At 55.4% G+C, this 244,617-nt stretch overlaps 7 protein-coding genes and 1 long non-coding RNA gene across 18 annotated transcripts in view; 6 read left to right on the forward strand and 2 right to left on the reverse strand.

Annotated features, from left to right (window-relative positions):
* The window catches only part of TNPO3 (transportin 3), a 25,279-nt gene extending 13,349 nt beyond the window's left edge, over positions 1–11,930 (reverse strand). Inside the window, exons 1-6 of the mRNA XM_035571248.2 lie at positions 11,713–11,930; positions 6,452–6,652; positions 5,324–5,397; positions 4,733–4,889; positions 2,242–2,385; positions 219–394 (exon numbers count right to left, since the gene is read on the reverse strand). Coding sequence (XP_035427141.1) covers positions 219–394; positions 2,242–2,385; positions 4,733–4,889; positions 5,324–5,397; positions 6,452–6,652; positions 11,713–11,838 — 878 coding nt within the window. The 5' untranslated portion in view covers positions 11,839–11,930. The remainder of the gene's footprint in view (positions 1–218; positions 395–2,241; positions 2,386–4,732; positions 4,890–5,323; positions 5,398–6,451; positions 6,653–11,712) is intronic.
* An 11,366-nt stretch (positions 11,931–23,296) lies between these two features.
* TSPAN33 (tetraspanin 33) lies at positions 23,297–27,216 on the forward strand. Its single transcript, XM_035571266.2, has 7 exons — positions 23,297–23,380; positions 24,054–24,239; positions 25,629–25,703; positions 25,799–25,894; positions 26,342–26,470; positions 26,733–26,894; positions 27,130–27,216. The coding sequence occupies exons 1-7, from the start codon at positions 23,297–23,299 to the stop codon at positions 27,214–27,216; spliced, it is 819 nt and encodes a 272-aa protein (XP_035427159.2).
* Positions 27,217–30,785: 3,569 nt separating this feature from the next.
* Positions 30,786–37,602, forward strand: SMO (smoothened, frizzled class receptor). The gene is made up of 12 exons (XM_035571262.2): positions 30,786–31,143; positions 33,196–33,401; positions 33,531–33,740; positions 33,838–34,010; positions 34,098–34,317; positions 34,406–34,529; positions 34,605–34,697; positions 34,916–35,024; positions 35,131–35,316; positions 35,605–35,753; positions 35,851–35,985; positions 36,100–37,602. Exons 1-12 carry the CDS (start codon positions 30,786–30,788, stop codon positions 36,666–36,668), a joined length of 2,532 nt encoding a protein of 843 aa, XP_035427155.1. The 3' UTR covers positions 36,669–37,602.
* A 5,905-nt stretch (positions 37,603–43,507) lies between these two features.
* On the forward strand, positions 43,508–121,782 carry AHCYL2 (adenosylhomocysteinase like 2). The gene is made up of 17 exons (XM_035571265.1): positions 43,508–43,700; positions 93,624–93,732; positions 100,410–100,553; positions 101,230–101,330; positions 102,130–102,232; positions 103,182–103,276; positions 106,993–107,099; positions 108,507–108,623; positions 111,688–111,751; positions 112,860–112,948; positions 114,328–114,398; positions 114,969–115,063; positions 115,707–115,805; positions 116,218–116,286; positions 116,360–116,438; positions 117,681–117,801; positions 119,272–121,782. The coding sequence occupies exons 1-17, from the start codon at positions 43,554–43,556 to the stop codon at positions 119,276–119,278; spliced, it is 1,617 nt and encodes a 538-aa protein (XP_035427158.1). The 5' UTR covers positions 43,508–43,553; the 3' UTR covers positions 119,279–121,782.
* A 1,281-nt stretch (positions 121,783–123,063) lies between these two features.
* Positions 123,064–143,322, forward strand: STRIP2 (striatin interacting protein 2). The gene is made up of 21 exons (XM_035571247.2): positions 123,064–123,190; positions 124,423–124,492; positions 125,364–125,438; positions 125,530–125,664; positions 125,850–125,970; positions 126,322–126,390; positions 126,484–126,590; positions 126,702–126,829; positions 127,110–127,295; positions 127,876–128,099; positions 129,384–129,449; positions 130,111–130,174; positions 130,762–130,833; positions 131,066–131,140; positions 131,810–131,907; positions 132,513–132,639; positions 134,021–134,121; positions 135,660–135,726; positions 139,076–139,180; positions 139,386–139,590; positions 141,349–143,322. Exons 1-21 carry the CDS (start codon positions 123,065–123,067, stop codon positions 141,597–141,599), a joined length of 2,472 nt encoding a protein of 823 aa, XP_035427140.2. The 5' UTR covers position 123,064; the 3' UTR covers positions 141,600–143,322.
* Positions 143,323–149,480: 6,158 nt separating this feature from the next.
* SMKR1 (small lysine rich protein 1) lies at positions 149,481–153,193 on the forward strand. Of its 3 annotated transcripts, none has more exons than XM_050710716.1 (3): positions 149,481–149,496; positions 150,246–150,312; positions 152,725–153,193. In XM_050710716.1, exons 2-3 carry the CDS (start codon positions 150,301–150,303, stop codon positions 152,926–152,928), a joined length of 216 nt encoding a protein of 71 aa, XP_050566673.1. In that variant the 5' UTR covers positions 149,481–149,496; positions 150,246–150,300; the 3' UTR covers positions 152,929–153,193. The 3 variants fall into 3 exon arrangements, with proteins under 3 accessions (XP_050566673.1, XP_035427137.1, XP_035427139.1); XM_035571244.2 differs by lacking the exon at positions 149,481–149,496 and adding an exon at positions 149,620–149,699; XM_035571246.2 differs by lacking the exon at positions 149,481–149,496 and adding an exon at positions 150,096–150,114.
* A 1,635-nt stretch (positions 153,194–154,828) lies between these two features.
* NRF1 (nuclear respiratory factor 1) lies at positions 154,829–228,689 on the forward strand. 9 transcript variants are annotated; one of them, XM_050710696.1, is made up of 14 exons: positions 168,508–169,004; positions 179,908–180,109; positions 180,430–180,661; positions 183,958–184,072; positions 186,026–186,152; positions 186,740–186,880; positions 193,519–193,677; positions 194,655–194,852; positions 196,273–196,374; positions 198,876–199,033; positions 202,722–202,846; positions 216,777–216,833; positions 218,299–218,361; positions 227,007–227,354. In XM_050710696.1, exons 3-14 carry the CDS (start codon positions 180,439–180,441, stop codon positions 227,168–227,170), a joined length of 1,632 nt encoding a protein of 543 aa, XP_050566653.1. In that variant the 5' UTR covers positions 168,508–169,004; positions 179,908–180,109; positions 180,430–180,438; the 3' UTR covers positions 227,171–227,354. The 9 variants fall into 9 exon arrangements, with proteins under 9 accessions (XP_050566664.1, XP_035427136.1, XP_035427131.1 ...); XM_035571239.2 differs by having other exon boundaries at positions 180,068–180,109; XM_050710699.1 differs by lacking the exon at positions 168,508–169,004 and adding an exon at positions 175,924–179,835 and having other exon boundaries at positions 179,941–180,109; positions 227,007–228,689.
* Positions 162,652–166,782, reverse strand: LOC118260783 (uncharacterized). The gene is made up of 2 exons (XR_007708271.1): positions 166,750–166,782; positions 162,652–165,970 (listed from the first exon to the last, which is right to left on the reverse strand). It is a non-coding gene; the product is annotated as an uncharacterized LOC118260783 (long non-coding RNA).
* Positions 228,690–244,617: the final 15,928 nt, after the last annotated feature.

The raw sequence follows: 244,617 nt of genomic DNA on the forward strand, positions 1-244,617 counted from the left end.
TGAAAGGCCAGCAGAGCGCCACCCTGGGGCACGCAGCGCTGCACCGGGGCGGGGAATCCACCAGCTCGCTTTGCTTGCAGCCACTGGTTTGCATGAGAGGCTTCGGAGCGCCGCAGCGAACAGCACGGGCTCCAAAAATAGCCGGGGACAGGCACGGGCAGTTAATTACCGTCGCTCTCCTTCCCTCTGGGCGCAGCCCGGGCTGCCAGTTCACTTACTTGTCCAAGTCCTCCCGCGCCACGGCCATGTGGTAGGCACTCTCCAGGGTGAGGACGCCCTGGAAAAGCTGCAGGGCCAGGGGCAGGTTGGTCTCCACGTTCTCGATGGCGTAGAGGGCCGAGCACACGCAGTCCGAAGCAGCTTCGTGGAGGTTTGACGAGGTTTTGTCCTGTTGCTGCAAGAAAGAAGAAGCAGAAGTGAGCCCGGGCGGCGCTGGAAAGACCTTTTGCCGTCACCGCGGCTCCTGGAGGGTTTCCTCCAGCCCCTGCACAGCCCTCGCTGCCCTGCCCGCAGACACCCGAGGCCAAAATCGACCCCTCCACAACCAGACCACGCACGGTGCGAGCGGGAGGAAGACCAAGAGGAACCTGCGGGGTGCAGAGGGAAGCAAAACGCCGCGGGCGCGCGACCCGGCGCGGGGCCGACGGGGACAGGGTTTCTCACAAGCACGCGTGGAATATCGACCGCTGTGGTGGGCTGGGGGGAACATTTCAGGTCCCACCCGGCAGGAAATCGTGCGAGGCTGATCGAGCAGGCGCCCCGAGCAGTTGAGGAGGGAGACGAGGGCGGCATACTAAGGAGGAGCGCGCGCGGCGCGGCGGGGAGGGCAGACAAAGGAGCGGCAGCTCCGCGGGCGCCTCTCGCGCGGGGTCTCAAAAGCATCTGGACGGCAGCCCGCGAAGCCTCACGGCCCCTCGGGACAAACGCCGGGCTTAAAAGCGACGCCAGCAGGAGGGGAAGGTCCCGCAGGGCGCGGGTTTCTGCCCCAATATTGCCTGCCCTTTCTCCCGCTGACCGGGGGCCCTCGTTTGCATTTGCCGTTGGTTTCATCGGCACCGCGGCACGGATGCAAATGAAGGTTCCCTCCAGATGCAAATGAAGGTTCCCTCATTTGCAGCCCTCGTTTGCAGCGGGAGCTTCCTCCCTCCTGCGGGAATTCCTGCTCCTCGCTTGCTCCTTCGCCGCCCCGCCGGGCTCTCCAAACCCCGCTGGTCCACGGGGTCCGGGGGCTCTCCCACGTGCCCACAAAAACCCCTTTGCTGGTTGCTGTTCTAAGACAAAATGCCAGAAAGGGAATTAAGGGTTTTGGTGAAAATCCAGAGAAAAAAGCAGCGGTGATTTTAGTGCTGAGCAGATGAAAGCAACACCTGGCGCGTTCTCCAAGCAGAGAGCTTCTGAATCCAGAGGCACCCCCCTTAAACCCCCTTAAATCTCCTGCAGCCACCGCAGGAAACTGGAACCTGGCTCCTGCTTCAGCCAGACAAGGTCTCCGCCTAGTACAGGTTCCAGAATTGATGATCGGCAGGGCAGGAGTAGGGAGAAGGGATATAAATAGAAAATTAAACCATCTCGGAGCGTTCTGCCGGCTGCCAGCGGGTGCGGGAAGGGGGCTGCAGAGGTGGAAGCGCTGCCCGTGGCGTTTCTGCCCGCTCCCGAAAGCTCTGCCAACACCGCACCTCCTCCGCCCACCCCGGGTGATGGGCTCCGGTAGAGCTGTGCCTTTCCCGGAACATTTCACCCCAGATTAGAGAAGCTTTTCTGCCTTTTGTCGACCTCTGCTGCTCAGTTCTGTGCTGCTACGGAGGAGCCCCACGAGGTTTTAGAGATCCAGGCCCCCTCCCGGCCCGCGATGGAGGCACCTCGGGTCCCTCTGGTCCCAGAGCTGGTGCCAGGACCTGATCCAGGTCCGGGTTTGCTCCGGAAAAACAAATCGAGGACTAAGAAACTCGCAGCAACAGCCAAAACGGGGCTCCTGCTGGGCGCTGCTGCTCTCCCACCGCCCTGCGAGGCGGGCGAGTGGGACAGAGGGCAAAACATCACACAAATCCACCAGCAAAGGCAGGGAGCATCGCTAGGATGTGGGTGCTGCTCGAGGTGAAGCCTCGAGGGTTCCCACTCGGGGCAGGGGGGACAAAACTCACCTCGCACACCCGCAGGAGGAGAAGCGGCGCCGCTCGGATTTAAGAGCGCCACTGTCCCAGTACACAAGGCCCCCGCTCCCAGCGCGCAAGAAATACTCACCAGCACCTCGAAGAGGAGCGACAGCAACTTGCTGTTGGCCATGAAGGTGCTGTCCAGGACGCCCAGGTTGAACCAGCTCCCCAGGCACCGGAAGATTTTGATGAGCATCTTCTCGTCGTTGCCCGCCTTCTCCACGCACGTCATCTGCGGCGGGACAAGGAAGAACTGCTCAGGACCCCAGCCCCGACGCGTAATTTCACACACAAAATGACTTTGGGAAAGCCACCCTGGAGCTTCTACACCAAGAAACACCCCTGGCACTCATCAGGGTACAGGGGCCTGGGGTGGGTAGCAGCATGGGCTGTGCTCACCCTCCGAGGGTGGCAGAACCGTCAGCGGTGCTGGACCCACGTGGAGGCACGCAGATCCTGAAGATGGGTGTCGTATGTCATCCTAGTCTCCACAAACTTTTTTAAAAGCCCATTTTCCAACTCAAAAAAGTGATTTTAGCACCCGAATCCTACGTGGGAAACTGAGTTTTGCTCCTCAGGCAGCTGGTTACAGTGCCTGGGCGGGGGGTTTCCGAGAAAGCTGCAGGGGAATCCCGGAATAGAAGTGTTTGGGTCGGCAGGGACCTCAGAGATGATCGAGCTGGTTCCACCCCCTGCCATGGGCACGACCCCTGCCCCCAGCCCAGGCTGCCCCCAGCCCCATCCAGCCCGGCCTTGGGCACCCCCAGGGATGGGGCACCCCCGGCTCCTCAGGGCAGCCTGGGCCAGGGCCTCACCGCCCCCGTAATAAAGAATTTCTTCTTATATCTAATCCAAACCTCCCCTGTTAATTCGAAGCCACCTCCTGCCCCATCAGGAGCCGAACAGAACCTCCTACAGATGCCGGGACGGAGAAGCACAGGGCAAAGGGGCTTCTGAGCCGAGCTGCGGGGACAACAAAGTGACGGAAGGGATGGAAGCGAGCTGCCCGAATGGTTGGGGTGGTAACGGCACGGAGCAGGTCCCACCGGGGAGGGAAGGGGGGCTCAGAGGGGTGTCAGTGACATCTGAGGGGCACGAGGGGACGAAAGAAGGGGCAGGACACCCTGCCTGCTCCTGTGCTGGGGCTGGGAGCGACACGGAGAGATCTCACACGTGAAACCAACGCCCAGAAGTTTTGCTCTTTGGTGAGAAGGAACCCAAAGTGCAGCCAGCAAGGGGCACACACGTACCAAAGGCATGTGGCAGCTCCTGCAATTGCCATTTGGTGAAACGGCACCAGCAAGCCTGGCCGAGTGCAGGCTGTGCTTGTCGTGGGGGGAGAGGGCTCGGGATCCTACAAACTGAGGTTCCTCCTACCTTTCAGAGCGAGGATTCGGCTGACGAGGGGAAACGACCGCTCCTCTCCCCAGAAAGGAGAGGGTGAGAGGGGGCACGTTACCTTTCCCTCTTTAAATACGCACCGTGAAATGGTGAAAACTAACGGGAAGCTCAAGAAGTTAGGGCACGGGCTTCATTTGAGCCAGGGGATCAGGCTGGCTGCTCGTCTACGGGACTCAAATAACGCCAAAGGGCACGAGAAGTCTCTCAGGAAAGGAGGGAGCCAGCACGGAGCAGGCAGGATTCACCCTCTGCTCCCCCGACTCGCCCCGTTTTGAGGCTCCCAGCACCTGGATCCCAGGGAGTGCGAAAGGGGAAGCCCCTGGGGACAAACCAGGAGGTTTGCCCGGCCTTGCCACGGGGACGGTTTGAACACGGTCACAGCAAAGCCACGCAGGCAGTACCAAACACGCCGTGGAGCTAAATACGTAGCCTCAGCTGGTCGCACGAGGGTGAGAATCAGGAGCGTACCGTGCTGGAAGGGGCATGAGAAGAGAAAGCAGAGCCCCTAAGGACCTGAACGCCCTTCTAACAGGTCGGTGACGATACATGTGTGTGCACACCCGCCCCGAAACGGGCTGGGGTACTCCCGTTTGGCCGTGCAGTAACCCCAAACTACCGCAGCCTGCGCAGGAGCCGGGTCCCAGCCACCCGCAGGACCCCAGTTGTGAGATTGAAGACATTTTCCTGAACATACTCAGTGCCAGACGAATCCCGGAGCGGTTTGGGTTGGCAGGGACCTTGAAGATGATCTAACTCCAATCCCTGCTGTAGGAATGATCCCTCCCACCAGCCCTGGCTGCCCCCAGCCCCGTCCAGCCTGGCCTCGGGCACCTCCAGGAGCCTCCACGCTGCGCCACCAGATAGTGGAGTGGAGAGAGGGCAGTGGGGAGCCCAACGGAGAGGACAAAAGCACCGTAACTCCCTCAATTCTCAGCCCAGCACTGACAGGAACCTGACTGTGTCTGATTAGGACTTCCATCTGCTCGGCACCGGCCCTATAAAAGAAGTTTTGATCCTTTTTTTTTTTTTTTTTTTTTTTTTCCCTCCAGCTTTGATCACGTCCAGCCTGGAGCAACCTGACTTGGTGACGTGGAGAGGGAGAAGCGGCTGCGCCAGCCCCCTGAGCAGCCGGCCACCGCTCGGCCGCCGCGTGTGCCACCGCGTGCCACCGCTCTTACCAGCAGCGAGACGACCGTGCTGGAGTAGTAAGCCAAGTCCTCTATGATCTCGGTGCGGCGGTTGGCCCCGATGCGCAAGGACCGGCTGTGGACCTCCTCCGGCAGCACCGTGAGGATCTCCAGCAGGAAGGGCAGCGACGTGACGTCGTTGCTGTACCTGGGAGGAGAAAACGGACAAGGGCTGAAGGCGGGCGGCAGCCGGAATTGGTGGAATTGGTGAAATCAGCCATCGTGAGCAAAATCGGGCGGGTAAAGGGAATGCCTCTGGACACGAACAGCGAGCCCAGGGCGCTGCACAGCAGTGGCAAACAACCCGACCTTGCTGTTCGGTCCTGCACAGCGGGATAACGCTGCGAGGGGTTGGAAAGTAACGAAGCCAGGGATGAGAAAAGCCCCTGAGGCTCAGGGAGCCGCGTCTTCCATCACACAGGGCCGTGAGCAGCCTCTCCTCCGGCCACCCGAGGCACTTTGCATTATTGATCGGGAAACAAAAACTCCCCTGTTGTCGGACCACGTGGACCGACGCGGGTCCTCCCACTGCTGCTTAACTCCACGAATAATTTGGAGTTTAACGCCGTAAACATTACTTACTTTTCAACCAGTGTCTGCACGCAGCCTTTCCAAGAAGCCATCTGCAGGGCAAGGTCTGCTATCGCTAACGCAAGCTGGAAGGGGAGAGAGAACACGGCTCAGAGCGGCGACCGCCAAAACCCACCCAGGCGTGCCGGAGACCCACCGCATGTGCATGGCAGGGCCCCACACCACGCACAGTCCCTTTGGAAAGGGGCTACCCGAGTGGTATCGGCACCTTACGCTTTGCTGCTGCCGAATTTAGCCACAGGGAGTCCCAAAATTTCCAAACCTCTACTCATCGGGTGTTCCTGGCACAGCCGTGCCGGCCCCTTGGCTCCTCCGGAGGTGCCGCACGCGGTTGTGCCGAGCAGGGAACAAAGCCCGACCCTCCCGTGCCGTCGGACACCTCTGTCCCCATCCTTCCCAGCTAGAGAAAATTATTTCAGGCTTTTGAAGGCAGGAGGTGTGCTGCCAGCTCCCTTCATTTAGAGTTCTGCCAATGCCACCAGCTTAACCAAGGTCTTGGGTATTGGAAAAAAGGTAAATTAAAAATTATCGTCCCCATCATCCTGCACACAGACTGCGGAGCAGCACTGCACAACGGGAGCGTGTGACCCTCTCCGCTGCGTTATTTAAAGATTTAAAGCCTTGCCCCAGGCCGCGCAGGGCTGTGTGGATGAGACAACAACGGGCAGGAAGGGATTTCCCAGAGGGAAGAACCCCGTCCATGCGGGGCAGCTCGACACCGCGTCCCCACGCTGAGCACAGGAAGACGCCCCGGGAACGGCTCTCCCTGCTCCCTCCGTCTCCCAGCAGGGACATAAAGTGGGTGGCAAATAAAGGAATCAGGAACGCGCAAGGGCAGAGGATCCTGCGCTGGGAGAGGCGGCCGGCTGCCTGCAGCGACCGGCTTCCTGGCTCTGAGCTGGAGGGAAAGCGGCCGGGGGACACCCGAGGGTTTTGGCTCGGGGAAGAATCAGCGGTGGCAAAGGCGGAGGTGGCCACGAGCAGCACGACCCGTGGTATCGGGTGCTCCTGCGCCGAGAAAGGACGGAGCCTGGCCACCAGCTGCCCCCGACCGGGACGGAGCCGGCCGTGGTTAGCCCCCAGGGTGGCCCCAGGCTGGCCGCGGAGCGCAGCGCCTACCTGGGTGACGATGACCGGCGAGAGGTCTTTCAAGTTCTGGATGTGGGAGAGCAAGGAGTCCCGTAAGGAGGCGTGCGAGTCGGTGGGGAGCTCGTAGAAGGACGTCTGGATCTTCATCTTCATGGTCTGCGCCGCGAAGTAGCACGACTCCACATCCTGCCGGATCTGCAGCAGCTGGTCCGAGATCTCCCAGGCGTGCACCTGCGGCGAGCCGCGGCGTCAGGGGGCTCCCCGCGCGGAGACGGAGCCGGCCCGGACCCCTGCAGACACCTCCCCTCCCACAACTTCCACCCTAAACGCCCACGCCGAGCTCGCTGCCCCTAAATCTCAAGCCGTGGTGACAACGGTGCCGGGCTGGGGACGGCCACACGACGCCTGCAGCGGGCAGACCGGTGTCCGGCACCCTTCACACAATTCCCCCGGGGAGAGCAGAGCGCAGGGCGCACCCAGCAGGGAGCAACCCGAGAGGTGGAAGTCCCTGGAAGTCCCTGGAAGTCGCCGTCTGGGCGAGGACAGCACAATTAGCGCTGCTTTTGGGATCGCTCAGCACCGGCAGCGCTCAGCGAAGCTGCCCCCGTGCCCAGATTTCCCGCAGCTCCTTCAGAAACGACACAAACCCCTCGAGGGCTGAAGTAAGTCGGGCGGTGGGCTCTCCAAGCGGACTCCCAGTATGGTAGAGGAGAAATCCTACTCTGGAAAACAGTGGGATTTGGTAGAGGAATTGGAAACTGCAGTTCCTGTAGCACTGGTCCAGGGCCCTGACGGTGCGGGAGCACGGTGCCACCGGGCGCAAACTGCCGGAGGAGGAGGACGAAGCTCACCACGAGGGGGTGAGACCGCTCAGAGCGCGGCTGAATTTAGGAGATTCGGGGACGTTTTGGGGGGCGCGGGACCCCCGAGTATTCCCGGGGTGTTAGAGGAGGGGTCAGCCCCGCTTTCCAGCCCGGCACCACAACCACAAAGCGCCCGGGTCCGCGGCCCTGCTTGTGAATTCAGGTCCCCCTGTCCCCGAGGCCCTGCTTTTGCACCTCAGGCTTTCTTCTGCCGCCCAGCCTCACGGCGGAGCTTCCAAAAAATATTTTGGGGGGGCGAGAATTAAGCCGGGGGAGAAGGAGCACGAGCCCCCACGCCCGCTCCAGCCCTGTCCCTCCGAAGGGACAAACGCGGGCAAGTCCCCGGGGCGAAGGCGGCCGCGCAACGCCTGGGGCTGGCATTCAGCGCGGCTCTGAAACGCGAGCCGGGCGTTTACAGGGCTGCAGCAGGAGGAGACGCGGGCGTACGGGGCCCGGGGAAGAAAAGCCACAAAAAGAGAGAAATCCCTGCCCACAGAAAGCGGCGTTTCCGCCCGTTCTGCCTACGGGTGCGGGAGAAGGCGTTGGTTTGGGGACGGCTGGCGTTGGGAGCCCCCGGGAGGTTCGAAGCGGGAACATCCACAACGTTTTTAGGGGGTTTCTCCTCGTTTTGCCCCAACGCTCTTCCCGCGAGGGCCGACCGAGGTGCAGCGAGTCCCAGCGGCGGCGCAGAGCGCGGCCGTCAGCACCACGACGGCATGCGGCGTCTGTCCCGCAGGCACCGAGGTGCAGGAGAGGCGTCGGAGCAGCGGGTTTAAAAAATAATCATCGGGCAAATTTTCTTCCAAGGGAAGAGAGAGGTGGCGGGTGATGCCCCGGATGTTTTCAGCACACGGAGGGCTCGTGACGGTGTCGTCCAAGCCCTCAGAGGTGGCCTGAGAGCGGTGGAAGGAGGACGCGCCCTGCCTGGAGGCCAGGAGGACCAGGACCCGGACGGGAGGGCTGGAAACCCCACCGGCAGCTCCCGAAGCCGGGCTGCGGCGCGTCCTCCGCTCACGGGATGCGGCGCCTGAAGGCAGAGACGAGGAAATCACCAAAATCAGGCAGAGGCGGCAATTTGGAGAGCTGCAATTTGGCTCCGGAGGGCCGCGGGACGCTCGCCGTCCCTTCGAGGGGGAACCTGAGGCACCGGGAGACTCGAGACGCGAAACTGAGGGCAAACTCGCGGAGTTTGGCTACGCGCGCCTCGCCGAAGAGCCCGCGGAGGGATTTTTAGGAGTCCGGGCACGGAGCAGGGAAGGCCCCGAGGGGCCGCCCGTGCCCACTCCTCGCTCACAGAACCTCCGTGGTGCCGCCGGAGCCCAAAGAGAGCGGGGTGTGGATCCTGCTGGGATCCTGCCCCAGGAGCCGCCGCTGCCCCGAAGCTCCCAGCGCCGCGTTCAGCCGCCGGGGCAGGGCTGGAACCGGGGGGGCTCTGAGGTCCCTCCCGACCCAAAGCCCTCAAGATTTGGTTCGAGGACCCCGCGGGCACAATCCTGGGGTGGCCCCGAGCCCGCTTCCCCGTCCTGCTCCGTGTCTCCGCCACGGAAACGCCGCGGGGCCGAGGAACGGGGCAGCCGCATCTCTCCCCATCGGCGCACCGCAGGAGGCCCCCGGCACGTCCCAAACGGCACCGCAGGACCCGAGGTGCCTTCAGCCGTGCCGAAAGGGGCCTCCACGTGTCCTGGTGGGCACGGACCGCTGGAGCGAGCCACGTCCTCGCAGCAGGGCACGAGGGATGGACGAGAACCCGCGGGTTTCACACGTCCGGCGCTCCGCTGGTGGCCTGAGTCAGGGATTTGGGGTCAGGGCAGGACCCAGCTGAGCGGGACAAAAGCTTGAGGTGAGCGCAGCTCAGAGCGTCGAGGCACGCCAAAGGCTCCTCTCCCCGTGGTGCTGGAGTTATTTCAGGTGGGGGAGGCCAAAAACCTCGGGGACAGATCCAGGGAAGCCTCAGGGACAGATCCGGGGAAGCCTCGGGGACAGATCCGGGGAAGCCTCGGGGACAGATCCGGGGAAGCCTCGGGGACAGATCCGGGGAAGCCTCGGGGACAGATCCGGGGAAGCCTCGGGGACAGATCCGGGGAAGCCTCGGGGACAGATCCAGGGAAGCCTCGGGGACAGATCCGGGGAAGCCTCGGGGACAGATCCGGGGAAGCCTCGGGGACAGATCCAAGGAAGCCTCGGGGACAGATCCAGGGAAGCCTCGGGGACAGATCCAGGGAAGCCTCGGGGACAGATCCAGGGAAGCCTCGGGGACAGATCCAAGGAAGCCTCGGGGACAGATCCGGGGACAACCGCCCCAGAATTAACTCCTTTACGCGAGCCCCGCCCGGCCACGAGCCCCGTGCAGCTCCAGCTCTCCGAAATCTCCGCAAGCGCACCTCAAATCCTCACAGACCAGCACCAAACCGCGCCCCGGGCCGCGGCAACCCCTCGCCAAAGACACCGGGCGCCAGCTCCCCGCAGCTCGTCTGCTGCACGCTCAGGGCATCGGGCTCGGGGGACCGAGAGCATCCGGAACGAGTTCAATCCCGGCGTTCCGGGCTGACTTCTCGGCTTGAACAAACCCCAGATTCCCCTACGATTTGCCTCATTACGGCGGGGCTCACTCCGTGAATAACGAGCGGCCACGAAACGGGGCCGGAGACCGAGGCCGGGCACCGCCAGCCTCCGGAGCGCCGCGACGAGTAACGAAAGCCATCGGGACACCTGGGGGGGGCGTTACGGTGGCCGTAAGGAAATAATCGAAGCGGTTTGTGGCTAAAAAACCAGACACGGTTATTTCTGCTTCCGAGGCGCCCAGAGAGGTCGGGCACCGAAACGAGCCCCGCTCGGCGCTTCGCCGGACCCAAAATAACCGCTCGGAGCGCGCCGCCGAAGCCCCCCGGGACGCCTCTGGAACCGAGGGGCGAAGGAATTGGGGGTTTCCTCCTGCCCCGAAAGCCCCGGCCGCTCCCCGAGACCCCGCTGGGGCTGGGACGGGGGGGTCGGGGGGGGTTTAGGGAGAGGTTCTGGGCGCTGGGATGGGCCCCGAGCTGCCGGAGCACCGCTCTCAGACGCCGGGGTTGGTTTTTGGGGTGCTCAGCTCGGGGTGCTGTGCCGTGCCCCCAGCGGCGCTGCCACGCGGCTCCCCTCCAGGAAGGAAAAAGGGGGATTAATATGGGATGGCTGGAACGGGGCTCGGGGAGCTCCCCAGCCGGCCCCGTGGGGCTGCGGGGGGGTGGGGGGGGGGGCACTGGGGGCAACGGGGAAAGGCTCGGGGTGGTGCTGGGGGTGCAGGATGGGTGCGGGAGGAGCAGGGTGGGGAACCGGGGGGATCGGCGGAGCCCGACCCGAGCGAACCCAAAGCAGGCGGCGGTGCTGGAGCCCCCCCCCCCAAGGACAATCCCGGGACCCCCCCCCCCCAAAGCCAACGTCATGGGGGCTCCCTCCCAACCCAAAAAAAACAGCCCCCCCCCCCCCCCCCAGCCCAATCCTGCCCTGTTCCTGGAGCCCCCCCAAACCCCATATCCTGGACACCCCCCGGCTCAACCCAGGGTCCCCCCAAAACCCCATATCCTGGACATCCCCCCCAGCACAACCCCAAACCCCATATCGTGTCCCCTCCAAACCTGATCCTGCCCCCCCCCCCCACGCCCAATATCATGGAGCCCCCCAAACTCCATATCTCAGAGCCGCTCCCCCAGAAACCCCATACCTCAGGGCCCCCCCAAACCCCTTATCTTAGAGCCTTCCCCCTAAACCTGGTCCTGGGACCCCCCCAGACACCACACCCCAGAACTCCCCCCCCCCCCCCCCCCAGGCCTGTTCCTGGAACCTCCCCCAGGCCCCATATCCCAGAGCCCCCCCCCCACAAACCCCATAACCGGGACACCCCCCCCCCAGCCCCGAACCGGCCCCCCCCCCCAGGCCCCTTCCCGAGCCCCCCCAACCCCATACCCGGTACCCACCCCCCTGGGCCCGTTCCTGACCCCCCCCCCAACCCCATATCCGGGATCTCCCGACCCGACCGGACCCAAGGACCCCCCGGCCCTGTTCCTGACCCCCCAGACCCCACATCCCAGAGCCCCCCTCCCCAAACCCCATACCCGGTACCCCCCCCCCAGACCCTAACCGGGCCCCCCCCAGTCCCCTTCCCGAGCCCCCCCCCAACCCCATACCCGGTACCCACCCCCCCCGGCCCGTTCCTGACCCCCCCCCAGACCCCACATCCCAGAGCCCCCCCCCAAAAACCCCATACCCGGTACCCCCCCCCAGGCCCTAACCGAGGCCCCCCCAGGCCCCTTCCCGAGCCCCCCCCCAACCCCATACCCGGTACCCACCCCCCCAGGCCCGCTCCCTCCCCCTCCACAAACCCCATTATCCCCTCCCCCCCCCCCGTTCCCGGTGCCCCCCCGGAGCCCCCCCCCCCCCCCGGCCGCCGCTGACCGATCGCTGCAGCTCTCCCAGCCAGCAGCTCGCCCGCTCCTTGCCGCTGGGGTCGGGGTCGTGGTAGAGGGCCTGCACGGCCTGGTAGACCAGCTGCAGGCTGGGCTTGGCCCCGCCGCCCTCCATGGCGCCTCCTCGGCCGCCCTCAGCGCCGCCCGCCGCCGCCCGCCGCCATCTCCTGGCCCCGCGCCGGTACCGGGACGCGGCGGTGCACCCCGCAAAACGGCCCCCCCCCCCGGAAACCTCGCCCCGCACCGCCGCCCTCCCCGTTGCTTCCCGGCCTCGAAGCCGCTTTGCTCCTGCCCCGAGGTTTTCCCCGTTTCTCGCGGTTCCCTCCCCCGCCGCCGCCGCCGCCCGCGCGGTTCCCGGTAGGGCCCGAAAGCGGAGGCCGGAACGTTCGGGGCCGGAACGGTGGCGCTGCGGCGCCGGGGGTGCGGCGGGCAAAGGGGGCCGGGTGCGCCGCGGCCCCACGCGGAAGGGAGGCGGCGGGAAGCGGGGGGGCGGGGCCGGGGGGGGGCCGTGAGGGGCGGCCGCTGGGGGGCGGCCCAGTTCGCCCAGTTCGCCCAGTATGAGCAGTTAGCGGTCAGCCCAGTTAGCTGGTTGTCCGGTTAGCTGGTTGTCCGGCTGTCCCAGTTAGCCCAGTTAATAGCCATCCCAGCTACCCAGTTAGCCCAGCTATCCCAGCTACCCAGCTGTCCCAGTTATCTGGTTATCCCAGTTATCTCAGTTCCCAGTTATCCCAGTTATCTGGTAGTCCAGTTGTCCCAGTTATCCCAGTTGTCCCAGTTATCCCAGTTATCCCAATTATCCCAGTTATCCAGTTGTCCCAGTTATCCCAGTTCCTGGCTATCCCAGTTACCTGGTCATCTCAGTTATCCCAGTTACCTGGTTGTCCAGTTGTCCCAGTTATCCCAATTATCCCAGTTATCCAGTTACCCGGTTACTCAGTTGTCCCAATTATCCCAGTTATCCAGTTATCCAGTTATCCCAGTTATCCCAGTTGTCCCAGTTATCCCAGTTATCCCAATTATCCCAGTTATCCAGTTGTCCCAGTTATCCCAGTTCCTGGCTATCCCAGTTACCTGGTCATCTCAGTTATCCCAGTTACCTGGTTGTCCAGTTGTCCCAGTTATCCCAATTATCCCAGTTATCCAGTTACCCGGTTACTCAGTTGTCCCAATTATCCCAGTTATCCCAATTATCCCAGTTACTCAGTTGTCCCAATTATCCCAGTTATCCAGTTATCCCAGTTATCCCAATTTTCCCAGTTATCCTGGTTATCCCAGTTGTCCCAGTTATCCCAGTTCCTGGCTATCCCAGTTATCTGGTTATCCCAGTTACCTGGTTGTCCAGTTGTCACAGTTATCCCAATTATCACAGTTATCCCAATTATTCCAGTTATCCAGTTATCCCAATTACCCAGTTATTCAGTTGTCCCAGTTATGCTAGTTATCCCAGTTATCCGTATGTCCAGTTGTCCGAGTAACCCCAATTATCCCAGTTGTCCAGTTGTCCCAGTTACTCAATTGTCCCAGTTTTCCTGGTTATCCAGTTGTCCCAGTTAACCCAGTTCCCAGCTGTCCCAGATATCTGGTTATCCCAGTTATCCCAGTTATCTGATTGTCCAGTTGTCCCAGTTACCCAGCTGTCCCAGTTATCCCAGTTGTCCCAGTTATTCCAGTTACCCAGCTGTCCCAGTTATCCCAATTATCCCAGTTGTCCAGTCGTCCCGGTTGTCCCACTCATCCCAGTTGCCCCTGTGGTGCGAGGCCCGGTGGCCGCAGCCCCATTAGCCTGGCCCAGTGGGATCCCATTAAATCCAGTGGGATCCCATCAAACCCAGTGGGATCCCATTGTCCCAAATGGTGCTCCATTGTTCTCAGTGGATCCCGTTATCCACAGGAGGTTCCCGCATTCCCAGTGGGCTCCCATTACTCCCAGTGGATCTCATTATCCTTGGTGAGAGCCCATTATCCCCAGCGGGATCCCATTTTACCCGGTGGAATCCCATTAACCCCAGTGGGTTCCCTCATTCCCAATGGGATCCCATTAACCCTAGGGGGATCCCATCACCCCAGGAGGATCCCATTAACCCCAGTGGATCCCATTAACCCCAGGAGGACCCCATCACCCCAGGAGGATCCCATTAACCCTACGGGACCCCATTACCCCAGGGGATCCCATTAACCCCAGGGGTTAATTGCCAAAAGTGAGGAAAACCCACACTAATCACCCCAAAATGACCCAGGGGAGTGGGTCCTCCCGGTCCTGGGGGCCACGAGGAGGATTTCTGGGGCACAGCCAGCACGGGGACCACCTCCGGCACGTTTTGGGGCTGCTGCAGACAAAGAAGCTGAAACACTCAAATTTCTTTCCCAGTTTTAGGTTTTGTCCATCCAAAGGAGCCCAATGTCTGGGTTGAGGTTGTCGGTGTTTGGGGTCGGAAAGGTGACACAGAGGGACCCCAGGGACTCCCAGCAGGACCCCAAAGCTTGTGGGGGGACCCGAAGACCCTCCGAGATATGCCAAGGCTCCAAGGAGGCCCTGGAGTCCCACAAGGACACCTCTGAACCCTGCAGGGAGAACCCAAAGCCCTACAGAGAGACCCCTAAACCCCACAGAGATGTGCCAATGCCCCATAGAAGGCCCCAAAGCCCCGTAGAAGGCCCCCCAAAAAACACAGAAGGCCCCAAAAACCCCATAGAAGGCCCCAATGCCCCATTGAAGGCCCCAACATCCCACAGAAGGCCCCAACGCCCCATAGAAGGCCCCAATGCCCCATAGAAAGCCCCAAAGCTCCATAGAAGGCCCCTAAATCCTCCAGAGATCCCACAGGGAGATGCCAAAACCCCATGGGAGACCACAGAACCCCGTATGGACACCCCCAAACCCCACAGAGAGACCCCAGAGCCACAGAGGCATACCAGAGCCCCAGGAAAACCTCAGAGCCCCCCCCAGAAGACCCCAAATCCTCACAGGAGACTGAAGAGTCCACAGGAACACCCCAGGCCCCACACAGAGACCTCAAAGCTTCACTGGAGGCCCCCTAAAGCCCACAGGGGCCCCAAAGCCCTGCAGGAAGATGCCAAAGCCCCCCAGGAGACCCCAAAGCCCCCCCAGGAGTCCCCCAAGCCCCCCAGGGACCCCATCTTCCTTGTCCTCCTCCTGCTCCTAATCTCCACTACCACCACCGCCTTCCTCCTCCCCTTTTTCTTCCTCCTCATTGCCACCACCATCATCATCATCACCATCCTCCTCCTCCTCTTACTCTTCCTCCTCATTACCACCACCACCATCACCATCCTCCTCCTCCTCAGCAGCAGCCTCTTCCTTCTGCTCCTCCTCCTCTTCCTCCTCCTCCCCTACATCATTACCATCATCACCATCTTCCTCCTCCTCCTCCTCTTCCTCCTCCTCCTCCTCCTGTCCCCATCCCTGAGCGTCACTGGGGCCCCACGCTTGTGCTAAAGAACTCAGAGGACTGTGGGGGTATTTTATTTTATTATTTTATTTTATTTTATTCCATTCCATTCCATTCCAATTTTATTTTCATCCTTTCCTTTCCTTTCCTTATTTTTTTCCATTTTCTGTTTTCCTTTTTCCTTTTCTCTCTCCTTTTTTTCTGGATTTTTTTTCTTTTCTAGGCCCACATTGTTGGGCCTCTCGGGGTCTGTCTGCTCCCCCCGCTGTGGCTGCCCCAAGCCAGAAGAAAACAAATACCCGTATCCGTGTGTGTGATATATTCAGTATATTCACAATTTCCAGCCGACAGCCCCGTGGCAGCGAGCAGCAGCGCCCACCACCACCACCACCAGCCTGTCTGAGCCAGTACCGGGGGCTGCCGTGAATTTAATGCCAAAAAGCAGCAAAACACAGCAAAAAGCGGCCGGCCGGTTGCTTCCGCGCGCGTGTACGAACACACATGTGTGCACACAAAACATCACCGCATGCCCGTGGTAAATCGGGAGGGAATCCCAGAGGGAATCCCGGAGGGAATCCCAGATGGAAAAGGAAATCCATGAGCGAGAAGCTCCATTTTGGGCAGAAAAAAGTCATTTTTCCCTCGTGGCGACATCAGAGGGCGCAGGTCGGCGGCTGCTGCTTGCTGCTCTCCCCAACCCTCAGCCAAAAGTTGGCTTTTCCTGGATGATTTCCCCAATTTCCCCGTTCTTCCAGCTCTCCTGGACCCCGTGCTGGAGGCCGTGGGCCCCGTGTCCGGGACGAGCTGCTCCGGGGACGGGGTGAGGCTGACCCCAGGCCCTCCTCGCCCTTCATGAAGACAGGAGGGACGTTGGCCTTCCTCCCACCTGTGAGCACTTCTCCCTCTTGCCATGATCAAGGATTATCGAGGGCGGCCTCGCACCCACCTCAGCCAGCCCCCTGCGTCCTCCCAGGCCACCCGTCTTCACCTCCACCCCTTGTAGGCCTCCATTTTCTGCTTGGGTTTGGCCAGGAGCTCCTTGTCCATCCATGCAGGCGTTTCTGCCCGACTTCCTCATCATTGGGACGAGCTCCTGAGCTCGGAGGTGAGCCTTGAAGCCTTGAGCCTTCAATATCTCCCAGCTCCCCTGGGCCTCTTTTCCTCCAGGGCCTCATCCCACGGGACTCTCCAAGGAAGAACCTCGAGGAGGCCGAAGTCTCCCCGAAGCCCAGGGCTGCAAGCTCGCCGTGCGCCCTCCTCACTGCTCCATCCTGAGCTCCACCATGCCAAGGCTGCCCTGGAGCTTCCCGTTCCCCTCCTTGAAGGTGTAAATGAGGTCTGGGAGAGCTCCTCGCTGCCTCCTCCATCCCTTGGAGAGGGAAGCCATCACTGATGATGGAACCTCCCGGGTTGCTGCTTGTGCCCTGCTGTGGATGGGGCACATCTGTATGGGGCTGAGCCATCTGGATGGGGGCACATATGTATGGGGACACATCTGGATGGGCAGAAGCACATCTGGATGGGGCACATCTGGAAGAGTGGGGGCACATCTGCATGGGATGGATGCACATCTGGATGGGGCACATCTGCATGGGACAGGTGCACATCTGGGTGGGGTGGGGGCACATCTGGACGGGGCACATCTGGGTGGGGTGGTGGCACGTCTGGATGGGCCACAGCTGGATGGGCCTGGGTTTTATCTTGGGGGGGGGGGGGAGGGGGCAGCATCTCACCCGGGCGAGGTCGTGGGCGCGGTCCCCCCTCTTATCCTCCCCCCCCTCCCCCCCCACCCCGGTGCACCAGCAGCACCACCACCACCACCAGCACCAGCACCAGCACCAGCAGCAGCACCACCACCAGCAGCACCAGCAGCAGCAGCACCACCACCACCACCAGCAGCAGCAGCAGCAGCGCCGCGGGGCCGGGGCCGGGGCCAGGAGCGGGGCCGGGGCCAAGCGGGCGGGGCCGGGGCCGGGGCGGGTCCCGCTGCCTCCGAGCGGCGCCGGGCGGGCGGCAGCCGGGACGCCGCGGTGAGGGGCGCGGGGCTCGGCCCCCCGCTGCCCGGGGAAGGGGGGACGGGGGGAAAGAGGGTGGGGAAGGGGAAAAGGGGGATAAAAGGGAAAAAGGGGAAAAAAAGGGAAAAAAGGGGGAAAAAAGGGGGGGGGCGGGGATCCCCGTGCTTCCCGGGGAGCGGGGAGGGGCTGAGGGGGGGCTGCATCTGTAGGGCCTGCCCTAGAGCTGCCCCACAGCCTGCCCCATAATCACCCCATTCTATACCTGCCCTATAGCATGCCCTATAGATGCCCTGGACTCCTGTCCTATTATTGCCCCACACCCAGCCCTATAGCTGCCCTGGACCCCTGCCCTATAGCTGCCCCACACCTGGCCCTATAGCTGCCCTGGACCCCTGCCCTATAGCTGCCCCACACCCGGCCCTGCCCCATAACCACCTTGGAGCCCTGCCCAATAGCTGCCTCACACCCTGTCCTAGAGCTGCCCCGGTCCCCTGTCCCATAGCTGCCCCACAGCCTGCCCCATAACCACCCAGCCCCCTGCCCTGCCCAGCTCCCCCATCCTGCCCCACTGCCGCTCCCAGTCCCACCCAGCCCCTCCCTGCCCACACCCAGGAGCCCACCCGGGGACACCGATGGGGTGGCCGCCCCCACGTCACCCCCCTTGCTGCGATGCCGGAGGCTGGTTTTGGGGGCTCGGGGACAGGGTGGGGGATGAGGACGTCACCGTCTCCTCCTGGCTCCGGCCAGGCAGGGGAGCAGGATGGCGCTGGTCCCTGGCACTGTGCTCTGGGCGCTGGCCCCACTCCTGGCCCTGGCTGGCACTGACCCCGACCGGGGCTGGGACACCCGTGGGGCCCCCACTGGCTCTGCGGTGACAGTGGCCACGGCTTCAGCCACACCACGTGAGTGTCCCCCAAAACGATGCCCCCAACACCCCTTAATTATCCCTTGGGGGTCTAACGGGGTTCCCTCCTGCCTGCTGCCACCCGCCCTGTCCCCATCCCCAAACCAAGCCCTGGGGACGTCCTCAGGGGGTCCCCCTCACCCTAAAGTCCATTGTCACCGCGGTGCCTTGCAGAGGTCCCCAAAAATGTGGCGCCGGACACGATGGTGCTGGTCTGCGTCCTCACCGCCGCCTTCGTGGCCGTGGCCATCATGGTCGTGTTCTGCTTCCACTGCGGGAGGCGCTGTTGGGGGCGAGCAGGTGGGGACGGGGGGACCCCGTGGGGATGGGGCCTGGGGATGGGATGGGGTGGGGTGGGGGTGGAGTGGGGATGGGCATGGGATTGGGGATGGGGTGGGGATGGGATTGGGGTGGGATGGGGATGGGGAGAGGGAGGGAATGGGATTGGGATGGGATGTGGATGGTATGGGAGTGGGATGGGGATGGGGTTGGGGATGGGGTTGGAGAGAGGAAGGGGATGGGATAGGGACAGGGTTGGGATGGGGTGGGATGGGATTGGGGCTGGGATGGATATGGGTAGGGGATTGGGATGGGGGTGGGATTGGGGAGAGGGGTGGGATTGGGGAGAGGGGTGGGATTGGGGATGGGATGGGGACAGCAGTAGGATTGTGCATGGGGATGGGGACAGGGACAGCCATGGGTGTGACAAAGGGAAGAAGCCAGGGACGAGCACAAGAACAGGGCCAGGAATTAGACCAGGATCAGCTCCATGCAGGGACTCCGTGCCCCGCTCCCTGCCCTGCGTGGTGCAGCCGAGCCGAGGGGGGAGGTCGGGGGTCGCAGGGGGGGGGTCTCAGAGCCCCTGCTGACCGCGGGGCCCAGCCCGGGCAGCCGGGGCTGCAGACGAAGGAGCAGCAGAAGCAGCAGGAGCAGCAGCAGCAGCAGCGCTGCCTCCGGGGGACCCGAAGACCCCCAGCGCCTGAGGACGCCCCGAGCCTCCCCGCGTGTGTCCGGGGCCGTGCGGGAATAAAGCGCCCGCCCGCGCCTGCCCGCGCCTGTCTGCGCCCGCCCGGCCCCGCCCCCCAAAAGCCCCGCCCACGGACACGCCCCCGCCCCGCCCATGGGTCACGTGTGGCGCGCCAGCCTTGCTGTTTGGCCACGCCCCTCAATCGCTCAGCCACGCCCCCTGGGCTCAGGCCCCGCCCCTGGGGGATTTGAGGCACGTGGACCCCCGGGTGGTGGGAATGGGGGGAGGGGAACCTGTCCCCACCCCATCCCATCCCCATCCCATCTCCATCCCATCCCATCCCCATCCCCATCCCCATCCCCATCCCATCCCATCCCCATCCCATCCCATCCCATCCCCATCCCATCCCATCCCATCCCATCCCATCCCCATCCCATCCCATCCCCATCCCATCCCATCCCCATCCCCATCCCCATCCCCATCCCATCCCATCCCCATCCCATCCCATCCCATCCCCATCCCATCCCATCTCCATCCCATCCCATCCCCATCCCCATCCCCATCCCCATCCCATCCCATCCCCATCCCCATCCCATCCCATCCCCATCCCCATCCCCATCCCCATCCCCATCCCATCCCCATCCCATCCCATCCCCACCCCCATCCCATCCCATCCCCATCCCCATCCCCATCCCCATCCCCATCCCATCCCCATCCCATCCCATCCCATCCCATCCCCATCCCATCCCCATCCCATCCCCATCCCATCCCATCCCCATCCCATCCCATCCCATCCCATCCCCATCCCATCCCCATCCCCATCCCCATCCCCACCCCCATCCCATCCCATCCCATCCCCATCCCCATCCCCATCCCCACCCCCATCCCATCCCCATCCCCATCCCATCCCATCCCATCCCCATCCCCATCCCCATCCCCATCCCCATCCCCATCCCCATCCCATCCCATCCCCATCCCCATCCCCATCCCATCCCATCCCCATCCCATCCCCATCCCCGTTCCCGTCCCCATCCCATCCCATCCCCATCCCCATCCCCATCCCATCCCCATCCCCATTCCCGTCCCCATCCCATCCCATCCCCATCCCCATCCCCATCCCCATCCCCATCCCATCCCATCCCCATCCCCATCCCCGTTCCCGTCCCCATCCCATCCCATCCCCATCCCCATCCCCATCCCCATCCCCATTCCCGTCCCCATCCCATCCCATCCCATCCCATCCCCATCCCCATCCCCATTCCCGTCCCCATCCCATCCCATCCCATCCCCATTCCCGTCCCCATCCCATCCCATCCCCATCCCCATCCCCATCCCCATCCCCATCCCATCCCATCCCCATCCCCATCCCATCCCCATCCCATCCCCATCCCATCCCCATCCCCATCCCCATCCCATCCCATCCCCATCCCCATCCCCATCCCCATCCCCATCCCATCCCATCCCCATCCCATCCCATCCCCATCCCATCCCCATCCCCATCCCATCCCCATCCCCATCCCATCCCCATCCCCATCCCATCCCATCCCATCCCCATCCCCATCCCATCCCCATCCCCATCCCATCCCCATCCCCATCCCCATCCCATCCCATCCCCATCCCATCCCCATCCCCATCCCCATCCCATCCCCATCCCATCCCCATCCCCATCCCATCCCCATCCCCTCCCCATCCCCATCCCCATCCCCATCCCATCCCATCCCATCCCCATCCCCATCCCCATCCCCATCCCCATCCCCATCCCCATCCCCATCCCATCCCATGCCATCCCATCCCCGCTGCTGGCTGACGCCCCCCATCCATGCCCCCACCCCAGAGCCCCCAGCTGCCATCCTGGTGAGGAGGAGGATGTGGGATGAAGGAGGTGTCCTGGCTGTCACCAGGGGACGGGGGCATCCCCTTAGGGGCCACATGGGGCCGTTTGTTGGGGTGGGTGGTGAGGCAAGGGGGAAATGGAGGGAGGTGGCCCCAGCAGGTTCCTGGGGGGTGCTGGGCTGGGGGGAGCGGCTGGAGGCAGCCTGTGGTGGTCTTGGTGTGGAGGGGTGGGCAACCTGCCCAGGGGGATGGGCCACCAGCCTGGAGAGACTGGCCGCCAGGTTGGAGAGGTGGGCCACCAGCCTGGAGGGGTGGGCCACCAGCTTGGAGAGATGGATCATCACCCTGGAGATGTGGGCCACCAGCCCATAGGGATGGGCTGCCTGCCTAGAGACGTGGGCCACCAGCCCGGAGATGTGGGCCATCAGCCTGGAGGGGTGGGCCACCAGCTTGGAGAGAAGGGGCCACCAGATTGGAGAGATGGATCACCAGCCTGGAAGGATGGACCGCCAGCCTGGAGATGTGGTCACCAGCCTGTAGGGATGGACCACCAGCTTGGAGAGACGGGCCACCAGACTGCAGATGTGGGCCACCAGCCCATTGAGATGGGCCCCCAGCCTCGTGGCCTTCAGTTCCGTGCCCGCTGGGGACGGGACAGGGTCAGTGATGGGTGGGGGGAGAGGCAGGAGCTGGGGGGGGTCGCGTGGTCTGCTGGGGGGGCATGGAGTGGGTGGGCGCTGTACGGGTGTTGGGGGGGAACACGGCAGGTGGGTGCCCTACGGGTGTGACAGGGACACCAGGACACCAGGCGGGTGGGCGCTGTACGGGTGCGCGGGGGGCATGGAGCCACGGGCAGGGGCATAGCTCTGTGGGTGGGCGCAGCTCCCACGTGGGGATGGATCAGGCCGGTGGGGGGCTGCGGGGGGCTGAGGGGCAGGCGTAAATCTGGTGGGTGCAGGCATCGACCTGGTGGGTGCACGCGTTGGTCTATGGGTGCACATGTTGACCCAGCGGGTGCACACCTTGACCCGATGGGTGCACGTGTTGACCTGACGGGTGCACGTGTTGGTCTATGGGTGCACGCGTAGGTCTATGGGTGCATCCATTGACGCAATGGGTGGGTGTGTTGGTCCATGGGTGCACCCGTTGACCTGATGGGTGCGCGCATTGACCCAATCGGTGCATGTGTTGACCTGATGGGTGCACACGTTGGTCTCTGGGTGCACACATTGACCCGATGGGTGCACACGTTGGTCTATGGGTGCACACGTAGATCTATGGGTGCATGCGTTGACCCAGTGGGTGGGTGTGTTGGTTATGGGTGCACTCATTGACCCGATGGGTGCACATGTAGACCTTATGGGTGCACAAGTAGATCTGGTGGGTGCATGCGTTGACCTGATGGGTGCATGCATTGGTCTATGCGTGCACATGTAGGCCTATGGGTACACACCTTGACCCGATGGGTGCAGGTGTTGGTCTATGAGTCCATGTGTAGACCTTATGTGTAGATCTGATGGGTGCACGCATTGACCTGATGGGTGCACACATTGGTCTGTGGGTGCACACGCAGGTCTATGGGTGCATGCATTGACCCAATGGGTAGGTGCATTGGTCTATGGGTGCACACGTTGACAAGATGGGTGCACATGTAGACCTTATGGATGCACAAGTAGATCTGATGAGTGCACGAGTTGACCTGATGGGTGCGCGCGTTGGTCTGTGGGTGCACACGTAGATCTACGGGTGCACGTGCTGACCCTATGGGTGCACACATTGACCTGATGGGTGCGGGTGTTTGTCTATGGGTGTATGTGTAGACCTTATGTGTAGATCTGATGGGTGGGCGCCGAGGGGTGGAGGCATGGACCTGATGGGTGGGCGCAGGTCCATGTGCAGACGCGTCGGGGTGCTGGGTGGGCGCAGAGGGTCCCCCACAGGGGTGTGTAAGTGGTGGGTGCCGGCACGGCCCTGGTGGGTGCGTGGAGCTGGCGGGTGGGTGTCAGATCTGATGGGTGGGCACACGGTGAGCGGTGGGCGGGCACATCTGGGGGGTGGACACACAGACGTGGTGGTGGACGGACACACGGCCTGGGGGACGGACACACGGACGTGGTGGTTGGGTGCACGGCTGATGGGCGGGCAGGGATCTGGCCACGGACCTGATGTTGGCCACGGAGACCTGGTGGAGGGTCCCCAGCCAACGGGAGGGCGGGGAGGGGCCGTTGGGTGGGACGGGCACGGGGTGGGGCTCCCGGGCGCGGGGCTCCGGCACCGGCACCGACACCGACACCGGGAGCGGCGGCGGGACCCGCACCCGGACCCGACCCGGACCGGACCGGACCCGTTCAGCCCGGCTCAGCCCAGCTCGGCCCGGCCGTGCCCGGTGCCCCCCGGTGCCCCCCGGTGCCCCCCGGTGCCCCCCGGTGCCCCGGAGCCCATCCATGGCCGCCCGAGCCCCCGCCGCCGCCCCCGCCGTGAGCCCTGCGCTGCGCTCCGCGCTCTTCGTGCTCAACCTCCTCGGCTGGGTGAGCGCCGATCCGAACCCCCCCCCCCCTTTATCTCTCCCCCTCGCCCCTTTTTGGGGTCCCCGCGGCTCTTTTGGTGTCGTCCCCCCCGCCCCGTATCGGGCACCGGGACCGAAGGGGTCGCGGCCATGTCCCCAGGCGGTGCCGCCTGCTTGTCCCGAGGGGTCTGGGGGGGGGTTGGGAGGGGTTGGAGAGTTGGGGATTTTTTTTTCAACGGGGATTTCAGGGGGGATTTTGGGCTGAGGGCTTGAAACTGTGTTTTGGGGAAGTTTTTGTGCAAGCGGGCATCCCCGCGGTGTCCCATGGGTGACATCCCTGCAGCGTCCCATGGGTGGCATCTCCGTGGTGTCCCACGGGTGTCACCCCCCCCTCGTGGGATCCCACAGGTGACATCCCCACAGTGTCCCACGTGTGTCACCCCTGTGGCGTCCCATGGGTAACACCCCCACAATGTCCCATGGGTGACATCCCTGCAGTGTCCCACAGGTGGCACCCCACGACACCCCACGGGTGACATCCCCGCAGCATCCCATGGGTGTCACCCCATGGGTGACATCCCCACAGTGTCCCACGGGTGTCATCCCCCAGGACCCCATGGGTGTCATCCCTGTGGCACCCCACGGGTGTTACCCCATGGGACCCCATGGGTCACGTCCCCACGGTGCCACCGCAGGTGGTCTCGCTGGGGCTGGTGGCCGTGGGGCTCTACGCGCGGCTGCTGAAGCAGGCGGAGGCGGCGGTGGCGTGCCTGGCCCTCGACCCCGCGCTGCTGCTGCTGCTGCTCGGCGTCCTCGTCTTCCTCGTCACCTTCTGCGGCTGCGTCGGCGCCCTGCGGGAGAACATCTGCCTGCTGCAGGCGGTGCGTGGTGTCGCGGGGCCGGGGCGCGTCCCTGGGGTGTCCCCAGCCTGGTGTCCCCAGCCCGGGTGTCCCTGGGGTGGGAGGACACTTAGGGGTGCACCCGGTCCCCATGGGGAAGACGCTGTCCCCATGGGGAGGATAATGTCCTTGTGGGGAAGAGGCTATCACCATGGGGAGGACAATGTCCCCATGGGGAAGAGGCCGTCCCTGTGAAGAGGACACTGTCCCCGTGTGGAGGATGCTGTCCCCATGGGGAAGGTGCTGTCCCTATGGGGAAGAGGCCATCCCCATGTGGAGGACGCTGTCCCCATAGGGAAGATGCCATCCCTATGAGGAGGACACTGTCCCCATGTGGAGGACACTGTCCCCGTGGGGAAGTGACTGTCCCCATGGGGAAGAGGCTGTCCCCATGTGGAGGACACTGTCCTATGGAAGAGGCCATCCCCGTGAGGGGGACACCATCCCCACGTGGAGGACACTGCATCCATGGGGAGGACGCTGCCACCTTGTGGAGGTGGCCGTCCCCATGGGGAAGAGGCTGTCCCCATCCGGAGGATGCTGTCCCCGTGGGGAAGTTGCTGTCCCTATGGGGAAGAGGCCGTCCCCATGTGGAGGTCGGTGTCCCAATGGGGAGGACACGGTCCCCACGTGGAGGATGACGTCCCCATGGGGAAGTTGCTGTCCTCTTTGGGTTCTTCCCATGGGGAAGTGGCTGTTGCCATGTGGAGGACAATGTCCCTGTAAGGAAGAGGCCATCCCCATGAGGGGGACTCTGTCCCCATGGGGAGGATGCTGTCCCCACGGGGAAGAGGCTGTCCCCATGGGGAGGACACTTTTCCTATGTGGAGGATGCTGTCCCTGTGGGGAAGTGGTTGTCACCATGTGGAGGGCAATGTCCCTGTAAGGAAGAGACCATCCCCACGAGGAGGACACCATCCCCATGTGGAGGACACTGTCCCCATGGGGAAGAGGCTCTCCCCAGGTGGAGGACACTGTCCCTGCATGGAAGAGGCCATCCCTATGAGGGGGACGCTACCCCCATGTGGAGGATGCTGTCCTCATGGGGAAGAGGCCATCCCCATGCGGAGGTTGGTGTCCCAATGAGAAGGACACTGTCCCCACGTGGAGGTGGCCATCCCCGTGGGCAAGAGGCTGTCCCCATCTGGAGGATGCTGTCTCTGTGGGGGGAGGTCGCTGTCCCCATGGGGAAGAATGCTGTCCCCATGGAGGGAAGTGCCTGATCCCATGTGGAAGTCACTGTCCCCACGTGGAGGTGGGGAGGTGGCCATCCCATGGGAGGACACCATCCCAGGAGGACTCGTCACCTCCCAGCCACCCCTGGCCGTGGCCGTCCCCGCGGTGCCACCCTCACCCTCCTCTCGCCCGCAGTTCTCCGTCTGCCTGACTGTCATCTTCCTCCTGCAGCTGGCAGCCGGCGCGCTGGGCTTCGTCTTCTCTGACGGGGTACGGCCGGGGGGGGGGGGGGCACGGACAGGAGGACACGGACCCCCACTGCGTTGTCCCCTCGGGTGGCAGCCTCGTGACGTGTCCCCTCGCAGGCGCGCGGGAGGGTGAGCGAGGTGATCAACGCAGCCATCGTGCACTACCGGGACGACCCCGACCTGCAGAACCTCATCGACTTCGGGCAGAAGGAGGTGCGGGGGGACACCGGGGGGACGCCACCCGCCCCCAAGGGGGCTCGGCTGCCACCCGAAATCCACGGGGATCCCCCCCCGGGGCTTTCCCAAGAGGGTCTGGTGGTGGTGGCGAAGCCCAGCCTGGAGCAGGGAGAGGTTTTGGGGGGCTGGTGTGGGAGTAGCCCACCTGGCCACCATTTCATGCAGCCCGTGTTTATGTAGGACCTACTGAAACTGCGGGAGAAGGGTTGGGAGGGGATCACCACCAGTCCATAGGGACAACAGTGACGGGGTGAGCAGGACGTGGCTGGGCTCGGGGCTGCCCGCGCTCCGTCCCGGAGCAGCCACACCAGGGGACGGGGCCGTGGTGGCAGCGACGTCCCCGTGATGTCCCCGCGATGTCCCCGCGATGTCCCTGTGATGTCCCCATGATGTCCCCACGATGTCCCCGCGATGTCCCCGCAGTTCCGCTGCTGCGGCGGCGTCTCCTACAGGGACTGGTCCCGGAACGTCTACTTCAACTGCTCCGCCGCCAACCCCAGCCGCGAGCGCTGCTCCGTGCCCTTCTCCTGCTGCCTGCACGACCCCGGCAAGGTGAGAGCGTCCCCAGTGGGGTGAGGACGTCCCCAAGGGGGTGAGGACGTCCCCAGGGGGGTGAGGACATCCCCAGCGGGGTCCCCCACCATCCCCGGGGACCCCCATGGGGCTGTTCATAGGACTGAACCCACCCGGGGCGTGGGGGCATCGCTCAAGTCCCGGCGCCGACGCAACCCACGGGGTCCCTTCGTGCTGGGGACGCCGTGCCCCCCTGCGTGCCCCAATGTCCCTACCCCTCCCCGTGTCCCCCCCCCCCTAGGGCGTCATCAACACCATGTGCGGGCAGGGCGCGCAGGCCAGGAGCTACGCGGAGGCCAGCGCCTCCATCCACCCGTCGGGCTGCATCGCCGAGCTGGCCGGCTGGCTGCACCGCAACCTGGTGCTGCTGGGGGGCATCGCCCTGGCGCTGGCCCTCCCCCAGGTGGGGACACTTTTTTTTTTTTTTTTGGGGGTGGGGGGGGGTGGGGAGGGGGGGGGGGTGTCACCTCGGCAAGCAGCCCCGAGGAGCTGGTGGTGGGATGGGGGCCACCTGGATGGCCCCGGGGGCCAGCCCCCCAGGAGATGGGGTGGGTTTTCGGGGGGCAGTGGGACGTGGCGGTGGCGCGGCGGTGACACGGTGACGTGGCGGTGACGCCGGTGGCCCTCTCGCCCCGCAGCTGGTGGGCATCGTGCTGGCCCGGGTGCTCCTCAGGCAGGTGAAGGACCAGGTCCAGCGGCACCACCGCGCCGAGCCCTGGCGCTGAGCCGCCGCGAGGCCACCGCTGCCACCGGTGTGTCCCCTGGGGATGGGGATGGGGACGGGGACGGTGGCGGCGGTGACGTTTGGTGGCTCCTCGGTCACCTGCGGGAAGAGCCAGTGGTGCTTGGAGAGAGGACGGAGCCACGTGGGGGGGGAGGCTCGGGGATACTGGGAGACATCTGGGGACATCGGGGGACAATTGGGGACACCGGGGAACACCTGGGGACATCAGAGACATTTGGGGACACCGGGGGATGCTTGGGGACATCAGGGGACACCTGGGGAACACTTGGGGATGCCTGAGGACATTGGGAGACACTGGGGGACATCGGGGGGCGCCTGGGGACACCGGGGGATGCCTGGGGACACTGGGGGACACTTGAGGACATCGGGGATGTTTGGGGACACCAGGGGATGCTTGGGGACATCAGGGGACACCTGGGAAAGCCTGGGAACACTGGGGGACACTTGGGGACACCAGGGGACACTTGGGGACACCTGGGGTCACCCGGGGACATCGGGGATGTTTAGGGACACCTGGGGACATTGGGGGACGCTTGGAGACATCAGGGACACCTGGGACGTTTGGGGACACCGGGGGACACCTGGGGAAATTGGGGGACACCTGGGGACATCGGGGGACCCCTGGGGACATTGGGGGACGCTTGGGGACGCTGGGGACACCTGGGACATCTGGGGACACCAAGGGATGCTTGGGGACATCGGGGGACGCTTGGGGGCACTTGGGGACACCTGGGGACATCGGGGAATGCCTGGGGACATTGGGGGACATTTGGGGACACTTGGGGACTTGGTGCCACCGGCAGCAGCGGTCCCGCCGTGGTGCCACATGCCGTTTTGGGGCCGGACCCCTCCCCTGCTGTCCGTCCGTCCGTCTGTCCGGGGGGGGGGTGCCCCCGCGTCCGTCCGTCCATCCGTCCGTGACGTCTCCGTCGCTTCCGTGCGGAACCAGGAGCGCCGGGGGGGCTTCGCGTCCCTCCCCCGACCCCCAAAATGTGATTTTTCTCCCCCGCCCCCAATGTAACTCCTCACCCAGAAGAGGAATTTCTCCCCCAAAAAGCGATCTCATCCCCCAAAAGTGATGCCCCCCCCCCCCAAGTGACTTCTCCCCACCCCAAAACCTGACTTTTCTCCCAAATACTTCCCCAAAAGCAGGTTTTCTCCCCCCCAAGTGGCTTCTCTCCAAAAGTGACTCCCCCCCCCCAAAAAAAGTGGCTTATTTTCCCTAAACCTCACTTATTTTGCACCAAGTGGCTTTTGTCCAAAACGTGACTCGTCTTCCCCCAAAATAACTTCCCCTCCCCCCAGCAACTTTTTCTCCCAAAAGATCCTCCTCTAAGACGTGACTTCCCCCCCCCAAAAAAGGGACTTTCATCCCCCAGAAGTGTGGCTTTTCCCCCCAAAAAAGCAACTTTTCTCCCAAAAGATGACTTTTTTTCCTCCAAAAAGCAGTTCTCCCCCCCCCATAACACCCCCATAAAGCAACCTTTTTCTCCCCTTTTTCCTCCCCAAAATGACTTTTGTTCCCCCCAAACCACCCCCCCACATAACTCTTTGCCCATAACCACCACTTCTCACCCCAAAAATGCTGCTCCCCCCTAGTGCCCCCCCAAAACTCTTCTCCCCCACACAGCAACTTCCTGCCCCAAAAGGAATCTTTTTTGTCCCAAAGCAGACCCCTTGGGGCCGCTGCTGGGCCCAGTGCCCCCCCCCAAAAAAACTCTTAGCCCCCAAAGTAACCTTTCCCCCCCAAAAAAAAACCCCAAAGAACAACTTTTTCTCCCAAAATAACTTTAATAACTTTTGCCCCCCCAATTTGTCCTCCCCACAAAAAACAACTTCCGCCCCCCCCAAGCAGCTTTTCTCCCCCCAAAAACCAGCTTTTTTCTCCAAAGAAGTAACTTCCCCCCCCGCAAACAACTTTTCTTCCCCAAAAAAACTTTTCTCCTCAAAAAAGCAACTTCCCCCCTAAGAAACAACTTTTCTCCTCAATAAAGTAACTTTACCCCCCCAAAAACAACTTTTCTCTTCAAAAAAGTAACTTCACCCCCCCAAATAACTTTTCTCTCAAGAAAAAATTTTTTTCCTCAAAAAAGCAACTTCCTCCCCCAAAAGCAATTTCCCCCCCAAAAAACAACTTTTCTCCTCAAAAAAGTAGCTTCAGCCCCCCAAAAACAACTTTTCTCCCAGAAAAATAACTTTTCTCCTCAAAAAAAGCAACTCCCCTCCCAAAAGCAACTTCCCCCCCAAAAAACTTTTCGTCTCAAAAAAGTAACTTCAACCCCCCCAACCAACTTTAACCCCTGAAAAAAACTTTTCCCCTCAAAAAAGTAACTTCACTCCCCCCAAAAGCAACTTTTCCCCCCTAAATCTTTTCTCCTCAAAAAAGCAACTTCCCCCCCAAAAAGCTACTTCCGCCCCCAAAACCCAGCTTTTCTCCTCAAAATAAAGTAACTTCACCCCCCTCAAAACCAACTTTTCTCTCAAAAAAACAACTTTTCTCCTCAAAAAAGCAACTTCCCCCCCCAAAAAACAACTTTTCTCCTCAAAAAAGTAATTTCACCCCCCTAAACCAACCTTTCTCCCCCAAAAAACAACTTTTCTCCTCAGAAAAGTAACTTAGCGCCCCGAAAACCAACTTTTCTCCTCAAAAAAGTTCCTTCACCCCCCAAACCCCCCTTTTCTCTCCCCAGAACCCCCATTTCTTCCCCAAAAAGTACCCTCGCCCCTCCCCAACCCCCCGCTCCCTCCAAAACAACTTTTCACTCCAAAATAAGCGACTTCCCGTCTCAAAAGAAAACTTTTCTTCCCGAAAACAACTTTCCAAACTTTTCTTCCTGAAAACAAACTTTCCACACCAAACTTTTCTCTGAAAAAAAAAACCACAGCTTTTCCTTCCACACCAACTCCCCTCCCCAAAGCAGTGACTTCACCCCAAACCCCCTTTTTTCCCCCAAACCCCCTTTCCTCCCCAAACCCTCCGTCCTCTCCCGAACCCAACTTTTCCCCCCAAACCGAACATTTCCTCCCCAATCCCAACTTTCCTCCCCAAAACCCAACTTTTTCCCCCAAACCCCCTTTCCTCCCCCACCCCCCCATCCTCCTCCAAACCCAACTTTTCTTCCCAAACCCAACTTCCCCCTCAAACCCAACTTTCACCCCCAAACCCAACTTTTTCCCCAAAACCCCTTTCCTCCCCCAAATCCCCCGTCCTCCTCCGAACCCAACTTTCCCCCGAAACCCAACTTTCCCCCCCAAACCCAACTTTTCCCCTCAAACCCAGCTCTTTCCCGAAAAAACCCCTTTCCCCCCCCAAACCCAACTTTCCTCCCCAAACCCAACTTCTCTCCCCAACCCCACCTTCCCCAAATCCCAACTTTCCTCCCCAAATCCCCACCTCCGTCCCTCCCCTTCCCCCCCCCCTTTCCCCTCCCCCTTTCCCGCCCCCACCCCCGGCCCCCTTTACCCCCCCCACCCCCCCCCGCCCCTCCCCTCGCTCCGCGCTCTCGGGCGGGCGCCGCACGGGGCCGGGCCGGGCCGGGCCGGGCCGGGATGGCGGCGGCGGGGCCCGGGAGGCCCGGGAGGGGCGGCAGGGCCGTGGCCGGGCCCGGGCCGTGTCGGCGGGGCGGCGGGGGCGGCGGGGGGGGCTGGCTGTGGGCGCTGGCGCTGGGCTTAGCGCTGGGGGCCCCCCCCCGCCGCCCCCCTCCCTCCGCCGCCGCCGCCGCCGCCCCCCCCGCCCCGGTGAACGCCTCGGGCCCCCCCGAGCGGTGCCGGCGCCCCGCGGCCTGCGAGCGGCTCCGGTTCGGAGCGTGCCTGGGCTCGGCGCTGCCCTACGCCGCCACCTCCACGCTGCTGGCCGCCGACTCCGCCTCGCAGGAGGAGGCTCACGGCAAGCTGCTGCTGTGGTCCGGTACGGGGCGGGGGGGGCAAAAAAACGGGGGGGCAGCTCTTGGGGGGGGATAGCTCTTGGGGGGGGTAACTTTTGGGGGGGGGTAGCTCTTGGGGGGGGGTAGCTCTTGGGGGGGGTAGCTCTTGGGGGGGGGGTAGCTCTTGGGGGGGGGTAGCTCTTGGGGGGGGTAACTTTTGGGGGGGTAGCTCTTGGGGGGGGTAACTTTGGGGGGGGTAACTTTTGGGGGGGTAGCTCTTGGGGGGGGGTAACTCTTGGGGGGGGTAACTCTTGGGGGGGGTAACTCTTGGGGGGGGTAGCTCTTGGGGGGGGTAGCTCTTGGGGGGGGTAGCTCTTGGGGGGGGTAACTCTTGGGGGGGGTAACTCTTGGGGGGGGTAACTCTTGGGGGGGTAACTCTTGGGGGGGTAACTCTTGGGGGGGTAACTTTTGGGGGGGTAGCTCTTGGGGGGGGTAACTCTTGGGGGGGGGGGTAGCTCTTGGGGGGGGGGTAGCTCTTGGGGGGGGTAACTTTTGGGGGGGTAACTTTTGGGGGGGTAGCTCTTGGGGGGGGTAGCTCTTGGGGGGGGTAGCTCTTGGGGGGGGTAGCTCTTGGGGGGGGTAGCTCTTGGGGGGGGTAACTCTTGGGGGGGGTAACTCTTGGGGGGGGTAACTTTTGGGGGGGTAGCTCTTGGGGGGGTAGCTCTTGGGGGGGGTAGCTCTTGGGGGGGGTAGCTCTTGGGGGGGGTAACTCTTGGGGGGGGTAACTCTTGGGGGGGGGTAACTCTTGGGGGGGGGTAACTCTTGGGAGGGGTAACTCTTGGGGGGGGGTAGCTCTTGGGAGGGGTAGCTCTTGGGGGGGGGGCTAGCTCTTGGGGGGGGGGCTAACTCTTGGGGGGGGGCTAACTCTTGGGGGGGGGGCTAACTCTTGGGGGGGGGCTAACTCTTGGGGGGGGGCTAACTCTTGGGGGGCGTAACTCTTGGGGGCAGTAATTCTTGGGGGGTAGCTCTTGGGGGGGGGCTAGCTCTTGGGGGGGGCTGCTATGGGGTGGGTAGCTATGGGGGGGTAACTAACTCCTGGGGGGGGTAACTCTTGGGGGGGGGGATAACTATGCGGAGGGGGCGCCATGGAAGTTATGGGGGGAGTACTATAGGGAGGGGGGTGTTATGGGGGGCACTATAGAGAGGAGTATTATGGGGGGGCTCTGTAGGGAGGGGGGCATTATGGCAGGGCTCTCTAGGGAGGAGTATTATGGGGGGGGGGTCTCTATACTTATGGGGGGGCACCATGGAGGGGAGCTCTATAGAGAGGAGTGTTATGGAGGGCGCTATGGAGCGGGGAGCGCTATGGGGGGGGCACCGTGGAGGGGAACGCATTATGGGGGAGCGCTATAGAGGGGGGGCTCTGTGTGGGGGCACTGTAGGCAGGGGCACTGTGGGTGTAGGTTATTGAAGGGGGTGGTGCGCAGGGGAACGGGATACTGGGGACGCGTGCGGTATGGGGAGGAGGAGCGGTGCGGGGGGAACGGTATGGATGCGGTGCGGGGGGAGCAGGATGCGCACGGTATGGGGTAGCAGAACGGAGGTGGGTGGTGTGGGGGGGTGCAGTATGGGGAGAGCAGTGTCGCGGGGCTGGGATGGGCGCAGTGTAGGGAGAGCTGGAGGGAGTGGAGCGGGTGCGATATAGAGGGGAGCAGGGTGGGTGCAGTATGGGGGGAGCGGCGTAGCGGGGCAGCGGGATGGGTGCGGTACGGAGGGGAGCGGGATGGGCGCAGTATAGCAGGGCACTGGGATGGGTGTGAGTAGAGGGGAGCTGTATAGCGGGGAGCAGGATGGGCACAGCATAGGGGTGAACAGTATGGCTGGGCACAGCATGAAGGGGAGCAGCGTGGGGGCGGTATAAGAGGGGGCAACATGAAGGGGATCAATATCGGCAGGGTCCTGGAAGGGGCATGGCGCCCACGGGCGCTACAGGGGGGGGGTGCCGAGCAGCCGGGGGCTCAGCACCGCCGGCGTCCCCATCCTGTCCCATCCCACCCAGCGTCCCCGCACCGGGGGTGACGGCGCTGTCCCCGCAGGCCTGCGCAACGCGCCGCGCTGCTGGGATGTCATCCAGCCCCTGCTGTGCGCCGTCTACATGCCCAAGTGCGAGGACGGGCAGGTGGAGCTGCCCAGCCAGACCCTCTGCCAGGCCACCCGCGCGCCCTGCACCATCGTGGAGCGCGAGCGCGGTTGGCCTGACTTCCTCAAGTGCACGCCCGACCGCTTCCCCGAGGGCTGCCCGGTACGGTGGGGGTGCGGGGGGCACTGCCGTGATGCCTCTGGGTCCCCCGGGACCTGGAATGGGGGATGATGCGGGGTGGCCGTGCCCCCCGCTCCTCCTCTTCCTCATGGTGCCCACCGCCTCTGGCAGAACGAGGTGCAGAACATCAAGTTCAACAACTCGGGGCAGTGCGAGGCGCCGCTGGTGCGGACGGACAACCCCAAGAGCTGGTACGAGGACGTGGAGGGCTGCGGGATCCAGTGCCAGAACCCGCTCTTCACTGAGAAGGAGCACCGCGAGATGCACGTCTACATCGCCGCCTTCAGCTCCGTCACCATCTTCTGCACCTTCTTCACCCTGGTGAGCCGCGCCGCCGCTGCAGGGCTGTGGGGGTACGCGTAGAGGTGTCCCCAAAAAGGGGGCCGGCCACCCAGGTGTCCCTTTTTCCCCCGTCCAGGCCACGTTCGTCGCCGACTGGAGGAACTCCAACCGCTACCCCGCCGTCATCCTCTTCTACGTCAACGCCTGCTTCTTCGTGGGCAGCATCGGCTGGCTGGCGCAGTTCATGGACGGCGCCCGCGACGAGATCGTGTGCCGCGCCGACGGCACCATGCGCCTGGGGGAGCCCACGTAGGTGTCGCCTGCGTCCCTGTCCCACTGCGTGTTCCTGCCCCGCGTCCCCTCCCGGCTGACGTCCCTGCCTCGCCTCCCCCGTAGCTCCAACGAGACGCTGTCCTGCGTCATCATCTTCGTCATCGTCTACTACTCGCTGATGTCGGGCGTCATCTGGTTCGTCATGCTGACCTACGCCTGGCACACCTCCTTCAAGGCGCTGGGCACCACCTACCAGCCGCTGCTGGGCAAGACCTCCTACTTCCACCTCATCACCTGGTCCATCCCTTTCGTCCTCACCGTGGCCATCCTGGCCGTGGCGCAGGTAACGGGGCCGCCAGCCCGTGGACCGGCTCGAGGGGGTGGTGGTGGCTGCATCCTGCTGACCCCCTCCCGGTTCCCGTCTCTACCAGGTGGACGGCGACTCCGTCAGCGGCATCTGCTTTGTGGGGTACAAGAACTACCGGTACCGCGCCGGCTTCGTCCTGGCGCCCATCGGGCTCGTCCTCATCGTGGGGGGCTATTTCCTCATCCGGGGTAGGTGCGGGACGGGGCTGGGGGTACCATGAGTGTGTCCCCCCCCAGCCTCACCGCCGCGTCCCTCTGCCGCAGGGGTCATGACGCTCTTCTCCATCAAGAGCAACCACCCCGGGCTGCTGAGCGAGAAGGCGGCCAGCAAGATCAACGAGACCATGCTGCGGCTGGGTAAGGGCGGCACCATTTCTGGGGGAAATTCACGTGGGAATGGGGACGTTTGGTTCCCTGAACCCAGACGGACCTGTCCTTCCTGCCTGCCCAGAGGTGGTTGTATCTCAGCACCAAGGGACAAAGCTGCGTTGGTGGTGGCACGGTCCCGGCGCGGAATCTTTGTCCCAGGACTGTTGGGGTCCGGCTCAGCCGGGGGCATCCCGCTTCTCTTCCAGGCATCTTCGGCTTCTTGGCCTTCGGCTTCGTCTTCATCACGTTCGGCTGCCACTTCTACGACTTCTTCAACCAGGCCGAGTGGGAGCGCAGCTTTCGGGAATACGTCCTGTGCGTGGGATGGGGGCGGGGTGCTCGTGGTGCTCTTTAGCTCCTTTTGGGGTGCTGAGCGTCGTTGTTGGTCCCCATCCTCACGGTCCCACGTCTGCCCGTGCAGGTGCGAGGCCAACGTGACCATCGCCACGCAGACCAACAAGCCCATCCCGGAGTGCGAGATCAAGAACCGGCCGAGCCTGCTGGTGGAGAAGATCAACCTCTTCGCCATGTTCGGCACCGGCGTCTCCATGAGCACCTGGGTCTGGACCAAGGCCACCCTGCTCATCTGGAAGCGCACCTGGTGCAGGTGGGACCCCGGGGATGTCACCCCGCGCCCCATCCGGCGTCCCGAGGTGTCAGAGGTTGTCCCCAGGCTTTTGTCCACCGGGTCAATGAGTTGTGGGTAGTGGGAGGGGAGAGGGGGGTGTAGGGCACGTCCATCCCGCGCTGTCCCCAGCCCTTGGTGCGCCCCATCCAGATGGGGAGGGTCCCTGAGCGCACAGGTGCCATGCCTGGGGTTGTGCGTGCCCTGTTCCACGTGGCCGTGCCCAGACGGGGCCACCCCACGTCCCTGCTGTGACCGCCGTGTCCCCAGGCTGACGGGGCAGAGCGATGACCAGCCCAAGAGGATCAAGAAGAGCAAGATGATCGCCAAAGCCTTCTCCAAGCGCAAGGAGCTGCTGCGGGACCCGGGCCAGGAGCTGTCCTTCAGCATGCACACCGTCTCGCACGACGGCCCCGTGGGTACGTGCGGTGGCGGGGCGGGATGGGGCCACCTCCGCGGGGGTCCCTGTTGTCCCCCCCCCCTTGATGTGGCTCCCCCCTCTCCTCGTCCCCGCAGCCGGTTTAGCGTTTGACATCAACGAGCCTTCGGCCGACGTGTCCTCGGCGTGGGCCCAGCACGTCACCAAGATGGTGGCCAGGAGAGGGGCCATCCTGCCCCAGGACGTCTCCGTGACACCCGTGGCGACGCCTGGCAAGTCCTTGGGGGCATCGTTTGGGGGATGAGAGGGGCGGCGGGGCTGGCGAGGGGCTGGGGGGCGCGGGGCAGGATGCGGCCGCTCTCAGCGGCCCCGTGTCCGTCCCACAGTGCCGCCGGAGGAGAGGGCCAACCTCTGGGTGGTGGAGGCCGACGTCTCCCCGGAGCTGCAGAAGCGCAGCCGCAAGAAGAAGCGGAGGAAGAAGAAGAAGGACGAGGTGTGCCCGGGCCCCGAGCGTTGCGCTGGGGGCTCCGCGGACCCCCCGGCCTCCAGCAGCGCCGTGCCTCGCCTGCCCCGGCTGCCCCTCCAGCCCTGCCTGGTGGCCGTGCCCCGCCGCTGTGGGGGGGACGCCTTCGTCCCCGCTGTCCTCCCGGGGCTCGCAGGCGGCCGGCCCGAAGGCAGCGTCGTCGGGGGGCCGTGGGACGGGCGCAGCCGCAGAGCCATCGTCCCCCACCTCATCAGCAACCCCTTCTGCCCCGAGAGCGCGTCCCCAGAGGACGAGAGCCCCGGCCCCAGCGGCGGGGGCTGGCAGCACAACGGGGGTCCCTGTTGGCCCCCCGAGGCCATGCCCAACGGCGTGGGGACGAGGACTTGGGGCCGACGCGCCGGCTTGGCCCCTATCCACTCTCGGACCAACCTGGTGGACGCGGAGCTGCTGGACGCCGACTCGGACTTCTGAGCCCGGCAGGACGCTGCGAGGGGCTCGTGGGGACGATGGTGTCCACATCAGGACAGCCTCGAGGGGACAGCGGGGCCGGTCCCGAGCGTGGCCACGGGTGGCTTTTCCTCGGGGACGGTGGTGTCTGTCCCCGTGTCACCCGGATGAACTCGATGCACGTCCCAGCCCAACGGGACGCTGCCAGAAAGGCGTTCGGCATCGCTGGGAGAAGAGAAACGGGGTGCTGCTGGTGGAGCAACGCCCCCCTCCCCCCGCAGGTCCTGCGGGGATTTGGGGACGCTGCCTGCGCACCCGCTGGGGGCAGGAGCGGGCGGCCCCCCGGGACAGCGGTCCTAGGTAGGTTAGGGTAGATTTTGGGGAGCTTCCTCCTGCGTCCCGGGGTGCCGGGACCCCGCTGACGCCCCCCGCTCGCCCTCTGCCCCCACCGCCCCACGGCTAGATGGTACGTAGAGCTTATACACGCTCGTGTATAATTGGGTGCCAATAGGGATTTTTTTTTTTTACTACGACTATTTTTTTTTTACTCTGTATAACACACCGGGACGTGGCGGCTGCTCGGGCGCTGCGGCCGCGTCCCCGCGGTGCTCACGTTTTTTCGGGGTATGCCCGTGGTTCTGCAGGGGTCCCAAAGTGCCTTCCAGCTCCCGGGGTCGCCTCTCTCTGGGTGCAGCAACCCCCGAGCCAAGCTTTTTTTTTTTTTTTTTTACTATTTTTTTTAAAGAAAAGAACAAGACCTGATTACAGCGATCCCGATGTAGGAGGATGCCCCGTCCTCGCTGGTGCTTTGTATCCGCCCGTTAGCCCTGTAAATGTCTTGAGTGTTTATTAAATCCTGGTAGGCTCCTGGCTTTCTCGCTATCCTGGTGACCTCCACGGGTTAATTTTTGCTGTGTAAAGCAAAACCCTCCTGTATCAGTATTAAATTTGCCAAGTTTCCATTGCCAGCGCCTGCCCTGGGCTTTTTTTTGGGGGGGTATCGAGTGTGGGGAAGCGCTGTGGGGTTTTTCCTTTCTCCTAAAGGGCTCCAGGATGGTGCCAGCTGCGCCGTGAAGCTTCCACGGGGATTGCCCCTGTGTTGATGGGGTGAAAATGGTAGAAATGGGGAAGGCTGTGAAACTATCTGGGTTCTGTGGGTGCTCTTTAGCCACAAGGGGAACTGCTCTGAAGCCCCCCCCATCCCGGCCCTTTCGTCCCCTTCGGCTGTGAACGGGCACGGGTGCTCCAGGGGCTGTTTTGGGGATGCTGAGCAGGTCCCCCAGCAGCAAAGTGGGGGGTTTGGGGGGCCCCTTGCCAGCAGATGGCACTATGGGCTTAAATATCCCCAAACCCAGGGGTTGGGTGGTCCCTTTAGGGTGCTGCTTGGGTGCTCCGACCGGAGCGGGGTCCCGCAGCGACAGGAGGGGACAGTTCTGTGTTTGGGGACAGACGCTGCTTTTGGGAAGTGTCCTTTTTTATCTGGCCCAGGAGGAAGCTCGCGCACTGTCGTGTTCAGGGTTATGGGGGGTTACCCTGACCCCTGGTCCTGTCTTAAATTTGGGTGGAATTGCATTTTCCTGATGGTTTTGGTGAGTGGGATGGGCCGAGCTCTCTCCGCAGCCGTTGTGGGGCTGGGGTGTGCAAAGCAGCCAGGGTAGGGCTGGTTTGTCTGGGGCTAAAGAAAACGTTCATTTTGAGGGATTTCTTTCTGTGGGCTTCTTTTTTAAAAGAAAATAGCATTGAATGAAAAGTTCCTACGTGAGATGTCAAGCTAACCAAAAGCTAAACGTGTTGGGCCTGACCCCAACACATCCCCCATGCAGCAGACCAAACCCCCCCGTTTGGCACGCAGGCAGAAAGACTCGTTTCTGTAGTGAAGGGAAAACATTTATCCTGGGACGCGCTGCATCATCCTCATGCGGGGCTCGAGACAGCCCCAAACCGGGGGGATTTGCACCGATTTCCTCCCCTCTCCTGGGCTTCCTGCGGGGATCTCCATCGCTGACCCGTTCCGGCAGGAGCAGCGTCCACGTGCCCAAAGCGTCCCTCGCATCGGGGCTGGGCCAGGGGTGCTGCAAGGGGGGAGGCACAGGTTGGAAAGGCTGGGAGGACAAATCCCCCTTCGGTGACATCCTCAGAGGGGCAGGGAAGAGCTCGAGTGACCGCATTTCTTTGTGATCCTTTCCCCTTCAGTGCAGGGAAATGGCTCAGGCTCTGCTTTACCTTACGCAGGAGCAAAGAGCCCTTCCTCCCGCCTGCCCTCCCGTTGTGACAAAGCTTTCATATCTTCCAGTTCTTGTTATTTCAAGCCGTTTCCTGTCCGTGTGTCTGTCGGGCGTCCTCCTGGTTGAGGCTGTGGAGACTTTGCGAGGCCGGGCACGGGGAGAGCCACGACTTGCACGTGTCCCCTGGAGACAGCATCACCCGCGTGGCATCGGGGCTGCGGCCACATTTGGAAGAAGAGACGGGGATGGAGCCCCCCAAAAACGTCTGCGTTGCGTTCACGTGGGTTTGGGAGGCACCGGAGGTAAACCTGAGGTTAAAGTGCTCGGGCAAGGCAGGGCGGTTTCAAGGAGCCTGGATAATATTTGCCCCGAACGCACGCGGCCGCCCGCCCCCGGGGACAAGTGTCGGCGCTCTCTGGCTGCCTTTGCCTTAATTAAATGAACGAAAGCTGCGATAGTGCAGGCCGGTCCCGGGGACATTGCCAGAACAAATCAATAGCCGCGGTACAATCGGATTGCTCGTATCGAATGTCCGCATGCCATTAGGCAGGAGTAGGCTGAATCATCTTAAATCTGTAGAGCAGGAGCTGTAATTAGAAGAGCTAACGAACGCTGCGGGCTCCTATTGACGTCTGCTATGAAATACATCCCGGCAAGACGACCGCTGTCTGTCGGCTTACAGTGGGAAGTCCCAGGGAGTTGAAAAGCTTCCACGTAAATGGAATTTTTTCCCCTTTTCCTCCTGTGTGAGGGATCAGCCTTCGCAGTGGCATGGGGCGATGCTCGCGGCGTTGCGGTCGTGGAGGAGCCTTTGCCCTCCCGGTTAACAGTGGCCGGCATCGGCTCTGTGCCAAGCAGCCCTGCTGCCGTGCTCTGTCTCAAAGGCCAGCACCCACGTGGCCGCTGCTTTTAGGACCAAATGTCACGGGGATGGGCAAATCCAGCCCGTGGGGTGGTCAGCAGGGGCTCTGCCCAGTACCCAGCTCTGCCTCCTGTGCAGGCACCAGCAGTTTGGCACGGGGATGGAGGACCACGGGTGGTGGGGCAATTCCTGAGCCGAAGGGCTTGGCCACGTTTAATTTTGCAGCCAAGGTAGTGGAGGAGAAACCCCCAGGTTTTGTTCGTTTGTGCAGGATCAAAGCTTGGCGTCTGCCTGGGCTTTTCCTCTGCCCTTCCCTCTCTTACCGTGCGCTGGGGATGTGCTGTGCGAGGGAGCAGGATGAAACGACCGTGCTATTTCATCTAATGTTGTTTGTGGTCATCGCTTGTAAGAGAAGCAGTTCCCGAGCCTGGCTGTCAGCCGTGCAGACCTACACGTGGCTGCAGGCCGGGGAAATCCTCGCCTTTTGGGGGCCGCGTTCCCCGGCATGGGGCCCAGCACTGGTGCCTGTCCCGTGTCCCCGTACCCGGCACAGCTCGTACGCAGCACCGCTCTGCCCCGTGCTCACAGAGCCCCGATTGTTTGAGCGGCAGAACCCTCCCTACCCGCCGGCCTCTCCCTTCCTCCCCGATATCCGCTGTTTTCCCAGATAAATCCTCCAGCACGGCCTGGTGCCATGCGGCCGGAGCGCTGGCAAACCGGGGTATAACCCGCTCCCTCCGCGGGCATCCCCAGTGCACGCCCCGGTGTGATGAAGTGCCCAATTAGTGGCTACTAATTAGCGCTGGGGCGCTCGGCCGCGCTGAGATTACTCTGTGACTTTGCCAGCAACCTGGCACCCCCAGGATGAGGCCGCGCTCCAAAAGGCAAGCGGGGCAAGCGATGCGCGGCTGGGTGCTGGTGGTGCCGAGCTCCGTGCCTGGTGCCCCCGCATCGGGCGTTCTCTCACCGGCGGAGCCATCGGCAGCACCGGGGGGATTTTGGCCCCCAGGCTGGCATGAGCCCCCCTCCCGTGCTGCTCGGGGCCGGGATGCTGCCGGATCCAGGGCTTCGCATGGAGCCGGCTGGCGGCTGCGCGGAACAGGCAGCGCCGGGGAGGGATTTCCATCTGCTGCCACCCCAAATCCCTCCCCCAGCAGTTTGCAAAGAGTTTTGTTTTCAAAGGCCCCTTCTGAGACTGAAAGCTGCCCGAGACTGAGCTTTCTGTTCCGACAGAGGGGCAGGAACGTGCTGTGAGACAGATCCTGATTTCACTTTAGCAGGAAAATGGTTTTTTTTTCAGTGAAGATGGGACTTTTCTGGGCGCTTTCCACGCACAAAGCCGTGTGTTTCTTTAACTTCGCCCCCCTCACGCTCCTCCCGTCGTCCTCTCCGCATTGCTTCCCGAGCCCATTAAATGCCTTACAGCCCTCGCCTCTCCCCTGAGCGTTTTCCAGTCCAGCTGCCACCCGGGCACATAATGAAACCGTTTTTCCTCCCGTCCCCGGTGACTTTTTACCAACGCAGCGTGTCGTGCTCGTGCTTCATCGGCTGCTGACTGGGTTCTTCCCCTCAAAGCGCGAAATTCTTCTTTTGGCTTCGTCGAAATCCTGCAGGTTGCTTTCCCTGCGCCGGCCTAACCTTGGCATTTCTGTTCTGGTGGGTCCTGAAACTCCACACAAGCTTGCGGGACTTGGTGGCTTTTTTCCAGCCTGCTCCGCACCTCTCCTGGCTGATCACAGCCCAAGAACCACGGGGTCCTTTCACCTCCAGCCAACGCAGCTCCTGCTTCTCCACCGGGAAGGCAACGTTGGGCTTTGCCCGGTGCTTGCACAGCCCCAGAAATCCTTGGCTAGAGGCTGAGCCTTGAATAAGTTGACATTGACGAGTACAGAATGGAAATCATATGGACTTTAGGGAAAGGAAATAGCTTAAAAACAAAACCGTCGTGCTGCCAGGCTGTACCAGAAGAGGCACAGCTCCCCCAGCCACCCCCACCACGCAGCAAAGGGGATGGCAGTGCCTAAACCTCTAAATTTGTGCCAGGGCAGTGCATGCTGCTGGAGCCCCCCGCTCCCCTGTGCCTGCTGCTGCGTCGGTCCTCGTGTGCACGTGGACAAAAGCAATGGCAGAACAGTATAAAATAGGAGGGGAAGAGGAAAAAAAATCAAAAAGCAGAGTTTGAATGCACGAGCAAGTTGGGGGGGTTGAAGAATGGCAAAAACGAGAAACCTCGTAGAAGGAGCTAATTAAAGGAAATTTATCCATCAGTAGATGGGCTGCACCTCTGACTTCTGTGCCTCCGGAGCATGCGGCGTGTAAGGATGAGGTTGTATGGCTAGGGCTTTTAAATACCCAGTGATGCAGTCACCTGCAACATCAACAATATCAGCAGTCCTGTGCCCAGAGATATCCTGCATTAATCCCAATAACGATAGCAATAAAAAAGCCAAGGACGAGCTCGAGTTTCACTTCCCTATGAGGAGCTTTCCCGAAGAACTGGATGTAGAAAGCTGCAGATTGTTACCAGGCTTTTGTTTGCTGGTTTGCACAGATGCTCCCCCACGAAGGGGGGGGATCTGTGGGCTCGGGGAACCTGGCAGAACAGCAAGTTTCCTGGCTCTCGGGTGCTGCTCTGCCAGCGCGTCTCAGCTCCTGCTCCTCGGGGCTTTGCCAGTGGTGGAGCCGCAGGCCCGGGAGAGAGGCTTGGAACTGGTGCTGGGGAGGGTTGGTGCCTTGAGGTGGCCCAGGAGGTGAAGATGATGGTTCGAAGAAGACACAGAAGGCTCGTGGTGCTGCTGGAAGGATCCGCAGCGCTCCGGGGAAGGTTACGAGAGCCACAGTGGTGCTGGGGGCAGCAGGATGGATGCGGGGGAGCCCCCAAGAGCCGCCCCCTCCCCAGGCCAAGCAGCCCCAGCTCCCGCAGCCTCTCCTCGCTCCGGGCCCTGCAGCTCCTCCTGGGCTCCCCCCAGTTTGCCCAGGCCGTGTCCCAGTATGGACTGGGACGCACTGGGGCCAGCCCAGGGCAGGCCAAAGCTTGGAGACATGGCCTCGCGGGAGCATGGACGGCCCGTGGGGAGCCTCCCCGTGGTGAGGGGGGGCCACGGAGCGGGAGGCAGGGCAGCAGTGCGGGAAATTTTTCAAAATTCTTCGAAACCACTAAAAATAACCAGGCAGAAATTGAATTCTTCAAAACCACGAAATAAAATGGAATTTTGGTGCAGTGCAAGAGGCCTAGAACGGCTCGGGGTGCCCGGCCTCGTCCCCCCAGCGCCGCCATTCCGCGCCTCAGCCCTGTGAGGCGCACAACCCCCGCCTTCCTCCCCCCTTCCTCATCCTCACCCTCCTCAGGACTACATCTCCCATAACCCCCCGCGCGGCCCCCGCCGAGGCGCGGCGCGCTGCCCGCCGGGACTCGTAGTCCCCGCGCGGCCGCGGGCGGGGCATGGCAACGGCAGGCGGGACTACAACTCCCAGCGTGCCCCGCGGGCGGCGGCGGCGGCGGGGGCGGACCGGGGCGGGCCGGGCGGTCCCTGAGGGAACCGGAGGAGGCGGCGGCGGCGGCGGCGGCAGCGATGTCGGTGCAGGTGGCAGCCCCCGCCGTGGAGCTGAAGGAGCTGGGCGGCCCCATGGACAAGGCAGCGGGGCCGTCGTGCCCCGCCGCGGCCCCCCCGTCGTGCCCGGTGCCCGTTACCGAGCGTGAGGCGGTCCCGGCGGCCGAGCGGCCCCCCCCCCGGCGCCGGCGGCGGCGGCGGCTGCCCCCCCCCTCCGCCGACGCCCCCGGTCGCCGCCGCCGCCGCCGCCAGGGTGCCTCAGGCCTCGGCCATGAAGCGCAGCGACCCGCTGCTGCCCCAGCACCGGCACCACCACGGCGCCGGCGGCGGCGGCGGCGACAACAACGGCGGCGGCGCGGCCGAGGCGCTCGTCAGCCCCGACGGCACCGTCACCGAGGCGCCGCGCACCGTTAAGAAGGTACCGGGGGGGGGGGGGGAGGGGGCTGTTCCTGTGTGGGGTGGGGTGTGGGGGCTCGGGGTGACCCCCCCCCCCCCCCCCCCCTCCGGTCGCCCCCTAAACGGGGACACCGTCAAGGTCCCCCTCCCCGTCCCTAAACGGGGACACCGGCATGGTGTGGGGACACGGGGTGTCCCCCCCCCCGGACCCTAAATGGGGACCCTGTCAGTGTGTGGGGACACGGCGCGACCCCCCCCGGTTCCCCCCTAAATGAGGGTGCTGTCAGTGTCCCCCCCCCGTCCCTAAATGAGGGCACCGACACGGTGTGGGGGACATGGGTGACGCCCCCCAAATGGGAACTGTGGTGGTGTGTGGGGACATGGGGTGTGTCCCCCTGCCCCCCCCCCCCCCCCCCCAAAACGGGGACCCTGTCGTGGTGTGTGGGGACAGCCCCAAAATGGGACCCGTCACGGTGTGTGGGGACTCAGGGTGCCCCCCTCCAAGTGGGGACGCTGTCACTGCGTGGGGACATGGGGTGACCCCCCCCATCCCCCCTAAATGGGGACCCTGTCACGGGGTGTGGGGACATGGGGTGACCCCCCCCCCCTGTCGCCGCTAAATGGGGGCACCAACACAGTGTGGGCACATGGGTGACACCCCCCCAGATGGGACCCGTCACGGTGTGCGGGGACTCAGGTGCCCCCACCCCCACCAAGTGGGGACCCTGTCACAGTGTGCGGGGACTCAGGTGACACCCCCCTCCCCCAAAAAAACAGGGCCACCACCACGTTGTGTGGGGACACCCGGCCCCCCCCCCCCCCCCCCCCCCCCATGATCCAGCCTGGGCGTGGGGCTGCCCCTATCCCACCTACGTACGGTGCAGGTGCACCCACGGGTGCCCCTGTGTGGGTCCTGTGCCCCCCCCCCCCGTGCACGCCCCGTGCCGTGCGGCCCCTGTGTTGCACGCTCACACCCACCACAGAGCGTGCGTGTGCACGGGGAGGGGGGGGGGAGCTGTGCACGCCCACCTGCGGGGGCGTCCGCCGGAGACGCCGGTGCCCGGGCACCGGGCCACGGCATCGTGTCGGCTTCGTGGCCCCGGTGTTATCTCCGAGATACGGCTGTGAGCCGGATAGCAGCACGCTGAACGACCCGCCCCACGTGGGAGGGGTGCCGCGGTGGCCCTCCTGGGCACGCGTGCGTGTGGCTGTGTCGCTGCACGCTCACCCACGCCCCGGGGTGCTGGGGCACGGCCCCGGACTTGGCCCTTGCCCGCGTGGATCGCGTACCCTACAGGTCGTGCGTGGGTACGTACCCTGTAGATCTGCACGTCGCCTCGTGGGTGTGCCCCCGGCGCGTGGGGGTGTGCACGTGCTTGTGTTTGGTTTGCTCACGCAGTGTGAGGGCACCCAGGCATGGCCGTATCCACGGGTATCCACCCGCTTGTGCACGCGGGAGTGAGCCGGGTGCGTGGAGGTGAGCACACGAGCGTGGAGGTGAGCACACGAGCGTGGAGGTGAGCGTGCACGCCTACGTGGTGCACGCTGGCAGGCGAACCAGCGCGCACGTGTATCGGTGTGTGTGCGTGCAGGTGTCGGTGCGTGCGTGTCTTGCGCGTGCAAGGAAGCATTTGTGCGGGTTCACGCTTACGTAGGCATGCGGCTGGGTGCACACGCGTACACCGAGGAGCACACGCGCGTGCGTACAGGTGTGCCACGCGTGGCTGTGGCGGTACAGGCGCTGACGGGAGGTGTTTGTGCACCCCCACGGGCACCCACGCCCGTGTGCACACGAGCACCCCGTGCGTGTAGGCACGCGTGCGCCGCGCGCCCCTGTCCCTTTGCACGTCTGTCCCTACCCGGGTGCAGGCACGGGCGTCCTTGCGGGTGCAAACACGCTCAGGCGCAGGGACGGCCCCGCGTGTGTCCCCGCCGCGGGCACACGGAGGAATCGTGTTTTCCGCAGAGGTCCCGAGTGGGAAATCTCTGGGGAGCCGAGTTTTTGGGAGCCTGGCGGCCTTCGCTGCAGGATCCTCAGGAGGGGGAGTTCTCCCCAGGGGGGCGCGATCGGGGAAGGCAGGGAGGAGAGGCGCACGCCGCTGAAGGCAGACCTTCCTCCCAGGGGACAGCCTCCTCATCCTCACCCTCTCCCCGCTCCGTTTGCTCTCTCCTCCATCGGGTTCCCCTGGGTTATCCCTGGTGCACGGGGGCCCTGTTTCTCTGCCGACCCCCACGTGCAAGCCGCCGAACCACAGCTCCCTCTCTCGCCATCCCAAGCCAGGTTCACCTGCCGGCGGGCACCACAGCTTCATCCCGAGCTGCCCGCGCGCGCTCCGAGTGCCTGGAGCCCTCTCTGCTGCCTCCCCCCGTCCCACCTCTCGGCTTCCAGAGACCCCCCCCCAGCGTACCCATATTTTCTTCTCAAGTCCTCTCGATGCTCCCTGCCCACCCCGTACCCCCCTCCTTTCTTTTCTGGCTCCTTTACGAGCGCTCCCCCTCCTCCGGCAGCGAGCAGCGCGGCGTTCAGTAACGCCTCACCACCTGCGAGGGCAGGCTGCGGCTGATGGGCTCGTTTTGGGGCCGCGGTTCCCGAAGGGATCCCCTCTCCGGACTCTCTCCTTCCACGCCGTCGCCTTCCAGCGACTTCAGCGCGCGCCTTGCGGCGCTGCGAGAGCTTCTCGGGCGCTCCGTTTTCGGTGTACAAACCCGGGGTCCTCCCCTCGGCTGCCGGGGAAGCGCTGGCACCCGAATAAATTCCCCGCACTGGGTACCCAGAAAATCGCTCGCGGCCCCGCGACTGCTGGGAGGTTTAAAACAGAAACAAGCGTGAAACAAGCGGATGAAAATTGTAGTCAAATCCAGTAGAACTTTGCGTTAGTACCCGTGGTAAGGGTCTGTGTGAAAATACATCGGCAAGGTCGTACCAAAATCCTGGAGATGTGAAGTCAGCTGTAGTTCTTGGAGTTAGTCGGGCCGAAAAAATGTGTTTTTTTTTTTTTTTTGACTGGTTTACGTGTTGAAAGCGTTGTGCTTTCTGTTTTTACTGGGATTTGAACGCGTGCTCTTAATGTCTGAGCAAACATTCGCTCACGCAGCTCCGACCCAGGCGCAGAGGTCCCGGTACGCAGCCGCGGCAGCTCTTTCCTGTGACCCCGCTCTCGTTTTAAAACCCGTTTCTGTGCCGGCTTGGACTCAGCCGGGTCATCCGGCTGGCTTTGTGTCCCTGCCGAGGCGTTTGGACGGGTGGAGGTTTCAAGCCTCCTGGCTGGACTTGAGCACGGTGGCGGCAGCTCGCGGGCTCGTGTTTGAGCTCGTAAGGGCGTCCGGCTGCTTGCCACGGTCGCTCCTGCTCCGTGAGATTTCTCAGCCCGTCCCCACATCAAAGCCCAGGAGGAACGGCCCAACTCGTGGGCACGGTGGTGCTGGTGTGCGTGGCACGGGGGCCGCAACGAGGACACGTTGGCTCCTGACCCGCCGTAGGGCTCGGTGGGTGCGCGTAACCCCGGCTGGGGAGCTCCGATGGCCGTGGTTGTGTGGCCCCGAAGTTTTACGGTGAGCGTTTGCCGCTTGGCAAAGCAAGAGGTTACCCCTGAAGCCCCCGAAGCCGGAGCTTCGGGCCGTGCTTTCTGCGCGGCCGCGTTACCTGGAGGGTTTGGGGTCGGGGCGGTTCGCTGATGCGCAGAGCAGGGCGGCGCTGCCGGAGGGAAACCTCCCAAAACCTCCCCGCCGCACGATTCTTGCGATTTCCCCCAAGTGAACGCCTCCTGCTCGGGAGGTTTTGTTCTGCGGAGACTCCAAACGCCCCTCCCGCGGCTCGTGCGGGCGATGGCTCTGACCTCGGCTCTAGGATTCCCAGCTGTGCGTCCCTCTTGTGTTCTCCCATCCCGCTCTAATCCGCGGTGCTCACTTCGGCGAGGTAATGAACGCTTCCCCCGGGGCCGAGCTCCCAAGCGCCGCTCCTAATGAGCGCGGTCTGAGCGCCGCTTAATGAAATCTTGTGGTTGGAGGCCGTGCTCTTCCATTGCGTGTGATGCTCCGGGGTCTGTCGCCCTGTGAACGTGCGGCGTCTGATTTTTGGGAGGCGCTTTGGGTGCCGCTGCTTGGAAGGGTCGATGGCTCGGCCTTCGGCGTGGAGGCAGCGCAACAGGAAGGAAGGGATGGAAGAGAACGGCGGTGGACGCGAGCGGGTGGCCAAGTGTGGAAAGGAGGAGCCCAGCGCTCGGGATGGAACAGCAAACCCTCATTTTATGGGGGTGCTGAGGGTGCTGGGCCCCCCTCGGGAATAAAATCACCTAACGATCCTCGCGTCTGCGCCTTTCCCGGAGGGACAGCAGCCTGGTGCTTGAATTCGCAAGCAATTAAAAGCTCAGCCTTAGCTTTGGCCCTGGCTTGACACTTGAAGGACGAGCCAGGTAAAGCAATTACGGCTTTCGGGGCCGTGTTTGACCTTTTAGGTTTTCTTTTTAACTCGGTCTGGTGCGTTGTAAAACAGTGTAACGGTTTAGCTCAGACAAGGCGATGCAGATGAAGCCGAGAATAAAGCAGCGAGCTGGGTAGCTCAGGCAGCAGGCAGGCTCTCCATACAAACGAGCAGCCTGCAGCGTTGGGTACGCTGAAGAACAGCGAGGCTGAAGGAACAGAATTGCTCCAAATTGCTCCAAACCGCGGCAGCAGGGTGCAGAAAGCATCCGCCTCGCTCTCTTCTTTGTTATTTTTTTTCCTCTTCGGTTTTGCAGGTTCGAGCCAGGGGTCCAAGGGTAGAACCTCGGTCGCATGCTGACGTCCCGCTAAGCCCCTGGTAGGGGGAAGAGCTGCAGGCAAGTGGCAGGACCTGCGTGGTGGATGGAGGGGGCAGCCTGAGAAACGAGCTCCAGCCCCTGAAAGACGCCGGGCGCCGCTTGCTCTCGGTCCCAGCGGGACTGGTGGGTTCCAGGGCTGACTGGGAGGAAAAGGCTGCGCGGAGGATAAAATAAACCTTAAGCCTTGCACCGACCCGGCTCCACGCAGGTCATGCTGTGCATTTGTAGCCCCTCCAAAAAAAAGGCCTGAAGGGGGAGAAGTCAGCACGTGAGAAAGCACGCCTGAGGAACGTGAAATAGCGGCTCTTTGGGGAGCCTTGAGGATTCGAGGTCAAGGATTTTTATTTATTTTTTAATATTAATTTTAGGGAATGCTTCTCAACTGACTGCTTCTTAGCTTCAGGCCTAGAGCTCACCTGCTGCCACGCTCCTGCTGGCTGTGCGCTGAGCACCTCCTGTTCCTTGTGGTATTTTGGGAGGCCAGCGGTACCTAAACGTGCTGGCCTGGCCTTCCTCGCATCAAAAACTGCGTCCCTTCCTGGAGCGCAGCAGAAACTGTGCCTGGAGACAGGGCTGCCGAGGAACTGCTGGCTTCCCAGCCAAACTTTCAAACTTCCTACTTATTGCAGGTGCAGCTCGTTTAATTTGTGCTCTCTCCGAAGTACGGTGCGCAGAATGAAGAATGCTCAGGTTGCCAGAAGTTGTTCCTTGCTTTGCAAAAACATACGTGAAGCTGGCCACACCGATGGTCTGATTTGCGGTGCTTTTCCTGCAGCGTAAGCTTTCCTACGGTTTGTGCTATGGGGAGAGAACCTTTGACTGTTTTTAACTTATTATAGTGTTGTTATTGGGAAAAAGTGCACGTATAACTATATAAATATGGACTGAAGCACTTCTTTTAGCAGAAACGTGCTCAAATATCTCAAGTGGAGTAGTTACTAAAGAGATCGGAGCCTTCTGAGTGAGCTTCCAGAAGACGACCAGCAGAAGCGGGTGACATTTGCAGGGACTTCAGAGAATCAAATGGCACGGTCGTGCCCGCCTCCTTTTTATGTCTGGGATGGAAGGCGTTTTGCTAACGTGGCGTTGGAATGCTGTGGGATGCGCACGGAGAGGTGAGAGCCTGGGAGTTACGCCCCTGGAAAGCTCACCCTCGCGTCGGAAGGCTCTGTGATTTCCTGGTTTTGGAAGATAAAACTGCTCCGTCTCGGGTTTGGAGCTGGGTTATGGCTGCACCGACATCAGGATCACCTACCAGTATGTTTGGGGTTCCCGCCATGAAATGGGGAAGATCCAGCCTTTTTCCCCGGTGCCTTGCTGCTGCCGAGCAGAGCTGTTACAGCGGCACGGTTCCCCCCAGCATCAACTGGAGCAGCGAGCGCAGCGCTGCTGTCAGCCCGGATCCCAAGCCACAAGAAGATAACCAACACTTCTCCCGTTCATAGCCAGGTGTGCAAAGCTTACGGAGGTCGTGTTGCCAGAGCACGGCTCGCGCCGGTCTCCTCGTGCTCTTCGAGGCACGCAGCTCCTGCACCGGAGCTGGCGGGTGTCCGCCTGGCTCGAGCTCTGCTCTGCCCGCACCCGCCTGCGTGGACTTGCCCGTAGGAGCCTCATCGCAGAAAAACGGTGTAATTACAGCGTTTAGCAGCCGAGCCCAACCCCTGCTCCTGCAGGCTCTGGCCGCCTGCTCCATGTGCTTTGTGGCTGCCCGGGGGCGAAGCCGGGTGGCAGCGAGTCCAGCCCCAAAGCCACATCCCGTCCGCTGCCCGAGGCGGCTCCCCGGGAAGCAGCACCAGGCCTCGGCTCTGCGATTCGGCTCTCCAGCCTCGGTGGTCTCCTAAAAGCACTTTTAGCCTTTTGCTAGGCGAAATGTTCAAGTTTTGCTGCTTGCTTGACCTTGCTTTAAATCGCAGGCGGAGCAGCGGTGGATCCCCGGGTGTTTTTCCTCCTGACGGAGCCTGAGATAGGCAGCCCGCTGCATTTTTCATGAGTGTCAGAAGAGAGGAAAGTCAGTCGAAAAACGAGCTGGCTGTCCAGAACTGCTGAACCACTCTATTTCAAATTTTCTTCCAAAGGCAAGCATTTAAAAAATTGGAGGAGTACGAACATGCCTTCACCCGACAGTTAGGAGGCTGTGCTTGGTATTTACTTAACGGGGCACGAGGTGATCGGCGTTTAATCCCGAAGTTATGTGAGAAAATCCCGGGAATGGCCCGTTCCCATCAAAATGACTCAGGGACCAATTTAGCAGAGGGCTTGCCGCGGTTCGGGCTGCTGTCTGTTCCCAGCTCGCCTTCCAGTTACCCCAGCGCTCGCTGACTCACATTTGGTGTTCTCTCCGTGACTTTGGGGCTTACGGAGGCGGGGAAATCTGCTCGGGTCAGCTTTGGTATTGGCCGAGATAGTTCCTATTGTTCGCAGAGCGCACGGAGTGGCTTGATGTGGGTTTAAAAAAAAAAAAAAAAAGAAGAAAAGGGAAAACCACCAAAAACCTGCTACATTGTGGGATGGGGAGGTTACTACCACAACTCCAGCGTTTCACACAGACCAGTTAGGCATTGATTGAAGTGGCTTTTTGTCGTACTGAGCTGCTACAATTTCTCTGCTCTTGCACCAAATCCCGCTCCAGTTTTGCTATGTGCCTTTAGTGTGCGCGTTCAGGAGTCAGGAAGCGAATCCCTTTTGTTTCGAAGTAACTGTAGCTGATTCTCTCAAAGATATTTGGCTGCATAAGGGGTTAGCACTTCAGTGTGCTTCCAGCAGCCGGTATTTTGGGTTCCAGTGCAGAAAACCGCGGTGTGAACGAGTGCGCTCCTGCTCCCTCCGCTTGCTTGGCTTCCCCTCGGCCTCTCCTGAGGCAGCAGCAGGTCGGGGAGGTGGGGATCAGGGGAAAGGCCAGGAGGCGAGGGGTAATGTTTCAGAGATACGGCGTGTACATTTATTTCTGTGTAAGTATGTTTCTGGGCTGCCATAAGCCGCGTGGCGAGTTGGGGCAAACAGCCTGGGGAGCCGCGAGCGGAGAGCCGCGGCTGCGTGTCCCGCGGGTGGCTGCCTGCCTGGGCCGCGTGCTGGGAAGGTGAGAAGTTCACCGGGCTCGGTGACATTTGCCGTCACCCCTCGGAGAATTTGAGGTCTGCGAGGCTGCTTTTTAAAGCCGCACGGCGGTGATACGTCCTGCGGCGGCGTGCGGACTGAGCCGGGGCGCGAGCTCCGCTGCGGCGGGGCCCGTCCTCCGGCCCCCAGACCTGCTGGGAACGGGGCCTTTGGGATCACAGTGACCCGGAAGTAAATTAAATCTCGGGACGTTGTAGTAGTTGGCATCAAAAAGTGGTTTTTGTTATTTCTGCACGCATTAATGGGTGTTTTATCCTTCAAAGCTGAAAGGGAGCGAAGGTGTCGAGAGGCAAGCACTCACTGTGGGTTTGTCCTTTTTTTTCTACATGTGACACTATACGTATGTGTAATCTTAAGATCTTATTTCTGTAGGAAAAAGCAAGGACTGATTCTCAGAGCCTTAGCGTGAACCTAGCGAGCTCTTCAGCACTGTGAAAAGAGGTAGGAGGGGAAGGAAGATCTGTCTTCAAGAACAGAGCCGGTGCCTTTCCTCGGCCCTGGAGGCTGACTGCAGACGGGGGCCTTATGGCTCCGTTAAGTGCTGCCAGGGGAAATTACCCCCTCGGTGGATGGAGGTGTCACCCGAGTGTACCCTGCCTTGTCCTTCCATGCTGTGGCCAGGTTCTGTGCGCTGTCCCGAAGGGAATTGCCCAAGGGCACCCGGTTGGCAGAAACCAGTCTTGCAGAACTTGTACGTGCTGTGCTCGTACCTGATTTTGGACAAATACCCTCTTATCTTGCTCCATTGCTGTCCCCCCAGCATGCTGCCCAGCACGTGGTGCTCCTGGTGGCTCGGTGACCAGCTCAAGCCCCCTGGCCTCCCCTCTGTCACCTCCCTTATCCGCAGGCCCTTTCAGTCTCCTGCTCTCCCCTTTGGAAGTCAGTGCCCCCAAACCATCCTCGATGCCAACAGACATTTGGGCTTCTTCCATGCTGCCCTTCTGCCTTGAAGGAGGTTGGTGCCATCGCCCCACGAGCTGCCCTTTATCCCTCCTAAGGCTGTCTGGGTGGTGATGCCCTGGGCAGGCTGACCATGGCGGGGTGTTGGCATGCCGAAACCCTCTCCCTGGGTGAGCTTGGAGCTGTGCTAGCACGCAGCCTGCTGCCCTTGGTGCTGGCGAGCCCGTGCCGAGGCACCGCTCCTGAGGATTGGGGTTATCAGTCATGGGCCTTCCTCCGTCAGCTTTTAGCCAGCAATTTTCCCTTCTTCTAGAACATACCGACTCCTGTAAAGGCCAAACAGCACGAAATGCTTTATTATTATGGGTGGTAACTTACCCAGTGCCCTACACCTTGCAGCCTTCCAAACAGTTTCCTTTTTCCATGTCTGGACCAAACAACCCCAAGTCCTAACACCTTACCTGTCCGAGCTGCCCCTGAGCTTTTTGTAGGGGCCAGAAATGTGAGATTCCTCGCTATCAGGAACAAAGCACTGATACCGTGCCGGAGCTCTGCCAGAACACCAACTATCTCCTCTGTTCCTGCTTCGTGTGAACGGCTGCGATCTATTTCTCCTGCGCTGATGGATGTTGTGATCTAGCCTGCTGCCGCGAGGACGGGTGATGGAGGACTGCAGCGTAGCACGGAGGTATTTCAGACTGCAGCTTTTTAACGCTGCTGTTATGTCTTGCTGAAATACCTGCAGCCTTTCTGGGAAAATCTCATTTCAGGCTTAAATGGAGGAGTGGGGGGGGGGGTGGTTTCGTTACCACCTCGGCTCTCCTGCAATTATCGTTATTTCCTACCAGAAGCGTGGATTTTAGCTGGTGGGAAAAACCCCGGAGAGGAGAATAACCAAGCAACAAAATAAACGGGGGGAGAAGTGCTGAATACCAGCCTACCCCTGATTTTTGTTGCCTGACTTTGTAACGCATTTAAATAATGCGCAGATGAGCACGATACAAGCAGAACAAATTAGGCTTCAGCACAAGAATCGTGGGAGGGGAAGGCTATTACACTGCTCTTGTGCCTCCTTGCCCGAGCGGCGCCCTGCCGCGCTGCCTTCCCACCCCGTGCTGCTGGGGTGCGCGGCCCCAGCCCGGCCGGGGCTGCCTGCACGTCCTACAGATGCCGCTTAGTTTCTCTTTGGGGTTTGCTCACGGGAGGCGTCGCGTTGCAGGTGGCAGACGTTGCCAGCTCTTACGGTTCTCACTTCTTCTGTTTACCCAGCAACAGATAAGGTCTTTTGCTTGGATTTTGGTCCGTGTGGCTCATCCGAAGTTTGTGGGCATCGTAGAAAACGGGATTTTGTGGGACACCCGAGTACCTAACCTTTTTCAAAGCCTCTGTTTTTTGCTCCTGGGGGGCTGAGGTCTGTGTGCGAGGGGCTGCGTCCGTTCTGGCCCTGGTGGGATGTCACAGCCGCGGAAAAACTTCTCTTTCTGCCTTTAAGTTAACACAGGATCATACTCAGCTGTACGGAAAGCAGTCTGCAGGGCAGGTCACCAAAGCCGGTCCCGTTAAAGGTCAGATTTTGCTGCTCCTTGCTTTGCCTTTGGGGAGAATGCTGGGGTTTGGACAGTGAAGGGGGTTAAGAGAAATGTGACCTTCTCCTGCACTCCCCAGGGTGAGAAGCAGAGCTTCGTGCTGCTGTACCCAGGAAGGTGGCCACGGGTCCTGCAGGTCCAGGAGGAACTTCTGACAGCAAAGTTTGAGGGTGGAAAAAATGGAGTGAAGAAGAAACTCATTTGTGTTTTAATAGGGGAAAAAACATATTTGGCTTTGCTCTCGTGAGACTTGACGACTAGATGGGGGCCTTGTCTCGAGCCCTCCTGTCTCTGAGCTCCTGCAGAGGGGCCCTGGGCTCTGTTGGCTGCAGACTTCTGCCCCGATGCCCTGACACGTCGGGTTGCAGCCCGTCGTGTGTCCAGGTGCTCATGTCTGAGCTGCTGAAGTGCTGCAGGTGGTGCAGCGCCCGTCTCCTCCTCTGAACTCGCAGGGTTCATGCTCCTCGCCTAACTTTAAGGACCCGAAACCCAAAAGGCAAACTGGAATAGATCTGGGAGAGTTTCTGTCTCGACTAGGGTCAGCTGAGCTTATTACGGCTCTGTTTAAATTACAGGAATATTTTCCACACAACTCTGCCAGCCCCGCCGTGGGCAGCGGTCAAAGGAGGAACTTGGAAGCTGCAGTTGGAGACCTCTTCCTGCAGCTGATGTGCTCTTACGCCGCACTTCCCATGTTTCCTATTCCAGGATTGTCATGTCATGTTGTTTTATTCTCCCAGTAATAGCCAGGAGTCCTTCTTTCAGCCCCTTTGACTTGATGCCATGTCACCGTACTTCCTTTACTTTTCCTCCGTAAGCAAACCGAGCAGTCTACACTTGACTAAACAAACAAAAAGTTTTGGTTCTGCTCTGGCTTTGGCTTACCCCCAGCTTCCGTACAGACGAGAGCAGCGGAGCGCTTGCTGGGGACAGATGCAGAAGCAGCAGTTCCCAGAACAAAACAGGTTTGTGTTTTTCCCTTTCTTTTTTTTTCCTCCTTTTTGCGTCAACAACCTCTGCAACAATCCAGGCTTTTAAGTTGGTTTAAATTGGGTTATTCAGTGCTAATGTTATGCAAGACTCCTGATTAGCGGTGTGGAGTCTGAGTTGCAAGACTGCTTGGAGCTGTGATGGAATTAAGGTAACCATGGCAACTATTATCATTAAAATCGGCTTCCTCAGGCAGCGGCCCTTGGCTGCAGCCCGGGCTGGTGCTGGAGCCCTCGGCCAGGCCGCTGCGTGCGGGGCTGCGAGGCCTTTCCCTATGAAGCTGCCGGCTTCCTCGTGTGCTTCCCCAGCCTTTCTTCCCCTAAAAGTCCAGTTTTTGAGCACGGAGCTGCCAAGGCACAGAGCACTCCTTGCCCGAGTCATCCTGCACCCTGTGGGTCCGGGTGAACACGGCCTGCTCGTCCTTAGTGGCTCCTCCAGGTCGTGCGCAGTCACATCCCCTAATTTGGGTTAATTATGCCAGCTGCTGGCTCTGGGAAAAACATTCTCAAATTATTTTTTACCTGTTTATGTGAACGTTGTCTTACTTTTGAGTGAGGATTCACCCACAGATGTCTCTGGATGCGTTTAGCAGAGCTCGTTCGGCCTCCCGACCTTCCTTTGCGTGGTCAGTGCTCCTTGCTGGTGAGTCCTCACTGAATTTTGAGACGTTTTTCTGTTTGTGGACCAGCCGCTTTGCTGCACTGCCTCAAGCAGCTGCCTTTCAAACGGGTCCTTCATCCTGGCAGAGGATAGAGGGGGACAAGAGCATTTCTCCTGGGCTGCCGTCCTTCACCATCTGTGTCTTGGGATCATCATCTCGCGTGTCTCTGACCTAGCCATCAAGTAGGATGAGGATGTTTGAGGTCTCTGCTGGTCTTCTGCCCCTTATTAACCGGGGAGCTGGCACAGGCCATGGCTAAAAGGATGCTGCTGGCTCCATCCTGGTGGAGAACGTGAGGAGATGGGATGCTGCCACCTGTGGCTCTTCCTGGTGGGCACAAGGGTATGGTGAGGACGCGGTAACGGAGCCTCTATCACCGGGAAATGCTCTGCAAAGCTTTTGTTTTGTAAATAGCTTTTGTGCAGGTGGTAGCCCGTAAGGTTTAACTGGATATGGTCCAAATTGGTGCAGCAGTAGGAGTAAAAAGAAAAGGACAAAAAAATATGTAAATTGAACTCGTTTCAAGTTTCACTGCAAATTCCTGTCTTAAATCTCCGTCACTCGAGAGGCAGAGGAGAAGTCCAGAAGCCCATCCGGGTAGCAAAGACAGTTCTAGCAGTCGTTGCTGGGCTGCGCGAAGGAGTAAGGCAATTGCCTTGGCGGGGAAGAGGAGGAAGGCAGGAATGGGTCTCTGGGGAGCCCTCAGCAACAAGAATGATTTTGAGCCGAGAATAGTAAGGAAGGAGTGATGTTCTGCGGATGGACGTGTTTGTGAGGTTGCAGCCTGCCTCGCTGCCGTCCGAAGGAGCGGCGTCGGGCACGTCGCGGGCGCCTGAAGAGCAGGGCTGCGTGGCTCAAGCAGAGCAGCCTTTGTTACTGACGGCACTGCTTGCGTGCCCCGCTGCGGTCTTTGTGCTCCAGCTCTGGTTTTCTGACACCTGAATGGCCCCCGGTAAACAAACTCTGCTGTGAAATAGCACGAGGCTGTGTCTGAAGTGGTGGTGTCTGGGCAAACGGCAGCGGAGATCCGCGGCAGTGCAGGGAGCCTCCAGAAGGGCAGCTGGGCTGCTGCCACACAGGAGACAAGAAGCGTTTTCCTTGGAGCAGATCCCCATGGGACGCGTACGTGAGAGGCATCCCGAGAGGTAAGGGTGCTTCGTCGGGCAGAGCTAGCGGAGGAGCAGGTGAGCGGGTGCTGAACGGGCCTGTCCAGGTGGAAACCGAGCCCCGAGCCTTGCTCCCTGAAGGCTGCGTGTCTGCTCATCCAGCTTTAAAACCGTTTCTGTGGTTACCGAGCGAGCAGGATCAGGCAGAGGCAGCGCACGCAGGGCTGCCCAGGAGGCTCACTGGTGGCTGGGCTGCCTGCGCGGGCTGCGAGAGGTGCGTGGAGCACATCGGGACTTGCTCGAGTGCACGGCTTCAGAGACCTCGGCACGACCTCAGACGGTCCAAACAGGAGTGCTGGGAAGCAGAAGTCGCTTTCAGGTCCCGGGAGAGGCAAAAAAGAGAAGCAAAGCGAAAATACTCCATCGCATGTGGCTTGTGAAAGGAACTGCTTCACGGGAGCTGATCCGGATGGTTTGTTCCCATCAGCAGCAGGCACAGAAGGGCTGAAGTGTCGGCTCCTAATGGAAAGAGGCCGTCACAAAAACGTTTCCTTCCTGTTTTCTTGGCTTGCTCCTCAGCCTCGAGTGTGGCCCTGAAAGCCTTTTGTTACTGCGTAGTTCAGCTGACTCTGAAACTCAGCGCAAGGGAAATTCACTATGGTTTAAGACTAGATATCCAAGGACGTGTTCTCACCCACGTGGCAGAGGAAAATAAACTCTCCTTGTGCAGGATGCAACCTCCCCCCAGTCTGTGGGTAGGAGGAGACTTTCAGAAGCAAGGACGAGAGAAAGAGAATCTCCACGTGATTCTCCAACTGAGCTATCTTGTGGTATTAAAATGACCTTGGGCCAATTGCTCCAGCTACCTGTACCTTCCTCTGATAAACTGGGCAGTATCGGTTGTCTCCCCAGCAGATCTGAGCGTGGATGACTGCTTTATCGAGTGCTCCGTGCTGTATTTGTACAGCGCTGTTCGAAGACCCTTTGCAACTACAAGACGGATGAAAGGATAATTTCCTGATGCTTCTGGAGTGCTTTTCACCCAGCTCTGGCTCCTGCAGCGCTTCCGTGTCCTGTGGCCGCATCGCTCCACGCTCCCGGTTCCTCCCTGCCTGCTGACCCACCGCTTCTCCCACCCGTTCTCCTCCTCCTGCATAAACCCTGCTCCATCGTGGTCTTCAGGACTCATTTTTGGACATCCACGGAGATCCAGGAGAGGGTGAATGCACCCTGAGAGGGCAGGAAGGAGCGTGTGGGCGTGCAGAGGGCTCGCCGAAAGAGTGGCCGTGCTCCTGGCTGCCTGATGCTTGTGCTCTTCCAGGAGGCTTCGCGCCCCACGGGATATCTCCTGAGCCTCTAAAAAGAGAGAGAAAAAGATCCTTCCCTCTAAAAAGAGGGAAACGGTTTGGTTGGTGCTAACCCAGCTGGTGGTTTGAAATCGCTGCAGCACTGCGTGTCGGGGAGGCAAAGCCAGCAAACGTCCTCAAAAAGCACCGAGCGTCCGCCTGCAGCCCCGGCGTTCTGAGGCTGGTGCTGAGAAACGCAGTTCTCGCGGGTCTCGGCGTGGAATCGGTGCCTCAGAGGCAGCGTGGAGCACCTGAATCGTGCTGGCGTTGGGCTGCTTCGCTGAGCTGGTGGAGGAATTGCTGTGGGCTTCGTGTTCTGCGGCGATGGCAGCAAGGTGGTGCCCGCGGGAGGCGTTTGGGCTAGGGGGCGAGTTGTCTGGCGACCGCAGCGAGTGCGCCGCTGGGTGGCTCGCCATGCCAAGAACTTGCTGTGCTTGGCTTTTCGTTTTGCCTTGACTTTTTTATTTTTAATGTAAGCAAGCTGAAACGTTTTCTGCGTTCTCTGCAGCAGATGCAGCAAAATGACCGCAAGTGAGTCATCGGGCCGCCTGAGCACGTAAAGTGTTCTCAGTCGACGTCCGTCGCCATACGGCTTGCACGAGACCTTTTCTCCTGCCTCATCTTTCTTTAGAGGGACGTTAGCTGCTGGCACAGCAATTAGAAAATGCCAGAACAGCCGCTTTTCCAGCGTGGAAGGTCTGACAAAGCTGGGTTTTTGGAAGTCGTGTGAGGCAGGACTGGAGTTGTGACAGCAGCACGGGCTGATTCATCGAGCACGTGTGATTTCTGGAGGCTCTTCCTTCAGTAACCCAGTGGCAAAACCAAGTAGGTGCACGCAGACCCGCTGAGCTTCCCGGACAGAGCCAGACAAGGCTCTATTCATACCGTAGGGACTCTGAGCTGCTCTTTCTCCTGTTCGTTCGTTTGTTCTTTGTTTCCTGTGCTTTGTCCTTAGTTTAAAGGAACAGCAGCTTACTGACGGTGGCACTGATAAAAGGGTGTTGAGAAGGGTGTTACGGAAGGGTAAGGGGCAGCCTTGCTCTACATTTGTGCGTAACCACAGACCAGCGTTGAGCAGAATTTAGATTCCCCTTCCCCAGTTAAAAAGTAACCAAGCGTCTTTGAGAAACTTGTCCTCCGACTTCATCCAGGAGATGAAAGGTGCCACGGGCTCTGCCAAACGGCCCCGTCTTCGAGCTCAGAGGAATTCTGCTCCTTCGCTGGTTTCTCCCCTTGACAGGGCAGGGGGAGAAGTTTGGGTTTTGTTCTTGCAGGTGTGGGGGGAGAGAGAGGAGCAGCCGTGCGTGGCAGGTAAGGCTGGCGAGCGCCGTGAGGCACGTGGCAGCCCTTCGCTGTCCGTCCCTCCCCACTGCTGGAGGCGTCGCAGAGGTGGACGTCTCTTAAAAATGTAAAAGCTGCTGCTTTTAGAAGTGGCCGTCGCCTGTGTCTCAGTTAGCTTAGCGTGCTGCTTTCTGCTGAGCCTGCTGTGGGAAGGGTGACCCCGGGCGGAAAGGCGAGGCAGAAATCTGCGCGCAACGGCCGCGTCCTGCGCCAGCGAGCCCCGACGAGTTCAGTTCGCCCTTCCCACTTCACCCTTCCCCTTCTGCCCGGAGGTTGGGCAAGGCTGCTGAATCACTTCGACCGCTGCCCCGAGGGATGCCGCTCGTGCTCCTGTGGTTCCACCTTCCAGCACCTCGCTGCTCCTCGTCCCTTTTGTCTGGTCTTGCAAAACACGCTGGGGGTGGCGGGGTTGGGAGCGGTGTGCGGGCCAGCAGGGAGGAGGAGGAGGAAGGGCGAGCGGAGGAAGAGCAGAGCAGCCTTTCCCTTCCAGCCCAGCTCAAGCAGGTCTTCATCCACAGCACCGATTAACGGCATCCCTGCAGTCGTTTGGTACCTCTCTCTGCAGCTTCCCTGCTGACGAGTCGGTGGCTGACAGGGAATTAAAAACGTTCCCTTCAACGAGGATGACTGCATCGGGTGTAGGCAAATTCGTTTTCAAATTGTCAGAAAGAACCAGAAGAATACTCTAGGTGAATGTCAGCTTTGAAATGCTAGGTGTTCCTTCTCACGCGGCGTTCGTTGCTCTCTTCTTGCCTTAGCGGCTCAGCCTTGACTCATTCCTGAGTGTTTTTTCGTACACGCAGAGTTCCCGAGCCGTCAAGCTTCCTCGTTGTTAGTTAGTTTCTGAGAAATCTGGAACAGAGGAAAAGAAATGTCATAGAACAGATTTCAGAAACAAATAGAAGGGAGAGAATAAGCAGAAAACCAGTTGAAGGGCGCGTTTCCAGCACGTTATAATACATCAGGTAGAAATCAAATTAGTCACCGTAAAGATTTTGACCCCCTGTTTGTCTTGAGGCTCTCACCGACCCTATTCCTTTCGTTTTCCTCCAAATAAAACGCGTTTAGGTTGGCAAACACCTACGTGTGCAGAGGAGTACCATGCTGTAAAAGCTTTCTTCGTGCCGCTGAGGTTTGCATCGTTTTTCCCCAGGAGGAGGGACGGCGCTTGCAGTAAGCAGTTGCATTGTGTGCGGGTTTGGGTACGCAGGTAGCTGCCTGAATATAGACTCAGTGCGTCTAATATTCGGGTCTTAAAATAACCGAGAGCTGACGGAAGGCGGAGTAGGTGACCTGGATTTCCCGGGGGCTTTGCCGGGGATGCTGCAGGTGAGGAGGCAGAGCCTTGCGCCCTCCTGGGACCTGAGTGGTGCGGGGAAGAAGGTGGCAGAGAGATCAGCCTGGTTCCCCCAGCAGGTTGGGGTGGCCTTGGTGAGCCTAAATGTGCTCACCGTGGGTGGTGAGGGTTGTGGGGGGCTGGCTGTGTTTAGATCCATGTGTTGGGGCCTGGGTTTTGTGCGAACACGGAGCAGGGAATGGGAGCGTGGCATAACAGAGGCCTTGGAAAGCAGGCTGGCACACCATGGCTGTTACTGCTGCGGCAGGACAAAAAGCAGGGCGCTACCCCAATATCATGCTTTTCTGTTCGCAGCCGATGAAGGAGGTGCTTCCCAAGAAGCTGCTGCTCCTGGGGCGATCCGTCCTGATAGCAGAAAGCGGAGCTGAGGCCACCTCTCAGAGGCGTCCTCCAGCGCCTGCATCTCCTCTGCCTGCCCTGTGCTTGAGGCCAAGCAGCACGGGCCCTGTAGGAAAAGGAGCAAAGCAAATAAAAAAAAATTAAATAGAAACCATGCAACCATACCTTTTAAACAGAAACCGTGCAGTTTGCTTTTAGCTGTCTTTAAAATGATGGGGTGTCGTTCTGCACAAAGCGCAGGTGACGGGCAGTTTTCTGAACAAACTGCTTTGGTTTCGCTCTCTTGATGCCCTCTTAGACCATTTTGCTCTGCTTTAATTTCGCCTTAATTCAGAAACCCGCCTGGCTTCTGAGCGCACACGCTTTTGTTTCAGTTGGCAGAGACGCAGCAGCTCTTACATGTGTGGGGCTGGGGCGTGAAGTGTGTGGATGGCCCCATAACCACCTGGCTCTTGTTGCTTCCCTTTTGTCCCCGCTCCTTCACGCGGCGCTTTCCTGTCTGCGCAGCTTTCAGGGCAGTAGGATGGGAGTGCAGCATGATGAGGATGTCGCCCGTGTATCCTGGGCTCTGGAGGCTGCCTCCTGATTCCCTTTCTCAATCTTTCCTGGAGCGGGACGCTGGGCAGAGCCGGGGCAGGATGGCTGCCTGCGCTCCCTCCCCACAGTAAGTGCGTGCACCGCGCCGAGCCGCCGGTCTGCACCTTGGTGCGCCGTCAGCCTTCTCCTTCGCCCTGCTCTGGGTAGCCTGCGTTTCTCCTCTTTGGGTCAGGCCTGCTCATCCCTTAGCATCATCTCCTCGTCTATTTTCTACTGCTGTCTGACTCTCATATATATATATATCTATGTTTTTTCCCTTAGTGGATAAAAGCATCAGTTGTTAGCTGTCAAAAGACAAATTCTGCTCCCAGTGACCTGGGCTTTGCCACGTGTGGCTTTGAGGCTTTCCAGATCTCAGTGCCAAATTGCTTATGCTATTTTTATGTTGATTGCAAATGTCTCTGTTTTATTAAGGTTTTGGCAACAGCTAACCTGAAGAAGTTGTCAGAAGCCACTTTATCCCGGTAGCTCCCTCAGCACTTGCTGCTTTGGTTTATTTATTACCTGCCCACGTCCAGGCTTTCAAACAAAAGCTCGCTCCTCGGTGAGTGGTTTTTACTTTGTATGTGGTTGGGTTTTGACTTCGCCTCTTGATTTCTGTCCACTTCATAACCAATGTTAAATAAATCCTTAGGAAGCAAATTAAACATCCTTGTGAACTGCATTCGTGTTCTCACCTGGCGAACACGAGGGAAGAGAAGAGTTTGTTTGCTCTTTCCTGCCCTGGCCAGCTCTCAGCCAAGATGGACAACTAGAGCTCCCCGAGTGCAGAGCAGTTTAAAGGTGCTTCACGCTGGAAATGGCCCGTGGAACCACTTCTCCATCACTCCCCCAGTAGTTCTCCCTAAATTTTATTCCCCTCTAATCACCCACAGGTTTCTGAAGCTCCTCCTTGGATTCGTTTGCAAATAGTGGTTATCCTGCGGGGCTCTCCGAGGTGTGGGTGAGCTACAGGAGGAGCTGCAGGGAGCAGCGATCCCAGCCTGTGGTGCCTTCGCCCTTCTGAGGAGGATTTCAGCTGTAAGGACTTTCTGATTACAAGAAGAATCTGCCCACGTGTCACAGGGGGTTTCATGGGGCGAGAATTTCTTGACGCTTGCAGCAGTTAAAGGAAATAAAGCACAAAAATGTGGCTGCCAAAGTACTTTGCCCAATAGAAATCTTCTCAGGTTTGCAGAGCGTGGCTAGACAATAATCCTGGTGTTTTGTTACATTAATTATGAGGCATCTGCCTTCGTATGCAGCCCTAACTGCCTTCGGGGTAATTAAAATTTTATTAAAGAAATGAGGAGGAGTAAAGGGAATATTTTATTTGGAGCTGGGGCAGCATTGAGTCTTCAGGGTGCCACTGAAAACATGAAGCTGGTTGGCTCGGTGCAATATCACAGCCTGTACGTCCTGCTTTGGTTTTTTATTTATTTTAATTTAGGGTGTCAAAAGCCTCGGAATGCAGTTACAGCGCAAAGCAGAGGTGTCTGGAGAGAGCCATGTTATGGTATCCTTTAAAAAAACACACCATGTATATCTCCATCGCTGATCTGGCAGGATTACGGTCCTCAGGGAAGGCAAATTGTTTTTCCCGAGCTAACAAGAGTGAAGTTGTTGAGGCGTGGAGTCGTGATGTTGCTCAGGATGCGCGCAGTACCAACAGGCAGGCACAGCATTTTCTAGGCCTTTGGGAAGTTTTTATTAGCCAACAGGAAAGTGCTCAATTCCCTTCTAGTAGAGATGTTTCAGGAAGAACCTGGTAGTGGAAAGGAGACCTGCAGATTTTGGGAGGCTTCATCCCCAAAGTGGCTGTTAATAAAACCCGCCAAAGAAGTGCGTGTCTGGTGTTTTGGGAGATGATGAAGTCTGTGAGCTATCTTCCAGCAGAGGACATGACTTATGAAAGAATTCACCTCTAAATTCTCTGAACTTCTGAACTTCACGCTTCAGAGATCTCATCTGAAAACACAACATCACTTTAGCACTATCAAGTCCCGGTAGCACAAAGCTGTGTCCTATATTTCAGTCCCCATGAGCCTGGAGATTTCCTTTCGTGTTTCACTGTCCCAGCTGATGACTTGGCAAAGCGCTGCCCTTTGCCTTCCTCAAATATTGGTCTGACAAACGTGAAGAGAAAATGGAGGAGAAAACCTCCGGCTCTCATTTTAGCAGATTTTTGTGCTTGTAGAAATGTATAGAGAAAGAAAACATGTCTTCCCTGTAGGTACGTCAGCTTGGACTATGGCTTTTTCTTGGCAGATAATGACTGCAGAAAACTATTTTTCTGAGGCTTGTAGCCTGTGTTACAGCAGTGTCTGCTGCTTTGGTCTCGACTCTGGTGGCATCAACGTTTCCAGTGTAAACTCCAGCTTCAGGAGTGGGCAAGTGTGCCATCAGCGTTCCCTCTGCACCAAGGGAATCCTTTGTAGAAGAAAGGATTAAGCTTCTCTTCTTGTAAAAGGCTTCTGGTAGATATGTGGTTGCTATTTTACACGCTCATGCCTTAAAGATGCCGCTATGAGAGCCCGTAGCTGGAGCTTTCATTAAAATGAGCTTTGCAAGAACTGTTGTGTGAGTGGGTGGCTGTATCCTAGGGGAAAACCCCAAACTGCCTTCAAAGTGCATCTGTATGGAGCACGTGGTACTTGCACGCTTAAACAATAACAAGCCTAAAAAACATGAAGCCCTTTGACCAAATTCCTCCTTCAAATGTCCCTACAAGCGCTTTCACAGACTTCACTGAAAAGCTGAGTCAGAAATGGAAGATTTGGCCCCAAACCATGGCTCGTTGTTGCCAGTTCTGGACCAACGCAAGTGGAGTCAACCATTTACAACGGCGACAGGTCATCGTATTCTTTGCCATAAAGAACAGAGCACAACATCTCGTTGGTTGGCTTTCCATCCCGACAAACCAACCTCTATTTATGTCTGTTTTTATGCTCTTTTGCCAGTTTTTCTCTATTAGAAATATGCTAAAAGCATAAGGCCGTAACCCAACACTTCCTTCAGCCACGCACAATACAGCAAGAAGTCAGTGTGGAGAGAGGACGTGAACGAAGGCAGGGAGGCCAGCAGGGGCTTTGGGTTTCATTTTGGTGTGTTTCTGCTTGTCCTTGAAGCCTGCCCAGCTACATGTTCTGTCCCACAAGCATTCATTTCTCTTCCCTCTCCCAGAACCTCTTTGCTTTAGCGTAAGGTCCGCGTGCTGGAGCGGAGGGAACATGGAGGTGGGCAGAAACTTGCTGGTCTTTAACTGCAGTTACTCAACTACAGAATTACTCAACTACAGAATTATTCTTCATAGGAACTGCTTTAGGAGGTTTAGCTATACAATTTCAGTGATTGTATTGTGAGCCTTGAAAGGATGTTGCTGGGAGGCTTCAAGCTTTGCATTTTTCTAAGAAGTGTCAGAAAATTGCTGAAAAGCCCAGGGACTCAGAGTATGTTCAGCTGCGCCTCTACTTAGGTCTGAGAAGTAAGTGAAAGAAGGGCTTAAGCTCTTCCTTTGTGTTCCAAGAAAAGCAGAGGGTCTGAGAAACCTTTATTTAAGGATCCCTTAGTTTAATTACACTCGCACAGTTGATGGAGTTCAGAACCAGAATACATTCCTTTTTGAGATGGGCCCTCTTGCTTCTTCAGGCACTCCAGACCTTCGTTGTGTCAGCGGCTCAACTCTCCCGTTACTGAGAAGCAATTTTGAAGTTTCTCTTCAAAGAGATGGTTCTCTTCCCATTCGTAATGCGCTCTGCTGTGCGAGCTGAGCGTCCTGCCTCCTGTTCTCCTGCTGTACGTGTAATGGCAGAGGAAGTTTAGGTTTCTGGGAGATGGTGGTGGGCGGCTACCACTAGAAATGCCTCAAAAAGAGCTTTATTCTTCATGGGTGAGGACGGTTTGATGAGATGCGTTGCCTTTTAATGGTCAAACCTCACCTTTTGTCATCTTTGCCTGCAAAGGCAACCTGCGGGAGGCAGCGGCCGCAGCAGTAGGAAGGAGAGGAGATGAGGAGATATTTCCTGCCGAGAGCAGCAGTGCGATGCCAGGGCTGAGCACCGGGCGCGATCCGAGGACCGGGTGCCGCTGTGCTCGCCCTCGGAGGGGCAGCAGACGAGGAGGAGCGAGGCGAGGGGCGCAGAAACTCAGAGACATTCGCACGCTGACAGCGCAGTGATCTTGGTTGGGTCTTCTCCAGCACCCCACTGTTACCTTGCCGGGGGAGGTTTGCCTTTCCGTGCTGCTCTCCGCGTGGCGTTGGAAGGGACTGCCAGGAGAAGCAATTCTTCCGTGTTGTCCAACATACATCCAAAGCGTCTCGGTGGTGGCTGAAGGAGCTGCTACGTTAGAGGGTTTTCTCCGTCAGCAGGCACATTTCTATGAATCTCAGCCTTTGAAAATTACATTTTGCAGAGAGTGTCGGAAGATATAGCCGTGAGAACATAACGAACCTTATTTTTGTCTGCATTTATAACCGATGCGTGTAGCAGGAAGCCGAAATCATAATTTTATCTTTCCCCGTTGCCCACTGAAGCTGTCAAACTCCACTCGCTAAAAGCATCCGTGCTTCTGGGGTAACTGCTGCAAGGGCTGGTTCCAGCCCTGCTGCCAGGAGGCCTTTTGCTGCCTCCCACCGGGAGAAAATCCACGTCCACGCCACGCGCCGATGCCCACGGCCTGCTGGAGTGCTCGGCACCTCCTGCTGATGGCCACCAGCAGCCTCACCCCGGCCACCACCTCTGGGTGCCTCTGCTGGGTGCTTGCCACGTGCTAAGGGGCAGAAAGCCGTGCAGGCAAGGAGGGAGTGCTCGAGGCAGGAAAAAACAGATGGAGGCTGGAGGCTGTGCTCGTCTGCATCCGCTCTCCGGAGCAGAAGGCATTGTTTATCGCTGGAAGCACGATGACTTTGTGGTTCTTTGTAACGGGACGCGTTCGCTGGGGGCTGTTCTGCAAATATTCCCCATCGGTGTGATAGATAGAAGGCTGACAACCGCGGCTTAGCACTGCTGACGCTGGTGTTTCAGCTGGTGCTGCTAAAACCCCGCTCCCGTGCCTCTGAGGGCAGAACCCCTCTGTGCAGCGCCCGTGGTGCCAAAGGCAAGGTGCATTCCCTCGGGGAGAGGATGAAAATGAACCTGGCAGAGGTGTAAGGGAACCTAACCAGGGTTACTTGGCAGGCACGCCGCTGCAGCGACAAACGTGCTGTGGGTTGCTGCGCGTGGGGTGTTAATTACTTGTTTTAAGCTCGTTGCTTTGCAGACCTTTGCTGCTCGGGGCCCATGCTGGATGGTGTTGGCAGGTTTCTGAGGATGCGAGGCGTGTGTTTGCTGCAGCACATCGCGACAGCCGGCCTGCGGGAGAGCCTCGGGGCTCTCCTCTCACTGCAGACCGCCAGAGAGACTTCTAACGCTCGTCCCCTTGAGCAATAGAGCAAAAATCTGAAGCTGTGTCTGGTGAGCTTGAGGGATTTGGTCTTTGTGGGGCTATTGATCCTTCTTCCTGCAATTTGCATTGCTTGTGGTGGTGTAGGGCAGTTCGTCCGTCCTTGTGGTTGCACGGGACCTTCCAGCACAGTTGTCCTCTACTTCTGCTTCAGTGGAAGTTGTGGGATCTATTGGTTTCCTCCAATACCGGCCTCTCGTGCCTGGCAGCTGAGGGAGAGCTTCCAGGGTGCTTTCCCTGGTGCACCTCCCCGTTCTTGTTGCATTGGGAAGAATAACGATAAATTCACAGTCTGTGCCGCCCACGTTTCCTCAGCGTAGCCAGGAACCAGCCGCTAATAACTTGCAGTAGCGCATATAAATCACTTTTGCGGTCACTGAAACGGATCGAGGGTAATAATCAGAAGCATGCGCCCAGGTGAGGACGGCCTGAAAGCCCCGTGGTGACATGGGCTGTGAGCAAAAATGGCGATGCCACAGCGGTGAATTCCAGGCATGGTGCAGACCCCTCAGCGTGAGACCAACCGAGCACAGGACACGCTCTTCCCTGGACCCCTTGGACACTGGAGCTAACCCCCGGACACCCCGAGTGCTTTCCTCTCTGGTTCGTGTTTGGTATCGGAGGTACTGGCAAGGTGATTAAAAGCGAGCGGGGCAGCGCAGTGTAACGAGCCGGGGCTGATCCCCTTGCATCAGCTGAAGTGCTGTCAGTCCTACCGATGGCTGGCAGGCTGCAGGGGAAAGGAAAAGCAAATAACTTGATGGCTGTGTTTTTCATACCCAGGAGTGAAAAAACTGCCCTTATTTTAATTTCCTCCCCCCAGTTAATTGGGAGGCTGAACGCAAAGCTGGTGCTGCCAGCCCTCAGAAACAGGCTTCAGCCTTCCTCTTGGAGGAGGCTGAGGAACCACGGTTTGCTTTGGCTCCCCTTTCTATATCCAAAGATTGTTTTAGTTGTTTAAATGAGCTGTTTAAAATGCAATTGGTGATTTTGCATTTCACAGGGATCGCTTGAAGCAGGTGCCTCTGGGGGCAATGGGTCCCTTAGTGTTGTTCAGCTCCCTGTGTGGGTTTCTTAGCAGCTTTGGGCTCCCCATCTGGATTTCTTAACAGCTTTGACACTTGGACTGGCGTGTGGATGGATCCTCATGCGAACCACCACGGCTGAGGCTTGCTTTGCAGCTGCTGCATGAAGGCAGAAGACTTCACCTCCCCTCCGTCGTGGTGTGGATTCAGCGCAGACCCTCCTGCCCCAGGCCATGCAGCACCAGGAAGCCACGGCCTGGTGTGAGCAGTGCCTTGTGGATTCCCATGCTTTGACCATGAAACTTGCCCTTTGCTATGAAGGAGTTTAATATTTTTTTAAAGCATTTGTCTTTTTTTTATGTGGCATCGGAGTCTTCAAACGGATAATTGAGCTGAAACCAGCGCAGTGAGATCGTTATCTGCAAACATCCATGAATGGCTTTTGGAAGTATTTGCTTATCCATTAACTTCAAATCTGCTTGTGATACTTAGCAGCTTTCCTTGGCGTGCCTGACAAAAGCATAGTTTGGAGGCTTAGCCCACAGTGGACTTGCTCTTCTATGCCTCGCAACGTGCCCCCAATTCAGTTAAAGTTAACAAAAGGAAAAAACAAAACAGGCCTGGTGTAAAATGGAATACATTTTGTCTGTCTGGTGTGGCAAACATCTGACGTTGCTCGAAATTCAAAATGCGAAGCGTCACTGAAGACATTTCACAAAGCTTTGTAGTGTTTCTTTCTTATCTGAAGACCCAGCCAAAGTATAAAAGCAGAGCGTGAAAGCAAGGTTCTTCACGAGCGCTGCGCTGAATTGCTCAGTTTTGGTAAGCCGGCACATCGCTTAAACGCAGCGCTTTGGCCAGGAAACCAGCCCGAAAGCTGCGGCAGAGCTTTTCTGCGGCCACCAGTTGGGTACTGTCATCTCTGCAGTGCTGAGGTGGTGGTGCAAGGACTTCTCTTTCCTCGCTTCTCTTTCCTTGCCTTCGCTGAAGGTACGATTTGGGATGCGTGCGACGTCTGGCGGCTGGTGGACAGGAGCGCTTCTCCCCGCGCCGTCCTGCTGGAGCCTCCCCGTCCTCCTTGCCAGACTCGTCACGTTCTCTCTTGGGTTCACTCTTCAGCTCCAGCTGTGCCTCTGGTAGGACTGCAGGACCCACAGAAACCCCCCCTCTCCATTTAGTGCCCTCCAGGTGTGGGCCACATCCAATTAGACTGGCTGCCACGAAGCCTCAGAGTAAGATTTCTCTGATCTTGGTCCTTGTTGGGTTTTGCACAGGGAAAGCCCCATTGCCTATAGTAGGTTTCAGAGTCTGCTGGCTTGGGATTTCTCATACTGGAGAAGAAAAAAAAAAACACATTTTAGTGTTTGGACCGTTGGAAGTCAGGGCGAGTGTACTGTGCTCCTTGTTGTTAGCCTATTTCAAGCAAAATCTGGATTTGAGTCCTCTAAATTGGGAGTGGCGATGTAAGTTTCTGCAATGCATCCTAGCATTTAACATTCTTGTTGCAAAAAGTGCATAATTACGGGCAACGCTGCGCCCATCAGCTTTGGTAACTTTTGTCTCAAAGGCAGCGCTTCCAGACTTCTCATTGTTCCTTTTAATATTTTTGTGGCCAAACTGCTCCAGTTGTGATCCCGGGTAGCGATCCTTTCTCTGCTGAGAGCTTTGAGAAAACGCTGATGAGCAGAAAAGGACTCTTAACGGTGCGGTTGATAGCCACTGAAATATGGTGGGGATTTCCTTTTCATCCCGTGTCTTGTGATAAACTGTCTTCAGTTGTTGTGGAGTGTTTGAAAACTGGCGGAGAAGGGGAGGAGACTGCTTTTGGCATTTCTGTTAATTTTCATTTTCGTGAAATCCTTCAAGAAGAGACAACAGTGCTCATATGAAGATGGGACTTGGGAGACCGGGAAGGAGCATTCGGGTTAAGGAGTAATTTTGTCTGAGCAGTCTAACAAAGAGCTGCTTTATTTCCTGGAGACGCCTCTTGTAGCAGGTTGGGTTTGAATGACGCACATACAAGTTCCGTACCAAAAAATGACATTTGTGTCTGTTCATGTTGTAACGAGCGGTGTTGTCTGGCTGCCTCTTGGATCATGCATCAGAGTAACGCCTGAGAACAAGGTCTACCAAAAATGCTAGGTTTTAATGCACTGGGAAGGTGCTGGAGATCAGTATCCGACCAACATGCATAGCAAAGTTGGGCTTTTCTTGGCTTTTCTTCCAGCGCCTAATCATTAAAGGATGTTGCAGGACACGTCCAAAGCCTGGTCTCGCTCTGGGGCCGATGACAGCCACGTGGAGCCTATACGACGAGCCTGACACGTGGCTGGGCGAGTGAAACCTAAAGTCTTGCTGCGGCCCCAGTCGTGTAAGTAATTGCTCAGGGGTGGAGTATAATTACGAGCTGCCCTCCCGAGATGTAATTAGGAAGGCACACGGGGCTACCACCTGAACAGCCTCCGTCCTGGCTGCCCTGCCAGCCGGGCGATGGGGTGGGTGCAGCGCTTTGAGCTTTCTCGGGCAGCTCTCGAGGCCCGCCGGTGAGGTATTTCTACACAAAAGCCACCGCAGTACTTCTGCATTTCTGAGAAGTTAGACAAAATCTGGAAATGCCCTTTGTGGCTTGCCTTCGCTCACATCTCTCCGGTAATAAATCAGTGCTGCTGTGGTCGAGCAGCTGGTCGGTGCCGTTCCTTTTATCTGAATTTAAGGGCACTGCCTCCTGTCCCGGGGCTGTTTCTGACCCCGTACAAAGCCAGAAGAGGGGATTCTGCACCCCGCAAGGCAGCCCCACGCCATCCTGTCCTCCAGGCAGCCTGGCTGCAGTGCTGACGGCTCTTCCCAAAGCATGAGCTGGGGTTTCTGTGGTTTAGCTGCCCTCGCCAGTGCTTCGGGGTCTTAGTGTGTCCCTAAAATGAGTCGGGGGCAATGTCTCCCTCCCCTCCCGGCCCCTGCAGCTCTGCCTCTGCACAGTGCTTGCACGGTGTGTACCCTTCATGTGGTTCTTGCTGCTCTGAGGGAAATGTTAGCCTTTTTTCCTCTTTTTTCCTGTTGGCTTCAGCTTCTGGGAGGCTTTAATCTAAAGGCCTTCTGATTTATCTGCCTTGTTGTTGGCCTTGGCATCGCCAGCTGCCTTGTTCCTGTAAACAATACATTATTGTTTGTTAACGTATGTATAACCTCTAAAAGAATGAGTGTGAACGCGAGCTTGACCCTGAAAAGCAGCTCAGATCGGTGTTTTGGGGACAAACCCCAACCTTGATCAGCGAGCAGTGCTTACGAAAGGACGTATCCCTCTGCAAGCAGCAGCGCTGCGACGTGCCGCTGGCTCCGCGCTGCACACTTGGTCTTGTTCCGTGCTGTTGGTGCGCAGCGCTGTTGGACAGGTTCTTCTCCTTGTCTTTACTTGGTTCGAGCTCTCTGACATCCCTCGACATCCAGAAAGCTCCTTCACTTGGTGCAGGAGGATAGAGAGCTTCACCTGAGCAGGAGTTCAGAAATCCCAGCAGATTTTGCCCCAACTCTACCCCGCAGAGCATCGTGCGGCACCGACACCACGCGCGCGCTTCCCGTTCTCGGCACTGAGCCCTGCCCGGGCTCAGCCCCTGGCTCTGGGGCACCAGTCTGCGTGTCCAGAGGGAGCCACATCCGCGTTGCTGTTTGCAGATCACCTTCCTTTAGGAGAATTTTTGGAGGAAATTCTTCACTCCGAGGGTGGTGAGGCCCTGGCACAGGCTGCCCGGAGGAACTGTGGGTGCCCCATCCCTGGAGGTGTTCAAGGCCAGGCTTGGACGAGGCGCCGGGCACCCTGATCTAGTGGGTGGCATCTGTGTCCATGGCAGGGGGTTTGGAACTGAGATCCCATCCGGCCCAAGCCGTTCTATGCTTCTATGATTCCTGAATCTGGCTGCACGGGGATCCATGCGCGTCTCTCGCGAGGTCTCCCTTCACTGCGAACTGCCTGGAAGCTTCTCATGTCTCGTGATCCCAGACTTGCAGGTACGGCGAGCCACTTCCCAGGTGATCCCAACCGACGGAGGCACGGCCACTTCTCAGAGCTGGGCTCCATTCCTGAGGTCTGCGAGATCCGTAAGAGGCGCCACGCTCCAATACGTCGTTGTGCCATTGCCGGCACCGATCCTGCAGAGGCTGGAGCAGGTCGCGGTGCGCTCCGATGGGCCAGGGATGCTGCTGGACGCTCCTGCCCCTCCGTGCTGGAGGTGGAAGGAGGCTTTGAGCATCGTGAGCTACGGTTAAGTCAGATTTCACCTGCTATTGGCAGTATTTGCGTAGTGCAGTTGCCTTGCGTGCGTTGCGAGTAGTTTAGAAGCCTTTTTTCAGCTTGTTTAAAAAAACCTCGAATCAAGCTGCAAGCCATTTTATCGAGAAAATATGTGAACATTAGGAGAGCTAATGAATGTCAGATACTTTCTCTCCTGTCATGAAAATTACAGACAGAAACTTGCTGATGTTCCAAGTGGCTCCGCTATTAACCTTTTTGTGCAGAAGGAGCTGAAGGCAGTCTTGATTGCTTCTCTTCCCACGTTCCCCATTAGCCTTGGACTTTTAACTAGGCTTTGCTTTTTGAGGAGCCCACCCACATTCGATTCTTCACACTTTTTTCCTCCATTATCCCAGTGGGTTACACTTAAATGCGTGGACATTCTTTGTCAGAACCGGCGTTACTTAGGATTTTTGGTCCTTTAAATTGCTCCTTTCCATTTACCTTCTGCCGTCCCCGTTAACTGCCAGTTCCAAACGAGCTCTTGCGGGCACTGCTGAGCGCCGTGACCGCTCCGCGTGAGCAGCAGGGAGGTCGTGGCACCTCCTGTAAGGGGCTGGGGAGCTCCGGGGCCACCTCCAGCTCCCGAAGGCTTCGGCTTTCCCCTCCGCTGGAGTTTGCTGTTCCCACTGCCCTGCCGGGGGAATGGGAATGCGGCGAGCTGAGCGCCTCGGCCGGCGTCCCATCGAGTGAGGGGCACGGCCCTGAAACGGATTTGCTCCTGGTGTGCCGTGAAGCCATCTCTCGTGGAACTTAAATAGATTTATTTATTTATTTCCCCTAAGGAATATGAACAGCGTGCCAGGCTGTATGAAGGAAAAGGAGCCAGAACCCCGGCTGATGGTAAAACCCATTGCGGTTATAAAACAGAAGCGATAGAATAAAGGCATAACATCTATCCCCTACAAAAAGCAAGGGGAAGAAAGGAAATAAATTTATTTTAAGAACACGATCTTTTAAACCTTAAGCAAGAAAAAGAAAAGGAGAGGTTATTCTAGAAGGAATTGACTTTGATCCCAGCTCTGGGAGAGAGAAGTCCCCAGGGGAGCACTCAGCTGCCTCCGCACCGGGAGAGGGAGGCGCGTGCGGTACCGGCGGAGGTCCAAGGGGCGACTTCAGCACCGGCCAGGGTTGGATTCATGCTGGAGGGAGCTCGGAGTCCAGCAGCAGCCTCCTAAAACCAGCTCGTGCAAAGGAACGGATGGTAAAGGTAGCACGCCCTCCTAGCAGGCTCGTATTCAGCATTCAGTGACCGAGAAGGATACAAAGGGTGCGCTGAGTGTTTTCTTATCACTTCGCAGCAGTACCAAAGTGTTCTGGCACCGCCAGTTATGAATGCAAGCAGCGTAACCCAGAGATGCTCCTGACCGACGAGGGCACGAGAAGACATCGTGGTGTGTGCACAGCAGGCGCCTTCTGGGGCTCACCGTGCCCAGGATGGGGAAAGGCGCCCCAGCCTCCTCCACTGGAAGGGTTTGCTGGTGAAGGTGCGGATGGATCACTTGCTGGAGCCTCTGCCGTGCTGAAATGCCAGAACACACGTTCTCTACAGCCTTCCCTTTGCTCCCTGGTCTGCATTTGAGACCTGAGGCCCCGAGGGAGCTCTGCTTGTGCAAGCTGAGGTGCCATGCGGGTGCGTCCTCCTTGTCCTCCCTCCCTCCTGACGCCTGGAGTTTGGCCGAGTGGAGCCTCTACGTTGATCCTTCCCATCCCGTGGCACTGCTGTCTCACAGCAGTAACGTGGTGCACGTTTCAGAGTGGTGCACTTATATAAAATACCCACTCTTTAAAAAAACGCACCAAGAATCCAGGCAGTTTTAGCCGGGTAAAGTAGCAGCTGTGTGCGGATTTTTCCAAGATAGAGATTCTCGTTAATAGCCCCGTCTCAAGCAGCGTATGAGTAATGCTGCAATTCCTGCCATGCATGTTAATGTGCTGCGCTCGCCTGTGCCGTTCCCCTTCCACTGCTCCTCGTGAAGCCTGCAAACGTCGTCCGTGCCTCGAGCGACCTCCCCAACGCCTTCAGGTCCGGGGACGGGGACGTGGACGTTTGCTTTGGAGCCTACAGGCGTGTCCGAGCAAGCTCCTTCAGCACTAACCCGCTGCGTAAATCACTTTGGCTCATTTTGATCAAATCGCAGCGGGAGCACTCAAATATATTTCGCCGGTAGCGCGGAGCAGCTGCCAGCTTTTGGGTACCAGCAAGCGGGGGTGGTACCGGCTGTGGTCAGCAGGGTGCAGAGGTGCAGAGGAGGGTGCAGGCCCTGTTCTGCAGCACAAAGTTCCTGATCTGCCAAAAACTGTGTGTTTTGACATCTTTTCAATAAAAAACGAGGTGATGATGCATAAATTAAGCACGCGTGGCAACGAAAGCCCTGTAAAGGAAGGGTGCGTTTGGCTCTTATCGGTAGTTTTTTGTGTGAGAGCTGATGAGTGTGGCATCTGCTTGGTTCCTGCAGCGACTTTTTTCATAATTACAAATGTGTTGGTACATAAGGGGAACAACTTCCCAGAGGAAAGCAGACAGAAGGATGCCGGTTTTGAGGGAACCGACGGATCGGGGGAAGCTCTGGAAGAGGACACAAAGTACTTCTGGAAAGCACTCAGACCCAGTGAAGCTTTGGTTGTTATTTATCGCTTAAATTACTATGTGCTTTTAATTCTAGGCAGGCAGGAAAGCTGGAAGCAGTTTTGGTCCCTGCAATCCCAGCTCGTCGCCGCTGCCCGTGCCACGTCCGAGCCGCGAGCCCTCGTGCAAGGCACCGCGATGAGGAGCACATTGAGAAAGAGCTTGAGCTGTCGTGAGGAAGCGACACTTGGAAATGGAAGGTGGCTGTAAGAGGTCGTCTGCAACCTGGAGCCGGTGCGGCCGGTGCCTCCAGATGGAGGCTTGGCTCTGCGTGTGTGTGCCAGCCCAAAAACTGGGTGGGTTGATGGTGCATCCATCCCGCGGGACTGGGAGGGCCTCACATGCAGCCCTGCACAGTGAAGGACCATGTTTTTCTGGTGGTTAAGCTGCTGATGTGGCGTGTCCAGGAAAATGTTTTTGAGTCATCGCTTTGTGCAAAACTAACGCTCGGTACCTGCCTTTTTCAGCAGCAGCCACCGATACCGAGCAGCGATTCTGCTGCGCTGAGCAGCCGTGGGAGCCTGCCTGGGAAAACAGGCACAGGGGAGAAGAAAGCGAGGAAATCCATCGTGGGCTTGGTAGGAAGACGTGCACCAGGGGACACACGACTGGGCCCTGCTTTGCCCAGCACACTCGAGGGCTGCAGCCCGGTGCCCACCAGGACCCCAACCCTTTAACGTTGTCTCCCACCCGCCAGCCTCATCCCGAGCAGGTTGGAGTTTTTCCTGATCTCCTCCTGCTGAATCCCGCTGTCCAGGGGTGTGACTGCCAGAGTTTATTTTAAAAAATAATTGCTATCTTCAAACCAAACTGCGAGGGAGCCTGTAACTCCTTTGTAGAAGGGCTGGCTGCCTTTCCGTGTTAAAACAAGCTTTCCTCTGGGCATCCCAGCCAGGAGTATTGCCTCGTGCCCTCCCACCGTTACGGGCCGTAATTTCCACTGCGGACTCAAAACCTTCTGTTCTTGTGGTATAATTGTAAACTTTCTCTTTAGTTTTCAGTTTGATTTGGTGAGGAAGAAGTTACAAGGCGCTCTTGGGAAGTGATGCTGCTTCCATTTTTAGTTAAGGGGTGTTGTTTTTTTCCGTGAAATGTGAAGCAATGGACAAATTACTTAATTTTTTCCACTTAAAGCATGTGCAAGCCCACGCGTGGGGCGGTGTGGTGCTGGCTTACCCCGTGCTCAGTGCCTCTGCGCTGCCTGGGCTGGGAGCCTTTGTGTCATGGATGTTGGCTAATCCACGCCTGGGCACACCTCAGGACCGCGCTTACTGCTCGCTGCGGATTTTATCGAGTGGTTTCGGGTCCCTGGCACCCCCTGCCAGCCTTGTCCCCACGTTACTCAGTTCCAGTTTGTTGTGTTAAGATGAGTTTTAAGAGTGTAAGCCTTTCTTACTGCGTTAAGGCAAGGAGAAAGTGTTTGTAAGTTGTGAGAAGCATGTCACGGGCTCTTTCCTCCTTTCCTGGGATGTGCTCTGATTGCTCCTCCTAACGAAGAGTAGAACAGTCCAGCTGGAAGGGACCGGCAAAGACCGAGCCCAGCTGCCCAGGAGGCACAAAGCACGACGAGCCAGCCCGGGTCTCCACGGGGAAACGTCGGCGTGCGCCCACGTTGATTGAAGCTGCAGGTGAAGCAAAGATGAAGGACGGATCAAGCGCTTGCAGCGTGCGATGTGGTGTCTCGGAGGATGTTTCTGGTGCCCAGCAGAGCGAGGAACTGCTGCGCTCACTGTTGTATGTGTGCGAGCAAGCGCTGCAGGATCGGTTTTGTGCTGGCTGTTACTGCACAGTAAATTTGTCCGCGTTTTAGGATGGAAGCCCAGCACCGTCGATGAAGGCTGCTGGAACACCAGAGCTAACTGCTGTGGATTGATGGAGGGACAGCTCTGCGCAGGTTAGCTATGGGGCAGCGCTCATCTACAGGCTCAGCTGCTGTCATAAGCCAAGGCAGTAAAGGTTGAGGGAGCTGTAGTGGCACTTTTAAGCCCGTTACACCAATTACTGCCTCTGTCTTACTCAGCATGGTGCTAGCATTTGTGCGGTGCGGGACAGCCCGTGTGGTGTTTGAGCACTGAGCATCCTGGGGTCATTCGGGACCTCTCACAGCCTGCCCAGCCGAGCCCTTCGACTGCACCATGGTTTACTTCTGCATTAGGGCAGCAGGGACGAGAGCTGCCCCGTGGCTGCTGCAGTGCCACCCTGCCGTGAGTGTGCGCCGAGCTCCCAGGTCAGACACAGCCGAGGCCATGCGTGTGCTCTCGTGACCTCACACCACTGCGGGTGTTTCCTAAACTGCTCGTGAAGTGCCTCTGGGACCCAAAGCACGTTTCAAAAAAATAATACAGAGTCGGGGAGGTGATTAACTTTGGCAGAGTGGCTCAGGTTTTTTTAAAGCAGAGAGCCAACCCTTTCCGATTCTGACATCTGAGCTTTTAGCTGATTGCCTGGAGCTCCCAGGGGGAATCCTGCTCCTGCCGCAGCGGTGATGGCTCCCCTTCTGCCCCAGTGACGCTGGTGCCTTGGAGAGTTTTGTCCGTGGGGCATTCTGCCTGCAGACAGCAAGGCCAGCCAGAGGCAAGAAACCACACGTCGGGACAACACGTGCCGGTGCGATGTGCTGGCTGCTCCGCCGGTGGGGCGCCAATTAGAGGCGTGCTGTAATGACAGCAATTAGGTAGGTGTGTGTGGGGAAGGGGTGAGTCACAGAACCACGGAGTGATTTGGGTCGGAACGGTAATCAAAACCCATCTGGTTCCAACCCCTGCCAATGGGCAGGGACACCTCCCACCAGCCCCGGCTGCCCCCAGCCCCATCCAGCCTGGCCTTGGGCACTGCCAGGGATGGGGCAGCCCCAGCTCCTCTGGGCAGCCTGGGCCAGGGCCTCTCCACCTTCATAATAAAGAATTTCTTCTTATATCCAATCTAAATCTCCCCTCTTTTAGTTTAAAGTCATTACCCCCTGTCCTATCACTGCATGCCCTTGTAAAAAGTCCCTCCCCAGGTTTCCTATAGCCCCTGTGTCGGGGGTGTAGGGACCCAACCCAAACAATTCCGTGGGATTTTCCTATGGAAGGGTGAAAACACTAAAGTAAACACAGAAGGCTCTTCATCCGTCCTGAAATCCCGGTGAAGGAGGGCTTCTTGTTGGTTTCGGTGCTTCCTTCATCCCTCACAGCTCGGTGTCTGCCCGCAGCGAGTCGCAGGCGCAGCGAGCGGCTGCCACCTCCCGCTGTCCCGTTCCCAGGCGTGGGAGCGCACGCGCAGCCCACATACGCGGTAACAAAGCATTCGCCTTTTAATCTGTCAGAGCGTTCTGCTCTGAGAGAAACTGTTAGTAATCCCTCGTCAGTCTAATTTTAAGTATCTCACATCGATTTAAGTGTTGTCGATCTTTGCACACACATGAAGAATGCCTAACGGATTCACCTGCGCTCCCCGTTCCCTGTGCCCTGATGAGGCTGGATGCGTTGGGCGCATGTAGGCTCGCTCCGGCTGCCGTCCGAGGGCTCGTGGCTGCAGTTCCCTAACAATTCAGAGTCTAAAGACCACCTTCAATTTGGCACAGGTCAGGTTTTGGTTCATCGGGTGTGGGTTTCCCCCAGCCCCGTGGCAGGAGATTGCAGGGGTTGAATCACTGCCGTGCCGGTGCTGCCGCCTGCGAGCACCGCGTTCGGGTGCACTGAGAGAGGGAGCTGGAGGGGGCAGAGATCACTGCTAATGCAATGGAAACGTGCCACTCCGTGCTTGCTTTCCGCAGCAACGCAGCTGATTTAAACAGAGGAGAGCAAAGCTGTTTACCACCATCCTTCGCTCGCGGGCAGTCCTGTGCCATATGGTCAGTGAAACCGTGTTTTGGGCAGGTTCTCCTGATGCTGTCACACCGTGGCTGATACGGCTGGGACAAAGCGTATTAGACCTTGTCTGTATTATTTGACCTTGATCAGCATGGTGGTCCAGGGTGAGCCCTGGAAAATAAACACAGAGCACCAGGCTGGGAGCTGGCCGGGGCTCTCCGTGCACGGAAGCACCGAGGCGCGTTTAACGAACGCGTTGGCTCGCAGCTATTGTTCCTCTGGGAGCGATCGCAGCCAACGCACGTCGCTCTCGTTGCGCTGGATGCTAAATGATTAAAATGCGTAAATTAGCGGATGTTAATAGCTCTGTCAAACTTGATTTCACTTAGGCCTGGTTAACCTGGAGACGCTGCCGAGAAGCGAGCTGGGCTGTCTCTTTCACAGCAACTGCCTCCCTCCCTCTCTGGACACGTTTATTCGGTCCCACGTGGGGGTTTTTTGATTTTTTTTTTCCGATAAATCAGTGTTAATAAAGCAAGGTTGTGCTTCACACCCATATTCTGCTTTTTTCTTTCCAGCCCCCCCATGGGTGACCTCAGGCTGGCAGCCTGGTGACAAGATGGAGGTAGCACAACGAGGTTGGGCTGCGGCAGGTAAAGGACACGTTGCAGCAGCTCCTGCCACAGAGCACTTTGTCCTAACTGCCAAAAAGATGCTCCTGGTGCAAAACACAGCGACCTCGGTCTGTCTGTGATGTCCCCATGTGGGCCTGGACTCACGGATGTGCTGCTGAGGATGGATCCAAAGCTAAGTGGGTGCTGCTCAGTGAGTTGGTGCGCGCCGTGAGCTGCCGCGGCTCTCTGTGTGCATGGGGAGCTTGGGTCCCGGAGCTGTGCCGCAGCTCCTGTGAGATAAGGATGCGGGTGGACGGCTGATAGCCAGAAGTTTCTGTGAGCTGCGGGTATAGCAGGGTGACAACTCCAATCCATACTTTAGTGTTTCACTCTTTGGAAGACAAAAACAAGCATAAAGTGGCTTAAAAATTGTGGGTAGCTTGCACAGGGCTCCTGTCGTCACGCTGTTCTCATTCTGCACGCCCAGAGCTGCGGGGTGAGCCAGGTCTCTCCAAGTTTTTGTTCTGTACAGCACTCACAGGCCATGGCCATAGATAGGGAGGGAGGGAAGTGAATTTTGTTAATCAGGGGCTCTAACGAGGGGCACGGTGGGCCGGAAAGGGGGTGAGTGCTGCGACGGGAGGTTCACGGTAAGTCCTTGAGGAAAGGATGCAAAGGAGGAGGGAATGGAGAGTGACTTGTCTTGGCCGACGGTGCTGGTGGCGGCTTCTGCTCATCTTCATGGCAAAACTTAACCCATGGGCATGCAGAGAGCTGTGGCGTGGGCGTGACACAAGTCGGGGCTGGGTGGCAGACGTTGGCAAGCGTCCCCTCAATCCGTGAGTCCAAGTGGGGTCCTTGCCAGGCCCAGACCTGATATTGGGATAAATGTCTTCACCGTGAGCGTGGTCAGACACGCACAGGCTTCCTGGAGAGGCATTTGGTGCCCTGTGGCTGTTGGTGTTGGAGAGGCGTTTGGTTTAATAATCCTTGTTAATGTGATTTAACTTTTGTTTTGCCCTGAAGTGGTCGGGCAGTTGGACTCGATGATCTTTGTAGGTCCCTTCCAACTGAATTAAACTATTCTGAGATCCTCCAAGGCTGGTGCACGCGCTTGGACCCTGGCACCCAGCCGTTGTGTCTGGGCAGAGCAGGGCCCTTCGTTGGGAGAGCTGGGTGCTTTCAGCCTGCGTCTCTGCCACCACATACCCGCTCGTTTGCCACACAAGTGCGTCTAGTACCGAAACAGCAGTATTTTTTTTTTCCATTTGAGGAGCTGTAACTTTATTCCCATGGGAAAATGGAGAGCCGGGGGGAGGTGGCCTGTCACGACCCCTCGAAGCGGCTCCGCTCCCGATTACACCAAGGTCCGTTGATTAAATCTGTGCTCATTAACTTCATTTTTCCCCGCCCCGCTGACATCCAAGCGGCGCACGTGGTGCAGCGAGCGTCATTTCCAGCACTGGTCTGGGGTGTTCATGGCCCTCCTGAGGCCACTGTGGGTCTCAGGGGAGGTGGGATCACTGTGGGACCTTGCCCTCATCTCACCGCCACCGGGAATGCTTCTGTATGCATTACCCACGTGCTGCTGAGATGGGCTTCGGTGTCGAGCCACCAGAGCCGCACAGAGGCAGGAATAAACAGTGCTTGTGAACCCGAGAGCTGGAAGCACGCGACCAGGGGAGCTTCCATATCTCCAGTGCCCAAGTTCTGGGTCCTGTGTTGGATCATGTTTTCTTATTGGGTTGGGGTCTTTCCGTAGGAGGACAGCAGAGGTTCAGATTTTGCAATGCTCTACCCGAGCTTGTTATCTGTGCTCTTTTTTCCCCCCCCAGATGTAGAGCTCACATTTCTGAATGTAATCACTGGTTCACACTCTTCTTGTTAGCGATGGGGCAGCCGGGTAAGGCAGCGATTTGGTTAGAGGGCCCCGGAGTCCTTTTGTATTTATTTTCTATTTCACCCTTCCCTTCCCCGCCACATCCTGCAGCCTGAAGAAAGTCTCTGTCTCTCTCCCAAGTTCTCATCTCTGATTCTTGTCCAAGTGACACAACGCCGTGGCTCTGCCGGACTGAAACGCAGACTGCAGAGAGGTGAAAAAGCGGGAGCAGTGAGGAGATGCGGCGAGGAGACGTGGGCGAGCTGCAATCTGCTCATCCCCAGTTCCAATCACCTGGCAGACGGACCTCTGTGACACCAGCTCTCAAACTCTCCTGCTGGAGGACGTGTTAACAAGCCCTACGTAGCAAGAGGATCCTGTGCGTTGTCCCCGCACCTCTTTCCACGAGGCATTTCTGAGCACATCTGGCCCTCGCCGTGCCCCCAGGGGTGCTGTCGGTTCTTGGCTTCCTGTTCCTATTGACCGCTCGCACCGGGTCGCGTTGGCTTGGGCGTCCCACAAGGAAGGACTTCAGGTGAACCTCCAGAAATGCACGGCTCGTTGCAAAGGATGGATCAGTCGGCCGTGCCATGGCTCCACCAAGCCTTTGTTTGGCTTTAAAAAACCCTCTTTTGGCAGGTTTTTGTGGCAGGTTGGCAATCTAGCAAGCTCCAATTAGACAGGAGGCCATCAGACTCTGAAAGCTGAGAGGTGGAGAAGGAAAGGAGATGGGCACTGAGCTACTGAATGAGAGCAGAGTTTTTGGCATGATCTCGAAGAACTGGTCACTCTGCCTGGGGTGGTGCGCGCAGAACGCTGGTTTAGACTTGCAAGTGAGTGGATTTAGTAGGATTATTACTTTATTTTCCACCTGGCAATTCTCTTTTGTCTGATCACGCGTTGGCTGTGACCTGCTCTGGCACCAAATGGCGGCGAGGCCGTGGGGAGGTGGCGCTGCCTTTCGTGCCCTCCTCTCGCCTCTTCCCCAAATGTGCTTCGAACAAAAATGTGTCTTTCTGAGCCTTTTGGCCAGCGTTGATGTGGAATCTGCAGTCTGGATGTCAGAACACCCGACCAGATATTCTGGGGCTCCAAGTGGCCCCAGCCACTCTCTCTTGGGCAGCCCCACGGCAAAGGCAGGCTCTGCGTTTTTAGGATTTTTTCTGCAGACACATCTCTCTCCAGAGCTGTGAATTTTGCTTCCATCGAGCTTCTGCAGCTTCTTGCTCCCTGGTATCTTCCATGCTAACAACGTCATCTTAACTTCTCCTTTAGCAACTTCCAGATTTTTTGCAGTACCGGGCGGTCCCCACGTCTCATGCCTGCTGACAATCCTCCGAACACGTCTGTTCCTCTTTGGAGGAAAAATAAATGGAATAAATGGAATAAAAGTTAATCTTTTCCGGGAGCCAGAGCTCTGCTCGGCTTTTCAGCCTTTCTCACCTGGGAAATGTCACATTTTGGTCCTTCTTGTACGGACAGAGCCGGCTGGGAGCAGTGCCATGGCTGGAAGCTGAAGGCAAGCAAGGAGCCTCGTGTGGAGCCACCGGCTGCAGGAGGCTCAGCGGCAGCTAGCCCTAGAATTGCTGCCAGCTCGGGAACACGGTAATGGTTTTGTCTTCTCTCAAGACCGCTGCTCTCCTGGGAGTCTCCCATCATGGTTTTGTGCTGTAAGCAACACCAGGAGTCCTCTGGTAGAACTATGACTCATAATGTTCAGCCATTGCCTCGGCTGTTGCGCACTCAAAGCCGAGCATCGCTCTTTCCTTCTCTCATCCGCGGGCTGCACCTGGCCCAGCTCGGTTCATCTTGTCCAGATGGGAGACGTGGCCAAAAAACGGGACCCGAAAGCACAGGACAGCTTCTGCACCTGCACACATTGGATCTCAGAAGCTTTCTTGGACCTTTGCTTCGATTTTAAAGAAATTTAAAGTTCAGAAGCTGGCGCTCCATCGCGGAACCCATGGAAGAGCCGCGCTCCCCAGGTTCAGCCCTTCCTAATTCAAATTCCAGTGGACTCCTTCCTTGTAATTCCTGGGGGCAGGATCCATCCCACGTTCACACAGCCTTCTCCCTCTCTTTTTGTTCAGCCGAGAAGCCTCCGCATGATGCACTGGGAGCAGGGCACGGCTCGCTGCGTGTACCAGATCGCCTTCTCTCCTCAGACGTGTGGTTTTGCGTGGCGATGGGTGATGGCCGCTCTCTGATGCTCAGAGTGCCGAGATTGTGTTAAATGCCGAGAAGTTTGAAATCCGTGAGAGCTTCAAGATGCGGAGAAAACACAAGGCCAGTGCAGGCAAGGGTGTTAAGAGGACGCCTCTTCCTGCTGGAGGATCCTACTGGTTTGCCCAACGCCGGTATTTCACTGTTCAGGGAGTGCTTAGAAGACGTTTCAGTTCCGCCAGCTCCTCTGCTACTCGCAGTGCCCGAGAGGTGATCTTTGGGAGCTATTTCTATCAGGGGTGATCCTGTAAGTCAAGAATGGCAGGAATTCCTGTGGCTGCCTCCTGCTGCACCCGCAGCCTGCTGGAACCAGGTCGGGGCTTCCAGCAGAAGCCTTCGTGTCCCGGGGTGCTTGAAGCCTCGTGGGAAAACTGATTTTTATAAGAGATTTCCTCTGAGGATAAAATCCAGCAGCAGGATCTTGTAAGCAGCCTGATTGTATCAGGTCTGTATTCAAAGCATTACTGGCCGTGCTTTGTGGGAAGGGAGCGACGTGAACAGGTTTAACAACAAACTTTTGGGCTGTTAAATAGTGTCGCTTGAACCCCTCGTGCAAGCTAACAGCTTTTTTAGATAGAAACGTGATACCTAAGCTGTTATGTTTAAGTTTATACAGTTATCTGCACTGTTATAACGATAGCATTCATATGGTAAATTAGGAAAATGTCTTTACCGTGAGGATGGTCAGGGACTGGCACAGGCTTCCTAGCGAGGTGATTGATGCCCCATGGCTGGCAGTGTTGGAGAGGATTTGGGTAATTCCCTCATTAATATGATTTACCTTTTGGTTAGCCCCAAAGTGGTCGGGCTGTTGGACTTGATGATCTTTTGGGTCCCTTCCAACTCAACCATTCCATTCCCACCATGACACCAGGAGCTGCACGTGTCTTCGAAGGTTATTCTTGCTGTAAAACCCCAGCCTTTAGTTTCCGCAAACGCTTTAACCAAGTGAAGTTGATGGTTCAGGTAGTCAACAGGCTTACAAGTACTCAAGAACTGGGCTGTCTGGAAGGCAAGGGGTGAAACACCACCAAAGGTGGAAGAAATGAGAAATGAACTGGGGCCTGGCCTCCCAGTAGGTAGCTGTAGCAGCTGGGCAGGACGGGGAGCAAACACGAGCAATGGCATGAGCAGACGTAGGGTGGAAGGACAACGGGGCCAGGCTCTGTGCGGCGCTGCCCAGGGCAGGAGCAGAGGCCCCAGGCACAGCCTGGAGCCAGGAGGCTCCCCCTGGCCCCCAGCTGCACTTTTGGGTGGGGTGGGGGCCGGAGCCCTTGCACCAGGACCAGAGGCTGGGGGGTCTCCTCCTGAGGGGTCCCCAAACCCACCTGGGTGTGGGGCTGAGCACCAGCCTCAGCCAGGCGGTTCTGCAAGTCCAGGTACAGGTGTCACAGAAGAGCCTAAAGGAAACAGCCCCCCAAATCCAGGTTTTCTCACTTTTCCCCCTGTTTTCCATATCCCATCTCTCTGGGACTCTTTCTGCTTCCGTCAGTGACCTGCCTGCGGTCACCAAGCTGGGTGTCTTCATCTTCTGTCGTGGGGACAGGACAAGAGGCAATGGCCACAAAATGGAGCCCAGGAAGTTCCGCACCAACACGCGAAAGAACTTCCCGGTGAGGGTGACGGAGCACTGGGACAGGCTGCCCAAGGAGGTTGTGGGGTCTCCTTCTCTGGAGATATTCGAGGCCCGTCTGGACGCCTACCTGGGCAACCTGCTCTAGGGAACCTGCTTTGGCAGGGGGGTTGGACCCGATGATCTCTGGAGGTCCCTTCCAACCCCTACAATTCTGTGATTCTTCCTGCCTGTCATGGTTTTGGGCTGGGAGCGCCCCTGGCTCGCTGCAAGGACGACTGGAGAGCAGTGAAGGGGTGGCTGTGCTAGGCCCGGTGCCTCCCCGTGGTGACGGTCACGGTAAAATGAGAGTGGGGAGAACTGAAAAGTTCTGCAGAAGATGATGGAGCTCCCATGAAGACCACGTGTTTGTGCTGACGTTGACTTGTTGATGTTGAAGTGGGAGGATTTGCTGTTTCCTTGCCTCTTGGGAAGACGTCTCCTGGTCACCAGGAGTGAAGAACACCAAATGTTTGCTCAGCGCGAACATTTTATCGTAAAATTCATCACTTTATTCAGCGGTGAAGACCCAAATGTTGTCTTTTTTCCGCAGGCTCTTGCTCCCCCTCGTGTCTGCGTGGGGTTTGTGCAGCCCGTGGGCTGGCGTTAAGCTCTCGGGGGCTTGGTGAAGGCTGCCCCAAGGAGCTGGGGGGGCCCCATCCCTGGGGGCCCGAGGCCGGGCTGGATGGGGCTGGGGACAGCCGGGGCTGGGGCAGAGGTCTTCAAAAATTCCTTTACCAACTGCATTCTTCTGATTTTGTCAAAAGGGACAGCCAAGTGTTGGTGTGCCTTATTTAAAGTGTTTTGAAGGCTGAAAGATGCTCCTGAGAAACAACCCGGCACGTCACCATGCTTTGCAGGATCGGTCCCATGCCTATGCCGACGGTGTCGCAGACTAAGACTTGGCTGCTGCAGAGTTGTCTGCCTGGGATTTTGGGAAATCATGGCTCAGGAGTGCTCAGCTTCAGCTCCCGTGGGTCTGCAGCAGCCAGGCCGTGTATATTTTTGCAGCCTGCTTTGCAGGTGGAGTATTTTTTGGCAAGCTTTTGTGCCGTTTGTCCTTTCTGAGCCAAACTCTGTGCGCAGAGAACGAGCTCTGCCTTTCAAATGACGACCGGCGCATCTGGTGCGCGGCTCTGCTGGGACCCTCTGAGACATCCACCTGGCGTGGGACGGCTGGATGTCCGTCTGTCCTGCTGCAGGAGGGGGGTGACCCAGCCTGGCTGCGTTACTGCTCGTGGGCATGCCTGGATAAAGAGCTTTTTTCTGGCTAAAGTTAATCTTAGTGTTGCTTGGAGGGGAGAATTGAGTGGCCCGAGGCTTGGAGGCAGCGCTGAACAGAAGCTTCATTCAGTCGGAAAGGGTGAGCTTGCCAGCAGCGTGCAAATATTGCCAAAAACTAACAAACTTTACCCAGTTTCTGTTAACGGAGGTGATTCAGACAAAGCACATCCACCCGGCTTGGGCTGCGCGCGGCCGTGCGGGTGTTGGCTCTCCTCTTACTTGGTGCTGGTGTTGCACCCCTCCTTCCCTCCCGGACCCCTCTGCGACCCTTCCTCAGCCAGAAGCAGCAAACTCCAAACTTCCCAGCACTTGGAGGTGTTCCCGATTCTGCTCGAGGGGTGACCCCAGGGGCTGCTCTGCCCAACCAGGTTTGCCAGCAGCCCGGTGGGACGCACGGACCCGTGGAGAGGCTGCCAGCGACCAAATTCCTTGCAGAAGGAAGGGGTCGGTGAAGGGAGGTTTCTGCAAAAAGCTGCCCCAAATAACGAGCTTTGCATGGAAAGTGGAGTTTATAAAGCATGTTTGCACTGGATTTCGGTAAAACAGGAGGTGCTGGTGTGGTTGGATGAGCTGCCAGACCTTCCAGGCGGGGAAGGGGGCTTTCCACCAGGGTCCCGGCCATCTCCAGCCAGCCCCAGCTTCACTTCGCCCTGGTTGCTCTGTTGGTGGAAACGTGCTGGTAGCATCCCGAAACAAGCTCAGGAAACGGGTCGGAAAGGCTTCCTTCATTCCCAGCTGTTGAACCCTTACTTGCATGAAGCAGAGGGCTTCCAGCTCCTTGAAGCGGGAGCTTGAGCTCTGCGCCTTCTGCCGAGCAAGGGCCGAGGCGCTCAGCAGAGGGAGCTGCAGCCGAGCCAGAGGCTCCGTCCCTGCTTTTCCTGGGACTGGGCTGAACGCGAGTCGCTCAGAAATATTTATCTGACTGCGTGCAGCCGGGGGATCGCACGGCCCGTTTGTGACCGTATATATGTTTGATGCCGGGAGCCACCCGGTGTTAGAGGTGTCAGCAGGGTGTTCTGCTGGCAGCCGTGCCGTGGTGCATCCCTCCTGCTCGTCCCAGACCTGTAGCCTGAACAGAGCTGTGCCTCCCCGGCATGGATTGATTTTCTATCGATCCCAGTATCTGGTGTTGTGGGGCCAGGGCCGCAGGCAGGCTCTGAGCTCGAACTCATCGCGGGATCGCGGCTGCAGAAATGAGCTGGGTCTGGGCAATCTTGGAGCAGAAATGAGGCCCCGAGTGAGCTTCAGGCTTGCTGGCGGGGCTGGGCGGAAGGGAAGGGCTCTGCTGGGAGAAGGTTCGGCTGCCAAAGCCCCCGCGAGCGGCTGGGAGAACTCAAGCTGATGGAGAAGAAGTGGGACGGCAGCACCCACGCCTCTGCTTTCCAGGTGCCAGCATGGATGGTGAGTTAAGGAGCTCCTTATCTTCATCGCTGAGCTCCAGGATGGAGTGTGCCTTTCCCGGGAGGAGCTGGGTGCTGCTTGGACAGCTCTGGTGGTGTGCAGCCAGCAGGAGAATCGTTAAAGCTGGGGATTATTGGGGTGTCTGAGACACCCTCCCCTGCTGGCTCGGGGCCGTTCTCCGCCGTGAGCTGCCTAATTGGAGCAGCCAAGGGACAGGGGACAGTCCCCATGCACCACCCCGTCCCCTGGGTGTGTTATATTGAGAGATAATTATTAGAGCAGTTTGGGGCCAGCGGGCAGGAGGAGTGGGAGAAGCTTTGCAGCATGTTCCTGGGGACACCGGATTTCATCGGGCGCAAGACCAGCATGGCTACTAGCATCTTTTGGGCTACTTAGCTTTTTTTTTTTTTTACCTGATTTGGTAAAGATTGGTGAGCCTGATTTGGTTCTGCTGCTGATGGAGCTCCTCCGATACCTTGGGGCCGTGCGTGCTGCTCAGCTTCACCTTGGTGGCTAAGGGGGGTGGAACAGATGCTAGCAAATGCAGAAACAGGCTTTTTTTTTTTTCCTCTTTCTGATGGAAAGAATTCCCAAAGCTGCTAGACGTGTAGTGGCATCGCTCCAAAAAGCAGGCAGTGCTAGGGAGGCAAAGGCTGCGGGTCTGCAGCCTCGAGTGTCCCCCGAGGGTCTGCGCGGGGTGTTTTGGGCCGTGGTGCTCCAGAAGCGTGGCATTCGGTCTCAGTGTTTGTTGTAGTGCCCGGGGTTTCTGCTCGCATCTTGCTGGTTTTGAACCGTGCCTCTTGGCTCTTCTAAAAATACTGAGGTCACCGTAATAAAAGGTTTGTGTTCGCGGTGTATTCTCAGCGCCTTTATCTGCAATTGCATGGGGATTTGATTTGGACTCAGAGTTCCCCTGTACCCCCCGTGGAGCTGTCCTGAGCCTGCTGCATTTCACAGCCTCCTGGAGGATCACCGCTTACTGCTCGCACGTGCTCGGTCATCGCGGTCTGCGATTCCTTCGGCGTGCCCCCACGGCACGCGGCTGCCGACAACAAGGAGATGGATTTTGTGCAAGGCTGGCAGTGAAGAACTATGCATCGTGCTTGGTTCATTGCTTCAGCTGGGGGTTTTGGTGCCCTCCACACCTTGGGAAATGCGGAGCCCGCTTTGGAACCAAGCACCGAGCCCTCGCCACGGATCTGCCCCCCCTGTAACTTTCTGTGGTTTTCTCCTTTAGGACTCAGGAATCTTGATGCTGTTGGGTTTGGTGCCGGTGTGGATGGATGCTTTTGTACCTGGTTTGAAGCTGCTGCACTATCGAGCACAGGGAGCACGCAATTAAGTCCTGTAGCAGGTTTTCAATCTCGACTGATTTGTGTTTTATGTGGTTTCTCAAGACAACGTGGAAGTGAACAACTGCATCTTAAATAACGATTAGCCTAAGCTGCCAAATGCTCATCCTCGTTAAGGTCGTTATCTCAAGCAGTCTGTTACGCTCTCGTCTCAGCGCTCTCACCAAGGTCCTATGCTTACTACAGCACACCTCTTGCTGTTAGCCAGGTATTAAAAACCGCATTATCCTTCTGGGATTTAACATCAACACCGAACAAATGCGTACCCACAGCAGTCAGGGGAGCCCACAAAAGCATCTGGGGGTGATTGTAGCACGAGCTTCTCATCCCTGCAGGGACACGGGGTCAAAAGAAGGGAAATCAGCACCCGTTGGAGCAGCCAGGGGTACGAAGCGAGAAGAGCGAGCGCACTGTGTGTCTCCTGCCTGGGCGGGAGGTGTTCTCCATCTCGGACTGCCTGTTGGTGCCATAAAGCACCAGCTACCCCGTTGTTGCCCAAGCACCTTGAAACAGTACGGAAATAACATTTCAGGTGCGTGAAGCAATGCACTGCACAGGTTTGGGCAGTCCCTTGGATTGACATGATCAAGAAACCCGAGCACGGCGAGGAGGTGGGTTAGGGGAACAGAAGGTGCCCAAAACTCGAAAGCTGAGGGTCACAGCTCATTTCCAGATGCCTTTCGGGTGCCAGCGCCACTGTCTGCATGCCCATCTCCAGTTTCCTGGGGAAGCAAATGCAGGGATGAAGGTACCAGCGCAGCAGGTCGAGAGCTGGAACACCGTGGCTGCTCCTTTGGCCGGAGGAGGTCCGGCACAACCGGTGCACTGGACCCCGCTGGTCTGCTCGGAGGTGCAGAATTATTCCCTTGCAATCTCCACCCTCATCTGTTTCTAGAAAAACGAGTAAATTCCTTCTGTCATATGCAGGCATGGGTAGATGAGCTTTTCCATTGGAAAAGGACTGGCCGGGTACTTTGTCACAGGCATAAGCAAGCAGCAGCAACTCTTGAAGATGACAAACTCGATGTCTTGTTTCGTATCCATATGGATTTTAATGAGCTCCGTCACTTGCTCTTTGTTTCCCAAGGTTGTGGCAGGTGGATTTGCGGGCTGTCAGCAATGCTGTAGAGCCCACGTGAGTTACAGGGCTAGTAGCCCCTGCTGCTTTCTCCCCTTGTTCCTTTAAAAAAAAAATCCATGGATAAGAATAAATTTCAGACACCAGCGCTGCAAAAACTCTGCGCTCGCAAAATTAAGAAGTGAAGAGAATTTACAAGGATACTACTCTTGCAGTGCAAAACCCCACACGTTGCACAAACTGCGAGGGCTGTTGTAGATGTTAAAGTATTTCAAGGTTTCATTTAACATTCAAAAAGAGTAGAAAATGTTACAGGCATACGGTTGGGCCCAGCGCTGAGGTCGATGGGTGATGCCCCGTCTTTGGCGCAGCCCTTGAGGTTCTTCATAGAAATCGTTTTGGGAGCATTGTCAGGGGCAAAACATTTGGGCAGCGGCTCCAACCACGAAGCAAAGCCATTGCTCGACCCCTCAAGGGCGACGTTGGGCAGGCTGCTGCCGTAATTCCACCCCCCTTTGCCATCGTTGGTTTAGTTACCCATTAGTTAATTTTGTTCTAATGAGGTTCTGCTACCGTAATCGTCTGACATCGGGGAAAAGAGAGGTGGGGGGAGAACCCGAGTTAAAAGGAGCCTAATTAGCAAGTTAATTATAGCAAGTGGCAATGGCCCGGTTACATAAACGGGCTATTGTTATGCACGCACCAGGCAGACCGCGATAAAAGTGCTCGCCGTGCTCGCAGTGCGTAGGGCAGCAGCAGGGCTCAGAGCCCCATAGGTCCTGGGGTTCCCCAAGGGGAAGCAGTGCCCCCAGAGGTCTCGGGGTTCCCCAAGGGACGCCCAAAAGCCACCTCCCTCCCTCCCTCTGCCTCCCCCCGGAGCTGAAAGCGGAGCAGGCGGTGGCTGCGCCATGCTGAACAAGAAGAAGTACAATGTCAATGGGGACCCGGGGATTAAAGCCCAGGTGAGGGCAGGCTCTAGGTACCGTAAGGCGGTCTCTCGGTTAAAAAGTCCACTTCTTTCTCTCTCCATACCCCCGCTTCGTTTCTTTCTCCCCTTGCTGTTCCCCCAAATCACCTCTTTCTGGAGCTGGCCGTGCACCTTCCTGGCTGGAGGAGAGCCTCGGCTCCGGGGAGCTGCCCTGCTTGCTCCAGGGGCAGGAGGAGTGCGGAGCTGCGCGTGGCTTGCCAGGGATGCTACGTGGGGCCAGGGAAGCCCGGGTGGAAGCGAGACGTCCCGCACCTGGACGTGGGGCACCCGCAGAAGCCGTTTCTCCCTCCTGGCTTGGGACGCCGGGTGTCTCGGCTTGAATCAGCGGTGGGTGGAAAGCTGCCGTGTTTGTGTGAGTGCTGAGTGGGTCGGCCGCCTGAACCCGAGCTGCAGCTCTCCAAGGCTCCGTAATCTCTCCTCTGAGCGTTAACCTGTGTGTGGCTGCTGTTACCATCGGGGGCAGGTCTTTAGAGGCTGGGAAGGTCCCACCCGAAACCGAGCCGCTCTGCGAGTCCCGGTCCCCGATGCTCGGGAAGGACGCGCGGCAGCACGGCGCGGCGCTGGTTGCACCGTGCCCTTCGGAAGAGATTTAAACAAGGTTTGGGGTCCATCGTTCCCTGCCGTCCTTCTGGCTGGACGGAGTGCGTGCCTGAAATTGCAGCCCAAAAAAGAAGCCATGATGTGGAAACCGTCTTACGGGCACATTGCTGCCAGCACTTGGTGGTGCTCACACGTGCCCGCCCAGTGCTGGCGCGATGGCTGTCCTGGCTCGAATCCCAGCACACAAACGTTAAAAGACATTGGTGAGGTGCTAGGGCAGCGAGCAGCAGGCCCTGGAGATGCCCCCAGGAGCCAGCAGCAGAGCCTTGTTTCAGGCTTTGGACTCTTGCAGGGGTAATGCGAGGCCCGAGGTTGTGCCCAGCTCGGTGCATGGCTGATTTGGGGTTTTGCCTGCTGGCCGTGCACATGCAAGTGCTTCGGGAGGCCTGAATGCAATTATCGGCCTTACTGCGTTGCTCGAAACAGTTGCATCGAATGTCCTTGAACAGATGATGTGGGAAAGGAAAATATTAACACAACTCCCGAGGTCTATGATACGAATTTTTCACCCCGTTAGGTTTCAAGCGTATCCCACTTTGCTGGGAGCACCGTTCCACGCCGATGATTCGATGCTTTGATGAGGTGGTTTGGCTGTCAAGGGATTTGTTTTAAAGGAAAGAAAAAACAAGTTATTTCAGGCCAACAACTTGATAGAAAAGGAAGATGAAAACCAGCATGTGTGTGCCCTGTCCCGCAGGGATCAGCGGCACTAATCCTCAGTGCTGCCCTTGGTTGCGGCATGAGTTTGGACGTGGATTTTGGCTGGACCTGGATTCCCAGGGCTGACGTAGCCATCAGAGACCCCCAGCACCCTTTTTCCTCATTTCCTGGCCCAAAAAGCGAGTCACCGGGGCTGTAACAGCCCATTGCATGGGCAGAGTGCCACTGCTTGAACCTCGGGGCTTGACTTTGGGTTCCCAGAAGGGGATTGCATTCCTTAAGGCCTGATGGATTCTTTAACCAAAACCAACTTCTCGAAATACCCCGGGGGTTGGTGAAAGGACCCGATTAATAGCTTTCAGCATTTTGGAGATGTAAATATTTAATCCCGTCACACCAGACTGGCTCATTTTTTGCCCCGAGCAAAGGCCAAGGAGTTTTGCAGGTGGAAGTCACGTTTCCAATTCCGCTGCGATTTCGCACAGCCTGCGGGGAGCATGGTTGGCTTACAGAAGTGTAATTCTCCAGATATCCACTCCTAAATGCTTCTTGCTGCGGAGTGCAGCTGGGGGATTCATTCCTCGGGGTGTTTTTGTTTTTCTCCCCTGTATTTTGCACAGCAAACCCGTGTCGGTCACTACAAGAGAGGTGGTGAGTAGGGTCGGTGCCAGTTCTGCAGGTGCTGGATGGCCCCAGTGAGCATTTTGGTACTTGGTCTGTGCGTAACGGGGATGGAAACCTTCCGATGTGGATGTGGAAAGGCTAAAGGAGGTGATTCAGGTGTCGCTGAGGTTAAACACAGCCGAGGCAGCGTGCCCTCTGTCCCCAGATACCCGCAGTCAGGGGTCGGCTGTAGCTGAGAAGGCGCCAGCGGCTGCTCGAGGCTCCGGGTGCTCCGCATCATCCTCCTGTCTCGGCCCCTTGGCTTTTTCCCTCTGATTTACCTGGCCCTTTCTTTTCACAGATCCAGTTTGCCGACCAAAAGCAGGAATTCAACAAGCGCCCGACGAAGATCGGCCGCCGCTCGCTGTCCCGCTCCATCTCGCAGTCGTCGACCGACAGCTACAGCTCAGGTGGGTGCCGCGTCCCACCAATATCACAGGAGGTGCAGGCAGCAGCCCCAGGACCCCCAGCTCCCCCTTGTAGTCGGTGCTGCTGGAGGGGAAGCACGGGAAGAGGGTCACTGCTTTTTTTTCCAAAGTTAAAAATTAAGAAAATTGAGTTGGAAACTCGCTTTGTCTGGACTAACATTTGTCTCACTGCGCGGAAACGCACGGCTCTGTTCCCCCTGCGTGTTCCTTTCAACATGTCACAGCAGAGTTGTGCTTTCTCCTTCAGAGGTGCTCGAGTTGTTTGTTTTCTTTGAGCACATTTTGCAGCAAGTTAACTACCAGAGCAGCCTATGGAGACTTCTTAAAACCCAGCAAGAGTTAAAGCCCCCCAAAAACCAGACCAACTTCGTTGAGTGCCCCATTCATGAAACATTTAATATTTAGAGCTGGTGTAAAAAAAGACAGCACAACAAGGCCCTGAAAACAAATCTGGTGGAAATTGGTGTTTTTCCTTAAAGGACAGACGGCAGCGCTGGGGGCAGGCCAGCTAAAGCTTGACTTGGAGACTGAGCGGGCAAGGTGAGGCTGCCCTGCACTTTGCAAGCAGGCTCCAGCCTCGTTTTTTTCCAGCAAATACTTCACCGTGGCCTCAGGGTGCTGAGAAGCTTCAGTGCTACCTTCACCCCCCGAGTCTGGGAGCGGGGAGAGCTCACTGGGGATGCTCTCAGGACAGGCCTACCGGGATCTTTGGTGCTTTACAGGGAATGCTGCCTGCTGCCTGCAATGGGGCAGCTCCTGAAACTGCTACAGAAGGGATCAGGACCACTACAGAAGGGGTCAGGACCGCTACAGAAGGGATCAGGACTGCTACAGAAGGGGTCAGGATCACTACAGAAGGGATCAGGACCGCTACAGAAGGGATCGGGATCACTACAGAAGGGATCAGGACCGCTACAGAAGGGGTTAGGACCACTACAGAAGGGATCGGGACTGCTGCAGAAGGGGTTAGGACCACTACAGAAGGGATCGGGATCACTACAGAAGGGATCAGGACCGCTACAGAAGGGGTTAGGACCACTACAGAAGGGGTCAGGACCACTACAGAAGGGATCAGGACTGCTACAGAAGGGATCAGGAACATTACAGAAGGGATCAGGACCACTACAGAAGGGATCGGGACTGCTACAGAAGGGAACAGGACTGCTACAGAAGTGGGTAGGACCACTACAGAAGGGATCGGGACCGCTACAGAAGGGATCAGGACCGCTACAGAAGGGATCAGGACCACTACAGAAGGGATCGGGACTGCTACAGAAGGGATCAGGAACATTACAGAAGGGATCAGGACCACTACAGAAGGGATCGGGACTGCTACAGAAGGGATCAGGACTGCTACAGAAGGGGGTAGGACCACTACAGAAGGGATCGGGACCGCTACAGAAGGGATCAGGACCGCTACAGAAGGGATCAGGACTGCTACAGAAGGGATTAGGACCACTACAGAAGGGATTGGGATCCAACTCCCCATCCCCCAGGGATCTGTACTGTGTCCGATCCCCTCCTGCTCCCAGCCCTTGGCTCGTACCGCAGCAGATGCCGAAGCAACCAGCTTCCAGCACAGGTCTGCAAAGAATGAAGATATAAGCACATTGAAGCCGTCGGAAGGAGGTGGTGCTCTCCTGGTCCCCCTGCAATTTTCAGGCTTTTCTGGTGACGTGCATCGCCATCCTGCCGGCGTGGTGGCAGGAGCTCTCAGCCCTTGCAGAGCTCTGGCTCTGTGCTGTGGGGAATGAGGAGGGTTCATGGGGAGGCTCCAGCACAATCCCTCATTTTCATTCTCTCCGTGTCTGTCCGGGCAGAGAGCCTCCTGGCTGGCCGCTGCAGGCAGACTTTGGGCACAGGAGGGCAGAGCCAAAGGCACGAGGTTGAACCAGAGCAGGCGTGAGCCTCCCTCCCTCTTGCTGTAAGGGCTCGAAGCCCCCTGCCTGCTCCTCTGCCCCGGCAGAGCCACACGCTCAGCTCCAGGAGATGCAGCTCCTGGAGGCCCTGATCTGACCCCAGACACACCAGAACGCTCCTTTTTGCCTCTTTTCCCAGCTCTTGGGTAGCGTTCTCTACGTGCTGCCTCGCGCACCCTGAGGAGCCCCCGGGGAATTTCGCCTGCCCCGCTGCTTTGCGCTGGCGTTAATGATTAGACTCCCCTAACACGGGTCTGCGATCGGTATAATGTTTGTACGGGTTTTACAACCCCATTTGATGTCTAATCAGCAGGATATACTCGATGTGACTCATTTTTAAAGACTAATAGGCTAATTAACCTGGCTAATGTTTCACGCTTGCACCCGATCCGCAGCTGAAAGAACGTGGAGCACCTTGGGGGAATTCTCCTCCACCCCTTGCACTGAGCGTTCCCAGCTAAAGCATCACCACCAGCAATTAGTTAGTAGGTGATAGCATTATATTTTCCTCCTAATGAAAGCTGCTAGGCTGGTGGCTGAGATGGAAGACTTCTGTTCCCAACACAGCTGCAGGATGGACAGGAAAATCCCGTTAGTCTCTCGGCTGGGATGTCGGCGGTGCTGCTCTGCGTGCTGGGCAGTAACACCATCTAAACGGCCCGCCAGGTGCTCCAGGGATGGGAAGGGACTGGAAACAAGGAGTGTGGGGAGAGAGAGCAGATGAGAGCAGAGAGAGCAGATGAGGTCCGGAGGTTTGGAGGGCTGAGCGTTTGAAGCGGCTGTGCCTGCTGTGTTGGCCACGTGGGAAGAAAACGGCATCACGAGGCTGCTGGAGGGTGCGAAACACGGGAACGCCGATGAGTTGTGTTGGCCTGACTCTTCGGGTTGGAAGTGGAAGGCCCTTGTTACCCCTGCCATGAGCTGCTGGTCGCCTGTGATCCGTAGCACTTCATTTAGAGCATGCAATCTCTCCCACCAGGGAAGTTAATTGTTGTCCGTGCCATTGGGGAGCGGGTGGAAGTGCTGCGCGTGCCAATGTGCTGTCAGCCAGCGCGCCCGATGAGCCCTGGCTGGGCCGTGCGTGAAATAATTCATTAAGGGATGAAGACCTCTCCACTGCTGCTGCTCAGAAGTAACACAACATGAGCATATTTTCTGCTCGCCTGTTCTCATTGTGCCTGAGGACGTGCCGCTCGGCACCTATTGCAAGCCAGGGAGCTCACGAGCAGGGCTTTGGAGTCGCAGCAGTGCTGGCACTGGTGCAGTGACAAATCCCGTACGTTCCCATAACTTCTTCCCCTTTCTGCAAAAGTCAGATAATTTACGTCTGCTGGGACGAAGATTTTGGGATCAGCCAGGTAACAGCAGCCCGGTGCCTGGAACGCCGAAGCACGCAGCACTGCGCGTTACGCACCGCCTGCACAGTACGCGGGCACCCAAATGAGATTAGAGCGGTAATGTCTTTAATTAAAGGCGATTGATTTCCCCCTCGTGCTGTTTCATAACTTTAGAAAGGCTGTGCAGAAAAACAAGGTTTGCCTCTCAGTTTGGCTGTAACAGAAGCGCAGGCTGGAGGGGCAGCTTGCCCTTCGTCCTTCCTTGTCTTCGGTGATGGAGATGTCAGCTATCGGTGTCAGCAGATCCTCAACTAAGCATTAGCAGGGCTGAACGTCACTGAATTTAGGTTCTGACCCGATCTTTGCTGGGTTAGGACACAGGCTGAGGTGCCTCCTTTTCCCCCCGGTGTTTTTTCCCTGGATAACAGCACCCAAGATGCTCACGGCGTCTTCTTTGAAATAATACGATTTATATTAAAAAGGTGCTTGGCTCTGTGGAGTGCCAACCCCAGTTATGAAGCTTCCATTAATCAACTTTTGGGCAATTTGGGATGAAATTTGGGAGACTGACCGTCCTACCAGTTACTTGGGTGTCTCCACATTTCAGGTACTAGGAATCCTTTCCTTCCTGTACTTGTGCATTTGGCAGGAGAGCCAGGGCAATATTTACTGGTCTGTATCCGTGTGCTCTCACACTGCACTAACATTATTAGTCTAATTACCACAGTGCTGTATCACACTCCTGTATCACACGTATTTAGCAGTAAAGACCCATCTGCATCTGAGAATCCGGCTCCCATCTAGGCGAGCTTTTTCTTTACAAAACCTGCTTTTACAAAACTTGCTTTTACAAAACTTGCTTTCAGCCCCAGAATGAAGATCTCTGGTTTTAAAGCCCCCCCCCACGTGCAGATTAGCTGTCTTCAAGGAAGTAATCCTCCTTTCACTAATTAATCCTGCCGGAGCCCTCGATGTAAGAGCCGGGTATTACATAACGCATTTTTTTGTTATCAGTCCCGGCTTCCAGCTCTTTGGGAGCTGCCGTGGGGTGCGCACGCAGCCTGAGGAGCGTGTGGCCATCCCCGGGCGGGCTCGCCGTTCGCTCCCCGCTGCGGGTAGGCAGAGAAATTTCAGCAATGTGTAATTCTTCCCAGTAAGCGGATCAGACCCGGACAGGACTCGGGGAGCCTGGCACGCCGACAGCGGCAGTGCTAAGCTCGTGCCTGGCGGTCCTTGAAGTTTTTCCTGCCCTCCAGGACCGAACACGGCCAGCTTTCCGGGTGCTGCCGGCACGACGAACCGATGGCCGGGCTGGTAGACGAGCTTCAAGCCTTGCTTTGGATCTTCTGCCGTGCAGATGCCAGCAAAGCCACCAGAAGCTGGCAGTGCACACCTTCATGTGGTTTATATCATATGTAGATATCTCCAGAGGTCTGGGCGCCTCCGTAAAGCCGTGGCTGCTGGTGGGCGGTGGCAGGACCATGGGCCCAGCCACAGCGCTCTCCTTGTGGCATGATGCAAGAAGCGCTCGCCTTGGTGCCACCCTGTTCCTCTGGCATGGAATTGGGACAGAAAGTTGGAAATGGATATGGTTTGCTAGCAGTTTGTGATAATTTGGGAGCTCTTTTTTAAAAGTGGTCAGAAAGTGTGTTGGACGCGTTGGCAGGCTGGTCTGGCACACAGGGATTGTGTATCTGCTCCAATGAGTTTCAGTTCCAAAAGGAGCTAAACAAAATGATCCTGAAGAAAAGAAACTCTTTGGATGGAGTTTGGTATACCAGTGGCACGAGCTCCCCTGCAGGTTCTTGCACGAGACTCGAGGACAGTCCCCTGGGGACGCGCAGAGCGTTCTGGGGCCAGGTCCTGTTCGTTTGGCCGCGTGCAGAATGGTGCCACAACACCCCCTGAGCTGGAAGGCAGTTAAAGACCTCGAGTAAAACTTCAGGGCAGGCTCATGAGGAACAGGGGATGTGTGTGTGAGCGAGGCTCTTGAGTTAGGACCCAAGGTGCAGCCCCTGCCACGAGGAAGAAGAGGAGGAAGAAGAAGAGGTGGTGGTGGGGAGCTCAGCAGGACCGAGGGCCCCGCGTTCCAGGTGCTTTGTCTCCGGGATGGAAGAGGAGGGATGCTTCGGGTCCATCTCCAGTCCTCACGTGTTGCTCCGGCTGCTGATGCCACTCCTAGAAGGTGCAAGAGGTCTGCTCTTCCACGGGGGGATATTCCGAGGGCGACACGGCACAAATAGTCCCTTCGGCTGGCTCTGATAAGCTTGAAGCACAAGTAGCAGCTAATTCTTCAAGGCTAGAGTAGGAAATGGACTCTACGTGTGATCTTAGCAGTTGAAATAAGTGGGAAGTGGGGTTTCAGCTCCATGAAAGGTTCTTTGGTAAATCTCCGTGCGTCTGCCACGAACGAACCAGTTGGAAGTTCAAGGAACAAGGAAGGAGGCTTTAAAGATGCAGAAAGGCAAGATGAGGAACATCTCCAGGTGCTTGTTATTGCTAATAGAAAAGAAGGGGAAAATCCCAGGGCTGGAACGAGCTGTCTGTATTACAGAGAAGTTGGCTGGAAGGACCCCCAGCGGTCATCTCGCCCCCCGTGTGCTTGCACGGGGTCGGGCGAGCCACGGCTGTGTCCAGCCAGCTCCCGGAGCCCTGGGAGGCTGGAGATCACCGCAGCCTCAGCCCATGACATGCTGTCCTCCTGTTTCTGCCGTTCCTGGAGCTTCCTCCAGGCAGGCTAAGGCTGCAGTTGGACCCCCTGCCCCTTTGCCTCCTTTTCACCAGATTCAACGAGCCCACGTGGCCCTCCGTGTGGCCACTTGGTGTGGTTTTGGGTGTGCTTAGTAAGGATTGTCCTCCGAATTTCACAGTTTCTTTTTCTGCAAAAACTGATTCCAGGGACTGGGATTACCACCTTGACTTACTAATAATTAGGGAGCAGCCTTTGCTGTGCCGCTGTTTAAAATGCAGTGGGGTCTGGCACCTGAAATTGCACCTCTTAGTGGTTTGGCAGTACTTAAAACATTCGTAGGCATGGATGTTGGCTGTCTTAGAGCCGGGAAGGGATAACATTTGGGGAAGAGAGGCCACAGAGGAGCTGGCAAAGCCCACAGAGACGAGCGCGTGGAGGACTCAGGCGGTGCTTGAGTAATTACCTCCGGTGCGGTGTTGAAGCAGAGGTAAATGAGCCCAAGGAAGTCACTGTAAGTAAAGGCTGATTGGGGGGAAGTGGGCATCGTAAGAAGAAGGGGGGGATCCCAGGAGAGGCTGGTGGGAGCCGGGACATGCTCATGGAGAAGCGCATCCATGGATGTGTGCAGCAGGTCCCCTGTGCCCCTCTGCTGCAGGCACTTGGCTTTAGGGAGCATCTTCTTCAGCCTCTGACCTCTTTGTCTTCCTCCAGCTGCCTCCTACACAGACAGCTCCGACGATGAGACCTCCCCCCGCGACAAGCAGCAGAAGAACTCCAAAGGCAGCAGCGATTTCTGCGTGAAAAACATCAAGCAGGCGGAGTTTGGGCGCCGAGAGATCGAAATTGCTGAACAAGGTAAACGGGGCGGGCGCATTCCGCAGGCTCCTGGCTCTCTTGGGCTGTCTTGTGCAGCTCTTCCTTCCCCCAAACCCTTGTCTTGCAAGGCTTAGTGTCTTGGTTATGTCCTGACACCATTCCTGTTTGAGAGAGAGAACTCTTATGGGACTTTGTGGAGTTACACGGCACAACCATGGCACTCCTACCAGCTGGTTATTGGAGGACTACTGTACAGTCCAGTGTATTTTGTTAAAAACAGTGGAAAAGATGAAATCCATCATATAAATTATCCAGTGGGTGACTTTGGTTTAGCGTGGTTGTCTCCAAAAGCCTGTCTCGGAGGCAGTGCGGCACTCAGATGGGTGGAGGGGCCGCGGGTCCCAAGTCCTCCTCTGTCTGAAGCTGGTGTTCCTCCGGCCTCGCTTGGCATTTGCAGGTTGAACTTTGGAAAAGATGATTCTACTTCATCCTAAATAGCTGGAAAAAAAACCTCACAGGGTGTTGGATTCTTTTCAGCTGTGTCGTGACTTCTTTGGTGCCTACATTCAAGTCTTCTGCTTTTTTTGAAGCTGTCGCAGCCGTACAGCTTCGTAAGGGCCCTGGATATCTGGGCTAGAAGTACTGCTGGCAGTTTCTTACGTGCTCGTCCATCTGTGCTTTGCATTGATGGACTTCTTGTCATTTTGCCTTTCAGAAATGCCTGCGCTGATGGCTTTGAGGAAGAGAGCTCAGGGAGAGAAGCCGCTGGCTGGGGCCAAGATCGTGGGCTGCACGCACATCACAGCACAGACAGCCGTAAGATCCCCTCAATAAGCTCTGGGCTTTTTTCACCACTGATGTTTCAGTGTGGGACTATTTAAATGCTCTAGCAGGGGGCTGCTACGTGCTGTGACTGCCCGTTCCAGCTGAGAGACTAGAGACTACTTGTGCCCTGCAGCCCGATCCTCCCTCTGCCTAGTTCTGGGCAAAGACAGCCCTCTGCCAGCAGGGTTATAGGCAGGAATTCTTCACTGCTTGTCCTCTAAAACAGACCCCAGGAGGATAATACAGAGATGTGGTCCCTGAGCCAGCAGAGCAGTGCCTTACACCAAGTGAAAATGGTCAATTTTGTGACCGTTTCTGGATAAACAGCCTGTGCTTAAAGGTGGTGCAATGTGTGAATCGATAAGGCACTGCTGCCAGTAATGATCACTAAGAAAATCAAGTTATCTTTATCATGTATGCAGGACAAAATGGCAGCTAGTAATTAGTACAGTTTTGCAATTCAAAACCTGTGGTTTCCCCTCCAAACGGGACAGGAGCGCTTTCTCCTGCCTGGATTTGGGACTTTGCTGAGTGAAACCTGATAATACACGTTGAAGTTCTAATTTACTTCATTCATTTTTAATCATAGAACAAAGAATTGCGAAATTCGTTTTCTGTATAACTCTCCAGCTACTGCAATGCTGCTTAAAACAGCTGCAGGTACCCTCCAGAAATTTTCCCAAGCGAAATCAGGTGTGTGTGCTGCTGGAATAGAAACAGTTGACATGTTGGCTTTGTGCAAGGCCACATTATGGTTTGCATTGTTTGATTTTTTAAAATTTTATTCCAGGTCCTGATGGAGACCCTGGGTGCGCTGGGTGCCCAGTGCCGATGGGCTGCATGCAACATTTACTCTACTCTCAACGAAGTGGCTGCTGCCCTCGCCGAGAGCGGTAGGGAGCTTCACCCGCTTCGTTCATTCTGGTTTTGAAAAGGTTCCTTACTATCCCATCAGGTTTAGTTCATTTACATTCTCTTGTAGTTTTTTCCTCCTTTGAATTATTTTCCCTTTGGAATAACACCAGGGGAGGGTGAAATCTCCCCAGCGTGTTTCTCTCCATCTGTGAGTGCATGATGAGTGCAATTCCTGGTAAGCTGCACACATCAGCCCGTAATGGTTCACCAGGAGTGCTGCAGTTTTCTGTTTTCTAGGGTTACCGGTGCAAACTGCCAGCTTGAATTAGTCTGATGGAGTGGGAAACTTGTAGATCTGAGCAAAGGAGGGATATATCAAACCTCAAACTAAAACAATCTGGAGAAGAAATGGCTTTAGTCACAGAGATTTGCTTTTTTCCCCTATTTAAGCGTGAAGGGAACTTAGCAAGACAAGATCAATCCCTTCTACTGGCCCAAATATTTCAGCCAGTTTCTCCGAAGTATAGAAGTAGGTAGGACAGGTGATAATGACGATGATGGTGCACATTATCAGCCGTGATATCAGATGTGAGTCTAAAAGTTACTTTGCTAAGAGAAACTACGCTCGACTTCAGCTCTATAAAGACAGGGAATTCTTACATTTGAGTCACAACTTTGGCTAAAAGGACTGAGAGAGGACTTTCTCGGGACAGAATTCACAAAACAGAAGCAGCTGACGTTGCTGCTCCCCTGGGAGATGCCTCAACTCAAATCCTGTTCCACCTGGGTAGGGCTGTGGGAGCCAGGAGACCCAGCAGAAGCCAAACAGCAGCTTGCCTCTTACCAGGTCTTGCTCGAACAAAAATTGCTCATGGGCCAGAACAAGGCTAAGTAACTTTCTAAGCCTTTGGGAAGGGTAAAGCTGGCTCCTGGCTCCTTGAGATCTGCTAAGGCTGAGGAGGTAGCACCCGTCTCCCTCTCTGGCAGGGTTCCCTGTCTTCGCCTGGAAGGGAGAATCCGAAGACGACTTCTGGTGGTGCATCGATCGCTGCGTCAATGTCGAAGGATGGCAGCCCAACATGGTGAGAGCTGACTGCAAAGAGGTGGCTCTGATCTGGAGGGCGGGAGGAGGGCTCACAACAGGGCTCAGTGCTGGTCTGCGTTGCCTCTTGAATTTAGACCCGACTGCTTGGTGCTAAGGCGGCAATTAGCCCCAAAGTGCTTTACAATTAACTGGTCTGTGCAATCAGACCTGCTGCTGCATCTGCAGGCGTGGGTGTTGCCGCCCAGTGAAGTTTTATTGAGCTGTTTTCTAAATAAGCATGAATACATTTGTTGTAGGGAGTTTAGTTTGGTTTCAGGGTAGTTTGCTACGGTTTAAACCAAACTGATTTAATCCAGCCAGTAAAAACTGACTGCAGGTAAGGATGTTCTGGAGAGGCATTGCATCCATTTTACTGCGTCTCTTTAAATTCACAGCGTTGGTTGAGGGGCTTTTCTTATCTAGGTTTTTGTTTTAAAACCAAAACTAGAATTTGTGTGATTTCTGCACTTTGCTCTTACTGCACGGACACAAACATCCCTGCTTCGCTGGTTCATCCTGCCCTTGTTTCTCGGGAGAACAGAGAACCTTGAGCTAGGTGAGCGGAATAATTTCCAGCAGTCAAGTTGCTGTTTTCATCCCGACAGGCTTTTAGCCTTGTAGCTTGTGATCTACTTCAGTCAAATAGTAATTAAAGGCAGTAGATGAGCACGTGTCTGCATTGTCTGTTGGCTCGTTTGAGGCATTTTTGTTGTCCCTCCCAGTCTACTGCTGTTCACTCCTGGGCTGCCACCTTGAAAAAGAAATGTGAACGTCAAAAAGTCCACCCCCAAGCTAGGAGTCTAGACGTGGTGCTGTCTTTTTCTTCTTTTGGAGGAATAATTTCCCATCAAAAATGTCAGTAGCTGACAAAGTAAACCTATCAGACTACGCATCTAGCACACTTGCTTTCCTAGGATCTGCTCAGAGCTCTTGGCTCTGCAGCGTGTCTCCAGCTGTCGGTGTTTTCTGACCTGTTTCTGGTGAGCACAAAAACAGCTGGGTCTGAGCACAAAAACAACTGGCCCTGGGTCTGGCAGCTCCCAGAGATTCGTGTGCCTGATTTTAGAGGTCTGTGTTTTTAGAGACAAGAAATAGGAGACTGGACACCAAGTAAAGAGCAGGTGTGAAATCTTTTTTATGTGACTGTTTAAGACGAGAGGAGCTGGCAAACCTGGCCAAAACGCCAGGCAATATTTGCTGCTCTGGTCCTTCAAGTCTCAGGGCTGAGGCAAGACGGACCTACCCTGCTCTGTGCTGATGGCAGCGTTTCAGAAGGTGCCTCGTGTTCTGTTCTGGGCACTGAGCATTTCCCCAACAGCCTGAACCAAGGAGCTGCGTCCCCAGGTTGTAGGACTGAGCCTGCACTGCTGGTTTCTGCTCTGCTGCTCCTGGCAGCCTTTGCATAGATCTCTCCTCTCCTCTCCTCTCCTCTCCTCTCCTCTCCTCTCCTCTCCTCTCCTCTCCTCTCCTCTCCTCTCCTCTCCTCTCCTCTCCTCTCCTCTCCTCTCCTCTCCTCTCCTCTCCTCTCCTCTCCGTCCAAAAATCTCAAAATTTGATGTTTGGGCTTCTGCAAACTCCATGAGAAGAACTAAAGTCCCAACCCCGAGTCTCCAAAGAAAGATCTGCTGAGTTTTTTGATGCAAACAGCAGACCTTCAGGGCAGTGCTCTGTCTGGACAGGAGTGGCTCAGTTTTTTGTTTTTTTTTTTTTTATTTTTTTTCCCTGAAAAACATTAAATCTGTAGGGCTGAGGGCTTGGCTCAGCATAAACTGAGCTGGGAGCTGCTGCCCCCGACCAGGCGGCCCTGCCATCTCCTCGCCTTTCAGCAGTAATTCTCTGTTGTTTTCAGCCCTGTGGTCGAGCTGATCCTGGCTAATTTTAATCAGCTTGGGTTTGGGGGGGATCAGCCGCGTGGAATCCACTGCTGCCACGACAGGGCTGGGAAGGGGATGGGGTGAGGCACTCGGCGTCGGGAGAATAAAATATCCTTCACCCCTCAAACAAATAAGGGCTTTTTTTTCCCAGAAAAATAGGTGCCTGGGGAAAATGGAGATGAAAGCAGGGAGCCTGGGTGAAGCTGAGGAAGGCGCAGGGTGAGCACAGGGGCTTTGGTGGGGGCTGCTCCAGGAGGTGACCCCCCAGCAGGACCCAGCCTCTGCGCTGCTTTGGGTTTCCATCTCCTGCCCCCCCAGGAAAGAAGAAACCCCCGGCCCCCACGATTCCCTGAGCGTTTTAGAAAGAGGATTATGCGCCCTATTAAATGGGGATTAATGAAATGAAGACATCCTGGGGGCTGGGCTGCTGAATTCCCAGCCCTGCGTGGCCCAGGGGAGCTTCTCAGCCTGCTCAGCGCTCGGCTGCCTCGGTTTCCCAGACTTTAGACGGGAGGTAAATCTGGGAATTCCCAGAAATTGAACAGAATTGGTGCTTTCCAAACATTTTGGAGGAGCAGCAGCCTCCTGCAGCGTTCATATTTCGGTGCAAGCTCCTGCAGCTCCGTTAGGGAGACGAAGGCTGCGAAGCAAGGAGGTTGCTCCCTGCTTCTTCTGGAGTCGGGGTCCTCCCACCTCCCACCTTGCCATGGCTCTGCTGGGGACCCCGTGGGCCACCTGAGGCCACCGAGGTGCAGAGGACTCAGGGAAGAGCACGTGTGTAGGGGCTTTCTGTTTTTTCTTACATCCCTTCCTTTTTCTTGCCATAAGGCGTCCCGGTGGGTTCCTGCAGCACAGGGGCTCTCCGAACCACCACTGGGCATCGTTTAGAGCTCAGCACCCTCCCTGCGTTTGGCTGCGTGTTGAGATGCAGCAGGGGAGGGATGAAACACGACTTGTAGCTGAGTCACGACCTCGTGTCCGAAGCCGTGACCTGGTGTGTTTCCATCTGCAGTATCGCCCTGGATGGTTAAAACCAGCAGAGAACGGGCAAGCTCTTAGACATCTCTTTTCACTGAGATTTTTAGATTTCTGTGACCTGGTTGTTTTCACATCCGTCCTTACCAAGGCAGGTTTTCATAGGGCACCTTTCCTCATCTTCAGTGCTTTTATTAAAGCAGTAAGTCTCTGGCTTTGTCCCCTGCCCTGCAGCGTGTCGGTAGGAGGAGGTGGGTGGCTCAGGGCACTCGGGGCCCCATGAAGAACAGGTTTGTACCTCGGAGGCTGAGGTTTGAAGCCTGAGAAAATAGGCAGCGACCCAAAGCTGTCATCTGAGCGTGGGTCAGTGTTATTTTTTTGTCTAGGGAACCTGCTCTGGCAGGGGGGTTGGACCCGAGGATCTCTTGAGGTCCCTTCCAACCCCTAGAATTTTGTGATTCTGTGATTTTCAACGCGCTGTTTCACGATGCAGCTACATGTCAGTTGGCATTAGTGCCTCCACCTCTCCATCCTCCTGCCTCCACCGTGAGCAGGCACATTGGAAATCTGATGGCCCTGTGTGCTCCAGGGGCTTCTCTGCTCCTGGAAATGGGGGAGAGGAGCTGGCCCAGCAGCTTGCTGCATTTCCCCCGGTCTCCTGATAACCACCAAGGTCTGCAGCACTCCTGCTCTGGGTTATCAAACAGAGCAGTCCCACCTGAGCTGTCAGACCGGTGTCTGTGATGCCAAAACCTGGGCTTGATGAGGAGTGATTCGGGCTCACGATTTATCCTTTGTGTCTTTTTGGGGTCAGCAGGCCTTCTGGGTCTTCGGGGCGGTGACTTTGTGGTTGCCTTCATTACAGATCCTGGATGACGGAGGCGACCTCACGCACTGGATTTACAAGAAATACCCCAACATGTTTAAGAAGATCAAGGGGATAGTGGAGGAGAGCGTGACCGGTGTCCACAGGTAAGGGGCCAGGAGCACAGGGATGAGCAGACAAAGCCCCTTCTGCCTCGGGGCATCTCTAGCAAACCAGCCCAAGCTGCTCATTGCCACAGGCTGAATGTTGAGCCTCCGAATATGTGGTCTGTGGTTTTCCTTCGGCGTGGGAGGTGACTTGCTAGCAGGGTTAGTCCTACCACGGGTGACAGAAAACATGGGAGCGAGGAGAAGAGCAGCAGGCTCTGTTTTTGGCTTTATTTTTGCCCTGGGAGAGGCTCAGCTGTGGCTCTTGAAAGTGGCTGAGGGCTCGGAGGGAGGCGCGGGCGGCCCTCAAAAGAGGGAAACGAAATACCCGAAACGAGGAAGCGAATGATTTGGGTTTGTAGCCAGTGGGGTCAAGAAAAGGACCTGGTGGTATTTTCAGCACTGGGAATCGTTCCCGATTTGGGTAAAAGAGGTGTGCAAGAACAAAAGTGTGATAAAAATGGTTCCCTGTGTTCTTGTTCTGGGATCAGGGCTGTGTTCTGACGATGTGCACATGCAGAGAGCGTGTGCCCCTGCTCTGGGGGAGATTCTGGGTATAGAAATGGGCGTAGAAATCACAGAATCAGAGAAACAGAGAATCACAGAACGGTTTGGATTGGAAGGACCTCAAAGCCCATCCCATTCCAGCCCCTGCCATGAGCACAACACCTCCCACCAGCCCCGGCTGCCCCCAGCCCCATCCAGCCCGGCCTTGGCCCGATGTCCCAGACCGAGGTGGGGAGGGAGGCTCCTCTAAGCAAGAAGGAGCAGAAACCTGGAAGGGGTCTGCAGGGACTGACCGAGGCAGCAGGTTCTCCTCCCCAAGGTCCGGAGCGGGGGGATGAATTTCAAGCCCTCTTTGCAGCAGTAGTGTTGCATTTCAGTTCATTTGTAGGGGGTTTGCTGGAGATGGAGCTGGGTCTGCTCGCTCCCACTGCTCTTGGCTGGCTGCACGTGGCCATGAACCTCACCCTTCTGTGGCCACCTCCGTTTGCCTCAGAGCCGTAAGAAGTTGAGGAATTACAGGAGTTCCCGTCATGTTATCTGAAGCAGGATTTGGGGGTTTTGTCCCTTCAGGGACATCAGAGGGAGGTCATAATGTCAGCAGCCCTGAGGCAGGCAGAGTTCAGAGCACCTTCTGTTTGACATCGTTATGAAATGCCTCTTGCCTGGCAGTGACACATTTCCTTCAGGAGGGGCGGGAAGCAGATAGAAATGTCTGTGGAAGGAAGGATGATGCTCCCTCCTCCTGAAATTAGGGCCCTGCCCAGCTCCTGCTGAGGGTTTAGCTTTGCCCCCCTGATGCGTGCCGCTCATTCTAGTGAGACGAGGACCTGGAGGACATGTGAGAGTTGAGCGAAGGGAAGTATTTTTCCACTGATCCTCCGTTTCTTGTGTTTCTGGCAGGCTGTACCAGTTGTCTAAAGCCGGGAAGCTCTGCGTGCCAGCCATGAACGTCAACGACTCGGTCACGAAGCAGAAGTTCGACAACCTGTACTGCTGCAGGGAGTCCATCCTGGACGGGTACGTGCCCGCTGCCCAGCCCGCAGGGTCGGGATGGGGATGGTGAACCTCGGGGGCCGCTCCACAGGATGGGGTCCCTGTGTCTCTCCTGCCTGCTGGTTTAGAACATTTTTGATCAAATGATGTTTTGGAGGAAATCAAAGGCCCTTTCTTAACTCTGGTCCATCCTATGCGTGGCATAGATGGGCATCTGCAAGGCTCGTGAAGTCAGAAGCTGTCCCTCTATCAGTCAGAAAGTGCCAGGAGTGGTTTGCACAACCATGTAAAGCACTGCAAACAAAAGCACGCCAGACAGCAAACTTTGAATTTTGTTCTCACAGGAGAATGATCCCGCAGCAAAGCCTTGAGCAGGTCTAAAACTTTCATTTTTTTGAAAGCCCAATTCATTTTTTCAGCCCAGCCGTGTTACAGATAGGGTGCATCACTTCAACTCTGCCTCTGCTCCTCTTTTTGTGGAAAGCAACCCTGCTCTTTTCCTCCGGTGTCTGGAAGACGTACTAAATGTTTTCTGAGCCATAGTGATGTCCGGCACTCCTGAAAAAGCTTTTGGTGCCCTTGGGGAGCTCACCAAGCTTTGTGCTCTCAGGGTGCTGCCTTTCCTTGTGTGTAGGTGTCTCACATGCATTTTCCCTTCTCGGTGAGGGTGACTTCAGCTCTGCACCGTCTCCTGTCGAGGGCTTCAGCAGCAGAGTGGCTGCAGCACTCATCCCTTCCCCTTTTCCCGTGCAGTGTCAGGATGAAACCTTTCTGTGGCTGCGTCACATTTTTGCCTTCCTAGTCTCCTTTTCTTCACCCTCTCCTGTGTGTATACAAGAAGCCAAGAGAAAGGAGAGAGAAGAGGCTGTTGAAGACCAAGAATTTATCCCGTAACAGTTAAGTGCCCATAGCCTAGACGCGATTCTGAGGTTGTGTCCTTCAGCCGGGCGAAATAAGGAGGTGCAGCAGGTGGGACCGACAGGGCTGACGAAGGCTTTGTCCTCCTCTCCCACCCGGCTCCTTCTAAGGAGTATTCTAAAGCTGCTGGTCTTGAGATGCAGTGCAAAATGCTTGAAGTTGTGAGCTAGAGAGGGTGCAAATCTCAGTGGTCTTTTTTTTTCCTCTCTCCCTCTCTTTTTTCTTTATTTTTATGGAATTGTGTCCCTGCCCCCACCACCAAAGTTTGCCAAAGCCAGGCGAGGTTAGGACGAGTTTTATTCCTGCAGTTCAGACAGGTGGACTAGTATATTTTGAATCCGGTGCTCCCAGCAGACAGGTAAGCCCAGATGGTAGAGCAGAATTGACTTTGCAGCCCTGTGATGCTGCTGAGGTGGAGAAAAGCTCGCTGCTCTGTGCCAGGCAGCTGCGGTACAGCGGAGGAACCCCCGCAGAAGTGTTCTCCATGAAGGCTGCCTCTTTCAAGAGAAACATGTCTTCATGTGGATAACTTGGTATGGCTTAAAGCCTAAATGACCTGCCGGCAGTTACTGGTTCCTTGCTGAAGTCAGAATGTCTCCTGCTCCGTCAGAGCTCACCTGGCAGTGCCGCTGCCCTCGATTGCCTTCCCCCTGAGTATCTCAGAGACCCAGAGCAGGCCTCGAGTTCATCACAAAACCCACTCCAACACCTCTTTCCTAAATCTTACATTAATAATAATTCATGGGATATTTAGTGGAGTGCCTCATCCATCATCGTGGCTTAGAAGTGGGTTTCCTGGTCGTGGTCATCCTGAGCAGGAGGAGTGAGGAGGGCTCGTGTTTGGGCACCTGCGTGTCCCGATGCTTTAAAACGTGCGTAAGTGCCATAGGAGCTCGCACACCACCAAGTACACTCCCCTGGATGATCCACTGCACTTGGGGTTTCTTCCCCACATTTCTGTTGTCCTAAAAGACCTCGTGTTGGGCTCAAGTCAGCCGTGCTGGTGGCTGGCCCTTCTGTGCCAAGGCCACAGGAGCCAGAACGTGGCACTGCAAGCAGCCAGCGGCCTCCTGCTCTTCCTGCCCTCAAAACTTGGAAAGTTCAACCAAAATCTCCCAGATTGGTACAATCTGAGAGGTGGAGCAGCATACAGGATCGTACCCAAGGGGCAACACGTCGCTGATCAAAGCAATACGGGGATAAGATCCTGATGAAGTCAGTCCCATCGTTAAGTCCCCTTCTCCCTGCATTATGGCTCTGGGGTCCCCGACTGTGGCTGAAGGCACCCAGGGCAGCCTCTGGCACGGGGGTCAGCCGCCTGGGGAAGGGTTGCCCCAAAATTTGAGGGTCTGGGGACGTTACGGTTCTTTAGCCGTGTGTTCGCGTGCTGTTGGTGGATAAAAAAAGGTTGAAATCCTTAAACAAGCTTCTTCGTCGTGTCGGCTTCGGTCGTGGCGGGCGATGGGCTCCCCGAGGAGGAAGGCTGGGATTTGAGGTGCTCCGGGCCACGCACCTGAACGGGGCCAAGGCAGAGCTGAGCACAGGCCCCATTAAATCTGCCGGGGTCGTCGCCTAAATTCTCCTGGAAGTGGAAGGGAATTTCACCTTCCCTGCACTGCTAACCTATTTATGTGTGCTAAAAATAGCCCGCGATGTAGGGCACTCTTCGGGGGGAACCAGGAGGAAACCGAGTGGAAGGGAGAGCTTTATTTATAGAAAGCGCTGCGATTCTGGCAATAAATTACTGCTTGTCTGCTCCTCCTCTAGCTGTTTCTACGAGGTGTTTTGGCTTTGAGAAAATGGAGAAAAAAACAAAAGTGTTTCTGGAAAGATTTTAGAGATTTCCGGAGCACCACCGAACCCAACAAAGAGAGATCCAAGCCCCAAATCCTTCCTCCTGGTGTCAGCTCCGCACTGGCAGCGCCCACCCTCCCCAGAGGGAAAAGTCCCTTTGGAGGGACCCTGCGGGTCCCCTCCCTGCACCCAAATCGCTGCGGGGTCTCGCTGGGTCCGGGTGGAGGGCACAGCTCCTGCCGGGGGCAGCGACGTGTTCAACAGGAGCAGAATGAGGCCTTGGTGCCATCTTGGTCCTTGGTCTTGGTCCTTCACATCATGGCCAAGTGGAAGGGGTCTTACTACGGGTCTTAACTGCTTTTTCCTTTTTCCCTAGCCTTAAGAGGACAACAGACATGATGTTTGGAGGGAAGCAGGTCGTGGTTTGTGGCTACGGGGAGGTAAGGGCTTTGTGCACTGCGTCCTGCGGAATCGGGGCGCCTTTTGCACGGCTTCACCCCGCGGGGCTTTTCTGTCCCCTGCGGCTGCCGCTGACTTCAGACCTGCTGGGAACAGCCCTGTCCTGGCAAAACTGAAGGTTTTCTTTCCGTGATGTCCAGTCCTCGGTATTAAACATACCAAATCTGAATCTTAAAGCATGAAATACCCTGAATATCTTTAATTACCAAAGCGCTCAGAGGTGGGGTTCTGCGGGCGTGCTGTGCAGCTGCAGCGTTGCATGCAGAAGGGTGGTCAAAAAAGAGAAATTAATCTTTTTTCATGAATTTACTGATGTGCTTTCACCCCCACGAGGAGGAATCCTCTCTGGAGGTGAGACTGGGATATTCCCCTGGGCAGTCCTTGCAGGGACCAGTTAACACCAGTTGTGGAGGGCTGCACTGGGGCTCTTTTTTTCCAAAAAGCTGAAATTGGGCATTTTTCTCCCTTCATTTGAAATGAGCCATGGAGCAACCTTTGGGCAGCTGTGCCCGATCCGAGGATTGCCCACTCCCCCGAGGCATTGGGATGCCAAAGCAATCACATTTTGGGGAAATCTTGGTCCTTTAGCCATAGCGCCGAGTTCCCCTGTGTGCTGCGCCGTGTGTGGAGTGTAAAGGTTAAGGCTGGTTAACCCCAGAGATTAAACCTTTAAGCCTCCTAACCAGAGCAAAGGTTGTGAGAGACTCTTAAACTTTCTCTGAGCTAAGTGTAATCTCCTGTTATCCTTCTTCTTTCTGGATACGAGGACATTTTTGGGGGAAAAAAGAGCTCTCGGGGACCGAAATGAGTGCCCCTTTTATATTTTTAGTGCCTCTTCTGGCTTAGCTGGCACCGGACTCAGCTCCTAGATTGCTCCAAATTTTGTGCATCGGGGAATTTTGTGCGCCCAGGAGCCGTGTGCATGCAACCGGAGCTGGCACGGGGCTTGCAGTGGTTCTGTCCCTTCCCCTTGGGCTGCAGAGGAGGTGCCCAGCACCTGAAGGGGAACATTTGGGATTTCTGCTCAGGGAAGGGCAGTGATGCTGCAGGGAGCTCTTGGTGTCTCACTTGTGCTCTTTCCCCCCCCAGGTAGGAAAGGGCTGCTGCGCGGCGCTGAAGGCCATGGGCTCCATCGTGTACGTGACTGAGATCGATCCCATCTGCGCCCTGCAGGCCTGGTAAGCGCTCGCGGTGCGCCCAGCGTCTTCTTCGGGCTTTTTTTCAGGAAAACCGTGCCCAGAAACCCCTCGGCCACGGTGCTTCCCTGGTGGGGGGCCAGCGGGGGGCTTCTCAGCACGCTCGGGGGGCTCTCAGCTCCCTCCTGCAGCCGGGAGAGGGCTCCTGCACTCAGCATCAGCCCATTTTGGCACGGAGCATCTCGGTTCTGTGGTCGCCCACCCTCGCCAGCCCCCCAGGTTAAATGCTGGAGAAAGCCACGCGTCTGTCCCCTGGCACGGGCAGCTTGCAGTCCCACCGGGCTCACCTCCTGCAGGGAAAAGTCAGCTCGGTGCCACCACGCTGCTCCTGCTCCTGCCCCATGCTCCTGCCCCACGGTGGGGGCATGAGCCCCGATTAATTAGCGGCACTAATCAACTGGCGGGTCAGCCTGTGTGCTTTGCAGCCTCCCTGAGTCTGCAGGAGCCCCACGGGGGCAGCTGAGCCGCATCCAGCACCCACTGAGCCACATCCTGCACCCTCTGAGCCACATCCAGCACCCGCGGAGCCACATCCAGCACCCGCGGAGCCACATCCAGCACCCACTGCCCTCTGCCAAGGGGCTCCCCTCCGGCACCCACACGTGGGGTTCTGCACAAGGTGAAACCATGCAGCCCCTTTTAAAGGGAGTTTGCAGTGGGGAGGACAGCAACCGGGACGTCCTGAGAGATCCAGCAGGAAAAAAGAAGAAAAAAAAAAAAGAAAAAAAAACACTTTTTTTTTATAGTGACTGTGATTTCGCAGCTTGTGAGAGTCACAGAAATAAACTCCCGGGAGGACTGTCAAAAAAGTCCTAAAAAATCCTGCCCTTGTTATCAGATGCGCTGAACACACCTTTCTCGGCGAGGTTTGGGCAGACTTGCTGAGAGCTCTGCACCTCTAAATATCACGTAGGTGCCTAAATAGAGATTTGTGAAGTTAATGAGAGACATCTGAGGGTTTGGGGTGGCTCGTTTTTTTTTGTAAGACGATCTAAATCCGGATCAGGAAGGATTCTGCAGCAGGAGAGTTTATCTGCACGTTCTGGATGTGCTTTGCAGGAGCAGCAGCTTTAAAAAAAGCTGTCTCAGTCCAAAATTGAGATTTTTTTCCATGCAGAGTCCTCGGCAGAAAACGTGAAACCCCCCCAAAACACTTTTCAAAAGTCACTTCTTGCACAACAGACCCCAATTCCAGAAGCAATCCTGATGGCTCGGGGTACGTGTGTGTCCCTCAGCACGCTGCATTGCTGTTTGCAGCCTCTGGCCTTAGTTAAAACGAGTATCTGAGAGTCACTTGAGGTTTTTTCTATTTTTGGCTCATTTTTGCTCCTTCTCACACCCTGTATTTTTTCCCCTCCCAGCATGGACGGATTCCGGCTCGTGAAACTCAACGAAGTCATCAGGCAGGTTGACATCGTCATCACCTGCACAGGTACGCGGTGCCGGGGGCAGGCGGACGGGTACCCGAATTTTGGGTCCATCATTTTCCAAAGGAAAGGGCAAAACCACGGGGAAGGTCACGGGTGATGTGCCCCTGCCCGTGGCAGTATGGGAACGGGCTCGTCACGTCACTCCTGCTTTTGCATTTCATAATATTTATTAACAATATTGCCATTTATCATTGATACTGCCATTTATTACTGATAGTGCCATTTATTACTGATAGTGCCATTTATTACCAATGCTGCCATTTATTATTGATAATGCCATTTATCAGTGATATCGCCATTTATTACCAATACTGCCATTTATTACCAATATTGCCATTTATTACCAATGCTGCCATTTATTTCTGATATTACCATTTCTGACCGATATTGCCATTTCTGACTGATGTTGCCATTTATTACCAATACTGCCATTTCTGACTGCTATTGCCATTTATTACCAATATTGCCATTTATGACCGACGTTGCCATTTATTACCAATACTGCCATTTCTGACCGATATTGCCATTTATTACCAATATTGCCATTTCTGACCGATGTTGCTGCCTTACAGGCAACAAGAACGTGGTGACCAGGGAGCACCTGGACCGGATGAAGAACAGCTGCATCGTCTGCAACATGGGGCACTCCAACACGGAGATCGACGTGGTGAGCACGGGGTGAAGGTGGTGCTTTCAGGGCCCTCTGGCCCCGGTGTGTGACCAGTGCCCCTTTAGCAAGCACCCTAGAGGAGGTGAAATAATCCATACCCCCACAGCAGCCTCATCCCTTCCCCTTGAGAGGCAGTGGATCCCCTCCTCCAGCCGGTGCCTCTCCTTCCCTGCTGGTACACCGTTAGGACCCAGCCTGGTTCAGCCTGGTGCGGCTCGGCACGCTCAGCCCCCTCGCTGCACCGAAATCTGCTCAGCTCTTATTAGAGGAGGGCAGAAAATCAGGGGAACCTTGTCTGAAGGGAATTGCTTTGCCAAAGCTTCATGTTTAAAGCCGTTTTCTGTGCGGCTGAACCCACCTCGCTGGGAAGAAGTGACCGTGGCCGTGTACGGTTCAGCTGGTGACCCTAAATCCTTCTCAGCCAGAAGAGCTCAAACGACCGTTGTCGCTGGAGCACCCTAACCGTAAAAAACATTTTCAGGTTATGATTCATAAAGGTTTCATCGGTCTGGGACTGTGACCGGGCCCAAAGGAAACTAGAATAATGTCGGCGAGTTGCTTCCTCTTTTCCTTCCTCTTCTGTAGCTTCTCTTTTCTGCTCTCTGGCCTGGGCTTTAACTGTTCTAACGCCGTGTTTCAGGCGAGCCTGCGCACACCGGAGCTGACCTGGGAGAGGGTGAGGTCCCAGGTGGACCACGTCATCTGGCCAGACGGGAAAAGAATAGTCCTCCTGGCGGAGGTGAGTTGCACGCAGAGGGAATGAGACTGCCCTCCTCCTGGGGACGGAGAAAAGCAGGGCTGGGCACAGCGTGGAACCAAAACACTTCCAAAAATCGTCTCCTGGGGCTCAGCACTCAGCAGGCCCTCTGCTAGAAAGGGTTGGTTTCACCCTGGTTTGGCTGAGGAGTTGCAGAAAAGCTCCTCTGTTTTTCCATATCCCACCCCAGCAGCATCCCCTGCAGGGTATTTCATCTGATTTTCCCTTCTGGATCGTTTTACTGAGTTACAGGGCCAACTGATACCTTGGGATTCAAGCACACGGATAAATGTTGCTTCATCATCCCAGAAGGGAGGCCTTTCCCCTTCTGTATGAAAGGCTGCAGGCTGGTGTTGGCACCAGGCACGGATAACAGCAGATTTTTGCTCCCCAGGGCCGCCTGCTGAACCTGAGCTGCTCCACCGTCCCCACCTTCGTGCTCTCCATCACTGCCACCACGCAGGTGAGCGGGGTTCGGGCCGCGTCTCGCTCCGTGGCGGGCTGCGGTTACTCACCAAGGGGTCTTCTCCACCCAGGCTCTGGCTTTGATAGAGCTGTACAACGCTCCCGAGGGCCGCTACAAGCAAGATGTCTACTTGCTGCCTAAGAAGATGGGTAAACCTTGCTTCCTCTTTCGTTTCTTTTTCCAACTGAGACCGAACAGACGGGAGGCTCTGCCAGGCTGGGCTGGCAGCAGCGGGGCGTCGCAGCCCCCTGGGCTCTCCTGTTCACCTCCCTGCCGAGCTCGGGGTCTTCCAGCAAGCTCCTCCCGCTGGGTCCTGGCTCTTTTCGGAGCTGGACGCGTTGTTTCCCTGCCCCACCTGGGGGAAGCAGGCTGCCACGCTTGGCTCACCGCCGGCGCACGCCCGTGCTGATTCAGGAGATTTTTGTGCAGGGCTTCTGCCCGCAGAGCTCCCTTAGGTGGCCGTGAGGACACGTGGTCCCTGCCAGCAGCTCTGCCAGCAGGACCCCACCGAGCACACAGCTATACGGACCACGCTTTTGCTGCAGAACCGGTCTTTTTTGGCTTGTGTGTGGTTTTTTTGGGACCGGGTGCAGCTTGTCCCTAGCTTGGGTATAAGTTAGGTGTCTCCTGCCTCGGTAGGGCATCCAGGCAGCGGGAAAGCCTGCTGTGTTCATCGTGGTGGAGCTCGCAGGGGACCACAGCTCTCGTTTCAAAACTGAACTCCAGCCTCATGGCAGCACGTCTGCTGTTTGCTCAGAGGCACTGGAGCTGGGTTTGGGCACCTCAATTTGACTCCTTCAGACCCAGACTTGGACGTTGGCTGCCACCCGAAATACAGCTCGGTGTGGTGCCAGCGTGCTCAGCCCCTCAGTCTCCTAAAATTCCAGCAGTGGGATAAGACACTGATAAGACACTGAGCGCTGTACAGATAGCAGCGGGCTCCCTTTGCAGTGCCCAAGGTCTTGGGGAGAAGAGCTTCTGTCCTGGGTGCCAAGAACTGGGGGCAGGGAGTGAGCGGCTGGCCCGGGGGTTTGGGTTTTATTCAGTAGGGGAAAAGCCAGGCTGTAATGTAGGTGGGTTTCCAGATGCAGCCGTCGATGCTGAGACACAGGAGGATGGATGGGGCAAGCACCTGGGACCTGCTACCACGTCCCAAGGGCTTGGCTGCTGCATGGGGTCAGGACCATGCTTCTGCCAGGGCTTGGGGACGCAGCAGAGGCCAGGACTGAGGCCACAGCGTGCTGCTTCCCCCAGCGTGCTGCTTTTCGCCCTTCGTGCTGCCCCTTTCACCCCTTTTTGCTGCCCCTTTCGCCCTTTGTGCTTTCGAGAGCAGCAGGCGGGCGCTTGCCGCTCCCCCCCCACTAATTTCCCAAGGCTTGAAATGGTTTCAGACGAATACGTGGCGAGCCTCCACCTCCCGACGTTTGACGCGCACCTGACAGAGCTCACCGACGAGCAAGCCAAGTACCTGGGGCTGAACAAGAACGGGCCCTTCAAACCCAACTACTACAGGTGCCGCTCGCTCCAACGCCGCGTTTCGTCCGCAGCGAGCCCGCGGGGCGGCCGCGGGGACTGGGTTGGGACCGCGGTGTCCGAATGAGGGGGGACGATGGGATTAAGGATTTAATCCCGCTGGGAGGGTGTGGGCTTTCTGGTAAATCCCCTTACGGGACAGGGACGGCGCGGTTTGAGCCAACGCAGGGCGCTCATCAGGACGCGAGCCCCTGGTGTCTGGCAGCAGCTGTCACCCGGACGGGGCGAAGCTCAGCGCAGTGCCCTCGGCCAACTCAGATAGCGGCTTTATTTATACAGCTTGACGAGCACGGGCTGGCACGGGGCAGCGTTTGAGCTCGCAGGCAAGCCTGGGCTGGCCCAGAAAAAAATAATAATTTTCTATCTGAGCCCCTTCTCCTTCCAGGCTCCAGATTCGGGGTGTCTTTGTGGCCAACCAGGCAATTCACGTTCCGCTGTGACAGCTTTGCACACACGCAGACCAGGCTGGGGGCTGGAGCCCTGATGTTTTTGTGCAGGAAAAGGCATTTTCTTGGCACAGCACCGGGCGTTCAGGTCTGCAGTGCCCACGGGAGAGCAGTGCTGTACCGAAGCACTCCACTTCTTGGGGTTTAGCGTGTTTTCCCAGACCCCGACCATTTTTCCTGCCCTGTGCTGTGTACAAACAAACCTTCAGTGCTGCGTCCTGCCTTGCCAGCACTGCGGGGAGCTTCCCACGGGATTTGCCTTTGCCCCGGTCCAGGGCCGTGCTGCAGCCCCGACCCTGCGGGCAGCACCGGGTGGCGCGGTGCCCACGCCGCGGGGCCGGGACGTGCGCGACAGCTGCAGCCGCAGAAACCCAAGCCGCCAGCGCAGCGTCAGCTTTTCCAAAGCTCCCTGGCCTGACGCTCGGGGCTGGGGGCGAGAGATCTCCAGGTGCACGCACAGCCTCTTTTTCCAGACATAAAGGGGCTTGAAGAAAGCCCCTTTCTTCAAAGGGGCCAGAAGCCGTTGGACTCCTGCTACCTGTGGCTTCAGTTGTGGTGGGGATTTTCTCCCTGCAGTTCCCAGCCGGAGAGCCTTGGAGCTCCCACTGCCCTGCGCCTCTCTCCAGTTTCTTTTGATAACCTCAGCTGGTTTGAGCAAGGCTCGGGTGCTGAAGGCATTTGCACCTTCCCTGCATCTCCCCCGCTTCCTGAGCTGGTGCCACCGCAAACCCATGGCCCTCGTGTCCCCGTCATTCGGGCCCTGCTGAATTTTGCCCTTCCTGCATCCGAAGCGAGAGGCAGAGCCAAAGCACCCGGCAGCGAGGGCAGGCGGCTAAATATAATGCGGTATTTGTGGGGGAGGAGGAGAGGACCGGGTCCCTTCCTACATCACTTCTGTTCTTGGTGTCCACCCCCCTGAAACACGCGGTCTTTGCTGGGGGGAGCGTGCCATGAGGTTTGCGCAGCGCCGGGCTAAAACCTCGCTTTCTCTTCCCTTCCCCAGGTATTAAAGTTCCTGCTGCCGTAGCCAGAATCGTAAGGAACAAGAACCCAAGTCTTTTCTCAACTACTGTACAGGATGAAACAGTGCAAGCTTCCTAAGTTAGAGCCGGGCTTGCTCATGTAGTAGACAGTGTGTTAGGTTATTTATTTATTAAATTAGAATACTGTACATGCGGCCTCTGCCACTGGTGTTTGTACTGCCATGGGACTGGGAGACGGTTGATTCCTTTCCGTTTGTTTCATTTTTCTCTTTCGGTTGTTCTTTTCCGGGGCTGGGAGGATGGGGAGCGAGTGCTGCGGGGCGAGGAAGAAGCTGCTGGAGCCGATTTGCTGCAGGGCACCGCACGCCGTCCGCTGTCACCGCTGCTCCGACGCGTGCAGGCAGAGGGGAGGTGGAGGCTGCGCCCTGCTTCTGGTCCCGGCCGCTTCTTCCAGCAGAGTGCAATCCCCAGCAGCTGCAGGGACTGGAGAGGGCATGCAGGGCAGGAGAGTGCTGGGACTTCATCTCCCATGCTGTTGGAAATGCAGTGAAAAAACGTGTCTGTTCTGGATGCTGCTGATGGGCTGGTGGAGAAGCAGCGAACTGACCGGCGACCGCTGGGGAAACCGCTCGGAAATCTGCTCAGCTGCCCCCGGGACAGATCTGCCAGCGCCTCGGTGAACTTCGCCTTCGCTCTGCTGAAAGCTGTAAGGAAGGGTCCGAGCCCTGCCCCGAGGATGTGTCAGGAGCCGGCAGCAGAGCGGTGCCAGGTCCGGCAGCCCCCCGAAGACGTGGAGGTGGTGGCGTGGATGCAGCCCTGCTCCCCGCCGAGCCGCTCCGCGGCGTTGTCCTGCTGCTTCCATTCCGAGTGCCAACCTTTTGCCGTGCAACCAAAGCTATTTTCCTCGTGGGGCCTTGCACCGCCACTGACGGATGCTGCTCACGCTTCTCCGAAATGCAGCCAGAGCGCGCCAGGTCTCAGTCCTCCCTGGGAGTCTTTGGAGTCTGATTTTCTGGTAATATTTGTCCATTATCGTGATAAATCAGGAAATCCCCTTCGAGTGTAGGAGATGTACTCCGGAGTAATCCCCACCCCGATTCTGTGCACGGGGCAGAGGGTCGCAAGCAGAGCTCAGAATCACTAAAACCCTTCAGTAGCATCAAATCTTGACGTCTTAGAGTCGACGGACAGCAAATTTGGCACCGCTGCCTGTCGGAGCCCTGGACGTCCTGCCCCAACGCTGCGACCAGCCCCGCGCTCCCCAGGCGCGTCTCACCGGTGTCGCTTACGGCTCGCCCCGAGAACATGGCCCTTGTAAAGTGAATTTGCTGACCTTGGGAGCACAAAAGCCTTTCGTTTATCCTGTGGTTGCTGCTTCGGTGCCAGAGTCCCCCATGAGATCCTCGTTTTGTCCTCGCAGGCTTCGTGAAGACTCCCCTGAGGCAGCTCGTTCACGCACAAGGAAGGAGAAGCCGTGGCACCGCGGTCCCTGCGGCCACGTCCTCCGCGCAGCTCCTGGCGGCGAGGCCTCGCTCAGCTTCTCCGCAAGGCGCTCGCCTCCAGGGCAGGCTTTCTCCTTCACTTTCTTATTCCGAGTTTCTCTGAAATTTGTCAAAACGAGAGAAGCGAGGGACGCGTCGTGGACCAGTCGCTAACCACGAACTCGAAATTCTCTCTACTCGCAACTCTTATCCAGATCCAAAATTCTGGGAAGAGTGCACCGAGCTGCTGCAGATTTTGTGGTCGGGTCTTTCCCAGGGCTGGGACGGTGGCAGCCCGCCCCGCAACCCAGGGCTCTGCTGTACCCCATAGCCCAAAAATCCCGCTCCCAGCCCGGCGTGCCCAGGGTGCTCGTGATGCCTTCGCCTCGCACGACGGCAGCAATGCTTTAATTCCCTCGGGGATGGCGGCTGCAGGGTCGTGCTGAGCGTCCTTCGGGTCCCCGACGCAGCCGATTCTGCCCCGAGGAAGCTCGCCCGCCGCCGTCCGTCGCTTGCGCAGCACGCGGTGGTGCTGGCCTCGTCCGCCAAGTCGCTCGTGCCGATTTTTTAAGCCCGATTTATCTTCCAGGTAGATAGGAGAAAATAAATAAATAAGTGAAAATCGCCCCACCTGGCTTTTCTCCCCCTCGATTTTTAAAGCTCTTCTCCATGTCGTTCCGCTTCTGTAAGCTTTTTTGCTTGCTTGGCTTTTCCTAATCAATCTGGAATCATATTCTGTGATCATCTCTAAATTAAACGTGTAATGGGTTTGGGTTTTGGTTTTTCTCTTTTTTTTTTAATGTAACGCATTTTTAAAGAATTAGGAAAAGGAGATTTAGGTAACACCAGCAAAATTGTATAAGGAAAATAATTCTGTTCTGAACTTCACAGCGAGACAAAACTGTCATCAGCCTGCAGTGGGGAAACGAAAACTTTGCAATCGTAACATTTTCAAAAGGATGTTTTAAATATTAATGTATGAGTGATTGTATTAGATCAGCAATAAAGACTCTGTAATCTCAAAACACAAATAAAACATTGGAAAAACGAGCTTCTCCGAGCGTATTTCGGGGTGGCTGCGGCGGGCGGTGACTTCTGTCCCTCGTCCCAGCTGTGGGAGCAAGAAATGTCCCAAATCTGGGACATGGGGGGGGCGGTGAGGGAGGGGGACGGGGCTGCCGTCCTTGGGGCTGCGTGTCCTTGGGGGCGGCTGAGATGTTGTGGCCCCGGGGACTGTTGTGGCTCCTGCGCTGGCCTTGCAGCGGGCACGGGGCCATCCCGTTATCACCGCTGCTCCCGTTCCATCGCCTCCCGCTGCCGAAGAGCAAAAGTCCAGATACCATGGGGCCGGAGCAGGCGCCGATGCCAGGCTTCATCTTTTCCGGCCGCGAAGCCACACGGGGCGCTGGGTGCTGGGTGCCTGGTGCTGGGTGCAGCCGGCGTTTGCTGAGTCGCCCCTAAAAGCAACCACCCGCACTGGGGGATCCAGGGGGGGGACCGGGGGGAACTCCCCTCCCCCCACCCCCCCCGCCCTCGTTTCCAGCCCACCCCTGGCAGACGCCCGTACCCCTAATGGTGGAAATGGGGGTGCTGGCAGCCCCACAGCCCCCCCATATGCACCTCAACACCCCCACTGCCCCCAGCACCCCGGGGTTCCCCAGGCCCCCCCCCGCACCCCAACACCCCAATAACTCCCCCATGCACCCCGAGGTGCCTCATGTGGCTCCCATGTACCCCAAACACCCCATAACCCCCCCATGCACCCCAACCCCACACCCCCATGACCCCCAGCACCCCAGGGTGCCCCACCCCCACCCCAGCACCTCCCCATGACCCCCAGCACCCCAGGGTGCACCATAGCCCACCCCAACACCCCCCCCAGCACCTTGGGGTGCCCCAGACCTGCCCCCACCCCCGCACCTCCCCCATGACCCCCAGCACCCTAGGGTGCCCCAAAGCCCCCCCCCCAGCACCCTAGGGTGCCCCATAGCTCCCCCTCTCCCTGCACCCCAGCCCCCCCCCCCCAACCCTCCAGCACCCTGGGGTGCCCCAAAGCCCCCAGGTCCCCCCCGCACCCCAATACCCCCCATGACCCCCCAGCACCCCGGGGTGCCCCCATGCCCCCCCCAGCACCGCCCCTCCCCACCCCGCCCCTCTGCTATCCCCTCCCCCTTCCCCTTCCCCACCAATAGCGTGGCGGGGGTGTGTCCTCCGGCCCCGCCCCCGGGGACTAGCAGACCAATAGGAGCGGGGGGGCGTGGCCCGGAGTCCGGCCCCCACGTGCTCGGTGGCGCTGCCCTGGGGTGGGGGGACCCGGGGGGGGGCGCAGCGCATGGAGGCGGCGGCGGCGGCGCCGGGTCCGGGTCCGGGTCCGGGTCCCGGCAGGGCTCGGCCGGGCCCCCCCCAGCCCCAGCCCCAGCGCCGGGAGCTCTTCAGGGGGCAGCGGAAGGAATCCGAGGTAAGGACTGGGAGGGGGGGGCACCCCGGGGTGGGGAGACCCCAAAGTGGGGTCGGGCTGGGGGGGGGGGGCACGATTCGGGCTTTGGGGGTGCGGATCGAGGCTTTTTGGGTGCCGGATCGAGGTCTCTGGGGGTCCGGAGGGGTCTGGGGGAGCTCGGTCCCGAGGGGCCGCCCCCGCTGCAGCCCCCCGGTACTGGGAGGGGGTCCGCGGGCACCACGAAGCCCCCCAGGGGACCCCCGGGAGCAGGGCGCGGAGGGAGACCCAGTCCCTGGGTGCCCACCCGGGGTCGGTGCCCGAGGGGGGGCTCCGGGCTTCGCCTTTTCCTCCCCCCCCCCCCCCCGCTCCCGGAGCCGCCCGGCTTCCCAAATCCCCTCGCCTCGACCGGGCTCCGCGGCTCCTCTGCCAGGCTGCAAAAATTGGGCAGAAACCGGGGCAGAAATTGGGCAGAAATCGGGGATCTGCGCTGCGCATCCCGGGGGGGGGGGGACATCGGTGTTGACGGGGACAATTAACGGGGACAGTTAACGGGGACAACGCGCCCCGGTCCCAGCATGGCTGCCAGGAGGGTGCCGGGACGCGGGAGGGGAACTGATGGTAGGGGCGTTTATTTCACGTTTTTTTATCGATTTTTATTGTTTTTTTTAATTATTTATTTTATTTCACGTTTATTGCCCAGCCGTGTGTCCAGCCACTGCGCCTTCTCCACGCTCCTCCGCCAGGTTTCACGCTCCAGTTCCTCGGGAGCCGCTGCGGGGCTGGGGTCTGCAGCCCCCCCCCCGCCGCGGGCACCCCAAAACCTGGCGTGGGGATGGGGAGGGCACGGGGTCTGCGTCCCCCATGGGTACCCTGGCTCCAAACCAGCCCTCGTTTTAAGCCAGGAGGGACAGGGAGCACGTGTGGGGCTCTGAACGCAGCAAACGCTCCCGGGGGGGTCCTGCCTGGGTCCTGCCCGGGCTTTGCCGTGGCTCTGCTGGGGCCGGGGAGCGCTATTTTTACACGCACCTCCCCAAATCTGCCCCGTGCCAAACGGCCCGGCCAAGCCCTGGGGACCCGTGCCGAGATCCTCAACACACGAGTCCCCGCTGCGGCAGCTGCGGGAGCTCCGGCACAGTCCCTGCCAGCACCGCGCTCCCCGAGCAGCCTCACAGCCCCGTCCCGATGGCTCCCGACCGGCCCCCCGGGACGTGGGAGCCCCCGCGTCCACCACTCGCCCCCGCTGCTCTCCGCAGGGCTCCTTGGACTGCCCCAACCTGGAGTTTGGATATGGGGACGCAGACGGCCACGGCGTGGAGCTGTCAGGTGGAGACAGAGGGGCGTTTCGGGGCTGTGTTGCTGTAACGGGTGTCCTCGTGGGGTGGGAGGTGGTTATGGGGTAGCACCATCCTGGCGTTAAAAGAGCACGAGGTTTTTATTAGCAGTTTATGGCCCTATCCCACGTCTCCCCACAGGGCAGTGACTCGGGCTGCTTCCACCCTAAAACCACCAGGGTCCCCCACGGTGCTGCTGTAGGAATTACCTAGGGCTGTAGGAATTATATGGGAACGGGCACAACGCCGTGTCCCTCCGGGTCCAGCCCCGTGTGCAGGTGCCACAACCTCTGAGCCACTCAGCGTGAAATCAGTGCAGTTCTGCCTGGCTGCACGGGTGCTTCTGCAGTCCCTTCCTTTGCAAATTGACTGAACTGGGACAGAAATTTACCCCAAAAACCCCTACGGTGCCGCAGATGCAGCGGGGCAGGGGCGTGGGAACGGCCCAGGGGTGAGGAAGAGGAGGGGGAAAAGCCCCGGGGAACAGAAACCGGAGCTGCAGCTGCAGCGAGGCTTGACGAGACCAGAGCATCATGCGGCTGTGTGGGGGGCTCTGTAGGGCTGCGGGTCCTGTTCTGATTTTGTCTGATTTTATGGCAAGTTGGGTACTCGCACTGCCCTCCCAGCTGCCCTACGGGCACAAAGCCTCCACCCCCGGCTGCGAATTAGGGCTGCAAATGATGAATTTGGTAGCGTTGGGTGGGTACCAGGTGCCCGGTGGAGCTACAGAAGGGCCCAGGGACAAGTTGAGATCTCTGCCCCGTTTCCTCGGGCACGTGGGGACGTCTCAACCCCACAAGGAATTTGGCGGTGATGAGGAGGGGGAAGCCCCCGGCTCACTGCTGACCCCTTTGATCCATCAGAGCTGTACAGCTACACCGAGGAGCCCGAGTTTGGCACCAACAGGAGATGCTTCGAGGAGGATTTTCACACTCAAGGTATTGGCTCTGGGCTCAGAGCCCCGTGGCTTGGGGCTGCCCCGCCGCAGCCAGCATCCACCTGGTGGTCGTGGTCGTGTCCCCTTCACAGTGCGGGGACGGCGGTGGCTGGAGCTGGACAGGGCGCAGCAAAAGGCCTACGTCATGCACCTGCTGGATGGGCTGGAGGTGGTCAACAGGGAGAAGAGGCTCAAGGTAGCACGGGCCATCCTGTACCTGGCGCAGGGTAAGGACCGCGTCCGGATGTGGCCGCGCACCCCCTGCCTGGCTCCGGCGGGCGGTTTGTGAGAAATGTCATCTCTGGGTGGCAATCCTGTGCCAGCTCGGTGCAGCAAAGCTCCTTCCCAGGATGGCCCTGGGGCCTCCAAGGCAGCTTCCTCCTAACCACTGCCTCCCTTGGGGCCTCTCCAGGCGTGTTTGGAGACTGCGATAACGAAGGCGATGTCCTGCACTGGTCTCGGCACAACAGCTTCCTCCTCTACCAGCTGGGAACCTTCACCGCCTTCCTGGAGCTGCTCAACATGGAGATCGAGTGAGAGGACCTGTGCTGCCCTCACCCTCCTCACCCTCCTCTTCTCCCCATCCTCCTGCCCTCTTCTTCATCCTCCTCCTCCTCTTCCCCCCTCTTCACCTCCTCCTCCTCTTCCCCCCTCTTCATCCTCCTCCTCCTCTTCCCCCCTCTTCATCCTCCTCCTCCTCACTGCGGACCAGCAAGGTGCCGTCGTCGTGGCACAGCCCCAAGTGCTGCATCTCCACCTCCAGGGCCGTGGGCTGGGATTGGGGCTGGGATTGGGGCTGGGATTGGGGCTGGGATTGGGGCCGGGGTGAGGAGCAGCCAGTGCCTGGTGGCTGGTGCTGAGCTCTTCCCTTCCCTGCCCTGCAGCAACAGCCAGGCCTGCAGCAGCGCCCTGCGGAAGCCGGCCATCTCGCTGGCCGACAGCACCGAGCTCAGGTACCCCCCTCTGCCCCCTGCCAGCCGTGGTGCTGGCATCAGGGACAAGTGCTGGGGACCTGGCGTCACCTCCCCGCCGTGCTGTCCCGGCAGGGTGCTGCTCAGCGTCATGTACCTGATGGTGGAGAACATCCGCGTGGAGCAGGAGTCGGATCCCCCGGAGTGGAAAACCTGCCGGGAGACCTTCAGGATGGAGCTGGGTGAGCCTCAGGGTTCATCGTGCGCCAGCGAGGTCCCTTTGCTGCCTCAGCTCCGTGGGGAGACCTCGGGGACAAGGCTCTAAACCCGCTCCTGGTCCCTCTCCCTGCCAGGGTTCCCCGTGCGCACCGAAGAGCCGTTTGCTCTTCTGCTCTTCACGATGGTGACCAAATTCTGCAGTGGCCACGCTCCCCACTTCCCCATGAAGAAGGTCCTGCTCCTGCTCTGGAAGGTGCTCCTGGTGCGTGAAAACCTTCCTTTCCCAGAACCTGGTAATTCTGGGAATGGCACCGTGCGGCCCGGACACTCCCCGCTGTTCAGTCCAGCCACAGCGGGGGGTTATTTAGGGTGGCACAAGAGGCTGACCGAGGTGAACAGTTCCCTCTGGGGTGAGGTTTCTCCATCCTCAGCTCTCCAGTTCGATGGCCTCAAGCCGCTGCTCCCCGGGCAGTCCCGAAGAGCCGCGCGGCGCGGGAGGGACCTCCCCTGCCTGCTCCGTCACCTCTCTTGTTGGTCCCTAGTTCACGCTGGGAGGATTTGAAGCCCTGCAGGCGATGAAGGTGAGGAAGAGGGAGGAGCTGGGCCTGCCGCCCCTACCGGAGGACAGCATCCAGGTGATGCGCAGCATGCGTGCCGCCTCGCCTCCCACCTACTGCATCGAGCTCGTGGAGCAGCAGCAGCAGAAGCGCGGGCACCGGAGCCGGCGGGTAAGGGCGAGCGCGGCCTCCTGGGGTGTGGACCAGGGTTTTCTCATGGGGAGGGGTTTTCTCACGCTCAGGGAGCCAGCCTGTGCTCGGGAGCACGTTTTCCTTCCCCCTCCAAGCGCTCATGCATTTTTCAGCTTATAAAAGCTGCTGCAGATCAGCCCTGTGATGTGCTTGATCTGGAGGAAGCGAGAGGACGTCCTGACCCTATGGCAAAAGGCTGATAAGTGCTGAGCACCAAGCTGCTCGCAGCAGGCTCGTCTTTCTTTAGCTCAGTTCTTGGCATTGCAGGGTTATGGTCAGAGGATGAAAACACTTCTTGTGCTAAGGGGGAGACATCGGGCGGTAGCTCCAACAATTAAGATGGAAAATGGGGCCACACCTCCCAGAGCAGCAAGGTTAGAGGCACAGAGGGAGCTTGTTCCTTGTCCAGACTCTGGTGGCAACAGATAGAAGGGAAATCCTCACCCAGGGAACATCTGGGATTTCAGCCCTTCCAGGGTGGAGAAGTCTGATGCCAGTGGCTGGGAGGGAAATGAGATCTGTGGTGTGACTTCAATTTCTCCATCCCATTTTGCTGCAGCCCCTGATGAAGCAGGACAGTTTGGATATCTACAACGAGAGAGACCCCTTCAAGAACGATGAAGCAGGAATCGACGAAGAAGAGAGCGACGATGGGGACAGCGGGATTGAGGGGGAGCTGGACCTGATGGAGCGGGATGCGATTATCCCCGCGATGCCAGCCCAGCGCGCACCTATTGAAAGGGTGTCGTTCCCCAAAGGCCTCCCCTGGGCCCCCAAAGTCAGGTAAATCCAGCTGGTTTCATTGCCATCCTCCCCAGTCCTACCAGCTGCCTGTCCTGGAGCTCATTACAGGCTGAATATCTGCCTGTGGTAAGTTTGTTGGCTCCTGGCAAGCTGAGCTGAGGTGACTCCACTTCTTTTTCGGTCTCAGTTGGCCCTTGCTGGGCTGGGTTTAGCTTGACTTTACAAGCCAAGTGTGGCCAAGGCCGGCCAAGGAGTGGAAATCCCATTTTGGAAACCCCAGGGGCACTGGGAATGAATTTCTATGGGAGCAGGGCCCATGGACTGGGAGCAGGGCGAATTGTCCCAGCCGGCGCCGATGGGTCTTGGTAGGGCAGGGTCCTTGATTAATCGTCTGGTTACTGAAAGGGGCCCCTGCTCACTGAGTGGGACCCCTGTGTTGCCAAATGAAGCCTTCCTGAGTGGCCTTGTAGGGTGAGAAATGGGAGAAATACAGCTGATAAAATATGGTGCCTTCCCTTCCTAAGGCCAATTCTGCTACCTGTGGTATGGAGGAGGGTTAGGAAAAAAGGGTGACCCTCTGCCCTCTCCTTCAAATCCACGTGAGCTTTTTGCTGCTGGTCTGAAGCCTGGATTTAATCCAGTATCTTTAAAACACAGGAGCAAATACATCTTTCTGCTGTGGGGGCAGTGAGGGGTTAAGCGCCTCTATCCGCAGCACTCCTGGGGGGACGCAGGGAGAAGCCGTTTCCCACGTGGGTCCCTGCACACGTGGTGCCATCGTGCTCTACGTCAACGCGCTCGGCTTCGGAATCAAATGACCCTTGTTTTTCTTGGCTGGTGCCTGGGAATCCGGCCGTTTTTCTCCCTGCCTCGCCTCCCATCCTCTGGCAGCGCTGAGACCCGAGCCGTTCTCATGCAGGATGCCCAAGGCGGACGAGATGTCAGCGGCTTGTCCCGTAGCAGCACACGCTCTGCGAGGCTGTGGAGACCACGTTTGTTTGCCCCAAAGGAGCAGGTGCTGCTTGCAGTTGCATGTGCTCAGAGCAGAGAAGTTGTGCAAGGAGTTCCTGGTCATGGGGAATCGCTCACCATTTACTTGCACTCTCCCGTGGAGCTGCTCGGCAAATGCAGATGGTTTTGGCTCACGTTGTGAGCAACCGTGGCTGTAGCCAGCAGCTATTAAGACCTCGAGAAATCGATCCTAGAAAGCTAAGAGGTTCTTGCCAGCCCCATTCGGGAGCTCTTTCTAGGCAGCGGAGGCTGCGTTCTGATAAATGTCTCTTTTCCTCCCTTCTTGTTTTTGTTTCTCTGCTGCTCCATCAGACAGAAAGACATCGAGCATTTCCTGGAGGCAAGCAGGAACAAATTCATCGGCTTCACTCTGGGACAGTGAGTAGTGTCACGTGCACAGGGCCAACAGAGCTGTCCCCTAGCTCCCATCGGTGCAATTTAACTGCAATTTAGCCCACAGAGCTCGGCTGTTCTCAGCTCAGCCACCCTAAATCGTCCCTGGGACGATGCGGAGCAGCGCTGGGTTTTGCTGGGGCTGCAGCACTGCGCTCAGCATTATTAGAACGTGTCCTTGGGGATGCTGGCCTCTGGGGACCTCCTTCTATTAAAAATCAGACCTAGCCCAGAATAAGTGACCCATGTCCCGAGCAAGAGCCCACGTTGAGGGGAGGAGTCTGGGTGATCCGATATCCCCAGCAAATTACCCGCTCTGAACAAACCAAGCTGCGAGCGCAGTCATCCTGGCACGGGCCCAGCAGGGTGTACAGGATGTGTTGGTTTGTAGGTGTGGTGCTGAGCACGGCCAGGACAGAGATCTGCTTTCACCCAAATCCTTTGCCCAACGTTACCCCCTCTCTCATGCAGACTTTGCCGGGGAGGAGGCGGGAGGTGGGCAGCCCACACCAACACCTCTCCCAGTTCCTCACCCATCCAGGCTGCGTTCGGTGGGCTATGGGCTCCCTCCTTTCACCTCGTGTGAGATGGAAGTCACCGGGATCACCTCCCCAGCCTTGTACTTACCTTCTGTCCTCCCCTCCAGAGACACAGAGACCCTGATAGGGCTGCCACGGCCGATTCACGAAAGCGTGAAGACTCTGAAGCAGGTAAGGCATCGCGCCGTGCGCAGCGTTCGGGTGAAGCAGCCCAGAAAGCCCTGCGGAGCTGCCAGCTGGTCCAGCCTCACCCCATGCTGTCTGTGCTCACTGGCACTCAGCAGATGCTCTGAGGAGGGATCAGACCCATGGGGATCTCATAGAGGTGGGGAAATCTTTGGCCAAGATCACCAGGGCCCTAGAGGGACTGCAGGGCATCAAGTTTCGTGCGCATTAACTTCGTGCCACAGCACTCACAAGGAGCTTCAAGTTACTCACGTGTGCTCTCAGCCCGCCGTAAATGATTCATGCACGTTCAGTCCTCTGCTCCTCTTCAGCTGATGTGCAACGACACGCTGAGCCTGAGCTCTCCATTTGCTTGTGGAGAGATCCTAAGAGGAGTAGGTGGAAGTAATCACAAGCACGATGGGTGAGGGGCTTCGGGGACAGAGGGATGTCCTCTGCAAAGAGAAGTTCTCCACGTGTGTGCTGTGACCTGTGCACTTACCTCGGATACAAATGAACGCCGCAGGTGTTGTCACTGCTCAGTGTTCCCTCCCGCAGCTGTGGAATTACTCTGCCTCTGTGTATTTTGCCAGCACAAGTACATTTCCATCTCAGACGTCCAGATCAAGAACGAGGAGGAGCTGGAGAAGTGCCCCATGTCTCTGGTAAGGAGATGTGCTCCTCGTCACTAAATGGACACGTGGAGATATTCACAGAAATCCACACATTTTCCGTGATCCTTAAACATACCTTGGATGCTCCTTGTTCTAAAACACCGTATCGAGACCAAATCATTAAGTCCTCGAGTTAGGTTTTAGGGAGGTGACTGACATACCTCAATTGTGCAGACTAGAAATACTTTTTCCCCCTTGTTTCTAATATTTCTCTGTGCTACAGGGGGAAGAGGAAGTCCAAGAAACCCCTTGTGAGATCTTGTATCGAGCCATGCTCTACAACCTCCCCCAGTATATGGTAAGCCCGTGTTTTTTAAAAGTAAAAACGAATTTGTGAGCGGGGAATGGTGCCAAACAGCGAGCCAACGAGCCGTTGTGCGTGGGTGCAGGCATCGTCTGACCCCAAGAAACAAGCTCTGAACGTCAGGGGTCCCTTGAGCGGGAACCAAACTGCCCCATTGTGTTGCTTTGGGTGGCTCTGCGAACAAACCAACCTGGGGAGTGCTCTTAACAGCTAATGGGGAGTCTGTAAGGTGTGATGTTCCTATGGGGACATCCCTTGCAGCTTTCCCGTGGCCCCAAGAGATTCTCACACAGTACAACGTGTGTCCCAAAATTCAGCTACCTTGTGATGTTAGTGGGCCACATGCACTGCATCCATAGGAAGAGACAAACAGATTTAAATGCATTAAGCTCCAGGTGACTCTTGCATTAATTTATCCATACTACTAGAGGTCAGGTGCATCAAGTAATGCCAAAGCAGAGCTGCCATGCTCCCTGCAACTGGCTTGTCTGCCCAGGGTGTAAAGGTTGAGGCTTGGCATAGTCAGTCCATCACCATGAGTGGAGCTTGGGCTGCTGAAATCCCATTGAGTTGGCTTGAAGTTGTCCAGCTCTGGCAAGTGAAGGAGAAGGAAGGAATTCCCCCTTCCCAAGACCATCCCTTCACACCTGCCCTCTTCCGCAGATAGCTCTGCTGAAGATCCTCCTTGCTGCAGCGCCTACCTCCAAAGCCAAGACCGACTCCGTCAACATCCTGGCAGACGTGCTGCCGGAAGAGATGCCGTAAGTCCCCAGGGAGGTGGCCACCAGCTTTCCCCACTGTGATGTGAAGTCTTGGACCAAGTGGGAGAGTTGGGGTTTGCCAAGAGGTTCAGGGGGCTCCAGATTTGGGGATGGCTCTTTGGATAGATACAAGCTACTGGGATGTGGTTTAGTGACGGGACGCAGTAGGTCAGGTTGATAGCTGGACTCGATGATCTTGAAGGTCTTTTCCAACCTACGTGACTCCGTGATTCTTCTGTTGCTGCTGGGGAAGAGGGGTGAAAGCCACAGAAATGAACACTGGTTTGGGGCAGAGTGTAAGGGATCAAGCGCAGTCAGCTGCCCTTTGTGCTGTTCTAGCTAATTGACACAAATAATAAAATCACACTAATTGAGGCAAGTCGTAACTATCCGTGAGCATGTGGTAGGCATCCTCCGTGCTGGTCCCCAGGGTTGCTGGCTGAGGGCAATCAGCTCTTCTTTTCTTGACACACTCTGGTGTCAACGGGCTGGAGGGGATAGAAACAAGACCTGGAAGGTCCCTGTGGAGCCACTCCAGATGGATCCGAGTGCGCCAGTCCCTTCGTGTACCCACTGCGCCCTTACCTTCTTTCCCTCCAACCCAGCATCACCGTCCTGCAGAGCATGAAGCTGGGCATTGATGTGAACAGGCACAAGGAGATTATTGTGAAGAGCATCTCGGCTTTGCTGCTGCTGCTCCTCAAGCACCTCAAGCTGAACCACATCTACCAGGTGAGCGCTGAGAAGGGGTCGGCCACTGCCAAGCTGCTTGTGCAGCCAGTGTGTCCCACGGTGCTCTTGTGGAGGACCTCTCCAGGAATTGTGTCCGTGAGGAGCTGCAGGTGGCTTTTCTGGAGAGATGAACCCTAGCCCCAGGACATGTTTTTTGTAGTGTTACTCGTGCAGGGATAACCTGCCTGCCGTATGTCTTTGGCTGTGTTTTGACGGAATCACTTCCACCCACGTGGAACGAGTTCCCAGACTGCTGGGAAGACTCACGCTGTGGCTGATCGGGTTAAAATTCCAGAGATCTCACAAGAAAGAGCCTTCCCTGGCAGAAGAGGATGGGAATAGGGATTAGGCAAGACCCTCCAGTGCCGAGAGGTGGTGCTGGGTGGGACCTCGTGAGGCCAGCCAACCTGGTCCTCTGCCCCCCGGCAGGGTCAAGCTCTGGGGGCTCCGGTTTCAGCAGGGCTGGAGGTCAGGGTCCCAGATGAAATTTGATTTTTGTTAAATAGGTGGTGGTTTTCTGTTTGTTTGTTATTTAAGAGGTTTCCACGTGGTGCAAAGCCATCAAATCCATCTGTTTTATGAAGCCCGCTGATATATGTACATATATATATGAGGTTAAATAGAAATCCATGTATTGGATTGGGTAAAATGGAAAAAAAATCAAGTTTTCCAATCCTGCCTTTGCTGTGGGTTCCCGTATCCTCCTTTTTTTTTTTTTTTTTTTTTTTTTTTTTGAGGTGTGGGAGCAAGCTGCTCCTTCCTCCTGGTTTTGGATGTGGATGGTGAGAGGCATGGATAGGCTGGGCAGGGCAGGATGCGATGGGGTCGGACGGCATGGGCTGCGTGAATGGGAGATTGCTGCTGGTTGTATCCCTCCTTTAGAGGGCGGTGGAGATCCGTTGTGTTATGCAGACCCAGGCCTTTTAACGTTTAGAGGGGGAGAGAAATTAAAAGCATACAAGAAGGTAAGGGTACATTTTCAGTCGAAATTTAAAAAGGGGCTGGGTTAGCATGTAGGAATTTCTCAATTTTCTCTCATAGTAGCTCTATCTCCTCCTTCCCCATATACTATTTTGTTGCAGATTTGATCTTGAAAAGTGACCTGCACACACTAGGTGTAGCTGTCCCTAAACGGAGGCTATCCCTAAAACACAGAGGCTGGATGTCCACTGTATGGCAAATGCAATTTCCCCGCCGGTGGGAGTTGTTGTGTATGGTGCAAGCCTTTTACAGCAGACTTCTGCACGGGGAAGATGGTCTGCTGGGTGTCTAGAGCAAACCATCGAGGCTGTGTTGCTTCCAACTGGAAATGGGTTTCCATTCCCAGCGTACGCTCCTGTTGCTCCCGCTAATGCTGACCCATCTCACTTCTCTTCCCCAGTTTGAGTACGTGTCCCAGCATTTGGTGTTTGCCAACTGCATCCCGCTGATCCTGAAGTTCTTCAACCAAAACATCATGTCTTATATCACTGCCAAAAACAGGTATAGCCACTTCTGGGGAAGAGAGAGGTGGTGGAGCAGGGAGGAATGTGCATGAAGACCCCAAACACATGAACACGCGGTGGGGCTGAGTGACCACTGGCCCCAGAGTGGCTTGGGGCAGCGGGTTCTGCACTGCACGGAGGGGTGCAAATCCCTCCTGCCCGATGGGGAAAATGGGGCAGGGGGTTCCAGACTCTCCCTCACTGCTGAGGTATGCCCAGACCCATCTCGCTCTCACTGGGCTGGTTTTCATCTCTGCGTGGCCTCCTGGAAAGCGTTTTTTTTTGCCCCTGGGCATCTGTGGACCACAGCTTCACAAAGGCGAGGTGGGGCAGAGCCTTCTGTGTCTTCTCTGCTTTTTATAGCCAAAATTCAGCTTTCCTGACTCCCTCAGGTTTCACGTAGTTGTCGCTGCCTTTCCCTTTTGAGCCTGGCGATGTCAGGATGGGAGGTGGCAGCAGCAATGCTGGTACTTGGGTGGCGTGCGGCACTGAGCCGTGGGCTCCCGCTGGGACGTCAGGGTTGTATCTGCTCCGTGCCCTGTGTCGGGCTATGGCACCTGGGAGCCCGCGAGGAGCATCCGTCCCCGTAGACAGTCCACAAGAGGTTTACCCTGACTTAGGGCATCTGTAGACCTTGTGTCTCTTCCCTGAATTCCCGCTGGCTTGGTGGTGGCTGAGCTGTGGCTCAGCTGCTGGACTTAAAAGCAGCAAGTGGCAAAGAAGGGGATGGAAGGACTGAAGCTGCGTGACTGATAGTGCAGGCTTCATTTTAGATCCCTGCATGTCTTGGGACATAAATAGCATCAGTGAGTGTATATGTACATATTGTATATTATATACATCATATATATAGTGTATATACTATGCATATTATATTATATATTATTTAATATATAATATACATAGCCAAACAAATATATATATTTATATATTATATATAAATTAATATAAATTATCAAATTATATAAAATTTATCTAATATAATTTATAACTATCTAATTTATAATTTATATGAAATATGTATAAAAATTTTGTTTGGCTACTTTTACAAAGGCAATAAACCCAGAAGGCCAGGAAAGACCTGATGCTCTTAACCATGCATTTTCTTGCTGGTAATATTCTGTCAGATGTCTGCATTTTAACCCAAGATCTGCTTTTCATACGTGCTTGGTTTTGTGTTGTGTTTTTTTTTTTTTTGTGTGTGTCCATATGAATAACTAATCTGCCATGTCTTAATGGATCCAAATCCTCCGACCCCTCACTAACACACTTGGGACACACTCGGGAGCCACGAGGGCTCGGTGTGCTCCGTTAAGCTGAGGCATGGGGCAGTGGTGGTGCTGGGAGCCTGGGAGGATGCTGACGGTGCTGGGCAGATGCTGTCACCAGAGGTGGCTCTGCCCTGGCAACTCAAACCCCAGGCATGAGGCAGGAAGACGTTGCAGGTTGCTGGACGTAGTCTCATAGATCATCCTAAAAAGTTGCTCGCATGCCGACCTGTTCTGTAACGAGTCCCTCCTTTCCCATCTTCCGCAGCATCTCCGTCCTGGATTATCCGCACTGTACGGTCCACGACTTGCCTGAGCTCACTGCAGAAAGCCTGGTAAGCAGCACATAGGCTCCTTGTAACAGTATGGTTCTATGTGGGAAGGTGAGGAAGGATTTTTGTTTTATTACTTCTGCCCTCTCTATACCCATTCAGTCCCAAATTACACTTTTCCCCTCCCCTCCAGACTAGAAAATTCCTCCCATCCCTATTCTGACTTATTACCAGCTACGGGGAGGTGGGGCAGGAGGCACAGGCAAGCTTTGTGCACCCCGTACAATCTGTTGGGCTTAGAGTTTTCCCTTTTACTTGTCCAAGCTAGAGAGCCTGCTTTTAAAAAGGCTTCAGCCAGAGGCTGTTGCCTCCCAGGCTTTAATTGCTCAGCGCTCACGCTCTGTGAGGTGCCAGTAGATGAAGGAATAAACCAAATTCCCTGCAGAGAGGAGCCTGAGCATTACAGAGGCCAGCCAGCACGATGGGTACGGATGAGAGGTTAACGCTGGAGGGTCCCTAACTGCCACGACTGCAGCACGACGTGGGCTGCACGCGGGCTGCGATGCTCTTCCCGCACAGGGCGCAGAGCGGGCACAAGCCTTGTGGCTAACAGGGAGGGGATCATTAGGAAGGGAGACCCTAAATGCAGCAGGAAGCATTTAGAAGGAGCCTGATCACCGGCAGGGGTGATCTCGTGGTGCCTGGCTGCTAAAATCTTAAGCCCCTGTTGTTTTCCTTAGCTTTGAAGAGGTTACAGCCACTGAAATAACAAGAAAGGTTTTCCGTGGTGAAAGGTTTTTCATGAGCCAGAGTTGCTCACGAATACTTCCAAGGCTGCGAGCAGCTGGGGCAGCAAAAATGAATTTATCAGCTCTGTCCACCACAGTTCCAATGCTCCCGTGATGCAAATCCCTGTTGTGAGCTGATTTTGCCAGATTTATGCCAAAAACCCCTCTGTGGAGCATGTACGGGAAGGCATGGGACTGTCACATGTGGCCAGCTGGGTCCTGTGCCGCCGTTGTGCCACCGTTCCAGCTCGGGATGTTCCACAGCTCTGCAATTTGGTGCTTTCCACCAACACTGCCCTGGGTGCCTGCTGGAGGCGGCAGCTCCTGCCCCTCGCCTCCCCCTTACCGAGGGGCTCAGCCCCGCGCTCTGTCCTGCTCCTTGTGCAGGGCTGGGGGTCTTGGCCAGCCCCGCTGGGCTCCCACGGGCCGCATCCTGGCCCGATGGGGACACCTAGCGACGTGTCACTGGGCACTCCGGTCGCTCGTGCTGGTCCTTAGGTTCACGCTAGGTTTTGTGGCTCTAAGAGAAAACCTAACTTTTCTAGGGAAAATACTCGCAGGTACGTTTTCCCAGCAGGGTCCGCTCCCCAGTCTGGGAGCTGCTCTCACCCCTAGGCAGGTTATTTGCTATATATCCTATGTACGGTATAAGTATACATTATTTCTGCCGTGCTCAGTGCTGTCCAAACATAACTTACTGCCCCATCCATCAGACAGGGGTGTTATCCTCGCCGGAGATTAATTTAATTAGATGTGCAGAAGCCAACTGGAGTGCTACAGCATGTGCATGCCTCCGGGAGGATGCTCGTGAATGTAGGATCTCAGAGCCCCTCAAGGAAAATGTGATGTCTGGCTGGAAGAAACCTAACCCTGCCTTTTTTCTCCTTGAAACCCTCTCCTTAGAAAGTGGGAATTCGAGGCTGCTGCTAGGGAGGGCTCCTGCAGAGCTACTTGGAGAGGTTCAGGCAGGAGACAATTAAGTTCCAGTTTTCTTTTTCTCTCTTTTTTTTTTTCCTCCTTGTTTTTATTGGTTGGCTCCATGTCTAGAAATGATGCAGGGTGTATTCCTATTAATTAGACACTGCATTTTGATAGGAATAAAACACAGCCTGGTTCTTCAGAGATGTGTTTGTGCACGTATTTGTGTTTCTTTTCTTCAGCCAACATTTTATGCAGTTTTGGCTTTTTTTTTTTTTTTTAACCCCGATACACTGATTTTAACATCACAGCCGTAACACATTTCTTAGCAGATATAACAGAAGCTTGTGCTTTCAGTGGGCTGAATACAGGAGGGCGTGCTTGCTTTGCTTCCACGGAAAACTAGGACACGTTCGGCAGCGCCGTTCCCAGAGGAGGGACCCTCTGGCTGTCGGTAGCTGCTGCTCTTCCCACACTGTAAATCAGAAGTGGATGAATCCTGGCAGGATAGCAGGGGCCTCTTCCGTCCTCTCGTGGCTCAGGCTCCTCAGTCCCGTCCTGGCCCCCGTCTCCCCTTTGGTGGCATCTCGGTGACATCCTGCCTCTGCGCTCTGCTGCGTAGGAGCCTCCAGCACAGACGAAGCCTCTGCTGGCAGAAGAGTGCATTTTCTCGGAGTGGCTTTTACCAAATCCCGGAATTACAGTGCTCCCAACTGGCAGATTTGTTTCTTGTTGGCCTCTACAAGTTACACGTACGCTAGCACTTTTACCAGCTTACTGAAACAAGGGGTTCGGTGCTCGCTTTTAAGAACAAAGGTATTACGCGAGCAGGATTTTCTTGGTAAATCTAGCTTCAGAGCTGGATTAGGCGCTGACAGAAGCGTCTCATCCAAATTCTCCTCCCAGGGGTGCCCAGAACGTGAACAGGATTTTTTTCTGTGGTTAAGGCTGCAGCTTGCTGTAAGTGGCTTATAAATTAAGCAGCACTCGTTTCTGCTCTCAGCCCCAAGTAGGTTATTTGTGGGACACTTGTGCTGTGCTCCGTGCTGTTCAAACTAAACAGGTTACTGTGCTGGTGGAATTACAGCTCAAACATGCCATGAGCACTGTTTACACAAGCCAGAGCCGGGGGTGCTGATGTACAGCTAATATTTAAAATTATACAGCTACTATTTCAAAAAACGTAGGAGCTGCACTTAAGCTGGCGAGCCTCGCTCTTACAGAAACGTTCCATCTTCCCAACAGGAATGTTTGTCATCCTTCATCATTTTGTCTTTTCTTTTTATTTGTCTATAATATTTTCCCTAAGCATGTGGCAATTTAGGAATTAATTTATATAATTAACAAAAAGCTGTTCTCCGAGCAGTGGTGATGACTAGGCTGTAATTTGCTCTGTAAAACAAGGAACACAAATCTACCAAAATATATATTTCCCTTGACAGAGCAACGTGATTTATCTTGGGCCCTCTTCTAGACCCAAATACAAACTAAAAATGCCAATTTTTGTCCGAGGCTTTCAGAACATTTTTCCTGGGGAAAAGCTGCGGGCTGTCAGTGGTGTGATGATAGCCCAGGCGAGGAGGCGGCTCCGCTGCTCATCCAAAATAAGATTTGTGCCACTGAAGAGCATCAGGGAGGGCATTCTGCACAGGGCAGAGCTGCTGAGCACTGCCCTTAGGGTTACCCTCTTCCCTCTCCTCTTGCAGGAAGCCGGAGACAACAACCAGTTCTGCTGGAGAAACTTATTCTCCTGCATCAACCTGCTGAGGATCCTCAACAAGCTGACCAAGTGGAAACACTCGAGGACAATGGTAAGGTGGAGAAATACTTTTCCTCCTGCAAATAATACTTATTTTTACAATCCTCGAGCCCTCTGCAGCAGTTTTGGGATATGGTAACCAGCCCTATTCTGTCTGCTCGGGGTTTGTATGACATGGTAGCACCCAGTGCTGCACAGGCAGTATTTGCTTTGCTTTCTTGAGCTCGTGGCCTTGACTTGCGTTGCTCTCTTGGCAGATGCTGGTAGTCTTCAAGTCGGCCCCGATACTGAAGCGAGCGCTGAAGGTGAAGCAGGCCATGATGCAGCTGTACGTCCTCAAACTGCTGAAAATCCAGACCAAGTACCTGGGGCGCCAGTGGAGGAAGAGCAACATGAAAACCATGTCCGCCATCTACCAGAAGGTGCGGCACCGCATGAACGACGACTGGGCTTACGGCAACGGTGAGCAGAGCCGGGGACGCATCCTGCACGCGGTGACACAGTTGTTGTGTTGGGGTTTGGGCGTGTTTTGTCCTAGGACCTGCTGGGATCCTGTAAACTTGGTTGGGTCAGCACTGGGGATTTTTTTCGGAGGCCTTAAGGCACCATTCGGCACCATCAGGAGGAACCCAGTTGCGTGAGGGAAGTTGGGAATAATGAGATCAGGCTGGGACACAGTCACACGAGGTCTTCAAGACAAATTTCCACCAAACCCAGCCCTCCAATTCTGCACTCCCAAACCGATGGCTTTTGCCATCAAGGCACTGACTTGCTCCACACCAAATGTGTGCTTGGGGCAGCCACAGATGTGGGATCTGGGCAGCAGCCCTGCAGTGCACGCTGGAGAAACAACGGCGGATGCTGAGGATCCTTAAGCTGAAGACGTGCCGGTCTGTTTAAACAGCTCTTACGTGGCCTAAAGCTGTATTTTTAGAAGGCTTAATAACATGGTCCTGAACTGTTGCTTTGCGTACATCATCTTTTTTTTTTTTTAAAGAGGATTAAACAGAAAAATTGGGTGGCGTCCCTGTTTGAAAAGGAGACAGGGCGAGACGTAAAGGCCTAACATCTTCTCTTCCTTACAGGGGAGAGAGGCATTATAATTAGGGTGTTAATTTCTACTGTAAAAGATATAATTTCTTTTTCGAAGACGGGTATGCTTTTGAGAGTTGTGATACCGCTGTGCCACTGATTCAGAAGAACCAAAACTAGACTCGCTATTTTTAATTTCCCTGTAAGGCTAGTGGAGTTCCCCAGATGCCCAAGAGCCGCAGGGCTAGGGAAGGCTGGGGACTCCCTTTCCTTTACGGGGATTTCTCTCGCCTCGCTGCCTTGCTCAGCGCACTCGTCTTCCCTTCAGGACTGAATGCAGCAGCAGGGCTTCTTTATGCCCGCGATCGCATAATTCACTACTCAGCAGGCGCTGCTTCTTGACCTGGGCGCTTTGCCGTGCCAGCACTTGGCTTTCAGAGACGAGATCCGGAAGGGTTTTTCCCCGAGGGTTTATTTTTAGCTTGGTGTATCTGGATTGAGATGCAGCTTGGACTTCTCCCTTGGACTCCTCCCTTCAGCACTGCTGAGACCTTGCCAATGATTTTGCTGACCCTTTGTGGAGCGAATGGCTGGTTCATATAGATTCAAAGCTCATTAAGACCAAGTTTTGAAACAGTAATTTTTTGGAAATGGTACATATTTACATAACATTAGATGTTTAAAATATTGTGGTTATTACAGTCAGTTGTTAGCTTCCCAACCTTGCCCAAAATTTAAAAGCCTTTGTTTTCAGTAGCTTATAATAAATTTGTGAGGTTTTAGCTATAAGCTTTAAATCTTGATCCCTGCCTCAGACATCTGCGGAGATCTTCAGTAAAAGTGATGGGGCCTTTCCAAAAAAAGCAGGAGCTTTGTAATGGTACAGAGTCCTTAAACCATGCTGAAGGCCAGAAATAATTGCATTTCTGCATGAAGTTTTCTGACTCTGCTGAATTTACAAGTGATTTTAATATATTTTATTCAAATACCTTAAATTAAATGCATGCATAACAGCAACTGATTATGAATAATAATTACCATAGAATTAGGAATAACTGACTGGCTAATATAATACTCTTCTTAGTTCAGGCACATGACTGCTGTAAATTCTTGATCCTTTCTTTTGGTCAAACCGTACCGGAGTCATTTTCTCCACAATGCCGTGGTCTTGTTTCTTCTTGAACCTAGATATCGATGCCAGACCGTGGGACTTCCAGGCTGAAGAATGCACCCTGAGAGCCAACATCGACGCCTTCAACAGCCGGAGATACGACAAGCCCCAGGACTCGGAGTTTGCACCGGTGGACAACTGCCTGCAGAGCGTGCTGGGCCAGCGGCTGGAGCTCCCCGAGGACTTCCACTGCTCCTATGAGCTGTGGCTGGAGCGGGAGGTGTTCTCCCAGCCCATCCGCTGGGAAGAGCTGCTGCACTACCAGTGAGAGCCACCCCGTCACCTGCTGCCGTCCCACCCCGGTGAGGACCCCAGGGCTGGAAAGGAAGGTGATTTTGGACCTGGGGGTTCTTAAGTAAGGCTGGAAAAAAGTAACCATCTTTCTAAAGAGGCCAGGCCTCTTTGTATCTACCCAAACATCCTTGGTACGCAACTGCCATCTATTTGGAGGTCTTCCCTTTGGGGTGACCTCTTGGAGACTGTGTGGTAGCAATGGACCTGCACAGAGGCCAAGGACCAGGTTTCAGCATCACGCTGGTGGCAGTGTCAGCAGCATCCTCATCTGTTTTTCACTCCAAATTTACACCAGTGCACGAGAGATCAGAGTCTGGGCTGTCCCTTTGCTTGGTTCACGCATGCAAGTTTGTCCTAAGAGAATCTCAGCAGTGGAAAGTCTCCATCTTCCCCCAAACGCCCCATGCTGCGCTCGATTTGTTTTCATTTATCCAGTTGCGGATGTCCAAGAACGTGCTCCACACACCCTACTGCTGTGAGCAAGATGCCCTGGTTCCCTGATGAAGTGGAAAATAGGTGGCACTCGGTGGCGATCTTGAGCAGAGGTGACAGGTTGACTTGGCAAACGGAGTTGACATTACTGCTTGTCCCCAGGCTAGTGCTGCTGCTGGGATTGTGCAGCCTGAGCTGGAGGCTTTCTTCCACAACTGACGATTTTGCATTCTTCACGAGGGATAGTAATTACCTTTTCCACTGCTCCACTTCGCTTCACCACTTCATTCACTTGCATTAGAGTAAGATGCACAGTGAGCTGTGCGTTGCTTAGAGCTGCCGAGGACATTGATTGCCATCTTTCTCTCCATCTGAAATGAGCCCAGAATTATTGGCACAGAAGTTACTGACCCAAACTACAAGATGTCTGAAAGTGCCACGTAAAGGATTATTTCCTCATCCATCAAGATGCTCCATTAAGACGTCCATGCAGGAAAACAAAGTGCAGCAGGCTGATTGGTTTTGAAGGATAATTACTGCAACATTAGGTTTCCAGGCTGCTTTCTTCACTGCTCCTTAGCCCTTCTAGCCCTAGAGGAGAAAGTAAATGCCACATCTTCCTGAAAATAACCTAATTTTTTCACAGGTTTTTGGCTCTTTCCTTTAAGCGGGAAGGAAGAGTGCTTTGGGTAACACTTTGCTGCCATCACATGACGAAAACAGCAGATGCTGCAGTCCAGAGCTCTCAAAATGAATAGCAAACTGAACTGAGAGCTTTCTATAACAAGGAAAAACCCTCGTGGGCAGGGGATAACCCACTGGGTGAGCCTCTGCTCAGTGCTGTGCGTCCCTTCTCCTCGGCCAGCAGCCCTAGTGCTGGGCTTCCCTGTGCTTCCTTCAGGATCCTGATGGGGTCTGAGAATTCTTACCTTTTTCTACAAAACGTTGTCGGTCCAGCACAGGGAATCCTGGGGCTAACCTTTCCTCCCTTATGAAACCAGATCTGGTGTCAAAGAAAAATGTGTCAATAAACATGGGCAAAATTTGGCTCCTCTCTAGCTGTATCGATATAGCAAGTGCACAAGTGATAAAATCACAGGTATTTGTTATGGCAGTATACGTGCTTATTGCTGTAGAATTAAACAGGGAATGTTTCCTTAATGTGGTTTGCAAAAGACATTTTTCAATGAAATAGCATTAGTAAACCTGCTCACCTTTTTAAAAAGGCTTTTGTTCAAAATAAACCAGAGCAACTTTTGAAGTTCATTCATTTACTGGAATTTTTTTCTTTGTGCACCTTAATTTAAATGCTACTTATGGTGGTTAATTTTTTTTGTTTGTTTTAGGGGTAGAAATGTAGTATAAATGCTACTATTTCCAGCCAGGTGCTAGGGGACAGAGCGCAGGACTAACTGGACAGTTTAGGATTTTCTCTGTGATGATTCATCTGGTTTTCATCCCAAATGTGCAGTTTTTCCCCCATTTTGCCCACAGGCCAGGGTCCTGAAAGCTGAGCTGTACCCTGCATGGTATTACATGGTCTGGCACAAAGGACACTTATCTGTTCCTTTTTTCCTTCCTTCTCATGGTGACCTCACACTGAAATAGACCCCATATTTGTTTCCAGCTGCACCACTTATTTTATGATTCCTCTGGTATTCTCTGTTTTAGAGTGATTTAGAAAACAGTCTTATTTCCTAACAGCTAAGTGTGAATGTAAAGGAAGTATTACCGAAGTATCCAATCCTTTTAGTCTTAATAAACTAAAGGCAAGGAGATGTTTCTTCAAGGGGACAAGCGAGCTGATTAATTATTAAAGAATCAGAAACTTAGAAAAGCCCTTCATATTTGGCTCACCCCCCCCCCCAGGTGTCTCCTCCACCCAATGTTTGTGTGGGTGCTGGTTATTCTCTTTGATATCATGTTCATTTTTCTGCCTTTTATATTTAAATTCTGCTTCATATGAGGTTTCCATAGCTTATCAGTGCCTTCCATCTTTACTGAGGTATGGAATAGAAATACAAATTCTTTCCCGGATCTCTGTGGTAGAAGGAGGTATGAGCTGTTATGTTTGAATACTATTAATTTCCACCACCACAAGTTAAGCTTCCTGGAGATACACCTCTATATAAAAACTGAACCTCTGTGTAAAAAAATAACTAGGGAAATGTAGACTTTTAACTTAAATGCTTTATCTCATCACGGATTTGTCACAGACTGTATGTCTATCGAGACAGGCCATGCTTCATGAGGGTTTCTTTGGGAAAGATGGGCAATGTGAGTGTCAGTTCAGGCTGATAAACGCTGCTGGTCCCCCTACAGACCGCACAGCGCTCTGCTAAGCAGCCGTGGAGCTGAAATGCCATTTTGACAGGAACAGAGGAACCTATATTTTAATAAGTTTATTCTAGTTACAAACAGATGCAAGTCAAGGTAATAATGCCAAGGCTTTCCCTAGACACGTTTGAGCAGTATATTCACTGAGGCTCCTCTAGAAAACTCCCTTACCATCTCTGACAGCCTGAGCTGCTGCTTCTCCAGCGGTACCAGAAAAGTCTCCATCCTGCTACGAATTCTCAAACCGCAAGCTGGTAGCAGCTTAAAACTTCTTTGCTTCACAGTGAGCATTTTCTTCTCCCTAAAAACCTAAGAGTCAGAAGGCAGCAATTATGGGATAATCATTCTGATACATAGGAAAGAAAAGTTCTAGAATATAGTTTTCTAATGGTTTCTGTACAGCTGAAGGAGCCATATCTTATCTTACCCCAAACATGACTGCTGAGTCCAGGAACGGTTGCATATGCTCAGTTTCTGTTGAAACTGCGTCTGCAGAGCTTTTTTTCAGCCTACAGGTGGTTGCAGAAAGCTTTGCTGCTGGTAAGTCAATAAGTTCAGTACCTTAAGATTCTTCTGTTCCTAATTTTAGCCTCGTTTCCTAGGGATAAAAGGCACTGGCAATTGCGCTCCTAGTCTCTCAGTGCTCTATAAGCAACTTCTGAGCTGGTTAACCAATTCCTTGCAAATCTGAGTAAAGGATAAAAGGCCTCCAAGATGTTGTGTTCTCATAAGAGTTGTGAAAGGGGGCATCTGAGTGGAGGGATAGACCCTATTAATGCCCCAACCGAGGCAAAGAGGGGCAGCTCAGCCATTTCTCATTCGGTTCAGCAGGGACCAGCTGCCCAGTCCTAAAAGAAGAGCTGGGGTCAGTGCTGGGAAAGGACAGGGGAGAGGGGCTGAAGGGAAGGGATGCACGCCGGTGTGACACTGGGTTTCAGTAATTCCATGACATAGGACAGCTTGTTTGAAAAAAAAAAAGAGAAAGATATTATCAACTTGTTGGCATACAAAACATAAGGCAGTATGTTCTTCCCACTAAGTCTCAGTAGTCATTTGATTCTCTAGTTGGACGCAGTCCCCTGTGTAAATTTTCCACTCCCTCTGTGAAAAGGACCATAACCTAATAGCCCTCCTTTTTCTTATGTGAATATTTCTGTAAAAATAATGATAGTGAGATGTCCTGACCTAACAGCTGCCAGAGCTAAAGCACTCTTTATTTATCAATTTGTAACTACAGCGGTGTCTTCATGAGGCCAAGTTTATTATACTCCTAGTTTGCAGGAACCTCCCTTAATTATTTATCAAAACCCTTGCATTTGTAAACAGCAGCTTGCTTTGTAGCCAGCTCCAAGTATCTTTACAAAAAACAAGTTGACTGCGCAGGCTAATTTTTGTACGCTTGATCTAATTTCTGACACACTTGTCATTGCTGGTACTTCATTTTACCCTTAATAGTAAAATGTGTTATCTTGACAGTTGCTTTTGCTAAAAGGAGACTATGGATATAATTACGATCACTTCTTTTATGCCATGTGTTTTGTTGATTAGAAAATTACATAAAATCATTTTTCCATGAACATAGCAAAAATATTTTTTCGTTATTTTTTCATTATTCTTTCATCATTTCTTTATTTATCCCAAGCTTTATTCAAAAGTGTTTTACTTAGTCTACAGACAGTATTTCTGAGCCATGTTCCTGACCCTTTTCCTATTTTCTCTTGTTCTTTTGCTTCTTTCGCTGTCGTTTTTGGCTCCTTCTGATCAGGTACCAGGATTCCCCTGAGATTTTCCCCAGCAGTGAAAGTTCTTCTTGCAGGGCTATTTCCATCTCAGAAAGCTGACCAATTCCATTGCCTGTGGCCTGTTAAGAGGCAGGAATGGGAGACAAATAAGCAGCATGACGAAGAATGTGGGAGCTGCACTAGTACACAGCCACTGAAAAAAACAGCCACAGATGCACCCAGACCAACCAAAGCCCAAGGCCTTGTTCCTTTTCAAATGGCAAGGAACCTCTTTAGTCCACAATTTGTCTTCTACATTGCCCTGACAAGCTTGGTCTATGATACAGGGTAACAGGATCCCTCATTTTCCTTTGCAGCTGAAGACAAAGAAGTTCAGCTGCTCCATCATTTAGTCTGAACAGAAGGGAGGTAACGTGCTCATTAGCCTCAGTGAAGTCTGATACTCCCCACTGATCAGAAAGCAATTCCCTTCCAATAGCACTTTCTCCTGTGCAACAAAACCTGCATCCCACTCATGGCAGCAGAAAGCAGTTATGAAAGGGAAAAGGCTAGTATTTTCTAGAGCAAATAAAATATCCATGAGAAGTAAAATAATCTGAGATGTATGTTTCTAGGCTGCATGTCTTATCACGTATACTTGGAAGCATGTAACATGTCCAGATTACAACAGAGAAGTATTTCCACTTGCTTCAGAGAGAGGTACCACATCATATTTGTGGTAATGACAGTCAGCTGATCACAAACACTTTATTACTAACATTACTTCAGAAAGACAAACTTCTGTTTTCCATTAACTCAGTCCCTTCCTCCTCAAGGCAAATAAGTCTGATGGTTTATATTCTGTGTTTCAAAAGTGCCTTTCAAATTGTCCTCCTCAGCAGCACCTTGCTCTCTCCGGGCTTCAAGGCAGCCATGGTGTCAGGTGATGACCCAGTTGTTATTTCCAAAGTTTCCTGGTCTCACTTCTCCGCTGGGCCTGCACTCCTGGCTTAACTTTCCCTCCTGATAAAAGAGATAATCATTAGACCAGTGTTTTGCTGAGCTGTGCCTTTGCTCTTTGACTTCCTCTAGTCATCATCAGGTACGTTTTGCTGCAGCCTATCAGTCGCACTCATTCCTGTCACTTTGCCCTCTTTTGATATCTAGTCCACATGCAGGTAATTATTTTCCTGCAAAAATTTCCTCCCTACCACATTATTCCTTTCTTTCACTGATACGTTTACTTCTCTTAATGTATTGGACCGACTCCTGCTCTCTTTATTGTTCTCATCTCTTCTTTTGCTTTCACTTTTGGGAGATCCGTCATTCTTTATTAATCCATGCTTTAACCTAGTAGGTCACAGGTCTGGCTCATTCTCCGTATCTCCTATTTTCAGCATACCTGACTGAGATACTCTCCCTGCAAACACTTCCTCCACTAGAGCTGGTCAGTTCCCCCTTGCACTTCTACATTCCTAACCAAGTATATCCACCCTTCTATCAGTATTAAAACATTTCTTTACAGAGTCTGCATACCTTCTAACCACATCACTTACCAGCATCCAAAGCAATAACTGAATGCAGATTAATCATTATAATTACATGAGACGGAAATTTATGTTTGCAATAAATCCAACAATATCTGTAGCTGCCAGGAAGAGGGGAAGAGCAGGAAAGATGGTAGGGTATCTCTGTAAATCAGAATTGTTTTTTCTACCTACAATCCTTTCCAATGCTGATTTACTTAAATGTTTGTATTTAGTACACTGTAATATATACAATTATCATACTAAGGGAGAAAACAAAGGCTGGACAGCTATTATATCTGATAAATAAAATAAAAATAAATTCATTTCTATTAAAAAAAAAAAAGCTTTTAAAAAATACACATAGGTCTGCAGTACTTACCATTGCATTAAAATGCCTTTCTGTCATTTGAAATTTATTTTATAGCTTCCAGCTCTCAAAATTAAGGGAATCCTTTTTTTTTTTTTTTTTTTTTTTTAATTTTGAAATTATTCTGAAACAAAGCTGTCTTCCTACAGGTTCACGTCCCATTGCCCTTAAATACCATTTTGTCCTCCCCACTGCAGGAACAAGCACATGCTGCTGCCAAACAGACTAGAGAAGGGCTGAGCTGTGCTGACATTTCCTCAGCCAAGATATTAATAGTGTCTATCTCCCACGCTCGGCACAGCTGACAATTTTCATGAAACTCATAGGAAATTAATATATTTGAACTCTTGGCTTTGTGTCAAACTCGGTTAGAGCTGGTTTGAAAGTTATGGCACAGGGGATGACAGGCAACCTGTGTGGTGGTACAAGCCCCTTTTCCTTAGGAAACTGCACTAAATTCCAAGCTCCTACCTGAAGACAAGTTTGAAAATATGATAAAGTGCATTCTACAGGCTTATGGACAAGAAAGCAGATTCCAAGAGGCTAATATCTGAGAGAAAAATGGAACCAGGTTCTAGGCAGACTCATTGAAGTGTTGGGGTTTGGCAATAGAATGATTACGACGAGCTTTTTATTTGTTTTAAATTTTATTTATTTATTTATTTATTTTTATAAGGTGATTCAGCTCCTGATACTTTCCACTTTTTGTACTTTTTGCTTTGGACTCCTGTCACTTTGCAGATGGGAGCGCACAGCAGTGAAAGCCTGGTGCTGAGGGACGTGGAACAGAAACCCGCCTCACAACCTCTCCACAGCATTAACAAAAACAGTATTTGTGAGTAGTACCCTGGCTGTGGAAAAAAAAAAAAAAAAGTCTCTAAAAAAGGTGCAGGGCACGGAAATTGTCCCTTCAGCTGCCTGCTCCTCCCTGTGACACCTCAGCTTCATGTGGCTTCACTTATACCTCGGATATCAGCTTAATTTTTATCACTCTAAGGGATTTTTTAGAAAACATCCAAGCTCTATTTGATGCCCGCTCTCTGATGCTGTGGTTCTCAACTCAGCCCAGATCAGCAGTCGTTTTTAGAAATGTTTCTGTGGTACGTGGCACTGGTTTAACTAAGAGAACACCCCACGACTGTGCAGACCATAGAGGTGTGAGCTGTGCCTCCTCCAGCACAGCCCAGAAGCTGAGGCCCAGGATACCCCAACGCAATTTTGTGTTTTTGCCCACAAATACCCCGTCCCAAGGCTTTCTGCCCCCAAATACACAAAAGCTCACTTAATGCTCTGTGAAACCCCAACTTTTCCCACAACCTTTGAAAAAAAAAAACGCGTTTTCTTTCTCTAAAACAAAAACTATTGTGGTACTTTTTAAAAAAATGTATTTATTCTTCCAGTGCCCTTCCGCGGGCCGTTTCGTTCCCCTCAGCGCGGGCAGCTTTTTCCCGCCCTTTTCCTGAGGCGGCCGTTGCCGCCCCAACGGTCGGTGGCGGCGGGTTGGGCCTCGCCGCCCTCCGCTGCGCATACGCGGGGGGCGGGGGGGGGGGCGGCGCCATGGCAACGGGGCAGCTGCGGCCGGGGGGGCCGGGACCGGGAGCGGGACCGGGATCAGAACCGGGACCGGGATTGGGATCGGGATCGGGATCGGGATCGGGACTGGGATCCGGACCCGTTCAGCGCTTGGGGTCCGCCGCAGGCAGGGCGTGGGGGTGCGGTGGGCCGAGGGTAGCGCTGGATCGTCGCGTTACTGGGGGCCGGGAAGAAGCTGTGGAAAATTTTTAATGAAATTTTATATTTTTTTAATTATTTTTTTTTCACGCGTGGAAAAGGGGACAGGAAGGCTTTGGGAGCTGTGGAGGGAGGCGGTGGGGTCCTGCCCTGGGCTACCCTAGTGCTGCCTACTACTAGGGTCTTGCTGTGGAGCCACTGGGGGCTGTGGCCCAAGCTCTGCCCTGCTCTGCTCTTTTCTCCTCTCCTTTCCTCACCTCCTTGGCCGAGCATGTTCTGCTAGAGGAGATCACAAAGTCTGTGCAGGGAATCTCCGAGTCCTGGACCCTGGCAGAGCTCAGAGTTACCTCACTGGTGGTTCTGTGCTTTTAGGTGTGGCACATCAGGACCTAGCTTTGCAAGGACCTATTTTTCCACTTCCTTTATCCTCTAACTAAAGTTTAGGGCAAATAATACTAATTTGTTGCACAATGTGTAACTCGCTACGTGATTGTGTGTTGCAGGGACCATCTTCAGGGCTTAGCGTGGAGTCTCCCAGCTCACTGAAAGGACTTAACCATGGCAATGCAGGTTTGATTCTTTCGATGTGTGTTGATTCCACATTTTAAGGAAGGGGCGTTAATAGCCAAAAGGCTCCATTCCACGACTGCAGGGCATAACCTGACCTGCACACTTTCATGTTGTGTGCAGGTATGCCCCACATTCTGGTTTTTAGATTTTTCTTGCTGTTCTCGCTGTTTACAGACCATGGGCTGTAAAATTCTGTAGGCATCTTAGAAAGCCCCAAATCCAATTCCTTGTGGGTGAATGAAAACACCACACAAATGCAGATATCCTGGTGGTTTTTTGAAGAGTTAGGAACTCTGATCTGCTTCAGTCCTGCCTCTAACTGCCAAAAAAGAGCTGCACTCTGTTCAACTTTGATTGCCTGATAAATCCATAAGAAATTCCGGGACTGTTGGCTGGTATGCCATGCGTTGGCTCCAGCACTGCCTTATGTGCGTGTGTACGCACAAGGTGTGACTTCTGACAGCGTTTGTGATGCTGTGCTGGAGGAGCTTGTTAGCTTCCCACGTTTTGGGAACCCCTTCTCTAGGCTGTGCTGGAGCGCGTGAGCTGACTGCAGACTGCAGCTTACTGATGCCACCACATTTAATAAGAGACAGAAAAGACAGTTGCTGACAATGACTGACTGCTGACATTCAAAGCCCTGAGGTCAGAGGTATCTGTTGCAGAGAGACAGCAGGCGCAGTGAGTCAGCTTTAGACCAAAGACATTCCCTGCTTCTCACTGCAGACTTATTACAACAGTTTCGCCTTACCTGTAAGCACCTTTTTTATTTTGAAAGATCAGCTACAGGCCAGATTCTGACCAGGAACCTAATTAATGCTCACAAAATCTGCCCATGACCCTGCTGGGAGCACAAACTGGGAGCGTGGTTCAGGAGGCTGGCTGAAAAATCTGATGTAAGCATCCACTCTGAAGTGTACACATTCCGGCACATAAAGTATTCAACAAATTCTGTCCAATTAAGGTCTGTATAAAAGGCTTGTCGCCCTCTCTGATGCATGTCTGGGTTCAAGTAGTTTGCAGTCTGCATGACTGAAACTTTAGGAACAATGCCACCAGCATCTGCAGCTTTCGCTCTGTATTTTCTGCTGGTCTGTCTTTTTTGTTTCTCTTGTGCGTAGCGGTGTGTTTTATATGGACCTCTTGATTTCTATTTTTTTTTTCTATTTACTTGCACGCATTCGTTCACGTTGTGCTCTTGGCTGACTGAAGATTGTACCCCAGAGTTCTCATTCCCTGGAAAAAAATACGCTACACGTACTGCCTTCGCCTAGTTTGTGCCTGGCTGATAGTTACATACGGCCTTTGCACCTATCCGTTTTATTTTGAATGAATCGCACAGAACTGTTAATTAGTGGTATGCAAAACTAGTCAAATAACAGAAATGGGTGGGCAGATGCAGAAAGTGACTCAGTGTGTACTAAAAGTGCTCTTGGCGTCAGACCAGGGGTCGAATACTTTCAGTCACTCGTGATGTGCAAATATTCCTGTCCGGCCTTTTCTCTGGGACTAGCTCTTGCTCTGTCCTCGGCACTCCTGGGACGCTGCCCACCTTGTGGCTTCGTGTTGCCATCATCATCTTCCTGCCCACACAACAGCAAGGAGAGATCCCTCCGGGTCCCCAGGCTGCTTTCTGTTGCTCAGTGCCTGGAGGCAGCATCTTCCACGCACACACGCTCCAGGCTTCCTGTGAGGAGTGCCCAGGGTGGGTGAGAAAATAATCCCGGGAGTGAATCAGAGGCTGGCAAATCCCTCTCGGAGGCACGAGGCTGGGTGTTCAGGCACCAGCACTGCTCAGGTGGAGTTAACGGGAGTCTTTGGCCCGCTCCAGGGCCTGGATGAGCGTTGGCAACCCTGCTTCCTACACAGAGAGTGGCAGAGCTTCTGTTTAGATTTGTGTTACCACCAGTGGTAGAGGAGCCGCTGTATCACGGTGCCTTGCAGAGGCCACAGCTGTAGCAGAGCGGCCTGCTTTTCCACTTCATCATCCGGAGGCACAACCGGACGCACAGTGTTGGATGAAAACACAACACAGGCTTCGTTTAGGGCTGTATCATAGTGCATTAATTAAAAAATCAATTGAAAAGAATGTTTGATTTCCATTATGCACAACCCTTTTTTAGCCAGGCAGAAGCACAGTGGAACACTAATCATCCCTGTCTGATGACTTGAAAGATCCTTACAGGCTATAGAGCAAATATGGATTTGGTGAAAGTGTGTTAATGCTTGGTAGTCCATATATAAAATCACCGCAAAGTACAGGAGTCTGGTGAGAGGCTCTGAGCTAATACTGCAGGCCAGGACCGATGCAGTGAAGCCGTTCAGGATGTCTTCGATCCTCTACCCAGAAGCGAAACAATGCAGACACAGAGCTAACTGTGTGTTTTTGTGTGTTTCATTTTCTCTCTGCAGGCAGGTAAAAGTAGTAAACCCAAGCGTGCCAAAGGCAAAAGCTCCAAAAAGAAAGGGAAGAAGGTGGTGAAGGACGTGGATATCCTCAGCCCAGCTGCCATGCTCAATGCCTACTACATCTGCCACAACGCCCCCGCCTGCCTGGAGTTGCGGGGCTTTCCCTGGCCTGGCTCCCCCAAAAAGAAGGGGAAGAAACGAAAGTAACCAGGTGGCTGGGAAGCAAAGTACACGATGAAATCCAAGCTCCCCGGTGAAGAAGAGTATTTTTTGAGTATTAGACTCGTACTGACACCTCCAGTAGTTAGCTCAAACATGTTGCCGTAATCACTGTTGTGTCCGTACAAAGACACTCTTACGTAGCTCAAGCATAGAGTGACAAGTGGTGAGTGACGTCTGTGCCCCTGTAACTTCAGCCGTGGCCCTCAGCCCTCCAGTTCTGTGTGGAATAAAATGTTGTGCCTCAGCAGTCTGAAGGGTTTGTGCTGGGTTTTTTTTTTTTTGCCCCACAGATGGGAAGTGCTCCCCAGTACGTTCTGCATTTAGTGATGGAGCACCTCCAGCTGTTTCAACCAGTGCTGGTGGAAACGAGCTCCGAAAGTGGATACCACAGTAAGATCAACAGTGTTAAATATTTCTACATCAGCTGCTCTGAGAGTCACCCAGCGCTCCCTTTCTGGGTCAACGGAGAGCTATGCGATGCAGTCTGTGTATCTGGGTGATTCACCTCACTCTAAAGGAAATGGGTATGTTTGCTCGGATAAGCAGTGCTTGGAGCTCCAGTGAACACACCGCCAGCGCTCCTTTGGCTGTAGCGAGAACGCGGAGATCCAGCTCAGGTGTTGTCAGTGATGTTGTGTTACAGTGAGAGGTGATGGTGAGCTCCCCTACCAGGTCTCCCCTTACAGTAACCACTGGTGGCCCAAACATCCTGGCTGGAAACCACAAGCTTTGTGTTACAGTTCAGAGTTGCTTCGCTCCGTTTCCACGTCAGTTTAATGCAGCCCTTGCTAAGTTGCAAAGCAGCATGTTGAATGAATCTGTATGTCTCTCAGATTCTTACAGCACACCGACTGGAAGGATGCAGTGGAGTGCGTGGGACAGGAGAGGATGTGTCCAGAACTGGTGCAGGCTGTGCAGAGATGGGAAGGAAAGCAAAACGGCTGGAATCTTGGAATCCAGGAAAAGAGAATCTGCTAGAGTTACTGTAAGGGGAGATGTTCCAGGTCTCTCGGATACACGGTGACTGTGAGCATGTAAGACTGCTCTCCACACCGAGCGGCACTGTGAGGCGCACAGGAAGTGTCACATCAGCGTTGCAGTTGGTTTCTTGGGGCTGAACATTTGTCTGCGGGTGCTGATTTGGCAGAGCAGCGAGCCAGCCCTGGAGGATTCCCCTGGAGGCTGTTTCTCATTGACTTAACTGCAAGGGGAGGCGCAGCACCTTTCTGACTTCCAGGTAGCTTGGTGTTACAGGTAGCAGAACAACCAGTTACGGTGTGATTGACCCAAACTGGCAAAGGCCTGCAAAGCCTTATGCTGTTTCTCCAGATTAAAAATTTTCCCTCCATGAAAAGATCTTGATGAAGATCATAGTTGTGTGGTGGTGCTTGCAGGCCAGCTACTATTATATATACTATTATATAGGCTACTGCAGTACTCCACCAAATTTCTTTCATCTACATGTCAAGAAAATCATGGTGGGGATCCTGTTTCCATGCCAATTAGCCTGCAGTTGGCATGTTCTGCTGAGTCAGAGATGTGGTTTGCAGTACCAGTTTGCTCTTCATAGATGTGTCTTCCTCAGCGTTTACTCATATTGTTGCTTCCCCATCACCCACCAGGAAGTCTGGTCACAGCATCTACTTGCAACTATTTCCTCCTAGTAACAGCGTCCCAAAGCAAGTGAGGACCAAGATTTGCTCTCTCTGTACTTAGCATCTCAAGCTAAACGGTTAAAAATAAATAAAATTGTTCCCTCTTTTTGTGATATACTTGCTACACAGAGCTTTTAAGGGACGGGTGTTTCCGCACACCGAGGAAGGAACTCCTTAACACCGTGCGGCAGCCCACCACTGTCTATGTTTCTCTGCTTCTGGTACAGGCTGAGTTTGCAGGAGGAGAAGCTGAAGAGCAGTACAAGCTCTTGCCAAGATGAAGAACGCAGTTTAACAGCAATCACATGCAGGGCAGGCATTTAGGAAAGTAACTTCCTTCTGGGCAACTTCCTCCACAACTACCTATGGCAGCACCGTGCGCGGGTTCCTCTGAAGCAGCTGGTACCTGACCAGGGCAGCAGGCAGCACGCCGCTCGAGATGGATCTGATCTGGTACGACTGCTAAAAGTAAGCAAAGCCTTTTTTTACAGCCATGATAGACTGGAGCTACGGTGATTTCAAGACTCCAGATCAAAGTTTTAGTTTGCAAAAATGACTGGAACAAATAGCGAAATATCATTATCCATTTTCTCTTTAAAAACAAAAAAATCTGCTTTTTGTGTGATGCAGTTGAGCACAGCAGATGGTGACCAGTGAAGTGCAAAGGACAAAGACTCTGCTTTCTAGTATATCTGAAAAGTTGCTATTCATTTCTCTGGCAGCAGACGGAAAACCCTTCCAACCATCCCAAGCTGAAAAATAAATGCTTTTTCTTCTTTTTTCCCTTTTACCTCTCTCACGCCTGGATCCATCTCAATTTTGCATGCAATCCAGGCTCCCCGTTGGTTAATGAAAGCCAACGGACACCTCAAAAGAAAAGTTTGGACTTCAAATGGGTTGATTCTCTGTTTGAATACGTTGCTTCAGAGTGCTGCAGACTGCTGCCAGCTTCTAAGGGACAGGCTGGCTCAAGTGGACGTGACTTCACGGGTAGTCTGTTGCTGCTGGATGACACAGATACTTCTGTTGTATCACAGTGTGTAAGAGCTCGATTCTGTGGCAGGCTTTTCTTCCCGCCGGGGTGCAGAGTTTATAAGCTGAGTTTAAGGCGAATAAAGCCAATTCTGCTCAAATCCCCAGAGAATCTTTTGAGGGGAACCTGGACGCTGGAGGGGCCCTTTGCTTTAGGGGCACGGTGCGAGGGAACTTTGCAGCACTGTGTGTGTCATCTTGCAGAAAGACATTTTTCTGGAAGCAGGGCTTCCTTCGTGCTGCTGTTACTTAGCAGTCGTGCAGCGTGCTGCTTTGAGTGTGCGAGGTTAACGTTTCCTGGAGGAAGTTGTATACCGAAGCCAGGCTGTTAAAAATACACTGGGTGCTGACGTACGTGTTTGTGGGTGGGGTACGGGGGGGAAGGAGGGCCACAGGGCTGTTGTTGTGCAGAGTGAGTGATGGCTATTTATATAGCAGTTAAAAAAAAAAGACATGATTCACCACACTTGGTATTAGAACATCCTTCAGTCAATGCTTCTGTATTGCCTGGTATTTCCTAGCATGTTGTTTTCACATTAAGAAAAGCATTGTGGATCTTTAGGACACATAAGAAAGGCTTCAGAAGTGGCATGCACCCTTTCGTCTCATTTTGTTTTTTAAGATATGCCCTGGCTGTTGCTTCCCAACTGCAGGGGAGGGTAGCTGAGGACTTTTTGGTCATAAATGCTATCTCCATAATGAAAAGGTTACTATGGTGAATTTAAAAACAAAACAAAACAAAGCTTTTGTCCAATATATATATTAGATGTTGGCACTGAATAGTGTCAGCAGAAATAAATAAAATAATGTTTTTGGTAGGTTAACTCCTGTCTCATATGCCCATTTTTCCTGGTTTTCCACTGCCATTTCAGGTGTTCCTCAGAATCAAAAAATGTCATTGAATTTTAATGTCTTTTTTTCTAAGCCTCTCACCTTAGATTGGGAAAAGCTTGTGCCTTTTCTTCTTTTGCTCATAACTGTCGCACAAGACTGGAAGGAACAAAAGGTGAGAACTTGCAGAGGTGGGTGCTCTCTTATACGTGGTCTGGGTACCGTGACACTGGCGAGTATCGAGGCCTTCCATTCCAGATGCCGAGATGTTTTTGTTGCATCCTAGTGCTACCCAGTCACTGGTAGTTTCCTGGAGGTATTCCATGAATTCAGGAGTCCTGCTTCTTGTAGATGTTTTTGATGATCCTCTTAGAGGAAGCTTATGAGGTCTCGCCACCCCGATAGCCTCAGACCACAGATTAGTTATGAGAGAATTTGAGGGAGAAAATAGCTTTTTTCTCCATTTTTTTTTTGGTTTAGGCTGCACATAATTTTGTAATTCTTTTAAAGTAAAATACAGTCCTTTAAGTCGGCAGTGTTCCTTCTAGGTTATTGCGATATGACTACAGGAGAAACATAACCAAAGGGATTTTTTTTATTTACTTTTTCAGTCTGATATATTCGGGACTAAGCTAGAATAAACTGAGTGTGAAATCTTTTTTTATGCAAAAAATGCCTTCGTGTCAGCATGTCTCCCGGTTATCTTCTAGCTGTAATTGGCACTAAAAGAGAGAAATGGATAAGAAATATGATGAAAATGCTTTATGCAGCACATGGCTACAATGGCTTCCTTGGCATGCTGGTGATTGTATGTCATGAATGGAGCGGTTTGCTCTTTGGTGAAAATGCTTGAACCAAATTCTTTAAAAGTTCACCTGTAATTACTAGTGAATGTCAGAATATTTTTAATAGCTGAAACTGCAGGTGATAGGCCAAGCGCTCCTACGAGCTAAAAGGAAGCCCTTTTTTAAAGTTTGTAGGTAGAGTGGAGTACCTGGATTATATGAAGAAAGCAAAAATACTTAATGCTGCTTAGTGCACGTTGAAAATTACATTTAGCTTCAAAAAAGTCTTATTTGGGGTGGTTCAAATAGGTCACGCATCTCTTGGGGGTACTTTTTCTACACCATGTAATAGGAAGAGCCTGTTCTGGGAAGTACAAAGAGCCAACTGGGGAGGAGTTCTCCATGCATACTGAGATGTTAAATCACAAGCTACAAAACTGATGCTTGCATTAAAGTTGTAAGCAAGTAGTTACAATAATTACTGCAGATGTTTTTTGTTTGTTTGTTTGTTTTTGTGAGTTTTAAATATAAGACTTTAAATATGGATCATCTCACCTCGCTTTGCGTGTCTGTAGCAGAGGTATCTCTGCCTGGGCAGACATACGAGACATGACCATGTCTGAACCAGAAAGTCTGACAGTTCTTTTTCACATTCGTGGCAAAGAGCTCATTTGCTGAAGTATTTCATTCCTCAAAACAAAACAAAACAAAACAAAAGCTCTCCGTGAGTTTCTTTACCTTTCTTGGTCTGAAAAAAAACATGTTTGCAGAATAAATCTGCCCAAATCTCTGTCGGATCTGATGGATGTAGTACTATCAGATACTGCCTGATGTAGCACTTGCATGTTGAATACACAGTTACAGCTGTTTGGATTGCTCACTGCATTCCAGGAATGATCTGGGGCCCTTCTTGTTTACACAAAATGTTGTCTGTGATAGCTTCCATGGATTTCTTTCAATGGCAGTTCAAAATGTTATGAAGGTTGCCCAATCTTCTTGAAACTGTCATGCTTACATGCAGAGAGAATTCCTGTTGTGTGTTGTTTGAGGATTCTGGGGATTTCCCTTGCTTGATTTAATGTATCCTTCACTACAGATTGTTGTGGAGGAGCAAGTGGGAAAGCTTTCTATGCGTAAGATGGATTTTCTCATCAGAGAAGGGGAAGGACCTGCTGGGGTTATCTGTAGAGTTTCACTGGGCTGTAAACAGATTTTATTCAGCCCTTGAGACAGCAGAAGTGAAGACTGGATCACAAGTGGTGTAGATGAATGATGTCATGTTCCTATCTTTCTTAGCGTGACCTTTCTATGGAAAGAGAATTATCTTGCCACGAGTTGCTTTGTACGAGAGCTTCATAAGGAGAGTTACGCTTGGCTTAAAGCTTCTGACGTGACTTGCAATCTGCTTGTTGGCAACAGTCTGATGCTTGAAGAAATGAAAGGAACAAAATGCCAACCCTCATGAAATCACTGTGTCTACTAATAGTGTTGATAGTATTGCCTCCTTAGTGACCTTAATTTTGTGTAATCTTACCTCGTACTTCAGATCTTTAAGGTAAGCAGTGCCTAAACAGACGTTTTCTGCTGGGGTATATTAGAACTTTCTAAGTATGAGGCTCTTTGCTTTATTCCAGTAAAAACCCTTGAGCTTTCTGTGGTGTCTAACTCATGTGAACGATGTGACCAGAAATGGTCATGGAAGCAAGAGTCCTTCTTCTGTCGCATATTAGTTTGGCTCCTGAGATATTTAATCCAGGAATTTTTGCACCTTCTGAAAAGATATATTTTGGGAGTACCTGGCAATTATAGCTTGCCCTCTGGGGACTGTCCAAGCTCTGCTTTCTTAGAAGTGAGGTGCTTTGATTCTTTATACTTCTCCGTGACCTTATGCACGCAGCTTCCATCATTTCTGTTGCCATCACCAGCAAGCAGGTAGCAGAATAAATACGAAGCATTTCAAGCTCCTACACTGGCAGTTGAGACTTTGCTGTTCTTCCCTGGACCCACAGTTAGGGCCTGTCGCAATGCTTTGACAGCTCTTAAAAGGCCTGGCGCTGCGTGCTTCCTTGGAAGAGGAGACAGAATTAGTTCTAATAGTTTGTGAGATTTCAGACTTGTGACCTCCTCGGGGTGTCTGCGATGAGCAGCTCAGTGCTTCTCAAAATGCTTCCTAATTGCCAGGGAATGAAGGAAATTGCTGAATTGTAGAACCAGAGTGTTGGCAGGGCTGCAAAAGTGAGTGCCCAGGGTCATCCAGCACTCGCGCAGCTCCAGGGCCATTCCCATGCCTACACGTGGCAGGGCTGTGCTTGTCCTGAGCCCACCAGTAGTCATAACCCACAGGTCATTGTCTTCACAGTGCTCTTTTGTGAAGTGAGGATTGCTATGTCTCCCTTCCCTTTAAATTCCTTCGTTTCATCTCTTTACGACAAAAAAGTGCACTACTTTTTGCCTTTCATTCCAATGTCACATTTTTTAAACCTGTTATTCTTGTTTTCCTCAGTGCTTCCCAATGCTACTGCTTCATCAGCACAAGGTGACAATTAGCACCTCTGACACAGTTTTTCTCCTCACATGTTGCTATATGGGAGTCATAAAACTGAGAGTCATGGGATTAATCTCCCCTAAATCCAAATATCTGCATCAAAGTTTGGAATAGTCATCTAGATTATTTAGTTCATACGGTAAGAGGAGCTCAGGATGTGATTCTTCTGACTCTACGTACACAGAGACTTACAGCAGCCCGGGGAGTCCTGTTTAGATACAGGAACCCACATCTAGTGAGACAGATCCCACTCTCTGCGATGCGTAAGATTCTACTGGAAAAGCAAATTGAGGTTTAGTGTGGATACAGAAATGTACGTTCTTTACAAAACGAAGATTCCAGGGAAACCAATATGGCCACGGCTTGGAGACCCTAAGGAATTTGGGCTGAAGGCCATAAAAACGGGTATCAGAAAACCTGAGAACTTCAGTGACTCTAGTGGCGTGGATGAAGAGGGTAAAATCACGTCAGAGATGCAGTCTAGCCTTCCATTAAAAGGAACCCACCTGGCCTGCGCCTTTTGGGCATCCCTTCTCTGAGTACAAAAATACCTCCTGAGTTGAGGACGGCGGCGTCTCAGACGCGGAGGAGTCGAGCAGAGCTAGACAGCTCCTTGGAGAGGAAGTGCAGTCGTCTTGAGCTTATCACTCCTGCACAGTTGTAAACTCAGCCCTGCTCACTCTCGCTAATAATAGCCAAGTGGAATTGTGTTCAGACAGCTAGGCCAGCCAGGGGAAAATCGCCCTGCCTGCTACGCAGTTTAGGCAAAATCACCTCGAGTAACGAAGAAAAGCAAATCATACATATCCAGCTTGGTGTAATCAGCCTGCAGCGACTGTTTGGGGAATTTATTTCCCTAAGAGAAGTGGATCGGACCTGAGGAAATATCTCACAAAGAGCAGTCTTGCAGCCCTGTACAAAAGGCATCAGAGCAGCAGGTTATTTGGAAGCACTGTATGCCACAGCCAGCATCAGGAAGATGTCGGTGGTCTAACAAGATGCCATCCTGCGGCAGGGCTCCAAGCTCACCGCAGTCGTGCTGGCCCCAGCCACCCCGGTGGCTCTGTCCCACAGCTGGGGACTGGGCTCTCAGGGGCTCCAGCATCAGCGCAGTGCTGGTGCAGGACAAGCTTCAGCACGGACATTAGATACTCGAGTCACAATCAGGCTACCCCTGTCCTACGAAGTGATTAAAAGACAATCTTTATCAATGCATTTAAAAATAAGCTCCAGGCAGCATGTGGGGATGGGAGAGAAAAGGCTTCCTGCCAACAAAGTTCCCAGCGCGTTTCTTCCTTTTTTAGTGCCTCATCTTTGTCTCTCCATTAACTATTTCTTCTGTAAGATCGACTGCAGTTTGGTGCTTAGGTGCAAGAAAAAGGCACCGAAAGGCTATACATAATACATAAGTGGGTTCTGACGTGCCAGTCTCTCTCGATAGTTGTTACTATTACTGCTGTTTCACAGAGATGAGAGCATGGCACTCAGCCAGCATTACTGGCTTTTATTTCCAAATACTCTGGGCGCTGGCAGAATAGAAACAATTAATCACTAGTTATGAGAAGTGAAAAGGCAGGTTGCTGCAAGGCAAGACCAAAATCCAGACTGCTTTTGGTTCCTGGATGCTGCGAAAGAGGAACCACAACAAGTAAAGCTGCTGTCCCCAAGACCAGTCACATAGCGTTTGTGTTGCTGCCCATTGGGACCCCATTTTGTTGCAGAATCATAGGCCCCAGTCTGGGTTACCTTCTAGATCTTCACACCATGCAGCCCTTCACCCTGCTGATGAGAGAATCGAGGTCTCGAGAGTCCATAGCACAGATCCCCTTTCTGCTCTAACCCTTACCTGCTGGTAATGATCTGAGGAAAATGCTGGAAATGGTCTGAGGCTTGAGGCTGCCCTGGAGCACTGCTGGTCCAGGCGAGTATCTCAACAGAATTTCAAAAAATTATGCAGTAGAGTCCTAAAATCATTTATTACCACCCAAGAAAACAGATCTGGAGAAATTAACTGTTGGCTGCCTGATTGCTTTCCACGCTAGGGTTTTTCACAGGTGAAATTATGCACGTGAGCTGGCTCTGCGTGGTGATGCCAAAGAGTTGTAAAAAAGGGTAAGCTGTACAGCTAGAGGTACAGCCAAACAGCCCAGAGGGGCCACACTGGAAACTCTGGTCTTGAGATAGCTATTGGGGAACTTGGCCTGAAATAGAAAAAAAACCTCTGGATGTGTCTTTTTCATGGAAGAACTGACAATCTGGGAAAAAAGACCAAATATGTTAAGTTAAAAAGCCTGAAGAACTGGCCTCCCTCTAATAGCTGGCAGGGCTGGACACATTATCTTCAGACTCTTCTCTTTTATCCATCTTGTTCTGTAAGTGGAGTTCAGGTGCTTGTAATACTCTGTGCAAAAAAATGGAGAGATTGGTGTATGCAGAACTTCACCGAACTACATTTGAGCAGGAGGAGAGAAAATAAGCTGAAAATACCTGAGGAGTGTCATTAGATACCGCAGCACAAAGCTGAAGAACTAAGTGTGAAGATCTAAACTGCCGAGGGGATATTCAGATGAACGACCAGAAACTTGTGTTTGCAAGGCACCGTCAGGCTCTGGGTGATGCTGCAGGAACCCGCTATCCTACCAGTAGTATCTCTCCAGAATGACTGGACCTGTGTGGATTTTGGTGGCTAGGAACTTTAACAGAGCTTTTCTTCAGAGGAATCTTCCCAAAACTCAAAGGCAGCTTTGGCCTAATCTGGCTGCAGAGAAGCTGTGGCATCCAGAGCCCAATCAAGGCTACTTATAACGAACACATTGCCCTATCAACGTTCTCCCTAGGGTAATGAAAACGAGCCTGGCTCTTTATGAGCTGTGCAAATCTGTTTTATTACACATTACTGAACAATCACTGTTGCAAAGACTCATATTAAAGGAAAGCAACGGCTGCATCCTTTTTTTTTTTTTTAATCTGAAAAAGAGAGAAAAGGAAAAAGCCATGCAGCTGTGTCTGTAGTGTTCCTCCTCAGTCTGCACTGTGAATGTTTAAAAACTGCTCAGTTACAAAACCGCTAAATCATCAGGGTGTTTGTTGACAGCACAGTGGGTGAATCAATTGCTTTTCTCTTCTGTGGGCTTAAGATGCATGAAAACTCCACGGGCAAGAAAAAAGACGGATCTCGCTTTTTCTCTCCTGATGATACAAGATGCACAGTGGCTGGGTTTCCTCCTCATACCGCTTGCAAGCACAGGCAGCTAGAAAGTGCCAGCAGGCAGCAGCAGATTTTTTAACTCTGAGGCAGCTAGGACATTTTGTAGGAAACAGAACAGAGCTGCTGCCAGGAGCATGTCTTCCGCTGCACAACCACGTGCAGCTCCTTCATCTCCAGCATGCCAGAGACCAACCTTCCTGTATAAACCCAGTGAGATAACAGGCTCTTGTTCATTGTAACGTCCGCTGTCATGAAACAAGCAAGTTGGTGTGTTCAGCAAGTCCTAAAGCTACACCTGTCTCTCCAAAACACTTTTTGGAGAAATCGTCTTCCTCCTCCCCACGTGGGCTCAGCTGATGGGAGTAATGTTGTCGATTGAGCTGGTCTTCACTGGAGGCTGACCTTGGGCTCGTATTTGTGCATTGACCCCACCGCAGCACCTGAAAACATCAGATCTGTGACCCAGGGCTGGTGGTGCTTTTAGGCCAGTCCTGATGCTGCTGGCCAAAGCCCAAAAGCCACTTACGCTGCTACTTCTAAGCCACCCATACTACAAAGGGAGCAGCTAATTGACACCGGCACTCCCAGTGCCCTTACGCTTTCCCATGCACCCTTTGCTAGGCGATCCTTCCTTGTTACTCATCTGTTTTCTTGCTCTGGACCGGAATTCATCAGCCAAAGACAAGGTGAATTGCTAAAACACCTTGTACAGTCCCCTGATGTCTCTCCCACAGTCTCACAGCACCTGAGCAGGCACAACTCCCTTTTCCCACCATGCACCATTTGCCTTTACCCAGCTAACCTCCTCCCCTCCTTCTCTATGCTGCATGTGGCATGTCCTGACCAGCCCTGGCATCCCCACAGGGGTGTGAGCCAAGCTCCCTACCCTTCTGCTGGCAAAACGTGCCTTTGTACTTGCAGTTAGCCTTGTGCCAACCCTTATCCTGTGGGGTTATGGGTCTATGACAGGAGGCAGCCTGGGCTTTGCAGGATCTCCACGAGAACCCGGGGAAACACGTGCTGATGCTGAGTTTTCCAAAGAGGCAGAGTTGGTTTGTTCATACTGGGAAAATTTGCCTCTTGAGGCCCCTTTTGGTGCATCCCAAATGAATGTCCACACCATTCCCTGCCAAGAGCTTTGGGTCCTGTCTGCTCTCTTCACATAAGTGAGCGCTCTTTGGGAGGGGTGGAGAAGAAATGAGCACGTGTTAGGCCCAGGCAAGCACACTCAACAGCCACTGCCTTGTAGATGTGCACCTTCACAAGCCCACGGGTTCATCTGCCCACTCCAAACCAATTAGCAACATGTGGCCAGGGAAATATGCAGCCAGATCGGACCCCGAGACGTCATGTCAGCCACCCCTCTCCCTGAGGCAGGAGCAACTCTACCTACAGCATTCCTGAGCAGCATTTGCCCAACCTGTTCTTAAAACCTCCAAGAGGGGAGACTCCAGAGCCTCCGGAAGCCCTTCCAGTATTCTGTCATCCTACCATTACGAAAGTTTTTTGGTGCCTCATGTGGCTCTACCTTCCTGTGATGTACAGGGAAGTGACCTTCCTCCCTCCAGCCCACTGCGGGTTACACCAGGCTTGTCGGGTGGCACAGTCCCGGCTCTCCGTGCTTGTGGCCCCGTTCCAAAACTGCTGATTAGCACAAGGGAATTCCACAGCTATTACAGTCCGCATCAGCTGCCTCTACGTCTGCCTGCACCGGCAGGGCATTACCCTGTCTTCACGGAGCAGCAAGCCACCGCCAAGACACCTCCATGGCTCTGCAGCAAAAGCTACATGCATCTCAGCAACTGGTGTAAGTCATCATTTGGCCCGGATCCACATTTTGTACCTATGGGAGACCAATGATGGAAATCCAGCGCATCCCAAACTCAGAGTAACCAAGTCTATGGGCTAAGATGACATTCGTGCAAAAAGCAGAGGTGTTTTTTCCCCAAAAAATGCACTATGAGAGCGTGCACGCGGCTGCAGAGCTCCCAGAGAAACGCAGGGGCACTGCAGAGGCAACAACTGGAGTGTGACTGCAGAGTGGACATTCGATCCCGAGCTGACCTGACACGCATGCCAATTGCCTCGGCTGGCACTGCAGACGAGGCACGTCTCTGAGAGGTTTTCGTCCTGTGCTTTCCATATTCTTGCATCTTCAGATGGTTGTAGTGTGGTCATAACTTCCTTCCCTAGGAAGCCATTTACAATTGCTTTATTGTATTTGTTAATAGAAAAATTGGTGGCTGTGCTTCATTCCGCCTATGGGATGAAGTTATTTCTATATTTGGCTATCAGTTTATACAATTTGCAGAGTGCTGTGAGCTGGTAGGCATGTGAGATACGTTCCATTTTAGAGGGATTGGTATTGCATGCTTCAAGGGAAGCTGTAAAATTCCAGTAGTGGATATTAGTATAATGAGAAAAATATTATCACTTTTAGTACAGTGACATACCCATGGAAGAGGTTTCTACTAGGCACAGATGGTAGGCTGATGTCCTGAAATTAAAAAAAAATGTATACGCAACAAAAATAAAACCATGATTGCTGTAATATAAAAGTCTACTGAATTTTTGACCTGTCAGGTCTCTAGCGGAGTGCTTAACATACATCTAAGATCTTTATGGAAGGAACATTACTGAAAATATTTTGCTTTCCAGGCTGCTGTAAACCAGCTTAACTTTTCTCTTGAGCGCCCGTCCACGTTGCACTTTCCATGCCATTCTTTAGTTGAGGGGAACACAAATTTGTCGGTTTCGGTGCATCAGTGTGAAGTCCCTCCTTAAGACTTCCTCCTATAAATCACACTTGTATCTATTTTTACTACTTTGTACTATTTTTTTGTGCTATTTTTTCCTTTTTCCTGCATTTTAAATGCTTTACACTTCAGGTTCCCACTGAAACCACAGGCTGCCCTCGAACGCGGACACCTTCCTGTGACAGGGCCATGGTCCCAATACAGGTCTCTGAGCCCTGATGTGACAATACAAGAAAATGTTAGACCTCATGTATCAGAAAGAGCAGTTTTGTGTTATTTTCTGTTATTTTTAAACCCGGATTAGCTCAGCAATATGGCTTCTCCTACCACCAAACTAGGGTTTGGGGGTGGTGGAGGTGGGAAGGGACGCCCGACCAGCGGGCCAAAATGTTGTTAAACGTGCTTTTTTGACAGCAAAACGCCACGGGGATCGCCGGGGCCGGGTCACCACAGGCAGCCATGCCCCGGCTCCCCCTCAGGGCTTTCCCGCCCGCCTCCCTGAGGCGCGGGGCGACCTCCCCAAGATGGCGCCGCCCCCGCCCTGCCTCCCCCCTCTCCCCCTACGACCTCCCCAACATGGCGCCGCCACCCCCCCACTCCCCCCTTTTACCCCCCAAAGCCCCCCCTCAGCCCTCCACCACCCCCCGACCTCCCCCACATGGCGGCGGCGGCGGCGCCACCTCCCTCCCTCCCTCCCCAGCCCCTCGCCCTCCTCCTCATGGCGGCGGCGCCGGGCTATGACGCCATACGCCCTCCTCCCCCCCCCCCCCTTTCTCCTTCTCCCCCCCCCCCCCCCTCGGCCTCCTCCTCCCGCCGCCGCCGCCGCCGCCGCCCGCCGCTCCCCGCCTCTCCCGCTCGCCATCGCGGCGGCTCAGGGCGAGCCCCGCCGGCGTCCCCCCCCAGCTCCGCTCCCTCCCTCCCCGGCCTCCTCCCGCCGCGGGCTTCCACGGCGCAGGCCCGCCGCAGCGCAGCCGCTCTGAGGTGAGCGTCCTACCGCGCAATCTCCCAGCTCCTCCAGCCCCGGCGCAGCCGCAGCAACGCGGGGGCCCCCGCCGGCCGGCCCAGGCACCCCCCCCCCCCCCCCCCCGGCGCCCGCTCCTCACCTCACGGGGACGGCTTTGGGCCGCGCTAGGCCTTGGGATGAAGGGCGGAGGGGTGGGGGGGGGGTGGGGGGGGAACGACGACGACGACACACGACAACGGGGAACGGGAGGCGCCCGCCCGGCCGCCGGGGGGGGCTGCAGGAGGCCTGAGGGGAGCCCCCGGGCCTCGCCCCGGTGCCGGGCCCGGAGAGGGAGGCACGGAGCCGGGCAGGGCCGCTGAGGGCTGGGGGGGGGCACCGGGAGCACGGCCCCGTTCCCTGCCGCCCCCCCCCCGGGGTCTCGGCTGCCCCCGGGGTTTTACCTCAGGGCTCCGTTCGAGTTATTTCCCCCCCCCCATTTTCCCCCCTTCTCACTTCTCCCCGCGTTAATTCCCCCCACCTTTATTTTTTTCACGCCTAATTGCCTTATATTTTTTCCCTCTTCCCCCCATTTTTAGTTTTTTCCTTTTCCCCTCCCCTTTTTATTTTTCCCCCGTTTTCCTCCCCATTTTTAATATTTTCTTTTTCCTCCTTTTTAATTCCTCCCCCTTTTTATTTTTTCCCTTTTCTCCCCTTTTTAATATTCTTTTTTCTCCTTTTTTAATATTCCCCCTTTTAAAATTTTTCTCCTCTTCCCCCCCCTTTTAAAATTTTTTTCCTCTTTTCATTGCCCTTTTAATTTCCCCCCTTTTTCCCACCTATTCCCCCCTTTTTATTTTTTCCGTTCCCCCTTTTTAATTCCCCCCTTTTATTTTTTCCCTTCCCCCTTTTTAATTCCCCCCTTTTATTTTTTCCCTTCCCCCTTTTTAATTTCCCCCCTTCTTATATTGCCCCCCTTTTTATATTTTGACCCCCCTTTTTCTCCCTTTGTATATTTCCCCCCCTTTTTATATTCCCCCTTTTCCCCCCCTTCTTATACTCACCCTTTTTATATTTCTCCCCTTCCCCCCTTTTTATATTCCCCCCTTTTCCCCCTCTTTTCATTCCCCCACCGTTTTTTATAAGTTTCTCTCCCTCTGCCCCCCCCATTTAACATTTCCCCCGTTCCCCCCCCTTACCTCCCCCTTTCCCCCCAGAGGAACTCCCCGTGCCCTGGTGCCCCCCTGCCCATCCCTGCCCGTCCCAGTGGGGCTCAGCAGGGGCAGCGCGCGCAGGGGCTCATCCCCACGGGTTTTTGCCCCCCGCGGGGCCGTGAGCCTTTACAAAATCTGGTGTTTTACCCCCAGAAGGGCCCTGCAGGTGTGGTTTGTGTCCCCAGCCGCCAGCTGTACGGCCGGCCGGGCTGAATGAGGCTCGCCCCGTGTCCAGACGCGGGCATTTGCTCCCCGGTTTCATTGGGGACGTCACGGCTTCGGGGTCGCCCGCACCACTGTTGCTCGTTCTTGCAAGCTGTGGGATTGCTTTTGTGGTGTCTGAATGCTGGGGAAACGGGCGAGAGAGAAAGCGTTCATCTTTTTTTTTTTTTTTTTTTTTTTCTTTTTAATGTCTGTGGTCAAGTTGGGAGCAACAGGTTTTTCACTGAGGGGTGAGGCGAAGTACCTGCTGGTCATGGTGGCATTGGAAGAGCCGGGATCTCACCAACACCTCCTTTAGGGTTTTGATCTCATCCGTCACGGAGAAGCGTTACAGAGTAGTGTTTAAATCTGAGATCCCCCCCCCCCCATAATTTCCTACGCGTGTTGCTGGTTTATGGAGCGTCGCGTGGCGGTTGTTTCTCCGGTCTCACCCCGTTCAGGCGCGGGCTTTATGGTGAGCAGTGGCTGCGCTCTGCTGAAGTTACCCAGGTGCAACTCGAGGCGTGGATCGGGACCTCGGTGTGCCGGGGAGCGTCCGGAGCCCCGGAGTGAAGGTCCTGGCGCAAACCAGACCCTGGGTGGCTGTGGGATGAGCCAGGGGTGCCCCTTGCAGGCAGCTCTTTGCTTCTGCCTAAGCCCTGGCCACCCGCGGGTTTATCCACGGTAGTATCACGCTTCAGTTCTCAGCTTCCCTGGATAAAAACCCCACAACCGGTCACCTGCACTTTCACACCTGGGGTATTTTGCCGTGAGGACTGCCCCAAGTGTTGGAATCTGTGATTCGCCTGTTGCTCGGGAGCCTGAATCCTCTTTCGCAGACTTAAAACGGCTCGGTCGCCTCTGGCAGGCTCAAGCCTGGAAGATTTCAGCCTCGTAAGTGAAAATAAAGAAGCACAAGCGGGTGCAGGAGCTCGGGATGGGAGCACCGGGGCAGCCCGTAGCGCAAATCCTGCTTCAGGTCAAACTTCTGCTGCCGTGTGCGCGCTGGGAGTGTTGGTGTTGCTGCTTCCACCTGCTCCAGCTGAGATTCTCTGCAGCCTCTCGGTCTCCTGAAGGCTTTGGGGATTCCTTACAAGTTTTGCTGCCCCCTGCTGTGATCTGGAAAGCAGCCCCGGAAAGTAACTTGTAGGAAGGACGGGGCGCAGTGACCGCAGAGCGCCCCTGCATCCCTTCTGCCACGAGAACGCGATGCTTTTGTACGTGAGGGTGTCAGGTGCTGCCAGGAGAAAGGGGCTGCTGTTGATGCTGAGGGCAGGTACTGCTGTCAAATTTACCTTCGGCCTGTTCCTTACCGCAGTTTCTGCAGGTCCCTAGGAAAATATGTGTAATTAACACTTCTCTTGTACGCCTGATATTCAGTGCCCGAGTTATTTGATAAATTAAGTTTGAAATACGCGCCTTGGTCTGTTTAACGAACTTAGGGCGCATGGGGGGCATCGTGTCTGCTCTCGCTTTGTGAGTCACAACTTAAGAAGGAAAACGGTGCTGAGGTGGATGCTCCTGGTGAGCCCCCGTGTCCTCCAAGCACCGCACAGCATCTGCGGACGGACCGTAAAACAGCGTCACGAGCATCTTCTCTCTGCTTCCACCGATTATTGAGCTTCCACCGGGAGCACTCAGCCCCAAGCGCAGGCATCCTCAGGCCCCCGAAGCTTTTCAGGCCCTCCTGGGGCTTTGCTGTCGGCAGGAGCGTTGGGAAGAGCCTCCGTTAAAGGCTGGCCGAGGCCCCAGGGCTGTGTTTCCGCGTTGTGGAGCTCTCCTGATGGCCCAGCCCCACGTGAAGGACATCCAGCCGGTGGTTTGCTGCGGACGGGTCTCCCGTCGGACGGACAGAAACCGGGGAGGTGGAGGCTGCGCCGCGTGGAGCGTGCAGGAGGGCGGAAGGCGGCGTGGTGCACGCCGACGTCCGGACGTCACCGAAACGCTTCTTTATCCTCCTCTGGGACAGACGGGCAGAGACTCAGAGCGCTTTGGGTGGAAGGTGTGCTCCCCCCGAGCACTGCCTCTGTAGAACTGGGGAGTCCAAAGATTCCTTTTTTAAATTTTTTTTCATCCTTCTTTAAAGACCGTGCTGCTTCCAGCGGGTAGCGGCAGGGTACGAAAGCGGGTAGGAGAGCGGTGCGTCCTGCTCCTGGCGCAGGGCTCGGCCTCTGCTTGCCCGTGTGCGTTATTTTGGTCAGGTGTGGATTGCTTTTTTGCCTCTGTGAGGCTGCGTGGAGGGGAGATGCGTGAGTTACTTCGTCCTTTTGCTCCCCGTGCTGTCTGTACGGCCCGTAAGCAACAAGTGGATCGCTCAGGCTCTGCGCACCGATGGCCACGTGGAGCTTTTTCAGTGCGTTTCCACAATTTGTCCCATTCCAAACCCGTAGGTGGGAAAACCCAAAATATTTTCCCTTCCAGAGCGTGCCTTTCGCTTGTAAGCAGCGCGACCGAGTAACGCAACCCGAAAAAGAAGGATTCCCACCCACCGCTCGTTACGTAACCGCCTAATTAAACTCATCAAACGGGGATGACTCCGAGGCTTGGGAAACCTCCCCATTGTCTGGGTCAAAAATACTTGCAAGACCACAGCCCCGGAGTCTCCGTGCCGTATTTACATTGCGACATCCTCTGTGCTGTGTAAATTAATTCTCCCCGTGAGTTTATTTTTGGCTTCAGCCGTTGGAGCCTCCTGCTCTGCTTGGGCACGGAGAGGATCCTTGTGCTCCCAGGTCCTCCCCTGAAGGGGAAGGGGCTCGTGCTGCTGCTCCCTTTCTCCCTAGGAAGAGCTCTCTGGGTCGAAGCTCTTCGGGTGTTTGCCCTGGGCTGCGAGTTGTTTGTTCCAGGCTTTTTATTTCTGCACCGTGAGTGTTCACGGCAGGGAAAGCAGTAAGGTGGTCTCCTGCCCGAGAGGGAAGTGGCGTGCGTTCTGTGGTGGCCGCAGTGCTTACACCCCAAAAATGAGGGTGAGGAAAAGCCAAAGACCTCTAAAATGCAGGACATGGCAGCAATTAAATCTTGTGCTCCATTTTCTGTTCTGTTCTCAAATTCCTTGCTCTCGAGTTCAGCCTCACCTGCAGGGAGACCGGCTGTGTGGTGAGCGCTGTAATTTCAGGTGGCCGGGTTCATGGGCTCCTTGTCAGTCCCATGGAGGGAAACAAGTTCAAACCCGGACTTAAATCCAGCCCGCAGGCGGAGGTAACTTGCAGAGAAATCTTTTGAGCCGAGCTGTAGATGCAGCCTCTGTTGGAAAATTCAGATCCTCATCCTGCCCCGTTCACAGCCGCGGCTGTGCCGGGCGTTCCCAGCACGCGGTGCCTGTCCTGCATGGGGCACATTTCCCTCTTTGGGTTTTTCTCCTTCCCTTCAGGCTTTCTGCTGAGGAGCTTTGCCCGTCGGTGGGCTTGGAGCTGAGGAGGAGGAATCCTGGGTTTTACGGGTGCGGACCCGAGCCCGGCTGTGCTCGAGGCTCGAGCGCCGTCCTGTGAGCCCGGAGGAGCGTCCCCAAACGGAGCAGAGCGCACGGCTGCCTTCCTCCGGCTGGCACATCCCACAGCGGGTGTCAGAGGCTGTGTCTGGAGGCCCTCACGTGCACAGCTCCTCCTCTTGAACAGCTTTTGGGAAAAGAAGAGAGGAAAAAAGCTTAGGCAGAATAAGATCTTTAGAAGAAGCGTTTTCTTTGTGTGTGGTTCCCCTCGGCGTGAGGACGGAGCGCTGGCTGGTAATTACAAAGCCCTATCAGCTGGAGGTGGCTAACTCGGTTGGAATGACTTCTGGCTGTACAGTTCGGAGCGAAATAATTTGGAACTGGGGTTTCTGAGCGGTTCTGGAAGTGGCAGGATGCGTGCGTTGACGTGGCGCTACCTCCGAGGCCAGTGCTTGGCGTACGGCACGGCGCCTGGGCGCGTGTCGGACCGCGTCCTGCAGGGGGTCAGCTCTGCCCCAGGCATTCCTCGTGGATGCTGGGGGGAAGAAATAAAATTAAACTGCCTAAAATTTGGGAGAAAAAGAGGAGAAAAAGGCAGATCTGGCAGCGGTTGGTGCTACAGATGTGAAGTTAAAACCGCAGAAAGGACCGGCTGCAAATCGCAGCGCCCGTTGCGGGATGAGCGGCCTGTCTCGTTTCCAAATGATGGCTTTCAGCAGAAACTTCAGCAAATAGGAGCTCGTGCTCCTAATAAATGTGTGCAAGATCCCGTTTGTCTCTTTTCCAGGCAGCGTTTCCCGCAGTGCGATGTGTTTGTTCTTCTAGGTGAGCTGGTGACGAAACGAGCGCAGTAATGGAGGGGGTTTTGGTTTGGTTCCCTGGAATTTATTTTTTTAGGACTTTTTTAATGCCGCAACTGGTAGCGTAGGGATTGCGTTTCCACCCTAATTAAAAGGCTAATTGTATTGTGCCACAGGAGGACGCTGTGGAACGAGAGCTGGGTGGTTTCAGTCCCTCTTAGAGCTTGGGTCGCCGTGGCTGCTGTCCCCGTGCCGCCGTGAGCCAGCACGAAATACGGCGTTAGCTTCGGTCCTGATGGGCACGGTGAAGGCTGGCATCTGTCACCTTGCCGTCGTGCAGGGTGTGCACGGGATCAGCCCCGGGCAGCTGGCCCTGCCTGAAGCCTCGCACGTCTTTGGAGTGCCACGAGCTTTGCCAAGCAAAGCCGGGTTTTGTTGGAGCGAGGCTCGGGCCAGCAAATCCTCTCCGTGAGCAAGGGGAGAGCGTTTCCCACAGGAACAGGACTTGTGCGTTTAAATGAGGGAGGGTGGTGATAAAGGTAGCGATCAGTCTCGCCCCTGATTAATGGCGTTGTTTCCTTATCGAACCTGCAGTGGCAGCCCCGTGGAGGCGCGCTGTTACGGAGCAATGGTATCATGCTCGTCGTAAAGGTGAACGCGTGGACTGATGTTTAACCCATGGGAGATGCCAGCGCAGCGTGACGGATGGATGCGGTGGAGAGGGCTCCATCTGACACCCAGAGTCTGAAGCCTCCTTTTAGGGAGGACGCGAGTTCCTCTTTTTCTCCCCTCTAAGAGGCGGGAGGGGGCCTGGGTTGTGTCTGGCCGCATGCGGTGGCGGGGCCGCGAGAGGCGTCGCTTCCCACGGAACCGTGAGCTCCACCTGGAAGTGGTTTTGGAAATGCCCTGCGAGCCGGGCTGGATGGGGGCGGCCCCGTTTCGCTTGATGTGATGCCCAGGCAGTGATCGGCTCTGCTCCCAGGTGGAGGAGGAGTGTGGCCAGGCCAGCCGTGAGCCCGGAGCTCGCTTAGAGGCTGTCCTCTGGTCCTCAGCTAGGGGCTGGCAGCTCCTCCAATTCAGACAGTCTCAGGACCTGTCAGAAACGGCCAGTTTCTGGCTACTAGAGGCTGCTAGACACGAGGCTAACGAGGTTTGGGTGGCAGCCGTGATTTTCTTGGTCTGTGTTTCTGGGCGAGGTTAATTCCTCGTGGTGAGTACAACCTCCGGGGTCCGCTGCGGGGATGCTGACAGGACCAGGAAGCATCTATGTGCCTTAAAAACTGCACAGGGGGCTTCGTGCCAGAAGAGCAAAAAGCAGTGCCAGGCAATTTCAGATGTGTAATTACACCCAAACAGGGCTTTATTTTATTAGTAAATGGCGGATGATTAATTTCTCCCTGGATCATTTTTCACTTAGGAATTATTCCAGGCTGTCTTCGCAGGGAGCTCAGAATTTATCTGGACATACAGCAGCAGTTTGAAATAGCTTCTAAAATAAAACAACCTCGGGCGGTAAGTGCATAGGAAGTGCTTTTTAATCTGATTTCACGCGTGCAGGATGACCCACGGCAGTTAGCTGAAAAACTCCCCGTCGCCTTGGCCCGGATCACCGAAGGTATTTGAGATTTCCCCCCTTAGGCGACGGTCACGGTGGCAGGAGGAGCTGTTCCAGCTGCAAGCAGTTTCTTTCTCCCCCCAGTTCTTGAAATAAAGGTGGGCCATGTGCTCTGCTGTACCTGCTGCCGCGTAAACCAACGGGGCTGGGGAGCGAGGCTCCACGTGCCAACATTTTGGAGGCCTTCACCGTGCGACCCTGCTGGCGGCCAGGGGATGGTGCTGAGCATCGCGGCGCTTACCGAGCAGACCCCGTGGCTCCCCTCCAAGCCGGGGGAAGGAGAGAAGCCGAGCAGCAAACGGCTCCGAGCTGCTGGAGAGGCCCCTTTCCTCGCAGAGGTGCTGCTGGATGCCCAAAGCCTGCGGAGCTGCTGCAGGGGATTTAGCACACCCAGATCACAGCGGCCCCGTTGCTTCCCGCTCCACAATAGCCCCCGAGAACAAAAGTGCCAGTGTGATGTTGGTTGTTTAATGCGGAGCGAGCGATTTATTTACAGGGGAGGCTTGAAGCCATTAAGGGTGTATTAAACTCCAGATGCTTGTCGGCTTCACACACACACAAAAAAAAAAAAGTGGAAGAAAGGGAAGGGAGGTGTTGCACGTTTTCTGGAAGACATCAGCTCTCTGAGCATGGAGCAGCGTTCCATTGAAGTTAAAGCCACGAGGAGGGTGCCCGGCTTGAATAATGAGGCAGATTTTTTTTTTTATTTTTTTCCTTTTTTAAACTGGTCTTGAGACGGGGCTGTGCAGCGCCAGACGGCGAAGCGCGACGTGCCGATTTTCCGTGCGGAGCAGGGTTGGCGATAAGGAGCTGGCGCTGAGCACAGCGAGGGAATCAACCAGAAAATGGGTTAGGAAAGAGGAAAAAAAAAACCACAAACCCAACAGGAGCGGTGCTGTTCCTTCGAAACAAATTAGGAAATGAGCCAGAGGGATTATTGGTGAGAGCGTGTATGTAAAATTGGCCCCCTCTTGGATAAGCCCTCTAAATTAACTTCAGGTGGGTCTGTTGCTACCTAGCAGGCTGAGTTATGCCTTACTGAGGAAACAGCTCGTGCTGGGGAGAGCCGTGCCTCTGGGGGTGCTGCTGCACCCTCACACCTTTAGGTACGGAGTTGGGGTGATGGGAGGAGGATGAGGAGCAGCCTGATGCAGGCTGCCTCGCTCTTTCAGGGCTAGGAGCTGATGCAAGCTTAGTGCCCCTCTTCTTCACTCGGTGCTGCTTCCCGTGGCATCTAGTTTGCTGCTATATCATCAAAATTTAAGCTCTTTTCAGCAATTGAAGGCCAGTTCTTCGGAGAGCACCAGGTGGGTCGTGTAACCCAGCCTTTCTGCTCCGTCTCCCTGCTGGGAAGAGGAGAGGGTTGGTGTAAAACGAGTACAGGGCCAGCACCCTGTGCTGGAAAGGCTAACGAGTCTATTAAACGAGGTAACTGCTGACATTGATTGCTCATCGAGTGCCTTCTGGAAAAGCGTGTGTGTCTACACAGGGGAAAATTCGAGGACTGGAAGCTGCCAGTCCCGTGCTTACCCCGTACAGAAAGGTGTAAGGCCGGCCCCTGCGCCTCGGTGCCCTGCAGCCGCCGTTTCATCCTCCCCATGATCCGTGGTTTTGCATCCATTCTAAAATTATTTCACCTGCCAAAGACGTCAGGCCCAGCAGCTCTTAATTTCATGGTCAATCTGAGCGGGGTTTCAGGTGAGCCAGGCGTGGTGCTGGGTGAGCTGGTATAAAAAAAAATTGAGCCACCCGATGTGAAGTGCTGGGGGAATTTGGCATGCTCACCACAAGGCTGGCTGCCTACAGCACCCAGAGTGCTCTGAAGGATAAAAATAAGCTCAGGCCATGTCTGGTAAGGGTTTTTCCAGCCGGGCTGGCGTGCCTCATCAGCTTGTTCTGGTGTGGACACTTTATTTTTGGCTCAGTAAAGCACCCGTGTGGCCACATGAAGCTTGGTAGAGGAGAGCTCGTCCGGGAGGGCAGCCTGCATGGTTTGGGGTCGATCTGGTTCCTTCTCTTTACGTCCACACCACAGATTGCACTGAGTAGATGAGACCTCTGTTTTAATCCACGTGGCTTTGAATTTAATGTAGAATTCATGGGGTTTGTGTTGTGTTCTGCTGTTTTGGGTTGCTGTGCTCCTCCTGCGCCTGGTTTTCTTCCAGCTCTGGTGCCAGCAGCCACCGATCGCAGCCGACGGCGCAGCAGAGGGACCCCGACACGGTGATGAATCCTCAGCAGAGGGCTTTATCCTCATAATTTCTTTAAGCGCTTTAAATGACTATAAAAATACTTCTGGCTGCTGACCAAGGCTTCTGAACTGAGCTACAACCACCAGGAAATGTCTTAGCAGGCATCGTCGTGCTGTGAGGGTTTCCTTACACCTGAAACTGCTCTCGCTTATGAGGTACGACAGGAATAAACATGGCTTTTCTGGAATGGTGAATGCTCATTTCTGGAATAAATCAGTCATTTGGTAATGGCCAGCGGAAACTTCAGGTGAGGTGCCTGCTCACAAAGCCTGAGTGTCAGGAACCCTGCGGGAATACCGTGAGTATGTGAAGAATACGAGTAACTACCTGAGGTTTCAACACAGCTACAAGGCTTGTGCCCTTTGGTCTGTGACTTTGGGGACGTTTGGGACCTTTCTGGAAGGAAAACGTGCGGATAGGAAGAGTGTGGAGGTTGGAAAAGTAGAAAGTCTACATCAGGTGAAGTCAGCTGTCTGGTTAAACTGGAATTAATTCCAATTACGACCTGGAAATGAGTTACTGGAGCTTGTGGCACTGCCATGTGCACAACTGGGGGGGGACCAGGAGGACCCGAGGTGCCCCCAGCCTCAGCCAGGCTGCGCTTCTGGGAGTCTGTTAGGTCTGGTTGGAATCGAGTGGGCTTCACCTCTACGTAATCACTAGCAAGACCCCTGGATTTATCCCAGTTGCTGGATTTATCCGAGACTGTAGCTGGACGCAACCATTTCCAAATCTGCCACGCTTCAACCAGGCACTGTGCAGGATGCGTGCCCAGAAAACCAAGAGCAGACACCGATGTGAACACACTGCCCATGAGAAGCACTGCTCTCGGTGACCCTTGCCGACTCAAGAACACGTGGCCCAGCGGTTTCAGTCTACGACCAGTTTTATTTATAAGAACAGCGTCGTTCTGAGGGGTGTCAAGAGTAGAGTGCCTCGATCCGAGCACCTTTCCTCCTAAAGAAAACGGTGCCTGAAGCTTCGGTCACCTCGCAGGCTTGTTTCCCAGTGAGCTGGGTGGGTACTGCACTTTGGTGGTTATATTCTGGTAATGTTATTACACTTTTTTATTTTAATAGAAGTCCTTAAAGGTGTATGGCGCTACGGAGAAAGCAGCAGTGTACCCTTTCAGGAAACCCTGGCCCACTGAGCTGCTCTGTTAAGGTTTGGTGTGAAATCTCTGCCACGCTCCCCCTGTTTTTTCCGTGGCAATGGCAAAATAAGGCCCTGGGAAGAAGATTACGGTTGACTCGTTTCAACCAGAAATTTTCACTTTCCTTCAACGTGCGTCAGCATCTGAGGCCCTGCCTTAATGACGGTATTTGACTTACTGTTTTGGGATGGTTTTGACGTTATGGTCTGGTGTGTAAGGAGGGCTGGACAACAGCATCCAGCTCCGTTAGCCTCTTTTAGGGCAGATTGTGAGCTGGAAAGTGGTTTGGCTTTAGCTGTAGCCTCAGTGGGCTTGCACACCAGCCAGGTGTGTGAGTAAACGTGGGAGCAAACCCTTCCTCCCAAACGCTTGGGAGCACAGCTCTCTGGTTTTAATCACTCTCCCCCGAGCTGGGGCTCGCAGACCAGCCTCACCCCAACATTTAGGCTATTGCTGTGCACTACAGCAATGCGGGCACCCCAAGAATGAAAATCTCCTACATAAATACCTGCGGTTCCCCTCTGCCTCCATCCCGCTGTGTTGGAGGAGGCCAAATTAACGGGGTCGGCTCTGATGCTCCACAAGGAATATAGGAGCTCTTTCATTTCACGTGCCTCTTGTTATTAGAGGCGTGTAGGAGAGAAACCAGCCCTACAGACACAAAGTAAAAGGATTCCATCCATGCCCCGGATCCTTTTCTGCGAGCCGTGAACCCACGGTATCGAAGCTGGAAGGCAGCAGCTGAGGCTTTTCTCTGTAGTCGCTGGAGGGAGGCTGGTGCTTCGCGAGGAGTTGGCTACGCTCTGGATTCCGGATGAGCAGACAGCATTGAGCGGGGTGAAATGCTTTGGAGATTATTTTTGGCTTTTTGGGAAGTTCAGTAACGCTTCGGAAAGATCTAGCTGGATTTCTTCGTGTTTGTAAGCAAGAAGCCGTGCCGAAATGTCTTAGGAGGACAGAGGAAGAACGAGCGTTGTGCGCATGGATGCGGAGCTCCCTCCTCCTAAAGCCTAGGGTCTGCCGGCCGGGGAGCTCTCCGTTGAGCATGTCGGCCTGCCGAGCTGCCCACGGCCTTTTCACGAGGAACAGGGTGGCTGCAAACATCTTGGCCAGCTGGACAGGTCCTCAGGAGGTGATGGATTGCAGCCAGAGGTAGGGCAGGATCGGCACGCGTGCGTTATCGTGATCTATGCAGTGCTGTCGCGATAACAGGTGTTCCGGTGGTGTGCCCAGTGGCTTGCTTGGCTCCTTTCAAGCCTCCTTTCAATGTCTTGGTCTCGCTGCTGCTCCAGAAACTTCATCTCGTCCCCGTTCGATGACGTTTGAGCAGGGAGCTTGCCCTTGGTGCTGCCCAGGGGACGTTCTCCCCGTGTTTGAGGTGCAGCTTTTGTTCGTCAACACAGGTGTGCTTGAATCAACTGCAGAAAACGATTTTGGAAAGTGTCCTGTTCTGAGGGTGGGGCTCTCTAAAATAATTGCGTCCTTGGTTTTGGTGTCTCGGAGCTGGAACTGCCTTTGGAAGAGCTGCCCGTAACGTTCGGTACGCTGAGGTACAAAAGGCATCGTAAGGCACCTGGAAGCGAGCCACTGGAAACCAGCTGGTGATGGGGGGGAAATCTGTCATGTTTCAGCTCCTTGGTCAGGGGGTTTGAGGTAGAAATAAGTGCATCTAAATACTGGCTGCTTCCCACCATGCCTGTTCCTCTGTTCCTTGTCTGCGGCAGTCGGTTCCTGGCTTCCGAGCTTGTGCTGCTTAAAAGCCGCTGCAGAAGATGCTACAGCCTTGGACGTGCCTCGTCCCTTCTTACTCTCTCCCAAATTCAGCACAAGACTCTGGTTCTCTCCTTTGGCCTCCTTTTGCCTTCCACCAAACACCTCAATTTGTAAGGTGTCCTCCACTCTCCTCCGATTCTTCCACGGAGTGTCCCACGTTTGTAATCATCTCTCTTGCAAGGTGTCAAGTCTTATTCTTTCTGCGTTCTGGCTGCTGGCTAGGTTGGCCAAAATAACCCTGGCCAAGTGCTCTTCCTCCTGGTCCCATCGTTCCTGCCATTGCCTTGCATGGTGGTCATGATGATGTGTTGTTTTTTTTGTGTTTTTTTTTTTTGGTCGCCATAAGTCTGTTGATTATTTTGATAAGTTACTGAAAGCTTTGGAAGCGCAAAGCCGGGTGCGATGGCATCTCTTGTTGGAGCTCGTGGGGCAGCTACCCGGCCCTGCAGCCAGGCTCTCTCCTCCCAAAAAGCTGAACAGATTTCCACGAAGAGGGTGTTGGCGAAGAGTTTTTAATTCAGTGGCTGTATTTGCGGGGTCAGAACTCCAAGAAGCCCTGCTGGTGTGATGCGGTAGCGTGTGATGTGCAGTTCTTTGCCACCTACATATTGTAGATATACACTGAAAATACCCGAGCCCTTCCTGTCGTGTTCCCTCTGCCCAGATTTATGCTCATGCTGCATGGTCCAGTGCACTGCTGACCATGTAAGCTGCTACTTTACTCAGTGCTTTACCACTAGATAATTTAAATATGCTTTATGTAACGTTTGTGCTTAGCTGGTAAGGATTGTGCCTGCTTCTGGCCTCTAGAAAGTAAGGCAGCAAAAGTCTGTAGGACGCAGCCTGCTGCTCGTGAGCTGTGCTCTCGGCGTGACGCTGAGCTGCTGAGGCCAGAGGAGCGGGGCTGAGCACTGCCGCTGAGCATCTCCCCTTACAGCTCGGTCCAGGAGAGGCAGAACTGAGTTCCAGCTTTGGGCAGGTACGTGTGGGCAGGGCTCTTCATCTCAGGGTTACCAGGTTCCTTAAAAACCTTCCCTCCAGCAAAGACGCCTGCCTCTGGGTGCTGTGTGTGCTGTTTGGAAGCAGGGATTTTCTCCAAACACTTCCAAGTTCCTCCTCTTCCTCCTGGTGAGGTTATTTCCCTCCTGCAGGAGACCACGAGGGGAGGTATTCTGTTCCCTCCTGGTCACAGCCTGCTCACCTAGCTGGCTCAGAAACCTCCTGCTGCTCCTGCACCCTTATGGTGCATCAGTGTCCCTAACGCCTGTCCTGTGATTTTTTTTTTGTCTCCCTTCACAGCCTCTATTGATGGAAGAACACGGGGTGACTCAAACAGAGCACATGGCCACCATCGAGGCCCACGCAGTGGCCCAGCAGGTGCAGCAGGTCCACGTGGCCACCTACACGGAGCACAGCATGCTGAGCGCGGACGAAGACTCGCCGTCTTCCCCCGAGGACACCTCCTACGATGACTCTGACATCCTCAACTCCACGGCTGCCGACGAGGTCACGGCGCACTTGGCCGCGGCAGGTAACGCCCGCGGGATGCTTGGTGTTGTTCCCCCGATGTCGTGCTCGTACAGAGGTCCCAAACAGCGTTTTGGGGGGCCAGGCGGTCTTTTCACCCCCCGGGATGCTGTGGATGCTTATTTATTGCTCCAGCTCTGAGAGCAATTCCTCGCAAGCCCTGCTGCTTGCTTGGATGTTGCTGAGCTGAGCCACGTCGCCTTGTCGGTGTGTGCTGTGCAGGCGCTGGGAATAAGAGATTGGTGTGTACAATGCAAAGGCCCCAAGTACATTCTGCCTCCAAAGTGAAGCTAAAATACCAAATATGTCAGAGAGCAAGCTTATTTCATCCCCACGTAAACAACAGCCAAAATAACCCAACAGTGCCACGCAGCTCTGCGTAGCCAGGGCGCTCACGTGCTAGGGCTTTCCCAAGGAGATGCCACAAGCGGTGCTGGCGTATCTGGAATGGAAAAGTATTTCAGGATCACCAGCTCCTTCCAGCAAAGCCCCTGCCAAGCACCCTCAACATTTGCCTTGTAGTGAATCTACCTCCCTAGTAGAAAAACGCAGCGATAAATAAGCACTCGTGAACTCCGTATCTGAGGAATAATGCTTCATGGAACCTGTGAAGTTGTGGAAAGCAGCTGAAGTGTGTCAGCACTCCTGGTGCAGTGAGTGTCCCTGCTAAGGGGTATACAGACACGCTAAGCAATGAACCCTTGCTATATAAACAGCTTTGACAGGAAGACTTGCCTATAGGTTGTCTCAACAAGTAAGTAAAACCTTTCGGAGTCTCTGTAGAGAGTCGTGAAAAGGCAAAAATGTTCCTGGAGAAGCTTTTCTGCGCTTGTATGACACGAGAGGAGTCGGATCACGTGCGTTAAGAAAGATATAAGAGCAGATAGAAACGGAGAGGAGATGTTTGAGTAGAGGTTACTGGCGGGGGTTTGAAACTTGTACAGAAGTTTCAGCAGAGCACGGCAGGGCTGGGGAACTGCTGCCACCTCTGGGAGCCGGGCTGCTGCTGCTCGTGGGCATCTGCCACTTTCGATCCATTGAAAGTGTCCTAAAACCACCCCAAATTTGGGAAGTAAACTTGCCCTCGTCCCTTCCCTTTGTCCTAGATCCCGAAGCGCTCTTCTGCTTTGCTTGCCCATCGCGCGGTGCTTTTCTGTTTAAGTTCCACCAGGATTTTTGATTTTACCTCCTCCCATCTGCACCTTTGCCTCTCCCCTTCGCCGTCGCTTTCTGTTGTGGCACCTCCACGTGGGTCTGACTGCCCAGCTGCTGCTTTGGTAGTTAAACCCAAAACCTGACTGACTCGGGTCTCCTGCCCTTCTCTAACTTCTGCCTCCTCCGCTACCGCCAGCCCTTCCTCCCCAGCGCACCGAAGCCTGGCCCCCTCCTTTGTCACGCATTGCATGCCCATCTCATCCATTTCTGCTTTATTTACTTGATATCTTCTCGGCTTTATTTTCCTTGAGGTTGGGCTGACACACTGACGCGAAACCTGCTTGAGCTGCGCCGTACAAAGCTGTGCCTTGACCATGCACAGTCCCTCCTGGAGCTCTGCTGTGCCTGCACGATCACTCTCGCAGCTTCGTGGTCCTGAGTGCTGTCCTGCCGAGCATCCCAGTCCCTTTGCTTATTCTTTTGACAGCCTCAGCTCCCGAAAGGTTTTGCTTTTCCTTTCCAGCAGCCTGCCAGACCCATCGGGGGTTGCAGGAGGGTCCTGCTGCACCCCAGCTGTGGGCAGCGGGCAGCAGCCTGGCCCCAACTCTCCCAGCCCAAAACCTGCACGCAGCGCAGCTTCTTTGCAGCCAGTGTTTCTCCAGTCCCCCAAATCAGTGTTTTCATCCTTTTTTCCCCCACACAGGACAACACAGCACTGCAGGGCTCGGTGTACCTGTGGCAGGTAGCACCCTGGTCGCTACTGATCACCAAAAGTGGGGTGGCGGTGTCAGCCCCGAGCCGTGTCCTGCCTAGGGAAAACGCAGACATCTGACACTGCTCTGGTGCCATGGGTTTGGTAGCGAAGGGCTTCCTGCCCCAGTGGCTGTGTCTTTGTTAAACACAAAGGTGCAGAGCTTTTGGGCCGCCTGATGTGGTCTTTGTCCTCTGAGACGTGGAGAAACCACGCAGAGCAACTGTGGGGGCTGCTCGGGAGTCAGAGGCAAGTCCTGAAGCCTGCGTTAGAGACCATGAGATCGCTGATAAAGCGCAATTCACTGCGTGTCGCTTGGTTCACCTAGTAAAGCCGGCACCAGGAAGACATGGACCTGGTAAAATGGGTCCAGAGGAGGCCACGAGGATGGTGAAGGGGCTGGAGCCCCTCTGCTGTGGGGCCAGGCTGAGGGAGCTGGGGGTGCTCAGCCTGGAGAGGAGAAGGCTCTGGGGAGACTTCATAGCGGCCTTCCTGAGCCTAAAGGGGGCTTAAAAGAAAAATTGAGAGACTTTTTGTGAAGACATGTAGTAATAAGATAAGAGGTAAGGGTTTTAACCTGAAAGAGGGGAGATTTAGACCAGATATAAGAAGAAATTCTTTATTATGAGGGTGATGAAGCCCTGGCGCAGGCTGCCCAGAGGAGCTGGGGCTGCCCCATCCCTGGCAGTGCCCAAGGCCAGGCTGGATGGGGCTGGGGGCAGGAGTTGTGCCCGTGGCAGGGGCTGGGACTGGCTGGGCTTGTAGGGTCCCTTCCACCCCAAACCCTTCTGTGATTCCGTGATACTTCATCTAACTTAATTAACTTCCCATTACACAGACTGTCCGAAGTGTGACCGTGAAAGCAATAGCTCTGCACTGCCGTGGTCCTTGCTGTGCTTCGGGGCCCGTTGTGGGACGCTGCCAGTTATTGTGGATTTACAATTTCTTTCCCGTCAGAGCTGGTCTTTAATCCCCAGGGAGAGCCACAGGCCCCTAACGCTGTAGCTGCGGTGGCTGAGCAGGATTCCTGGCTGTGTACCAAGCATCTCCTCACCTGCTGCCAGGACCTCCTCGATTGCAGTTGGCTGTTTAAGCTCCTGGAGTGCTTGAGTTTTTCAGTGTGTTTGGAAAATGAAATACATAATTACACGATTGGAAGAACAACTCTGGAGTAAAATCTGTGACTTTCACCGGAGACTGAGCCGGGGCTTGCCAGTCTGGAGAACTGGAGACCCTTTTGATGCACTCGTTGATGCTGAGAGGAGGGAGCCCAGGGGATTTGGGGTCAGCCTGGTCCAGGGCGGATGCCCCCGAGCTGAGATCTTAGGGCTGTCCCTGGGGGGCCAGATCCTGAGCTGTGCGCGCTGATTCACCCTGTGTGGTTTGATTTCCAGGCCCCGTGGGGATGGCAGCAGCCGCTGCGGTGGCAACGGGTAAAAAACGAAAGCGACCCCACGTTTTTGAATCCAACCCGTCGATCCGCAAGAGGCAGCAGACGCGTTTGCTACGGTAAGGACTCCTGCCTGCACCCTGACACCTTGGTCTGCATCCTTGATCGTTTCCAGTGCCGTCGGTGACGAGACCACGTGCTGCCCACAAGTCCTCCAGCTTGAGGAGTCTGGGGCATCTCTTCTGGAACCCACGAGCTGTATTTTAACTTGGGGAAATGGGTCAAATCATTGCTTTGCTCATTTTTAACGTGGTGTTCTGATCACTGGGGCTGACGTGACCGTCGTGGTGGAATCCACACTGAAGACTGACCCAGCCTGCAGTGCACAGGGCTGCAGGAGAGCTGAGGGGAGATGCCCATTAAAGCTGATCCAGACCCTCTTTGGCTTTAGAAGCTGTACAACTCTGTGGGCAGAAGCCCCTGTAGCCCTTGGGGTGCTGCATCACGAGTGCTCTGAGCGTGTCCGCCCACCTGCTGGCCACCAAGGAGCACTGGTGCTGGAGTGACTGCGCAGGTGTTCTGCAAGCCTCTGAAGATCACCTGCAATTCTGTCCTTAGGAAACATCTGTAAATATTGGCTGATACCACTTAGAAAGTTTTGGAAGAAGACAATTTTAGCTTTTTTTAACTGTTCTGGCCTTAATTGGGTTGTATCAAAAGAGTTGGTGTATTTGTCAGCCTCTGATACTTGCTGGCTTCCTCCTGCAGGCACACTGAGCACCCTGAAGTAGGGAAGGCCAGTGTCACTTTTTCTTCCTCTCCTTGCAAAGTTGGTGAGAAATTAAGTTGGTTTCCTTATGTTCTGCTTATTCACCTGCTGAGTCCTACAACACCCTTTGCACGTGACCAAAGTGGAGAGGAATACGGCAGGGTTAGCGTTAAATAGTATTTCCTGGAATGGGCTCCCTTTCTTTTGTACCTTCATTTCATTTTTCCTTCCCCCCTCCTCTGCTGACTCAGCCACGTTTGTGCAGTGTTTCTGGAGAGCAAATTTTTTAATCTCTCGAAATGGGAACAATATATTTTAAAAGAGACTCCTCTGTAGAGGAATTACTTCTCCCTTCACGCAGCAGCTTCATTTTATTACGTGTAAAACACCGTCAAAATGCATAATTTCTGTGCACTCTGACCAGTTTAATGAGTTTGTGTAAACACCAAGCACCAGCGTGCAGCAGGTGGGAGGTTAGTGTCTGATTCTGGGATCTCTGCGGAGCTGGCGATGGTGCTTTGGCATCGTGTCTGCTGCTAGCAGCAGGTCCTGAAATGACCAGGACAGAGACTAACCTGTCGTCTTATGGCCGTGCTCACGTTGCCTGGTGGTAGCTGCTGCTTCTCCCCTGCTTAATGAGGTTCTGCCAAAGTTTCCGACACGTTCTCTTGCGTTGCTTGGAAGTTAATAAGAGGAGGAAAGTGTACGATGGAACATTTTCTTCCTACAGAGAGATCATTCCAAAGGGACCTGCTGATGTGGCAGGTGTTGGAGTACGTGGGTTCCCTGTGCTTAGCTGTTGCAATATTTCTGGTTCTTGCCTGTTGTGTAGCTGTCAGTTGAGTGCCTACGGTTCTGGTTCGAGTAGGGCTTTGGTACTAGGGAATTTTAATGTGCTGTTATGGGGCTGAGTGTAAAATAACCTGTTTGCAGTCCTCTTTTGTTAAAATGTTCTTTACCTTACAATTTCTGTATCACTGACGAACTTAGCCAGTGACAGAGTGGATCCGCAGACCCCCGCTGTCCTCGGCTTTGCTGCTCTGCTGATTTCTCTTTACTTTGTGCCTCAATGGAAAAAAGGAGAGCGGGGAGAATAATTGATATTTGAGCTGCCGTGGGGCTGCAGGGAGCACAGCAGGCCTGCGGGAGCAGGGCAGCACCGTGTGGCTGATCTGACCAGCTGGGGCTCTGCTTCTCACCTGGTTTGTGAATGGGGGGCATTAAGAAAGGGACTTCACAACGCGAAGGGTTGTGTTTCCATCAGCAGCTGATAGCTGCTCACTGCTTCGTGCCTCTGTTTCAGGAAGCTCCGAGCAACGCTGGATGAGTACACCACCAGAGTGGGGCAGCAGGCCATCGTCCTGTGCATCTCACCCTCCAAACCCAACCCCGTCTTCAAAGTATTTGGAGCTGCACCCTTAGAAAATGTGGTAGGTGTCTACAGGAAGAGGTTGTATCATAAATTGTTCACCTTCTCCACAGCTTTAATTTTGGCTCCAGGCAGCTTTGCAGGCCTGGTAGCCATCTGGAGGTCATGTTTAAGACCCTGGAGATAGGAGTTCCGGTTGTATGGACGTGAGTCTAGCAGTGAGGTCCTGTCTTCTCTATGTCAGTGCTGGTTGCCTAGAACATCTCACCAGGGCCGAATAGCCTCGATTAAAACTCGGGCGGACAGGTAGTGTCGTGTCCTTGAACTCAGCTCAGCTATCAGTGCTCGCACCTTGCCGCAGACCAGGCAGTGAACGGAGCAGATCCTGCCTGTGCTAAGTCTTGCTTCTGAACTTTTCTTTTAGTCCCGTAAATGCTTCCACTTGGTGGCGTTACTTGACATTTCATCATCAGCTCTCTGATGCAGCCAAGTCTTCAGGGCCCGTGGGTGTTTTTACTTGCCAGCTGTGTCGTTGTTTGCTCCTTCTGTTCCGCAGCGCCCTGGGGAAGGCAGCTGGCCCTGCCTCCTCACCCTCCCCTCTCCTGGTGCTCCTTACCTTGTTTACCTGAGCTTAACGATTCCCCACAGGTACGCAAGTACAAGAGCATGATTCTGGAAGACCTGGAGTCTGCGCTAGCGGAGCATGCTCCCGCGCCTCAGGAGGTTAACTCGGAGCTGCCACCCCTCACCATCGACGGCATTCCTGTCTCAGTGGACAAGATGACCCAGGTAAGCAGGCAGACACGGCAGAAACTTGGCAGAACCAGAGAGAGAGAGAGATTTGGCACCTTACAGTGAGCTTATGTCTACATCCCCAGGGGATGCACTTAATCTCTTCTTTCCCAAGGGACTGTGACAGCTCAGATAGAAGTTAGCCGTGAAGCTTTGTTATTGGTGCTTATTTTCTGCATGCAGCAGCAGAGATGCGTGTCAGGACTCAAGGTCAGGCTGCTGGGAGCATTCCCCTTTGAGCTGTTCTTCTCACCTCCCATGTGCTGTGAACAGAGAAGCTATTTGTTCTCCACTTCGCAGTGATTTTTAGGCACTGAGGTCAGGAAGGTGGCTTTTGCAGTACCGTTTTGGCTTATCCTCCTTGGATGTTTCTTGTGTGCTCTAGTTCCCTCCATCCTCCTCTTCCTGCCGTGGGCTGGAGCAGAGAAGAGCTTGTTAATTGCTTAACTCCACGTCAAACCTCGAGATATTGCTGATGGAGCCAGGGAGTTGTCTGCCCTAGGGATGTGGGGGACTCCCTTTCTGTCCACGTCCAGCCCCTTGCCGACCCCATTACTGCTGGGGAAAAGGAGAGGGGGCCCCCCAGGGAAGCTTCCTTGGTGTGGGAGGGATCCTGCAGGGAATTCTCCTTCCTTGGGGATGCAGGACCTCAACTCAGCGTGACGCACTGTAACCTATTTAAAATGCTGAAAGCCAGCAGCAAGATGGAGAGGCTGGGGGCTTTGGGGCAACGTACCAGCAGTGTGACAGAGCAAAGGTGTGCTGGCTTCCCCTGTGCTCTGCAGAACGATCACGTGCTGGTCACAACACCAGCTCCTGTGCTTGGGTATAATCAGACGCGCTCACGCTTTCTCATGCAGTTTTACAAAAGCTCCTGTGCCTTGGCCAAGGTATTACAGATCACATTCCTAATCCGTGACAACGCAGGGCAAAACTTAGTTGCTAGTTTTGTAAGCCGCCGGGCTGGTACTCGCAGGGTGGCTCAGAGCTGAGCTGTTGGAAGGCAGCTTTTGGTTTGGGTGCTTAATGGTTTCCCAAACTGGAGACAGCCTGCTGTTTTGGTGGTCTCTTCTCTTACTCTAAGAACACCGTGTGGAGGTCTGGCATTCAGATTAGCGAACAAAAAGTTTCTCTGTCGCCTCGTCATTGTAGTAATTAAACAGAAGTGCCTAGGACTTAAAAACAAGGAGAAGGAGACATCGCAGTGGATTTTTTTCAGGCAGAGCGAAGCCATCCCCGCATGGTGTGAGCAGTGAAGGTGCCTGCACCCGCAGCGTGTGGGCTCTGAGGAAATAACAAGGAAATGAGCCATTGCTAGTGAAAGAAATAAGAGCGGTGAAGGCGGGTGAATAAGATCAGGAAGTCCAGTTTTTGCAAACCAGTGACACGTCTGAGAAATTGGTTCGCAATGTGCGGAATATGTGCAAGCATAAACGGGTCCGTAAAAAGGTCTCCTTGGCTGTTAACGTTGCACGTGCCATCAAAGCAGCAGTAGAAGTGACAAGCTCTCACTTCAGAGAGACCTTCCACTGGATTTATAATACAAATCGTTTATTTGTTATGATAGAGTTGGAAATTAAATATTTTGACATTAAGGAGTGCTGAAGTGTTCTCTGCTTTTCCTCCGGACGTGGCTATGCAACCCCCCTCCTAAAATCTCTGAATAAAACACTAATACTTTTCACGTTAAGATAACAATAACAGATTTTGTTTCTTTCCTTGCAAGTATGACATGGCCTTGGTCTTCAGGAAACCTTGCACAAAGATTTGGCCGAGCCACGTTGCCCCTGGGGTTTGGTTGCTTTGTGTGTCCATGTGTGAAGCAGCTCTCCAGTCTAAGGCAGTAGTTGCTGGCAGGGCTTTTTTCTTTTTTTCCAAGGTACCCTACTCCTTTGTTCCCAGGCTCCTTGCAGCTCTCTTAAACCAGAAATGCTTTTTCCTCCCCCCTCCATATTTTGCAGGGCCTTCTGTCATCACGAACACAGCCTGCTGATGCAACAGCACAGCAACTTGGAGCCTCTTATCTCAAGTCCTCCCGTTCTGTGTTATGGTAAAACAAGCCTCCCGTTAGGAAGAGCCTTCTTCCTTCTGATATGTAAATCAGAACAGCTTTGTGAAGGCTTTTCCAAAGCTGTGGACAGGGCGACCTGGGCAGATTTGAGAGGTGGGCCTGGCTGGGGCGATCCCAAACATAAAACCAGGCTGGGTGGAGAATTGATGGAGAGCAGCCCTGAGGAGAAACGACCTCGGGGTGTTGGAGGGTGATCAAAAAGGGCTGGAGCCCCTCTGCTGTGGGGCCAGGCTGAGGGAGCTGGGGGTGCTCAGCCTGGAGAGGAGAAGGCTCCGGGGAGAGCTCCCAGCGGGCTGCCAGGGCCTGAAGGGGCTGCAGGAGAGCTGGGGAGGGACTCTGTGCCGGGGGGTAGGGGTAGGACACGGGGAATGGCTTTAATCTGAAGGAAGGTAGGTTTAGATTAGAGATTAGGAAGAAATTCTTCACTCTGAGGGCGGTGAGGCCCTGGCCCAGGCTGCCCCGAGGAGCTGGGGCTGCCCCATCCCTGGGGGTGCCCAAGGCCAGGCTGGCTGGGGCTGGGGGCAGCCTTGCCTTTTGTAAATTGTCTTTTAAAAATCTGCAATCCTGGAACGCCTGCAGGCCGTCTGAGGACAGATCACCAGATTTAACTGACAGCACTACAGACTCCCGGGTGGGTTTTCACAACGCAGCAGGTGTTCCTCCTTGTCAAAATTCAGGCAGTAAGGATGGTGCGTGTGGTGGGTATGAGATAATTTTGCTCTTGAAGGAGTCCAGCTGCTGTGTAGTTTTTGCCAGACTCGGGGCCAAACTTTTAAAATAGAAACACAACGCAGATAAGCTGAGCGTGATGAGGCTGCAATACTGTCAGTTTTTATTTTTTCTTTTTGCCACAATGGGATTTGAAATACATCAGTTAGAGGCGGTGGTGCTGCTGCTGACTCCCAGATCCCTGCAGCCTGGTGCGTGGCTGGAGACGCTGTTGGTTTTTGTAGGAATTTGGATTCCCAGAGCTGCTGGTGGAATTCTCGTTATCTGCTAGCAAGAAATGAGCTTTTTTGACTAGATGCTACAAGGCCCCGTGGAAAACCAAAATATTTACGAGTATCAATTGGGCAGCACAATTCAGAGGTGTCTCTGGGAGGGGAGAAGCGAAGCCCCTGCTCCGAGCAGCTGCAGGTGGCTGCAGGCAGGTGGCAGAGGCGTTGGCTCCTCAAAGGGAGAGGTGAAAATCACTCTCTGTTTAATTGCTCTGCTTCCTTGGTGCTCTAGAGGGAAATAAAGCCTTTGCTGAGCAAAGATGCTTCCGAGCGAAGAGCATCGCCCACCTCAGCTGTGCAAAAAAAAAAAAAGGCATTGCAGCGGGGCTTTTACCCTGGAGCCATTTTACAGAGGAGGCTCGTTGCTTTACGGGCTTTGGCGACGTGCACACCACGGCAGAGCTGAGTTTGCCCGTAAAAACTCAGCCTTGTTGTTCTCTGTGGCTCGCTGATAGCACGGAGGAGGAAGGTCGGGTGATGCTGAGGCCAGAGCACCAGTCAGCTCTCTGAGAGGCACTAGAAGTTGTTGTTCCTTTTCTGAGCGGGTGTTTTGTTCTTTAATTTCGCTTTAATTTTCACTTCTTTGTTCTTTAATTTCGCTTTTCTTAACCTAATGCGCACCTGTGGTTTGCAGCGTGCTTACACAAGCCAGCAAAGCTTATCTTGGCCTCAAAAAATTGCACTCGACGCCTGTTTGCGCGGTGCTGTGCAGAAAGCTTTAGCCCAAACAGCAGATATCTCTGCGTGCCAGGCTGCAGGCAGCAGACGCCAGGCACTGAAGGGCAGTATCTGCTCTGTCTGTGGCTTTCAGAACCTTTTGACAGGGATCAGGGCCAAGCCTGCGTGCTGGACCCCATCGCCCAGGTGCAAGGCTTGGGTGGTGCTCCCCCCGGTCCCCATCGGAGATGTGGTATGGGGACAACGTGTTTCTGCTGTCCCAGCAGGCCGTTGGGGTGTGGAGGAGGGAGAGCATCCCTGTTTCGCAGCGGAGGCACCCCAGGGTGAGAGAAGAACGCTGCTTTTGCAGTATTTCAGCTCAGAGCCTGCGTCGTGCATCGTTTCCAGCAAGAACGAGCAGTGGTGATCCTGCCCGGTCCCCAGACGCGCCCCTCTGACCCTTTAGAACTCCTCAGCACTTCCGATTTATGACTTGACCACTGTTTCAGGGCGGAAAAGAAGGTAGATTTGCACAAAAATAAATAAATCTGTGAGCAGACCCCTCCGTGGGGGGACCAGCAGGGCGTTGGTGGGGGCAGTTCAGCGGGTGCCGGCTGTCCTCTGAGCTGGGGAAAAGCAGTCCCAGGGCTCCCTGCTGGCAGCGCTGTGCCACAGCCTTGGAAGATGCCTTGCTTTGTAACCTGAACGTTTAAATAAATACATGTATTTATATATATTTTACCAAAAAACAGAAGGGCGAGTGAACAAAGTACCCGGGGGCTTTGCTGCCGTTGCTCCTTTGCCCTCTTCTACTTTTGGGAGCTGTCGAGGAGACTTTCCTACAGCTTCTCTCGGTGCTAGAGATTACAGGAGCCTTTCCCAGAGCTTACAACGGTGCAAACCAGAGTGAGCTGCGTGCTTTTTGGGGAGAGGCTTGCTTTTTGGGAAGAGGCTTGCTTTTTGGGTGGTTTGTGGCTGGAGCCGGCAGAAAGGTGGCTGTCCCAGAAGCGACTGCAGCAGCTTCTCCCGGCTGCGCCCTCTGAGACACGCGGGGTCTTTGTCTCGGTGCCTGTGGCAGACCCCTGCGAGCTGCCAGGGTGAGGTCTCGTTACGGCACTAATTAGAGATGTCCTGGTGCTGGAGCAGGCTGCAGCGTCGCTGCTGATTGTCTCCCTGGCGGATTAAAGGTGAGCCCTCCTTAACAAGTGCCTTGAGTAGCTCGAGCTGCTGAACTCCCCGGGACCAGTAATTAATCCATCTGGTAACGAGGAGCACGGCTTGCAGGCAGCGATTCTGGGAAGGAGACTTTTAACCGTTGTCGCACCGGGCGACTCGATGCCACCAGCAGGTTTGTTGGGCCGAGCAAACCTCACCGACCTGGAGGCTGCGTCGTGGGCTGGAAGGGAAGACACTGCAGTGGTTGACCTGTGTATGGGCACGGGCGAGCTGGTGGCTGTTCTGTGCCCTGTTTATAAATCGGGGTTTGGTTCACCGTCCCTGAGACGGTTGAGGATGCCCTTGGGGTGGTGGGGGCTGCTCCGGACGGGCTGCTCCATCTCTAGCAGGCTCTGGCCCATTCCTGAGCTTGCTGTTAGCTCAGGAGCACTGCAGGAGCTGAAATGCAGCACCTTCGCTGAGCAGCAGAGCTTCTTTTAGGGTGGCAGCAGACACACCATGTCCAGACCCACGAGTACGCTGGACTTTTATTGCCTGTAAAGTCCCTAGCCGCTGCTGCGAACTGTGCAAGCAGCAAATCATGCATTCAAATGAATTGCTTGTTTTTTATCAAAACACACTTCGGTTTTTCTCCTTAGATTTGTAAACTAGAGCCCAACATCACATCTTGCGGTGGGGCTCTGGCCTCGAAGAGCAGCCCTGCGCCCTGAAGAGCTGCCGCAGGTCATGATGCGTTTAGTGGGGTGCTGCGGGGTCAGGTGCTCTGCAGCCTCCCGTTCCTCTGACAGATACTGCACGCCAGGACAGCAGAACTCAAATGGCTTTTACGGCAAGTTCCGAAGGGATGCAGGGAGGCATTCTGAAATGCAACTAGTTAGCTTGAAGTTAACACGTTTTAATTTGGTGTGTGCGGTCGTGCTCTTCCCGCTCAGCTCTGCGGCTGCACCAGCCTCCTCCTGCACCTCCAGGCAGTGCCCAGGACAAAACCCAAACGTGCCACAGCACCCTCTGTGAGTTCTGTCTTCTAGTAGATGACTCTAAGGACGTTAGCTGCTCTTGGTGACGTGCCTGCTCAATTTGCTGTGCAAATCTCTCCTTCTAAGGCATGGTCTGCTGATGGTAAAGGCAGCCACCAGCTGGCCGGTTTCCGTGGGTGCTAAGGAAAAGCACAATTGGGTTGAAAGGTGTCCCCGCTGGGGGAGAAGTTAAAAACAGATTCAGAAAATCAGTCCAGTGTGTGATATGTTCTGCAGGGGTAGGGAAGAACAGGTAAGAGTGTCTTTAAGTTGGAGAAGCTCACTGAAGCTCTGTCCTCTTTGCAACATCAACGTAAAATGTACATCAGCTCACAAGTGACTTCTTGCAGCTGTAGGGACATTGAATGTTTTTTCTTTTAATTTTTTTTGTCCTGCATTGTTTTAATTGTTTTATTTCCCCTTTCAGGTTGGTTAGCTCTCTTCGTGGTAGTGTTTAAACCAAAAAGCGTGCTAGTACAGCGTGTTTTGCCTTATTCTAGTTGGATTCATTTTGTTTCTGCTGTTCCATAATCTAGTAAGCTCCTCTCAGCTGAGACTTGGGAGAAGATGATACAGGATTTGTTTGTCCGGGGCACGCAGGCCTCTTCCAGGTCATGTTTCCAGCAGGATGGAAATGAAATGCAGTAACTTTGTGCTACACATCTCAAAACTACCAGAGATGAGTTCCTAAACATCATCTTATGTGCTTTGTTCCAGGCACAGCTGCGAGCTTTCATCCCGGAGATGCTGAAATACTCCACAGGTCGCGGCAAGCCAGGCTGGGGCAAGGAGAGCTGCAAGCCCATCTGGTGGCCTGAGGACATCCCGTGGGCCAACGTCCGCAGCGATGTCCGCACGGAGGAACAGAAGCAGCGGGTGGGTGTCCCATGGGTCTGCCTTCAGTTTTTGGGGGAGCCGTTTTTCTTTCCCTTGAGTGATGGAAGAAACTGCATCATCAGCCCTTCCTTGGCTTAGTGTCAGACATCGAGCTCGGGAGAGCAATGAGATGAGAGGTGTAGCGTTCAACCTGCTCTGTCCCTGCCTGCGTGGTGTGACGAGCAGGTATTTGAAGCACATCTCTTTCTGCAGCGGGTGTCTTCCTTGCTAGTTGCATCACCTGCTCATCTCTGTGGCCTTTTGAAGCAGCCTGCCCAGCCTAAGACCAGTCAACTCTCCAAGTATGCAGCTCATTTACTACAGAGTCTGTGTTGCGGCCTCGTGGAGCCCTTGAAGGGTTTACTGTCCCATCCTGAGCAGGGACCTTTGTGCTTAAAGGGGAGTGATCAAAGATGTGTGGTGGAGCCAGGAAAAAAAGAAGTGAGAGAATGGATGAAGAGGGCTTGGTATCAGGTGGTTGGGTGTCACTTACAGCTGTGGATCCTACACAGGTGATGTTGTCACCAACCTGTCACAAGGAGACGCAAAAAAAAGGCTACCAGGGTGTGAGGGCAGTGCTGATGCGGATCTGGTTGGGTGGGGAGGGATGCCTGGGGGGCTGGAAATGGTGCTGCGTCCTCAGCTCTTTCAAGGTGGAGGTGGTTTTCTGTGTGTTGGCCTCAATTCTTTAAGATTTCAAGGCAGAGAAATTTCATTGAGATTTCATTGAGAAATATGCCCTCCTTTGGTCAAGTATGCTCATTCTGTATCCACGCATAGAAATGCAGTGGCTCAGGGTAATTTCTGAGTCCTGGGGAATGAGGGGATGGAGGGGTTAGGTACTGGGGGCATCTTGTTTGAGGATTTATTGAAAAGCGCCCAGTAAAGGTAAGCATGCAAATCACAGCAGTAGCAGCATTGGAGCGGTTCAGAAAAGTTTTTACACGCTCTCAACTCCTTTCTGATTCTCCTCGTAGGTGTCGTGGACCCAGGCGTTGCGGACTATCGTGAAGAACTGCTACAAGCAGCATGGCCGTGAGGACCTGCTCTACGCGTTCGAGGACCAGCAGACGCAGCAGCAGACCACGACCACACACAGCATAGCGCACCTGGTGCCGTCACAGACAGTGGTACAAACCTTCAGCAACCCCGATGGCACCGTGTCCCTCATCCAGGTGAGAAAAGCCCTCCAGCGTTCCCAGCACAACTGGCTCAGGATCAACTTGCCTGCCTCTAGGAGGTGGTTTAGAGCAAACCCCTTTTGGTAGCTGGCCTTGTCCTTCAGGAATTCTCTTTATCAATGTCTCAGCCCTCTGGCTCATTAAGCCAGTGCTCCTGCTCAAAGGAGCAGTCCCATCCTCTCTCTTCCCAGCTCCTGTCCCTTGCTCTCCTGTTGTGGCAGCACGGACAGACCTGCAGCTATTTGGTCAAGTAGTTCAGGGTCTGACCTGGGTCTTACTAACCCGTTCACAGACAGACACACAGCTCATCTGGCCACACAAAACCTGTGGTGGCCGTGGGATGAAGTGACGGGAGGAAACGTGATGGGACTGCTTTTCTTTAACGGCATGAAATCTACCTTAATCCATGGCATTAGGTACTTCTGCGTCCCCTGCTCTTACACCTGAAGTGTGTAAGATATAAATATTGTAATTCTCAAGCTGCCCCCTGAGGGAAGGATGTCTGTTAGACCGCTTTAGGGGATTCACAGCAGAAGTTGCTGCTGCTGTATTCCCTTCTCCATGTGGGGCGGCAGCTTCTGGCAGCTCAGGACGTGGACTTTATTTTTGTTTTGCTTTTGTTTTTTTTTTTTGTTTGCTTTTCAAATGAAAGCTTTTCAGTGAATTGGCCCAGCTTTCTGCTCCCCCAAGGCCCAGCAGACATGCCAGACTGCTTCTGTTTGCTCACCTGCTAGCAGACATTTTCCCCTTGATAGTATTCTCTTAGGTGCCCAGCACCTGAGATCTCATCGACTTTCTAGCACCTACAGGTTTAATTCTGCTTAGAAACAAAGCTGCACATCTCCCAGATTTTGCCTTTTCCCAGCTGTTAAATAGGGAAAGTGTAATTTCCAAAGCCAGCGGGGTAGTGAGGATGGACTAATGTTTGCCAAGTGCCTGGAGAGCAGTGCCCCTGTGAGTGGTAAGTGGTGTTATAAATGGTAGCTGATACGCAGGGTACGGTTTTTACAGGGTAGGTTTTTTACACGACTTCCACGCGGTGGGAGAAGTGTCTTGGTTCCACCTGTGCACCCTGCTCACACCTGGGAATGGCAGCGGTATCCTGCAGCTGTTCTTTGTGAGGCTAGGAAAATAGCGAGGGCCTGTGTTCAGACAGACACAAGGGCTGTGCAAAACTTGTCTCTGGGCCCTGTCCCCGCTCTGGAAGCTGCTGCAGATTGACATTGCTTTAGCGTGTTGTTTTTTCCCCTTGGAAACAGCTCAGGATTTTCCGTGAGCTCTGCCCGTTACTATTATTCTCTGTAGATGCAATGCCTTGTAACCTGAGAGCGTTTGACTGTCCCTTTGTCTGAATTATATGGATGTTTTCCTGCGCTAGCAGGCGTGTTCAGCTGCATCTTGTTGACTTCTGCAGGTTGGCACCGGTGCTACAGTTGCCACGCTGGCTGATGCCTCCGAGTTGCCTACCACGGTCACCGTCGCACAAGTCAATTATTCCGCAGTGACTGACGGGGAGGTAAGGATCCGGGTCGTGCCCATCGTGTTCAGAGCACGATCATCCTATTTGACTTTGATAAAGTTAAATATTTGTCACAATGAAGTCACAAAAAACCACCAACCCTGCAGTGTTCAGCGTTAAAATACCTGTGAAACTATATGAAATTTCATATAGGAAGTGCTGAACTGCTGTTGTTTTGGCTCAGGAGCATGCAAACGCAATTACGGCAGAAGCCTCAGCTCTGAATTTCATCCCATTTTAATGTCCTGTACATTAATTCTGGGAGATCTGCTCCAGCAGATAGAGACCTAACTGCACAAATGCACGTTTCTGTATCTGTTTGGGATAATTGTTTCATGTGTGCTCTAGATCCCGAGTTTTGCCAGTTCAGGGTTGGGGGTGACGCCTGGGGTATTCTGAGCCTGTGGTTAGTGGAGGATATTGCATGGCTGTGGGCAAACGGTGTGATTCTTCGGCTACTGATCTCTGGACAAAATGGGACTGTTCTTCTTCTGCAGCTTTTAGAGAGGTTTGCAAGTGAATACCGGAGAGAGCTTCATAAATGCACGTTATATTCGAGACAACATGAGGTACCGCGGAGCACAATACTGTTCCACGTACTGTGAAAGCTTCTTCCAGTGCTCTAAAACTGGGCAAAGCTCCTTCTGTTCAGGACTCCATCAGACCACTTCAGCCCTCAAATCTGACCTCTCAAACTTGCATGCGTTTATTTTTTCTGCTTCTTTTTTAAACACGTTAATAAGTTTAAAGACCCCAAGGAAACTTACTTTTTTTTTTAACCTCTTTTTCCCCACTAACCCCCCTGTAAATCCATGAGGCTGCAGGCAGCTTTCTGCCCCTTTGCTGCGTGCCGGGCTGTCTGGCTGCGGACGGTCTGTGCAGGAGTGGTGGGGTCTGGTCAGCTCTGTGCGAGTGAGGCTTTCAGGGCGACAGGTGGCAGCACAGAACAGCTTTGTTCTGCACAAGACCCTATTTCCATCTCAGGAGCAAAGGGAAGCGGCCTGGCTGTGACCTTGAAGTACTTTGAGGGTTTTCAGAACCCTCTTCAGATGTCTCTTGACACCTGTAAGAAAATTTTCAGAGGGACAAACAGAAATCAAGGGAGTGCAGGCACCTAGTTCCTCCTGTAAATTAAATGTTTAAGAGATATTGGACGAAATAAAGATACAAAAGTCTTTTCATTGGTGAATGGCTGGGATCGCTATGTGTGGATAAATCCACAGCCCGCTGGCAGCGTCTCTAAGGATGTTTCTGCCTCGCTGTCGTGCTGCATGGAGATGTGAGTTAGCTCTGAGTAAGCAGACGTGTTTATAGGATGCAGAGCAACACGGAGCAGGGATGCTTGCTACGATCTCAGCAGCACAACTTTTGTGTTAGTGCGGAGAAGGGCCCGGACAATTCCTCCTCCTTTGCCAGGAGTAAGTCCTTTCCCATTTTGAAACAGCCTAGGCATTTTGCAGGGCGCTGTGCGCCACAGTGGAGATCTGCCTGACTGCTGAATACATGTATTTGCAGAATATATGTATGTTCTCCTTCTGCATGGTGGTGGGAAGGGTGCCTTTCCCTGCTCGGGCTTGCTTTGCTTTGGTTTCGGCATGGCTAGGGAGCAGCACAAACTCGGTCCAGCTCTCCTGAGATCCCTCCCATCTGTGACTTCTTCCTCTCGAGGCACTCAGACTTGGTTCCATCTTTCCTAAAAGACTTCGCCTTCTCTTAACTCGGCTTCTTTTTCACCTTGTCTCAATGCCCTGTCGCTGCTTCCTCCCTGCTTTGGATCCTTTCGCCCAGGGTCAGCTGTGGGCACAGGAGAGCAAAGCAGTTGCCTTGAACTGGGGATGGCCATTTTCATTTATTAAGTGTACTACAGCAAAACAAGTTCCAGTTGTGAGCTTTAGGTGAGCTTGAGACAAGTCCAGCACAAATAAATCCTAAATGGGAACATGTTTGGTTCCCCAAAATGACGGGAGGGGTGCAGGCAGATGGAAACGGGGGCACGTGCAGCCCTTTGCCCTGTGGGCCGGTGATCTGTGCTGAGCTTCCAGCACCACAGCAGTGTGGCTGCTTTAAAAAATGCCTGGCAGGCAGTGATCCAACTGCTGTCCCATTTTCTGGTGGGCATGGCTGAACAAAAGGGGTTTGTGGGAGCTTGAGGTGCTTCACAGATGTTTGGGGGGGCACCTTCCATGTGCATGAGAACTAAAATTCTCGCTTGAAGACTGAACACGTGCAGAATAGCAGCTAGACTTGAGGGCTGGCTACAGAAACTCACTCGTGGCTGAGAGAGGGTTGTAGGGTCCGTGGTGTTCTCAGCTGGATCCTGGTCTCTTCCCCCTGGTGCTCTCTTTTCCCTGTCAAAGTCTCTGGGAGAGAGTCAGAGTACGTGCAGGATTCTCCAAAGGCTTCTCGAAACTATCTGACTTCTTTGTTTTAGGCAGCAGCCATCGTTTCACGGGATGGCTTCATATCCTGGGACCTTCCTTCTTGTTCTTCCTCCGCAGGTGGAGCAGAACTGGGCAACGCTACAGGGGGGTGAGATGACCATCCAGACAACGCAGGCATCAGAGGCCACGCAGGCAGTGGCATCGTTAGCAGAAGCAGCAGTGGCAGCATCTCAGGAGATGCAACAAGGAGCAACTGTTACCATGGCACTCAACAGGTACGGGGGAGAGGAGAAGGCTAGAAGGCTGCACGCGGGCGCTTCCTTCTAGGTTTTCACTCTAACAGTAAAAGGACACTGTCTGCAGTCCCGTGGAGGCTTTTCCTTAGCAAATTCCTAGTTCGACCTGCGTACAGGAGTCTGCAGGATAGTTTTCAGTTTCCACTGTAACAGTAGGAGCCCACTGACATGGAAATTTCCTGAAAGAGGAAACGATAGGTGGTAACCGTACCCCCTAAATGGTTTGGGTTCAGCAAGGGTCCGGTTACAGAACCGAGCTTGCTAATAAGAGTCCTAATGTGCTGATAGTGCCTTTTGGTACGCTGGTCTGTGTATCCGTCAGAATTAGTAATAGTTCCTTACTAAAAGGCTGAATTTCCCAGTGGTGTGCTGCCCTGGTCTCTCGTCAGAAAACAGAATGTTGTGCTCAGCATGCCAACAGGTAAAGTTGGTAAAGTTTAGTTCTGTGCAGCTCCGTGCAGCGGGAAGCAGTGCCTTTGCTCAGCTCTGGGGAGTTTTTTAAGCTTTGCTTGATGTTCTTAAAAACTGGAAGTGGCTGGGGCACACTGCGGCTGCATCCCGAGGGAGCAGGACAGGACGTGGCAGCAGCCCCAGTAGCGCAGGAGGTTTCACGCTGCTGAGGTGTGGGCAAAACGTTTTCCTCATCCAAATCAGGGTTCTGGACTAAAGGCTGTCAGAGTAAAAGCTGAGCAGCCGTGGCTTGGGACACAGCACAAGCCCACAGCGCTGGTGGTTGGGGTAGAGCTCCAAGACCATGCTGTGCGGGGATCACAAATTACTAAAGCAGCCACCTTGATCCTGGGGTCCGTCACCAGCTTGCTTCCAAATTGCTGTTGTAACTGAATTGCAAACCCACCTAGAACTGTTTCTGTTTGTGATCCAGATTCAAGTCTGTCAGATACGTTCTTTTCTGCTGCTGTAGGAGGCTGATTGAGTAGGATTATTTTTATTAATAGGTCCACTGTGAAATTCCCTTTTAAAACCAAGTGATCTATTTAGGACACTGTAAGAACAGATAAAGTAACTAGGCATGGAGTTGGAAAAAAAAAAAAAAAAGTCCAGTCTCCTGGAATCTGGCTTGCAGGACCTGTATCCTGCACGTTTCTAGTTGGTAGATTTTTTCTTCTACGTACTTTTGAGAAATTTTTCTGAAACCAGTGTGCTTTCAATTTAATTTTGTCCCATTGCTACTAGTTCTGGCTCCTAAGGTCACCAACGAGCAGTTCCTTTTCCTGCATTTAGGAAGTTCAGAATCCCTAATAAAAAAGAAATGTTAAAATGAAATGAAGGCTCCTAGAAAACAGGAGCGGAGGAGCTTTCAACGAGTAACGTAGTCGCTGTTGTGCCTCAAGACAGGGTCAGCTGTGCTTATACCCAGGAAGGCCCTGTAGTAAGTCTGAAACAGCTCATAGCTCAGGAGCAATGTGAAGCCTGTTGCAGCATTGCAGTGGGAATGTTGGGCCTCGTGTTTTATTTCACATTTTATTGTCGCCCTCTTTCTCTACTGACAGTGGGAGGGTTTGGGGTCCCGTCTGGGTGACTAGCCCCCCAAACCTTCCATGTGGAACAGGTGCTCTCTTTTCTTTGCCACCAAACACTGCTGGGGGTCTTTCCTCTACCTGTAGGAACATCTCAGCAAGTCCTTGAGAGCTAAAGGCTCTTCCAGCTCTGGAAACTTCATGCTTAATTTAGCTGAGGGCTGCTATCTTCGATTTCCCTGACAGGGAGCAAAGGACTCTCGTAGTCCATGCAGAGCAGTGCACCCGCAAACAGCACATTGGGATGGGTGAAACCTCTGCCAGGTTTGAGGATGGGAAGTATGGGGCCTCCTGGTAAAGGAGGACAAATTGGAGGTGGTTAATTCATTGGTTGGAATTAGTGTTTGTGGAGCACGCTGTAACTGGGCACAGCTCTTATGCTGTATGGTCGTTGTTATTTTCATAGGTGCAACCTTAATGAATGATTAAAATGCTGAATTGCCCCTGAAAGTGGCTTCAAGTAAGTGTGCAAAGTCTAGGAAATAGCGTTACAGCAGGAGGTCTGGGTTTACCCCCAGGTTTGCTCTGTTGTAGTTGGCCTTCCTGCGCCCTGCCTCCACGTAGCTGCAGGTTCAGAAGAGAGATCAGCCAGAAGGGATAGGGAGACAGAACAAGAAAATATTCTGGCTCAGTAACAGTGTTTAAGAGCTGCCCTGAGTGACAGAGGGGCTATTTAGAAATGAAAATATGCCCTGAGTAGCTAATATTTATCCAAGGGGTCTGGAGAAGTTTGAACAGTTGTTGAAGGATGCTCACAGCACTCGGAGTGTACAACGAAATGGCAAATAGAATATTATCTCAATCCATGCCAAGTAATGCACGCGTGAAGAAATATCTCCTGTATAGACCCAGTGCGGAACTGTTTGTTACCAGTTACCATTCAGCAAGCTCCAAGAATCCCTGCTGAGCCAGGTATTGTCGGACGAGTAAGTTGAATATTAGGAATTACAGGGAAGGGTACAGAGAGCAAGGCAGGATTAGGCCACTGTACTAACCCATGGTACGTCTGCGTCTTGAATAATGTGAGAAATGGTCACACACACCCCTCAAACAATGTCTTACATTTAGAAAAAGTCTGGAAAAGGACGAGACTAATCAGGAAGAGCCCTTCCACAGCGAGTGGACTCTGTCTCTTCAGCTTGGAAAAGAGATTACTGGAAGTCTATGAAGTCACGAGGAAAATGAAAATGGAACTGTTATTTTCCATTTCTTGCACTATCAGATGCACAGGCTGCCCAGCAAGACTGAGGGAGTAGGTTTTGGACTACCAGAATGCAACGTTTTTATTCACACGTCATCTAATTAAATGTGGGTCTCATTGACACAGGATGTTGGGGAAGCAAAAAGTATAAATGGGTTTCAAAGGGGATTAGAAAAATCAAACCTGATGGTCCAGATGCAGTCTCTGATGTAGGAAATCAATACGCTGCTGACTGTCGGAAGCTGAGAGGGTGTAGGAAGGGAAGGATCATACACACTCCTTCCTAAATATCTGATACTGGCTGTTCTCACAGCAGGGTTGCTGCATTAGAAGGGCCTTTGGTCTGACCTCATTCGTGCGAGGAAATTTAAGAATACCGTGCTTAGCTACCAATCACTCATTAAAAAGAATTATTAAACCACTTGGCTGGGGAGAGGTACTCTGTCTTCTCTAAATAGAGAGCTGCTGATGTGATCCTGGTAATGGTAAACCTCTGGGCCTTCTGCAGTGCGAGGTAAGCTGGCTGAATCAGTAGTGAGAGGGGGAGTTGGAAAATCTGGAGAGACCAGGTGGCAAAAGAATGAGTTTTGTACTGGAAACCAGAGGCAGGAAGGAGCCACGTTGTTTTACAACTTACTTGGATCGTCCAAAAGCTTTTAGTGAAGTCGCAGGCAAAAGGATGTTAAAGAAGGCACGGATATTCTAAGAGAGAGGCAAGCTGAAAAAAAGGCAGTGAAAGCAGCTTATTTCCTTGTATTCCTCCTCCACCGCAGATTTTCCATTCTGGATAACTTCAGCTGGCCCTGGTGAGAATCCCTCCTGCCTGTGTGTGTTCTCTTGCTATCAGTGCCTAGTTAAATGGGCCCTACTGGAGCAGGGTTGTCTGGTGGTCTTCCTAACCCTTCCCTTCTCTTTTCTGTGCCCCCAGTGAAGCAGCAGCCCACGCGGTAGCCACGCTTGCTGAAGCCACTCTCCAAGGTGGAGGACAGATCGTCCTGTCTGGTGAAACCGCAGCGGCAGTAGGAGCGCTTACCGGAGTCCAAGATGCCAATGGTAAGGCTGCCGGAAAGTTTTTGCTTTCTGTTTTATTTTTTTAATTTTTTTTTTCCTTTGCTCTCAGCTAGGGTTTTTTTCCTCTCCACTTGAAATGTCAAGTTTTCCCCAGTAAAATAGCTCTGCCTCACTTCAGGTTGACTTAAAAGCCCAGAGAGCAAAATGATAGCACTAACTTCGTTTGCTTCCCTGGTGCTCGGGGCTCCGCTGTCCTCCTCCTCCTGCCAGCTTGCTCTTCAGCCCTAGTTTTATGGAGAAGGATTGCTCCCTGTTCTGTCCCTGTACGCTGCCCAGGACCCAGACTCGGTTGACACCGCTAGTCAGTGCCACGATAAGCTTGACTCCAAAACACTTCACTGTGGAGTGGCAGGGAGTATGACCAACATTTTATTACCCACTCGTTTCCTTCCTTCTCTAGTTGTCTTATTGTTTATTTTTATTCCTTTATGCTTGGTGGCTGCTCTTGAACAACTGTTGCTTTTCTGCTCGGTCGTCCGTCGGCAGCCAGCCTCAGCGTGCTGCCTTCTTCCTCGTTTCCCATCTTGCCACCGCACAGCCGGTGGCTTAGTTCGGGGGATTTTCTGTAGAGCTTCTCCCTCAGCGTCTTTTTTCCAACTCTGGGGACTTTCGTAGATATCCAGACTAAGCTGGTAGTGTATAAATAAAACAGAAAGTTCGTGGAAACTGGTTCAGGATGATACTGGGTCACGCTGGTGTGCCTAGTTTATCTACCACCTCCAGTCTCGCTGTATCTGTCTGATGCCTTTACCACACTTCCCAAATTAAGAGATGAAACTCTCTGGTTATTTGATGGAATAGAGAGAAAGGCATCGAAATAAGCCCAGGAAGGATGAGGACTGTGAAGTTGTGTCTAAAAAAAAAAAAAAAAAGTTGCTATTTGGGCAGTAATTGTCAAAGGGGGAAAACGTGTGCGCAGCCAGGGGGCAGACCGCTGAGTTCTTGCCTTGTTGCTTTGCATATGAAGCAGAAATCCTTCTAGGTCAGACATCAGGTTCGACTCCCATCAAAATCCTCGTCTTGTAGGCAATGCACTCGTCCTAAAACATCAGCACTTGGGGGAGACGAGGGAAGAGTGGCTTTGCTCAGGGTGCTGTGCTTGATGCCTCTTGCTGTGGAGTCAGCCGGCCTGAAGAGGGAGCAGAAATGAAATACCAACCCTGGCCTCGCTGCTGGGATGCAGAGAGGGAATAGCAGAGGGATGAGCAGCCGTGTGTTGTATTTCACGTCTCTATTTCCCTGCCTGCCGGGCGTGAGGGGGGCGAGCAGCATTTATCGAAGGGAGAATCTGACCCGGGATGCTCAAAACCAGCAACCGAGCAGATCCGTAGAAGCACTTTAGTGTCCTTTGGCAGGTCTGCACCCTTTTGGTTGGCTTCCAAAATGCTTTCACGCTCTGGATTCCTCTGGATGCTTCCCCTCAACACCTCCCACCCTTCAAGGCCCTGAGTCACTCCACCTCGCTTGCCCAGCTTGCATTAAAACAATATTAATGCTGGGGTTTTTTCCTCCTTTTTTTTTTTTTTTTTTCCTAACAGCGGAGCTGGAAATCAGCTGGGATTTAGAGTGCATTAAGGGGAGAGACTGCAGCGTTTTCCTCCGTGCAAAGCCTCACCCGCAGCCCCTCGCCTTGCTTCCACCCTTCGATTCGCTCTAACCTCCGGCGGCATTAAGGGGAAGGGCTCGGGCAGCCCTTGGAAGCGCCGTGCCGGTCGCTTCCTTACGTAACCAGCTAATTTATCTCCCCCGGGCACGGAGGAGATGCGGGTATCCGTTCCTGCTGGCTCTGGCCAGGGCCGGAGAGCAGATGGATTTTCGGCGTTGGCGCTGTCGCCGAGGATTCGCTCTGCCTCTTTTCGTACCCCGCAGCCCCGGGGGGCGAGGGCGAGCATCGTCCTGGGCACTCGGTCCCCCTGGGGCAGCGGGGACACGTTGCTTTGCGTGCTGTCCTCTTGGGAGGAGAGGAGACGGAGGGATTTGGTGCGACTGGGCACCTAGGAGTGGCTCCCAGAGCCACAATGGAGTTAACCAGCAAATACCCCTGCTCGCTGTTGCTTACAAAGTCTTAACTTGTCAATATTTTCAATAAATGCTTCTCTCTAGGAATCTTACCCTTCTGTAGGTTGTTTCTGAGGCACTCTGATCCCGTACCCGTGCAGTTTTCCCTGGAAGGGACATAAACTTGTCCCCGTTTTATTGGTAGGGAAACTGAGACAGTAGTTGAATGAAATTGCTTGGGGTCAGGGAAGGTGTCTCAGTTCTTGATGGCAGCCACCAGATGTAATTACTCCCTTTTTCTTTGTTTTATCTTGATAAAATACTTTTCCCATCCATGCTCTGGCATCCGAATAACAATTAACTGACCCCAGAAAATCAAGCTGGCTAAAAAGAGGCAAATTCTGTATTTTTTTTTTTTTTTTGGTGCGTCTCAGAGGCTGGAACTCCATTCAGCGTTGCAGGGAGCCCGGCAGCGGGGCTCAACTGCGAAAGGGCTGTGGGTAATCTCGTGATCGGTTACATCTACAGGGAAGGGAAATAAGATCTCCCGCCCCAACGCTGTGTCAAACGAGCTAAGTGCTTTATGGGTTCCTTGCTGCTCGGGAGCATCTGCTCCGAGCCGGGATGCTGGAACCGGTGACCCCGTGGTTGAAGCCTCAGATGTTTTGGTCTGAAAGGGCCGGCATTAAAGTCCTATTTTGAGCAGGTGACCGGGATCGTGGCAGCACCCGTTCGTGAAGCTGGCTGCAAAATGGAAAATGCACCGGGAAGAGGAAGCAGTGCTCCCTGGGGGTGCTTTTGGAGCATGCTACGGGCAGCTCCGTGTGCCGAGCCCTGGAAGGAGAGGTGGCAGCGCCAGCCCGCAGGCTGGGCCTCGCTTCTGCGTCCTCGTGCTGCAGCCTTTTGTTCGACATCGATCCGAGCGGGGCCTGAAAGCTGCCTTGGCTACAGGCTTCCTGACTTCAGGCTTAAATATTGATGAAGCCTGTGCCTGCGCAGCGCTGGAGCAGCGCGCGGTGCCGCCCCGGGAGTATGGCAGGCGACGCACAGAGCAGGCTCCCTGCCCCGAGGAGGCTGCTTCGGTGTCCTGTGGAGCCCAGGGCTGTTGGTTTTGTGTTGTTGGTGGCGTTTTGGAGAGCTGCTTTGGAGACAAGAGGGGCTCCAAGCTCCAGCTGCGGTGGGTTTTGCCCTTCTCCAGCCCTTCGGTCGTCAGAACAAACTCAGAAAGGACCAAAGGAGACGCGCTTACGGCCGGGGGTGAGCCAGGATTACCGAGCTGTGATGGAAGCACGGGGAGAGCATTAGGGCTCTGACGTGGGCAGGGGGATTAGCAGGCTCCGTGCTTCTGCGAGCAGAGGTGAGGCACCAGTGCAGGGCCGCATCTTGCAGGCTAGCGCAGGACCAGTGGTCCTGTAGGGTTGTTTAGGATGAGGGGGCCCCGTTGCACCAGAGCTGCCCCACTTGGCGATTTTTGGTGATTTCTGCACCAGGAGTGGTTTAATTGCTGCAAGGCTGCCGAGCTTCCCGCGTGAAATCAAGGAGGTGTGGGTGGAAACCTGCCTCCACCCTCGGTGCAGATGGGAAACGCGCGGCCGCCAGCCCCGGCAGGCTCGTGGCGGGCTGTTTACAGGTGAAAGCACAGCCAGGAGGGGAAGGCAGGAGCCCAGGTCCTGTTCCTGAGCAGCGTGTGTCTCCTCAGGAGCGTGAAAGCAGAGGGAGCCACCAAGGGCAAAGCCAGGAGCTGCCTGTTCTTGCTTTGCCTCGGGACAGGGAGGTGCAGCACCGCGATCCCTGGTGGCTTTTTTTTATGAGAAAAGGGGAAAGGCGGGGGCTCGGAGGCTGACCTGCTGCCTATGTCAGACGTTTTTAAATAATAAATTCCCCGGTTAGATGTTCTTTTGAAGGAAGATTGGTCCAAACGAGTCGCTAACAGCTTGGCAAATTGCTGATGAGCTCCCTTGCATCCAGGCAGACAAGAAGGAAAGGGTCGAGCTTTCTGTAGCACCTTCCCGGTAGGAACAGATATTCATTTTTTTAATGAGTGCTGCCCTGAAACGGGCACAGTTTAATCACCATCTGAAGGAGAAGCGAGGAATTTAATTTTTGCAGTTGCATGTCACCTGGCAGGGCAGGAGAGAGGACGATGGCAGCCAGCAACGAGAGCTGGAGCGGGCGAGCGAAGTCCTGGGTGCATGGAGCAGCTCCAGGAAGGAGGAGAGGTGTTCCCCAGAGGACAAATTACTGGGCATGAATGAATTCTTGTCAACAGCAGGGCCCTGATGAATGCTGAGTGAAATACGCTGGCACAAGCATCAGCTCAAACAAGTTCGTTCCGTGTCAAGCACACGGAGCTCCCTGCTGGTGCCTTTCGGAGAGGGGATGCTCGGCTGCAGCTCCGTCATCTCCGCGTCTGTCCCCTTTCTGTGTCAACGCTGGGGGAATCCCAGCGTGGCTGCTGAGGAACACACCCTGTTGGGGTTGGGGGACACCAGCCACAGCTTTGATGCCGGCGGTGCTGCTCGGGATTTCCCCAGCACCACGGGGGGCAAAGGGTTTGCAGGGCGCTCGCTCCCAGGGCTGCTGCTGCGTTGGCACCGAACCTCGCCAGCTAAGCGCTACCTGCTCGCTCTGGCACGGCTCTCCTTGCTCTAAACCTCTCGTGGGGGTTCTCCTTTTCGCTGCAGCCCTGCCCTACTCCTGGGCACGACCCTTTGCCTGCTCAGGCTGCCCTTCTGCCACGGGGCTGTGCCGGGCGCTGTGCGGCTCCGGCTCGACGCCTTGGCGCTGCTGACGATTAGGATTTGTCTGCCCACCGACCGGGGCTAAAAACAGTGGCTCCGACAGCTCCCTCTTGCGCTGTCGGATGCCAGGTTTTCCCTTCAGTCCTACAGACCAGGTGCCACCTGCACCAGCGGTTCTCTTACCCCCAGCACAGGCTCGGAGCCAGCTTTGCCCAGGACCCGGGCTGCTCCCAGCACCAGGAGTTTGGCCGAGTTAGAGCAGGAGGTGGATGCCACGGCACCCGAGGGCTGGCTGTAGGGCTTCCCTGCTCATTGTGACCTCGGTAAGTCCCCTGGCTGACACCCCAAGTGGTATTTCTGGGTGCAGTTTGTCTTTTCAGGCAGGGAGACTCACGAACTCATTTGATTTCCTTGGGAGAAGATGTTTCTATAGGATGAGCACTACAGGTCTCCTCTCTGCAAAGACAGCTGTCGGAGGACTGCAGGGAAAAGCCTTTTGCTCGTTGCTTTTTTTGGGTTCCTTTTGCTGGTTTTTGTGTGTGTTCCTGTTCTATGCCCAAGTCTCACATGAAGTTTACAGGCTGCTTTTTTAGCTCTGAAACGTGCCCCCAAGCTTGCAAAGAGAGAAGGCAGCATCCCGGGGAGACACCGGGAGCTCCTCGGGTGTCTGTTGCTGTCCCCTAAAAGACGCTTGCCTTTGCTCCTCAACCTTTTTGTGATCCAGAAGGGGAAACCACCTTCATCAGGGGTAGGGAGTCGCAGCCAAGTCCTTTGCTGCTTGATCATTTCCAGCGTTTCTTGGCGTCCCGCTGGTTTCGGCGAGTTTCCATCCGGTCAGTGAGCCGTGCCCCACCTGACCTTATCTCGGGGCTTCTTGGTGACCTTACAGCATCTCCAGCGCCTCCCTGTTTCCCCTCCCCTGGTGGGCTCTGGCATCCATTCCTCTTAGCAGGCAGTTGAGACTTACAGGCTCCCCAGCTGTCACAGCCGATGCTGGCCTGGTTTAAGCACAGGCCATTTACCTTCCACGTGTCCTGAATTAGGAGAAATGGACAGGAGGGCTGGGCCTGTTTAAAAATTAAAGCTGATTACGAGGCATTAACATTACATTTAAAGAAATAGGCAGCAGCCCTCCTCTCTCAGCACAGTTGCAATATGTTCCCTTTTGTTCTGGGCTGGGAGAGGAAATGGGGCTGGTATCGACTCCGGGCTGAGCAGGGTTTTTTCTTTAGCTGTGAATGCGAAAAGTGGAGCTGTTTGATGCCTGCTGTAATACTTAGAGCACTTCTGCTACGTAAGGCACTGCCCATCATCTTTGTGCACGTAACAGAAAGCTTAAGTTCTCCTACGATCTTGAATTTCTCTCGGAAAATTCAGATCTGGTGACGCCGTGCTCCTTGATCTGTCCCCTGAATTGATGCACGTGGGAGGCTCCTATTTGGGGGGACCCCAAGCACTTTAGGACCAAAACGCAGAAATCCTGGATCAGAAGGCAGCAGTCGGGAAGAAAACTTTTTTTTTTTCCCCTTTTTTTCCTTCGTGAAGGCTCAGCTCTGCTGAGGCAGGTGGATTTTGAGGACTATTTGGTCTGAGATCTTCAGGGCAGAGGGACGCGGTTGCTCCGTGCACGGAAGGATGGAAAGATATGCCTGGCTTGGCTGTGGCAGAGCACGGATGGAAGCAGCAGGCAGGGCTCTGGTCCTCCTCCTGGAGGTTTGTCTCAAAGGGGCACGGCTCTCCTGCTGCTCTCCTGCAGCAGTGGCCCTGTTTCTTCCTCCCGTAGGGTTTTTGCCTTCCCAATTTCCCACAGCTGAGCTCCCCTCACTTGTTCGCCCTCCATCACAAAGAGCAGCGAGGTTGGGAACGAGCGCTCTGAATGAACGTGCTGCTTGTCTAGAAATTCAGTTTGATTTTAGGCTGAATTAGAAGCCTCTTTATTTGGTGTGTTTGTAGGATATTTATCCAGGCTCCCGCGCCTTCATCTCATAGCCCCTCAATAATTCACGTGGCTTCAGGAAGGGCTGCTGGGTGCAGAACGCGTACTGAGCACAGGCCAGGCGTTTGGGCAGCTGAAGCAATGTGGGTGCTGTATCGTCGTGTTTCCTGGAGCTTGCTTTCCTCCGTATTCTCTCCAGTGAGCAGCGATAGGACCCGAGGAATGGTGTCAGGCTGCGACAGGGGAGGTTCGGGCTGGACATCAGGAAGAGGTTCCTCACTGAGAGGGTGGTCGTGCACTGGAACAGGCTCCCCAGGGATGCAGTCACGGCACCGAGCCTGTCGGAGTTTAAGAAGTGTTTGGACTCCGCTCTCAGTCATAGGGTCTGAATTTTGGGGTAGACCTGTGTGGTGCCAGGGGTCAGACTCGATGATCCTTGTGGGTCCCTCCCAACTCGGGATATTCTGTGGTTCTGTGGCTCTATGATTTCTTAGCGAGGCTTTTTGCTCGACTTTACCGTTGCCAGTGCTCGCTGCCAGTTGTTTCAGCTGAGGGTGGCAAGTCCCCAGCAGCTTGGTGGTGTTGACTTGTGGATGTCTGGGGGTGTTTTGTGGATGTCTGGGGGTGTTTTGTGGTCACTTTTGCTCATAGGGAAGGTGCCTTCTCCCTGCCTGCTACGTAACGTGGTGACATTGGGCAGCTCCAAATCACTCCACGTTCACTTAGCCAAGGTGAACGCATGATTAAAAAGTGCATGGGATCTTGTTCGAGGGTATTTTTTTTCTGATGGTAGATTGTAGGGTTCCCCCCCCCCCCCAATGTGTATGCATCCTGACTGTGAGGCTTTTTAAGTTTAAGAACTTTGGACCTAAAATAGTTTGGTTGCAGTGGGGCCTTTGGGGTACCTGCAAGAGATGGAGATCCTAATCCTTTGACGAGCGTTTATCTAAAAGAGCTGAGGTTGTATGTAGGCAGGAAAGGAAGGGCGATTGGTATATTTAGCATGTTTCTATGAGTATGTCTGGGGGCACGGAGCTGGACAGATAAATATTTCCTTGCTTGCCGCTGTTTCCAGTGCAAGACTTGGGATGCAAAGGGATGGAGGTGTTTGTGCGGTGTCTGCGGGCAGATCTCAGTAGTGCTGCTGCCGTTTTTCCAGGCATCCTCCTCCTCGTGCCTAACCCTAACCCCGATCAGAGGCTTGGTTGGCACAGCGGGACCTGCAGGGCTCCTTCACGGGGCTCCTGCCCCCTTCACAAATAGGGCAGGGGTACCAGCGAGAGGACCCCAGGCTGCTTCCCCCCGCAGGTGGTGTCTGTGCTGGCCGCGTGGACCTGAGCATTCAAACCTCTAAGAATTAAATCAGGTGGGTGGTGGGTTAAGCTGAGATCAAAACCAGCCCGTGCTCGCTGCTCCTTATTCACTGCTTCCACGATGAGGCACACGTGGAATAAAATAAATACTATTAATAATTTGTTAATATAATTACAATATTATTTGAATAGATAATTTATTCAAATATATGCTGTGTGGCAGCCCACCTCCCCAGCTTTTGGGGTCCTGTGAGACGTTGGGTGTCGTAGCCCATCCCCGGAAGGTTTTCCATCTCCCCTGGGGAGGAGACGACCAAGCGCTGCCTCGCTTCCCTCTGCTTGCCCGATCCCAGGGCGCAGACCCCTCTGCTCGTTCTTCTGCCACCCCAAACGAGAGGTCCCAGCTCCCCTTCCCCGCTGGCAGAGCGACTTGGAGTTGAGCTGGAGCAGAGCAAGACTCGTGTCACTTGTGTCACTTGTCCCCATCCACGTGGTGACAGGTGAGCGCCGACGTCCCCAGCTTTGTCTGCAGTCCCGTTGCCATTTTTCTCCCTGTGCCATCCCACTCTTACCCCTTGCACCGTTCAAGGGCTTGGGGAATTGTGATTACAGTGCAGCAGGGCAGATGGAGAGGGGTTTCTAATCCCCCTGCACCCTCACGGCACAGAACTGGGCTGCAGTCTGCTGTTTCATGGCAGCAGGGCACGGTCCTTGCCTTCCTAGCAGGTACGCTCGTGGCCACGAGCTGGGCTGGCTCGAGGAACCCTCTCCTGCTGTACTGGGAGAGCTTTGGAAAATGAGGGCTGAACGGATGGAGGCTCCTCTGACCCCGGGGCAGTCGCCAGCTCCCGGCTCTTAATGGCCAGCCGTGGGCGCAGGGTGCAACCTGATCCAAATGGGAAGCTGGCTGAAATCCCAGCAAGCTGTTGGAGCTGGGTAAGGCATCTGATGAAACGAGAAGGGTTTTGTGAACCTCCCCCCTGCTGGGCACCCCACTGGAAGGAGAGGTACGCTGCGAGCTGGGGCTTCCCCAGGCTCAGCTCCCGAGCGCACCGAGGCACGATCCGTGTGTCAGTGTGTTTATGAAGCTAATAATCCCCTGTTTGAGACCAAATTCCTTCCCTGCAGAGCTGTTCAGCCTCCTGTCTGTGCTCCGATTCAGACCGTGGGTTCACCACGTGCAGAGCCCAGCTAACTGCGGTTTGCTCTCAGGGTTTGCTCCTTAAAAAGCTCCCTGCCCCTCTCTGAGAACAGCCTCAGCTGCTTTCTTAGCAGAGGCTGACCTCTTGAGTTCCCGGATTGCTTTTCTCTGAGCACGTCTAGAGAATTATTTTGTGGCTGGACGTCTCCTCTCCGTTGGATCTCTGTAAAAGGGGCTGATTTTCAAGCCTAAAAGCACAACCCCATCTGTCTTGTGCCTCTGGGGCATAGTAAAGAGCCCCGTCCTGCAAGCACTAAGCACGTGAGCGATCTCGCTCGCAGAAATGTTTTCCTTGCCCACCAGCCCTGCCTGTGGCAGGATGATGAAGATGGCAGGCTTTAATTCATTTTCCCAGGAGGCTGAAACGGACCTGCAGACTTCTGTTTTTCCAACCGAAACCCGTTCCTCTTCGTTGGCCCCGGTGTTCAGCAGTTAAAGTTTCAGGTTTGAAGAGGACGCTTCTTGCTGCCTCCATTAGAGTTGTAGGTTCGAGAAGGACGTTTCTTGCTGCTTCCTTTAGAGTTTTAGGTCTGGAGGATGTTTCTTGCTGCTTCTTTTAGAGTTTTAGGTTTGAAGAAGACGTTTCTTGCCGCTTCCTTTGAGGAAGGATTGGCTCATTCATGCTCTGAGCTTGTGCAAGAGTGCTGGGGGAGATGCACCTCCACCTTGGCATCCCTTTACTGGTGATGCTCAAGTGGCCTTGTCCTAAAGGTTGGTGACGTGCGCTTGTGGGTGCACGAGGGAGGGAAGGTAAAGCCATCCCTGCACAGCTCTCCCAGCCCTCCAGTACCTCGATTGCAGCCTGGCAGGCAGCGTGAGACCCAGATCCGGGGATAGCCCCGCTCTCCCCTTTCCCGGGGTGAGTCCTAATGATCGCCGGGCAGAGGGCTGGGAGGTAAAAACCATTTCTCGTTGCCCTCCGACCAGAAGGGATCGCCTTTCTCCCCGCCGGGAAGTAAATCACCGCCGCAGCAGAGGGCGGTGTGTCTGTCCCCGGAGGCCCCCGTCTCCCAGTGACCTTCTCAGCTCACGAAGACAGCTTGCCTTTGCTGTAAAGCAGCTCATGTGACAGCGGTAATCCGCAGCCAGGAACCAGCTGTGCGGGAAGATTGCAGGGGAATCGCCCTATTTTCCTGCGCCGCGCACCCAGGCGGGCCGGCACACGAGGCCGGGGTGGTGGCTTCTGCTTGCTGGCTCCTGGGGGAGGCTGCCGTTGCCTCCTCATCCTCAAGTCCCTCGGCAGGTTGGTATGTTTGGAGTCGCACCAGACACTGCTGCGAAGCACGGTTTCCAGGTCAGGAGTGCCCGCGTGCTTCCGTGAGTCAATGCGAAGCTGCTCAAGTTCACAGAAGAAAAAATCAGTTTCTTCTGGTTTCCTCTGAATCTTTTCCAAAAACAGAAGTGGTGTTTCCAAGTCAGATTTTGGCTTGTTCCTCCCACTCCCACCCTGTATCCTTAATCTATTCCCTAAAGCATCCAACCTCCCCTCTGTGTGATGCTTTCTGATGGCTCACCTGGGCCCCTCTCTGCTGCGCTGCACAAGGCCAGCAGGCTGGTGGCCCGCTCAGGCACTGGTGGACTTCTTGCCACCTGCCCTCAGAAAATTTAAATTATGCCCTGGAGAAGATGCAGGCTCTAAGAATGGAGAGACTGAGGAGAGCACGAGCTTAGAATTGGTTTAAAATTGGTCATGGCTTTATTTGCTGTTGCTCGCCGATCGTAGCAAGCTTTCACTCCGTAAGGGTTTGCCTCCTTATTGCCCCAGATCCTGAACTTCCTCCTCCCTGCTTTCTCCCATGATTTTCATCTTCAAAACCTCCAGCGTGTCCAAAGGGGAGTTCAGTGAGCAGCGGCTGGTGCTTACAAGCTGGCTGCCGGCTGAAGCAGCCGGTCTCGGACCGAGAGCCAGACTTGAGCAGCCAGAGGTTCCCAGGCAGCGGCAGGCGTAAGCTGCCAGCAGTTTGCCTCGATTCCCCCCAGGAGAGGTGCCTTTGATCAGGTAGGGAGCATTTTGCTTCGTACCCGTGTAATCCCTTGGTTTCTCCACCAGCCCTGCCAGAAACCGCTAAGAGCGTGTTTGTGGCATCAATAAGTTGTCCACCAGGACGTGGCCCGAGACAATCCCTCGTTTCGTGTAAGCTACAGAGCAGCCTTCGGAAACGGCCATCTGTTCCCGCTGCCCTCTGACAGATTTGAACGAGAGACCTAGCAGTGAAAGGCTCTCTGCTATTCCCCCGAGCCGCCTGATCTCTTCCCTTCCACCCCTTCTCCTCAAAAAAAAAAAAAAAGGGGGGGGGGAAAAGCTTTGTACTCCCAAGCATTAGGGGACTCTAATTGGTGTGCACTGCGTTTAAAAGGAGGATGTATAGCTAATGGAAGCAGAGATTTTATTGCTGGCATAAATATAGTGTGTTCGACTCCTTTGAAGTCGCAGGGATCAGCAGCTAGGCAGCACCCGTGGCTCTCACCCACAGCTACGTTGTCGTCTCCTCAGCCCAATCTTGGAGGTCCTAGGTCTGGTTTTACTGGGGGCAGCCCAAGCCACGCTTCCAAATAGGAGCTGAGTGTTCAGAGGTTTGGAGCCCCGCTGCAAATCAACGAGACTTGGACTTGGCCACGTTTTAGGACTTGGCCACGTTTTGGGCTTTCTCCTTCTTTGCTGCTGTCAGAGAGCTGCCTTCTTGCTTCTGCTCCAGACGGCCCCGTGCTGCTCTGAATCACCCCCAGCAGATGCAAAGCAGAAAGGATTCTCCGGCCGCCCCTTCCTGCTCTCGTGGAGCCGCTTTTCGACCTGCCCTGTCAAGCCCCTGCGCGCGGGGAGCGACGGACGGGCTCTTGCACAAGCGGCTGCTTGATCTTCTCGTGGATTTTGCGCGTGCCGGCCCTCCTCTTTGTGCCACACGTCTCCCCCTTGCAGGCTGCTGTGTGCCCGGGCTGAGCCCTGCAGAGACAAAACACATAGATGACTTGGGGCTGATGCAAAGCGAATTTGTTCTTCTTTTCCCTGCAGACGTTGTCACCTTCTCTTGGCGTGCGCGGGGGTGAGCTGCCTTCCCGACACCCAGCCCGCGCGGCTCGGGCTGTGCCTGCCTGCACAAATGTGCCTTCAGCCACCAGGCCAGAGCCCAAGCTTGTTTTTATTTTTAAATCAGCAGATGTGCAGAGCTTAAGAGCGAGGAATCTGCCAGAGGCAGTAGCATACCAAGAATAAACGCTCTGGGGAGGGAGAGGTAGGAACCCATCCCACCTGCCGTGCGGTCTGGGCGGTGGGAGACAGCAGCATGTGTGTGAAAAAAGGAGGAATGTGCACTGTAAAAACTTGCTCCTTACACGACGTGTTCCACGTCGGAGTGGTGTATTGGCCGTGATTTATTGCTCACCTTGCCGAGGATGGGCCGGGCAGTGCGCAGGGGGAGGGGACCCTGTGCCAGACGGGTGCCTCGTCCTGTAAAGGAGCGGGGCCGCAGGCACCACGCACCACTGCGCCGAGGGGTGTGCTGGGTTGTAGCGGGGCCGCTGCTGTAGCTAGACGTGAAGGGTATGCTTTGAAGAAGAGAAAAAAGGATGCTTAAGCTGTGTGTCTAGCCCTTTTTTCCCGAGGGAAAAAGAAGTGTGCTTACCTCCTTGTAGCTAGCGCGGTGGCTAGCGGAAGGTAAGGCTCCAGCGGAGATGCGACACTTGCACTTTCCATATTTGCAAGGCAAAGCTCTGAACACCTTCCCAAGCTGTTGGCGCCCTCCAAAAGCTGCTCACCTCTCCTGACTGCGTGTTCATGACAGCTTTAGGGCTACAGGCACGATCTCCCCCAGCACGGAGGGAGGAGACCGAGCCCGGCGGTGCTGCGGGGCCGAGAACGCGGCGCTGGAGGAGAGCGCCCATCATTTCGGGCCCTCTCCTTGGCCATGAATGTGCACTCTGTTGTCGCGGCGAGGCTCCTGCTGAACAAGTCAGCGAAATGCTGGGAAAATGTTTTTTAGATGAAGCCAGGGCCTATCTGGTTACGTATTACCTTACCGCCAGAACAATAGCTGCTTTATATCCCCGTGTGCTAAACGCTCTGTAGTATATGCTAATGTCCGTGTTCACGTGTGATCTATCGTGCAGCCTACCAGCTTGTGAAACTCATTTAGATCCACGTCTCAGGTAGCCTTAAAAATACATCCAGCTCTTCCTAGAGACCAATGAGGCCGAGCGCCTGGGCTTCATGAACTTTCTAGCCTCGTGCTCTGGGGATGCATAGAAATGCCACTTTGGCAGCCACTTCTGCTTCTCATTCATTCCTCATCCCTCGTTACGCGGGGAATAGGGGAGAGCATTCTCGGAGGTGGCCCTCGCTCCTCCGAGATGGATTTTACTCCTCTCTGCTCTGTGCAGCGTCAGGCCTCTCTGGTCCAATTAAGCCATCCATCTAAACGTTTGCAAACTGCAGCACAAATAGCTGGGAGTACCAGCGCCCTGCCTCCCACGTGCTCTGCCTCCCACCTCTGCACACAACGCTCTGTATAGAGGCAGAAACATTAAAGTTACTGTGCCTAATGCTGGGGTGTTGCTCGTACATGGCCACTGAACAAAGTGAAGGTCACGAGTGTTTTCTGTTCTAGCTCACCCGTTAAGCAAAAGGTTGAATTTCCCATGAAAACCTGAATTACCCTACCTAACGCCCCCCCCGTGACTGTAGCATTTGGCCTGTGTTCAGCCTTTTACACTTGCATTTTATTGTCAGGCATCCTAGCAGCAGACTGTTCAGGTTGCAAGTGGAGCCTAGCAGAGAGTTTATCAGGTGAGTGGCTTTTTGTGGTGGTAGTTTGGAATAATGGGATTTAGCTGTCGTTGGCATTGCCAACGTATTCCTTTAGGTTCCTGACACTGTGGTGTTTCTTGGGGGTGAAAGGGCTGTATCTATCTCTCTCTCTTTTCTGTTTTTCCCCCCCTCCTTTCGCAGTTTTAAGGGGAAGACATCAAACATTGGAGATATGGATTTATATTTGGAGATACGGATTTATATTGGAGCATCTCGTGGTGGCTGTCTCCCCCGCTGCTCTGGGCTGGACCCTGGCCTGGCTGCAGGGTAGAGACGTGCACGCCTGCGGGGTTAATGTCTCGCAGCCCAATCCCGTTAGCCTCACGCAAGCCGAGCTCTCTTCTAAGTGTTACTTAAGTAAAGAATTAGTGAGGAGGCCAGAGCTGGGCTCAGCATGCAGTTTAATAACCCCCTAGCACTGCAGTAACGGATGGGGCAGTGAGGTGTTGTGATCTTTGGATTTGTAAAATTCATCTTTTTAAAGGTCACGAACACAACGCAGGCTTAAAGCAACACCAGAAAGGGAAGAAAACCCCACAGCTACACCTTCAACACCCATCGGTTTTAAGAAATGATGGGCTAAATGTAGCAGAAACCCCTGAATAAAGACGTAGGTTGTCCCGTGCATGGCACAGCAGAGGGAGGTAGACACAAGAGTTCGTGTACGCGCATCCCTGGACGCTGTGCTGGCTGAAGCTCGCCATCCTTTTGGACTCTGGGCACACCTGTCCTTTAACATGCAACTCACCCTTGCACTATAGTTGATTTGCGAGGATGCCCAGGGTGTTATTTCTGCAGGAACTCCGCCGAATAATTATGTTCCATTAGAATATGTGATATTTTAGTACCTCAAAAAGAAATTTTCAATTCAAATCGCTTCTAAAATGAACTTTAGTCATTCAAGTTCACGTAATACAACGTTTTATCACTTTAGATGGTACTCTGCCTTCATTCTCACAGTAGTCTTTAATAAAACCATATAGAAAATACAGAATCCTCAAGGATTTAAGGACAAGAATCACTCTCGATACATCATTCTTCCTCTGGAAGAGACTGTGTGGATGTTAGTAAGGCAGCAGGCAACTCAGTAAAGTATTTATGGCGAAATATAAGAGGGAGTCCCTATTAGGTGATTGCCCAGAAACGTTAAGGTGCTACATTGCCTGCCTGTCCAACCACCAGGTTAATACCTGATGTACCATAAGAGGAACAGACTTCTAATTCATTCTTAGGTGTTCCCTGTCTCTAGTTTCTGCGAAGCTTTTGCACCTGTCTGGAAAAGCTCCCCTCTTGTTAACAGAAAGCAGGCTGTGAGCGGAGCAAACCCCGCGGGGAGCAGACGTTAGGGGTTGCTGTACTTTCTCTATTTTTAACTATGTTTCCTATATACATGACTGACCGTGATAGACTGCTAATCTTATCAGGTGTGCCCTTCACTCCACAGCAAAGCCAGCCGATCAAGGAAGCTTAGAAGGGTTATTCGTTAAGCTTTCGTCTGTGGAGCACGGTAAAAAAAGCTTTCATTATACAGGTAGACGCATGCATGTTTAGACTCCTCTTCGCGTGTTTGTCACCTTTCCTCCCCACCAGATTGGCTTGGGTTTAGAGTGGCTTGCCCTGGGGACCCGGTGCTGGTGTGTGAAGCCTGTGTAAGAACCAGGCTTGACCAGATCCAGCTTTATTCTGCCTGAGCCGATGTCCAGGTCCTGCCATCATCCTGCTCTCGAGCTCTAAAATCACCCTCAGCACACCATGGAGGGGAGAGGGAGAGGCAGGTTGCCTTCTGTAGGACACAAGGGCTGAAGGCACCAAGTTAATCCATCGGGATACCAGACTGGTGCTTCTTTCCCACTCACCCTTCCTCCCTCCCCCCCCTTTTTAAAATATTTTTAAATGAAAAAAAAAAAAGGGGGGGGGGGAGCAAAATTTCAGCTACATTGAAATAAAGATGGAACAGAAGGCCCAGCATTTCCGATTGATCGTTTCCAATGTTTCCAATGTTAAAAATAATTGTCGATTTTTCCTTATGTTGCTATCCTCGCTGTAGATGATTGCAGGTGGAGGACTTCTGGTGTGTCAGGAAAGGGCTGCAAGGACAGAGATGCGTGGTGGTTGTGAAGTGCCATCGGTGAAGGAGGTGTTTGTCCCCACTGCTCGAAGACTGGGGGTCGTGGCTGTGCCAGGGACGAGTCTGGGTATCAGGCTGGCTCACTGGGGCCTTCAGAGGAGATAATTCCGTGGACACAGCTCAGTCCCTGTCTCTATGTCATTAAATAGGTTGGGGACTGAGGTTTTTGTCAATCAGGAATCAGCCCCACTGGTTTTTGTATCAAAGTATTGTAACTTCAGAAAACAAGCAAGCAAAAACTTGAAAAAAAAAAATAAGAAAAAGCACAAAAAAACCAACCCCACAAACAGAGCAAACAACAACAAAAAGCAAACTCCCAAACAAAAACCCCAAAAGCATCGTAATCCACTTCGGGGCACTTAGTCACTTGACAAGTGAGTGTGGTGTCCTCTAGATCCTAACTTCAGGATGAGGACCGGGCTTGGGTGTTCTCTTGGCCTGTGTCTGGAACAATTTGGGAGGTACACACACACCAGCCCTGCTGTGGTCTGCTGGAAGGAGCCCCGAGTGTCCGAGCAGTCCCTTCATGAGGCTGTTTTGCCTTCCTCTCCTATAGAGGCAGGACCAAGGAATAAGGGAGATGAGCCCAAAGGCGTTTCAGATCCTGGCTGAGCTGTGATCCTTCCCTCCACATAGAGAGGAGAAGAAAATAGAGGTGTATACAAGACGTTAGTGTTGTCTCCTGTGCTTATCTTCTCTTCTCAGGAAGAGTTGAGGCTATGCTGTAACCTCCTGGACTGCAACGCTCAGCTCAGAGCTCTGTGAGCGGCCGTGACTCTTCTCTGCTATCAAACTTCAGGTCCCTTGTTAGAGCTTTTTGTTGTGGTTTTGACCCGAAAGGGATTGAAAAGACAGATGATGGCTGACCTTGAGGTATGCTTGAGGTTGGCAAGCAGAATAAGGACAGCGGCTTTTTTCAAATTATCGTTTGATGGAACAGTTTTTTGTGTTTGGATATGAATGGCACAGAGGATGTGTAGGGGTGAGCTGTGACTGTTGTGTGCCTAGAAAGTTCTCCAAGCTTAAAGAACTGCATGGACTTCTTGTGATTTGTCAGTGATTTGATTTCTGATCATGGAAGTCCTTCCAACCATCATCTTGTTGTAAGAGATGTCTAATTTGAGTTAGACATTGATCCTCCAGCAATCATTAGCAGAGAGAGGCACGCTTTCAGGTGACAGTTCATCTTAAAGTAGGTGCCTTTATGAAATGTCTTCTTCCTTTGTCACCACTGAGCACGGTAGGACCCTTTTAAATGCTTGGCTTTGGGTGAAACCCCATCCACGGTGTCATGTCAACACCTTATCTTAAGGAACGTGTATTTTGCAAATGTTTCTTCTCCAGAGTCAGGGATTTCTCAGGGTAATGTGACTTTGGCAGCACTCATTGGAGCTGGTGCACTTTGTATGTGCTGGAGAGCTGTGCTGGTTTTCTGAAGACACTTGCTCCTGCCTGTTGCCTGTCCTTCCTCCCTCCTGAAGGCCTCTCAAGTTAGTCCCCCAGAAGAGAGGTGGTCAGGATGGTGATTTCTGGACATCTTGGCAAGCCAATTTCCAGTTGGCTTTCTGACTGTATGAGTGTCCTTTCTAAAACCGGCAGCAGTAAAGGTAGTAGAGGCCCTGCTGCTCTGCCAGGTTGCTAAAAGAAAAATGGTATGTGGCTGGAAGAAAGGGGTGCATCCCCTGGTTGACTAGGAACTGGATTTACTGTCAAGAAATACCTCTAGTGCCGACTGATTTGTCCAGCGTGTCCTAACACTGTCTTAGACTTGCTTGGCTGGTGACCCTCCCATCTGTGGACCATCGCTTCTTTACGTCGAGTGGAGCCTGCGAAATCTTGTTCACGTAACAGGCTGGAAGGGAATTCGAGTGGTTGCTTACACCAGCCCCCTGCCTGAGCCACCGTCAGTCTCAGCTGGCTCTAAAAGACATCCAGTGCTGTTTCCCCACGCAGGTTGATCCGGAGCTTCACAAACGTATGTTTAATGGATATCCCCCTGATATCTAGAGCAGCTTTCCATGCTGCTCTTAAAAACTCTTATCTTATTCTTTCCTACTGTGGAAAAGGTGATCGGGTTAGTCTCCTTTTCACATCAGTTTTGATGGATTTGTGGGCTGTGCCATGTATACAGACCAAGGCGTGCCCAGTGCTGTTTCAATTTCACTGTGCTGCCCACTGAGAGCGAACGTTTCCTTGCTTGGAGATCTCCCCGAATCTCTTCTTCGTCCATTAACACCTGCACACTGCTTAATTTGGCTCATCTACAGGAGTTCTTCCATCGTGGCTTCAAATGTTGCCCTCGGCTCTGCGCCAAGGGCTGCAATAAGGGTACCTGCTGGGCCGCCTGGCCCCGTGGTGCGTTCCCTGAGCACAGGGCTTCTCGGCTCTATGCCTCCAGAGGAGGGGGAAAGAAATCGCAGGAATATCTGCTGCAAGCTGCTGGGGCAGGGTCATGCTAAGCAGAGTTTGTGCTGGATTCCCTTCAGTGCTAGCTAAGGAGACCGAAGCAAGCCAAAGGAGCTGGAGGTCAACAGCCAAGGAATCCCAGTGGAAAATTTCCCTCCTTTCAGCCTTCTCCATCGTTGGCCAGAGCACCATAAAGCCTTCAGAGCTCCAGCAGTGCTCAGGGGGACCTGTGAGGCTGCTGGCAGGGGTCTTCTGGCTCTGCAGTGCTTGCGGATGTCCAAAGGAAACAATGAACCAGGCAACCTCCAGCACTTACACCCTTTGGTGTCCAAGAGAGCAGAGCAAGACCTACTGACTTCTACACTCACTGCTTTGGATCTGCTTTCTCTGCTCAAGTGCCAATAGATCCCCAGGAGCAGCACTGCATGCAACCAGCCGTGGCTTTTGGCTTCTGCTGATCCGAAGTGGGCTCTGGGCTCCGTTTGGAAGACGACGATGTCCCTCCGTTGAGGTCTTGGCATTTGATTGATAGGTTATGTCACCTTGAATCGAAAACCAAAAAGTACCGTGCTCTGTTGGGGGTCTCCAAGGTGATTGCTGGGGTCATTGTGCATTATCTGTTTTGCCCCATAAAAGGAATCCCAAGAGCAATATTCTGTGCTACGTGGTGGCTCCGGAGCCGTGCTCCTCACTGCTCCGTGCCAGGCACCCATGGCAGCGATTCTTGTGGCTTGGCAGCTCTTAGAACAGCAAACTCGCCTCTGTTAATGGCGTGCTTCTCAAAGTCTTCCTTCGCTGCCCTCCCTGAGGATGTATCGAAAAAAATTGTACCATCTTCTCTTGCCCACCGTGCTGGCATCAGGCTGGATCTGCGCTGCAGGGCTGAGTATCTTCGGACTCTCGGGTCCCTGGTGCTGGAGCCATATCGCATGGTTTCTCAGTTTGCCTCTAGCTTCCTCACAATCCTCCCTTTCCTGAGGCTGTTCCCGCACGTTTGCAGAAGATCTGCTCTGTTGAAGCTGGTGCTACAAAGGAGGAGGACGTTGCAGCTCATGAAAGAAGAGGAGACCGCTTCCTTCCCCGAAGGCAGGTTCAGCATGGTGGCGGTGGCCGCGTTGTCGTGGCTGGCCAGGAATGGGACTAGTTTCTGTCTCATCCGGTGAAGAACGGAGCTGTGTCCTGTCTCCCGGTCCTCCAGGACTTTGCTGTGGTGCTGCTGTTTGAGAACCAGGCAGAAAACGTTACGCGTGAGCTCCTGCTCTTCAGGCTTTCCGTGGTGCCAAGGCATTCACCATCTCAGCTGGGAGGAGGATGTCTGCCTCTCCCAGGGAGGGCAGTGGGGAGATGCCTGGGGATCACGCACTGTTTGGTTTCTCCCAGCCATCTGCGAGTTCAGGTATTTAGCGGGAGCGTCAGACGTCCAGAGGCGTTGCACTGAGTGTCCGTGCGGTCCCCGTACAGGTCCGTGTGGTCCATACAGGTCCGTGTGGTCCCCATACAGGTCGCTGAGGCAATCGATGCCTTGGCACCAGCAAAGACTTTTCTCCCCAGAGGTCCATCTCAAGGTTTGCAGAACCTGACCGTCCAGCTGAAAACTCAACGCTGCTGCTGTAATGTGAGCATAGCTCCTGTTCTCAGGAAATAGGCAGCTTGTGGAAGTGAGTGGGTCTGCTCGGCTGGGTGCCGTGCGTGTGCTTTGAGCACCTTGGCTAAAACTGCTGGAGGAGAGGAGATGAGGATGCACCGTGGGGAACGGACTCAGCCCCAGGTACCAGAAAGGAAAAGCCTGTCTTGTGTCCCTGTCCCAGGTCTGGTGGGACTGGGGATGTCTGCAGCTGCGGGAGTTTGTGGTCTCTTCCTCGTGCTGTGCTTGCTTTGATCGCAAAGTGTTAAGGTTAAGCAGAAACTGCCTCTGACCCCAGTCCCCTGAGCATTGACTGCCCTGGATGTCTGGGGGCTGCTGAACCCCGATGCCAATTCCCAGGGCCCTGACTCAGCCCAGCCGCCCGTTCTTCTCCCCCAAACCCTTCCCTGTGCTTTAATGCAGCCAGTAAACCTGCAATTTGGGATCGAAGCGGCTGTCCTCGTGCTGCCGCTCACCCTCCCTCCCTGCCAGGTAAGGTGTCTGCCAGCCACTGCTTGATTTTTGGCCTCTGAATCCCGTGGTTTCCCCAGACACAGGTGGAGCCTGATCCTCACCCTTCCCCTGTGGGCTGTAACCCCTGCTGGAGTGCTGTTTTCTCCCTGTGGCCCCTTGCAGTCCCCCAGCTCAAATCCAGCCGCAGAGATCACCAGACCTGCCATTAGTGTACGTCTGGAGCCTTCCCCGAGCCTGGTGTCCCTGATCTCTTCCAACTCCTGATCCGTGGTGCCCCTCTCAGCCCCGGGGCCTTCCCACAGCTCCCCATCTCCCCCGGGTGCTGAGCACCCCTGCCCCTCCGCAGCCAGCGGGCGATGCGGTCGCCTCCTCCCTGGCCAGGATCCTGCCCAGCGCCCTTGTGCGAGGTCGGCGAGGGGCAGAGCCTGGGTGCCGGCTGCAGCCCAGCTCCCTGCCTGGATGCTCCCCGGCTGGTCCGAGCCCTTTCCGGCACCGAGGTGAGGCTGGTGGCCTTGCTGAGCTCTGCGCCTCGCTCAGCACCACTGCTTCCCAGGGACTTTTTCCAGCAGCACCTTGCCAGCACCCTGCTGGGAGGAAATCCCTGCGCAAAGGGGAGGCAGGAGCCCAGCCGCGTCATCCCGTGCGTGTTGGGAGCCCGCTGGCGTTGTGTCCCCGCTCGGTGCATTATTCATCACCTCTCCCCAGGTAGGAGCAGCTCCGGGCTGCGTGCGGAGCTGGCGCGAGCCCTCCTCCGTCGCTCCCCGGGGCTTTCCCCCACCCTGCACCCAGCACAACTTGACTTTCTTGGCAGTTATGTATTTTTCAGGGTCTCGAAGGTGTTGTTTTTTTTTTATTATTTTGTCTAATGGATTTCCTGTTTTTAATACAATTGAAAGGGTCTGAAATCCACGCTTTAGATTAACATATGCCAGTTAGATTAGGGCTAATCAGGGCGCGGGGCTGAGCAGATGCAGCACAGGGCCAATCCTAGGCCTGATTACAGCATCTCAGGAGTTTAATCGTCTCTCCCCCAAGGGCGATCATCTCTGCTTTAATGCACAGCAGACTTTCCAGCCCTCGCCCTCTCCTCCTTTGGTTTGTTACCGCTCCTGCCAGGACAGCCGCTGCGTCAGATGCTGAGGCGATTTGCTTTAATCCCGCGCAGAAAAAAAAGGGATCTGCCTGTCGCCGTCTCTCGCGGAGACATCCCTGTTCTTCCGCGCGCCGTGCCCGAGACGTGGCCAGCCTTTGCCAAGCCTTGCGTGACACAAGCTCATCCTTCCCCAAAAAAAGCCCCGTTTTGCTTTTTCCATCTCTTCATCTTTTGGTAGAGCCCGTTTTTGGCGGCCTGGTTGGGGCCAGCGCGTGTTTGAGCCGTGCAGAGGGACCAGGCTGCTCCCAACGTGAACGGTGACCCTCGTCTTCGGGTTGGCCGTGGGGACCGGACTCATCTCGGAGAGCTGCAGCAGATTCCCTCGGGTTAGCAGCCCAACTCACCCCAAAGGCTTAGTGGAGCTGTTGGTCTGGAGCGGGGATTTCAGGTGCATCCCAGGCCGCATCCCCTGCTCGGTGCCAAGAACCCGCTTAAAGCAGGCTGTGCCGCGGTCCTTGGCGGTCTTACTGGAGATTTGCTTCAACGGGGCCGAGCGTGAGCTCTCACCTCTTGTAGCCTAAAACTCTTATCTGTTAGAAAACACCCCAAGAACTTCGTGCTTCTGCCTCCGTGACAGCCGTAGCTGTCAGCGTTGGACCGTCACCCCAGGAAGGCGGCCCCGCGGTGGGGCTGAGCTGGATGAACCCGTAGGTGTCCCCGTTTGGAACGGGGACAGCTCTTTATGCTGGGGGGCTGCGAAACCTTCCCGTCTGCAGAGCGCTCGGAGATCCTGAGAGGTGCCAGAGCAAAGCACACTGAACTCCGCCGGGGTCACCCACCTGGTCAGCACGATTAGCTCCTAAGCTTTCCTGTCTGCACAGCGAGTTATCTGAGGACACCGCGCCCCGCTCGGCCGCCTCACGGCATTAAACCAGTGCCCTTGGCAGGACGGAGGGCCCTGCCGGCCACAGCAACCCCACGCAGAAGCGATCCTGCTGCCATTTCGGGAAAGCCCGGATCAGGAGCCTGCTGCCCTGATCCCTTTGGGTTTTGTTTAGGGTTTTGGTTAGCCCCTGCGCAGGCCGGGAGTTGCGATTTCAGGGGAAGGATTTGGGGACCCCTAAAAGCCTTTTTGTCCCAACGGATGTGAAAGTTTCAGAAATGTCCTACGCAGGTGCCCTAAATCACGCTTTGAGAAGCCCCCTCCCATCCAAGGACAGCCGTGGACGGAGGCAGATGAAGCCTGGTGCCACCCCAGTATTCTCTTGCCAGCCCGTAGGCTTTGTTACTCCTTCGACATGCTGCGAGATCCCTTCCCCTGCCTGCCATCCAGGTGTTTCTTGCAGTGCCGGCGCTGCTGCCTGCAGGTGTTTTCTACCTCTTGTAATCATTCACATCACGATATCCTCAGGGCCTCGTTCTTTTCTGTTGTCACCCTGGCTGCTACCAGCTAACCCCAGCCCCTCACGTTCACCATGGCAGCGCTTTCCTCCAGGAACGTGCCCAAAGCTTTGCGGGCTCAGCGGGGCTCCAGCTTCGAGCCCTTTCTGGGGCTGAGCCGCCCTTAGCAAGAAGACATTTCCCACGTGCCGGACCCAGCTCGTGGGCGGGGAAGGGCCGAGAGGCTCCGTTTGCCTTCCTCCATCTGCCGTGTCGTGTATTTGTGCGCGGTGAGAGCCTGCAGCCACGCTGCCCCGCGTGCAGCGGAGGCAGGAGGACGGGGCTGGGACGGGGGGGGGGCGAGCCGGAGGCGAGTTGGTTTGGAGGGGCTGAGTTGGTTTGGAGGGGCTGGGAGCCCTGCCTGGGTGCTGGGTGATGCTGATGGGATCCTTTTCTTGTGTTGGGAAGGTGTTTGAGTCATTTATGGTGTTACAGGAGATGGAAGAGCTTCCCCCTTGGCGCGTTTCTTCTTTCTTTCCTCTTTCATGTTTTGTGGCTCCCCGCTGCTCTGTGCCACCTCCTCCTGCCCGGACAGCCCCATGGGTTGGGCTGCTGCCCCAAAACCCCGGCCAGCTCGCCCCCGCGTGCTGGATCCTCCGCTCGTAGCACACTGGAGGCAGCAGTGGGGCTTCTCTGGTGTGGTCGTGAGGGCTGAGCTCGATCACCCTGGAGCTCTGAGCGGTTACGCGAGCGTGACCCCCCCGTGGGTGCCGCGTGCTGTTGGGGTGGGAGCCTCGAGTCTTCCCCAGCTGCCGGCTGCCCCTGAGAACCGAAGGCCCACAGGACCCTCGGTGCCTCCACGCAGCCCAAAACCCCTTTTTGGGACCGCTCCGAGCCACGCGGCCGCGCCGCCCTCATCCCTTGCGGGGGGGCGCGGTGGGGTGGGGAAAACCAGGCTTTGGGAGCCGGTGTAAACACACCTCACGCCCCCGCTTCTCCTTCTGTGTTTTTTTTTTTTTTTTTTTTTTTTTTTCTTTGTCTCCGCAGGCCTCGTCCAGATCCCCGTCAGCATGTACCAGACCGTGGTGACCAGCCTGGCCCAGGGGAACGGCCCCGTGCAGGTCGCGATGGCACCCGTGACCACGCGGATAGCGGACAGTGCCGTCACCATGGACGGGCAGGCGGTGGAAGTGGTGACCTTGGAACAGTGACGGGTGCCCGCAGCGGGAGCGTGGTGGTGATTTCCCTCGTCTCTTACGCGAATGAATTTTTTTTTTTTTTTTTTTTTTTTAACGCCTCTCCAGAGATGAAATCAGGTGGCATCGAGTCTCCCAGCTTTGGAAGCAAAGGTTTTTGTTAACCTTTTTTTTAAAGGAAAAAAAAAAAAAAAGAAAAAAAAAAAAGAAAAAAATAGCAGAGGATGTGTGTTAAGTGCATTTTTATAGCGCCACTGATCTCGTAGGAGCGAGCAGCCAAATTCTGACGGGACTTTCATTAAAAAGGAAAAAAAAAAAAAAAAAAAAAAGCAGCCCCTTAGCCTCCTTTCCCCCAGCATGGAACGGAGCAGGGTGAGGCCAGGGGGGGTCGGGGGCCACGGACGCCCTCGCCCGAGACTGCTCCGGCTGCACTGCCGCCGCTCCCGAGCCGCGCCGCACTTGGCAAATTAGGATTCATAGATTTTAACGTGGACTTTTATATTTAAAAAAAAAAAAGAAAAAGAAAAAGAACGACAACAACAAAAAAAAATGAATTTGGAAAAGGCTCCTCTGGGGAAAATGCATGTGTGACTGCAGGGGGGGGGTGGCAGCTCCCCCGGGGGGTGCCGCTCTGCCGGGAGCCCCGTGCCGGCGCGAGGACAGCTCTGCCGTGGACCACCGCCGCCAGCCCCGCACCGCGCTCCGCTCGGCTCCCTTTGGTGCACACTGGAGACCTGTTCTTACTCCTCTGCTCTGGAAAACGTACCTGCCATTTTAGATCTTTTTTTTTTTCTTTATTATAATAATAATAATTATTATTATTATTTCCTCTTGCGTGGATTTGGAACCGAGGGGAACCGCCTCGAGAGGAGCTCGGGCTGCGCTGGGAGGGAGCCGGGGCTGCCGGGACCAGCGCTCAGCCCCCCCCTTTCCTTGCCAAAGAGCCACGGGGGGCTCAACCCGACCCCGCTGCCACCTCTGGGACCCCCCAGGACCCCCGGACTGTCCCCTCTGGGGGACCCCTTGGAGCCATATGGTCCCACTCCACGCGCATCCCCTGGTGCATCTCCGCTGCCCGCATCCGACCCGCGCCACCCAAAACCCTCCAAAGGAGGGAAGGGTCGCGGGGGCCTTTTTGGGGACAGATCCTACTTGACTTCCCAGCGGGCCAAACCTTTCCAGCGGCGCCCGGCCAAGCCCCCCCCTCCTCCTCCAGCCCCGCGGCGCGTGCAGTTGTGCATGGTATTTAATTTGTTTTGTTTTGTTTTATTATTATTATTTTCAAGTGGCCATTAACAAAGTTCTCCGCGTCTTGCTCCGCCTTCGAGGAAGTTTTCAGATTCTTGTATTTACTTGTTTTATATGGAAAATATCAAAATGTTCTTTGTATACATTTCTTCTGTACTTTAACGAGGGGAGGGAAAGATTTCCATAGAGACAGTCCTGGTTCTCCAGTTCGTTATTTTTTTTTTTAATTATTATTTTTTATTGTCGTTGTGAAGATGTCGGTGGCTTTCAAGTCCGTGTTTCTTTGGCGGTGAAATGGCGTTCTTCTAGTCTGAGAGGTTCCCCCTGCCCTCCCCCCCAAAGAGACAAAACCAGGCAAGTAGCAGAGCATGGACCCCCCGTTGTTTTCCCAGTGTCTATTATTATTGCCTCATTCAATAAATTGTTACAGATGTGTCTACCCACGCCTCCCGCTCCTCTTTTGGGGCATTTTCCCAGGGTTTCGGGGGTCACCTGCCGTCCCTCCCCGGGGCTAGTTTTGGGGCAGGATTTGTGCTTGACGCACTTGGCAGCCACCTTGCAGCACCCCCCCCCCCGCCCCAAAGCCCCCCGTGGCCCCCAGCGGGGCGCGTTACCGGGCGGGCAGCCCAGGGCCGGCAGCGCTGTGCTTCAGCAGCTTTACTGGGGCACCGCCGCGGTGAATCCTGGAGCCCGGTCCCGGTCCTTGGGGCCTGAAGACAAAGAACGGGGACGGATGGAAGGATGGACGGAAGGACAGACGGACGGGAAGGAGGACGAGGCAGTGGTGGAACAAGGAGACACCGGCGTGGCTCGGCCAGCACCCGAGCAAACCAACAGCACCGCACCACGGGAATTGGGGTGCCCCACCACCACCACCACCACCCAGGTTGGGGTGCCCCAGTGGGGCCAGCAGCATGGCTGGGGGGGGGGGGGGGGGGGGGGGGGGGGGGGGGGCGTGTCTCAGCTGAGCAGACGCTGCCGCCAGGCTTTAATCTTTGCTAATCGGGCTTTAATAAGCAGGTCGGGGCCCCCCGCTGGGGCGGCTCGCCCGGCACGCCAGGGTCGGCCCCGTTTTTATCCCACCCCATAGCGGGGAGCCCGGCCTGGGCACGGGGAGGGTCCTTGGGCACTGGGGGGCTCGGGGGGCTCCCCAAGCTTAGGCTGCCCCCCCCCCCCCCCCCCCCCCCCCCCCCGCCGTGTCCCAGCTGGGTTTGCTGCCACAGCCCCAGCGCTGCTCTGCCCACGGCAGCCCCAAAATGTAGGATTTGACCCCAAAAGCTCTGCGGGGCCTGGGAAAGAGCCCAGTTGGGGGGGTTGGGGGGGGGGTTTGGGGGGGGGGGGGTACAGTCCTTAGGGTGATTCCTGCTGGGGTCCGGGTGGGGGGGGGGGGGGGGGGGGGGGGGGGCTGTGTGCCCTGGGGTGGGTGCTGGGGGCGGGGCCTGTTTGGGGCGTGGGTTATCGCGGGGGTGTGGTATATCGCGAGGGGCGGGCTTGGGAGGATGCTCCGCCCCTGCTGCCCTGGGGGCAAGGCACCGGTGTTGGGCTTGTGGGGAGAGTGTTTGGGTGATGGACGGACGGACGGACGGACGGACTGGTAGATGGAGCAGTGGATGGCTGGAGGGACTAATGGAGTGATGGATAGACGGACAGACGGACGGACAAATGGGCAGACGGACGGCAGAGGGTAGCTGGCTCAGTGGCTGGACAGACGGACAGGCAGATGCCTGCCCCCCCCACAGACGATGGCTGCGTGTGGCCGGGCGGAAGGACAGACAGACCGATGTGTGGACAAACAGCTGGACAGAAGGCTGAAGGATGGATGTTTGCTAGCGGGGCGGACAGACGGACAGATGAACAGACAGACAGACAGCCTGCGCTCCCCCCCCCCCCCCCCCCCCCACCTGCCCCACGTGGGCGATGAGGCCCCCTGTCCGTCCGTCCGTCCGTCCGTCCCTGCCCCCAGCACAGGGCGGATGATTTTGAGCGCGCAGCCTGCGGCCCCTAATCCGGCGTGATCCAATCTCCGCGGGCTTACGCCGAAAGCCCCGTAATCACCCGGCGCTGCCCTACATATCCCCAGCGCCCGCCCCCCCCCCCCCCCCCCAGCCCCCAGCCTGGAGCGAGGACTCCCCCACCCCAATGTTTCAGCCTCCCCCCCCCCTCCCCAAAACGCTGTCACCTCCCCACCTGCACCCGGGGACGGGCACGGACGAGTGGCAGCATCACCGCTGCCTCAGTTTCCCCCCCCCCCCCCGCCCTTTCCCCGAGGCTGGGGGCAGGAGCCGGCCACCTAATCCCCCCCCCCCCCCCCCCGCCCCCGGCTGCCTGATGCTTGGAGTCAAGTGGGGACACGCGGCCACGATGACTCCAATGACCGCCTTCCAGCAGGTCCTGGTCCCAACCCCCCCTAACCCCCCCCCAAAACCCATTTTAGGATCCCCAAGTCGAAGCAGAACCACCCCCCCCCCCCCCCCCCCCCCAGCCTCAGCACAGCCCTGGGGATGAGCAGGGTGCCCGGCAGCACCCATGGGTGCTGGGGGGGGCCGGGGGCCGTGTCTGTGGCGGTTCCCCGGGGCTGTAGTTGGCAAGTCTAGAACCACCGGATCCTGCTACCGCACCAGTGTGAGTTCTACCATTGCCAAAGGCAGCCCCAGGGCCGGCACCCACGGCCGGGACGGGAGGGGCGCGCTGCCGGGCCTGGAAAGCTGGAAAAAATAAAAATAAACCCCCCCCAAAATCCCCCTTCCATCCAAAAAAATCCCGGCTGGGGCTGAGCAGTGCCCTGATGCTGCCCCACAGACACTTGAGGTGCTCCATGGGCTGGGGCCGGGCACCCCATCACCAAAAAATGGGGAATATGCCCCATCACCAAAAAAATGGGGAGTTTGCCCCACCCCTGCAAGGGCATCCACATTTCGGGGAGGTTTCCATCTCTCCGGGGTTCTCCTTGTCCCCAAAACGTCCCCGCGTCCCTCTGTTGGGGACACACATGGGGGAAAGCCGACGCGTTTTCCGCCCCCACCACCCTTGCTGCTCTCTCCGCCTCCTCCCATATTGGCACTACACATAATTGCTCAAAACACATAGACAAAAGCAAAAATGTGCTAGTGCCAAAGCGGGCCGGGCGGCGTGGCGTCGGCCCCGCGGGGGCTCGCGGGTCTTTCTCTGCTCTGTTTATGGCCCTATGGTAATTCACTGACCGCGGGGTTGCACAGTGAATTCTACCAGTGCCATACACAGAACAGGAGTAGCGAGCTCGCACCCCCCCCCCGTTTTTGCCTGATTTTGCCCCGAAACCTTGCCCTCCCCGCGTGCTTTTAGGTGCGCTGCAAGGGCAGCGTCCCTGTCCCCCGACCCCATCCCAGAGAGCTTTTTTTGCTTGATGAGGACTTAAAAGCAGGGCTGGGCAGGATGGATTTTAATTAGGAAGCGTCAGGAAGATTTTAACTGGGAGGGTGCCGCCGGCACCCACCCGCGCCCCGCGCCCTCCGTGGGCGCCCACCAGGCAGCCCCGACCTCCAGCGCCCCGAGCAGCACCGTAAAAAAAAAAAGGGAGCAAACGGTTATCGACCTGCAGAACGCTTCAAAACCCTCGGATCTAAGCCGGGGTCGATAAAAGGGCCGCGGGGAGACGCTCACCCAGGTGCAGCCCCCTGGAGGGGCTGGGTCCGGCCACGGCCCGCGGGGCTCGGTCGGAGCTGGAGCGGCCCCGGCCGAGGAACCGGGCGCGGGGACAGGGACGAGGCACGGCCGGGACCCGGTGCTGGGAAGCCATTTCCCAGCCACTGCAGGGGTTAGATGGGAACAGGGTGGCCCGGATGGCTGCAAACCCCACAAAAAGCTGCAAGCCCCGCTGGATGCCCGCAACGCCCCTGAAATGCTTGCAACCCCCCGGCATGGTTGCAAGCGCCCTAAAAGGTTGCGAGCGCCCTAAAAGGTTGCGAAGCGCCCTAAAAGGTTGCAAAGCGCCTGGATGGCTGCAAACCCCCAAAAGGTTGCAAACCCCCAGGACAGCTGCAAGCCCCCCAAAAAGGCCGCAACCCCTCCCAGATGGCCGCGAAGCCCCAAAATGCCCAAAAAGCCCCAAAGCCCCCAGTAGGTGCAAAGCCCCCGAATGCTGGTAACCCCCTTACCTTGTACCCCTTACCTTGGGGTTAAAAAAAAAACACAACAAAACAGGTGCAAGCCCCCCAAAAGGTTCCGCCCTCCCTACCTGGTAGCAACCCCCCCCCCCCCCCCCCAGATGGCCGCAAAGCCCCCAAACACTCCCAAAACCCCCAGCGGGTTGCAAACCACCCAACCGGTTGCAACCCCTCCTGGATGGCCGCAAACACCCCAAATGGCAGCAAACTCCCCAAAAGGCTGCCAAGCCCCCCCAGACGGTGGCAACCCCCCCCCAAAAAGCTTTGCAAAGCCCCCCGCACACCCCCCCAGGTGGCTGCGAGCCCCCCGGCTGGCTGCGACGACGCCGTCCCTGCGGGGCCGTGCCAAGCGGCCATCGCAGAGGAGGAGGAGGAGGAGGAGGAGGAGGAGGAGGAGGAGGAGGAGGAGGAGGACACGGCACAAAGTCCCCTTTGTGTCGGCTGAGCCGAGGCCCCGGGAAGGGCTGGGGGTGCCTGGGGCCGCGTGCCGGCCTCGAATTTGGGGCCGAAGGAGGCCCACGGCCACCTTCGCTCACCTCGGGCATCCCCGCGCTTTCGGGAACCGCGGAGCTCTGCGAGCGGAGGGCTTCGGCCAGCGGGGACGGGTTTGTTCCCCCCCCCCCCAGAGCCCTCACCCCGCAGCAAAGCTCCCCCAAAAGCCGGAGGAGCCCCCGCGGGGTCGGGATCGCAGCCAGGAAGGCAGCAGAGCCCCGAGGCCGCGGCCACGTCCCCGGCACCGCTCACCTCTGGCCGCGGCGGGGACGGGGGCACCTCGGTGGCACCGTGGTGGCTCGGGGACACGGGTGCCTGGGGACGCCCCGCCGGCATCCTTGGCATGACTTTGAAAGCGACGGCTTCGCCTAATCCCCGCGTGGTCGCCGTCCCCGTGCCCCGCGCCAGGCAGGATCAGGCCCTTCCCCGGGGCGGCAGCGCGGCGTCCCCTGTGCCCCATCGCCCCTGGGTGCCGCGGACCCCAACCAGGGCAAGGGGAGGGGGTGGCAGCTCTGGAGGTGCCCCCTTGTCCCCATCCCTGTCCCCATCCCTGTCCCCTGCCTCCGCCCAAGGCCACTGCGGCAGCCCAGGGCCCCGCCGGCCCCGGTGCTGAGCCTGCCCCTCTGCGGAGCCGCCGCACCCCGGGTAATGACGTTGGGAGATGCCGCATTGCGGATGCTGGCCCCCCCCCCGGGGCCCCCCCCCCGGCCCCACTCCCGGCAGCCCCCTCGAAGGGCTCTGCTGCAAGGCCCCAGACCTTCAGCAGGGGGATGCGGGGGGGGTCCCCTGGTCCCCGAGCCAAGTTTAGGGTCGAGGGTCCCCCCAAAAAAAGCCTCCCCAAGCCCAAAACGCCGCGGGCGTCACCCAGGGATGCTCGCGGCCACAACACCAAGATGGTGCCCGGCCGCTGCCACCGCCCCGCAGGGGACGGGGACCGAAGGGGCTGGGGGCTGCCGTGGTCCCCAGTGGCTCCCACCAACGCCTGCCCCGTTGCGGGGTGCGGTGAGGGTGGGCACCCCAATTTGTGCGGCCGCTGCCCCCCTCCATGGGCACAGGCAGCGGGTGGCTGGGGAGAGCCCGGGTGGGGAAGGGGATGGGGACAGGGATGGGATGGGGGTAGGAATGGGGATGGAGATGGGTAAAGGGATTGGGACGGGGATGGGGATGGGGAATGGGGACAGGAATGGGGACGGAGATGGATAAAGGGATGGGGATGGAGAAGGGGATGGGGGTAGGAATGGGGATAAAGACGGATAAAGGGATGGGGATGGGGACTGGGATGGGGACGGAGATGGATAAAGGGATGGGGACAAGAATGGGGATGCAGAAAGAGAAATGGATGGGGATGGGGATGGGGATGGGGATGGGGACGGGGATGGGGATGGGGATGGGGATGGGGATGGGGATGGGGATGGGGATGGGGATAAGGATGTGGCAGGGGACAGAGATGGGATCCAGGATGGGGGCAGGGACAGGGATTTGGATGGGTTTTGGGATGGAGACGGGGATGGGGACAGATTGAAGATGGCGATGGGGACAGGGATGGGGACAGGGACTGAGGCTGCAAAGGGGACAGGGACGGGGACGAGGACGGAGCTGCCACGCACAACGAGGAGCCCGTTTTGAGGCTGAGCAGGGCGTATTTGTGCCGCAGTGCCGGTGACACCCAGGGAGCTGCCCAGGACCCCCCCCAACCCCAAAGCAGCCCCCGGCCAGGACCAGGACCCCTCGGACGGAGCTCTCGGTGTCCCCACGCAGGGCTGGGGACACACCGGAGCCGGGGGCTGCTCTGGGGGTCTCTGTGCAGTCCCGGGGTGGGGATGGATGGGGGTAAGGACCCCGGGGGGGCCGCAGCAGCCCCCCCCCGGCTGCGGGGCACCCATGGGCGCTGCGCAGAGCGGGGCCGCGGCCGGGATTTCGTTGCGGGCGCTGTCGGGTGGCGGCACCGGAGCCGCTGCCACCGGGGCCGGGCTGCGGTAACGGCGACCCCGGGGCTTTGGGGGCAAATAAATAGGGCCGATCGGGGCGGGGGGGGCACCCCGGATCCCTAAATAACCCCCCCAGGGCCGGGAGGGGGCTGGGGCTCAGGGCTGCGCCCCGCTTTCGTTGTCGCCCCTTCGGACCCGCAGGGATGCGGCGGCTCCGGAGCCCCCCCCGACGGCGGAAGTTTGGGGGTCCCCGGACCGGGGGAGGGTCCCTGAGTGGGGGGGGGGGGCGAGGGGGGGCCACTGGATGGGGTCGGAGGGGGCAGAGATTGGGATCATCCCGGGGGGGGCTCGGTTTGGGGGCCCCCACGTCGAGGAAAAGCCGCGGGTGGGAAACGCAGCCCCGGGGCCGGATCCTACGGGGGGTCCTGGGGAAAAGGCGGGGGGGGGGGGTCCTAAACCCCACGGGGGGGCGGACAGCCAGGGCCCCCCCATCCTTTTCGGGACGAGGCGGCCGCACTTACCTCAGCTCCGGGCGCGGCGCCTCGGCTCCGGGCGGCCCAAAGGGGGCCCGTCGGGGGTCACCGGGGGGGGGGGGGGGATCGGGGCTGAAGGGACCCCGCTGCCGCCCCCCACCCACCCGGGGGGGTGGGGGTGGGGGTCCCGGCCACCTCCCGCCTCCCCGGCGCTCGCCCAAATGGCGAGGAGCGGCGGCGGCGGCGGCCTTAGCCCGGCCGGGGGGACCCCCCCCCCGCGGCTGCAATTGGCCCAGGTGCCCCGGAAGGTGGAGCCGGGCCCGGGGGGGGGGGGGGGAGAGCCGGGAGGGGGAGGGGGGGGCCGGCCTCACCTCGGGCCACCCCCCCCCCAGGAGCCGCCTCCCACCCCCCACCCCCCCCCAAAAATAACCCACCCCCGGGGGGCCCCCCCAGGCTGTGGGGAAGGGACCCCGGACCCCCCCCTCAAGCCCACCGGGAGAGGAGCCCCCCGGGGACCGGGGGGGACGGGGGGGACGGGGATGCTGCCTCCCCTCCCTCCCCGTGGCCTCGGGCCGGCTGCGGAGGCTCCGTCCCGGAGGGGGCGGCGGGCAGGGGGCGGCTGCGCCCCGCTGCGGGCTCCCCGGGGGATTTTATAGCCGGGCCCGGCCCGCCCCGGGGCCGCCGTCGGGGCCGCTCGCCGGCTGGCGGACACCGGACACCGGCGGGCAGCGGCGGCCCGGCCCCGCACCTGAGCCGCCGCGGCCGCCGCCGATCCGGTTTCGGTGCTCGGGGAGGCCGGGGGGGGGGAGAGGAAAGCGATCCCCCAACCCCCCCCCCCCCCCTCCTCCTCCTCCTCCTCCCCGCAACCCGAGCGGGGCCGCGCCCGAGGGGGGAGAACGGGAAGGGGGGGGGCATTGGGGGGAGAGGGGGGGTACCCTTGGACCCCCCCCCCCGTCATGCGAAAAGCCCCCCCCGAGCGCTGGGCTGCACCCCTGGGGGGCACGGTTGGCTGTGAGAGGTACAGCAGGGTGTTCAAAGCATAGCTGGGTAACCCAAAAAAGCCCCAAATGTCCCCCGAAACAGCCCCGACGCCCCCAAAACAGAAACAAACACCCCCAAAACAGACACAAACACCCCCAAAACAGCCCCAAGTGCCCCTAAAACAGACACAAACACCCCAAAACCAGACCCAAACATGCCCCAAAATAGCCCCGATGCCCCCAAAACAGACACAAACACCCACAAAGTAGACAAAAACGCCCCCCCCAAAGCTCCCCAAAGCAGCCACGAATGCCCCCAAACCAGAGAGGAGTGCTGCTGAAACAGACGTGAACATCCCCAAAGCACACAAATACTCCTAAAACAGACACGAATGCTCCCAAAACAGCCGCAAACAACCCCCAAAAAGACACAGACGTCCCCAAAATACACAAGGTTCCCCAAAACATGGACATATATCCCCCCAGACTGACACAAACACTCCCAAAAGACACAGGAATGGCCCCAAAACACACACACACACATCCCAAAACAGACACGAACACCCCCCAAACAAACCAGAACATCCCTAAAACATACAGGAGCATCCCCAAAACACACAAAACCCCCAAAACATGCTCATAGACTGCAAAACCAATACAACCCCCCCAAAAAATTTACATGAGCAGCCCCAAAACACGCAATAACATCCCTGAAACACGCAGAGAAACATTCAAAACACACACGGACACCCCAAAATGGGCACAGACACCCCCCAAAACAAAGAACACCCCTAAAACATGCACACGCATCCCAGAACAGACACGAACTTCCCCAGAACAGACACAAACAGCCCCAAAACTTACAAAAGCACCCCCAAAACAGACACGAACACCCCTAAAATAGACACGAGCACCCCCAAAACCGACATGAGCACCCCCAGAACAGACAAGAGCGCCGCCAGAACAGACACAAACAGCCCCAAAACACACACAAGCACCCCTAAAACAAACACAAGTGCCCCCAAAACAGACACAAGCGCCCCCAGAACAGACACGGGCATCCCCAGAACGGACACGAGCACCCCTAAAACAGATACAAACACACCTAAAACAGACACAAACATCCCCAAAACAGACACAAACAGCCCCAAAACAGACACAAGCACCCCTAAAACTGACAGAAACTCCCCTAAAACAGACAGGAACTCCTCCAAAACAGACACGAGCACCCCCAGGACAGACACAAACACCCCCAAAACAGACACAAACAGCCCTAAAACACACACAAGCACCCCTAAAACAGACACGAACACCCCCCCAGAACAGACACAAACAGCCCCAAAGCAGACACAAGCACCCCTAAAACTGACACAAACTCCCCTAAAACAGACAGGAACTCCTCCAAAACAGACACGAGCACCCCCAGAACAGAAAAGAACATTCCCCAAACACACACAGCCCCCCCCAAACCAGCTGCATCCAGCCACAAAATACGCTGCCCCCCCCCCCCCCCCCCCCCCCCCCCCAAAACCACCCCACATACAGCCCCCAGCCCCCAACGCACGGCCTGTGCACAGGCCCCGACCATATAAAAAAAGAAAAAACTAAAGCCCGTATGGTGTAACCTATTTTATACACATTTATAGGGGGCTATATATGAACATGTTTTTTTTGGGGGGGGGGTCACCCGAGCCCCCCCCCGAGCATGGCAGCTGCTGGGCTCGGGCCCCAAACCAGCCTGACCAGTTTGGGGCCTGAGGTGGGCTGGGACGGGGATTGGGATCGGGTTGCCGCAGGGCCTGGCGGCGGCCGCGCACCCGGTGGAGGTGGGCGAAGAGGGGTCGGTGGCTCCTCGTTTTGGGGGGGTGAGACCCCAGGGAAGAGCTGGGGGGGGGGGGGGGGGGGGTGTCTGTTGGGAGCAGGGGAGAGGTGGGGGGAGCTGGTGCCACCGTCATGGGGCTGAGCTTGGCATCAGGATGGGGATTGGGATGGGGGTCGGGCTGCTGGTGGATGTGGCACCCCGGGATGGTCCCGGAGAAAGGAGGGACCCTGGAATGGTCCCCAAAAGGCCAGGATATTCCCCAAGAACCTAGGATGGTCCCCAAGAGCCTGGGATGGTCCCCGAGAGCCTGGGATTCCCTCTAAGATCCCAAGATGGTCCCTGGGATGGTCCCCAAGAACCTGGGATGGTCCCCCAAGAGCCTGGGATTGTCCCCAAGACTTGGGATTGTCCCCAAGAGCCTGGGATTGTTCCCGAGAGCCTGGGATGCTCTCTAAGAGCCCAGGATGGTCCCCAAGGAGGGGAGGTACCTTGGGTGGTCCCCAGGAGCCTGGCGCAGTCCCCAAGAGCTGGGGTGGTCCCTAAGAGCCCGAGATGGTTCCCAAAGACCTGGGATGGTCCCCAAGGACCTGGCTTGGCTTCCAAGCAGGAAGGCGCCTGGGATGGTCCCCAGTAGCCAGGATCTTTCCCAAGACCCCAAGAGAGTCCCCAAGATCCCAGCTGGTCTCTGAGCAGGGAGGCATCCTGGGCTCATCACCCAAGATCTGGGACAGGCACCAAGAAGGGAAGCTCCCTGGGATGTTCCCCAAAACCTAGAATGGTCCCCAAGAGCCTGGGATAGATCCTAAGAGCCCAGGATGGTCCCCAAGCAGGGAGACACCCCGGATGGTCCCCAGGTGCAAGGATGGTCCCAAAGGAGCTCTGGATGATCCCAAAGGCCCCCAGGATGGTCCCATCGCCAAACCAAGGCCGAGCTTTTGCCGCACTCCCCATGCCCCCAAGCAGCTCCATGCTGCAGGCACCACCCCAGAAAATGGCTCTGACACCCCAAAAGGTGCGGGGTGCTACCACGGGTAATGTGTGGGTGCACAACACCGTGGTGGAACGGGCACATAGGGCTGGCCGGGCTGCAAACCCCGTCCACGGAAGGGACCCATGTCATCCTGAGTGCGGTGCGGGACCCCCTGGCGCCGGGCTCGTCCGTCTCCCCAGCACCGTCAATATTTCGGCTCCGCCAGGATCCAGCCGAAACTTCTTCGAGGCCTCACCCTACAGAAGCTGAGCGGAGCAAATGGCCCTGTTTAAAAATTTACACCGCCTCGCTTTGTTCCTAACCCGAATATTTGATGCGTGTGGATGCGGAGGAGCCTCCGGAAAGGCGGCGGGGGCCGGGCAGAGCCGCCCCACTGGCGCTGAGGCTCGGGGCCGGGGCTCGGCCGGGGCCGGGTTTCTTTCCAAGGCTCGCCGGGCTCAGATGGGGATGGAAACGATAATGCAATATTGATGCGGCGGGATGCAGGAGCACAACCCAAGTACATTAGCCACGCGGCCCTCCCCGGCACGTTTTTATGGCTGTGGTGAGGCCAGGGCTGGCAAAACCCCCCTGAGAACCCGGCTTGGAAATGGGGTTGGACCTTGGGGGGGGAATATTAGGGGGGAGAGGGGTTGGGAGAGGATGGGGGCTTGTCAAGGGAGGTGGTTATTTGTTTTTTCTACCCCTGAGATGCGATGTGAGGGGATCAGTGTCCCACCCCGGTGGGTTGGGATTGGACACCCCAGCTTTGTGCCCCACTATTTGGGGTGGGTGAGGAGCTTGGGGCAAAGCTGCTGGGCTCAGGTTCCCCCAGGTTGGTTCCCAAGATGTGGGGTGGTCCCCAAGAGCCTTGGATGGCCCCCAAGAGCCTTGGATGGCCCCCAAGGAGGGGAGGTACCTTGGGTGGTCCCCAGGAGCCTGGCGCAGTCCCCAAGAGCTGGGGTGGTCCCTAAGAGCCAGAGATGGTTCCCAGAGAAAACGGGGGCACAGAAGAGGAGGAAAAATCTCGCTTTGGGAAAAGGAGCTGCAAACCAAGGAGTACGGGGAGAGGAAGGGCCCCTGGCTGCAAACCACGGCCGCACGTGGGGCGGGACCACCGACTACAGGGTGAAGGGCGACGTTTGCCAGCACGGCGCTGGGAGGGGTCTCCCCAGGACCGCTCCTGCTCACCCGGGACGCGGCAGGGATGCTGCTGAGGGCAGCTGCAGCCGCTCTCGCCCTCGCCTGGGTCCCTCCTGGGCGAGAACCATTCCTCCACGTGGCCGCGGCTCCAGCCGCACCGCGCTCGCGCTCCAGCCGGACGCGTTCGTTTACCAGGCCCCGGCCTGCTGCCTCGCACCGGCACCTCCAGCACTGACCCAAATCGGCATTTGGGGCCCGGATGGAGCCAGTCCCTTCCCCAAACCCATCTCTCTCCCTCCCGTCCTCCCTGAGGGGTTCAGGTGGCGCGGGAGGGGTGCTCAGCACCATTGCAAGGGGGGGCCGGGCGCAGCCGTCCCCTGCCGGAGCATCATGCATTAGTAATGGCCACCGATCCGACCCATGGCGCTGACGGCATTTCTTCCAGCCGGGGGAACAATTCGGGCCGTAACCGGAGCCGGCGCGGGGCAGGCGGAGAGGGCTCAGGTGTCCCCCGCGGCCCTTGGGGTCACCTGTCTCGGTGCCCGCTCCGAGCTGCACGTCCCCAGTCCCCGGGTCGGTGGCCGGGGCCAGGCTGCAGCGCTGGCAGCCCTTGGAGGGGCGCATCCGGATGGGGCTGGGGTCCTTCGGGCACCGGCAGCTCCAGCCTGGAAAAGGGGACAGGGAGCAGTTCTGGGGGTCCGCCGGGGCTGCGAGGTCCCAGCCACTTGCTGGGACATGGGGACAAAATGTGGAGGGGGGGGGGACATCCCGTTCACCCCCTGGAGCAGCCTGGGGACCGAAGTCCTGAGCATCACCATCCTGTCCCCATACAGGGGTTGTGCAGCCACCAGGACGGCACCCAGAGCCCCATGGGGATGGCACCCACCGAGCTGCAGGGCTAGCAGCCAGGTCCCACAGGCGAAGCACCCAAAGCCCCACGAGATGGCACCCAGAGCCCTGCAGGGGTGGCACCCACAGCCCTGTGGAGAAGGCACCCGAACCCCCGTGGAGATGGCACCCAAAACCCCATGGGGAAGACACCCAGCGCCTCAAGGGGCTGGCACCCAAAGCTCTGTGGAGAAGGCACCCAGAGACGTTCAGGGGTGGCACCCAAAGCTCCATGGAGGCAGCACCCAGAGCCCCACGGGGAAAAACCCCAAAGTCCCATGGAGCTGGCATCCAGACCCCCATGGGAATGGCACCCATGCCTACGCAGAAGGCACCCAGAGCCTTTCAGGGCTGGTGCTCAAAGCCCCGTGAGATGGCACCCGTCACCCCATGGGGAAGACACCCGAATTCCCCCGGGGATGGCACCCACAGCCCCATGGGCACCCTTGCTCAGTGCCCTTCAGCATCACACAGCTGGGCAGGATGAGGCCGCCGGGTGCTCCTGGGGTCAGCAAGCAGCACCCACCCCTATCTGGGTGTCCCCATGTCCCCATCCCCGGCCACGCCGAGCCCCAAAACCCGGTGAGCTTGGTGGGGTGGGAGGTGGCAGGAGGGGACACGGGGGGCGCCAGCACTGAGCCCAGCTGTGCGCGTACTGGGCAGAGTGGGAGGCTACTGGTGGGGCTCGGGGGCCACCTGCTGGGCAGAAGGGACAGCGCCACCCCCAGCTGTCCCTAAAAGCCCCCTGCCGGGGGAGGGACACACAAAGGGGGGCACAAAGGGCTGTGCCCCCTGCCCTGCTCCCTCCCCAGGGCAGGGGACAGAGCCCGCAGGGCTGGTGGTGGCCCCAGGAGGTGGCACTGGGACGGGGTGTCACCCCCCCCACCCAGCACCCAGTGTCACCCGAAGGTGCCAGGCCGGGTGCTGGCAGCAGGTGGCACCCTGCCACCAGCCGGGAGGGTGACAAAGAGCCCGGGGGGGGGGCGGTTTGGGGGAACCGAGGGGAGGGTCCCCAGCCCCAAAATTCAGGGCTGCGGCAAGGAAAGCAAGGATGGGGACGAGCCACTTGCAGGACCCTAGCGCAAAGGTGGGCTGTTGTCCCCGTCCCTGTCCCGCCCCCCAAAATGTCACCTCTGGGGACCTCAAATCCCACGGGCATTAATTACCCTGCAGCCCAGTCCCCAGAAGCGGTGTGTGCTCAGCACCCGGTGCAGCACAGCCCCGTTTTTGGGTGTCCCCCCAACATCACACAGCACTTTCAAGGTGATGGGACTCTTCCAGGGGACGAATCCAGCCCTGGTGCTGAGCGCTGTCACCTGGCTGCTCACAAGCAGACAGCCAAGGAGGAGGGGGCTCTCCCAGTGCCCCCAGTAAGGCACTGGGTGAGCCCTGAGCTTGGCTTCCACCTCCAGCCCGAAGCTGGCCGCAGGGGGCCACACGCACGCAGCCCCCCTGGGACACAGCACCAAGGGCCCGGGACCCTTCCTGCGAGAACGAGCTGTCGGGGCTCAAGCACCAGGCAGGCTCCGAGGTATAGACATTATTTTTATTTAAAAAAAGTTTACAGTTCTTTCATTATACACAACTATGGGAGAGGTTATACTCTGAGAGAGGAGGCGTTTCGGCCGGGCGGCGACGTGCCCACTACATCACAACGCAGGGGAAAAATGGGGGAACAACAACAAAAAAAAAAGAAAAAAAAAAAGAAAAAAAACCCCTTAGACTCGAATGAAGGGCAAAACACCCCGATCTCTTCAAGTATCGCACGCTAGGTACCAGTACAGGCAGTAAGACAACGGCCATTTCTCGTGCTGCAAACACCCCTGCTTAAAGTGCCAGCGGGACTGGGACAAGCGAAAAGGAAGGGAAAAGAAGAGAAAATGGTCAAACACCTCCTGCCCTGCCCCAGGGATGGGCTCCCACCCCCAGTGGGGTCTGCATGAGGCTCCCCGCTCGTCCCAGCCAGGCTGTGGGGTCTCGGGCTGGTCGCAAAGGGGCTTTGTGGGCTCCATCCCACAGCACCCGCGGGGAGGAGGCTGGGGACCGCGGCCCCGGCCTCGAGGCAAGGTGCCGGTGACACCGAGGGGTCCCCAAGGAGCTGCCGGGGTGGTTTGTGCACCAAGAGGCGAGGCAGCTTTTTAGGTCACATAAAAAAACAAAACCCCGAGAGCAAACGGGAGGCGGCAGGAGCAAGAGGCGACGCGGGGGCCACGTCGGCACCCAGGGGCTGCAGCAAGTTTTGGGGACCCAGGGACGAGCCTGGGGCTGGGGGCAGAGGGGGGCTGAGCAGCTCCCCTCCGCACAACAGAGGGCATGGTGACAACCAGATTGGTTCCTGAATAATTCAAAGAGGAAAAAAAAACAAAAACAAACCAAAAAAGCTCAAGCTGACCCAAAGAAGAGCTACCATGCTGCAACAGGGCTCCACCTTTCCCTTCCAGACCACGTAGAGGGTTTTATTTACAAACTACTTGTTGGGAGGGAGGCTTCTTTCAGGAGGAGGACGAGGAAGACTCGGAAACCAAGGGGTGAAAAATGACACAGGATGAAGGAGGAAAAAAAAAAAAAAGAGCGGTGCGAGGAGGCTACAAGCAGGCATTCCCGGCCCACAGCACCGATCCCTTTCCAGCTCATCCCCTAAAAGCATCTTACCCTAAAAGCATCGTGCAGCAAGGGCACGCGCACCTGCGGGCAGCAGGGGATTTTTTTTTTGTGCTGTGCCAGGGTGGTGATTTTGGGCACAGCTCGGTAGCGCTACCCCAGTCAGGGGCATTTTCCAAGGAAAACCCAGCTCTAGAGCCCCAAGCTGGCAGCCTGGACCAGTGCCACGAGCCCTGCTCTGTCCTCACACCGTTATTTTGGGGGCACCTTCTTTAGGATTGCGCTCATCCCCCACAAGGAGAGGGGAAGGGGCGAGCGCGATGCCTTGAATCTGACCTGGGGAGACAGAGTGATGGGGAGAGGAAGGGTTACCTGCAAAGGAAGGGGGAGGAGGTTAATTAGAACACTATTTTTATACAATATTGAAAAAATACAAATTTTTATTGTGTTTTTTTTTTTTTTTTTTTCTCCTTTTAAACCGAAATCACCACCCAGCACTTGCTCTACTCCTAAGTAGCACCTACAGTAAAGGTTATAGCACAAGCAGACGGCGGGGTCAGCAGGTAAGCGAGTTAAACAGTGCCAGCCACCCGTGGCCCCTCCCTCCCCAAAGAAATGAGAAAAAACAGCGTGCTAGATAAGAGTTAAGTACACCATTACATGTTAAATAGTTAATATTACCCTTCCAACAAGCCACAAATGCTAGATAGAGAACTTCAGCACAGTCACTAGCCACAGCCCTACATTACTGCTCCAAAACAAAAAGAAAAAGGGG

This window comes from Cygnus atratus, chromosome 1 (genome assembly GCF_013377495.2).
Source record: "Cygnus atratus isolate AKBS03 ecotype Queensland, Australia chromosome 1, CAtr_DNAZoo_HiC_assembly, whole genome shotgun sequence".
NCBI lineage: Eukaryota > Metazoa > Chordata > Aves > Anseriformes > Anatidae > Cygnus > Cygnus atratus.

Bases quoted from the DNA above. Each gene is read 5' to 3' on its own strand.
- TSPAN33 (XM_035571266.2), top strand. From the start codon at position 23,297: ATGGCCGCCCGAGCCCCCGCCGCCGCCCCCGCCGTGAGCCCTGCGCTG. The intron at 25,704-25,798 runs GTACGGCCGGGG...GTCCCCTCGCAG, and splicing joins GCTTCGTCTTCTCTGACGGG to GCGCGCGGGAGGGTGAGCGA. The intron at 25,895-26,341 runs GTGCGGGGGGAC...ATGTCCCCGCAG, and splicing joins TCGACTTCGGGCAGAAGGAG to TTCCGCTGCTGCGGCGGCGT.
- SMO (XM_035571262.2), top strand. From the start codon at position 30,786: ATGGCGGCGGCGGGGCCCGGGAGGCCCGGGAGGGGCGGCAGGGCCGTG. The intron at 34,318-34,405 runs GTAACGGGGCCG...CGTCTCTACCAG, and splicing joins CCATCCTGGCCGTGGCGCAG to GTGGACGGCGACTCCGTCAG. The intron at 35,025-35,130 runs GTGCGTGGGATG...CTGCCCGTGCAG, and splicing joins AGCTTTCGGGAATACGTCCT to GTGCGAGGCCAACGTGACCA.
- AHCYL2 (XM_035571265.1), top strand. From the start codon at position 43,554: ATGAAGCGCAGCGACCCGCTGCTGCCCCAGCACCGGCACCACCACGGC. The intron at 108,624-111,687 runs GTACGTGCCCGC...CTTTTTCCCTAG, and splicing joins AGGGAGTCCATCCTGGACGG to CCTTAAGAGGACAACAGACA. The intron at 111,752-112,859 runs GTAAGGGCTTTG...TTCCCCCCCCAG, and splicing joins TGGTTTGTGGCTACGGGGAG to GTAGGAAAGGGCTGCTGCGC.
- STRIP2 (XM_035571247.2), top strand. From the start codon at position 123,065: ATGGAGGCGGCGGCGGCGGCGCCGGGTCCGGGTCCGGGTCCGGGTCCC. The intron at 125,971-126,321 runs GTGAGAGGACCT...CCTGCCCTGCAG, and splicing joins CTGCTCAACATGGAGATCGA to CAACAGCCAGGCCTGCAGCA. The intron at 126,591-126,701 runs GTGAGCCTCAGG...TCTCCCTGCCAG, and splicing joins GACCTTCAGGATGGAGCTGG to GGTTCCCCGTGCGCACCGAA.
- NRF1 (XM_035571238.2), top strand. From the start codon at position 180,439: ATGGAAGAACACGGGGTGACTCAAACAGAGCACATGGCCACCATCGAG. The intron at 186,153-186,739 runs GTAGGTGTCTAC...GATTCCCCACAG, and splicing joins CTGCACCCTTAGAAAATGTG to GTACGCAAGTACAAGAGCAT. The intron at 199,034-202,721 runs GTACGGGGGAGA...CTGTGCCCCCAG, and splicing joins GTTACCATGGCACTCAACAG to TGAAGCAGCAGCCCACGCGG.